This window comes from Eptesicus fuscus, chromosome 17 (genome assembly GCF_027574615.1).
Source record: "Eptesicus fuscus isolate TK198812 chromosome 17, DD_ASM_mEF_20220401, whole genome shotgun sequence".
Lineage (NCBI taxonomy): Eukaryota > Metazoa > Chordata > Mammalia > Chiroptera > Vespertilionidae > Eptesicus > Eptesicus fuscus.
The window spans coordinates 38,909,663-39,145,221 of record NC_072489.1 but is presented as its reverse complement, the minus strand read 5'-3'; the positions used below and the strand labels follow the sequence as shown (position 1 = coordinate 39,145,221).

The window sequence follows — 235,559 nt, the reverse complement described above, 5'->3', positions numbered from 1 at the left end:
GCACAAAACCTAGGGGGGGAAATCATAATTAGTGGCAGAATATTAGAAGCATTTCCATTGAAGTCAGGAACAAGAGAGACAACTCCCTGTGGTGTACGAATACAATGGGCTAGAAAGGGAATGAGAAGCATACATTTGGTGAGAAGGAAAGAGGGCTTCCTGTTTCTCCTGTCCTTACTGCTAACAGCTCCACTTCTGACCTTGATTTTTACCACTCGGTCTGTGGCAAGGAGCAGATGGGAATGGTCTGATCCTATGTGGCAACTACCAATTTTACCATTACCTGGTTGGTCATTTCCCTTTAGCTATCTGCAGCCAAGGCAGGAGGCAGAAGCCTATTTAATAAAAAGGGAATATGCAAATTGACCATCACACCATAACAAGATGGCTATGCCCACAGCAGAGGCAGGGATCCCGTAACACAAGATGGCTGCACCCACAGTGGAGGCCAAGTTCCCGTAATGAGCCTTAATGAATAATCAGCAGGGATCTGAGGATGCGTGGTGCTGGGCCAGGGCAGGGGACCTGAGGCTGCGCCCCCCGCCTGGTGGGGCTTGACAAGGGACCTCAGGCTGTGCCCCCCGCCTGTGGGGCTTGACAGGGGACCTCAAGGTGCGCCCCCTGCCCCGGCCTGGGCCAGGGGACCTGAGGCTGCACCCCCCACCCTGGCGCCAGTCCAGGTGACCTGAGGCCACGCCCCCCACCCAGCAGGGCTTGATGGGGGTGGAGCTGGCCGGGTCTGGATCTAGCCCAATGGGGGTGGGACTGGCCGGGTCTGGGTCTCGCATGATTTTGCGGCACATGTAGGCGGGCAGGGACTTGACTCTGGTTCCTGTGGCACGCCCCTGACTCTGACAGGAGGAAGATTTTCATACACATTTTACTAATTTTCTTTCATCTCTGACACTTCTATTATAGAGAAAGGGCAAATAGCAATATTAAAATATTTCCTCCAATTAATTCCCTTTTAATGTGCACGAATTTTGTGCACCGGGTCACTAGTAGGAAATGAAAAGAACACACCAAACTTAACTGGTTAGAGTTGCATGATATAAAAAAAAGATGCGGGGGGTGGGGGGGAGACAGAAAGCAAGAAAGAATTAAGTGAGCAAGAAGGACAAGTGAAAGAGAAAGGGTAGACATGTGGATGAGTAGCCAGGAGTAGGTTAGAGAGCAGAATCCTGACCTGGAGAGTGATGATGAGAAATGGGAAGAAATAATAGCCAGGAAAACATCTGGATACAGAACCTGGAAGCCTTATCATGCCTGGAGGAGCGTGGAGGTGTCTGTGATGGAACTGGGTTAGCAGGAAGGTTTGAGTGGGAAGAAGTCGCTGTAGGGGCACGGAGATCTCAGGTCAGAGGTAGAGTTTGGGGGAGCTCCCAGTCCTCAAAGATGTGCCAGGAACTCTGCTAAGTGCTTTACACCCATCGCCTTATTTAATTTAACCCTTACACCAACTCTATGGTGTAGGTGCTCTTACTCCCCTTGCCCCCTTCTATAGACAAAGATATTAAGGATTTTGCCTAAGATCAGTCATTTAAGAGTAAGTGGAGCTGGGATTCAACCTGGGTCTGCTGACTCCAGAGCCTTGGCTGGTATCTCTGCAGCTTCACTCCTCCAAATCCTTATCTGGCTTGACCCAGTTTACCTTCCAAGGTTGGGTGTATTCAGGGTGCTGTGGGAGGGATCGCTATGCATTCCTTGTGTGGGTAGGTCAAAAGAATTTTTGGGGGCCTAGTGAAATTATGGAGCCAGTGGCTCTAAAATCCGTGTCCAGTGAGGAACCTTTGGAAGAGCTGGGGCTGGTTAGTCCAGAGGAGAGAAAGGAGGGACATTGAGCATCTGACATGGAAGAGGTGGCCATCTCCTGAGTTGGTCCAGAGGGGAGGGTGGCTGGTGTGACCCAGAAGCTGATTACAGCTCAGCCTTGGGTCAGACTTGCAGGTAAGGCTCTCTGAAAGTGGGATGACCTGTAAAAGCTCCCCATTGCTGAAGGCGTCCAAACCAAGGTTCCGCCGTCCATTTATCTATTCATACTCATTTTTGTGGAGAACCCACAATGTGCCATCTCTACTCCAGGCATTGGGGTACAAAAGGTAACAAGTCAAATGTGCTCACTCCTTTTCTTGAAATTTCATTTTCGTGGGGAAAACAGACAAACAAATAGAGAGACAATGATATAAACTACTTGTAGGTCATGATGTGTGTTATGAGGGAACTGAGGTGGGAAAGAAGGGAGGAAACTGGAGTGGACCTTGCCCTGCTCCATCAAGGGTCCCTGCTGTGGTTTCCGCGTGTCAGTCCCCCAGCTTCTGTGCACTTGCGTTATAAGGACCAACTCGGGCAACTTTGTTCCAAGGACACACAGCCCCTGGGCCACTGGGGCTGGAGCTCTTTGCCCCGTGCACAGAGAGCTCCTCCTACACCCTGAGCCAGGACTTAGCTGGAAGAGTGGGGGTGGGAAAGCCCAGCCCTTCGTCTTTAGGAGGGACAAGTCCGGATGCAGCCTGGGCCTCCAGGCTTCTTCCTTGCTTGGTCACTGCCGATTCCCTGCATAGCTCCCCTCATTCACGATGGGTTTCTCTTGGGTGCACTTTTTATTGTATTTTATTTTTAAATATATTTTTATTGATTTCAAAGAGGAAGGGAGAAGGATAGAGCGATAGAAACATGAATAATGAGAGAATCATTGTTCAGCTGCCTCCTGCACGTCCCCTACTGGGGATCGAGCCCACAAACCAGGCATGTGGCCCTTGGCCAGAATCGAACCTGGGACCCTTCGGTTTGCGGGCCGATGCTCTATCCACTGAGCCAAACCGGCTAGGGCTCTTGGGGGGCACTTTCTAGATAAAACACTTGCTCATGAACCTGCATGTCTTGGTCTGCTTCTGGGGAGCTCAACCTAAGATAGGGAGAGAGTCATGATCTGATTTACATTTTTAAAAGATACCCTGGTTCCTGTGAAGAACAGGCTATAGGAGGGAAGCATGGAATAAAGAGACCAGTTAGGGGCCAGTAGTCTGGGTAAGGGAGAAAGAGGGGACAATGGTCATAGCAGGAAGAGGAGAGATTTAAGATCTCTTTGGAAGATGGAATTGACCAGGTTTGCTTGGACATGACTGAAGGAAAAAAAGGAATCCAGAATGTCTCCTAGATTAGATAAGTACACGTCAGGCTGTTATGGATAGAAGTCCTCTCATTGGGTGGGAGGTGACTTCAAAGGCCATGTGTCCATTTGAAAATCCACCTGCAATGGCTGGATTTAGAGACCAAACAAAAGACAGGCGCGAGAGATGGCTGCACAGGAGAACAAGCATAAAAACAAGGGAATGTACGTAGACGGGCAGGTGGCTTGCAGAAATCATTAAACCAGCCCAGTGTGTTTCTGTTTCCTGCTCCCAGAGCTCCCCTCCCACTTGAATCCAGGCCACACCTGGGGTTGTGAAATGTGCCGGGCCTTTCTCTAGGAGGAAAGTGGTGGCGTGAGAATCATGCTGACCTTCTTAGCTTGACTATCTAATGTTCTTGCTGACTGTTCACCTTTCTTTTTAAAAAAACATATGCTCAGCTGTTGTTGTTAACATTTACTGAGTACTAACTAAGTGCCAGGCATATAGAACAATTGGTGTTTCTTTTCAACCAGACTTAGGTTTGAACAGAGGAAATTCATCCTAAAATGCTACTGGAAGTTTGAAAATGCAGTTGAAGTATAAACACTGCCTTTATAATTACGCAAAGTGTGTGTATATTTTGGGGACAATATATATTTAACCTTCACGACAACTCTTTGAGGTGGTGTTCTTTCTTTCATCCCCCTTTGGAACTGAAGCCATCATAAGTCAGGTAGCCTGAGAGTGGCTGAGCTGGCATTTGAACCAGAAGTCCCACAACAGACCCCAAGTTCTCCACCGGTATGATTCAACTGACTGGAGATAAGACAATGTTCTCAGGACAGCCTGAGCATTTCCTCTGCCTTGACAAAACTCCAGGCACTCATGGCCTTGAGCTCTAGGGCAGTGGGCAGGTTCTCACGGTCTCTCGACAGACACACCCACTGCCCTATGTTCCCACCCAATCCCAGAGTCCCAGGTCTTCAGGGCACCCATCTAGCTCTGCTCTACAAAACAGGGCTCCCCGATCTCTTTCTTGGATTCCTAGTGAACAATCCAAGCTCTTGAAGAAGGCAGACCCCTCTGTGGTTATGGAATTTCCTTAGGACCCCAAGGACACTTGATTGGGGCACATCAGATCCATTGCACTCATGTTCCCCAAAAGGAAAGTAGGTAAACAATGTCGTTGACTGTAGGGAACTCACAGTTAATGTCTAGGATGTTGTCCGGGTGACACGTACCTAGAAGCCTGGATGTTCCCAATTCGCTGGAGACTTCAAGGGCCTTTTTTAATTTAAGAGGAGCTCCCCAAGGCCAGAGAAAATGCCTGCCACAGGTGAAAACAGCCTAAATGCCCAAGAGTATTTAACTATTAGTTACCTCACTAATATAACTTTCCACATCACAAAGCATTCTGAATCCATGGTTAATAATGACTATATCAAAATAGTGAAATTAATTAATAGTGAAAAAATAACTTACTCCGAAGCCTATCTGCAAAGGCTACATACTATGTAATTCCAACTGTATGACATTCCGAAAAAGGCAAAACTCTGGAGCAGTTAAAAGATCAGTGCTTGCCAGGGGTTTGGGTGGAGGGAGGAAGGGAAAAAGGTATGATGAACGAATAGGTGGAGCACAGGTAATTTTTAGGGCAGTAAAACTATGTAATGATAAATGCATGTCATTATACAATGGTCTAAACCTACTGATGTACAGCACAAAGAGTGAACCCTAATGTAAACTATGGACTTTAGTTAATAATGGTGTATCAATATTGGCTCAATTTTAACAAATGTACCACACTATAGCAAGATGTTAATAATAGGCGAAACTGTGTGTGTGTGTGTGTGTGTGTGTGTGTGTGTGTGTGTGTGTGTGTGTAAGGAGAGGGTGGTGAGAAAGTATATGAGAACTCTTTGTACTTTCTACTCAACTTTTTGGTAAACCTAAAACTGCTCTAAAAAATGAAGTTTATTAATTTAAAAAATGATAATCTATATTTCAAACATGCAGAGAACATGAACACATATTGATTCACCACATAAGTTTATCTGAAGAGATTGCCATATTTATTTTAGATCACGTTTTAAAGAACAATATGTAGAAACCAGTATCTCTATACCCTCCCTAAATTTTGACCTCTTTCCTCCCTCCCCAGAGAAAATTCCTTCTATCCATTTTTCTATCTTTTTACACATCTGATGACATTAACAGTATGTAACATTGTTTTTGACCTTTTACTTCTTAAAAATTGAATTATATTTCTGACTCTGCTAATTACCTTTTTATTACTCTTATATTAAGAATTAGTATTTCTTGATGCATTGCAGCTCTTGTTTATTCATTTCAAATGCAGTATAGTATTCCATCTGCATATACCACAATAGGACATTTTAAAGTAATATTTTAGACTATATCTTTATGACATAAGGAAGTATTCCTAATGTTAAATGAGAAAAACAAGATATAAAATGTTCTTTATAGCATGGCATTAAAAATATATACATACAAAATACTGTAATAACAAGTACAAAAAAGCTAAGGACTGTCATTTTGGGGGGAGAAAGTTCATATTTACTTATTTGTCAGTTAAAGTTAACATACAGTATTATGTTAGTTTCAGGTGTACAACATAGTGATTAAATATTTATATGACTTACAAAATGATCACCCTGACAAGCCTAGTATGAGACATAGTTATTACAATATAATTGACTACATTCCCTATGCTGTACTTTATACCCCTGTGACTGTCTTTTTGTTTGTTGTGTTTTTAGAGTGTGAAGTGAGAGCGAGTTTATTAGTGACGCAGTGAGACAGAAAGTGGCTACTCCACAGACAGCAGTGGCTACTCCACGTGACTGTTCTTATAACTGGCAAGATGTACTTCTTAATCCCTTCACCTTTTTTTTATCCATGTCCCCACCCACCTCCTATCTGGCAATCATCAATTTGTTCTCTGTATCTAGGAGTTTGTTTCTGTTTTGTTTATTCATTTTGTTTTTTAGATTCCACATATAGGCGAAATCACATGGTATTTCTCTTTCTCTGTCTGACTTATTTCACTTAGCATAATACCCTCTAACAATGCTATTTTTGGATTGTGGGATTATGAATAATTTTCCATATTTCCTAAACTTTGTACAGTGACTAAGTGTTGATTTTCTAATTTTTTTAAAAAGTAAGACTAAAAGCATGCAGTGAGACTGAAACAGGAGTTTGAACTGTGTATCCCACAAAAGTATTACCTCCCTCCCTGCCTCATTGGCGGAGCCCCTGGCGAAGCTGTGATCAGCCCTGCCTGTGTCACCCAGTCGCCTCTCAGGGGCAGCAGCTGGCCCTGCGGCTCCCTGTCCCCACAGCTGTACCTCCCTGGTCTCTGCGGCACATTTGGTAGTTGGTTTTTGATGCCTGGTATCCGCAACACAATTACGGGACTGGCTATAATTACGCCTGCAGTGGTATTATAGGATTGGATATAAATATACTTGCTACATGTGAGGAGAGTTTATTTCTGTTCACAGTTTACCATCTGGCTGCAGTACACCCGTTCCTCACTGAGAGGGTGAAGAGCACTGTCCCAGCTAGAGGTGAAACGGGAGTCAGATTGGAGGCTTTAAATAAGCAACTTTTTCATAGTCCTCTCAGCACCTGTGATGGGGCCACTGGGCCAGGAATCCCAGGGGAGAGGCAGCAGCTTTGTATTGGGTCTGTATTGTTCGTTCCCTGCCCCGATCTTGAATGAGGCTCAGCCAGGCCTGCTCAGACCTTCCTAAGCCACAGTTCTCCTATGCAGCCCCTCTCCCTGCAGAGGTACCCGTGTCACCACCTTCTGCCTCAACTTCCCTCTCCAGCTCAAGTCCTACATGTCCACCTGCCTGCTAGGTCATTCCATCTGCCTGTGCTACAGCCACATCAACAACATCCAGAATTATTTCTTAGATGCCCAAACAAGGTATTTATTCTGACTTCTCTATTTCTCGTAATGGTACTATCACGATCCTGTCATCTAGGGGATCATATTTTTTGTTGTGTTTTTTTAATATCTCTTCATTGATTTCAGAGAGGAAGGAAGAGGGGGAGAGAGAGAGAAACATAATGATGAGAGAGAATCATTGATGGGCTGCTCCTACATGCCCCTTTACCGGGAACCAAGCCTGAAACCTGGGCATGTGCCCTGACCAGGAATTGAACCGTGACCTCTTGGTTCATAGGTTGATGCTCAACCACTGAGCCACACCAGCTGGGCTACATGGTCTTGCTTTATTAAAAAAATTCTGCATGGTGAGAAATTTGGCAGAATGTAAATAAAATTTAATAGAGATGATGAAAAAATTTTTTGCTTATCAATAATTTCTAATTTTTTCACAATGATTAAATTTTACTATTAGAATACTTAAGAGAAAATAAACTGAATGGCACAAAAATGATAGGATATTAAAAACATCACTCTAGCCCTAACCGGTTTGGCTCAGTGGATAGAGCGTTGGTCTGCGGACTGAAAGGTCCCAGGTTCGATTCGGTCAAGGGCATGTACCTTGGTTGCGGGCACATCCCCAGTGAGAGGTGTGCAGGAGGCAGCTGGTCAATGTTTCTAACTCTCTATCCCTCTCCCTTCCTCTCTGTAAAAAGTCAATAAAATATTAAAAATAAATAAATAAATAAAAACATCACTCTATATTTTGTGTTATACATGTGAGTTAATGACAATACTTTTGTGACTTGCTATCTTGAAAGTTCACCATTACGTTCCTTGCTAATTACATCACCTGTTATAGGGGTGGTTTAGAAACACAGAAGTTTGTGTTTACTTATAACGCAGAAAGGCCTCACTTCTCACAAATGGTGGCTGTCCTGGCCTCTGCGTTACAGCCAACAAATCTTGGCTTTTTTTTTTTTTTAACCAGCCTCTGGACACAGGAAACCCTGGGTGAGGGAGTTCTCCTGGCCTGGCCTACGAAGCTCAGACCAGAATTGCCACAGAAGCATCGAAACAATAGAATGTGATGGCGTGGGCATCCCAGGAGGAAATAACGCTAGATTGAAATGCGTTTTTGCATCATTGATTTTCCCTGCTGATTGAGCCCTGTGTATCTCATTTGGCAGGTCTGCTGCAAAGTGCATGAACTGTTTGTGCCTCAGTAGTTGCCAGTAGATTGATTTTGCTAGGATTGCGAGTTGGCCATCTTGAACTACAGCCTGCAGAAGCCTCCTCTGGCTCAGCCTCCGGGTCACAACAACAGCCACAGCAGCCGCGGCCACCGGAAAAAGGGACTGAGAGCTGTCCTCAGGCCTCAAAGGCAGCAGGGCCTTAAATCCTTTCTGCAGCCAGGCAGGATAAAACATGGCCGTGTGAGAAAGCAGACAAGGGTCTCTTCTGCTCTTTCCTTTCTCTCTCTTGTATCCTCCATGGTATGTTCTTCCTCTTTCCCTCAAATCTCTCACTCTCTCTCTCTTTTTCTCTCTTCCTGTCATCTTAGCCCCCTCTTCAAAAGCAAAAAAACAAGGATAACATTTACAAAAAGAAAACATAAAATAAAGACTAGTTTGTAAAACAGTGAATGGTGAACTACTTGCACTAAAATGATCAGAGAGAAAAGCAGAATGTAAAACTAACCATGCAATATGGCATTGCTTTTTAAAAGTATACAGAGGAAAAAAAAGGTGAAAAGGAAGAAAGCAAGCCAAGTGGGAATAGTGGTAGCTTTGGGCAATAGGAATATAGATGATTTTCTTTTTTTTTTTTTCCTTTTAAACGTTTTTGCATTTCAAAATTATCTAAAATGACTAGTAGCGTACTTATCCTCAGGAAGTTTTTATAAAAATAAATACAGTAATAATACACACATAAACAACTAAAGTGGCCTTTGCTTTTCATTCAGCAAGGTGTGTTGGCCTCTGCCATTTAAAATAACAGAAACCTGACACAGACAGTAGGGTGGTGAAGGCCTGGGGTGAAGGGTGGGGGGCGAGCTGGAGGAGGTCAATGGGGAGGGGGAGGAAGGGGACATATGTAATACTTCCAACAATCAAGATTTAAACAAAAATAAATAAAAAAACAGAAACCTAACTCAAGCTAATCTGGCAGGTCCTCAAAAAGTTAAACTTAGAGTTACACATACCATATGACTTAGCAATTCCACTACTAGGTATATACCCAAGAGAACTGAAAACATATGTCCACATAAAAGCTTGTACATGAATGTTTATAGCAGCATTATTCATAATAACCAAAAGTGGAAACACCCCAAATGAATATGAACCGAAGGGATCAACAGATTGTGGTAATACGTACAGTGGAATGTTATTCAGTCATAAAAAGAATCGAATACTGATACATTCTATAACAAAGATGAACCTTGAAAACAGTATGCTAAGTAAAAGACCTAAAAGGCTGTATATGGTATGACTATATTGATATGAGATGCCCAGAATAGGCAAATTTATAAAGACAGAAAGTATATTAGTGGTTGCCAGGCACTGGCAGGAGAGGGAAATGGGGCTGACGGCCAATAGATGTAGGGTGTTTTGTGTGTTTGTTTTTTTTTACAGTGATGAAAATGTTCTGGAATTCATTTCTAGTGATGGTTGCACAATCTTATGAATATACTAAAAACCACTGGATTGGACACTTTTGAAAGAGTGACTATTCTGGCATGTGAATTATATCTCAGTTTTTTAAAAACAGGGTGTCTGTCACCCTGTCTTGTCATTGCCTCTGTTCATTGGTCTCTCCCCCTAGGTTGTGAGCCTCTTGAGAATACGGTCCCTTCCTTGTTCCCTGGTTCTCCAGCGCTGGGTCGGGGACCTGAACAGAGCAGGCACATGAAGCCGGTTAACTGGGTGACTAGAGAGTCGCCTCCCCAAAGCCCAGGGCCACCTGGCTGGCTCTGCTCCCACCCTCCTGAACCATCCGGCTGTTTGCAGCCCTGGTCCAGGTATGGAACCAAGGAGTGGAGCAGCCTACAGTTTGAATACCAGCTGGTGGAATCACATTGCTTTACACCATTGAGCCTTGTCCAGGGTCACAGTGAGCTGAACAAAGGGGCTGCGACTGACCGTTCAGGGGTCCTTACTCTCCTCCTGTTGGAGGGTTCACCATGCATAACCCTCCTTCTCTGCAGGTGGCAAGCTGGGCTGCAGCAGATTCCAGAAACCCGGTTCTAACATGCGGTCTGGTTCTGCTCCATTTCTAATCACGGTCAGATGAACAAGTCCTTGGCTCCCTTGGCCTAAGGGAGGAGACAGGTAACTGTCTGCTTCGCTTTTGTACAAAGTCCAGTTGCCCTCTCTCCCTCGGCTGGGGGAAATGATTCTTTCTTTCTTTCTTTCTTTTTCTTTGTTTTAGTTTCCATTTTTATTTTTTATTTATTTATTTATTATTGGTTTTGGGTGTGGGACATGATTCTTTCAGTTTATCTCCTTCTCACAGACAGAGCCAGATAAACAGGTAGGTTGTGCAAGCACTGCTTACGTCACCAGTTATAAAAGGGCTCCCACCTCCCCAGAAATAGGACTTTCCCAGACCTCCTGTCACAGGGAGCCACGTGTGCCTGGCTGAGTGGCGTGGTGCAGCCAGTTGGGGAAGCAGGCAGTGAGATCCCTGAGCAGATGGCTCAGTGGCAAGGGACGGGCACGAAACTGCCATTCATAGCAATGGGCCCAAGTAAGCTAAGGTTTAGGACAGTGATGGGCAACCTTTTGAGCTCGGTGTGTCAAACTTCGCCAAAAAACTGAGCATAACTCGGGTAGCGTGTCACTTTGAGGAAAAAACATTATTTCGCAATATTTATAGTTTAAATAACATAAATGTATAATTGTTATATATAATTGTATTTAATAAACCTCAGCGGCCACGAGTCATCAGAAATGGCTATGCGTGTCAGTGCTGACACGCGTGTCATAGGTTCGCCATCACTGGTTTAGGAGATGGCAAGCAAGTTTGGGGGAGGACCGACCTTTGGAGAAGGGGCCGTCACCTCATAGGCATTCCTGCCGCCTCCCTCCTGCCCTCTCCCCACACTGCGCTGGGCATCTCCTCCTGGTAAATGCTGGCAAACTGTGACTAACTGTCCCAGGGCACCATGTGACTCCACTGGCCCTGTGTAATGAGTTTCCTCAGCGAACTCTTCCAACACCTCTGTTCCCTTAGTAACATTGCTGTTGATTTTTTTAACCTTGTTAAGGTTACATTCGTTTAGTGAGGCTAGGTTGCCCCATTTCTGAAGTTTAATTTTTTTCTTCAGGCCACTTAATGATCTCTCTTGCCATCTCCCTCACCCCTCTCCCCCTTTTTCTTCACCACCCTCTTTTTCCTCTCCTCTCCCTGCATTACTTCAGAGTAGTGAGTCTTCTGAAGTAAACTCAGCATATTCCCATTGATGAACCCTCTGCCCGCAGCTGCCTTCAGACGCTCCCCACCTCTTGTGCCCCTCCCAAACCCCTGACCTAAGGCAGGCCATTCTATCAATACAGTGGGAGTGGACAGACTTGTCCTGTACTTCTGATTTCTCGTAGAGGTTTACCCAGGTCAACATTTTAAATGTCTTATTTTGACTACTTCATAGCATGAAACAATCTCAAAGTCAAACCTTACATACCTGGTCAAATACAATGCAATTGTATAGAATGGGGATTCTATTATGTACACACGTTTTTATCCAACTAACAACACAAGACATGTTGGAGCAAGTGCTTTTAGACTAATAAACAGAGGCCCGTGACTAGACTTTTGGAGTTACGGATTTATGTTCATTTTGGCCCTACTTCCCAAGCACAGCGACCCCCACGGCCCCTCTCATTTCTACCTGGCCCCGAACATTCCTCCTGACCAACCTCCACGCATCTCACAAACGTCCCCTAAAGCAGCATCCCCAGCATTGACCTCCAAAGAATATAGAATTCTTGGATCTGGCATTCCACGATGTTCAAATCAGTTTTTTAAAAAAATTTTTTAAATTGATTTTTAGATAGAGAGGAAGGGAGAGGGCACGAGAGGGCAAGAAACGTTGATGTGAGAGAGAAACATCAATCAGCTGCCTCCTGTACCCATCCTGACCGGGAATTGAACCCGCAACCTGGGCATGAGCCCTGACCTGGAATTGAACCAGTGACCTTTTGGTGCAAAGGATGAGCCACACCAGCCAGGGTTCAAATCAGTTCTGTGCCCTCAGTAATCTACACAGCGCAAGGGGTAGATTCGATTTTTCTCCTGCTCCCTCTTCTAATGCCTCACACTCATGGCCCACTTCCTCCTGCCTGTTTATGATCCTGGCTTGTGAGCTCCACTCGCCTGCCTGATATTTTTACTTCTCTCCAACAGCAGAAGGACTGCTGGGAATAATCTGATGCACATGAAGAGAAAATGAGGATTTACTAATAAGATTAAATTAAATTTAAGCAGACTTTTATCAGTGTGTAAAGCACACTGCTAAGCACTGTTTGAGATGAGCCAGGACCTCATGGAATTTACAATCCGGAGAGAGGATGAGGAATAAGACTACCCATACATCCATGAGTTCCTGCCAAATAGGGTGAAGTCCATGAGAAAGGAATAAAGGAAAGCAGGGGTGCTCACATTTCCCTAGGGAACCAGGAATGAGACCATGTGATATAAGTGAATGGTTGGGATGGAGAGCGGAAAGCCCTGAGCTTTACTCCAGGCTCAGTCACTGGTAAACCGACAAGGCCTTAGTGTTTCTCCTTCCCGGGACAGGCCCTCGTAACGTACAGGGCCCAGTGCAAAATGAAAACGCAGGGCCTCTTGTTAAAAAAATGAAGCATTTCAGGATGGTGAGAGCAGAGCATGGGACCCTTCTCAGCACAGGTTGCACATCCAGGGGCCTGGTCTTCTAGGGGCCTCTGCTAAGTCAGGGGTTACCTTTGGGAGGCACGGAGCCAAGTGCCACCAGTGCCCAGCACAGGGCCTGCTACTCAGACGAACCAGTGAATGACTGGAAATCAGAATGAATTGACATGATTACCTCTGATGATTTCTTCGGCTGCTTTCACTGTTAAAATGTTGTTAGACCATGATTCTGAATAATTTCTGGAGGAGACATTTTAGATGAATCTTAAGGGATAGGATTTTTCTTTCTCTCTGTTTTGCCCTCTTCCCTTCCTTCCTGTTCTTCCTGTATTTTTCCGTTTAGCTCACACACTCTAATGGTAATGGTAGGCTTTACAGTGAGAAGCGCAACAGTCACACAGACTGGGAACAGCAGAGGAGTTCACATTGGAAGACTTCGGCCTCACTTAAGATTCCTTGAGGCAGTTTCTCACATACATCAGATGCCCACGAGCAGAGTCTGGTTTTTCATTTTAAAATTATTTTGTTTTATTCTCATTGAACAAGTTGATAGATGTTTTTGAAGAAAAAAAATCAGAAAAATATAGAGGAGCAAAGAAATACTCATAATCCCATTAGAACTATTAGACATAGTTCTAATGGGATTGCAGTATAAAACTAGTTTTCAACCTACTTTTTCATTCAATAACATATTATGAGCATCTTTATGTGTTAATAAGTATCACTGTACTCCTTTGTTATGGCTGTTGGTATTGTGTCATTTGGTTGTATCATAATTTTCTTATACAGTCCACTAAATTGGATATTTGAGTTGTTTTGATTTTTTTTTTTTTTCTATTCTAGATGGTGTTGCTCTGGCCCTGGATGAGTAGCTCAGTTGGTTAGAGCGCTGTCCCAATGGGCCAAGGTTTCAGGTTTGATCCCTGGTCAGGGCACCTACGGGAATCAACAAATGAATGCATAAGTAAGTAGAACAACAAATCAGTGTTTCTTCTCTCTCTCTCTCTTCTCTCTCTCTCTCTCTCTCTCTCTCTCTCAATCAATCAATCAATAAAAAGTTTTAGGTGGTGTTGCCCTGAATTTTCTAGGTAGGCAGCTTACTTAGTCTCTCTACCTGTTATTTTCCTCCTGTGTGGAAAACCTCAAGATAGTTATAGTATTCCTCCTGGGCTTGTTGTGTTGTGTCAGTGAGTTAATGCAGGTAACGCTCTTAGGACGAGTACAGAAGAGTGCATAGCAGACTAGATGTGCTCGATAAAGGCCTTTTTATTACTCTGCAGGCCCAGAAGGAACTGTCTTGCTTATGTCATGGATTAAGTTATTAAGGGAGCCTGGGAAGCCTGATTCCTAGTCTAGCGTTCTTTGCAAAGCAGCAGGATGAGGTGCAAGTGGAGAGCGGCCTGGGCTGGGATTCCCTAGATCTAGTGGTGCCTTGTCTCCTCAGCTGTAGAGTAAGCCCCCAGGTGGCGAGGGGTCTTCTAAAATTCTGTTTTTTACACAGAAGAGGACAGCAGGTGCTCAGCAAAGGCTTGTCACCGTTACTTGACATCTAAGAATGTTAGCAGATGTGTTTCCCATCACCCTGTGCAGTCATCAAGGCCGGTCTTTACTTTGCCACACACAGCCTGTTAACTGGGCGTGTGCCCTGGCTGGAGATTGCCAAGGGCAGCTGACCAAAGTCAGTTCTGTTCAGCCCAAGGATGACTGGGATGTCCAGGGATGTGGGAAGCTAAGCCTGGAGGGAGCAAGTTCCATAGAAGGCCTGCCTCGCCCCCTGGCCCCGCCCGCTGCCTGTGCCCTTGGACAAGCAGAACTGGAGGTCAGGATGGTATGGTACAGTGGTTAGCTCTGAACTCAATCTAGTCAAGTACTCTTTTCTCCTTGCACATTACCCTGTTTGATTTTATTCACTCTACTTTTCACATTGCAGGTGATCTTGTTTATTTATTCACCTTTTTTTCTCCCTCACTAAAAAGGAGGCTTCATGAGGGGAGGGGCCTTGCCTGCTTGGTTTTTCTGCAGTGACCCAAGGGCCCAGCACATGCCTGCCATGCAGCCCCTGAATAAATGTGTTGCATGAATGAACACTCAGAGCCTGAGTTCAAATCCTGATTGCACCGCTTTCTATATGACCTTGAGCAAGCCATTCAAACCACACCTCCGTTTTCCTGCTTGAAAAATAGGGATTAATAACAGTGCCTCAGACTGTCGGGCCTCAGAGGGAGGGTGGGGGAAAGGGGAGAGATCAACCAAAGGACGTGTGTGCAAGCATATGAGCCTAACCAGCGGTTAAGGACAACAGGGGGGTGGCGGCATGTGTGGGGAGGGGTGTGGGCTGGGAATGGGGGGATGAGGACAAATATGTGATACCTTAATCAATAAAGAAATTATAAAAAAATATAACAGTGCCTCTCTTATAAGGCTATGAGGATCAAATGAGAAAATATCCAGGAAGCATTAAGCACACTGGCTGGTACAGAGTATAATAACGAGAGTAGCAAACATTTATGTATTTTGACAGCCAGACACTGACTTAAACGCTTTACCTAGGCTAACTAGACTCATCTTCACTACATCCTATTATTATACCATTTTACAGATGAGCAAACTGGGGCACAGACGTGAAGTAACATGAGAACTCAAGACATGATAGCTGTTATTTTTTTTGTCCAAGGTTCCTTCTCAGCTTCTCGTGGGCGATCCCTCCGAAGGGCCAGAGGGCGCGCCGCGCCAGCCTCCCGCCTAGCCCGCTGCGGCCCCGACTGAAAGGGTAACGGGGCCCGCGCGCGCTTCATCTGCCTGAGAACCGCGGGCCCGCGCGCGGGGCTGACAATGCCGCGGGGCGGGGCGGCGGGGCACTTCCTCGCCTCCGATTGGCGCACACGCCCCTTCCTGTCACCACTGAGCCCGGCCCCGCCCCCTGGCCCCGCCCGCTGCCCGAGCGCCGCCGGAGTGGACGGTTCCAGACGCATGCTAATGAGGGGGCGGCCGCCGCAGCCCATTGGCCCGCCGCGGAGTGTCGGTGAAGTCAGCGCCGAGTCCCAGAAAAACAGAGCGGGGCCAACTGCAGCGTGTAGTGCGAGCGGGGCAGGACGCGCGCTGCCCGCCCGCCCGGCGACCCGCAAGGTAAGCCCGCGCCAGCCGCCCGCCCGCCCGCCCGCGCTCACCCGGTCCGCTGCGCCGGCGCCGGGGGCGTGCGCCAGCCCGGCCCCCGCGGGCGGCGCCTTTGTTCCGCGCTCGGAGGAGGCGCGTTTAAAGGGCCAGCTATTGGAAGGACTTGGGGACCCCCTCCCCCCCGAGCATCCCCCGTAGTCACAGGGAAACCATGGCCCCCCATGGCCGAACCCTCCTTCCTGTCACTCTTTCAAGGAAAGTTCCCCAGGGTGCGGGGGTTCTGGGAGGTTCCAGGGTGCTTTTTTTTTGGTGGGTCGGGGGTACGTGCGATCATGGCCTCGGTAGGAAAGAACGCCCGCCAGCTTCAGGCTGGCTGCAGTATGGGCGGTGGAGGCGACATCAAAGCCCGGTGGGTCCGCGGTGTAAAGTGAAACTACCGAGGAGCGAGAGGCTCCTCTGCCGCAGCCAGGGGAAGGAAGGAGCGAGCGCAGGATGGAGGCATCTCAGGTGTTCCATTCATCAGCATCCTTCTGGAGGAGAGGGCGGCGGGAGGGGCCAAGGACGACCGGTCTGGCCTAGGGCCCGCCCGAGTGAGCGGGTACCTGTGTGTGTCCGCGTCCGGGGACAACGAGCCTCCCATCCGCCCATGCTCCATCCCCCGGCGTGACTGGCAGCTCATCACCGAGATGGGCAGAAAGCGACTCCCTTCTCCGAATTCCCCGGGCATCCCCGGCTCTCCCCGAGCGGCTTTACGACGTGGCTTCCTTGATAAGCGGTGGCTCCGTTCAAGATAGAGGAGGAAAGAGGCTTGAAGTCATTATGTTCCTTTCATGGAGGAATGTGCTGTCGAATTCTGCATCCCCCTGCATCCGCTGTCGTAAGATGGCTTTGAAATTCACCAGGGCATGCTTTCTTCAGGCAGACAGAATTTATTACGCTCTTGCACTGCTACATAAAAGCAGAAGGGATCCCACTGAGAGTGGCTCGCTTTATCCAGACCCTGGGTCTTCCCGGCATGTTCTGGCTGAGCCCTTGGATTTTTGTTTTAAACTGAGCGCTAGGATGCTCCTGTTGTCACAGAGCAGACTTGCTGAAATTGGCCGCATTGATTTCACCATCAATAGGAGGGAGTTCATTTAGAGATATCATGGAACTATTCTGGCCTGCCAGGCATCTGACATCACCCCCTTTTTCCTCTCACAAGTGAAGGCCAGGGATGGCTTGTCTGTATCCACTCCCCTCCTTGTTGGTTTGTTCTAGTTCCTCTAGATTTCAGTTTTGTGTTTTTTGGCTTGGTGGTGATCCAAGAGAAGGGGGGTCAATTAAAAGAGGGGTGGGCAGCCAATGTGGACAGGCACCTCAATGACAGAAAACACACACTGGACATTTTCGGACTCCAGATCTACAGCCCTTAAGAGACATAGATGAGATAGGTGACCGTCTAAGAGGTGAAGGGTGTGTGTGTGGGGTTTGGCTGTGAGGGAGGGGTGGGAGAAGAGGATGCTGCCAGCAATTTTCTGCCCCACCCTCTTGATGCTCCTTAAATAGCTCCTTGCCAGCCAAGCTCTGATGTCCCAGGCTCTTTCCCCCACCCACTGGGAGGAGTTGGTCTGTTAGTTGGGCGCTATTAGAGTTGATGGTTGGTTAGTCAAGGGTTCGTTCTCCAGGATTGCTGGGAGCTCCTTTCTCAGCTGGAGGGCCCCGAGTGGAACTAGCTCTGGTGACTTCCCTACAGGATATTAGCAACTGAAAAGAAATGCTTCCTACCCCATAGGGTGGAGAGAAGGGAGGGTATTGTCATCTTCCCTTGGACACCCACCCCCAGTTGGCCCTCTCCTCCTCTGACCTGCTTTTTACTGTTCTAGTTGGAGAGTTGCTGTGAACTTTTCTGAAGGGCTTGGGGATGTTGGGGGGTGAGGAAGGAGTTATGGGAAAGGACGAGCAGGTAGATGCTCCTTACTGGCCAAACAAAGAACTGTTCAGCTCTCGCCTCACTTCCCCTCTCCAAAATAGAGTTCAGTATCGATAGCAGGGTCTGGGGTTTTCTTTGCAGAGAATGAATGGGCAGGGCTCAGGAAAGCAAGCTTTTATGAGGCCGCGTTAGTAAATCATCTGGTCATCGGATTTAGTTCTAGACCCTTCCCTGGACATGGACATGGATTTGCTGTAGAGGGCACTCACTGGTAACTTAGGATTTATTCTGTCTCCGTGAAAAAGGAAATGGATGGTCTCAAAAGCTTTGGTGGAGAAGTTTTGGACCAGAGGCAGGACATTTGGCTTTGATCCTAGCCACCAACCTGCTCTGGGCTTTGGGCTAATAGTGGCTTTGCTCTCTGGGCCTTGGTAAAGTGGAGGGCTTCGGAGCAGACTGTTTTCCGGGGTTCCTGACAGAATTACTGTTCTTAGATTCAAAAGTACAGTTTGTGGTGGCATTTTTAGATTTTTTTTTTTTCTGTTTGCTAAACTGATGTTAAATCCACAATATTGCTCAATGGCATGAATGAAGCGTTTCAAGACCCAAGCTTCTGTTGGATTCAGACTCAGCTTTTTCTTGATTAGTGTGATTCTTGAGGTTTTATTGTACGTAAATAATTCAGAGCTGGAACTGCCCAGAGGAAGAGGTGCAGACCCTCAGAGTGGGTGGCTGGCTGGGCAGATGAGGGTGGGATGGTAGAATGCCGAGGGAAGGGAGTTGCTATAATTCATTCTCTTTCTCTGTGTGCCTAACTCATAGGTTAACTTATGGTTACACAGGTGACTGTTTAGATATTTAGAACATGAGAGTTGGAAGAGTCCTCTGTGATTGCCAGGTTCAACCTCCCTCACTGAGTAACCTGAAGGGTTGGAAGGTTTGGTGATTTGTCTGATGTCATACAGCTAGCAAGATGCAGAGCTGGGCAGAATCCCTGATGGATATAGACTCTAGGTCTTGCGTTCTAAATGTATCTCTGAAGCCCCCCTCCTCTGACAGAAGTGATTCTAAGATGGGATAAAGTGAGGAGGACATAGGGGCTGAAGACCGGAGAGGTTGGAGAAACTGACTGGGGAGGAGGTTGAGGGCAGGTCAGGTGGGGAAGGGGAAACCAGACATCACGCTTGGAGGAGAAAGGATGGAACTGGAAGTGGGGAGAGGGGCTCTATCAGCTGTGAAACAGCAGATTTCTGCAGCCCTGAGAGCGAAGTTAGTACGAGAGCCTTGGCCTAGACAAGGGGTAGGGTGGGTGGCCTCAGAGTCCAGCCTGGGGCTGGGACTAACTCCGAGTCTCCTTGGGAGCGCTCCTGTTGACCCTGCGATTGCAGTGTGGAGGCTGCTTCATTTCAGGGCCAGCTGAGGCCTTTGGAGCCACTGGGGCTCACTGAACTTGAACATGTGGAAAGTCAGGTGTGCTGGTGATGATGCTGGAGAATGCTGAGGTTGGACCCAGTTCTGCTGAAGTCCCAGTTTTTTTTTTCTTTTTTCTTTTTTTCTTTCTAATGCAGAAAATGAAAAAAGTTTTCCATGGAACTTCTTTTCAACTCAAGCAGCATTTTCTCCTCTGACTTTCATTGCACGTTTTTTGAGGTAGTGTTTCATGTACTCCTTTTCAGAGGAGATACTTTGAAATGACTGACTGAATTGTAGCTCATTTGGGGGGAGCTAAGTCTCAGAATGTTTCAATGATCAATTAAAGAGCTGTGAACAGTTGTTACCCAGATCTGTAACCATCAGAGGCATAATAGGTGATAATACTTGGAAGTCCATAGCCCAAACCAACAGCTGGCCATGTACAGTATAATCCACTTTGGCTAACTCTGGAGGCCCAGAAAGTGTCTCTGTGGATGTTAGTTGTTCCTTCTTATTGTGTATGGTTAGGCATGTGTCTGTCCCTCTGTCTCACTATCTTCCCATCCTTTTCCCACATCTTCCTCTTCTGTATATTTCTCTTTCTCTCCTGTTGTATTTTTCTCTTTGCGACTCCTCCCCATCCTTTCTTTACTGTCAATGATGTAGCTTTGTAGTGTATTTTAATGTATGTATTGTGTCATTAAAATTTCATCTTCTCTTTTTTTAATTTGAAATCAACTGAGTTCACTCATTTTGAATGTGTATATGTGCTTTACACACAAAACAAATAAACCAAACCCAATTGAATTGCTTTTTACTTCTGTGTGGTCTTCCATTGATCCCCCATCCTCTCTTTTTTGTGGTCAGTAGTGGCTCTTTATAGAAAAAAAAAAATTCCCAACTCACTGTCATGTGGCTATTGTTATAACAAAAAACAGCTATAACAATGGAAAAAGTTTCCACCCTAGTATTGTGGACACAAGGGACACCCTCTCCCAAGAGATGTGCCCTATTTCTTGACTTCCTGCCCTAGAAGCCTATCTGCAATGTATTCTCTAACAGACGCCTGCACTGGAAGGGGCTGGGGCGGGGGGTGGTGGTGGTGGAGCTGGGCTCTTGTTGGTGGATCTGGTCATGCGTACAGAGGGGGAGGTGGGCAGGCTTATGGCCAAGAGAGCACTCTTCAGTCCTTGGAAGTGTCTCTGTGGATCCTTTAGTGTTCCCTCTGAAAAATTCAGTGCAATGGTTTTTCTTTGTTTCCCCAGGCTGGGCTAACCCACCCAGCAGGAGCAGCACCCAGGCCCCTTTGGAAAAGAATAAGTCGCTTCCCAACTTTCTGATTCTTGTTGGTTAGGACCCAAGGGGTATCTTGTGGTGACACAGGGAGGGTAGGCAGCCACCGACTGGTTGCTGGTGTGAGGTCCCAGCTGCTTTGATGGATGCATGCTTTAGCCATTTAAACGTTTCTTCTGACTCTGATTAATTACCCAGGAGATTGAGTCTTGGTGCTCATGGTCACCAAGTGAGCCTCCCAAGCAAGAAATCCCCTTGAAGTCTCCAGTTTTGTATGTTAAAAAGTCACATGAGTTTTGTGTTCTATAATATGTGCTGGTTTTAGTATAAAAACATTTTAAATGCTTTGCTGTTGAGTACAATTGATGGCCCAGGAAAATGTGTTTCTCTTGGGCCTTTACCTGTCCATGTCCCCACTAAATATTCATAGCAGACTCTGTACTCCATCCAGAAAAGCCAGCTGTGGGGCAGGTGTCACATCTGGTGGTGTTGAGAACTGCCCCTCCAGCCTTTTCCGTGGGTTCTGGCAGGCCCAGGGAGGCCCCAGTCCTTCAGAACTCTTCCATGTCCCCAGAGACCAGGACTTGTCCCCTCACCAGAAGACCTTTTTCTCTTTTTTTTCTGGCTGACTCCTCCTTCTCTTTTTAGACTCCCCTGACATCTGAAAGAAGATTTTCTTCCCTAGTTTGCTTTTTAGCAACAGCTGGTTCCCTGTCGGTCTTCTCCACCAGATTGTGAGATCTGGCAAGAGAGAATCTGCATTTCATCTTCTTAAATTAAAGATGTATATATGCATTTTCAGTTAAAAGTCAAATAATACCTCAAGGCTTATAAGAAGGCTATGTCCCCCTCATGCTGGTGATCCACTTCCCAGAGTCAGTCACCGAACATGATTTTCTATTACTGAAGTAACAAAGTACCACCAACGTAGTGGCTTAAAACCACAGAAATTTATATTACAGTTTTGTATGTTCAAAGTCTGAAAAAGGGTCTCACTGGGTTAAGATCCAGGTGGTAGCCTGGCTGCATCCCCTCATGGGAAGAATCTAGCTTTTTCCAGCTTCTAGAGGTCACCTGCATTCTTGGCTCATGCCCCCCTTCCTCCATCTTCCCAGCCCCAGTGGCCAGGTGAGTCCTCCCATTGCATCACTCTGTCCTAACAGTCACATCTTCTGAATCCCTTCTTCTTCCTCTCTCTTCCACTTTTAAGGACCCTGTGATTACTTCAGGCTCACCTGGATAGTATAGGGTAGTCTCCCTATTTTAAGGTCAGTTAATTAGCACCTTTAATTCCATTTGCAATTTTAAGTCCCCTTTGCCATGTAACATGTTTATAGGTTCAGGGATTAGGACATAAACATCTTTAAGGGGCAGTTATTCAACCTACCACAGTCATTTCCTACCCTCTTAGTCATTTCTCCTTATATTACTATCATTTGTATTCTATTATAATACTAGAGGCCTGGTGCACGATATTCGTGCACTGTGGGGGAAGGGTCCCCTCAGCCTGGCCTGTGCTCTCTCACAGTCCGGGAGCCCTGCAATCGATCGCCCCGCCCACCCAGTGCAGCACCACCAGCTGGGTAGCCTGGGCCTCTCTCTTTGAGGCGATCGATTGTGGAGATTGCCCAGCAGAGGAAGGCCCTGCCCACCTTGCCAGGGCTCTGTGATTGATCGCCATACAAAGAGAGGTCCTGCCTTCCTGCTGCAGTGCCGCCGGCCGGGTAGCCTGGGCCTCCCTCTTTGGGGCGATCGTGGGGTGATGGCGGGGCCCCCCAACCAATTGCATTGCACCCGCCTTGGCTGGCCTGGCGCCAGTGCGTGTCATAGTGTGGTCTTCCAGACAGTCGTTCTGCTGTTTGGTCGTTCGGTCAATTTGCATATTGCACTCTAAATATTATAGACTAGCGTTCCCGTTGCAGGAAAAATCCTGCAATAGGGTTTCCTGCTGCACTCTACCCCACCCCGCCTGCTCTCCTCCCTTGTCCCCCGGCCCGCCTTCTCCGCCAGCCGGCCCCGCTCTCCTTCCTTCTCCCCCAGCCCCGCCTCCGCTCCTCTCTTGTCCCCTGGCCCACCTTCTCCGCCAGCCCGCTCCGCTCTCCTTCCTTCTCCCCCGGCCCCGCCTCCGCTCCTCCCTTGTCCCCCCCCCCCCCACCGGCTTGCTTGCTTCTCCACAGCTTTGCTCCCTTCAGCATCTCTTGGCTTCTTTCTAAGCTGTCTTGATATGCAAATTAGCCGTCATCTTTGCTGGGGTAATTTGCATACTCGTCCTGATTGGTCGGTGGGCGTGGCTTGGCTGGTGGGTGTAGCGAAGGTGCGGTCAATTTGCATATTTGTCTATTATTAGGTAGGATACTAGAGGCCTGGTGCACGGATTCGTGCACCAGTTGGGTCTCTCAGCCTGGTCTGTGCCCTCTCACAATCTGGGACCCCTCGAGGGATGTTGGACTGCAGGTTTCAGCCCGATCCCCGCAGGCTAGTTCTGAGGGACCCCACTGCTGCACAAATGCATGCACAGGGCCTCTAGTATGCATATAAGATCTTTGGTTAATCCCTTTCTGCCGTCCACTTTGCCCCCTTTCCTCTGAGATTCATCAGTCTGTTCCATGTTTCCATGCCTGTGCATTGAGTGTCTGCCCCCTGGTGGTCAGCGCATGTCATAGATACCGGTCAATCGGTTGAAAGGTTGCTTGGGGCTTTTATATATATAGATTATTTGTAAGTTATCTGTTTATAAAACTGGTTCCTGGTTGTTCATTTTAAATGTTATTTCTTCATGTCCTACTTCGGACTAGAGGAACCCATATTGCCCTCTTTTCCCCTCCCTTCCCCACATACCGGTACTTCCCTTCCTCCCTGTCATCCCAGTAAGGTTACCTCACAGTTTCTATGCTCTTTTGAACTAAAGATTCACATCCTTCAGTTTTTGGAAAATTTCTTTGACAGTTCCTTTTCTCCATTTTCTGTGTTTTGTCTCTGGAACTCACATTAGTTGAATGTTGGACTTACTGGGGGTCAAGTTAGTAATTTTAAAATCTTTGATTTTTTTGTTTTGTTTTCCATTTTATTTTTGTTTTACCTGTTGAGAGATATCTTCCGCTTTATCCTTAATTAACCTTTTGAATTTCTTATTCATGCTTTTATGATTTTGCATGAAATATACTTGCGTATTTTACTTTCTAGAATTCCCTATTTTCTGAATGCTCACTTTTCTTTCTTTTCTAAATACATCCGTTCTTGTTTCATGGGTGCAATAAGTTCACTTACAATGGGTTTTTGTTTGTTTTGGGCTTTTTTCTGTGGTTCCCCACATTGTCTTTGTTCCCCGAGTCCCTTTTTCTGCTTGTTTTGGTTACTTTATTTCCCACTGAAGCCGTCCTTCCGTGTATGCTGATCACTGAGTTGTCCATTTGTATATTAAGAGTGGACCTGAAAATGCTGATAGGGCATCAATGCGACAAGGAAGGGGTTGTTAATTTCATTGTAGGGTGATCCCTTTTTTCTGCTGGGGACACCGAGGTCTCAGTGCCTATAGACCCTTTCTCTGGGTATATTGGGTGTTTTTGGAGAGGAGTTTGCCTGCGGGTGTCATAGCTTGCTTGTCCCGCATTCTGGGAGCCTTGGTGGGGAAGGAGGCTGGGTGTATGGACTTTCACTCAATGCATCTGTTTTCTGAAAGTTGCCCCCCTTTCTGCCTACCCCTCCCCCAGTTGTGTGTCCCTCCCTCAACTGTGTCTGAATTTAGAGTGTCTAGTGTGATTTGCCTAAACAGGGAACCTCCACCTTCTGCTGGCTAAGGAAGGGGAGTCACCAGACTGAGGAGATTGCAGAGGGACTCTGGCGTCTGATTGCTCTTTGCACCAACTTTTAGCAGGCTGTCCTCTTTTTTATCCACTCCTGCTTCTCACAGTCCTTGGTGCCTCCAATTCCTGCGCCGTCTCCTGTTTCTGTGGCATAAGTTGCCACTTGTTTAGTGGTTTCCACCCGTTTGCACTCAGCAGAGCAGACGAAGCAGAAACCTAAATCAGCTACTGCTTGGTGGTCAGCTCTCTGCCTTCCAGAGTTCTGTTGACATTTCTTGCCTGCTGCTGTCTCCTTTTCATTAAACAAAAGAACAGACCTCGCTTTTAGCGGGGTTTGGGAGAGAGCCGAAATAAATATGGCTGTTCAACCCTCTGATTTGACCAGAAGTTTGTTTCATCTCTTCATTCAAGCCTTTAACTGGTGCCTGACATATAGTATATTCCCAAGAAATGTTAGAATAATTGAATGCACGTTTCTAAGATAGTATGCATATGATAGTCATCAGATTTCAAAAGTCCCAAACACACAATCTTACAAAAGTAAATCCATGTTTTATTCTGAGATAGACATAATAACAGGCAGATCTTACCACTCGCTGTGCTATCTGATGAGAAGCAAGAGGAGACAGTGTATAGATCGTTGAGCTGGTGAGTGACAAGGCCCAGGTGCTATCTTCAGTCCCATCACTAACTACTTGGGTCACCTTGAGAAGTCACTTAACCTGTCTGTGTCTTGGTTTCTTCAGCCTTAAAATGAGCTGTTGGTCAAGATTTGATTCAGGGCCCTGGCTGGGTAGCTCAGTTGGTTAGAGTGCCCTCCCATATGCCAGGATTGTGGGTTTGATCCCTGGTCAGGGCAAGAATCAACCAATGAATGCATAAATATATGGAACAACAAATTGATGTTTCTTTCTCTCTCCCCCTTCCTTTCCCTCAAATCAGTCAATCAATCAACATAAAAAGATTTGATTCTGTTTACTGCACTGAGTGCCTACTATGTGCAAGGCATGGTATATACGTCTGTTACAGCATATGTCACTGAATTGATTGTGCTTGGCTTATACCTTTCTCCTGACTGTAGTTCAGTGCCGTCCACAGCGTAAGGACTCTGTAAATTTGACCTCTTACTCTTTCTGGACTGTGGGCTCCTTGTGAGGACCACATTATAGTCATCTTTGTATCTCCTGTGTCTGCCACAGTTCTTGGTGCATAGGAGGTGTATGTTCGGTTTCTCCACTTAGAAAGAGTACATCAAGGAAGTATGAAAACGTGAGTTGCTCTGTCAGAATCCCCAGACCCTACTCGAAGAATGAGGCCTCGCTCTCTGGGAGTTCAGCTGCACACGCCCTGGCTCATCTACAGAGCCCAGGGGTCCAAATGGTTGATCTCAAAGTTGGCAGAGATAGCAGTTCTGGTCTATAGCCTGGACAGTAGAGGATTATTTCCCCCAAACAGATTGTAGTTATGTGTTTAATCGTCCTCACATTGTTATGAGTTAAGATCAGATTCATATTGACTAGGAAAATGAATGACAGCTATAATCCTGCATTTATAGTGTTTAAAAATGTTTAAGCGCTTTTTCATAACTTACTTTGGTTTTCCCAAACTTGTGAGCTAATTGCTCGGACCACTAAGTAGACTACTCCGGGGTCTATCCTGGGCTCTGGGAATACAGCGATGACCAAGGAGAAACGGCACCTGCCTTCCTGGGATGAATAGACTAGAGCTGAGTCTTCCAATATGGTACCACTAGCCACACGTGGCCATTTAAGTTTAAATTAATTAAAATGAAACACAATTTTAAATTCACCTTCTCAGTCACATTAGCCACATTTCAAGGGCCCGACAGCCACATGAGGCTCGTGGCTGCCATATGGCAGCACAGGTCTAGAATGTTCCCATCATCTCAGGAAGTTCTCTGGGGCAGTGCGGGCCTACAGAGCTAAGAAACTGTGTTGCTGGACCGGGCATCTGTGATGAGCTGTGTTTCACAGTTGAGGCAACTGAGGCACAGAAAAGCCACTTGTTTTAGGCCATGTGGCCGGATGGGCCTGACGTGGGAACAGCTCTCTTGTCTTGGAGTTTGGCTCTTCTCTCCCTGAAGGGAGTTAGGGGCGGAGGCTGATAAGAGTGTGGGCTCTGCACTTGGGCTGCCTGGGTTCACACCCTGGCTCTGCCGCTTCCTGGGGCAGTTACTGCTCTGTGCTTCAGGTGCCTCACCCATGAAATGGAGACAATAATGGGGCCTGCCTCATAGGATTGTGCAGAGGATCAGATGATCCAGTTAGGCAAGTCTTTAGAACTGTGCCTGACACATGGAAGTCACTCAGCGGTGCTGGTTGCTATATTGCGAATGAGAAGTTATTGGCAGAGTCTAGGAGGCATTATCCAACAGGAGACTGTGGAAGGGGAGAAGCACACAGGCAGGTGAGGCTGTGTTTGTAGGACGAACTGACCACCTGGAGAGGACATATAGCCGACTGTTTCTAAGCCAGGGCTGCTCCTGTCATGTGAGCTGATGTAAAAATGCCAGCATGTTCACCAGACCCTCTGAATCCCTGTGCTGGTCACTGGTACTCTGCACAAGGATCCTTTTGATGTCACCTTCCTCCTTGTCCGCCTCTGCCCACAGCCCTTTCTCCCGTCCCCAAATGCCCCTTCTCCCCTCTCTGTATCTCCACGTTGGAGGGGTGGGGTCACAGACATTTACCATCACCCCTGGGAGCAAGGGATTTGCCAAAGGCGTGCAGAAGGCGGAAGGGCCAGAAGCCCTGTTGCCACTGTTGCGTCAGCAGTTGGACCCTGGCCTTTTCTTCAAGGTTTCTGTTGTGTGGTGATTTGCATTCCCATCATCCCTCAGTCTTGTAAGCAGGTCCGTTTCATGTATCAAGGTGTCCTAGAGGTGCCCCATTTTGTTGGGTGAAGAGAAGGAGAGCTCTATGTTAGCCCGAGGGATGGGAGGGCCCCCCGTGTGATGGGTGAATCCCTCACATGTGGCTCTTCAATTTAAGAAGTGCTCAATAGCCAGTTTCATTTCATTCATTAAGCAAATATCGGTGAACAGTGTAGACATGGGTACTGCCCTCCTGGAGTTTACACCAAGAGAGCTAGGCTCTTTCTTATCTTCCCCAGCAGGCATTCAACAGTTTGCTTCAGGTTTTGAAGTAGGAAGGTTTCAGTATGACAGAGTGTGTGTGTGAGGGAGGGGCGGTGAGGGCACGCTAGACACATAACCCATGTGGCATCTCGCCTTGCCCGAGTGAGGCACACAGGACAGCTAGTACAGAGAGGGCAGTGACGGGCCAGGAATGACCTGCGAGGGGACTGTTCCTGACAACCTGGGTTCTCGGCGTGGCATAAAAATCCTGCCTGAGGACCAGCACCCGTGGTCAGGATGGAGTGCTTGGACCTTAACCTGTAACTGGCTCTGCCAGCCTCATTCCTATTTGGGCTTTTCCATCGTGGGTGATGTTCGAGCTCATAGCAGCTGTTAGCAGGAACGAGCCCTTAGATCCAGAAGCACCCTCTGCCTGCTTGTCGATGTGAAAACTCATTACTCATTTACTACTTTATAATGCCTTTCGCATCGATTGTTAACATCAGCTTGCAGGCCGGCCGTTAAGCTTGGATTCCTAGTATGAAGGGTCACTGGGACATACCTTGTGAAATCCAAACAGTTCCTCTTACTGCTGGGAATTTGTGTGGGACCTGGTGTCTGTGCACGAGCGGTTTCCTTGACTGGCGTGTGAGTAGATGGTTCGTTGGCAGATTGCTTCTCCACGGAGTGCTTGTCCTTATTCGGGGCAGAGCTAGTGTTGGGTGACTGTTTTCTGTGAGCGCAGCATGATGGTCAGGGGTTGTAGGTGCTTGTAACAAACTGACAGGAAAGTGGGGGCATTTTTGTGGACATTGATGTTAGGGGGTCTTTCCAAGATGATTGTAACGTACATGCACTGCTGACTCTGCTGTGCTTGGGTTTCTCTTTATAGACAATGCACCCAGGAGGCCGGTGGTAGGAGACTGGGCGGGATCTAGAAGCCAGGGATGAGGTAAGAGGCCGGAACTGAGCTGGGAGATCTGAGCCGCTGCCCCAGTGGCCCGGGCAGTGGGCTTGAGATCCGGCCAGGGTTCTGGACGGAGAAGCCAAGGCAAAGTAGGAACTGGGCTGCTGTAAGCAGGACAACATGAGTAAGGCTCTGGAGAAAGCAAAATCCCAGCAGGGTCAGAAAATAGAGTCGCTGGAGAAAGTCGGGGCTCGGGAGTGCCGAGGCCTAAGCAGGGTTTGGCGGTGGTTGCCGAAAATCAGGCTGCCCGGCCCACAAGCCTGGGGCAGGCAGTCTCAGGCCTTTTAGGACTATTTTGCTTGCTTTGTGGGGCCTTTATGCTGGACATGGCACAGGAGTGAGCCAGCACTGGCAGGTGTGAGGGGGCGAGGCCCCCCAGGAACTGGGAAATGTTAGTCATGCCTGAGCACTGACAGAAGATACAGCTCCTCCTCGAGACAGCTGCCGCGGGAGGCGGCCCCGCGCCCGCCAGCCTGCATTAGGATCTACGGTCCTGGTCTTGTCTTTAATTATTCAAGGCATGGGCTATTTAAATGCTCACCTGAAGCATCACGGTAAATAATTTTCCCTTCCTGGGGTGAGAGGAGCTCCGGTAGAGAAGAGTTTTGCGGCTGTGGTTCTAGATTGCCCAGGTTGCTCCCTTAAGGAGCAGGCACCTGGCCACCAGGAAGCCCGGAGGATGCCCTGACGGTGGGTGCGCACCTCCAGACTGTCTTTCAGACTGGCATTCTATTTGTGTAAGTAGGGAAGGAAGAAGCCGTGCTGTTACGTGATGTGAAATATTTAACACGCTCCTTAAACCATTAAACTGCCCAGGAGCCTTTGATTGGTGGTGCCCATGGCAACATGCATGGTGTTCAGAGGTGTCTTCCTGGGGCTTTGGGGCTCCTCAGAGGGAGTGGGGGTCCTGTCTGTGGGAGGACTGGGCAGAGGCAGGGCTGAGTGACCCCTTCAGAGGTCCGCAGCTGGGGGTGGTCCTGTAAGTGGAGAGGAGTAAATGGGAAGAGGAGAAGGCGCCATCCTTTGGGGGCCTGTTCACTCGTTCACTTCGCTGGCCTCTGTGAGTCCTGGCACTTACGCCTCTCCGTCCAGCCTCAGGGCTTACTCCCATTCCTTAGCGGCAGTGCGCTTTCCTCCCTTCACCTGGTTAGTGCTGCTCCTCCTCCAGATTCACCTGGAGCAGCAGAGGGGGGCAGCCTCTCTGACCCTTTGGAGCAGGATAAACCCTCCTGCGTGAGACTCTCATGAGCATTCCTCACAGCACCATCTCAGCTGCTTTGTCCCACTTGGTTAGAAAACCATTGTTTCTGCCCAGCCCTCCAGTCAGTAGGATGGATCCATGATGACAGTGGCCAGGCTGTTTCTCCTCACCTTTCTACCCCCAAGCTGGCAAGTGCCTGGCCCACAGTAGCTGTTGTCTACCTGTGGTGTAAGTTAGTTCATTTGGTAAGTTTTGGGTTCTGTACCAGAATCTGGGAAAACAAAGAGACTAAACCTCCTTTGCTGTCCTCTTGTTGTTTGTAAACCAGAGCAGTGGGGAGCTCTCAAGATACCCATTGAGGGAAGGAAGAAAACTTACCAGTTAAAGTTCCACTTATTCTTTAATTCAGGTATAGAACAACGTAGCTTTCCTACTTATAAAACAGAGTTGTTAATTTATAAGTGAGTATGCTCAATGCTATTTTACTAACAGAAAAGTGTGACCAAAGAGTTGAGTGACCACTGGTCTGAAGGGAGACGTAGGCACATGAAAAGGTTTTTGTGTCAAAATGTTATAAGCACTAAGTAAGGGCAAGTACAGGGTACAGTGGGGGCCACGCATGCAAAGGCAGGGAACTGGAACTGGACCAGAGGAGGAGGGCATTTCTGATAGAGGGCAGAGGGACCACACCTGCAAAGGCAGGGAAGGCTTAGTACATTGGGAGAAGGGCATGTATTTCATTTTATTTTTAAAAATATACATATTTTTATTGATTTCAGAGAGGAAGCGGGGGGGGGGGGGGAGAGGAGAGAGAGGAAAGGAAAGAGAGAGAGAGAGAGAGAGAGAGAGAGAGAGAGAGAGAGAGAAACATCAATGATGAGAGAGAATCATTGATTGGCTACCTCCTGTACACCCCCTCTTGGGGATCAAGCCTGCAACCCAGGCATGTGCCCTGCCCTGGAATTGAACCAGGACATCCTGGTTCATAGACTGACGCTTAACCACTGAGCCACACCAGCCGGGCTATGGCATATATTTTAATAAGGCTGGAGTATAAGGCAGAAGGAAGGCCTGCTAGAAGCCCCTCTGGTACTGGGAGGGATTGAGATTGGGAATACCAGGATGGATGAGCCTGGGCCCTTGTCTGCAGGATGGACATAGGGGAGAGAGACTGGTGCCAATGTGCCTTAGGAGAGAGACAGCACAGTGAGTACCTGGAATTCAGAAAGAGATGATATTTTTGGTTAGGAGGGATCAGGCCTGGTCATGATTTTAAAAATCTACCAGGCCCAAGGTCATTCAGCCCCTCTCTTCGTGTAGAGGGGAAGGGGAGAGGCCTGGGGATTGGCTGTAAGCTCTTTCAGGCCCCTCTCAGGGTTAGGCTTCTCCATAAAGTTCTCCTTCATCTGTTCCCCCCCGGGGAGATTTTTACCGTAATGCCATTTAGTTCCCTCCGTGGACTGTATTTTCTGGGTCACAAAATTGTACATGAACAAGAAAATGGAGTACGGTGTATGTAAATATACATATTTGATGTATTTATTTAACCGGTGTAATCATATATGCGCCTTTCTTTTCTTTTTTGTTTTTAAGTCCCAGGGCTTGAAGTAATTATGTAATTAGAATCCACATAGAGTATGGCTAGATAAGGTGTAATTAAAGAGGAAAGCCTAATTTTGGAAGAATGATAAGAGGTCATTTGACTCAGTCTGGGCCCAAATCCAATCTTGGAAGAACAGTAAGAGGTCATTTGGATGTACAGAGCTTGAGGCCACCCAGGAGCCCAAACTGGCCTGAGAATTGGACAGATTCTGTTTCAGTTCACTGTGAAAGCTTTTCATTGAGCATTTATTGGTATAGGGTGTTGCGGGAGGTCCAGCCATGAGTAAAGAAAAGGTCTGGGTCTCGGAGGACACCGGGGGACATTGGCTGGAGAACAACTAGGAGGTCCCAGGGTGTAGAAGTGAAGACTCCAAGGGGTGAGGGTTGGGGGGTGGGGGAGGTGGGGTGGGGAAGGATTCACAGAGTAGGTAGCCTTTAATAAATGCCTTGAATGGTAAGGAGCATTTCAAGAGCAAGGATAAGAACTTTCTGGCATATTAGAGGCACTCAGAAAATATTTGTGGAAAGAATGCCAGGCTGAGTTTGGAGGTGGAAGGAGCATGGCCAAGTTGTTGGGTGGCCATTGCCGTTTGGTGAGGGTAGAGCTCATACAGCTCTGGTGGTACGGTGGCAGCAGAGGCCAGGAGGGCTTAGGCACCAGGCTTAGGCAGTGGCGACTGAGCGAGAGGAGTCAGGGATTGCTGTGGGCCGTAGAGGTCAGGAGAGGTGTCCTCGTGGAGGGGGCCTTGGACAGAGCCTGGAAGGACCCATTGGATATGGGAGAGGGGAGAAGGTAAGACTTGCCCAAGGAGGGGAGTGATGGGCCAAGGTGTAGAGAGGGAGCTGAGAGATGATCATCCAGGAGAGAGGGGAGGGGGCACAGAGGGGAGCAGGCCGATGCTCTATCCACTGAGCCAAACCAGCTAGGGCTATCTGCAGTGGGTTTATTTTAAATCACTGAAGGGTTACTGGTCTTGGTGATACGAAGAGGAGAAAAATAAGGCAAGGGAAGAGGTAGAGGTGACTGCAAGCTTCCTAGCCTGGGAGAGTGGTGACACCTGAGACAGGAGGGGGCCAGCTGGTGGGAAAGAGGGTGTGGGCAGAGGCTTGGTGTGGCTGGAGCCTGGAGACTACTGCTCTATCCCCAGCTCTGCCCCTGAACTAGCGGGGAGACCTTGGGCCAATGTCTTTATCTCCCAAGCTCCGTTTTTTATCAGGAGGCCCCTCTGCCTTGTGGCTCCAGCTCATCTCACACAGTGGAGTCGTTAGTCTTGGGGCTTCTGGGCTGGAGAATTGTGAGGCCGTTGCATGGAGGTGAGAGAAGAAACCGCCCAGTCCTCTTCCTTGTTTTCCTGGAGTGTGGCCGAGGTCAGTGCTCCATTCAGGGGCGGCACAGGGCTGGGTAGTTAATCTTCCTGAATTCACTGAACGGAGATTGTCAGGGCAGGGAACTGGTCATTAGTGAACCCCTTACCTTCCTGCTCTCCCCTGCCCCACCCCCACTCGTCTTTGGGAAACTTACGGCTTTGGACCTTTAGAAATAGGGTCTTGCAGAGAAGACTTCCTGGCAGAGGAGGGCTTGGGCAGAGCTTGGGAAAGGACTGAAGGAAGGCTTTCCAGAGGAGATTGACAGGGACTTATGTTACAGAATTTAAAATAGTCCAGACAGAAGGCATATGCTTTTTGAATACCTTGTGTGTGTACCAGCTCTCTACCAGCTTTCATGATCTTTGTTTCATAATCTTTCCACATTTCTGCTCTCTACTATCCCATCTTACAGAAAAGGCAACAGGATTAGAGAGATGAACTAATCTGTCCAAGGTCTCAGGACAACAAATACCCATTTCTACATTCTGCAATTACTTTATTCTACTGGCTTTTGGGGGAGCCCAGGGAAAAAATAGAATGATTTGTCTTTATGATCTTCATTCCCAGTTAAGCACTTACTTGAAATGTGGTCCAGCTGCCATCCATATGGCAGTGTTCCAGTCCAGGCAGCACCTCAGAGACGGATGGGGCACTCGGAGCTCAGCGGCCGTCATTTTACAGACTAGGAAACTGAGGCCCAGAAAGGAGGAGGGACATGCCAAGGTGAGGGGCAGAATGGGAATGAGAGCTGGAAGAGTCTGGAGACTTTGAGAATTTTTGGCTCTTTTAAGGCCTCCCTGTGGAAAAGTTTGTGTATAGACGACAATGGAAACCTTTGTCAGGAGAGTTGGTCTGGGCAGGGTTGGATCTGAAAAGTCCTCTGTGTGTGCGCGCTCTCTTTCCTTCACTTTAACCTTAGATGCCTTTGAACCAGCAGGAAGGATTCCTTCAGACCAAAGGTTAAGACCAAAGGCATTTAACAGGTGGAAAGGGCACAGGAAGGAGGGGGAAGATCAGAAGCCACAGAAATAGAAGACTTAAACTCTAGGCTTGGCTAAATGGAATGTTCCAGGCCTGCAAATAATCTCCAACGTTTATTGAATACTCATTGTGCCAGTCAGTCTTTATGTCCTTTTATGTAACTGCCATGACCTCCCCTTGAGGTGTAGGGGCTGTTTTGCTGTTCCCATTTTACAGATGAAGGAGCTGAGGCTCAAAGAGGTTGAGTGACTTACCGAAAGCCACAGAGTTAGTAAGACATAGAGCCAGGACTTCAAGCTAACCTCCTAAGCTTTCTGGAGGACTGGGAGCTCCAGCTGTCTTCGGGAGTAGTTCTTGGCCACAGGCAATCTTACCCCGAGGGCACATTTGACAGTGTGTGGAGACATCTTTGATTGTCACCGTTTAGGGGATGCTACTGGCATCTGGTGGGTAGAGATGCCAGTAGCGTCCCCTAAACCTCTTACAATGCACAGGACAGCCCACAACAAAGAGGTGTCCCACGCCAAATGTCAGTGTGCTGAGGTTAGGAAACCCTGCCCTTCGGGGACCTGGTTATATTTTTACCTCGGAGTGCAGGGCTGGTGCAAGGCCATCTGGAAAGCCCATCTGAGGAACCTGAGTTATTCCTTTAGCTCCAGAGACTTATGCTGTATGTTAATGAATGTTTGCAGTGTGGGCCCCTCGCAGGCTGAGTTCTGAGGGGCCAGGGTGGTGGTAGTGGAGGGTGGAGGCCAGGAAGAAACATCCCAGCAAGGCGTGTCAGGCCAGGGTGGCTCAGGGCTGCAGACGAGCTGGGCAGGTGACAGGTGTGCGGGGTCCTGTCCAGGCTGCTGAGAATTGACTTGATTGTTTCTCTGTGTGTGACTGAAATAAGAACTCAGATCCAGTTAATCGTCTATCTTTTTTCTTCCTTAAATGCCTCTATTAAATGATTGCTATGACTAGGCATCATGGGCAAGGCCTGAGAAAGGGGTACGCATGTTACGAACGTACTTGGATTCAACTATGCTGCTGGCCAAGCGCCCTTGCTGCTAGTTACTGTTTAACTCTAGTCTGCCCCATGCCACTTAGGGCAGAAAGACAAACAAATTTGGGGAAGTCCCAGGACTTGGCCTTCACTTGAGCTTCTGCGAGCAGCTTTATCTGGGCACTGCTGTGGTTGAATAGGTCAGATCGGGTAGCCCGGTGCCCTGAGGGGCGCTGCTGGGGCAGGCATGAGGAAGGAATTGCTTTACCCCCTCTGCTCTTACTGCAGGCTCCTCCCTCTTCAGGTCAGACACGGAAAAGGAGTGTCTGGGCCTTCTCTCGCGTGGAGTACATCACCAGCCTCAATAGCAGGCCTTCCTTTGTCGTCCCTTCTCAATTTCCTACCATGGTGTCCTTCGAAACCCTGCTGGCCTCACTGGTGGAACAATCACCCACTTCCTGTCCATCACCTGGGCCCCACCCCGAGACCTCCTTCTCCAAGCTCTCTAGCCACTCCAACTTCAGGGTCACCCCCCTCCTCCAGACACCTCTGCCCAGTGACTCCTTTGGTCCTTTATCTAGTTGTTGGGCTCTCAGGGTCACCTTCTGACCTCTGCAGTGGCTCAGCCACTAACCAGCTGTGTGCCCTTGGTGAGTGAGTCACTTAACCTGGAGAAGCGACACAGTGTTGAATCAGGTGACTTCAGTGCCCGTCCAGCACCAATGTCGGGTGAGAGTCCCAGTTGTAGAACCTGGCCAGTGGGAAGTCAGGTTTCCCTTTGATCCCATACAGATTCGTGAGAGCTCAGAACTGGTGTAAGGAAACTGTTTTCAGACTAAATAAGTAAACCTTTTCATATTAATTCTTTACTCAATACATGTTTGTTGATTGCCTGCTATATACAAGGGTGTGTGCTGGGTTCAGCAGGGCTGGAAGATGGGTGTCTTGGGCTTTGCCTTCAAGGAGCTCACAGCCTTGTGGGTTGAGGGTGAGGTGTCTGTACAAAACCACCACAGAGTAGACTCTCTAGCTTCTAATCACCCTGTGCCCATCCTTGGTACCAGCTGTCACAATTGTGTACTAGTACACACACACACACACACACACACACACACACACACGGATTAAAGTTCCATTAGAGGTGGACTTTTTTCAGTCTTCTTCATTATGTGTCGAACATAATGAGCAGTCAGTAAAGATTTGTTAAATGAATGCAATAAAGAATGGTACCATTTGACTTGGGATTTGAAGGGAACATAGGAGGAGAAGAGGCACATTACTGACTGGCCAGGGATGGGGAAGGACAGAGGCAGGAGGAGGAAATGGCGTGAGCAAATACACAGAGGGAGTGAAGCCTGCGGCATGCGGGGTAACGGCCAGACCATTGGGGTTGGATCATGTGGTATGGTCAGGATGCAAAAAGTGATGAAGGTAAGCTGGGCCAGATGGTGGAGTGTCTTGAATTCAAGCTTATACTAAAGGGACTGGATTTGTCCTACAGTAGGACGACCTCACATTCCAGTTTCCCAGGGTGATTGTGAATAGTGCCCCCTTTCACTCTCAAGTGCCCCTGTTTGGGTGGACAATTACATGATTCTGTGAGGAGCCCTGAGGGTTCGTAGTGGGACATGGTCAGCTGACCTCTGGGAGGTAGGAGTTGAGACATTCTCCAGTCCCCGTGTTTCAGGCCTGAGCCCGAGGAGCGGCAGTGTGAAGGGAGGACACGGTTACAAAGGAGACTAAAGGCTAAAGTGCCAGCAACATCTTTAAGAGGCTCCAGAGCAGCTCTTCCAAAGAAAGACCCGTCCTAAAGCTCAGACATCCCAGAGACGCGCTTTTCTAACTTGAGTTAGGACTGATGAGGAAAAAATACACGTGTGTCTTTTCCGAGCAATTGAAAGTCAGAGGAGCTTCTCCCAGGCTCTGAAACGTTCTGGTGAAACGCCCTGGCATTCACTCTCCTAAACCCCAGCATTGTTCCTTGGAATTTAAAATAGGTTATGAATGTGCCTGATGTCAGGAAAGATAAATCTGTGAGGAGGACCGTAGTCAATACATTTCCTTTTTAAGTAGAAACAATATAAAGAGCTTGATTCAGCCCGGAATCAATCTCACTTTGTTGCCATGATTGTGTAAAACCTGAACTGCTTTCTGTCTGTCACACTGTTTATATCCCCGGCGTTCCCCATCTCCGCGGCCGCACGGAGTCCAAGCCTTTTTAGGCCATGCACGGCGCTCCTCTCCGGCTGCCTCCCGGTGCGCTGCGAAGGGATGTGCTGTGAGCGGTGACTTCATTGACTATCTAGGGGTGCTCTTCAGGGTGGCTGTTCACTAGTGCCCCAAAGGAACTTTTTTTTTTTTTTGTCCAAGAGAGTTAGAAGGCTAAATTCTTGGACTTTTTTTCTTCCTATTTAAAAGATTGTTACATTTTCAAATAGTTGATACAGATGGTTCAGAAAGCAAAACACTATAAAAGTGTATGCATGGAAAATTTTCACTGTCAGCCCGTGATGTCTACTTCACTCCCTCTCCCAACCTGGACCCCATTAGGTAGACCCAACATACATTCCAGGGTGCCCATGACAGTCCTGGTTTATGTTCTTTGTGCCAGTGGGTGATCAGAAACACCCTCTCTCATTCTCAAAAGTGTCCCTAATTAGGTGATAACTGTTACATTCCCCTACAGATTGATAATCACTTTTATTACTTTTTTAATATACTTTTTTATATACTCTAATCTTTCTATATGCAGACACACACATAAAGTGAGGGGTGACTGACACTGCCTTTGTCATTTCACAATAGGTCCTGGAAAACCGTACCCGTAGAAATGCAATGTCCTCATTCTGCTGAGCTATCTTTGGCTAGCAGTGTTTGTAGAGACTGTCAGGCAGTGTCTTTTCTTTGGTTTATCAATTTAATTGCTATTTAGGAGTGGCCTCTGTTTACATAGGGAGAAACAAAAGGCTGTGGGAAATGAAGCCAGTTTCCTTCACTCAGGAAAGCCAGTTCAGTAGTGAACTCATCCAGGAAGACCTTACTAAGCACCAGCTTTCTGCCTAAGATGGTACCAGGCAGGTTGGATGAAGTGGCCAAGTGCTTCAAGATCCAACTCAGATGCTCAGCCTTCATGAAGGTGTCCCTGATTTCATGGCCAGAATTCTTGGCTTCTCTGTCCATCCACTGCCCATTCATCCAACCACTGTCCATTTCATCAACCAGCATTCCTGGTGCTTCCTTCCATTCACTGAGTACAACCGGCATTCCACAGGAGCTAGGGCCTGTGCTAGAGACGTGGAGATGGACAAGATGAGCTCCTGCTGTAGGAGACAGAGACGTGAGTGAACGGGCAGTGGTTCATCTAGGCAGCTGGTATCCTGCAAAGGCCTCTCTAAATCAGTGCCTGCCCCTCCCTTCAATCTTTTTCTTCCCATGCTAAGTGGTCTCTGTCCCCCCTCCATCCATTACATGGCCATGGTAAGAAACCTCCTAACTCTGGTGTTGAAAAGAAAGAGCTGTGTGAAGGGGAGCCCCAAGTCCCACCCCTCTGTGCTCTTGGTTTCTCCCTTGGAATGAGGGGTGTGGGTATTTGACATTTCAAACGCAGTGATTTCAGGAATCAGCCCGGTGGCTCAGCCAGCTCCTTCTTTTATCTTCTAATAAATACAGCTTCCCCTGCAGTTTCCTGGTGCCGCAGAGGGTGATCGGTCCAGGATAAGAAATAGCCGGGCCAGGAAAATGACCTTTTAATAAAGTTGAAAGGGCCATTGGGAGAGCCGGGACGGCCAGATGGATGGCTGTGATCCACTCTGGCCTGTGCCATGTCACCGAACGAGGCCCAGGTATGACTCTGGCTGTAGCTGCTGAGGAAAGGAGTAGTCGGGTTGTAATGGAAGAGGGTTCTGGCTGAATGTTAGCAGATGTTTTTCTACAACTGTGCAGAGCAGCCTTTTGTGGGAAGAGGTGAGATTTGTTTGACAACCACACTCCCCTCGGTTCTTCCTGCAGTAGCTTTTCACAGGAAATAGGCAGAGGGATGGTGTTTCTCTGGAAAGTCCATTTTGGACCAATGCTTAGGGTGTCGACTGTGTGCCTGGCCCCACTGGGTATCTCTACCTTCCATTAAAGCAGTGGTTCTGAAACTGGGGGGAGCCCCACAGTCAGTTAAAAATGCATATTACTCCCTAGTGGGACCCAATAATCGGTATTTTTAACATGTTCTATAGGTTTTATCCAGATATTTTAAGCTACAAGGAACAAACTCCAGCTCAGATTGGCTGACAGGGAACATCACTGCCTCTCAGACAACTCCAAGGCCCACCATTATGTGGACTGCAGTGTGAATTGTGTCCCCGGGGGTTGTGCAGTGGGGCAGTTCTGAACCCCGAGATAGGACAGGCTTCAGGATTGATGGCTTCAGTGGCTTTGTGATGTCAACAAGGCCCCCGTTCTTCCCACCTCTGCCATCTTGGTGCTAGCCTCGTCCGCAGGCTGGGAATATGACTGGCGTTTCTAAGCATCTCAGGCACACTGCCATCCAGAGGAGGAAGGGGGGCGTAGATTGATTTCTCGCTGAGGCATGATGCCTCCTTGGCTGGAGCTGGGTCACATGCCCACCCTTGAGCCAATCACTGAAGGTGCTTGTACTTTGGGAGCTGTCTGGGGAAGGGGTGGGCACCCTAGCAAAGTGGAGGCTCTGTTAGGAGGGAGGGAGGGGACTGGGAGCTGGGAAGGCATCCACGGGCCCAGTGCACAGGTGGTTTGCAGACCACACGCCAAGGTACATTGCGTCACGTCGTCCCGAGCAGTGGTAAGGTTATCTCTGTTGTGCAGATGAGGAAATGACACTCACTGAGCTTCAGGCACTTGTCTTAGATAACACACCCGGAGGTTGTGCGTGCGGGTTGGGAGTGAGGGAGCGGTGTTTGGGAGGCCCTTTAGCCCTATGAGAGCAATCATCACTTTCTCGCCTTCCTGAGGTCTCCAGGCAGCCCCTTCATTTCTGATTTCTCCCCCACGACTGCGGTTATTCATGCGGCAGGCCTTCCTGAGTGTTTCCTAGGGAAAGACTTCTCCAGGCATAAGACAAAAGATATGTTTTGCCGCCCCCACCTCCACATAGGCTGTGCCCAAAAGCAGTTGAAATAATGATACCAGCTCAAATTTTGGGGGGCTACCCACTTCAGCCCCCTGTGCTAGGTATAGTGCAGACATTATCTCTAATCCTGGCAACAACCTCTGAAGTTAGGTCTTATTATTGGTGTGTTTTTTGTGTGTTTCTTTTTTTTAACAAAGTACTTTAAAAAAGATTTTTATTGATTTCAGAGAGGAAAAAGTGAGAGAGATAGAAACATCAGCGATGAGAGAGAATTATTGATTGGCTGCCTCCTGCACGCCCCCCACTGGGGATCAAGCCTGCAACTGGGGCATGTGCCCTGACTCAGAATCGAACCATGACCTCCTGGTTCACAGATTAGCGCTCAACCACTGAGCCCGCCAGCTGGGTTTATTATTCGTGTTTTATGGATGGGGAAATTGAGGCCCAGGAAGGTGAGCTGGCAGTGGGGGAGCGAGGCTGGCTGACTGCCTGACTCAGATGGTGCCGCTTCCCTACCCCACGCTGGGGCTTATCAGCAGCTGCCAGCCTTCTTACGCCCCCAAGGACGGTTCTCAGGGAAGAGGGTTTTAGTGTCAAAAGAGTTCCAAAGGAGCTGAATGTTTCCTATGGGAATAATTCTCAGGGCACTAGGAAAAAATATCCTGAGCATAATAAACACAAGAAAGAAACAGGAAGTCTGGTTTGTTATATGGCAGTAAAATGTGAATAGGAAGAACTCTCAACAAAGCCTGAAGGTTTGTTGGATTTGCAAGTGGAAGGCCATGGTTGAGAGGGTAGGACAGGCACTCTGGGTTCAGGAGACAATAGGTAAATGGTAGACTGTGCGCCTGCAGTAAGGAGTGTTGGGCAGAGAATCTGAACACCCCGCTATTCCCCAGTTCTGCCTTTTTTTTTTTTAATCTTTATTGTTCAGATTATTACGATTGTTCCTCTTTTTTCCCCCCATAGCTCCCCTCCTCCCGGGTCCCACCCCCCCCCTGCCCTTACCCCCCCGCACTGTCCTCATCCATAGATGTACGATTTTTATCCAGTCTCTTCCCGCACCCCCACACCCCTTTACCCCCCCCCCCCCGAGAATTGTCAGTCCACTCCCTTTCTATGCCCCTGATTCTATTATATTCACCAGTTTATTCTGTTCATCAAATTTTTTATTCACTTGATTTTTAGATTCACTTGTTGATAGATATGTATTTATTGTTCATAATTTTTATCTTTACCTTTTTCTTCTTCTTCCTTTTCTTAAAGAATACCTTTCAGCATTTTATATAATACTGGTTTGGTGGTGATGAACTCCTTTAGCTTTTTCTTATCTGTGAAGCTCTTTATCTGACCTTCAATTCTGAATGATAGCTTTGCTGGGTAGAGTAATCTTGGTTGTAGGTTCTTGCTATTCATCACTTTGCATATTTCTTGCCACTCCCTTCTGGCCTGCATAGTTTCTGTTGAGAAATCAGCTGACACTTGTATGGGTGCTCCCTTGTAGGTAACTAACTGTTTTTCTCTTGCTGCTTTTAATATTCTCTCTTTGTCTTTTGCTCTTGGCATTTTAATTATGATGTGTCTTGGTGTGGTCCTCTTTGGATTCCTTTTGTTTGGGGTTCTCTGTGCTTCCTGGACTTGTAAGTCTGTTTCTTTTACCAGGTAGGGGAAGTTTTCTGTCATTATTTCTTCAAATACGTTTTCAATATCTTGCTCTCTCTTCTTCTGGCACCCCCATAATTCTGATGTTGGTACGCTTGAAGTTGTCCCAGAGGCTCCTTACACTATCTTCATATTTTTGGATTCTTTTTTTTGCTTTTCCGGTTGGGTGTTTTTTGCTTCTTTGTATTTCAAATCTTTGACTTGATTCTTGCGATCCTCTAGTCTGTTGTTGGATCTCTGTATATTATTCTTTATTTCAGTCAGTGTATGCTTAATTTCTAGTTGGTCCTTTTTCATATCCTCGAGGGTCTCACTAAATTTATCGGCCTTTTCTAGAAAATTCTTGAAAAACCTTATAACCGTGGTTTTGAACTCTATATCCAGTAGTTTGCTTTCCTCCATTTCTTTCACTTGTGACCTGTTTCTTTGTCTCTGCATTTTGGCTGCTTCCCTGAGTTGATAGAGTGGCTTTGTGTGCTAGGTGTCCTATAGGCCCCAGTGGCTCAGCCTCCCCAGTTACCTGAGGTGGACACTCTTGGTGCACCCCTTTGTGGACTGTGTGCACAGTCTTGTTATAGTTAAGCCTTGATTGTTGTTGGTATCACTGGAGGAATTGACCTCCAGGCCAATTGGCTGTGAGGATCAGCTGTGTCTGCTATGGTAGAACTTCTGTGCTGGAGACACCCTTATGAGACAAGACTTGCTTCAGTGGGGCTTTGGTGCTTACTGAGTCTGCCCCCTTATGGATCTGAGGAGTTGTAATCTGGATGGTCCCACTCTGACCCCTGGGTAGACAGGCTCTTGGATCTCCAAGGAGGTGCTAATTTAGCCTCTGCCTGAGGCCACCCAGCAGGAGCTTTGGAGAGATCTGCAGATTCCTCTTCTTTGTCTGGGTTTTGGAGGTGACCAGATGAGGCCCAGCTGTGAAGCAATGCACGCTGCTTTGGAGCCTTGGGCCTTCTTTTGGATGTTCTGGGTCTCACTGACTCAGCTGCAGTTTGTTAGGTAAGTTTAAAATTCAAAGGACCAGGCCATTCATATGCAAAAGCCTCTTTATAACAGGCAAGAATGGCCTCGCCTGGGACCTGAATGGTATGAAATGGTCCAGCTGAGAGAGGTTCTTAGGTGTTTACCTATGCCGCCATCTTGGTTTCTCCTCCAGTTCTGCCTTTGAGACACGTAAAATGCAGCTCTGTGGGCAGGGGGAGCAGAGAGGTAAAGGGTGGAGTAAGCCATGTCAGCTCTACAGGGCTTTGCAAAGGTGATGGCGTGTCAGGGGGGAAGCTCCAGAGTTGACACTTTATAGTTTTAAACTCAGTGCAGCTCTACCTGGTTGCGAGCTGTTCATTGCCTAGAGTGCAGGGGCACGTCAGAGCCAGTGGAGGGCAGATGTTTGGCTTCCGCCTCATCTCAAGGAGAAATCAGCTTTGCCTGAAAAGCCCCTTTTTAGCTCTGGACATTTGGAGTTCCTACTTGGCTGGTTGCCTGCCCTGTGACTCAGGGACTATTGTCCACAGATGCTCAGGGGAGATAACCACAATGCAAAGTACAGAACTTGGCTGCTCTGGGGAGGATCTTGGGGGCTCAGGAAGCTCTGGATACCTGGGAGGTAGGAGCTGAAGATGTGTGTTGATGGTGGAACACAGGTGTGTGTGTGTGGCAGGGGGAGGGGGCATCCACAGGTGAGGCCCTTTCTAGTTGTAGACAACACACCCCTGATCACAGTGGCTTTGGAGAGACAGCGACTTGACTTTATGAACAGAGGAAATAATAGGGAATTTTTCCCCCAGTGAAGTACACCTGCAACTTTAGAGTTTTGAGTCTGTAGCAAGATATTTAAAATAAGTTTCTCCTTTCCATCCTTCCTACACCACCTCTCCCCCCTCCACTCCCCCCCCCCCAATTTATAAAAAATTTGTTAAGCAATTTTTGCATGGCAAGCTGAGCTTGGTACTGAGGTTTCAAAGACCAAAATCATTGCCTTCAAGGAGGAGTCTTGTACGTAAACAGAACCATTATAATGCTGTGTGATAAGTGCTAACAGGTATGGACAGGGTTCTCTGGGAGAGATAGGAGGGAACACTTGATTGCGTGTGGTGGGGGAGGGGCAGTTATTTCTCAGAGGAGGTGACACCTGAGCTGGGGCTGGAAGGCTGGGAGAGAAATGTGCCAGGTGCACCAGCTTCTTGGAAGGGATTCTAGACAGAGGGCGGTAATAGCTTTCATCTGACAATACGAAAAGTTCATGGAAGCCTGCTGTGTGCTGGCGGTGATGCAGGGATGGATGGGACTCGGTTCCCGCCTGCAGATGCGCGAAGTCAGCGGTGGATAGGAAATGACCGTGCAGGTGACAGTACGATTGGAGTGTGGACAGAGTCCTGTGGAGACATAGGGGCCCTGCTTAACTTAGTTATTGGCATTCGCTATTCATTCTTCTGCTCAGGAAGGTTCTTTCTTTGCAGGTTTTTGCATTGGTGAGAGGCTCTGTTTAAGAAGCTAGCTTGCTGCCTGCTGCCCTTAGGGTTGGCCGTGCCCTTCAGCAATTTGGATTATACTCTGACATTTGTTTAAACTTTGATTTCTTCCTCCTGGGCTTAGGAAATTGGACTTGGGCAAGGCATTGCACCTCTCTGGGCTTTATTTTTCTCACTTATGAAATAAAAGGGCAGTTGGACCAGGCCATTGTTTCTCAAACAGCAGTGTAGGGACCACCTACTTTAGAATGGCATGGTGCCCTGCGGGGTGGCTCAGTGATTAAGCACCTACCTACAAACCAGGAGGTCATGGTTTGATTTCCAGTCAGGGCACATGCCTGGGTTGCAGGCTCAATCCCCAGGAGGGGGCGTGCAGGAGGCAGCCATCAATGATTCTCTGTCATCATTGATGTTTCTGTCTCTCTCTTCTCCCTTCCTTTCTGAAATCAATAAAAATATATTAAAAATCAAAAGGAATGGCATGGTGTGTGGAAGTCCTTGTGCGGTAGCTCCGCCCCATTCATACTCCAGATGCTTGGGAGTGGGGCCTGGGAGTCTGCATTTAACAGGCACTCCAGGTGATTCCTAGACACCTTGGAGTTTCGGCACACCTGGACTACATTATTTCAACCTAATCCTTTCAGCTCTGAACTCCTCAGCCATAGATATGTGCACAGGAACTGGAAAAACAAAGTGTTAGTTTCCTGATGTTTTGCCCTTGCAATGGTGCCTGCAGCAAGCTGCTCCTGGTTGAGGTGTCCCGACTCTGGGCAGCTGTGCTTGTGAGCTGTTCGCAGGCGGGTTTGAGATTCCTTAAGGAAGAAAAGCCTTGCTGCCAGGCACCTGAATGTGGCTGTCAGAATCTGTTTAGGAGCTGAATCGTTACAACAAACACCCGTCTCAGCTTTGCCGCTCTGGCTCTGCAGTGTTTGACTGGCTTCCCTGTCCCCAGCCCTTCTCACTGGCCTCCTGCATTCTGACGAGGTCATTTGCCTTGTCGAACTGAAGCCAAGGTTTCATCTTCTCTTTCACAAACGGCGTCTCCACTCCGGTTCCCCTCAGATCAGCTTTGTGAGGTTACTAAGCGAGGCTCACACTGGTTTAATAGCTGCTGCATGTGTTCTCATTTGTTGAAGGTCTGAAAACAGCTTTTAATGCTCAAGTTAGTAAATAAGGGCTTTATATAGCTGCCTGGGAGTTGCTCCAGTTTCTTGTCCTTTCCCCTCAGAAATCTCCTGGTAGCCCCTAAGACTCCACAGAGCCGGTGGTGTTGAGAAGCTGTTTCCTAAGAACCTCTCTCAGCTGGACCCCTTCATACCATTCAGGTCCCAGGCGAGGCCATTCTTGCCTGTTATAAAGATGAAACCTCACACCTACTATCTAAGATCTTAAAAATTGAGAACGCTTCTCTGGATTTGGTTCTGTTAGTCTGTGTTGTGGTTTTCTTTATTGAAATCAGTCTGTAAACACAGGATTCTACACTAGTAAATTCTGATGAACCCTTGGCTGTTACTCAGGTGGGAGAAAGAAGGCAGGGCTGGGCGTGATCCTTCCCTCTATTTCCCAATTCTCCATCCATAGTGGGTGCCCAACATGTGGCTGTTGGGAGCATGGATTAAAAAAAAAAAAAAAGATAGGCTGGTAATTAAACTGGTAAAGGCCTGGCATTCAGAAATCTGATCATGTGAATTTGAATTGGCCCTTGGTTCTTCCTTAAGTTTAATTTTCCTGGAAATATCCGTTAGATGCAAGATTAGTTGCAGTGCAAAATGAGAGAGAGGAGAAAGCACAGGTGTTGTATGCATTTCAAGTACTTTGCTACCCCTGTTAGTTGTTCATTATTTGCAAGTCATTTTGTTAGATAATCCCCAGAGCTTGATTAGCAAACCCCTTCATTTTGTGTTCAGGGAAACTAAGGCACGGGAGTGAAGTAAGGAGTCTAAGTTTACATACTGAAGCTATTGGCAGACTAGTTGGCTAATCATCAAGAAGGATTTACGGAGTACTTCCTGTCTGCCGGAATACAAGTGAATTAAAATGTATCTTTGTAAATGCTGTTAGAGGGGATGGAGGTCACCTTGGAGTGCATAGTTGCTTTGTGACATTTCTGTCACTTGGCTGTCACTTGGCTGTTTGGCTTTTGCTGGTGTCTCTCCAAGGACAGGGAGCTCACTGTTTACTGAGGCACTTCATGTTATTTTTTAATGTTTCTAATTATTACAATTCTTTAATATGAGGTACAGTCATCCTATCTTATAATTTTCTTCTTCAGGACCCATGTCTCACTATATTTACACCCTGATTCATTCGTTCATTCAAGCATATGTGTTGAGCACCAAGTATGTTGTAGGTTCAGGAGGAATAAGAGAAAACAAGATAGAAAAGGTTCCTGCCTCCTGGAACTTAGAGCCTGGGGTTGGTGCGCTGGAAGGAACATTGAACTAGATGTCAGAAAACCTGAGTGCAAGCTAAAGAAAATGACTAAAATAGAAAGAAAGGAAAAAGAAATGAAGGTTTTTTTGTTTTTTTTTTACCACTTGCACACTGTATGAACTTAGCTAAGACACTTGATTATCTGTTTTCACTTCATTTTCTAGAGGACATTATCTCATTTGGACCTTTCAAAGTCGTGAAAGTTCCTTGGAGTGATGTACCTTATAAAATGTTAGTTGCTGTATATTTCTAAGAGTAGTACTAGCTCTTGCTTCCAGAGCAGAGTTCTCAAAGTGTGGTCCCAGGTCAGCAGCATCACCTGGGAACTTGCTAGAAATGTGAATTCCCCAGTACCACCCAGAGGTGCTGACTCAGGAACTCATGGGTGGGGCCTGGACCAGCTTTGCCAAGGGCTCCAGGTGACTGATGCCTTCCCTGCTTGGAGAACTATGCTGTGTATACACTACAGCAAGAGTTCTCAGTCATGGCTACACATTGGAGTCACCGGAGAGGGGGGCTTTTACACCTGTGCCTGCTGTGCCCTGACAAGGCCGATGAGAATCTGAGGTGGGGCCTGTGCAGAAGCCTCCCCGGCCATTCTGTGCAGCCAGGGCTGGAGGGACGCCGGGTTGTGATAGTGAGGAGCTCATATGGTAGACTTACCCAGTTTGGGTTGTGTCCTGGCTCTGCCCCTTATCAGCTCAGTGGAATTTGGCAGGAGGACTCTGGCTTCAGTGTCCTTATCTGCATAATGAAGATAAAAATGCCCATCCCTCAGGGTTGTCATAACAATCAAGTGGGATATGTGTGCAAATCTCTGAGGATGTGTTCGGCATGTGGTAAATGAAGTAGGACTGAACTTATGGTGGTAACTGTAGGCATTTGAAGCTGATGGTGCTCATCTCTTCTCTCAGCCCTCTTTTTTCCCCCAACCTTGGCCCCTTTACCTCTTTAAATAATTTTCGGTTCCCTCTTTTGGGAAACTCCATGACTTTCTTTAAAAACCAAGGTCTTGCCCAGCTGGTGTGGCTCAGTGGTTGAGCATCGGCCTATGAACCGGGAGGTCAGGGCACATGCCCGGGTTGCAGGCTTGATCCCTAGTGGGAGGTGTGTGGGAGACAGGGAATCAATGATTCTCTCTCATCATTGATGTTTCTATCTCTCCCTCTCCCTTCTTCTCTGAAATCAATAAAAATATATTAAAACAAACAAACAAAGAAACAAAAAGCCAAGATCTCATTTGACAATATCCATCAAAATTACAAATGCATTTGCTTTCTTTCCTTGTTCTTGGACTTTGTCCTACAGATATACCTTCACAGGTGAGAAATGATGTATGTTTATTCCTTACAACATTGCTTGTAGGAGCAAAAGACGAGTAACCTTAGTGCTCATCATCTAGTATCCCCACGCAATCGACCCCTGTGCGGCCGCGGGAAAGAACGAGGCTGCTCTTCTAGTACTGTTGTGGGCCTCGTCTAGGATCTATTTTTCATATGAAAAAAGTAGAGTGTGGAACTGCATATATGATGTGCTACCATTTGTGCAAAAAAAGGAGAGGACAACATGTGTTTATTTGCCTGTATATACATACAGAGCCCGTGGAAGGGCACAAAAGAAATGGGTCATACTGTTAGCCTTTGAGGAGGAGACTGGGTGGAATAGGAACTTTTCACTATAAACCACTGGGTGCTTTTTAAATAACCCATTTAAGAAATTTACTTAAAAAACTGTGGTGTCCTGAGCTGAATCCTCCACTTGTGGCCCGACCGCTGTGAGGTGCAGTGGGAGTATTACCATTTTTCTGGGATTTGGACACCGTCCTACTTTTGATGCCATTGAAGATTGCATTACTCTTGGCCTGTGGGCTCCGATGAACCTTGTGGTCAATGACAGTACCCAGCTCTGTTTCCCGTGAATGGCGGCCAGGGCAGGTCTGATGGACTCGAGGAAGTTTAGAACTGCCCCCAGCCTGGACTTGCACAACCAGCTTTGTGTTTGGCCAGAATTAGGTTGCCGGGAGCATTTGCATCTTGATTCTGTCACCTATAGTATTAGCTCCTCTTCCCAGTCTGGTGCCGTCTGGGGGTTTGATGAGCCTGACTCCCGTGTCTCTCTTCAGTCAAGTCATTGTTAAGACATTGGACAGGTCGTGGTGAAGAATTGAACCTTTCTCTGCCTTGTCGTCAAGCCATTAAAGACCTCAATATGTGCAGATGTTTAATGTGCGCCTGCTATGTGCCAGGCACGTGCTAGTGCTGAGGGTACACAGAGGAATGAGACAACCTTCCTGCCTGAAAAAGGATAATCATCTGGAATAGAGGTGGGAGAACTTTTTCTCTAACGGGCCATAGGACATAGTTTTAGCTTTGTGGGTTGATCTCTGTTATGACTACCTAACTCTGCCCTGGTAATGCCAACATAGCCATGGACATGTAAATGAATGGCATGGTTCTTCCAGTGAAATGTAACATAAACAGTTGGGGGGCTAGATGCGGCCTGTGGGCCATAGTGTGTTGACCCCAGGTCTAGAAGGAAGACAGACTAGGAGCTCAGGCAGGTTTAATACGTGCCATGAGAGGGATATGTACAAAGTACAGTTGTGGCCCAAAGGAGGCAGAGATGTACATTCTGTGTGGGTAGTCATTCAACGGGCTAGATAGTCGTATGCTAGTACAGTCTGACTCGGTGTCACTAATTTACCTGTCAAGGAATCACTGGAAATTTTTCTAGTGGCTTTGCTGAAATCCAGATGCATTTTCTCTCTCACATGCCACCTGGTCTGCCAACTTGGTAATCATGGCAAGAAACAACTGGTTGCTTTTTGCCGTGACTTGGTCATCGTGTACCCACATTGCCTTTTCCCAGTGTTCCCATTCTTTTCTTAAATGTCCCCCAAACCATTTGTGTTATAATTTTGCCAGGACTCTCTTAGATGGTTGTTACCAGCGCTTTTTTATTTGGAGATGTCAGGGTGGCCCCCTTTCCTGCTTTAAAACTGGGCCATGTCTCATGCTGTCAGACCCCTTCCTCCTCTATGCGATTTTTAAGCTGGTCAATCACGGTGCTAAGAAACTTTCATAGTCAGTTAAATATGCGTGAAAGAATTATATGTTGTCTAAAGAAAATTTGGAACCACATCAAAAGTCGAAGGAATGCTAAAACAAACCAGTCATGGTGCGCCACTCCAACTTGGCCCCTGTTAACATTTTGGTGTCGTTTTTGCCAACTATGTGAAAATAATCTAAGTTTACAGTCAGACTGCTTTGGAAGGACTGAGGTCTATCAGGGGAGCCTGATGTGTAGGCCCATTAGTAAAGAGTCAGAGGAGCATGCTTCAGAGGATAGTGGACTCAGAGAGGACGGAAGAGGTCAGTTTCACCTGGGCAAGGGGATGGCTTGGAAAGGCTGCACAGAACAGGTGACCCTTGATAAAGCAGAAGTAGTTGTTGGAGGAACAGGAAACAGAGTTGTATATAAGCTACAGTCACAATTTTGCTAAATGTATATGAAAAAATCTGCAAGGAAATGTCCCCAAATAAGACCGTGGTAGAAGTATTGGTGAATGTGGTTTTATTTTCTCTGGTTTTTCAAATAGAACTATATTGCTTCTTGTTAGTATTTTTCTTAGCATCACACACATGTGCCCCGGTTGGTCGGCAGTGACTCAGGGTTGCAGAGCTTGGCTGCAGGTTTGCTGCAGAGCCAGGAGCTCGGAGCCAGACCGGCAGTGCCCATGCACCCCTGGCATTGCCATCTGTGGTATCTGAGGACAAAGTAGAGAAGCTAATAACCCTCTGATAGCCCCGATCCCTGGGAGTCATCTGGTGTTATCTGTGAAATCTGAAAGTTCTAGACAAATCTTGGATGTAACTTGAATAAAACAGTACAGATTGCTTCTTTGCAAGCCAGCCTGATTAGGCCAGACCTTGCTTCTCTGGCCTGCAGTCTTTTACACGGCGAGAGCCACGTTCAAAATGTTCAAGTGCAGAACTTGAGATAATGCTTTGGGAGGACAGTGACATTATTGGGTGCATGCAGAAAATATTTACATACAGATTTCTCCCTTTCCCCTTCCCTCACTTAAATCGTGAAAAACAAACACGGATTTACTGCCACCATTCCTCCTGATATTTCTGGTACACAGATTTCCCACCCCAGCATTCATTTTCACCGCCATGTCCATACACAGGATGGAGGGGCACCAGCAATGGGAAGGCTCTTGCCCCATGTGCTGCAGGCAGTGAGTCCTGTCTGACTCTCCACCACCGGGGAGAGAAGAGTTGTTGGGCTGCCCCGAGTTCATATTTTGTCTTTGCCTCTTACTTGCTGTGTAACTGCAGGGAAGGTCTTTGAGCTCAGCTTTCCCCCTCTGTTAAACTGGAATGATAACATTGACCTCACAATTGTAAGGATTGAACCAGGTGATGTACGGAGCCCTGACCTAATGCCTGACCCATGAGCAGGCGCTCAGTACATCATGGCGGCTGTCCCTCATTATTATACTGGACTGACAGTGCCATCGGCTCATGTGTGTCCCACCTATGGATGTGCAGAGAGAACTCTGGCCTTGCATTCATTATTGGTACTTTGCACCCATGATTCTTTTTTAAAAAAAAATTAATTTCCAAGAGGAACAGAGAGATAGAAACATCAATGATGAGAGAGAATCATTGATCACCTACCTGCCTCCTGCAAGCCCCCAATGGGGGATCGAGCCTGCAACCTGGGCATAAGCCCTGACCAGGAATTGAACTGTGACCTCCTGGTCCATAGGTCGACACTCAACTGCTGAGCCATGCCGGTCAGGCGCACCCATGATTCTGAGGATTGATGTGAAGTTGGTGGGGTGGGGTCTTTGGGGAAATTTCAATTCAGAGATTGTTTTTCACAGAAGACTTTCTACAAGATCCCCGGAGGGCAGACTTCATGAAATGTCAGGTTCCGTGTATGGTTTGCATTGTGTTGATGAAGGCTATGTTAGGAAACGTGCATATGTTAAAGTAAGCGCTCAAGAAATGTGTTCACTAGAAAACAAAAGGGGACTACTTAGCAACAGGGAAGAAGAAAAGAGAGAGAAGGAGGCCCCACTGGGGTGGGTTTGAGACTGTGTAAAAGCTTTCTCACCCTTCCTGTCTCTAACCACACTGGGACCTGGCTCTGAGCTTTATGAGGGCCTGGAAAACTTGTCTTCTTGAAGGTAGTAATGTGGCTTCATCCCATTTTCAGGACAGCCCAGTTTTCACTTTCCTATTACTCTAAGGTCCTGCTGAATTCCAGATCACTGGTGATCAGAAACAAGATAAAATGAGGGGGGGAAGTTCTGTCCTCAATCAGAAGGACCTGAAGGGTAGGAAGATTGACTCAGCAGCCACCAGAGAAAAGATGATGAAAGAATTTATCAGTCTACATTTGTCTGCCTCTTAAGATGAAAAAAGTCATCTCTAAATTAGGGCTGACATATTCCTCAGTTACGTGGAGCACGAAGCGCTCTCTGCATGCTGTTCACCTCGGCCTGCTGTTAACTACCAGCTGAATCTGAAGGCATGGCCTTAGCTTCAGTCCCCTTTCTCTGTTCCTAACCTGTCACAGCTGTTTGGGAGCTGGGAAGACAAGGGGTCAGGCGAAAGGGGGACCTGAGCTCTGAGGTCTAGCACATAGTAGGTGCTTAATAAACACTCTTTATCTCATCATCCAGTGCAGGACCCATCTGTAGCAATTACATCAGATTCAGGGCATGGAAAGAACTGGAACCATCTTTTGCATTTGTGTCTTTTTAATATCAGAACAGTAGAGTAGGTGGTATTCAGAGTACTCAAATTAATGACACCACTTTAAATATCTTTTTGTAGAAATGTTCATTTTAAACACATCTTACAGGGTGAAAATCTATTGATCTTCGTGAGCTGCCTGTTACTCTTTTCCCTAATTTGTAGAACCGTAGCTTTACATCTATTAGATTAGATCTGTCCTCAGTCTGACTATACTCTTAAGCCTTCCAGTATTTATTGCAAAATCCTATCCTGATAGGTTTTCATGCCCTTTCATGCAAGCACAATGCATCTGTTATTTTTTTAAAACTTAAGTTTGTATTTGATAAATGTGTATTTCATCACTTAATTTGAAAGGATTTGTTTGCCTAAGTATATTTTAGAAGCTAGAAATGTCTTCATACCTTGTATCTGGTATCTGACGTGGTGGTGGGTCCACTCGACTTTTGCCGGTTTGCTTTTCTTATTTTGCAGATTGGGTGCTGACGTAGTACAGTTGGTTTGCTGGGGTTGTTATGTCTTTGATGTTTGATGTTTAGGGTGGAATCGCAGACCTCCCTCATGAACAGCCTTGGTAAGTAGTAGGTCTGGGGGAGCAAGACCAAGGCTACTGAGGCTGGGTCAGGTAGGGCAACTTGACCTTGGGCTTCCTCTTTAACACCATTCGCTTCTCTGTATTTTTTCTTTTCTTTTTTCTTTTTGCTCTGTTTCCCTTGTTTCTTTCCACTTTCCTACCCCTATTTGTTGCTAGACTTAGTGCATCTGGGCTTGTGGTAAAGAAGGCGGCGTTTCCTTCTCCACTCCTTCTTCTCCTCATAATTTAGGCTTTATTTTACTGAACATTTTGCAAGCTATCTTTGGCCACTTCCCCTATGCCTTGCCATGCATGTAAAGTCAGCATGGGTTTTACAAAGAGGGTGATAGCTCAGGGGTCAGCAGCCTTCCCCAAAGTGGAGGTCAACTCTTTGTGACTCCTATTTTGGTGCTGGGGTGACTGTGTTTACTCTTGGCGGGACTGTCAGGAGGCGGTCACATTCATGGGGGTGGTGGCAGCACAGGCCCAAGTGCTGCTGAGGCCTGGCCAGCCGGGCTCCTGGCTACTGCTGTGCCGCTGCTGACTCCGCGGTTTGGCCAGTGAGTTTTGGCTTCTGAATTGTCCTTGTATTGGCCGTTTAGTCTGTGCTGTTCCACAGCCTTTAATCATAGGAGTGATAGATACAACGTGAACATTTTTGACCTTGTAAGGCTTTGCAGAAGAGGCTGTAAATTCCAGATCGCTCTGTACAGCAGTGCAGAGGCCGACTCTAGGGAGAGACTGTTTCTGGGACAGTGGCCCTGACCTCTGAAGGCCGTTCCTGCAGTTGGTCTTGGGTATATGTTTGTTTTTTTTAATTTCTATTATTTTTATAGTTTTTTTAGTGATTTCAGAAAGGGAGAGAGCTAGAAACATCAGTGATGAGAGAGGACCATTGATTGGCTGCCTCCTGCATGCCCCCTACTGGGGATCACACCTGCAACCCAGGCATGTGCCCTTGACTGGAAGTGAACCCGGGACCCCTCAGTCCACAGGCTGGCGCTCCATCCACTGAGCCAAAACAGCGAGGGCGAGGGCGGTCTTGGGTATATGTTAAACCTCCCAGAGGGAGCTGGTGCTGCATAGGAGACTGCTGGTGGGCATGAGCCCAAGGGAAACTTGGGGGGCAACAGCTGCTTTTTCATAGCATATGATGGAGGTTCAGCTTTAATTGAATGTATGGTAAACAGTCTCATTTCCCTTGTTGCTTATCCTTGGTTCATTCCAAGCCTGTTTCAGAGGGCTTGGTAGAAAAGTCAGTGGCCTCTGTCGTTCTTTTTTTCTATCAGAAAGCTCAGTCTCTGGTAGTCCTCCACTCTGGGTGAGGGAGAGCTGAGCAGACCTATAGTGGAGTCCAGATGAGGACCAGGCTGATGTGATTTTTAATATATATATATATTTGTTGATTTCAGAGAGGAAGGGAGAGAGAGAGAGAGAGAGAGAGAGAGAGATAGAAACATCAGTGATGAGACAGAATCATTGATTGGCTGCTTCCTGCACACCTCCTCCTGGGGAACGAGCCCACAATGCAGGCATGTGCCCTGACCAGGAATCAAACTGTGACCTTCTGGTTCATAGGTCTATGCTCAACCACTGAGCCACACTGGCCAGGCAGATATGATTTAGTGGTAGGTTTGACTGGCAGGCGATTTCATATGCTGAGCAGCACTGGGCCTTGTCAACGGTCATCTGGTCCACCCTTCTACATGACTGGGGGAGAAGTCTCCTGGGCCCAGCGAGGTAAACATGACTTACCCTGGGTCACATAGTAGTAGAAGAACCTGGATAGAATCCTCTCACCACTGCATTGGCCTGTGCATCTTCAGCCTGAAGAAACTTAAACCCTTTGGGGAGAGGTAGTTTAATATGGCCAAGAGTACACACACTGTGCAATCTGACTAAGTTGGATTCCAGTTCTGGCTCTGCTTACAAATATGATCATCAGTATGTTCCTGATTTCCTGAGCCTCTGTCTTCTCATCTGTAGAATGGAAAACATACCCACCTCATTGAGTTTTCAGGATTGTCCCAAACTGTTCCCTGATACATACAGACGCTCCGTAAAATGCAGGTTGAGCAGCATTTCCCATGCCTTGCTTCAGAGTTCAAGCTTGGGTGGCGCTGGAGTTTTCCCTCCTCTTTAACTGATAGTGAGGCAGGGAGAACTGCCTGGCCTCCTGCACCCTCATCACTTCATCCTGCACTTGCCCTGTGAGCAGACTGAGGCCAGGGGGATGGGGGATGGGTGCCCATTGGGAGAGGATGCCTGTAGGTTTAATAATCAGCCTTTATTGGCTGAGTGATAAAGCTGAGGCAGATTGATTTTCCTGGGGCAGAAAGAGTTGTATGCTTGTCTAGGCTATCCTGAGTCATAGACCTCCAACTTATGAGTTATCTACACATACACACAGCCAGCTGCGCACAACCTCTTCTTCCCATTACTCATCCCTGCCCAGCTGCCCTGGTATGACTCATTATCCAAATATTTGCATGCCTACTGTGTTCCAGACACAGGGCAAAGTACCAGGGAAAGATATTGGTGAGCAGAAAGAGACCTGGATCTTGACTCCATGGAGCTAATGGGGTTGTGAACATAGACTTTAAAGATATAAGAGTTAATTATATAATTATTGTAAGGCTATGAATAGGATGTACTTGGGGCCATTGGAACATATCCTAAAGAGGTCTGACCCAGTCTTGGAGGATAAGGAATATTCCCCCCCAAATTGAGCTGAGAGCTGAAGGAAGGCCAGCGGGCAGGGGAACGGGTGACCTGACCTTTTGTGCTGCTTCGTAAGTCTGCCATCCTCCCTCTTTTTCATTAGTCTTTTAGGAGGTAGTTGATCCTTCTACAGTTAATCCTTTTATAATTTCAAATGTTTGCATTTAAATTTTTTAAAATTGATTTCAGAGAGAGGAAGGGAGAGAGAGAGAGGGATAGGAACATCAATGATGAGAGAGAATCATTTGTCAGCTGCCACCTGAATACCCCCTAGTGGGGATTGAGCCTGCAACCTGGGCATGTGCCCTGACTGGGAATGGAACTATGACCCCCGCTGGTCCATGGGTTGATGCTCAACCATTGAGCCACTCTGCCAGGCTGTTTGCTTTTTCTAATTGCATTGTTTTCATGGCAAAAATATAGTAGGATGACTATTTTAGGAGTTAAACAACATAAATTGCAACCATTTGTTGAATGTCTGCTGTGTGGCAGGCACTATACGTACATTGTCATTTAATCCTCTCAACAACCCTGCAAGGTATTATACTTTACAGATGAAAACATTGAGGGTCAGAAAGAAGTGACTTGGGCTTTCTCTCATGTTGGTTAATGATGGGAAAGCTGGGATTTGAACTTTTTGTGTCACAGCCAAACCTAACCGTGCCCTTCTGCCTCTCCCTCTTACAGAGGGACTGGAGGTGGCTTGATCTGGGGATCCAACCGCCAGCTCCATGTTGTGACCATGGGAAAATGCAGCCTGAGTTCCACTGCCCGGACTTACAAATGCACCTTTGGCACGTGGCCTTCTTATCAGTTGAGGATTGTAGTCTGTGTCAGGTCAGCATGAAGTCTAAGCGGATCTGTCTTGCAGTGGTTTTAAAATTGCTTTTTCAGTTCAAATCCAGAATTATTGGAGGATGCTCTTAGAAATAGTCATTTGAGGTGAGTAACAATGGGCCAGATAAAAATGTCAGTTTCTGCTGCCAACAGTATTCCCTTGGGCTACGGGGAAAGAAATTGGTGTGGGCTGACAACTCATTTACTCAAAGTCTCAGTGATTTACCTATGGCTTATCAATGAGTGGGTTCTGGATGGGGGTAATGTGTCAGTCACTTCATCCCTCTAAGCCTCAATCTCCTTACCTACAAAAGGGGATACTAATGCTGCTTTATCTACCTCGCCATTGCTATGAGATTCCAGTGAGTTATTGGACCTTAGGATTAGAAGAGGGTATCCCTAAGATAATACATTCAAAGTCTTTCATAAGCCTATATAAATAGATACCTTTTTTGGTTGATTTATCATTATGGTTCATATTATTAATAGTGTTAACACACTGGTTCTCAAACGTTAGCTGCATCACAATGACCTGGGGAGCTTGTTAAGCCACAGTTTGCTGGGCCCCTCCTGCAGAGTTTGATTCAGTAGCTTTAGAGTGGGGCCAGAGAATTTGCATTTCTAATAACTACATGATACTGATGCTGTTGGGCTGGTGACCACACTTTGAGAACTGGCACACACTGCTTAGATCTGGAGCCGCTTAGCCCTGCCACTGCCTCAGGCCTAGAGAGTGACAGGCGAACCTACTGACCCTTGGGGGAGTGTAGATGCCAGTTCAGGGCCATGTTGTAGCCAGACAGAGCTAATGGGCATTGGCCACTCTGGGTCAGTGGCTGTGATGTCCGGTGTTGGGTGTTGCAGCATCGCCGTTTCCTTAGATCCATTAGGACTTGGGATGGTCTCTGCGGTCTCCAGTTCTCAGGGCTGTGGTGTGTGGGAAGAAGGTACCACTTGCAGGGTGCTTTGGGCCAAACTTGGACAGTCCCATCCACATTGGTGAACTCCTGCATTCTTCAGACTGGCCCAGATCCACCGAAACGCAAGCCCTCTTTCGTTCCTGGGAAGAAATCACCTTCTTTCTTTTGATCTTCCAAGGCTGCAGTGGATGCAAGGTTTCCCTGTGCAGCTGAGTGGCTCATCATCATATTTTCTTTCTCACCCTAAGAGATTTCCCACTGATTGCTCCAGCCATGCCCTCTCTCCACCACATGTGTGGTTCCCACTTAATTTTCTTTCTTAATTGAGACACCCAGCCTTTTCTTTAATTACCTCCATTTTGGAAGAGGACAGGCTAGAACAGGCTAGCAGCAATTTTTATACTTTTGGGGTCATATTGAGTGGCTTGTTAAAAACGCAGATTCCCTGGCCACACCCTCAGGGATTTTGACTTCTCGGGTCTGGAAAGAGTCCAGGGATTTTGATGCAGGGATCTGAGAACCACACTTAGGGAGAAAATTAAAGAGAACTTGATTTGCTTTTCAGTCTGCCAACATGTGGTGGGTACCACTTTTACTCCAGAAGCTCCTCTTGGACATCTGTCCTTAGCGTTTACCACCTTCGAGTCTGTAATCCATGCCAGAGACACAAAGCTGTGGGCTGGAAGAGGAGGGGTTTGTTAATGGTTGCTTTCTTGGTCCAACAGATGGCCTGGCCATTGATTTCTCTGTGAAGAAAGCATTAGGCTTTCCATTATGATCACTAAGGAGGTCTTTTACCTGGAGTGTCTTTATCGTATTCTACTTACACAAACTTCCTCCTGCCCCAAGGTCCACTGCAAAGTCTGGGTGACCTTTGCAGCCCTCACTAGATTCAGTCTCACAACTTCTTGTGACTGATGATGGGTTAAAAAAAATTTATTTCCCTTTTGCTTTATATAGCTGTCTGATTAACTTTCACTGGGCTGATTTTTTTTTTTAAATCGTCACCTGAGGATATGTTTAGAGAGAGGGAGGAGAGAGAGAGAGAGAGAGGAGAGAGAGAGAGAGAGAGAGAGGTAGATATGAGAGAGATACAGTGATTGGTTGCTTCCTGTACATGCCCTGACCGGGGATTAAACCTGCAACCTTTTGGTGTATGGGACGATGCTCCAACCAACTGAGCCACCTGGCCAGGGCTCACTGGGGGCTGGTTTTTATCGCTGAAATTATGTTGCAAGCACCACGGAAGTTATGATGTCTACATGGTGTGCTGCACATACAGGCAGGTAATCACTAGTAGGATAGTTAGATTCACCATGATGCTTTTGGGCTGGCTGCAGCTCGATCCCTGCACAGATCTCAAAGCCATGGCAATAAGGGTCTAAATTGGCTTGTTCTTCACGGTGTCATTTTTAGTACAGACCCTAGAGGATGACCATCATCAAATAGTACTTCTAAGGAGGGAGCCCCAGGCATGTCTGAGCCCTATCTGAAGCCCAAGTTTTAACCAAAAATAGAGCAGCCCCAGGAAGGGAGCTGGTCAAATAGCTATTCCGCAGCATCAGTGCTTGGCAGAGACTGCTGGCTATGACAGAGTTAGCTGGGCATCAGCCATGGCAGTGGATTACTCATAAGCCTCGTTGAGAATGTGTATGAGGTTGTGTGTGAGAGAGAAAAGGCCTTACTTCAAACAGCATTCTTCCTGTGTCTCCCAAAGATATATTTGTCCCTTTAAATGTTTCCTTTTTTCTACATAATAGTCAGTATTTGAGATTGTGGGGGGAAAGAAATCAGGAAACAACTCAAGAATCCAGTTTTTCAAAAGGGCCTGGGCAGACTCTCAGCATTTTGTAAAAGGCCCTTTCTAGACTGGGCCCTTTCTGTGGTGACACGCCAGTTCCCTCCGGTAAGGTGACCGGTTGTTTTGCCCATTCTTTGCTCTCAGTCTAAAGTAGTTCATCCTAGTCCTTTTACGTTTTTGTGACTTACTGCAATTGGATAGCTAAATTTAAAGCAAGAATGTGGAATCAGTCAGTACAGCCACAGACCCAGAGACGGTTAGAGCTGCGAGAGTCCTTCCCAGGTGATACTAGCTGGGCCACAGAGAGCATGCGGCCCAAGTCCTGTGTGTGAATTGCATATTCCTCTCCCTGCCCTGCCATTGCAGAGAGCCTGGTTCCCTTCTGCTCCCCCACTTGGCCAAACTGAGGTGTGGCCAGTGGAAAAAGGGCTTCCAGAACTGAGCTTGATGGAACCATTTAAGTTCAAGGAGGCTGATGAGGAAAGGGGTGTTGTTCAGATTGCATTTTAAAATGGGTTGGGAATAACACTGGCTGTGAAAACATTATCAAAAATCTGCAAAATCAACACTCATTCTTCCTGGTAAACACGAAAGCTCAGCAGCTGCACCTCCCTCACACGTGTTTGGCCAACTGCTGTTCAGGACATTGTGCCTCCCTCGGTGGCGTATGGGAGCCGATTGAAGCCAGCACTGGCATTCCAGGTCTTTGCTGGGTGGAACAGGGCATATCAATGATCTTAAAAGCTGCCCCGGTTCAGGTCTTTGTTGAACTTAAACTGGAGCATATACCCATCCCTCTGGGGTACGCAGACTCTTAGGTCCCTCGTCAGGCTTTCCAGATCAAGACCCAGTGGAGGCAGAAGAGCTGATCTTATTTATCAAAGGTGATTTGTGGGGATTTCTTTTCCGTTGGGATCCTCACCCTCTTAATCATCTCATAACCTCTGTTATACAAGAGAATTTTGTTTATTTCAGAGAATCAGCCCACACACCGGTTTGAAGCAAGTCCAAAAGGAACATTTGCCACTGTATAAAAACTTGACTCATCTTCTGCTCTTTGATGAGAACTGGTCCTTCTGTTTGCCCCTCCACACCACCTCCCCCAGTTGCCGACATCATTTGTAGAAAATGGACTATTTAGGAATGTCATGGTTTATTTCTCAGAACTGGAACTATTGCCTGATTTTCTTGAGGAGATCCTTGGGAAAAGCAGAACTGCCTCATTTGTGCTTCCATTTCTCTTTCTTTTTTTCTTGCTTTCTTAATTTCATGTGCCCTCACAAGAAGATGACTTGGGAACAGTTAAGAAGAATGCAGGAGTAGTTAAGAACCAGTATAAGTTCCTGAAGTACGAGCCTGTCATTGGATCATATTCCTTTTTTGACATGGACTCAGGGATGTATGTGCTGTAGATACAGTGCTATGCGTGCTGACTTCAGGCATCTAACGGGAAGGCTCCCTCTAGGAGCCTATGGCAAAAATGGGCAGAGAGGGCTGGGTGATGAGGCGATAGGTAGATTCACTGCTGGCTGGATTGCTGGATCAGGTGTGCGTGCTCTACGTGGGAGGCCTCTTGTGGCAGACCTAGGATTGTGTCTGGTCAGTATTTTTTATCGGGCACTTAGAGCTGTAGAAGGCAGCCATGTGAAGTGTGCGTGTGAAGTGTGCAGATCTCTGAGGGCTGGGAGATAGCACTTACACTTCAAAGAGTAATCAGGACCCAGAAAGCTGTTCTAAGATGTGCCCAGCATCTGGGTTACAGAAAAGTTTTGTGTGTGTAGGATGGGGGTGACCTGATTTTAAAAGAAGCTCTTGTGGAAAAAGACTCGGGCATTTTAAATGTTGAGAAAAAGAGGCAGGTCCTTCTTAGAGGAATGGAGAGTAGGTGGGTACCTGATCGTTTTAGGTTTGCCTTCTGGACCTCCTCACTTCCCCTCTACCCCAAGGGGTGATGCTGGGCGTCTCAGGAGCAGAGAAGTGGCTTTGACATTGGTCCTTCTCCTTGGCTTCCCCTCTGGGGAACCACCCCCTTACCCATACAGGGCCTCTTCCATGTCTACATTGGAGTTTCCAGGCAGGAGTCAGAGTTCTTCTTATTCAGAGGGTTTCCTAGTTAGGTCCTGGGCCCTGAGGCTGTAGCTGCCTTTGTGTGTGTGTGTGTGTGTGTGTGTGTGTGTGTGTGTGTGTGTGTGTGTTTAAAAATTAATGGGCTTTAGAAAATGCATAAGTAGAATGCTTTGTATTCCTGTTTTAAACTTCAAAATAATTACATTCTGCAAATGCAAAAAGTAATAAATGTATGACTTCGGTTCCATATTGCATCAGGTTGAAGGTGGCAGGGAGAAGGTATAGGTGTGGGAGAGAGGAATAAAACAAGATATTGGGGTGGAGTGGGAAGGAAAGACAGTGACAAGTCGGGGGCGGGGAGAAGCAGCACAGAGAGAATTGCCCAGGAAGAAACTAACAAGGCCCACAGAGTCAGAAAACAACACACTTTGAGGTGAAACCAATTGGCAGCACAGCCTTTATCCCGTTGCTGTAATTTGTGTCTAGGAATTCTGAGCAAATCACAGAATCACTATGCAAAAAGCGTTTATCTTTTCTTTGTAAGTGCACCATGAAGTCAGAATATGACAACCCGATATGCCTCGCCCTATGGAATGAAATCTTGATATGTACTGATAGTATAAGAAGCAAAGGCCCAATTTATTTAATAGCTTCAAAATGAAATATCCCTTCCCCCTCAAAATAAAACAAAAACCTTATGGTCATTATGTAAGTCCAAAGAGTTAAAGAACATTCTCAGTGTTTTTATCGATATGCATATACATATGCACATATATAAAAAGAAACTACCTCTCAGTCATCCAGTGGTTATCTCTGGATGGTGATTTTTATAACTATTATTCCTTCCCGCCTTTTTTTTGAGGCGATGTTATTTTCTAATTTTTAAAGTAAACAGTGAACTGTATTACTTTAATCAGAAAAAGTTACTAAAAAATTACACTCTGGTTGAAAAATATGGAGAAACAACATTTGAATACTATCAGTTATCTAGAACATTATTTATTTTTTATATCTTAAATTGGAAAATATATGCATCCTAGGTATCCTGGCCCATTATCCCTTTTTTTTTTCTTGTTTTTAAATTTTGTAATGTTAATCACAGTTACACATGCATAGTTCTTCAGGACCACAATCTCCTGCCCCCTCTTTTCTATCCCAACTCCCCAGTGACAGTCATTTAAAAATATTAGCTAATTCTCTTGGTATTTACTTCCAAATTTTTCAGTAACTTGTCTGTTTTGCTGCTTTTGGGCATTATCTGTTGACTCCTCACCATGTAAGGTAAGAATTTAGCTCTCCTCTCCTCCTCCTCCCCATGCACCACCTCTCTTTGTCTTTGAAGGAAGAAAAATCCTGTCTTGCTTCTCTAAAAGTCATGACATACATTATCCTAGAGGACAAGGGTTCCTTACATGGGGTAACATGCACATCTTTTGGCCTTTTGTGAAGCCAATAAGATTCTTAAGGTTTGTCCAAAATTCTAAGTTCTAGGTTTGATTTGTGCCACATGTTATTTTTAGCTTTATAGACCAACCAAAACAAGGTTCCATTGGAATCTGGACTAAACCAGGGCTTCTCCTGGATGATGTTTTTTGGCACAATCAATTTACTTTGTTACCCTTTGCTTTTATCATAAAAATAGATTGTAGAGAAAATATGGCATCCTAGTTCATTATGGCCATGGTCTGCTGGACTTGGCTATCTTGGGGGGTCCAAGAAGGCATGGCCTTGAACTCTCAGTTCCAGGGCACTATCAAGGAGACAGCTTCTGTTTATGTTTGACTGGTCATGTCCAGGGTTTGTGGGACAGTGGCAGAGATGCCTGTGTCCTGAGGCCCTAGGGGGGTTTGTATGTAGTTCTAAAAGTGCCATCTTTCTTAGAAAAGCTGCTGCAGTTCAGTCTCAAAGTAGGGCATGTGGTCTCTATCCGAGTCTCGGAGTTCCCCAGAGCCACCTCTGAATTCTTTGTCCAAATCTAGAGGCCATTCCTCTGGGCTTCTCTCTTTCCTCCAGGCTCATGAGTGACTCTCACTCCTGACTTTTGCCTCTATTTATGGCCCTTCTGAGTTCTGAAAAAGTCTTCCCTGGAACTCACACCAGTGATCTTACCCTCTTTCTCATCAATGAAGAATGAGGGAAGGCAGCAGAGCAATGTCCTCGTGACTTCCACTGTAAGAAATGAAGACTCTGACTCTTCAAGTTGTAAGCCACATGGTTTGTACATTCTGCTTGCATATCTCCAGTAGTGGGGGCTCACTCTCTCAAGGAGACACCCTTTCCAATGTTGGGGAGCTACTCTCAGGAAAGTTCTTTCCTACTGAACTGACATCCTTGTCTGGGATGTCTATCCACTAAACCAGTGGTCAGCAAACTCATTAGTCAACAGAGCCAAATATCAACAGTACAACAATTGAAATTTCTTTCGAGAGCCAAATTTTTTAAACTTCTTCTAACGCCACTTCTTCAAAATATACTCACCCAGGCCGTGATATTTTGTGGAAGAGCCACACTCAAGGGGCCAAAGAACCGCATGTGGTTCGCGAGCCGCAGTTTGCCGACCATGGCACTAAACAGATAAGGGCTTTGAAGGTACAATTTGTTGAACCTAGTCGACAAAAATGATTCCTTCCTGTTACTCTGGCATAAATGGTATTGAAAATGGTTTTAATAGGCAACCATAAAAGATGCTGGTAGAAACTCATGTTTTCTAAGCACCAGCTGTGTTGCCAGAGAGGTTCAGTTTTGTTTTTCTTCTTCGTTTTGATTTTGATTTATTTGAGTCTGATAGACGGTATCAGTGACATGAGGAATAGTTACAGTACCTTTTGAAATTCTATCCTGGAACCCCACCAGGAACTGACCCAGATTTGTGCCAAGGAACACATCATAGGTTTGGGGTTTTTTTAAATGTGTTTTTAAAAATGCTCGTTTGAAATGCTAGGCTTTTTGTTACTTAAAGACCATTGTTTTAGTGGGTGGAGTTCTTTTTTTGATCTTCTAAGTTTAAACGTCTTAGATCAGGGTGACCGTAGTGACCATCCTGGATGGTGAGTTGAAGCGGCCTCTTAGAGGCAGGACCTGCACGTGTGTGTGTGTGTGTGTGTGTGTGTGTATGCATGCGTGTGCACACTTCTCTCCCTTTTGTCAGCCAGTTTTAAACTTTTCTGGATTTTTGCTGCTTTTACTAATTCTTCTGATCTGGCATCTTAGGAAAACTGTGTGATGTGATTCTTGCCATAAAAATGAATTGCCTTAAAAAAGAAAGAAACTGGCAGCACTAAATGAACATGTTAACATTGGTGGTTGGATTACTGGGTTTCCTTTGAGATTTTGTTTGTTTTCCCAGCTTTCTGCGATGAACATATATTACTTTTTTGTATTAGAGAAAATTACTTGGAAAAAAGCTTGGTTGCTTTCAAACTCATTCCTGGTCTGCCAAGAAGGTAGCAAGGTGAGTTCAGGAGGAATAACAAACTGGAACCTGGGGATGTTGGGAGCCAGAGCTGCCCTGGGAACGGTTGTCCCAGTCTTTTTTACCATCAAAGGTGCTTCTCTTTTATCTTTATACTTATTTTTCTTCTGAATGTCCTTGCTTTGAAAGATTTCATCTAACCCAACATCGTGCGTATTAAGTAGTAATTCCCCCATTGTTGATCAATCAAAGATAGACTAACTGCCTATTGGAGGATTACCCAGGTTACTTTGTGGAGGTGATGCTATTCCAGCTAAGAGGAAAGACGTGTGATGGCTCCAGTCGGCCTTTCTGTTAGGCACTTGTCTGTGTTGCCTTCATTGCTACCACAGTGGAACTGTCTGAGCTGAGGGCTCAAGGTTGGGTTTCTGCAGTTAGAGCTCTTCTGTGTTTTGAGTCCAGGACTTGGTATTTTCTCTAGGACTGATATTTCCCCCCCACAAATTCCTTGATTTTGTTTTTAATGTAACAACATCTTAAAACCCCAAACCAATAATACAGTAAGGCTTCATGACTGTGCTGACCTTTGCCTCATCCCTCAACATCAACATAGTCCTTGTAATGGTAATAGTAGTTGGCATCAGTTGAATGTGCTTTACAGATTTACCACCAGATACTATGTTAAATGTCTACCCAGATCTCAGTTGATCCTCATAACTCCTCTGTGAAGCAAGTGCTCTTAATGACCCCCCCTTTTACTGATGGAGAAACTGAGGTTGAGATTTTTATCCAAGGTCATAAGGCCAAAGAGCAGCAGTTAAGATTTAAATTGTTTTCCATCTCTTACATCTTTCATACCCTTTCTCTTTCATACCTTTCCTCCTAATCAGCTCTTTCTAGACAGGACCTCAGGTCTTTTTCATAATCCAGCACTTCACCTTTCTGTGTGTCTGGAGTGAATTGACTCTCTTTTCTCAGTTCCTCAGCAAGAGGTCCAGGAAAAGTGGCCAGACACCGGGAATGAAGGCCCCATGCCAAGAGCTCCTCCTCCTCCTGCCCCCTACTAGGCCAGGGTGGACAGGCTTATTCTGAGTGTGTGGGAACCCGAGTTGGCATTCGGTCCTCTCTTTTCTAATTTCCCACTTTTAGATTGGGACTTTACGGAGTCCAAGGAGACATCTCCCAGCCACAGAAACGACTGCTCAGTGCCTCCAGTTCTCTTTCTTGTGCCCTCTCAAAGTAGGAGGCATAGAAAGCCTCAAATCCCTTTCTTCTGGGAAGGTGAGGAAGCTAGCGCAGGTACCTCTCTTCCCACGGAATGACCTTAGTTCCATTCTGAGCATGTAGAACAGGGGTTCTTACTTTTTATTGGGTCATTGACCCCTTTGAGAATCTGATGAACGCTTTGGACTCTTTCCCAGAAAAATCATAGTGGTTAAAACGAACATTTATTTTGTAGGCATTGTGCTAAGCACTTACATGTATTATCTCTTTTAATCCTCACCATAACCCTTTGAGGTGTACAGACTGTTGTTATCCCTCTTCTACAGATGAGGAAACTGAGGCACTGAGATGTTAAATGGCTTGCCTGTGGATACACATTTAGAAAGTGGTTGAGGGTCTTTGCATATGATTTCAGCTGAACCCCATGATCTAAAGTATCTCAGTTCTAGAGTACAAGCCACCCCTTCACTGCTTAAAGAGGGAAATTTGTATGTGTAATAGGGTAGCAGGTGGATACCAACCCCCACAACGGGTGATCATCCTGCTAGTCAAGGTGGTGGAGGAAGGAAAGGCTGCTCTTGGCTCCCCTTTGCAGAGTCCTATTGGATCAGTTCTGCGAATCTGCGTGGGGTTTCTGAGTGTCCAAGCTTTGCATGGATCCCACGCAGTTATCTAATTGGCATTTAACGGTAGGTAGGGAGTCAGACAATCTGGGCTTCTCTTAGTTTTACCCCACTAAGCTGTGTGACTCAGGGAGTCATTCACTCTCTGAGCCTGTCTGCTCATCTGCAAACTGGGTGGATGACTCTGGGTGCCATTAGGATGGGTGGGGTGGGGCGGGGGGGTCCTCACCACTGTGTGAGGAAGGCACTACTCTTAATGTGCTTCGGTGCAGCTCCTAAGCAAAGGGCCTGTTCCGAGTGCATTGTGCATATTGTGCATATTGTTCTGTTATTAAGATCAGTGGGCCCAGAAACTGACCCGTGACCACTCACCACGCTTGTCAACTACAGCTTTGGAAGGTACAGTGAGTATATTCCTAGAGCAACAGTCAGTAATCATAATACATCAGATTTTGGAATAGTTTGTACCCTCTTCCTGACTCTGCCTTTCTGTTCCCCACCTGTTTGTCCATGACCCTCACAGCAGGTGTCCTTATCATAGAGCCATGGGATATGTCAGTACTGGAAAGGAATGGAAATAGGCTCAGAGAGGTGTAGGAACTTGACCAAGATCACACAGCTAATCCATGGCAGAGCCAGAACTTTAGTTGTGCTACGTGGCTGTCCCTTATCGCTCCTCTTAATGCCCTTCACAACCAGATGCAACTCTTCATCAGTTTATACCTTATCCGTTCTGTTTGCTGGGTCATTCTCTCCATACCTTCTCCCTCTTCCTCCTCACTGCCTCCCACACTGCCTCAGTGTGTGGTGAATGAAGGAACAAAGCCATTTGTATAAGCAGAGCCATCTCAGAAGTTCTTTCTGGTGCTAGGCGCACAGTTCACACATTCAGATGGTTGTAACTTGTGCAGGTGTCAGGATGGATCTCTGCTGTAGACAGAGACCCTCCTGGGAAATACCCCTCTCCATACACTGCTGTCTCCCCATTACAGTAGTGATGGGTATACTCAGCCAACATGTTACCGGATGTTTGTGGAAGCCAAGATGGTATGGTTCATTACTGGCTGTGTGGGGTTCTCTCTCCAGCAGAAGATGTAAAGAGCATCTTTTCTGGGGCTTGGTCTGGTGTTCAGAGTGGTGACATTGAGCACTACTGGGCACTAGCTTAGCACTCACTATTCCTTGCCACATGCCACTGTGAATGTCCATGGACCTTCTTTCTGCTGAAGAGTCCCATTGTCTATTACTCACTCAGCTTTCCCAGTTATCTTACCTTCTAAAGAAAATTTTCTCTTTTTTAACTCAGTTCCTGGGCATTTTTTCATATAAAGTCAAGGCAATGAGTAGAGGCTGAGTTGGGGGACCAGGAGTTGAGGGATGGTGTGTGTGTGTGTGTGTGTGTGTGTGTGTGTGTGTGTGTGTGTGTGTAGGATGGGCTCTATTTACACTAAAAAGGCCCAGTACTTGTGAGAGAAGATGGAATGGTGGCTAAAGGAAGGAGATGGAAAAACCTTGATGAGCTAGGGGTTGGGGCAGTGGGGGAGTGGGGTGATTGAGAGTAGAGGAGGGTTTCTAGAACAGCTGCTGTCTATGTATAGGTTATCATTTGTAGATAAGCAAGAAGGACTTTAAAGATAGTTTCCTATGCATTAGGGACTTAATTCCCTCCCATTGGTGTTCAACAAGATCACTCACATTTTGAATTATTTCTTATATGTGGGCTGGATTGTTTGCTTGAGTGGCTACCTGGAGACCCAGTAACGTTCACTTACTGGTATATTCTGTTGGGAGACAGGCTGAGTGTGGGGCAGAAGAACGTGAGAAGCAGACTCTGGAGGTGGGTGATTGGGGGAGATGCACTGCGGTGGGGGGTCCAGGTCTGATGTGCCAGAGTCAGCTTGTAGGTTGTGTTACTACACTCTGGACAAACCCCGGATCATTTTCCTGCATTAAAAATAAAGAACGATGCCAGAGTTCTCAGATTAGTGCTTATTCACTTTGCTACCCTATTTCCAAAAATAATCTGAGGCAGTTCTACCTGGGGGCAGTTCTACCTGTAGTGAGTCATTCACATTGTGTATTTTTTTTCCAAAGAGAGCAGATTTGTCCTAAGAAGAAGGAGAAGGTTGATTTTCTTGACCATATTTTACTGAAATATTATTGGGGAAGGATATTTTATTTTTCCTTCAAGAAATGTTCCTTTGTACCGTTTTGAGATGGAGGTAGCTTAGCACAGAGAGGGATTAGGAGCAGTGACTATTCAGCTTAAATAAGGAAAATGCTTTTTTCTGCCAGTGGGCCTCCTGGGGTTGATCGATATGTGTGTTCTATCTGTCCAGTCAAACCTTTCCCGCTGGCTGAAGGCCCCAGAACAGAGGCGCCGGAACTTGCAGCTCTGTGGCCCCTTTCTGGGCTGCGAGGAGAGCGGAGAAACGCTTCTGCAGAAGAGCCCGAGAGGTTGGCCTGGCCTCCGAGGAGTTCAGGCCAGGGTTGGTGCTTTTGGATACCAGGCAAGGGCAGAAAGAATACCTGCCCTGGTCCCTCTCCTGTGCTGCTGGTGGTGATGCTGAACAGCTGTGTTCTTAGTCCATTTGCCAAGCTATTGGGCATTTTTTAATTGTCCATAGTTTTTGATCCTCTTAAGGACCTGGTGTGAGGGCAGGAAGTGTCAGCTGCCTTCTGGTGTAGCAGGAAAGCAGCCCTCTGCTGGGCAAGGTCCTGATCAGTTTCTGGCCTCTCCAGGGGCCACACCTACCTTGTTTCAGGCTGGCCTGTCTGCGGGCTGGGGCGGTCCAGAGGCGGCCCTGACAGTATGGGTCACAGTTCCCGAGTGTTTCTCAGAGGGACTCCTAGAATGCTCCACGATTCTTGTGAGTAGTGTGCATGCTGGATCCTTTTACCCTGTGGATGGAAAGCCACTGTGCCATCGCCTGTCACTGTGCCTTCTGCAGTCACTATGCGGACTGGGCGTTGTGGTTAGTAAATTGGATGCCAGGAGATCCTGGGTTCAGATTTTGTGGTCTTAAGGATGCCACGGAAGGAAGAAGAGCGGGACATGTGCAGGTGTTGAGTACCAGCTATAGGAAGATGCCATGCCCAGTGCTTCTAGTTACTTTTTTATGTCCGCTCACCCTCCGTTATCATGCTCAGATGCAGGGGAGGAAATGGATGCCAGGTAGGTCGATAACTTGCTCAGGGTCATGCGGGTGGTAGATGGAGACCAGGCTTGACCAAGTTCTCATTTTTTCCTTTATGGTTATAACCCCCATGCTAGAATGTGTCTCCTCCGGCATGGCTGTGCCATAGAAACACGATGTCACCCATGTATGGAATTTAAGATTTTCTAGTAGCCACATTAAAAGGTGAAAGGAAACAATTGGAATGATTTTTAAATATGTATTTCTTTAACCCAGTGTATCCAAACCATCATTTAAATATATAATCAGTATTAAGGATTATCAGTGAGCTATTTCACATTCTTTTATTTCCACAACAGAATTTTCAAAACCAGTGCGTGTTACCGTCACAGTACACGCTGACCACATTTCCAGGCCTCAGTGGCCACGTGTGGCTAGTGGCTATCCTGCAAGATAGTACAGCTCCAGGTCTGACCCAAGAGGTGCGTCCTGCAGGCTGCCAAGGATAGCTAGGGGTCACCATGTTTTAAATGAATGGTTTCCAAATGCCGTGGGATAAATCAGTCTGTGCTGGGCAGTCTGTATGAGTGTCACCTAAGGAGGAGGATATTAAAATTCCTCCATCAGTCTGGAGCCCCAGGTGATTCTTCTGCGTAGCCTGATTGGAAACAACCGCACCAAACACATTCACAGGGCAATTTCCCTGGGTTCTCTGATTCTGCCCGCCCCCTTGTCTGGGCACTTGCATTCCAAGCACGTTCTGTGGGGGTGGAGGTGGGGTGTGATGGGAAAGGTGGGGGAATGCGAGCCCTGGGGGCCTTTTTCCTCTCTTGCATATAGAACTGCAGTTTCTATGCAAACAAGAAATCCTGTGTATTTACCTGGATGTGATCATGCATAAGGGGTGGAACCTGCCCTTTTGGTGGCTTCGAGCAGGATCCTGTGCTCTCAGTGACGGTGAGACCAAAGAACCAACATTTTCCCAGGAGAATGGCATACTATTTTCTTTTCCAGTGGTTTGGTTTTAAAATGTGTTTGGTGACTTAGAGCAAGAATTTGTTCCTAAAGAGTTGTAGTTCTGGGTTCTAAACCGCAAGGGTCAGGCAGGTGGTGCGAGATGGAGGGTGGGAGGTTGCAAATCAAACTGGTAGGAATGCTCTTCACTTGCACAAAGATGTGGCTGTCTCCCCCTTTTTGGGGAAATACAAGACCCTCTTGGTCTTTCATTTTCCTACTGTTGATAGAAAAATATTTCTCTTAGAGAAAAAAGCAGAACAAGCAAATGATAAATGGCAAGTGACACTTGACCTTGGTGTTTAGGGAGGTGAGTCTGAGAGCCTTGCCCGCCTAAGGGGGAATAGCTACTACCCAGCTCCACCAGATGTGGTCCTTAAGGCCCAGTGTTACCAGGTCTTGGTATTTTTAAGGAGAAGCCACAAATCCAGAATATTTAAAAGGTGAAATCTTTGGCTTTTAAAAAAAGAATTAAACATTTTAATTTAGAGCTTTGCAGGCAGAAAGACTAGCAAATGCAAAGGCCCTTGAGGGGAAGGAGCGCAGGGGCTGCTCAGGGAGAGAGGGAGGGAACCACCAGCTCTGGGAGGAAGAAAGTGTGAAGTCACTGTGAATCATTTAAAGTAGGCGTGCTTTTTTTTTTTTTTTTTTTTAAAGGGGAGTTAAAAATCATTTTCCTATTTTTAAACTAATTTTATTCTACTTTATGAACTTTCGTGTCAGTCAGCAAACTTGGAAACATTCATTCTCCCTCCTACTGAATTTGCGGAGTGGGTGGGAGAACTTTAAAAAGCTCCTCCAAACCCACTTTCCGCTGCCAAGGGGTGTGAAGGGAGGACAGCTGGGCAGTGGGACCAGAGGCGAGAGATGCTTGAGCCACCTTGGCATTGAGACCTTGGAAGCTTCCACGTTGTTCAAGTCCTGAGGATGTGGCACTGGGCATGGCGTCAGTGATACTGGTTCTGGGAAATAGGGAAGTGCTCTTCAAGGTAAAAAAAAAAAAAAAAAAAAGAGTTTATTTGGCATATACTAGAAGGTTATCTTTTAAAAAAAAAAAGCAATGTGATTTAAGAAAAAAACATTGCACAAAAGAAATAAAAAGATAGTTATTCTGATTTGTTTCCTTCCTGAGTTGGTTAGCCTCAGGATCAGTTGGGGATTTTCTCCAATACTCCACTAGCTTTCTAAGCAGAGTCCTTCATAAAGTTCACTAAATCAGTGGACTAATTAGTGGCTGCTTAGATTTCAGAGGCTAGTGGCAAGACTAAGGAGTTGGGGAATGGGTTGGCTTGATCATCTTTTGGCTGGGAGACATGAAATTTGAGGTGTATTCTTGAAACAACCTGGAGGTTTTGAAGGAAGTATATTGGGACACAGTGATTAGCCAGTCAAACAAAAGACGCCTTAAAGCATCAAAAACAACAGAAAGGCGAGCATGAGTAGGTGCTCTGTGCCGTGGTGGAGTGGTGCATGGTCTGTGAGAACGTTTAACTGGAGAGGCCCCATTGGTCCAGAGCTGACAGGATGGTCTGGGTTGATGTTTGGTAGGAACAAAGGTGGCTAAGGTAGTGACTTGCTGCCTCTAGTGTTATCCTTTATTCTTGGGATGGGGTAGAGATGAGGATATAGATGAGGTAGATAGGTAATGGTTCAAGGTAGTTGGTAGGGCCTGGAACAATTCTTTTGGATGATTGAGTGAGAGAGAGGTCTTGTTTTAGGCAAGTTTATAATGGTTCTGTAGGGAATAATGGATCTCCTAAAAGTTGAGGACCACCAGAGTGGTCAGTTAGTATCCTGAGCTTTTCCTAGTCCTCCTGCTCAACCATGCTCTTCCACATCTGCATTATGACTCAGTGAAGAACCCTCACGTTGAAGGGGACTCTCGTCTTAGTGAAGGACATGGTGCATTGTTGCTGGGCCTTGCCGTCAGGAAGGCTGACCTTGCTCAGCCATTGGTTTCTCTGGCACTGGGCTGTCTGAAGGTCGCCCGGTAGCATCCGGTGATGTCAGGGAAGAGATCTCTCTAGGCTGGTCCATTCAAGGGACCAGCTTACTCCGATCTGTCATCTTCGTGGTCCACAGCATTTACTTTGCCATTTTTGGCTTGAGATTGCTCAGGTTGTTACTTGACCACAAAGTGGAAATCTGGGAAGAGAAGTGCTCAGCTGGCTTGGCGGGTTTCCAGGCACTGCATTGATCTGCAGTGTCCTGCTCTGTGGGCAGTAAGGACCTGATCCGAGCGCTGTGTGCCTTAGAGCTGTTCCTCGAAGGCCACCTTGATGACTGAGTGCCCCCAGACCCTCTGTTCTGCCAGGGTGAGCCTGCACAGGTGTATGAGGGCTCAGTCTTTGCTGAGACTGGACAACTCCAGTGGTTTATCTGGAGGCATTGGCATTGGGTACAGGAGGCCGCCTTCACTTACCTAGTTTGCATCCTGGCTGCTGGCATTTTATGTATTTTTATTTACTTAAAATAAAAAGGAGTTAAGTGATGGTTGTCATAATGCGATGTAGGGAATGGATAAATGTACTAAGAATGTTTAACTCCCCGAAAGCCTGGACCCTTGAGTACTGCCTCAGGGAAGCTGAATTAATGAGCTTAAGGAGCTCGTTCAGGAGCTCCTGAAGCCTCTGGGTGAAAGATGCCCTTTTCCAAATGGTACCAGAGTCTGGGCACCAGAATCACCTGAATAATTCTTGGGCCTTCAAATCAGAGACTCAGTGAAGAACCCTCACGTTGAAGGGGACTCTCGTCTTAGTGAAGGACATTGTACATTGTTGCTGGGCCTTGCCGTCAGGAAGGCTGACCTTGCTCAGCCATTGGTTTCTCTGGCACTGGGCTGTCAGAAGGTTGCCCGGTAGCATCCCGTGATGTCAGGGAAAAGATCTTTCTAGTTGAGACTCTGATTTAATGGGTCTGGGACCCAGGACATTTTTTTTAGAGAGAAGAGCTTGTCAGTTAGAGATCTAGGGAAGCTCTTCTCACTTTTCAAGTGAATTCTGCCTGCTTGTATCCTTGTCCTGGTCTTGAACACTGAGCTCTGACCATGGCCATGTACTTGGTCTTCACTCCTATTTATACCCCTTTCCAAAAGCTTGTCTTTGGGGGATGCTATCCTCCCTCTCAATACCCCCTCATCCCACCACCCCTCGCTTTGCCTCAGCCTAGATCAGGAATGATGCCTCCTCTCTCTTATCCGTGAAGAGCAGGACAACTCCTCCTGGGGAGTTGATGGGCAGAACAGGACAGTTCCTCCTGGGACACTTTCTCATAAACCTCCTTCTTGAGGCTTCACTACATAGTAGATTCTGGCCCTGGAAACCCAGGCCCTGGGCTGGAGACAGGACCATGTTGTGACTGGCACAGGAGAAAAATCTGTTGACTGTCTTCTCAGAGACCTCGTTTCTTCGGCCCTCCAGGCCCTGGAATAGCACTGGCTGCATTGCCATGGAGCAGGCACACTCTTGATAAGGGCACCTGTCGAGATAAATTTCCAAGAGTGCACGTGCAAGGCTGCACATTGAATCTCAGCAGATGTTGGGGCGCATGGCATAAGGCAGGGCTTTTTAAAGATACATATATTTTTGTGGATTTCAGAGAGCGAGGGAAAGGGAGAGAGAGATAGAAACAGCAGTGATGAGAATCATTGGCTGCTTCTTGCATGGCCCCTACTGGGAATCGAGCCTGAAACCCTGGCATGTGCCCTGACCAGGAATTGAACCGTGACCTCCTAGTTCATAGGTCGATGCTCAACCACTAAGCAACATTGGCCGGGCAAGGCAGGGCTTTTTTTTTTTTTTTTAATATATTTTATTGATTTTTTACAGCGGGGAAGGGAGAGGGATAGAGAGTTAGAAACATCGATGAGAGAAACATCGATCAGCTGCCTCCTGCATGCTCCCCTACTGGGGATGTGATGCAACCAAGCTACATGCCCTTGACCGGAATCGAACCTGGGACCTTTCAGTCCGCAGGCCGACGCTCTATCCACTGAGCCAAACCAGTTAGGGCGGCAGGGCTTTTTAAGACCTCTGAGGGCATTTGAGATTTGGACTAGGCCTCATTGGAGGGGCTGCTGTCAGTCCTTGCTTTTGCCCATGTTGTCCTATGACCTGTAATTCTCACCTTCCCCTCAGTTTGCCGCCTGCCTGATCCACTCCCATCCCTGCTTTAGGGCTTCCTCAGGCCTCTGTCCATGCAGGGAAGCGCCTGTTCACCTCCGCTGCACTAGGAGCCCCCGCTCAGTGTTCCCGTAACACTGTGCCTGCGCAGGTCTTTACATTTACCCATTGTTTTCCGATTCTTTCCGAGTGTCTGGGCCAGTCTTTTATCCAGACAGAGCAACTTAAGGGCAAGGACTGGGTCCTGTTCATCTTTGTATCTCAGTCACCTTGCACGCTGCCTGGCGTGTAACAGGCTCAGTAAATATCTGCTGAGTGAATGAATCAATACATCCGTTGAGGGATGATATAAATAACTCCCACCAAGGTCTTCTAGTTGTGAACATCATTCACTTATTACATTGCTAGTACCTTGCGCATACGCTTATTTATAGCTTTGTAAAGGGGAATTTTCCTAGCATAAAGAATATATTTTAGACAGTTTAGGACATTAACTGAACACTTTTGAAGTAGTAGATGCATTGTATTTGTGATAATTATTTTTGTATTTAAAGCAGCAAAATTATTGAAAATTTCACATTCAGAAACAAACCCTTAGGGAACCTGATAGCATTTACTTTTTTAAAAAAAATTTTTTTACAAATAAAGGTATGGAGAGAATTTTAGTATAAAGTGGGTTGGATACTTCAAATGTATTTCCTTGTATTTAGTATTAGCTTTGAGAGACACGCACAGAGAGATCTCTCTCTCTCTCTCTCCCTCCCTCTATCTATCTATCTATCTATCTATCTATCTATCATCATCTGTCTATATAATATTTATTTTTTTGGCTTCATAATATAAGACTGCTATGCAATGGGGCACAGTGAAAGTTTGTGGATTGGCAGTCAAGAGACCTAGATTCTAGAATTAGCTCTACCCTTAAAGCGGGCTAGTCAGTTTCCTGCTTTACATTATAAAATGGGGTGGTTGTACTTGTTCAGGGATGGCGAATGTCTACAGGAGTGAGCTTACTAACTTAAGTTGCTGCATGTGCTCTACCATTTATTTTCCTCTTGGAACTCACAGCCCCCTTTTCTTCTGTTTTCCCACTTTTGTTAAAATCATAGGTAGAGGGAAATACTTCTGTACCACAAGAAAAACAGTAATGCAAGGGCAGTGATATTACAATTACAGCTCTTCTCTGTAAATTACAATTCCAGCTCTTCTCTGTGTTGAGACACTAGGGAGTGATGGGGACTGTGGCATTGGGATAACCAAGCTTGCCTATGAAAGGCAGCTACTACTTAGCATCAGCTGATCATGTTCAGACACGAATATGGGCCCATTTTGAGATCCTCTGATTTTTCTTTTTTAAAGAGAAGCCAGAGGTCTCGGTTCCAGAAGTCTGGCTTTTATGACGTCTCTGACTTTTTAGCTTGGCTTGCATTTTCTAAACATACCCTGTAATTCACTGTAATGCCACTACAGGCTAGATGTGACCCATTCGGCTTTCACTTTGTGTTCCCATTGTGCATGATCTCTAGTGCTTCTTTCTGCCCGAGATCCAGTGATTCTAAAGGGGACCGTTTCAGCTGGTGAACTGAAGATTCTTGTTCTCCTGGGGAAGTCAGAGTGGGAAGGGAGTGGGCTGGAAGAGGAGGGGGAGCTTTGAGTCTAACAGGGTGCCTTGCAGTTGGTGTTTGGGTGGCCTCCTTGGAGAGAGGCCTCAGGTGCCTGATTCATACCAGATGTTCTGTATGTTTGTCATTGCAGGACGTGGCATTTGTCGGAAGAGTCTGTGAAACCCTCTCTCTACCCAGAGCTCCAGGACCAATGCATCTTTCCATCGCCCTAAACCACTGGTGAATGTATGTGTGATTTTCTTCTGCAGTGAAGGGAAATGTTTTCAGTGGACGATAGGATGTGATTTTCAGGGAGCCACGCTGTCCTTCCTATTATGGAAGGAAAGGAAGGGCTGGACCTCAGCTTATCTGGGTTCTGGTACCTACTGGGTTCTGCCACTTTTACTGTGGGATGTTAGGTGAATTGTTGGACCTCTCTGGGCTCCAGACAGAAATGAATCCTGTTAAAAGAGATTGCCTAAGAGAGAACACTTCAAGGGAATAAAATGCTTGGCAAATATAAGGTAATTCTATTTGGCCGGGCAATTCTAAGCTAACAGATAAAATGTGACTACATGATGAAAACGTGAATTTTAAATACCTACTTTCTGAGACCTCCAGACCTTCAGAGATTTGCATTTTCTTTTCTTTTCTCCTTTCTACCACCGCAGCTGCTGTGTTTTTTTTAAAGACAAATTAATTACATTTCATAGTTACCTTTATTTTTATTTGCAATCAGATAATTCCACAGTTAACAAATGTTCTTCCTTTTTGGAAAGAAACTGATTTACTCATCACAACAGTAAACGTTTTGCCTCTGTGCAGTTGAAAGACGCAAAGATATGTGCTTAGCAATACTTTGTTCCAAAGCTGAGGTGAGACTGCTTTGAGGCCTGCCAGCTAGCTGATGTTGAAGGTCTTGTGTGAGCTGTGGAGGAGCCAGGAGGCAGTCTGACCTGTGCTATGTGATTCCAGACACTCTCTTTGGAGAAAGCTGGCTTGTCTGATGCTGACTGCCTGGCCAGCTCCCTCCATGTGGACCAGCTGCTCTTGTGTCCCTGTGAGACAAACCCCAGTGGTACGGCCTCCTGGGAAGCTTGCAGGGTGGTGGGTGCTGGAGCGGGAAGGAAGGGCAGGCAGTTGGGACAGGCAGACCTGGGGTTAGGGACCCATCTCAGACTTGAAGAGCTGATTGTCCAGATTACTGTGTCTTAAAGGGACATGGTGGACATTCTGGGCCCCATAACTGGAGTCCCATCTGGTAGGCAGGAAGGCTCTGGGATGGGAGTCCCCAGGGGAGCAGATGGCCTCGAGTGGGTGGGACACTTTACCCATTCAGCAAGCATGTATTAATGCCCTCTCTGTGCCAAGGCACCGCTCTGGGCACTGGAGACAGACTGTGTGCATGCTTCCCTGGGGCTTAGATCTGAGAGGGGGTGACAGACAAGAATGTGGGCTCCACTGGGGCAGGAGTCTGCTCATCTCATTCACCGCTGTATTCTCAGCTCTGAGAAGAGCACCTTGCTCCTGACGGGTGCTCACTAAATATTGTTTTATGAATGAAATAAATAACTCAATAGGTAATATCATTTCGGGTAGTAATAAGTGATGTAAAAAAGAAAACAAAGCGAAGGACTGGATGGAGCTCTTTTTGAAAGACTGGTTTGAAAAGGCTTCTGTGGGGTGGGGGCGGGGAGAAAAAGGGGGAGAGATTTTGTGCAGAGATCTGAATGGAGTGACGGGATCTGGGGAGGAGTGTTTAGGCAGAGGGAACAGTAAGCTAAAAGAGAGGCTTTTGATGATGGCGGATCTCGGAGTGATAGAGGACCAGGAAGGCAGCCAGTTTGGCTGGCCTTGAGCTGCGGGATACTTATAGGAAGGGAGAGTGGTATGAAATGAGATCAGTGGCAGGTGGGAGCCAGATCTTGTAGGCTATGATAAGGAGTTTGGGTTTTCTTCTAAACGTGATTGGATACCACTGGAGATGTTTGAGTAATCTAGTGATGTGATCATTTTTGTGCTTCAAAATGGTGTTTCTGGTTCCTGAGTGAAGAATGGACTTTGGGGGCAAGAGTAGAATCAGTGTAGCCTCCAGGAGGCCCTTCTAGTGGTCCAGGCATGGCTTAGATTGGTGTGGTTATAGAGAGATGTGAAGTGGTGAAGGTCAGGATATATTGAAGGGAGAGCCTGCTGGATTGGGTGTGGGTGTGAGCAAGAAGAGTCAAGGATGAGTTGGTGTTTCGGGGAAGATGGCGTTGCTGTTTATTGAAATGGAGAACAAAGAGGGAGGTTTAGGGGGATCCTAAGAATTTTGTTTGGGATATATTACATTTAAGATGTTCACCTGATACCCTTGTAAAGATCTGGAGTTGCCTGGGGCTGGAAATGGTGCCTCTGAGAATCATCCAAATGCAGATGATATTTAAAATGAAGAGACTGGAGGAGATCACCCAGGGAGAGAACAGAGGGATAGGTAGGGTGTGGACAGAAAAGAGGGAAGGCAAAGCATGCACTTTCCACATAAAATCTCTACTAAGAAGTTAATGAAGACACATGCTAATGAATATATGATTTCATGTAATGCAAATATAAATCATTTAAACAGATAACATGATATAAGAGTAGTAACAAAGCCTCTTCTTATATAAAAATATTGGAAATACTGTGACTCCCCTAAAGCAAGAAAATTAATTTTAGCTCAGACATGCAGAGAATAGGTTGGTGGTTGCCAGAGGTGGGGGGTAGGAGGGTAGGGAATGGGCAAAATGGGTGAGTCAAAATGTATAATCTTCCAATCCTATACAATAAAAGGCTAATATGCAAATTGTCCCCTCTACCAGGAATTCAGCCGGGAGTTCAACCAGGGGGCGGGGCTGGCCGGCCAATCACCTGCAACCCCTCCCCCTAACCGCCCCCCCCCAATTGGGGGTGGGGCTGGCTGGCCAACCGCCTGCGGCCCCTCCCCCCGGCTGGCTGGGCCCAATCGGCCCCGATTGGGGTGGGCCAGCTGGACCCCACCCGTGCATGAATTTGTGCACCGTGCCTCTAATTATAAAATAAGTAAGTCCTAAGGAAGTAACGTACAGCATAGCTACTATACTTAATAATATTATATTGCATATTTGAAAGTTCCTAAGAGAATAGTCTTAAAAGTTCACATCATAAGAAAAAAATTCTGGAAAAAGAAAGAAAGAAAGAAAATTCTGTAACTATGTATGGTGATGGATGCTATCTAGACTTATTGTGATCACTTCACAGTATATATTAATATCAAATCATTATGGTGAACACCTAAAACTAATACAATGTTGAATGAAAGTTATACCTCAAAAATATATAAAATGAAAGAATATTCGTTTTAGAATTACATAAATTTAAGTCTGGTCAGCTAAGTGAATTAGAAACTGCATTTGTACAGTTGGCACAAGGCTGTGCCTCTGGCTGGCAAGCAGAAAGATCCAGCATCCTTTGCCAATAGCTTGTAAACTACACTGTTCTCTATGTGCACTGGGGCTTTACAAGCTATTTTGATGACTATTAAGTTTAATTCACTGTTAGTGTTTCAGATTTTTTTCATCCTATAATCATATCATCCGAAAGTTCATTAAATGAAGGTTCACTAAGTGAAAAACATGCCTGAAAAATCAGTCACTTTGCAATAAAAGTTAGATGTGATAATATTTCATGAAGATGGTCAAACAGGCACCATGATTTTGCAGTCCCTCAGTTTAGGAAGTAATTAGGATATCTTTGAAATAAGAAAGAATAAATGCTACAAGATGAAGAGCAGCGAAAATATACTCTGATGCTTGTACTTGATCTATATGTTTCCAGTACCACCCAGACCCCTCTTCTGTCATTGACTGAGGAGAAAACCAGTTCTGAATCCCACACATTCTCAACTATTTGTGGGCTTCTGGCATAAAACACAGCTGTTACATACTTCTTCTGTCCATTTTCCAGACAAACTGACCTGCTGAGCTTCCTGCATAGTCTCATTGGGCTCCTTAGTTTTTCCATTTTGAGGTGAGTTTCTTTAGTCTTGCTACCTACAGCCCCCATGGACGGTGTGGTCCCCTTCCCAGAGTTACCAGCTCAAGGCCTGCCAGCCTCCTCTCTCTTGCCTTGAGCTTGGGCCCCGTCTCTCTCTTGCCCGCCCTGGTGAGCTCCCCCAGTTTAGCTCTCCCTCCAGGCTTTTTGTTTAAAATGTTTGGAAACATTTTCACTTTTTGCCCAGGCCTGGTCTTCTCAGGCCTTTGTCAGGAATGACAAGAATAGGACCTAGTACAGTACTGAGGGCAGAGGGATACTGCAGCATTCTACACTGTGCTGTGGCAAATCACTTGGCAAATGGACAGCCCTAACTTGCTTTTACATGCATTTCAAGACCCTCCTATTACAGTGAAATATTCTCAGTGGGACTTCTTTAGCATCTAATCTCTGGAAAGCAAGCGTTGATTGTATAGTGTTCTATATCTGTAACCAGCCGTTTACGGCAAAAGGAAGGTTTCAGTGAAGTGATATTCATGACGATTGTCATCCACCCTGGTTTTCATTTGTCTTCTGATCCCACAGAATGGAACCTAAACAAGAGTAAAAAAGAAATGAAACTTACAGACAATCATGTTGGGGAGATTTCTCCTCCCTGTTTACTTCTTCAGTAAGTGATTTTAGGAATAAAAGGATGGCACTTTCTTGGGCCCCTAGAGACTTAGAGTGGTGGGCCATTTAAAAAATGGTGGTGTCCTCCTCAAGTTAAAAGCAGAACAGTGCTGCCCCTGCCATTTGGTTAGAGCATCATTCAGTGCACCAAGGTTGTGTGTTGGATCCCTGGGCAGGGCACATATAAGAAGCAACCAATAAATGTAGAAATAAGCGGAACAACAAATCAATGTTTCTTTCTCTCAAATCAGTCAATAATAAAAAAAAATTTTTAAAAAGCAGAACAATGCTTCAGTGCTTGTGTGCATGTAGACTCGCAGGCCTTGGCTGTAGCCCGCGAGCCGAGAGTTTGACATGCCTGATGTAGACCATCTCAGGATGCGGTGCTGGAGATGAGGAGCCTTGTGGGGAGGGCAGTGGTGGAAGAAGAAGACTTACTTTTCACTATTCACTATGTACCCATTTGCACTTCTAATTTTTGTGTGTCATGTTTATGTATTACCTTTAAAAAGCATAACAGGATCCCTTTTAGGCTTAATCCACGCTCTAGAACTATTTAGAGTTCCTTCACTGCTTGGTTTTCTGAGTGCTCTTGCTCAGCGTGTGCTTTGATTGAGGTGAGTGCCTGTTCACTGTCCACTGCCTTTGCTTGTTTGAGGCTTCGTGTTCATAAGCAACTTGAGACGAGCGTCTTAAAAGTTGAATTTCAAATTTTTGCATGTCAGGCCAGTTTCTTTCCTCCTTCCTTGCCTTCTTCCAAAAAGGATTTAAGGCTGTTTCTAGCCAATATTTTTAAAGTATGTTTTTTATTGATTTGGGAGAAGGAGAGAGAGAGAAACGTCAGTGATGAGAATCATTGATTGGCTGCCTCCTGCATGCCCACAACCCAGGCCTGTGCCTTGACCAGTAATTGACCTGGTTCATAGGTCGATGGTCAATCACTGAGCCATGCTGGCCAGGCTAGCCAATATGTTATTCAGCTGTTTTAGACAAATATGGATTTGAAATGAGTTATAACTGCCATGAGCTGAGCCACAAATTCTGGCCATTTCAACTGGACAGCTCTCTGCCGCCCTTCTGAGCAAAGGCTTAGTGCATTGGAGAACAGGACAGGGCATTGGGAATCGATTGCTTTTGATAGTTTCTGACTCCAAAGTTCAGTCAAATTTAATTAAGAATGTCCACTACCATAGGAAAATGCTCAAAATGGAATTTGCATAAATTGTCACCTTTCTGAAAGGGGAATCTGGGATTCCGTGTCGGACCCATGCTGCTGCTCACCCACTGCTGTTCAGGGGGTGAGCTGTTGGGGCAGCTTCTGCAGGGGTCATTGTCTGGAAGGACTTCTCTGGGCTGCCATATTGGGTTGTTATTGTGTCCTACAAAGACATGAGACCCATTTCGTGTAGCAGTGACATTTCTTAGGTGTCGGTGCTTCTCCAAGAGATTCACACATTTGATTTTGTACTTTTTCAACAAACAGGCAAGTTGTATCACAGTTACTGGCCATGTGTAAAGCCATGATGTTTTCTCCTTTTCCATCTAGTGACTGAAATAGAGCGAAATACATTTTTTGTCTTTCCTTTCCCCCCATGGTTTGGGGAGGTAAACATTAGCTTGTATTTGGGGTTGTCACTAAAACAAGGAGACCAACCTTATCTCCAGTGATTACTGAATGTCATGGGACGAAATCGTTGATTGCTCCACTAATTAGAAAAGGCACTGTCTGATACCTACTTCACAGCAGTTCCCTCATCCTGCATTCTCCTTATCAACATGGAGATGACTCACTCTGTTTTCCTCACTCAGAAAGGATCTACTCTGGCCTGCTGATTACGGCAGTGATTAAATAAAAAATGGTTCCTGCAGAGGTATGCTTTAAAAATCGACTGCACTATTTGTGCTTGAGCTTGTGCAGTTGAACTTTCACTGTTATAATCAGACTAGAGGCCCAGTACATAACATTCGTGCACTGGCGGGGGGGGGGGGGGCGGCGCTCAGCCTGGCCTGCGCCCTCTCGCAGTGCGGGACCCCTCAGGGGATGTGTGCCTGCCAGCTTAGGCCCACTCCCCTAAGCCGGCAGGCAGACATCCCCCAAGGGGTCCTTAGTGTTGCTGTGGAGGCTGGAGAGGCTCCCGCCACGGCCGCTGCACTTGCCAGCCATGAGCCCGGCTTCTTGCTGAGCAGTGCTCGCCCTGTGGGAGCGTACTGACCACCAGGGGCCAGCTCCTGTGTTGAGCATCTGTCCCCTGGTGGTCAGTGTGCATCATAGCGACTGTCGTTCTGCTGTTTAGTCAATTTACATATTAGCCTTTTACTATATATATGACTAGGGGCTCAGTGCACAAGTTTGTGCATCTTGAAAGGAACTGTGGGCCACGAGGCTGTGGTGGGCACTGGGGCGGGTCTCAGCCCATCCTCTGTGCCCCTGCTCGGTCCCTCCCGCCGTGGCCCCTGTCTGCTGGCAGCCCCTCTCCTGCTGCCGCTGCTCCCATGTGCTGACAGCGCCGGCCCCACTCGCATCCACTGACGGCGTGGAGCAATTGGGGCCAGTGCCAGCAGCAGGTGTGAGTGGTGCCGGTGCCATCAGCAGGTGTGAGCAGCGGCTGCAAGCGGCAGCTCTGGCACTAGCCGTCGGTGCGAGCGGGGCCGGTGCCGGCAGCAGGTGCGAGTGCCGGGTGGGACCGTGGCACATGGGAGCAACCACCAGAGGCTCACCCTGATGACAGGGACCGGTGCCCCGCCTTGGTCTGGCGCCCCCACTCACCTGCTCCACCATCCCGCCGTGGCCAATGCCTGCCATCTTCCGCGCGTGTCCCCTGGTGGTCAGTGCACATCATAGCTACCGGTTGTTCAGTTGTGCCGCTGTTTGGTCTATTTGCATATTAGGGTTTTATATATATAGATAGGTATTGGTTCATCGGTTCTTAAGCTTTTGGGGAAGAGGGGTCAAGAATTCCTCTTAAGACACATATACAATTTGCATATATGATAATGTTTCACTTTCAGGAGGTGACACTCCCCAGCTAATTATCAAGCCTTCTAACTTAGTCACACAAACCATTAGCGTACCATAGTAACAGTGATTGCATTTGGATAGCTCTGAGGGGCAGATAACTGCTCTAGAATGGCATTTCTTTAAAAAAATATTTTTACTGATTTCAGAGAGTAAGGGAGAGGGAGAGAGAGATAGAAACATCAATGATGAGAGAGAATCATTGATCACTGCTTCCTGCACGCTCTCCTCTGGGGATCAAGCCCACAACCTGGGCATGTGCCCTGACTGGGAATCGAACTGTGACTTCCTAGTTCATCGGTCGACACTCAACCACTGAGCCACACCAGCAGGCTAGAATGGCATTTTTATTTGACGGAGAAAATTTAGGGAAGATAGCTATGTTCAAGGCAGTCTAATGTCAATGAAATTTGCAAATTCCAGAATTATCCCAGCATGGACTCAAAACTTGGAAACCCTCTTGTATGAATTGCTATTGTTTTCATTTTTAAAAAAGGAAGTAGAGATACCTGTGCCCTTTTTACTTTCTAACAGCTAATTTCATTTTTTTTTTCTCAAGTTCACTCATTCCCCTTTCACTCTTCCCTTGGCCCAAAGAAAGGTTATTATAGGAGATATAGGTTTTTTTTAAAAAGGATATAGAGACCAGCCTTCATTTTTCAACAGAATTTGTGTTTCTAGATGTGCATGAGTTCTCTGAGTTAATCACATGTATAGCATTCTGTGCTTTGTGGCCGTTTGCAAACTAGATGTCCACAAAACACCAGTGTTTTAAAAGGTTTTGAAGTGGCCAGCATTGTAAAGGTCAGGAAATTTCACATAGTTTGATTTCTAGCTTCACTTGACAGTTAGTAAGGGCCATATTCTTGCATGGAACAGTGTGGGGTAGAGTGGAACCAGCAGTTGTCTCTGCATGTGGGGGCATGCGAGCCCCCATTTGCTGCAGTCCCCACGCCACCCTTACCTGTTGGACCTTCTCAGACGTTTTGTTTTATAACCCCTAATTTAGAGTTTCAGTTTAAAATTTTATCTTGAAAAGTCAAGGGATCTTTGAGGTTCAGCAAAACATCATTTTGGTACCCTCCTTTTTAAATAATAGGAACTAAGTTTAAAATGATAGGGAGAAAAAAAGATTTGTGCATTTTTAAGCAAGAGGGGAAGGAAAGAAAGCAATAATATAATTTTTGTATTCTTTAAAAATATCAAATCATTATATTAGGTTTGAAACATATCATGTACTCTGTATAATGCGGTTTACTCATAAAATTACCATGTTGGGAACATTTATACAAATCTACTAATTACATTTCCTTTTAAATATTTCCAGCGTTTTTTCCCTTTCAAATAGAACTGAACTACTGAACTTGAAGTAGCTGGCCATTTCTTAGTTTGCTTCCCTTTTTACAGTAAGCAGACAAAAACATGAAATTAGACAACAGAAGTCACCATTTTAGGGAGAGAAAGTCGTTAGTTTTTTGGAACCTGGTGCCTTCCAAAGCACCCAGTAGATCACAGGAAAGGAACTTCACATAAACAAGACAAAACCAGCAGACCAGCCCAGCACTTTACTAGCATGTGAACTGAAGCCCTTTTGATGAGCTATTGTGGTCAGCAGTTTCTGTTTCTTCTGATAATGCCTCTTCCCTCCTAAAATCATTATTGTAAACTTCTGGACACTAAATGCTAGCCAGGATGGAGACAGCACCTTGATCTTTCTTCATTTTTAGCTTCTTGGTTTTAGGGTGAGAGCTCATGACAGACGCTTGGTATGCTGGGCAGGCGATGAGGAGGCTGGAATTTTCACCCTGGCCACCTGCCCGGTGCTGACTTGCCACCTACCCTGGGACAACCTAGGGTGGTTTGTTCGTTATATAAAAGGAGATTATGTTTGGGTTTCCCGCACACTAACAGTCTGGAATTCTCTGTTCTGTCCCGTGCTGCACCCGGTGCTGGGCATGCGCTCTGGGAAATGGAGTGCTGGCTGTGGAACAGTTTCTGTGGGATTAGAAGAGCAGAGTCCCGGTGGAGACGGGTCCTGAGGCCGTGCTTTACTCCTCATGGTTACCTGTGATGAACACGGAAGAAGAACTGCGTATAATGAGTTTCGTGCTCACAGCACTGGGAGAGAACTCCGGTGCTCTGCTTAGTAGATGGCATAGAGGTGGTCGAGGCAGACGGATTTGTATGTTCTTGGCATTCATCCTACAGACTATTTCTGAAGCCCGTGTTCCCAGGTTTATAAGCTGACCCATGTTCACTGGTTGACTACCCTAACACTTGAATTTTATAATTTTATTTTCCTTTATTTAAAAAAAATCTTGTTTTGACTTATTTTATTAAGTTATCTTTTTATTTTCTCATTATAGCTGACATAGAATATTACATTAGTTTCAGGTGTACAGTAAGCATAGTGACCAGACATTTATATAATTTATATGCAGTGATCCCCCCTACTTTTACTTTTTTTTTTTTGGTAGATCTAACACCATTTGCATACTGTCTCTTGACTATTATGAGTCAAAATTGCTTACCAGAAGAAAAAATAAATGGCAGACAAAGTCTTTAGTAAACAGACATGCTATAGAATATGCCCAACACAGGATGGTGCCATGGGGGCTGCTAAGGGTGTTTCACATGGGGGCTGTGTCAGCAACTGGCTGAGTGTGCGAAGTGCTTCTTTTCATTGGCTGAGAGCCTACAACGGCACTTAGAGCATGGAAAAATAAATACACACGGTATAATGTGTATGCAATATATATTAAACTACTGAGTATGTATTTTATATTAAATATGTTGTGTTTGTTTTAGGAATTTTATTTCAGAAATAAATGGCACTAAAATGATTTAGTGCTGCTTGGGTTGGCATTAAATGGGCCGCGTGTGTGGGGGGGCAGAGCAGGGACCAGAACCCCCAGGCTCGTGAAGACCTTGCCATTGTGTTACAGAAAGGATCTTCTGGGCAGAATTGTAGGCTGCATTCTTGGTTTACGTACCTGAAGACACTGTGTGTTTGCATCTCTTTAGATTGCCTCTTCGACATCAGATTTATTTACTCATTTATTCAGCCAACAGTTATTGAATTGCTAATAATACTTGCATGCGGAGCACATCCGTAAACCTTAGCCCACTTAAGTGCTTGTTTCACAGCCTGGTCAGGTGCATGGGCAGCAGCCTGCATTGGTTGATGACTGTGGTTTCTGATTTTCACTTTATTTTATGCTGTGAGCGGAGGTACCCACAGCTTGGCCTGCGTGGGCTATTTAGGAAGGAACTCGGGACAAGTGGGCAGAAGGGTTGCTATGGGAGCTGTGCTTGGACAGCCAAGCCCAGGAACAGAGGTGGGAATCATCCACTGAGCATGAGTGGGGCGGGTGGGATGCGGTTGCAGCTCTGAGGAAGGTGGAAACTATTTGGAACAGCTGCCAGGGGTTGGGCAGTAGGGGCTGAGCAAGCACTGAAAGCAAGGCCAGCTGAGTGCCTGGGAAGAAGCCGTAATGCACAGCAGGTGTGGCCTGCTGCTTGATCAGGGACAAAAGGAGAGGCTGGAGGCAGGGGTTGGGTGGTTGCTTGGTGGTTAACCTGGTGTTGGCATATACCAGCCCTAAGAATGTGGCTGTACAGGGAGATGTTAAGGTGAACAGCAGAGAAAGTGGGGGTCAGTGAGTGCTGGGCAATAATAGCTCTTCTTAGCATGGCTTATAAGACCCTTTATCTCAGAACTGCTCCCACCATGCATGCCCCATTGGGCCATTCCTGTGTCTCTTGTACATATTACTCTTTTTGGCTTGATTACCTTCTACTTCAGGTAATGCCGGCCTGGGCATCATTTCTGGGATGCTGTTCTTGATTGATTGCCCTCTCCCTCATTCTCTGCTGGGTCAGCTGACCTCACCCTGTCCACACGTCTTCCCCTCTGTACTCTGGAAGCTGCCTACAGGCTGCTGCTGTATGTAGATCAGAAGGCTCCTTGAGTGCAAGACTGTTCCAGTTAGTATCTAGCAGAGCACCTGACATGCAGAAAGTGTTCAGCAAATGCTTGCTGAACGGAGGCGTAGCTGCCTTGCTGCAGTATTAGTAGTACAACAGAATGTTAGAACTGGAAGAAAATGACAACAGCAGCTCATCCACTTATTTTATAGTTCACACAGATCTGAATCTCAGAGAGGCTGAGTGCCTGATCTGATGTCACACAGCTTGCTTGAGGCAGAGCCAGGATTCGAGTTCACCTCTTCTGATTCCAAATGCCACGTTCTTTCCACTCTTCCACAACAGTCTCCAAATGTGCCTGTGGGTGACGTCTAAGTGTGCGAAGATGGCCGGCCCCTGCCTCCGCTTAGCTCCTGCTTTAGCCTCTGCCGCTGCTCAAAGCCGTCTGCCCTCTCATTTTCCTGGCGGGGAGGAAAACAGTGTCCTGACAAGCCGAGGAGCTTTTCCTCTCACGGTGCCAGGTTTACAACAGCCCTTACCTCACTGCTTCCCCTTCCCTTTCCGGGTTTGTCCTAGTTTATCTTTGGTTGGGGTAAGCATCAGCAACTGTTTCTAAGTAAACAGAGGAACCTCCGATTCCGGTCTGTGGTTTAAACATTTAGTGAGTTTTGCCTTAGCCTGTCCCCCTTCTGGCTGCTATCACTGCTTCTCCGGTCTCCAAACGGCCCTGGGGGAGCACCTCTTAAAGGCTGGTAGTTTCCTTGTTGGAGCAAGAGCACTGCCAAAGGGAAGCCCAAGGGAGAGAAGGCGGACACTTGTCTGAACCATTTTGTATCAGTAAAAAATAAAGGTCAATCTGTAGGTTTCCGTCCATGGAGAATGGGACGCAAGGAAGCATGTCTAGAAATGCTTGTTTGCATATTTTCTATCTCCAAACCTTGCCTGAGCTTTTGGACAATATTTGATGTTCAGAGTGCTCTGTTTGGGGTTAAAGTCTCAGCGTGACAGGGCGGGGTGTGGCTCGATCCCTTACTGCCTGTTCATGGATGACGCAGTTCTGTGAGGTTGGTTCCAGCTCACTGCAGATCATCTGTGCTCTCTCCCCGTCACCCTTGGTCCAAAGTATCTCACCCTCCGTTCCAGGAGGTTCACTCATTGAGCTCTGGGGGTGGGGGACACGGGCTTAAACCTTTGGGCTCCTCTGTTAACTCACCAAACAGTACATGGCAAAAATGCCCATTTTGGAAAAAGTACTGTGGAGACCGGGATCTTTCAGTTCTTCATTACGTTAGTGAGCTCTGCAGTACTGCTGCCCATTAGCACTTCCATATTCCCTCCCTTTTTAATAAAAAAATTAAGAATTAGAAATTCTAGCTCAGAAATCCTGTGGCTTGGAACAAGCCCAGTGTCTTTGGTCGTAGGGGTTTCTGAAGCCACTTTGGACATTTTGGGCTCTCAGCCACATGGAGCCTGTTTCTGAATCTCCCTGGACTGGTCTTGAGTTCCAGGTATTGAGCTGGAAGGACATCAGCCAAGGGTCTGGACTGCGCCAGGAAGTATTTTGATTTGCTATAGTCTCTGGTTGGCATCGACTCATTTCCTTCAGGGACGTCCCCTTCCTTGGAAAAAAATATCTCCAAAGATGCTCGTCTGACTGATGAGCTAAGAAGGCAGTCCAACCAGGCGTTTCCGTTCAGGGATCTTGGCTTGTTACTCACAGGTCACTGGGTGAGAAGGGTGTCACCACATTTAGGATGCTCCTGACACCCACTCCTCCCTGCCCCATCCCTGCCGGCAGTGGGACTTTGCTGGTTAGTTTTGAGAGTGACAATCTTGAGACAAACAGCTTTGACTACAGCAGGTATGGAGCAGAAGGTGTTTCTAAGATGTCAGCCATCACTGCTGGCTTGTGACCTAAACATGTATTCTAAGAGGTGGCCTCTCTTCAGCCCCAACCCCCAGCTCTCCTCCAGGTGTGTGTAATTTGTCTGCGTGGTGCCACGAACGAGCATTAGAAGAGATTCTACTGGCATCCCAGAGTTGTGTTGGGGTCCCCTCCAGAAGTTCTCTGAGGATCATCGCAAGGACCCTAAAACAACCAAGACTTAACTACTCTTTTCAGTAGCCACCTCTGGCTCTTCGTTCATGTGGAATATGTGGTTTCCCCCAGAAATATGTAGACTTCACATGTACCCAACTTACATTTAGTCCTGTTAGATTTTGATTCATCATATGTCCTATGAAGAACTTTTAAAATCCAGCTTTTGTCATCTAACAAGCAGATGTATCCCTCATCTGTGTCACCTCTCGACACAAGTCATGGACCAGAATGTACCAGGACAAGGCTAAAGCCACGTGCCCGCGGTCTGATGGTTCAGGCATCTATATATAAATCCATCTAATTGCTCATGTTTCTTTCATCATATTCACAAGAATATCATGGGACTCTGTTAAAGGCTGGCTCAAGTGAAGTTACAATCATCTGAACTGTTGGTCTAATCTAAGTTTAAAAAAGGAATTCGTTGCCCTGGCCGATGTGGCTTATTTGGTTGGGCATCATCCAGTGAACCGAAAGGTTGCTGGTTCAGTTCCCAGTCAGGGCACATGCTTGGGTTATAGGTTCAATCCCTGGTGGGGGACATGCATGCAGGAAGCAGCCGATGGATGTTTCCCTCTCACATTGATGTTTCTCTCTCTCCTTTTCCCTTCCCCTCTCTCTCCAAAAATCAATAAAAACAAAAAATAAAAATAAAGCAATTGGCTAATTTAGTACTTATTCATAGTGCACCTGTGTCAGTTCTTGGCGGTCACCACATTTTCTTTTCTTAGGTATTGAATATATATTTAACCTTTTGCACTCGGATGTCGAGTGTGACGGTTATTGAATGTATCAATAATCTGAAATATAAAAAAAATCCAAATACATAAGTTTGTATGAAAAGAAACTCCAGTTTTTTATTCTACTGCCGCGCTTTGTAAAATCTGGGGTATTTAAAAATTTAAATCCCGAGTAGAATAAAGGAATCGAGAAAAAAGCAAGCGAGTGCAAAGGGTTAATACTCCAGGCTAGAATTTTTCTGGACATTGATGCCAGGCTTCTTGGTGTGTACATCTGGAACTTCCCTCCTCATCCTTCCACGCCGTTCCTTTCTGGGGGATTACTGACACTCGCATCTTGGCTGTCTGTGTATGGATTCATTTGAGCCTGAAAACCTGACTTGACTTAGGAGCTGTGGCTCTGCTCCTCGCGCCACACCTGTCTTCTGCTTCGTCATCTCTCCCAGAGTTGCCTTTTCCATCATGAAGAACGTGCTCGCAGATGGAGGCGGTAGAAACAGCACGGCGAGGCGAGGAGCCGTTTCTCTGGTCTCTGCCGCTGTGACATTCCACCGTCTGCCCCAAGCAGGTCTATCACTTCTTTGCTTTCCTTCTTGCTCTGATCGTAGCTTTAAAAACAACAACCAAAACCCACTCACCCCAATGCTTACTCAAATTGCTGATATTTTCACTCATCCCAGGCTTTTTAGCCGTTTGGACTTGCTTCTGACTGATAACTTCCACTGACATCTTTTAGCTTTGACTGTTTCTCCTCCCGTGGCCCGGACATGCCCACAGAGCCTCCCGTGCGAGGAGTGCTTTGCTGCCACTCACAGCACTTTTCCGGGCTCTCCTGGCTCCAGCCCTCACCACCCTTTGGGGACCACACGAGGTTTTCAACAAGCTCGGACAACCCCTACTCTGTTTGCCCATCCGAGAACTTCACTTCTCACCATCGATTTCGCTAATTTTAAGTTGTGACCGGCTCTCCAGGCTGCCTGGCGTAACCATGCAGGACCAAGTTAGTGACTCAGGACAAGATTCAGCCCTGCCAACTAACTGCCCATAACTTATTCCCACCCCGACTCCCCGGGAGACCATCAGAGCTCCCACCCAGGGCAGGGCTGGGCTGGGTCCACCAGTACCTCCGCCAGGGTTGAATTCTCAGCATCTGGGCCTCTCCCTGAGCTGAGGCACAAAACCAAGGTCGCCCAGCCCAGGGTCAGAGAACCAAAAGAAGGAAACAGGGCAGGGACGGGCCAGCGGAGAGAATGGGCTGCCTGAGCTGGAGCTGGACATCTGGGGAACAGAGAAGAGGGGGAGGTTTGAGTCTTGCTTGTGACGGCTGTGAGCACTGCATAAGCCGGGGCCCAGGCAGCGGGGGTCCCACTTTTCTGCAAGAAGAGTTTGGTGTGGGCAGAGTGTCCTCTCGCAGAGTTGCCCATCCTGTTTGGGGATGAGTAAGTCAGAGAGCAGCTCTGTCCTGGCACCTGGAAGTGCCTTGCATTTCCTCATTTCAGTCTTGTCATTCCTCTAAAGAAAAACTTAACTTCATTATTACAGATTTAGGATCCTCAGGACTCGGGCTGGGTTAAAATGTATCTCTTTGTTGTCTGTGGACAAGGATTTACTAAGAAAAATCTCAGTGAGGGATGTTGATTTAGGGAAAGATTTTTAAAGGGCCCACTTTAGGAATGTACATTTGCATATAAACAATAAAAGTGCTAATTAAAATGATTCTCACATAGTCATTTCAGCAGTGTGGGGACTGCTGCTTGGCAACCCTTGTAGAATGGAAGCGAGTACTTGGAAATAATAAAATATTGCGTCTTCCATTTGTCTAACCAACTAATTCATGCTGAGCACCTATTTGCAAGGCACTGTGCTAGAACCAGGGGGTGGGGGTGAAAGGTCAAGTGTATAAAACCCAATACTCCCGGGACATGAGACTGCCGTGAAACAGGGAGAACTGGGATCAGATGGTCATCCTGAGACGTTGAAAGTTCACTAGGAATGAACAAAGTACCTAACATATGCTACCTATTCGGATAGACCACACCTGTTCACATTGTTTTAAAAACCATGTTGGCATTCTGTCTGCTCCGTAGGGCTTTTTCAAACCCTTCAAATCAAGCAGTCTAATTCCCTTTTGAAACTATATCCTGACATTTAAAATATTTCAGTCCTCGTCATCCTTATTGGCATCAGTTATCCCGGGGCACCTGCTGTGTGCAGGGCTCCAGATGCCCTGGGGAGCGTGGGTGGGGCTGCCTCAGCCTTGAAGCGATAGGAGAGTTTCCGCTCCTGAGGGAGCACCACCTCCTCCTTACCTTTTTAAAAAGCAGTGTTTTAGAGCACAGTCGGTGCAGAGTCAATATTTGTGGATCGGAGTTTATTCACTATGTGGTTAAGAGTACAGGGTCTGGAGTCACAAGGACTGGGTTTCAGACCCTGGCTCTGTGCCATATGCTTTCTTTATGATCTTATCTGGGCTTGTGACAGCCTCTGAACCTCATCCTCCTCACTTGTGGCATTGGGTTTAACAGGAGGGTATTCATAATAATAATAATAATGATGCTGATGCTAGGCCGCATGGTATACTATATAGTCGCACGTATTATGGACTATACACGACTATATCTATAGTCGCACGTACTCTGGACTACATAGTCGCACGTTTTTTTAAAAAAAGAAACTTTATTGATTTCAGAGAGGAAGGGAGAGGGAGAAAGAGAAACATCAGTGATGAGAGAGAATCATTGATCGGCTGTCTTCTGCATGCCCCTCCCCCCTTACTGGGGATTGAGCTCACAACCTGGGCATGTGCCCTGACCAGGAATCAAACTGTGACCTCCTGGTTCATAGGTCGATGCTCAACCACTGAGCCATGCCGGCTGTGCAGTGCCAGACCGCCAAAGTTCAATCCCACTTCCTAGTTACGTAACATTGACAGACTTATTGAGCCTCTCTGGGCCTTAGTGTTTTTATCCAGGAAACAGGGATAACAATAGTACTTACACCGGAGAGTTGTTAAAGTGAGAATTGCACAGTACCTCATGCCTGGCGTACAGTGTTAGAATGTTCGCTAAAGTTTAAAAACCATTGTCAGTTATTTCATTTAGATTCTTACAGAATTCCTGTGAGGTTAGACGGGCAAGTATTACTCCCCATGCCCTATTTTTTGTTGTTACTGTGTTTGAGTATAAAAATGAGGTTCTGAGGTGTTAAATGGTTTGCTGAAGGGAAGCTGGCAGGCAAATATTAACACGGGGACCGTTTCCTAAGGTCGCCAGTTTAAACCTCTTCCAGATTCGAACTGCCAGGGTATTTGCTGTAACAGAAGGCACAGGTGCCCCTGTACACATTTATCTTCCAGATTCGAACTGCCAGGGTATTTGCTGTAAGAGAAGGCACAGGTGCCCCTGTACACATTTGCTGTAACAGAAGGCACAGGTGCCCCTGTACACAAGGCCACGTGAGCGTGAGTGACAATCTTAAGGCTTCGATAGAGTAAATCTGGAGGCAAATAAATTTGAGGCAAGTGAATAGTGGGCCTCCTTCTTCTGCCCCCACGATCCCCTGGCCCAGTGGTCGGCAAACTCATTAGTCAACAGAGCCAAATATCAACAGTACAACGATTGAAATTTCTTTTGAGAGCCAAATTTTTTAAATTTAAACTATATAGGTAGGTACATTGTTATTAACTTAATTAGGGTACGTGGTATTTTGTGGAAGAGCCACACTCAAGGGGCCAAAGAGCCGCATGTGGCTCGAGAGCCACGGTTTGCTGACCACTGCCTGGCCTAATGCTAACAATGCTCTCTCAGAGGTGCAGCACTGAGCTTGTGCCCTCCCACTGGCTCTCTTCCAGAGGTGGACAGCTTGCCCTCTGTCAGGTCCTAACTGCTGTCGTTAGTGTCGCCTGCTCTCTGGCTGCACCCCCTTTGGAGATCACAAGATTCTACGGTGTTTATGCACCTAATTTCAGGACACCTTCAAGCAGCTGTTGCACTCAGGCCTAAACAGGCATCCTGCCCCTCCCCTGGCCTTTATATTTGGTGTTGAAATTCTTCATCGCTTGTGAGGAACTTAATTATGAAAGCAGTGTATCGGGGACTGGGGAAATAGCCTAACAACACTTGCGTGTGCCAAACCTCTTGTCACGTAGGCAGATATCTTTAGATTAAAATGTTTCATGTTTACACTATCAACAATAAAAATATATATTTAAAATTAAAAGAAAATGTTTTGTGTTGGCTCACAGACATGGGCACTTCTTGAAAAATGCTGCAACGTAAGGGGTTAAAATGTAAGCATTACCCTATAGGAGCAGTGAAAGGTGCTTTAGTACTTAAGTCCTATTTTTGAGCGCTGGAATTCAATTCCTTCCTGTTGCCAGCTGAACCTGGGGCTGATGTATTACATGAAAATATATTCCTATCTTCAATCCGGGACAACAGGACATTCTGTCCTCCAGATTTCAGTGTTTGAATTGGGTGTTGCAGGAAACTTGGCACCCTGTCTTTCTTTTCAAAATAATAAACAGAGATGATGTCGCCTCAGGTTTCATCTGATAGGGCTTAGATGCTATTGCCTCATAAAGGCTGATTCATAGACAAATGGGGACTAATTATAGTAACTCCAAAATAATGTCCCCGTTTAAATTTGGCAAGGCAAGATGCCTTGCGTGTTTTGCAGGACATGAGAGATCCCGTTTCTTTAGTGGCATGGAGGTGACATACCCATTTTTCTATTTTAGCCCCGCAGTGGTTGTGCTGGGTCATTACCATCGTGGCTTTATTTTTTAAGGATTTCTCTTGCTCTGTCCTGCGTACTCATGCATAGACATTGAAACACCTCTACAGCCATCTACACAGGGATTTATTTCCTGCTGTCTGTCTATTGCATTTTTAAGAAACAAGTGTCTGAGTTTAAGAAAGTGGATAGCATAATGTTTTTCTTTTTTTTTTTTTGGTTCTAAGCCTTTCAGAATCTCTATTATGAAAAATTGCAGGAAAATATTAGCTTTTCTCTATGGAGTGAATAGAGAATTGTCAGAGCGAGACTGTTCTGATCCCTTTGACTCCACTTGCCCTGAATTAGGTTAGAAAGCAAATCATTGATTTTCTTCAGATAGTTTTTTATTTTAAATTTGTTTCAAATAAATAGGTAATATGTGACCAGGTTCAGTATTCAAAAATGAGAGAAATGTTTGTAGTGAAAGTAAATCTTCCATCTCTCCGGTATCCTGGTGCCTGGTTCTATCTTCAAAGCAATTCTGGGCACCAGTTTCTTGTAGCTGTTCTGGAGGCTTTCTCCGGGTTTATAAATATGTGTGTTTCTATGTTTTCCTCACACAAATGACATCATGCTCTTCACAGTGTTTTACACTTGGCATTTCTATTTAACCACAATCTTAGAAGTCATTCCATCTCACATTTCAAGCTACCTCATAATCTCTCATAGTTTTGTTATTTTCATTGAGTAGAGGTGTTGTAACATACAAACAGTTGCCGTAGGTGGTATTTATTTAGGCTGTTCTAATCTTTTTCCCCTAAAATCACGGTATAATGGTAATCTTGTATAGCTGTCAAAGGATAGGCGATCCGTCTCCGTGGGTATGAGAGTGGGTTTTGGAGTCCAAGGGCCTGGGTTTAAAACTCAGTTTCTCCATGTACTGTTGAACTTTCTGGTCTTGCCCATTACTTAATCTTGTGCCTCAGTTTCCTCTTTTCTGAGATAGTATTTATCTCATAAGGTGGTATGCCATGATTAAACACATTAAAGCTTATAGACCAGTGTTGGGCATGTAGATAGATCTGTATGTATTTATTTATTAGTATTATCATATTACTAGAGGCCTGGTGCACAAAATTTGTGCACGGCGGGGGGGGGGTGTCCCTCAGCCCAGCCTGCACCCTCTCCAATCTGGTACCCCTCAAGGGATGTCCGACTACCCGTTTAGGCCCAATCCAAATGGGCAGTCAGACATCCCTCTCAAAATTCAGGACTGCTGGCTCCCAACCACTCGCTACCTGCCTGCCTGATTGCCCCTAACCTCTTCTGCCTGCCAGCCTGATCACCCCCTAACCACTCCCCTGCCAGCCTCATTGACGCCTAACTGCTCCCCTGCTGGTCCAATTGCCCCCAACTGTCCTCCCCTGTAGGTCTGGTCGCCCCTAACTGCCCTCCCCTGCAGGCCTAGTAGCCCCTAACTGCTCTCCCCTGCAGGCCTGGTTCCCCCCAACTGCCCTCCCCTGCAGGCCTGGTCGCCCCTAACTGCCCTCCCCTGCCGGCCCAGTCACCCCTAACTGCCCGCCCCTGCCAGCCTGGTCACCCCTAACTGTCCTCCCCTGCAGACCTGGTAGCCCCTAACTGCTCTCCCCTGCAGGCCTGGTTCCCCCCAACTGCCCTCCCATGTAGGTCTGATCACCCCCAACTGCCCTCCCCTGCAGGCCATCTTGTGGCGGCCATCTTGTGTCCACATGGGGCGGCCATCTTTGACCACATGGGGGCAGCCATCTTGTGTGGAGTGATGGTCAATTTGCATATTACCTCTTTATTATATAGGATGTGATGTGGAAACTCCTGAATCCTAAGATGTTCCTGCCTCTGAATGTTTCTGAACCACTGAGTGGCTTTTAGAAGCCACAACACAGTTTTTGAGCCTGTGGTTATCTCCTAAATTTACTGAAATGCCATGTTCATCCTTCCTTCCCTCACTTCCTTGTAGCTTTTGTGTAACATCCTGGAGGAGAAAAGCTAGATTTCAGGCCACTATACTCATGTGTCCAAACCCCTTCAATGGCCGAAAATGTATTGCCCCCTGGTGATAATTTTTAACAAATAGTCCAGATATCTCCCCCCATACTTAACTAATTTTGAACTTTATGATACTTAAATATTTTACATTTTGGCAAATACATAGCTTGTGTGTGTGTGTGTGTGTGTGTGTGTATGTGTGTGTGTGTGTGTGTCTCAAATTTAGTAATTTGAATGTGTTTTAAATTGCAAATTAAGTCTTTGGAAAAGACTGGAGAGTGTACTTACCCTGATTTCGTTGACTTTGATGGTGGAAGTTTACAGGGTCTCATGTCACTTGTAAGTTGGATAGCATCAAAGATCACCACTTTCAAATTCAGACAAACCAGAGCTAAAATCCCCGTGTTGGTGTTGCTAGCTGTTTGACCTGGGGCAAGTCACTTACGTTTCCAGGGTGTTGGTTCCCCATCTGAAAAGGGAGACATTGACCTAGCCCGTAGGACTTGATGAAGATGACAGGAGAGGGTGTATGAAGGACCCAGCAGTGTGTGCACAGAGCAGGTGCTTTCAAACCATCGGTTCTTCTAATGGTCCCTCTCCTGCGTCCCACTTCCTCCCGCCACACCACGGGCCCCTGGGAGTAACCGCCTCCACCTTAAACTCCTCTGCTCTTCCTCTGCACTCTTCCGGGTTTGCCTTAGGATGTCACCGTGTGCTGTGCTTTTTCTCTGCCTTAACTGGGAGGGCCGTGTATGTCTCAGTTGTCACTTGCATCCTACCTTATGCTAACCCAATGTCAGATGTTCAGTGAATGCCAGCAATGGAGTGAGTGAGAGGCAGGCTTGCCATTTTCCTACCCCAGGGAGGTCATTACCGTTTCTTTGAAAAGCAGTAGCTAGCAACAGTATTGCAAGATCGGGAGCCACAGGGAGTTATGGTAGCCCCTGAAGTGATCACAGAGAATGGTATTTTCATTCTTGGTTATTCCTTTGAGGAAATTCGCTATAGCCAATGCGTGAAAATTATTTTCCCAGATCTTTTTTGAAGGGGAGGGTGGGGTGGAAGAAATGTCTAGAAACTGTTCCATTTCATCAAAGCTCCAGGCACCTGCAGGAGGACTGCTTTGGCTGTCTTTCCCCGCTCCCCCCCTCCCCCCACACACACACTTCGCAAGGAAAGCAGGAGCCATTTGGCTTGTAGACTCAGTGGCCAGCTTTGCTTGGCCCTTGGTTTGTGTCTTGGGGGTGGGCTGCTGGGCACCCAGGCAGAGAGGGCGAGCCGGGAAATACAGCGGGAAGACCTCTGCTAGATCCTCCAAATCATTTATTTGGAGGGGAGCGCCTCTATTTTGCATTAAGTGTTTTGCTGTGAATTTTTGAAATAGCAGTCACACCCATATTCAAATGTAGGAACCCGAGTGTTCTCCAAAGACACGCAGGCCAGGTCCCTTCTAGCTACAAAAGGCTGGGATTCTACAAACAAATATTTGGATAATAGGAACCATCGTTGTCACTTGGAATGCTCTTCCCAATTCTTCTCTTTTTTACTCAGACCTTCCTGTCCTTTAAGATACAGCTCGAGTCCCACTGTCCAGGTTGTGTAGGTCATTGACTCTGGGCCGTTTGACCGGCTGTTAGTTACTGGTAGATACAGCCGCATGTGTTGAACTGTTAGTAACCCTGTTGTCCTGTAGGCGTTCCCCTGTGTTTATGCCTTGGCTTGCCCGCTAGGTCTTGACTCTGTAGGCCGAGGGCTGTCCAGCCCCTGTACCACTGCAGATGGGTGTGCCACACTGGTTCTCCAGTGTGCTTCCTGGCTTAGCCGAACATCTCCTTAGATCTGGCTAGAAATGCACACCTACCTCACTGCATGAGAAAGTCGGGGTGGGACTCAGCAGCTTAGCAAGCACTCCTGGTGAGTCTGCTGCAGATGAAGTTTAGACAACCTCTGGTGTAGTGAGAAGAGGGGTTGGGGGTCTGTGAGGCTTGGTTTGAAGCCAGCTCTGCCATTTACTGGCTTGGAAGAAAGTGAATTTTTCTCTTTCTTCTCTCCCCTTCCAGGGGTATTTTGTAGAACTCTTTTCTGCAGGATGTTAATGGGTGCCTAAAAGTGGGATAGGTAAGGGGTTCTGTGGCCAAAAAGTTAGTGAATGTGGTTTTAGTGAGTTTTGACAGGTTTCTTTATGGCAACACTTCTCCGATACCCCAGGATGTCATTGAGGGTCACTGAGAATCACCATGGAAAGATGTTGCAAACTTGTTAGCTTCTAGAATATCTTTTCTGCTGCATACCTGCTAACTTCTGTGGCAGCAGTGTTTTGTGGAGCGTACTTTGGGAGATGCTGGCCCAGGAGATCTGTAAGGGTACTTTGAACCTTGAGATTTTTTTGGCCTGTAAATCAGTGAGAGATGCAGAAACCTTGTGTACAGGGAAAGTCAGTCCCGATGCCAAATTTATCATCTGCGTAAACCAGACTTACAGAGCAACTTGAACACTGAGACGACATGGAAGTAAAGAATGGTGTTATACTTTCCTTAGGTAGTAAGTTTTTCTTAGGTGGAAAACCGTATATTAGGAGAAAGGTGGGGAAGACAAGTTTAGGGAAATGACATTTACTGAGAGTATTGGAGCCCTGGCAGGGAACATATGGCATATTCAAATCAGGTAATTTAAGAGACTTAAATAAAGGAGCTATTTCTAAAAGGTGTAGGCAGAGTTCAGGAAAAGCAACAATGGTTGATGCAGGACTTTGAATTCCTCTATGTACGCAGGTTTTATATGTATCCCATTCACTCCTCATGGTAACCCCAAAGGTAGAAGAGGAAAGTGAAGCTCATAGAGGCAAAGCAAGTGACCTGTAGAGAGGAGCTAGGAATGAGGCAGACGTCAAAGGGCTTATCAGACTCGCAGCCCCATGCTGTCCCTACACGGTTCATGCGGAGGAACATCCTGTCTTCCTTCTGTCTTTTTCCATGTGATGAGGCTCAAACCACTGCTCTCTACAAGCTCCTGTTCTGAGCTAGAAACATTGCTCTGAGCAATCAGGAGAAAGCCCCTTAGGGAAATATGTAAATTAACAATAAAAGTATGTAGATTTTGCCCAGAGCATTGACCCATGAACCAAGAGGTCACTGGTTCAATTCCCCGTCAGGGCATATGCCAGGGTTGCAGGGTCGATCCCCAGTAGGGGGCAAGCAGGAGGCAGCCGATTGATGTGTCTCTCTCATTGATGTTTCTATGTCTCTATCCCTCTCCCTTCCTCTCTCTAAAAATCAATAAAACATATTTTTTTAAAGTATGTAGATAATATATTATGGGGAAGAGACAGGTGGTAAACATGTAGTTTCCGTGTCTAGATGGGTTGGGGCTGTGGAAATCTGTCATCCATCCTTTTGGGAATTAGTCTTATCCTAAGAAATACTTTTGGCAGATGTGGGAGCCATTTGAAGGGCATGAATGGGCGCTCAGATCATCGGGGCTGGGGGAGGTAGAGGGACGTTTTCAGACATATGGCCCAGCTTGGGAAGGTGTGGCTGTGGGAGTAGAATGAAAGGGTGCTGTATTCATAGGTGCTGTAGCCAAATGGGAATGAGGCTGGTGGTGGGAGGTGGCCGGCAGTGGGGAAAGAAAGAGGCCATGGCGGGATCCGAGGTGCCTCTGACTCTGGTTTTGATATTGGGGCCCACTGGTCAGTGAAGTCTCTTTCCCCTACCATTTTTGTTAGGAAATGGCCAAGGTTGAATTTCCTGAGAACTGATTTTACTTTTCTCAGGAAGTTTCAGAGTATATGAATGCTTCATTTCTCTCATGCCCTAAGAAAATGTACAAGTCTCGTTTCTGAGGAGGTTACTTTTTCCCACGTCATTTTGAATTTGGGTTGGCTTTTAGTATCTCATGGTTAAGTCCTCTTTATTCCAGAAAACAAAAACACTTCTCAAATACTGTGCACAAGCCCTGCCTTTGAAAACATCTGGTAAAAATAACACGTGGCTTGGAAAGCTGTGATTCTCAGCTGCGACCCCTGCCTCTGTATTAGCAGGGCGTCGCTGGAGTAAACCTTTATTTCCTGTTGCTTCCACACAGCACTCCTTTACGGAAATATTTCGAATGTTTCTTTAGGCAGCAGGGAACCTTGAAGGGCAAGCTGAGTGCTGAGGCCCCAGACAGGGACAGAGATGCCTTCTCTGCCCGGTAGGGCCTCGGGCGCGTGGAGAGGTGGCTGGGCCTCAGAGCTCTGAGGCTGCGCCAGGTCCCTGCCCCAAACTGCTAAAAACAGCTCCCCCCAGGCGCGCACAGCCCCAGCCCGCCACACCTCGAGCTCTCCTTACAGCGAGATCTTTTAAAATAGTCTGAAATGTCAGACATGTTTCCTTTTTTTCACAACATGCCTCGGACATCTCATAAATTATTCTGCAGTAAACCTGTCATAGCAGTGCTCGGAAAATGAAGAGTCCTAGTCCAGGGAGTATTTGCTAACTAAGACAACTGTCCGCCCCCAACCCTCCTGCTTTTGGCCCCCACCCCCACCCCGAACTCATTGAAGAAAATCACTGTGAAACGGAGCTAGTTTTCCTGAAGTCGTGTGTGAGGCTGTCTTCAATGGCCAAGGTCTTATGTTCCCTCAGAATGCTGTTAGTTTGAATGTGATTTTTCAGTATTTGACTATTTTCGACTTTACAAAGGCCATTTGATATGGTTCAATCTGATAATATACCAAGTATAGGAGTTTGAGTTCAGTGTTTTCTGACTTCAAAATATATCTGAAAAATTATTTTTTGGTGTCTTAGTTTTCTTAAGAGATCTGTGACAATCCACCTTTTTGCCGTTGCTTCTTTGTCATGGAAATGGGTGACGGTTCTGGTTGTAGGATTTGCGCTGCTGCCTGAGCTGTGTCTGCTGTTACCTGGGCTCCACTGAGGCTGTTACAAATCCATGCCACATCTGCAACTGCAGACATGCCCAGTGGTAGCTCGTGTGGATATGCCTTTGGGGGAAGCCTGCGGCTTCCGTTTAGGGGTTTTTAATCTGTTGTGTCTTATGGTTTTTACTTATAATGCTTACTGACTTGGTTTATTCAGTTACTAGTTTCTGAAAAACTGGCATTTGGGAAGAACTTCAAGTTATTTATTGGTGCAAAGAGGAAATTTGAATTTGGGGCTGACCTAGTAGCCTGGGATATGTGTACAATACAGATGCGTGGCCACTGATGCCCAAAACAATGTTCTCTAGATGTCTGTTGGCCCATCGAAAGATAAACCACATTAAGGATGCTAGTTTATTTCACTTCATGATATTTCTCATTCTTTAAAAATTTGATTTTTTTTAGTTAACCGGTGTCTTAGTCTTTTCAGGTTGCTGCAGCACAGTACCACAGACGGGGTGGCTTATAAACAATGAAAATGTATTTTTCATAGTTCTGGAGGCCAGGAAGCTCAAGGTCAAGGCACCAGCGTGATGGTGTTCCGGTGAGGACCTTCTTCCACGTTGCAGACTTCTTGTCCTCTCACGTGGCAGGAGGAGGGGGTCTCTCTGGGGCCTCTTTTATGAAGGTACTAATCCCGTTCGTGAGGGCTCTGCCCTCATGACCTAATCGCCTCCCAAAGGCCCCCAACTTCCAAGAACATCACCTTGGGTGTTGTGTGTTCTGCGTATGAATTTGGGGAGACACAAACATTCAGACCATAGCAACCAGGATATTTCACTATTTGTATATGGAAAGTTAGAATCTAGAAGAATTTTTCCTACTTCGGTATATTTCTTAGTATCATATACTTTTCACATAAAGTCAAATCAACAAAATATTTATTGCCTACTTACTACATTCAAACCACTGTATGAAAACCCAGTAAGAGTATTGGCAGCAAATAAAGACTTTTGCCCTCCTTGAAAGATGACATTCTCCTTATGATTTGTTCTCTAGAAAAGTAGACATTAGCCATGTCTTGGCCCAAGGCAGCACCCTTGGGGGGAAACAGCACTGGACTGGGAGTTAGAAGTCCGGTTTCATTCCTGTCCAGGTCACAAGCTCACTCTGACTTTGTGGGCAGGCTTCCCACCTGGACCGGTTTCTCAGCTGTACAGATAGGTGTGAAACGAGATTATGTCTAAGGTCTTCATAACAAAATAAACCCGACAATGATTTTTATTGAATACTTTCCACTATGTAAGGTACTGAGATCCAAGTAAGTGTAGGAGAGTCTCTTGCTTCTGGAAGTTTCTAAAGATCCCTCATAGTTAGATAAACCTACCACCAACCAACAAAACCATTTTCTGACCATGCTGCACGAGCAGATCACTGCCAGGAGCAGAGAGAACGCCACAGTGAGCGGAGCGCTCGGCGCCCCCTTTGGAGAACTTGCCCTGGTTTACAGAAGAGGGAACAATATAGGAGCTGTCACATAAGTAGGCCAAAGAGTGGACTGGACAGCGAGTGCCCGAGTCCTGAGCAACAGCTGTCATTTATTAAGCACTGGCACCAGGCCTGTCTTTGTGCCAGGTGCTTACCTATGCTATCCCAACCAAGCCTCGTAGTAGCCACAGGAGAGGAATGCTGCGATTACCCCATTTTACAGATGAGGAAACCGAGGTAACTTGCCCAAGGTCGCACAGCTGGTAAGTGGAGGAAGTGATAACTGATACTGAGCCTGTATTCTCCATCACCATGCCTCTGAGGGAGAGGTGAGGGCGTGGGGGCAGAGAGAGGCAGTAGACCTCTCATTAAAGGGGAGCATGGAATTGTCAAGGGTTCGTGATGGAGGGAGAAGGGGTCATTCATGATCATGAGCCACCTACACTGACCCATTTCTTACGGTGCTGTCATCTTGATTACCTGCCACTGCCTGGCTGGACACTGGGGAAGACTGCCCGTCTGTGAAGACTGTAGCCCAAGGTTGGCCAGAAAACTCCCTCCAGCTCCCCTCCAGCGCTCCGACCCGTGCTAAAGAGAGCCGCGTGTTTACTGGAACTTGGGATATCTTTGCTACTTGAGTTGGCAAGAGTCACGTCAAGGAAGTAGACAGCTGGACTCGATTACTTGGGAGTGGAGGTTGACCCCCACAGCATAACTATGAAAAGGTTTAAAAAAATTTTTTTTTCAAATTTTCCAAACTTAATTTTACTTTAAACTAATATTTCCCTTTTTAATGTCTCCCCTTGAACTAAAACACTCTACATTTGGAATTTGTGCTCTGAAAGGCTCCACGTGAACAGTGTGACGTTAACTAGCTCTCAGTTCCTTTCCTGGACCAGAGCGGCCCCTCGTATCTGCTCACAGGCCTCGGGCCGAGCTCCTGTTCACTGTCACTCTCAGCAGCCAGCGGTGGACATTGTGCAGGCATCACATGGCATTAAAACAAAACAAAAACAGAAAACCATTATCTTGCTTTTAAGCAGGTCTTGGATTGTAAGTCCCACAAGGGCAGTAAGTGTTCATCTCTGGCGCTCCCACTGAGCACAGTGTGTGGCACTAAGCAGACTTCATAAAGGCCGAGCCCATGTGTGGAATGATCTCTTTAGTACATTCTCTTAATAACGGTGAAATGAGTGCAATGGAAAGGTGTTTTAAAAATGAGCAGGAGGGTGATGCACTGGGCGACACATCTTTGTAGTGACGTAGTAGTTAAGAGCCTGGGATTTAAGGTCAGATAGATCTGGTTTATGTCGCAGGTCCACCACGTACTGGTCACGTGACCCTGGAGAAGACATGGGACCATTGCCTCCTCTCTAAATTGGTAGCAACAGTACATACAGCATAAGCTTATTGGGATTAAATGATTTTATATATAACGTGCTAAGCATAGTGCCTGGGGAGCTCTTGATAATAACAGTAGTTGTGTTTTGTTGTTAGGGGGAAAAGAAATCAGGTTTGGCTACCTTTCAAAAGAAATGGGTAGAACTTGAGTATGTGTCCGTCATCCCCCCCTCCCCTCCCCTCCAAATTAAGAAAGTTTACACGGTGAAGAACGGTACAGTCGGAATACTTTGTAGTTACCTGGGTCAGATACAAGCTTGCCAGGGAACGAGTGCTGTTTGTGGAAGTTTGGTCCCACAGATTAAGAGGTGGTTAAGATAGTGACATCATGGGTCTCTTTATTTAATTTTCAGATATTTAGTACTGTGCTTATATTTCTTTTGTACTTTAAAACATGTTTTAAAAAATAAAACCTATTAAGTCTAAAAACTACACTCTTGAAATGACATGTAAGAGGGATTATTTCAAAAAAGAGTTTAATGTTTGAACAGCAACCACTTTTGAGTTTGGGGGATTTTAATTGCCTTTGCAATTTCTTTGGATAAGAAAGTATTTTCTGTTGCTGAATAATTAATAAGACTCTATTTAGTGGAAACACCTTGAGAAGTTAAGAGTGATAAAAAATGAAAACTTTCCCCCTTACTAATATAGTAAGGTAAAGTGCTAATGGACTGTTAGAAATGAAAGCCTGTGTGATTAAAAAATAAATCTTTGTTCTTTAGATGGCATCAGCAAAAGAGTCCAAAGATATTCCTTGTTTAAGGTTGTAGTCACTATGGAGTATGATATGAAATAGCCCTTATTTTAGGGTACGGTTGAATTCTTTGTGTTGGAACCCTGTGCCAGACTGTGTGCAGATGGACAGCAGTCACGTCTGGCAGGCCCTGCAAGGGGGATTACATTTGCACATTGTTTTATTCACTGTGAACATTTTGCAGAGAAAAAAAAAAACAAAACAACAGGAAAAACTGTCTCCCTGCTTAAATGAAATTCTGACACCACCAGTGCAAAATTATAAATTATATTTAAAGCAATGCAACAAATTCACGATCATTTCCAGCTTTGTGTAAAGTGTTGTGCTGCAGCTCTGGCTGGTGTGGCTCAGTTGGTTGGAGCAGGAGGCAGCTGATCAATGTTTCTCTCTCACATCAATGTTTCTCTCTCTCTTTCTGCCTCCCTCCCTCCCTTCCTCAGTTAATATATCTGAGAGCAGAACTTGTCAAAGATTTAGTTATCTGAATTAAAAATATTTTAAACCCAGAGAATTCAAACTTATGATGAAAATTGAAATATAAGTTCAAAACTCAGTTGCAGGGCACATGTGAAAATAAGTGTTAAAATGCTTGTGCTCTTTTCAATATTCTCCAGCTCATCAGAATTGACTAGAAATAGCATAGCAAGAAATACTTTAAGATACTTTCTCAGTATCCACAGCAAGAAAACTTACATTGATTATTAAGTCATTTGTGAATTTATAAAACAGTAACTTGGGAAGAAATTATTAAATTTAGAGGGAAAGGGATGAAAAGATGTTACCCCTTGTCAAGGGTTAAAACCAATATTTAATTCAATAAAGACTCGTTATTTGGAGATAAAAGTAAGGACAATAGCTGGCACTCCACAATAAGATAATGATGGTTTTATTAGGACCTTTTAACCACCTAATAACACAAAGCAGCATTCTTGGCTTTTGAAATTAAGGCCAAAGAGGAGTCAGTTTGCGTCTCACCATACCCTGTATTATAGATATATCTGCAAGGAAACAAATCAGAACACAAGAAAAACAAGCACTTGCATTATCTCAAAATTTCTTTGACTTTAAAAATGATTTCACATAACATTGCATTTAAATATAATGTCATCATGTCATTTGTGTAAATTTCAGGGACAGAAGAAATCTATACTAATAAAAGCCTAGGTGGTCCTCATGCCCTCTCATGACGCCCTCACGCCATCACAAGATGGCTGCCCCCATGTTGTCACAATATGGCCACCACAAGATGGCCGACAGGGAAGGGCAGTTGGGGGCGAGATCAGGCCAGCAGGGGAGGGCAGTTGGGGACAATCAGGCTGGCAGGAGAGGGCAGTTGGGGCGCTCAGGCCTGCAGGGGAGGGCAGTTGGGGGTGACCAGGCTGGCAGGCAGAAGTGGTTAGGGGCAATCAGGCAGGCAGGCAGGCGAGTGGTTAGGAGCCAGCAGTCCCGGATTGTGACATCCCCCAAGGGGTTCCAGATTGGAGAGGGTGCAGGCTGGGAGGGACACTCCCCCATGCACGAATTTCATGCACCGGGCCTCTAGTGAATGAAATAAGATTTAAATAAAACGTTTTAACCTCTATTTAGTGAAGAATTTTATGTTTCTATCAATATAATTTTAATAATTCTTATAAAGAGTTGACCTTTATTTTTTTCCAGTTGAAATATTGTTTGGACTGGGAAACATTGGTCTATTCTTCATCCACATGGTTTTACTGGTCTTTAAGGACTCCTGCCCCTCCTCCACCTTATCTTCCTCCATCTGCTCTCTCTCCTGAGGGCAGAGGGGCCCAGGGGACTGGAATGTGGACCCAGCATAACACATCCTATAGAGAAACCACAGTTTATTTCTAACCAGAAGCAGAGCAACACTCTAAGGAGGTTTCTGTATCTTCCTTACAATTAATTGCCTGAAATATCCCTTCTAGCGCTGTGATCTATGAGCTTGAGTGACCCAGGCACTCCATTTATTTTCTTTGCTAGGAATTTCCAGAGCCATGGCTGGGTCACCCTCCGCCTTTCCTTTCCCGGCAGCTGGTTTCACTCTGAATTTAATGAGGGAGCAGAGTGGAGTGGCCTGGGAAGGGTTTCCCCATCTGGCACCCCATTGGAAGAACTCGGCTGCTTGTCCGTGTTCAGTGAGTAAATGCCAATTGTTGGGTGACTCCAAGAAAGGGCCTTCCCAGCCTGTCCTCATCTGGTCAGAGTCAGGGCGCATTCCTGAGCCCCCCTTCTCTTTGGCGTAAAATCTTACGTGCAAGCACAAAGTACTTATATACAAGTACTTTGGTGTAACCGGCAGTGAAGTAGGGAGGTATTTTAAATCACACATACATGTGCCTTAGAGCCACTGGGATTTTTGTTCTGTTCGCTGGTGGACTTGCCCGGGTAGCAGAACCTGCTGGCAAACTGCATAGTCCTCGTGGGTTCCCTGCTGCCCAAGGCCCCGCTGCACCTGATTCTCTGCGTGCACATTGCCGGTTAGGTTTTAGAGCTATGATATTAGCAGATGCGAATTTGAAACGCTTCATCACCATGCTGAGAGTTCAAGTGTTTTTCATTTCTGTTTTTAGAGAGTTAAACTCATGTTTTAGGTTTTTCTCCCTCATAATCTCATGTATGTACTTAGACATTTTTACAGAAGAAAACCTTATTTATTTTTGCACCTTTATTATTAAACAGATATGAAGAAAGCCTATAATTATATGCTTCTTAAACTGCATGTCCTCCAGAAATGTAATATATTCAGCAAACTCCACGAACACCAAAGCTTCCTTTAAGAAGATTGGGAACCCACCCAAGAGTTCTAAATTTACATATTTATGAAGGATTTTTGTAGCATACTTAAATGACAGGGGAGATTGTTGTATGGGACTTTTATTCTCTTTCCCATCTCTATAGTCTTATGCCCTGTTAGAATTTTTGAAGCCTTGAGTTCCAGATAACGTAAGATGTGCCATAAATTTAAATAGTGAGAAGACCCACTATTCAGTGCCTCACATTTAGTGAACTTTCATTGAATGAATTAATGAGTTCAGAAGCACAAAAGGGCAGTGATGGTGGACTTGCCTTAAATTAATGATTTATTTGTTAAAAAGGAGAAAGCCATTTATTCCCCAACTTTGTACTCGTATATAAGATTTTAGACCTTAGTTTTAGAGACATTTGGACTTACTATCAATGTTATGAGAATTCAGTTTTAATTTTCTGCATTTTTTTTTAAATAGAAGAAAGAGACTGTCACAACAAAATTTTACAAAGCAATTTAGAATAATAATATTGTCCTTGTGACTTACAAACTCACACCGTCACGGGCGCCTGTTCAGGGAGCTTAGCTTCTAGAAAGCACAGCAGGACCAGGTGCAGTCGTTGTACCATCTATTTCTGCCTTGCTTGCCCCCCTTGCCCTGTCGGAAGGGCTTGGCAGGGTGGGGTTCTTTCTGTTTCAGGGAGAATGTATGCCTGGATTTTGCATTTTCTCATCTCAATGTCAGGACTTCAAGGCTGATAACATTTAGAAATTGTGGCCCTTTCCAGCCCTGAAATTCTATGATGCTCTGAGTCCTTTGGTCACATGAAACCTTCATAAAGACGTACTGCATTTCTTTTTCTTTCTTCTCTCTCTCTCTCTCTCTCTCTCTCTCTCTCTCTCTCAATCTCTCCCTCCCTCCCTCCCTCCCTCCTCCCTCCCTCCCTCCCTCCCTCCCCCTCTGCCTCTTTGTCTCTGTCTGTCTCCCTCTGTCTCTCTTTCTCACTTTCCTTCCAACCTGTTTTGCAGACAGCCAAGGGCACCGCTGTCTGTAACCTGCAGAGTTCTGTACACATGCGGTGCTGAGTGGGGTCACTGCAAGTTTTGTGTTTTCTCTGCCCAAGGCAAAAAGCCTTCATTCCTGGCAGAACCCTGCCTCCTCCAACATAATCTCAGTAAACTGTTGCTATAGTAAAACAGTGACTAATTAGAGCCTCTTATTAACCAGGATTTCCACACGCCTCCAACTCACCTCATTTTTGGAATTAGAACCAGACAAATGGGAAGTAAACCAATTATGTCAGTACATGGCTGTTTATTGAGCTCTTACTGTGTGCTGCCTGGGTAAATGCTCGGCCCATTATTCCTCACAGCAGGGAAGTTGGTGCTGTTTTAATCCCTGTTTCCCACATGGGGGTTCACAGCTAGCTGTAGGGTCACTGCCTAAACCACTAGAACTCTTTGCTGATGGAGTTGGGGGTGAGAGATTTAACATTCTCGTAATCGGGACCTCGGTGTCATTATCCTATCCCCCCTCTTCCTACAATAACTTTAATTGAATACATAGTTCTTTTCTTCCAGTGTCTTACGCTGTATTTCTGTGAATTGTGAAGACAGGGTCATTTTATGTGGAGAACTGTTCTCTTTAACAACAGTTTGAAAATGATCTTAAACATCCCTGATTCTGTCATCTTTTCTTCTATTTTAGTGGTTGCTATTGTAGTGTCTCTGGTTAGTAAGCTTCTTTGCGTTCTAAGGGATTTTTGACACCTCCTATTTTCTGATAATTTTATGTTGTCAGCCACCAAGGCGATTGGGCAGAAAAAAGATTCGCTGTGGGCAAAAGTGGCAGAACGAGATTTCAGCAGTAAGCTCAGAAAATCAAATTCTCTCTGAGCAGCAGTTTTTGCTACAAATAAGCAGGACAAGACAAATGTAGAAATTGTCAGCTGTGGTTGCTGTAATCAAGGCCTCGGTGGAGCTTTTCACAGCCAGATGGGCAAAACAAGTTTGCTGGGCGCTTCTTTCCTGGGTAGAGAAGGGTGCATGTGGTTGAAATAAATTTGTTGGCAGGTGGGGGATGGGGGAGGGGGGACTCTGATGAAATCACTAGGCATCAATGCCCTCTCTGTCGGCCTGGCCTCAGCTCACATGCTCTCCCTGCCCTGGTGCCCCCACCTCTGTAGCTCATCCTGCATGCCTCAGTCAGATTTATCTTGAATCAGGAACCTTCTGAACTTACTTTGGGTTTATGGCCTGAGAGAGGCAAGCACTGTGCCTTTGCCTGCATTCAAAGCCATCTTGTGGCCTGTGCATACCATCTAGCCAATGTTAGGTCCATGTACTCTTTAATACAACTTTTTCCACCAATGAACTGGACTTGGGCCTCTTCTTTGCTGTGTACCAAGCACTACCTGGAAATCACCTTGGCAACTGCAGTTGAATAGCTTGTTAATAGCCAAAGACATGGAAGACAGTAAGTTCTAGATGTAAATCAAGTGACGCCTAGCTAGTAAAGTCCATGAGAGTTAACTATTTGGAGCAAGAGTGGATGAATTTCTTTGCTTCTTATGGGAAGTTGAGTTATAGAGGGGATTGTGCTATTGAGGAAAGACAGGCCATGTAACTTCAGGAGAGAGAGGAAGTAGGTATAGTAAGCTTTTGAAAGGAGAGCCAGGGCTATAGTTGGAAAAAATAAATAAATCTGCAGCTACTCAGAGAAGCCAGCTGAGGATGAAAAGGTTTTGAGCCTCAGACGCTATTGCTGCTGCTGATCACGCTGATAGCACCTTCGGTTTATTGAGCACTTTCTAACACTGGGGTTGGCATTTGATGTGCTTGAATGATTTAGGGCTCACCATAACAGTGACATTGGGTGTTGTTATTCCCATTTTATAGATGAGGAAACTGAGGCTTGGCAGGGTTAACTGACCAACCTCAGAGCATGCATCCAGTACATGACAGAGCAGCAGCTGTGAATTCCAAGTGAGATTTATTCTTGAGTTCCTCTACACATTTGTAAAGGTATTTGTGGGTAAAGGGGTGTTGATGGGTGTCTTTGCTTCCTAAAGGCTCTTAGAAAATGCTGTGTGAGAGCTTACTCAGTTTAATTTAACCTCCCCCAATGAACATTCTCTATATAGAAGAAGTAAGTATCTACAGGGACCTTTCACCATCCAGGAAGAGGTGCTTTTGTCAGCATGTCCCCAGGTCTCTGCAGGTAGGTCCTGAAGTGTGGCATTCTCCTGGCGGGCACATGCAGCGGAGGGCAGTCTGCAGAGACTCTTCCATGCTGTCTTCAGTGATTCCTCCAGGTTTTGAGGCCGCTCCTCTTCTCTCCCCAATTAGAATCTAAGATCTTTGAGTGCAGGCACCATGTCTTACCTTGGTTGATAACTCGGATTATTTCATTACCATAGCTGGATAAAAATGTCCCCTAAAATTATTCATGTCTCTTTTTTAGGGCTGTCTATTCTCTGAACAACCTTCAGGCAGGGACTGTTTTGTGCCTCCTTGTGTGAGGGAGGCTCAGTGGAAAGAGCGCAGGGTTGGGAGCCAGTGCCAGGGTCTGTATCTCAGTTTTCCTGCTGGCTCCTGCAAGACTCTTGGTGAGTCTTTTAAGGAATGAAGAGATGGTTAATCTGTGCTCTATAGCATGGGCACAGGGCCTTGCACAGAATGCTGCATCATAGGAATGGTTTGGTTCCTCAAGAACTGGCCCTAAAGAGGTAGCAACTCTGAAGTCTCTCTCTCTCTCTCTCTCTCTCTCTCTCTCTCTCTCTCTCTCTCTCTCCCTCTCTCTCAAATACACATAACATAACATTTAGCATCTTAACTATTTTTTAAGCACAGAGCTCTGTGGTATTAAGTACATTCGCATTGTTGTGCAACCACCACCACCATCCATCTCCTTAACTCTTCTCATCTTGCAAAACAGAAACTCTATATCCATTCAACAATAACTCCCCATTCTCCCCCTGCCCCCCGGCTCCTGGCAACCAGTCTGCTTTCTGGCTCTGAGTTTGACTCTATAGCTACCGCATGTAAGTGGAATCATATACTCTTTAGCTTATTTCCCTGAGCATAATGTCCTCAAGGTTCATCCCTGATGCCATTATTGAGTGTCCTTCATTGCCTGGCTTTGCGTAGGAAGGCGGAGCCAGAGATGGATGTCTTGGTTCTTAGATGCCACTTCAGTGGGTAAACCCTGGGTTTTGTACAGGTAAATGTTGATAATATCAAGCTCACAATAAGATACACAGTGGTTATATTCATCAGTCTGTTAAAGCAGTAAACAAAAATATTAGGACTAGACCAGCACCTTCTTTGCTAGAATACTTTCCTTTTATAACACAACAATTTACAGTGCTTCATATGTTTTTAAATCTAACATTAGAAACACCTTATTAATTTAGGTATTATTCATTCCCTTCATTAAATAAACTCTGAGGCTGAGGAATTACGGGATTTCCCAATGTGCACAGCCCTGGCAAAAATAGAACTTTGTATCCTATATACAAAGAGTTGGGGAAGGGGCTCAGGGCTCTGGCAGAGCTTGGATTCAAACCCAGTTCTTTTCACCCTGTTTTGTTTGTTTGTTTTTTCAAAGCCACTAAGCACATACTCCAACTATTAGCATGATATATTTTTCTCCATCCATTTATTTTTCATCATGTGTGTCATTATAGTTAAAGTGGGTTTCTTACCCATAACATACAGCTGGGTCTTGTTTTTTGATTCATCCTGACAATGTCTTTTAATTGGTGCATTTAGACCTTCGGTGTTCAAAGTGATTTTTGATATAGTTGGATACACATAGAGCAAGTGTGTGTTTATGTATATATAGGCATACATATAAAGTTTTTATTTATTAGTATATAAATGTATAATAGATGCCAACCTATTTCCATCGTCTGGTCTGAGAGACAAGAAGATTTATTTTTAAAATACATTTTTATTGATTGTTTGCTATGAGCTTGGCACTATGTTGAATATTTTAGTGGTTTTAGCTTACTTTGAAGAAAACCTATATTTCAGAAATTTGCACTGTATTCTCAAATCTTGGATGCAGCCTTTTTACCTGATATATTAAAAAATTGCCTAAAATCGGTGCAAGATCCAATGACGAGAGTAGAGAAAGGTGGCTAATGGGATAGAGCTCGCTGAGGGTGGAGCCGGGGTCTTGTGTGCATACAGCCAGGCATTGATGACCTCTGCGGGCTCCGCAGGGGCCTGGCCTCAGGGATTATTGGTTCTGGGCCCGTCTGTGTGGGTTCCACCCCAGTTATTAAATAAATGCCACCAAGAAGAGAGGCCTCCTTAGAAAAGATAATGTTTTCAGTGTTTCATGTTGGCTTTTGGCGAGGTTAGTACACTTTCAGTAAAACTTGAAAACTTAAAGAAAACAAACAATTCCTGAATAAGCCAGTATTATGAACTGAGATATTTAAGTCCTTTTACTGAATGGATCTTCTGTTCCCACATTCCTGAGCATGGTATGGGCCTGCACTGCAGATGTCTGTATGATACATGATGTGGTAAAACATAGCCCTAGGAATTTTGTGGTTAAAAGTTGAACCGTGGTCTGTCTGCGAGAGTGGACACCTCGCCTGCCATATTAAACCTACCCTTCTTTCCCGCTCTCAAGCTCTAACCGACCCCCTTTCAGATTTTTTGTCCAGCCGCACACAGTGACATCTCAGTCTCCTTTACTTATACTGTAGCCTATGGCCCAGTAGTAGCTCTCCTGAGAACTCAGAATGCTGCCACTCATGCTTTCTCCACAGGTAGACATTGTGTGGTGGCCGCTTCAGAAGGCTTGCCTGTAATAGTTTGAGGTTCTGTGTTTACAATTTAAACAGAGCTAAAATGCTCTGCTTTTATCTGGTGAATTTGGGAATCTGCCCTGGTTTGAATTATCTAGATTGTCTAAGTGGGGGGTTCCAAATGTCCTGGATGCTGCAATTAGCTTTGTTTGGGCTCTGTAGACACAGCCATATTTGGGAAACACAAATGGGCCAGTTTTTGTATTCAAGACTTTCTGGGTTAACAATGCATGTTTAAGAAACTTGTGTGCCCAGAGTTGTACATATAAAGAGTTTGGGAAGGAGCTCAGGGCTCTGGAATGCCATGAAGCCGGGTTAGGAGCAGGGAATTGGCAGCGAGCGGGCCTAGGGAGCAATGGGGTCCTGTGTGTTGTCACCTGGCAGCCTCTGCTGACTATTTTAAGACAAAACCTTTTGGTGCAATTGCTTCTTTAGGAAATCTGGCGGAACATTCTAGTCGTTTTATTGCCCCCTGTCCTCATAAGACACTGCCTGGGAGTAGTTTGGCTTCATTAAACAAAAGCAATCACTGGCGATCCATGCTGGAATTCCACATTTGGGGCATTTGCCATTAGTTCTGTGGGAGATTGCACCACGCGGGCCGCCATGTTCTAATGGACAAGACTGTCAGTGGCATTTTTAAGCTTGCCTCCTAGAATTCTCTCTCGAAAGTTCTAAAGATTACACAATTGGGTATCAAATGCTAGGTGTGAAATTACCTTTCAGTAAAAAGGAAATGTATTATAACTACCTTATAAAAGGGCCTGAGCTCAGGGATTATTGATTGTGGGCCTGTCTGTGTCTGTTCCACACAGTTTGGAAAATATGAATGAAATAAAGTTACCAGTAATTCCATGTTACCGTATTATTACTAGAATTTGGGCATATTTCCTTTGAAATATATGCATGTGCATTGTTTCTTACATAATTATAATCACAAATGTCATAGAGACCTACACCCTGCCTTTTTCCCCTAATCTTAAGATAAGAAGTCTTTTCCCATGTTGCATGGTCCATATAGCTATTATTTTCATAACTATTCAACAGTCCACACAGGGAGTTGGGGAGTGGCCATGTAATGGTATGGTTCGCTGTCACTCAATACTAGAGTGTTACTAGGTTTTCGCGATTATTAATAAAGCTGTGGCAAGCTTCTCTGACTGCGTAGCTTTATTATTCGGTTCTTTTTCAGGCTCGATGCCTCTAATGCAGAAAGGGTCAGAGGAGCACAGCTCCTGATGCAGTGTGCTGCAAACAGCCTACCGTGGCTACTGGACCGGAACAGGCCAGTGTCTCTGCATCTGTCCACATTGAGTATTAATGTTTTTAAATTTGTGGACTAATTTAAGAAGTGGAAAAATGGTTAGTCATTATTTGAATATTTTGTTTGTTTGTTTGTTTTAATCAGGTTAAGTGAACATTTTCTCATAGATCTGTTTGTTGCTTGCATTTTTTCTTCTGGGAATGATTTCTTCATGCCTTTTAAATTTTTTTCTTGGTAGCCGAAACCGGTTTGGCTCAGTGGATAGAGCGTCGGCCTGCGGACTCAAGGGTCCCAGGTTCGATTCCGGTCAAGGGCATGTACCTTGGTTGCGGGCACATCCCCAGTAGGGAGGTGTGCAAGAGGCAGCTGATCGATGTTTCTCTCTCATCGATGTTTCTAACTCTCTATCCCTCTCTCTTCCTCTCTGTAAAAAAATCAATAAAATATATTTTAAAAAAAATATTTTTTCTTGGTAATAAGTATGAATACACTGTAGAATAAGGATATTAAACCTCTGTTAATATATAAATAATAAATGATTACAGGCTATCTCCTAAATTGTCTGAAGTGCAGATGATACTGCATTCATAAGACTTGAAGCTATTTTGGGCTGTATTTTGGTTGTTGGCAACTTTCTTTCTTTTAAATATATTTTTATTGATTTTAGAGATGAAGGGAGAGATAGAAACATCAATGATGAGAGAGAATCATTGACCGGTTGCCTTCCACACACTCCTCATGGGGATCGAGCCTGCCACCCAGGCATGTGCCCTGACCAGGAATCGAACCATGACCTCCTGGTTCATAGGTTGACACTGAGCCATACCAGCAGGGCATTGGCAATTTTCTTGGCAGAATCAACTTCGTATGCTGATTTAAAGGCTCCATTTAGGTATAAAAGGTAAACAATACCTGCCGATTTATTGGTAGTTAACTTTCTAGCCCAGCGTTCGCCAACTTTTCAGACCTCGTGGACCACCAGTGGTCCGCGGACCACCGGTTGGCGACCACTGTTTAGCCCCTCTCCACACGGACCTGGGATGAGAGTGGATGGTTTTAGTGGGACTTGGGCATGGGATTTCTGAATCCTGTGATTATAAATAGGTCTTATTAAAATGAGTTTCTTATCACTGTGAATTTTAATGGAGATTTAAAAACAAAACTAAATCAAAATAAAAACCTTCACTATTGTGGATCTGGCTACGGGGATTGGCCTTAAAGTTTGGGGAGGTGAGAGTAAGGGCATTAGTGGAAGTAACAAGATCAAAGACTCAGAAATGGGAAATCTTGTCAGTGTTCAGTAGGAATAACAAATGTGGAACACATGGAGTTTAGAGCGTATTGAGTATATGGGGGAAATGAGACTGGGAAAGTAATTGGAACCTCATCTTACAGGGTTTTGTGGTACATTACAAAGTTTGGACTTGATGTTTTAGACTAGTGTTTCCCAAAGTGTGACATTTGAGGTGATTTTAGAAGGTATGTCATTGAACGTTTAAAAATGTTAGTGTTTATTCATTCCTTGATTCTATGTCCCATGCAGAATTCATTCCTTTTCTTTCTGTGCTCCTGTAACACTTAGGTCAGATTGCTAGCAGAAGCGATACCCATCGTGTTATGTTTCAATGAGATATGTCTGTCTCCCTATAACTCTGATAGCCTCAAAGTCCACAGCTATGTCTGATTCATGTTGGGTCCTCTAGGCCAAACACTATCCTAGATGCATAGTGGCTGCTAAAGAAATGCTGTTTGGCCTGGCTGGTGTGGCTCACGTCCCAGCCGGTGTGGCTCAGCAGTTGAGCGTCAACCCAGAAACCAAGAGGTTGCTGGTTTGATTCCCAGTCAGGCCACATCCCTGGGTTGCGGGCTCGATCCCCAGTAGGGGGCGTGCAGGAGGCAGCTGATCAATGATGTTCTTCTCTCATCAGTGTTTCCATCTCTCTATCCCTCTCCCTTCCTCTTTCTCTAATAAACCAGTAAAAACATATTTAAAAAAGAAAAAAGAAATGCTATTTGAATGGTATCATTGGATCTGTGATTTAGGTACATTATTTTTCACTAGGAGTCTTACCACCTTTTTTCCTTTTGCCCTGTACTACCCAGCCAACCCCTCTGAGCTCATAGGGGTCAAGTAGATGTTTCTTCCCCATTGAAATCTGACCCAGGACCTCTTTCGCTGCTGAAGATAGAATGTGGGAGTACTGGACTCTTAGGGTGATTCTGAGCCTTATTAGGCTATTGTAATGGTCTAGGAATGAGGTGATAGACTAGAATGGTGAACATGCGGATGGAAAAGCAGAGGTGGCTGGGATACATGAGTCATGAAGATGGAAGAGATGACAAGACTAGGCAACTTATCCACCTTGGGTGGAGGGGGTGGCAAAGGAAAGAGGAGAAATTAGTGCACTCAGACACATGCGAGGGACAGGTATCCTTTCCACCAATATTAGTTGGGTGCTGACCCCGTGCTGGATGCGTTACTAGATGTTAGGATAGAGGTAAGCAACACTCTGTCCTGCCTGAAGGTGCTCACTGTGTGGTAGGTTTTGTGTATGAGGCCTGATTGGAGCAGCAGAGACCGGGAGGGAAGGTGGGGAGAGGTGGGTGATGGCCTTGGCTGGTCCTAGTAGTTTATCATCAGAACTTTGCATTGTTTGGTGCGTTATGGGGCAATATCAAAAGGGGAACATGGCACTGTCCAGTCATCAGCTGTGGAGGGCTGATTCTTATCTGGAATTCAGATTCTGTTGCCAGGTGGCCAAAGGTGCCCTGAGGCAGTTAGAAGAGGGATAGGAAAGTAGCTTACTAGGAGGACTATAAAGCAAGACAAAGGGAAGCTTTTTCTGAATCTGTTTTTGCACCTAAATAACAAGGGGAAGTTTATTTTTCTGGTTTACAAACTTTTTTTGTAGCCACAGAACCCATTTATCCAAGGAAAACTCAGGAAGTATAAATGAATGAAATCGGTAAAAGGACAGCTGCCCTGGTTGAAGTGAAAGGTGGGGAGAGGGTGGGCGGGCGCCTGCACTGTGGCCTGAGGAGGCTCATGGAACCTCCTTCTGATCTGAGTGGAAAGCCATGAAAATGGGCTGTGTAGCCTGCATGGATCCTCTGGTTCTACTATCCCAGATGAAATCCTCAGGGAGCAAGCGTGTCCTTGGAAAGGAATGACAACCACCAACCCAGGGCCCTCTGGCTCTTCAACTCCCAGAAGAACCCCAGAGGCCCCTTCCTAGAGGGCGGATACTCATGGCCCACGGTAAACCGGTCCACAGCGACACTTAGAAATCAGGACCCGAGAGCGTTGGTGGGAGGAGGAAGGAGTTAACTGTCCTCAGTTCGGTGGAAAGGTCAGCGAGGCCCTGATCAGTGCGGAATTCGTTGGGCTTGGCCGTGTGTGCACTGGAAACCTTTCTGAAGGCCATTTCAGATAATTGGTTAGAACGGAAACTGTGTTGGAGGGACTCCAGGAGGAAATGGGAGGAGGTGGGGGGTGGCCTTTCTGGTGTGTTTGCCTATTGCTCCCTCTCCAGAAGCATCGATCTTTTCACAGAAAGATTGTGTGTGGCCCTGGCCGGTTTGGCTCAGTGGATAGAGCGTCGGCCTGCGGACTGAAGGGTCCCGGGTTCGATTCCAGTCAAGGGCACATGCCCGGGTTGGACCTGTTTGGCTCAGTGGATAGAGTGTTGGCCTGCGGACTGAAGGGTCCCGGGTTCGATTCTGGTCAAGGGCATGTACCTTGGTTGCAGGCGCATCCCCAGTGGGGGGTGTGCAAGAGGCAACTGATCGAAGTTTCTCTCTCATCGATATTTCTAACTCTCTCTTCCTCTCCCTTCCTCTCTGTAAAAAAATCAATAAAATATATATTAAAAAAAAAAAAAAAGAAAAAGAAAGATTGTGTGTGTTGTGTTCTGAGCCCCCAACTGTGCTATGGGATTCCAGACTGAAGTTAATGTCAGGGTCGAGTTTATCCTAACTTCCTCCCCATGCAAGGAAGTGTTAATAGCACAGTGTTTTATCCTTTCTGGCTTTCTGAGGAGCCTCTGCACCCCCTCCAATAACGCAGAGAGTGCATTTGAAGAGAAATGACATTAATAGAGATTGAGAAGAGGATGAGCTATTGAAAAACTGGAGAAGCATGGCTTTGCTGGTGGTTTAAAGCAGTAAGTTTAAAGCAGTAAGGCTCTGTGAGCTGTCCCTGTGCTTTTCAAGCCTTTGGAAGTAGCTACAAATATATCAAGTCCCAGATTATATTTCAAAGCTAGAGTTTAACCAGAGTTCGGTCAGGGAGCCAGCTTCCTTTTAAGCATCTGCAGTGGAGTTAAGGAGGGTCTGGTTATCTTGGAGATAAGACTCCAAAGTAGGTTCTGAAGGCTAAATAGAGACAAGGGCAAAGTTCATGATTGAGCACCCACTGTATCCTTGCTCCTGAGGATGACATCTGGTCTCCACTCCTGTAACTTACAGTCCTGTGTTAGTGTGTGTGTTTGGGGCGTGGGGGGGCGTGGGGGGAGGCTCGTGGAGGCAAAATACCGCAGTGCATAGGAGAAGCTGGAGCGTGCTTTGTTGAGAGGTCAACCAAAGGCTCATTCTCCTCCACAACCTTTTGCTGGACCTTGAACTCACTCTTACAGGCAAACTCAATTCCTCCCTAGTCACATATCCCTGAACCACCCATATAAGGACTTTCTTTCCTTCCCCAACAAAAACCCATATTTAGTTATTGGATCCTATTTCAGCTGGAAGCAGGAGTATAACTTTTGCTTTTCAGTAATTATTCACTCTGTGTCATCTCAGAATTATAGGGTCGTGGAGTGAGGGAGGGACCATACCGAACTGTTAACTATCCAGATGCATTCTTAACAAGTCTGGCTACTTCACATCTTGTTCTTCTGGTGGAATGCTTATGTGGATGCTGCGATGCTTTGACCAAGTATGGTAGGTCCCATGGCCCAAGGAGTGGAATGGTGGCTGGACCCTTACTGGCCCACCCTAGCTGTGATATTGTGTAGGTTCCTGCAACCCATTGGGGGAATAGCTGTCTGGTTTTGTCACTAGTTGGCACTGTTCATCTTTTTGGCTTTTACCCAAAGGTGCCCCTTGGAGGGGACACATGGGAGAAATTCCAAAGAGGCGCCATCATGTTCAGAACCAAATCAGCTCTCTACAGCTTAGTTTTAAAACAAATATTAAGTGTCACAGGTTTTTTATGTAAAATAAACTCTCACATTCTACATATGATTGTAATAGCTTGTACTATCTATAATAATAAAAGCATAATATGCTAATTAGACCAGATGTCCTTACAGACGAAGCCAGGGCTGCGAGGGCCGATCCCCTTGCATGAATTTCGTGCATCGAGCCTCTAGTGTCTAAATAAACAGCAAGGACTGGATTATGACTTTCAAAAAGCTCTTGGCGTTCTTCTGGTCAGGCTCAATTTGTGCAGCTTCCGGATGCATCTTCGCTGACAAAACCATTTGCCGAGCCACGTGGGATTCAGATCTGGCTGGTCTTACTGCAGAGGGATGAAGGTTCTCCTCTCCCAGCGAAACCTTAGGGATGCCCTCCTCCTCCTCGTCTTTCTTGGTCAGGGTTTTTGGGTTGCAAACGACCAGAAACCACCTCTGGTCAACTCACACTGAAAAGGGATTTATTGGCAAAATCTCAGGTAGTTCTGAGTTTATGGGAGGCGGGGGAATGGCACTCAGAACAGGGCAGGAATTCAAGGAGGCTGAGTTGGCTGGAATCAGAGCCAGAATCAGGCTCTGGAATAGTCTGGATAGGGTGTCACTGCTGTTGCCACCCCTGTTGCCATCCTTGGCACAGCTGCCACTGCCATTCTTGCTGCAGTTTTTATTTTAAACGGCCACTGCGTCTTTTGTGTCACCTGCTGCAGATTCAATCCATCACCAAGTGACAACAGCAGAACGTACCTCCCCCAGAAGTCTTTGTGTGCAGAGCTGGTACTCACCTATGCATCATCATTGACACCTGCTGTCATACTAGTTCTTAAAATATCAAAACAGTGTCCTACCTACCAGCCTGGGCCCATTCTCTTCCAGCTTCTTACAACCAGCCACTGCATGGTTAGCACCTGGCACAGGGAGGGGTGCCCCGAGACGGCCTCAGCTGGCGTCTGCTGTGGTGGTGGACATTGTGGCAAAGTGATGGGTAGTATATTGGATATTAGCCCTGACCGTGTGTATTTAAGATTAGTTTGTAAGTAAGAGGGGCCGACACTTAGAAATCACCAGAATCTATGTTAAGAAATATAAAATGCACAAAGGGCTACCCACTCATCATGTGTGAGACGAGGCATCCTTTGTGTTTGGTTTATAAAACGTTTTCATTCATCTCTCCCCATAGCACAATGCTGTTGTGCTATGTACTTATTTACAAAATTAAGATGAATTAAAGTAAATTATACAGAGGGAATTGGTAATTGAATTATGTCATGTTAATACTATGAAATATTATACAGCCACTAAAATTATGGATTTAATGACTGTAGAAGTCCAGGAAATGTTCATGAAATATTTAATTTAAAAGTTAGAACACAAAACTGCTCAGACATATGGTTACAACTATGTAAGTGCTATTTATACAAATAGATGGAGGTAGAAAGGACTGTAAAGGAATAGAAGTTCTTTCTGTTAAGATAGCTCTGTGGTTGAATAATACCATTTCTTAAATAATGCTTTAAAAAATAAATAAAACCTTAACATAAAAAAGTTGATTACCAAAATAATGTTTTACATGAAAATGTTTGGATGCTATTACCACAGCCCTTTTGGTCCTGGGAAGCAAATCGATGTATCATCAAACCAGGGTTGGAAACCACTGGGGCATTCAGAACACAGGTTGTGTTCTTGACTGAGAGAACACATGTTTCCACCGCTTAGAGAGTGATCTGAGGGGGCTGTTGAAGGTCATGGGTCGTCTCAGGTGTATTGACAGTGACAGAGGCAAAGTTCGTGCTGATTTGGGCTGCACAGGACTTGGAGTGATTTCCTTGTTGCCTTGAGCATTCTGCTCGGTCAATTCCAAGGACAGCAAGGCAGCCACCTAGAAAGGAAACAGGTGCCCATGTTAAAAAGGAAACTAAAGCTTGTCTCCTTGTGCAGAGCCTCAGGCCATACCTTGACCTTCTTGCTACAGAATGTACGCACCTGAGAGTTGATTTCCTCTATATCATTGCTTCTCACACCCTAAAGGGCATAGGGACCAGCTGGGGATCTTTTCAAAATGCAGATTCTAACTCAGTTGGTGTAGAGTCAGAGTTTTCTGCATTTTTAATAAGCTCCCAGCTGATGCCAGTGCGCTGGTGTGCGGACCACACCTGCAATAGCATGGTTCCACTTATCCCAAAGACGTGCTTTTCAGATGGCCCTTCATATGTGTTCAGCGACGCCTGGCTATTGGGAATATGTGTAAGACCTGTGCTTTGAGCACCACAAAACACTGCTGGGAGAAACTAAAGACTGCAGAAAGGGAGAGATTGTCTATTCTCATGAACCGGAAAATCCAACATGGTTAAAATTTCCCCCAGCTTAATCTATAGATTCAACATGATCACAATAAAAATTCCGGCAGGCTTTTTGTTTTTGTTTTTGGTAAAAGTTGAAAGATGATTCTACACTTTATATGAAAATGCAGAGGACCTAGAAAAGCCAAAACGATTTTGAAAAAGAACGAAGTTAGAAGACTCATGCTACCTGATTTCAACACTTACTATAAAGCTATAGTAATCAAGACAGTGAGTTATTGGATAAAGACAGATCAGTGGGACAGAATGAAGTCCAGAAATAGGCCCACATATATGTGGCCAAATGCTGAATTGTGTTATGCTTAGCAAGAGAATCTACACAGAAGATTACATGCACTATGATACCATTTATATGAAGTTCTAGGAAAGAAGAAACTAATGACATTACTGGTGATGAGACCATACCAACTGAGAGGGTTATTCATTTAAGTGTCAGTGGTGAGTGTAGTGCCTAAGAGCCTGGGCTTTCAAGTCAGGCTGTCTGGGTTCCAGTAGCAACTCTCTGTTCACCTCTCTGCGCCTCGGTTTCCTCACCTGTATGAAATAACACAGTGTTAGTGCTTGCCTTGTAGGGTCATTGTGAGGATCAAGTGAATTAATATAATTAAAGCATCTTGAACATTTCCCTGTGCTTTGTAAGCTATATTTATTGCTGCTGCTCTTGTTATTATTAACCTCCAATAATATTGTGATTTCACCTTTCTCCTAAAACTTGTTCTTTCCTCCACCCTCTCCATGACCCATGTGCACTCATGTAACTCTAGGGTTTTATTTGAATACTAGAGGCCCAGTGCACAACATTCGTGCACGGGGGGTGGGGTGGTGGGGGAGAGGGAGGGGGTCCCTCAGCCTGGCCTGCGCCCTCTCGCCAGCCATGAGCCCAGCTTCTGGTTGAGTGGTCCTCCCTCTGTGGGAGTGCCCTGACCACCACGGGGCAGCTCCTGCGTTGAGCGTCTGCCCCCTGGTGGTCAGTGCACATCATAGTGACCGGTCGTTCTGCCGTTCGGTCGATTTGCATATCAGGGTTTTATTATATAGGATTAGAGCTGAGTGGATAGTATTGAAATCAAATACGGGCAACAAAACTGTGGCCAAGGTGGTTGAGTGGCATGCCCACGGTCATGTTAGTACGTAGCAGACCAGAAGCTTGGCCAAGTTGACTCCTGGTTCAGCTCTGTTTTATCAAGGATGTATGTGTTGTTTTTTCCTTTTCAATGTGAGCCACCAGGACTTATCTCGAACCTGCCATTCATCGGTTTCATTGTGTGGTTTTGTTTTTCTGCAGAGCAGTGCCGAGCCCCAGTTGCAGAAGACTTGTCACCACCATGAGCTCTGGTAAGTCATTTAAAACCCCTTTTCTTCTGGACAAATCTACAAAACTGGGCAGTTTCCCCAGATTTCCCGCTTACTCTGAAGCTTCCAACTACATTTCATTTTTTATTTTGAGACCTGGGTAAGTGCCAGAGCTTTGTCATAAATCGTCGTCATCACTATCATCACAGGCATTGTTGAGGATTTATTCTCTACCACGTGACAGGAACTATGCTATACACTTTACATTCATGTGTCCTCATCTTCGTAATAGCTTCCTTTCTCTCTATTTTTAACAACTTTATGGAGGTATAATTGGCATACAGTAAACTGTGGATCTTTTAAGTATACAATTTGATAAATTTTGACATGTATACACCTCAGTGGCATTTCTTAATCTCATTGAGTGCAGCACCAAAGGACTATAATTGCCCCTGGGTGCAAGCTAATCTAACACTTCCTTCATCCAGGCTGACGGAGCAGTTTGCTCCCCTTTTGCTATGCCTGTGGTAGTAAAAATCAAGACCTACACAAATGACCAGTTTTGATTATATTGAATTTAGAGCTGAGGTGGAAAGCAGGGGCTAGGGAAGATGGGAAATGGAACAAGCCCCTGCTCATTGTGCAGCCAGGAGTTTGAGGCAGAGAAGTTTCCATCTGGAGATTAAGGCCTGTCTGCCTCAGCCTCTGAGCCCGCCTCGGCCACTGAACCCGCCTCGGCCACTGAGCCCACCTCAGTCAATGAGCCCGCCTCGGCCACTGAGCCCACCTCAGTCAATGAGCCCGCCTCGGCCACTGAACCCACCTCGGCCACTGAGCCCGCCTCAGCCACAGGGCCCGCCTCGGCCACTGGGCCCGCCTCGGCCACTGAGCCCACCTCAGTCAATGAGCCCGCCTCGGCCACTGAACCCACCTCGGCCACTGAGCCCGCCTCGGCCACTGAGCCCGCCTCGGCCACTGAACCCGCCTCGGCCACTGGGCCCGCCTCGGCCACTGAGCCCGCCTCGGCCACAGGGTCCGCCTGGAGCCTCCCGTGACCTGTAGGCAGTGGGGGTGAGGGGGATGACCAAGGGACTAGCTTATTCAGGGTGTTCCAATCCTGCGTTATTTCCAGCATGTTCCAGAAATCTGAGGATGAGAAGTCTTTCCACGTATTTACATACAGTGCCCTTTTAGCCAGGCCCTAAACGGGAGGATGTGTGTGCTTAGGACTGAGGAGGGCTCTGGGTGGGATAGCTCAGGGCCACACCTCGGGCACCACTCTGTGACCTTGGGCCTGTGGTGGACCCTCTGCATTCTCTTCCGTAAAACACATCCTAAAAGCACCAACTCACGGGGATTGTGTGAGGATTAAGTGGGGCGTTGCTCCCTAAGTACCAGGCGCAAGGCTCGGCTGGTCTTCTGTCCATGGGTTCCCAGCTCCGATGTCCTCCTTGCGAGGGGGGGACTTGCCCCTGATGCCTTCGGTGCTCTTGTGCATAAGAGGCTGCACACCTTTTCCCTCCAAGGGGCTCAGGTACTGCCAGCAGCTCCTGCTTTGTAACGCTTTTTTGTTTTTGTTGTCATTTTTTTAAACGTTGGCTCTGCAGCCTAAAGTTGTTTTGTTCTTCTAATGTCAAAATTAGCCCAAACTGGCATTGCTACCTACTCCTGGCAAAATAAGGGCAGAGGAAGTAGGAAGGGAGGGCCGGGCCGGAGGGCGAGGGTGTGGAAGTGCCTGAGGGAGGTCTCCCTGCTTCTCCCTCTCCCTCTCGGGTGTGGTGCTAGAAGGAGGCTTTTCACAGCCAGAGTCCAAAAAGTCTGGACCCTCTGACCTGATAACCCCACTCTTGGGAATTTCTGTCTTAATTCCAAGAAAACAAAAACACCACCCACATGAAGGTGGGGACTCTAGGTTCATGCTGTATTTACATGGTGGAGTATTATGCCGCTATTAAAAATGATCATTAGGAAGAAAGCTGTTCTGTGGGAAATATTTCTTTTAACCTCTGCTGGACAGAGCAGCATGAAAACAGCTTTTGCCTTCTCTCCTGGACCAGACAACACACAATTCTCAGAATTCTCCCATGACGCCCAAGGGGGCCCATCTCCAGGCCTGAGAGAGCCCACATGTCCCCAGCACCTCCCACCGGGTGGGACTCAACAAATGTTGGGGAGTCCTTATCACTAGCCTCATGCTTCTTTCTTTCTTCCAGAATGTGACGTTGGCGCTTCTAAAGCCGTGGTGAACGGTTTGGCACCAGGCAGCAATGGGCAGGACAAAGGTAAGGCTTTTAAAGGGAAGCCCGGCTTGGTACTGGGAAGCATTTCTAGAAGGGGCAGGATACCGGGGCGGGACCACCTGCCCACTGGGAATAGCCATGGTCCAATCGGGCCCTTTACTGGAGACCTGTTTCCCACACTGAGTTTCTGAGACCGTGAGCATGATCTTGCATCTCAGGAGTCTGAGGCTGCTGCTTCCCACTGTGACGTGACTGATTAAAAACTGTCCCTTGCTCACAGGGTGTTTCAAATAGCAGATCAAATACACAGACCGAGGTGTACCTCCTGCCTCCTGCATATGGCATTTATCAGCCTGAAGTTTTCCTCACCGGCATTTCACCTTCATAGCCCCGACCCTGAGGCAAGAGCCTTAGTTGCTGAAATAAATGATTTCCGTGGCATTCATTTCATGCACATCCTCTCATATTTTCAGTTTTTAAAAATTTTAGGATGAAAGATTTAAGTGTGAAATGAGTGATGGAGAAGATGACCTTTGAGGTCCCATTTGCCCTGTCATCTCTCATCCCGAATGTCTCGGTGTGGCTGCCCAAGTAGCCGGCAGCAGGGCTTCCCGTGCACTTCTGCAGCGAGGTGTGGGTTGGGGTGATAAGATACAGACATCTCAGGAGGTCCTTTGTCCTTATGGGTGTGTCTAGAAAACACAGGCATTGCATGATCTGCAGTATTTATTCCTGCTTCAAATTCTGGGTGCCAGCGATTCTCTCCATGTCACCCCACTAAATTTTAGGCTGTCAGAGAGGGAGGGCAGAAGTCCTATCATTGGGCCTTTAAGTAACTTCAGAGAGTTTGACGTGTTTGGCTTTTGTAATTTTAGGCTGGCTAAGCCAAGTGTTCCTTTTGCGACAAGGCCAAATGCAGAGTCAGAAGGAAGAGCTGGAGAGGGAAGGCATAGAGAGCGGAGGGGTGGGGCGTGGGGCGGTGGTTTGGGGCGGTTCCTCTGGCAAGAGGTGTCCTGCTGCCGGCCTGTTCTTGCCTCCCTGCTGGCCGTCCTCCTACACTCAGGGTGTGGGGCCGTGTTCTCGGGGTCCTGGACAATCAGGCGGAGTTGCACCGGGGGAAGTTGAAGGGCGGTGCCTGTGGAGTGGCTCCAGGGGAGGCTTTAGTGGCTCCAGGAGAGGATGGACTCTGATGCTTTTAAAACCTGTGGTGCCAGCAACACCGTCAGTCCCTGTGAATTCACTTAAGGAAGAGGCTCAGGGGCGTGGGGGGAGGGCGGCAGATGGCGGTGGTTTCTGCTCTCTCTTCAGTAAAAATCACCTTTGGTTGGGAGGAGGAGGCAGATGCAACCCACAGGTCATCCTGGTGGCCCAAGGAGGTCCCCGAACCCAGTGCCTGGACAGTGAGCTCTCGCCTCAGCCTCTTCCCTTGAGAGCCGGGTGACTCTGAGCAGCTCTCTGAGCCTCTGGCTTCTTCCTCTGAAAATGATAACATAACAGAAGTCTCCCACCAGCCAGTCTCCCCGCTGGTCTTAAAGAGCAGTGAATAAACAGGATTGCTGCGAGAGCATGTTTGTGCCTTCACACGTGCAGCCCTTGCCGCGCCCCATGAGTTATCCCGGCTCTTCAAGCTCAGCCGGGGTCAGATCCCGGGCTGCGCACTTGGGTGCTGCCCTTGTCTTGAACATGCACTTGGACACTTGGCAACCTCTTGCCCGAGAAAGGGTGGGTTGAAGCAAGACCATCTGCTGCCCGACAGATGGGGGTTCTGATTTGCGTGGGGACAGAGGGCTATACTTGTCAGAGCAGGCACAGGACCCCAGAAGGTACGATTCTGTGGAAGCAGTTGAGATGGCTGAAAGAACCAGGCAACTCACAGACCGGTCCCTTTCCTTCCTCCACTCACCTGGGGCCGGAGCCATAGCTCTCCTTCTCGAAGCCCCTCCCCCCAACCCAGCACAGACACCCCAGCATCCTTTCAGGGGCCCCTTGGACCCTGATTCTCTCCCCTTCCTCTGTTTGCCAGGCCATCTGCATCTCTAACTCTTGGCAAGTTCCTGGTGTGGCAGGAGGTACAGAGACACTGACCAACTGCACGCGGGCACCGGTAGGAGGGAGGGTTCTGCCGTCTTGGCACAGAACTCCAAAGAGAGAAAGCAGGTTATTTCAAATCACTGCATCTACTGCTCTTTCTAGTGTTCTTTCCATGTGGGCGACTTCCTCCTATTGTCCCTGCCGAGTTCCTCAACTGCCTGAGTGTTTCCCAAATGTCCTTCCTGGAGGCACCACTTACCCTTTTGTGTTTGCAGCAACCACCGACCCCTCACGCGCACGCTCTATTTCTGCTGTTAAAATAATTCCTGTGAAGACAGTGAAAAGCTCTCCAGGCCTAGTACTCCCTCCAGGTACCTCTCCTTGGGTTGGTTTCTTCTTTTAATTGTGAGCAGATCATGCATGGTGTTTCTTCTTTCCTTCTAACAAAGATTGGAGGCTTAATCCTTGCATGCTTAGGAACCACTCCTCCTCACTTCCTCGGTTGGTTTCCTTTCTGTGTGTGTGTGTGTGTGTGTGTGTGTGTGTGTGTGTGTGTGTGTGTGTTTCTGTGAGCCAGCCAGCCTGGAGACAAACTGACAGCTACCTTGTGCCCCTTGCCCTCTTTAGGAGAAGGGTCACCCAGAGGCTAAGCATTTACTCTGTGCAGGTCTGAGGTACAGGGACTTCTTAGGCTCTCCCTAGAGGGGTCCAGCTCCCAGTACTTTACTTAGAACTCCAGTCTCCCCGAGAATTCACGTGGCCGCACAGGGACCCTCTGAATTGGGCTGACCTTGGAAAAGAGGCTTCGCTTCTCTCTGCCTGGCACAGGCCTGGGGATGAGGTGGACGTCTGAGCCCACATCCTGTCCACTGCCCACCTTAAACTTGACCTCATAATCCCAGGCTTGACGATTTTAGGTCAGCGATCCCAGCTGTGCTGTGGAATTCAGTTCAGCTCGGCCGCACAGAAAAAAGCGTGAGCACGTGCGCCTGCGAGGGCTGTGCTCTGCGTGCGGCGCCTCCCGGGCCGACTCTCCGGAGGGTGAGCAGCCAGCTCTTTTGAAGCCTGTTTTGAAACGCTTCTCAGTGCGATTCTGAAAGATGACCCGGGCCTGTTATTAGGCCATTGTCAACTGCGGAGAGGTCGGGACCCAGTGACGGCTCCGCTGGGTGCCGCGCACACTGTTCAGGGAAGGAGTTAGCGTTCCCGGTCCTTTCCTTTGGTGTGCATTTTCTTCATTAAGTTGGAATGCGAGGCTCTCTCCCCTGGTCGTTCTGCCCAGGCAGCAGATCCTGTCTCATCTTTTCAGGGTCCTGACTTGCTGGTGCAGGTTTTCTTTTCCTTTTCCCACTAGAGAGTGATTCTCTGCAGAAAACCACTGAATTCCTGATGAGCCTAGAGCTTTTCTAAGACGGATGGTCTGGAAACTTGAGAAATCTTTCATAAACTCTGCGCCTTACTAATTGGTCAGACGTCTGCTCACCAACCTAAACTTCATTTAATAAAAGAAAGAAACCCGCTTTCATTTTGAAATGTCTTCAGCTGATATTGTAACTCATACATTTACTCCATTTCCCCCTAACCTCATGATGGGTGGTAAACCTCTGAAAACGGGGTTCATTCCTCTCCACGACCCACAAATTAATTTTCATTGACCATAAGACTGCGTGGCTGTGACCAGGTTCATCTCATCCCCCAGCCGTAACAAGTTGATTGCTGACTGTTGCTTAATCCTTTAGGAGCTTTGCATTCAGTCCTCTCTTTTGGATCTTTCCTTTTCAGACATGGATCCTACAAAAGTCTGCACTGGGAAGGGAGCCGTGACTCTCCGGGCCTCATCCTCCTACAGGGACACCCCAAGCAGTAGCCCTGTGAGCCCTCAGGAAACCCCGCAATACGAAAGCAAACCAGGTGAGCCACCCCTGCGACTAGGGGCAGGTATTCAAGTCACGTGGGAAGGGCCACGGATTCATCAGCTGCTTCCTGATTCTCCCAGGGGCCCCTGGGTCAGTCAGCTTTTTGTCCCACCTGGGACACATGGGGATCAATGCCCTGAACTGACAGGGTCCCCTTGCTTCTGGCAGAGGCACAGCAGCAGCCACCACTTTATTTTTGCTTTGGACTGGACAGGTGGGCAGACACCCTGTCTCAGGACTGGGGGCTCTGCTGACTGCACTGGTGAGGACAGAGAGGCTTGGGGACATGGGGAGGCAGCGGAGAGATGGGCTAACGGTTAGGTGTCTCTGAGGGCTGGGCTGTGCCTGGCTAGGCAGGGCTGGGGCTGAGAGGAAACCAGAGGGCACTGAGAAGTGCAGGCAGCTGACTGACCTGGCTCCCAGGAGAGCAAAGGTGGGGCAGGGCTCAGGCTTGGCGGGCGGTGACCTGGCAGCTCAGGGAGCAGGACCAAAAGAGCAGGTCTCAGTGCAGACTGGGAGCTACCGAGACAAAGAAGCCCGTCCGAAGCCCCGCTCCCCACGCGCCCCGCCACTCGGGAAGCCTGGGTGTCTAGGTTTAGACCTGGGGCTTCGGGAGCTGGTAGATGTGTGTTCAGGTCCTTCACCACCTATTGGCTGTGCGAGCTCGGGGGATATGGTTAGTCTCTCAATGCTGGCAATCTCACCCGCACTGCCTGCTGCATCCTTGTGAGGATGAAGGGCGGGAGGTGATTTGCACCACACCTGGTGGCATGGAATGGGCCCCTCATCCACTGCCTTGGTAGTGCTTTCATACCTTGGATAAGTCACACCTTTGAACACATGTGAAACCTGAGGGGCTTGGGCAAGATGGCTTCCAAGCCATTCTAGTTCCAAATGCTCTGGAACCTTGGGAAGACCTGATTATTTTGGCCTCTTTGGAGAGAGCTTTCCATAGCCCAAGGGTCCCGGGAGCTGGGAAACGCTGATGTTGAGGTTCCACAGGCACTGTCAGGATCGGGCAGGATGGCCCTCTCCACCTGGGGGGCGAGGGGGGGGGCGTGGGCGGTCCTCACACTTGTGTTGCATCAGAATCACCTGGATAAAAACACAGGTTCCTGCGCCCACGTCAGAGCTTTAGAATTCCTGATTCCCACCCGAAGGGCTGGGGTGCAGTCTCAGGTTCTGCATTTCTGACAGGTTCCCAGGTCATGCTGATGCTGCTGGTCCGAGGATCACATTTGAGAGCTACTGCTATAAGGGATGGGAGTTTCTTGAAGGAAGGAAATAAAGGGAGAAAAGGAATTGGGGTGACGACTACTCCCTTGGGACCAGAGAGGAAAGGAAGGGGGGGTGAAAACTCTTTGGCATAGTGGGGAGCAGTGTGTGGTGATAGAAGGGAATTAGACAAGATGGGGATGGTCAGTGCCCAGCATCCTGGGAACTGGCTTTCTTTCTGTCCCAGCCACCTGTAGCAGGTGCCCAGGCAGATGTCCGAGGGCGAGTCCAGGCTGGAGTGTGAGCTGCTTTTCCCTTGACTAAGGGAAGCCGTGAGTGGCCTCCAGCACTAAAACTCAAAAGTAGCTTCTTGGCCCTAGATTCCTGAACTTATGCCCGACTCTTGCCCCACTGCTGTTTGCCATTCTCATCTTCAGGAAAGGTGGGGCCAGGAAGTGAAGGCAAAATAATTTCTTCCTAAAACAAGTCTAATCCAACCTTTTCAGGCCTAATTGGGAATATCCAGCTCCCAAGCTGGAGGACGTTTGGGGAAGAGAGAATCCCAAGTGCTGGTTAAAGAGAAAAACCCTCCTCCCGCCCAATGGCTCAATAAAACGACCTGTCACCACCTGGCCCTTTCTCTGGTGGTGAATGAGAGGTGAAGGGAAGGAGGAGCCTTGAGCTCCCCCTGGTGGTTATAGCATGGCACTATCAATGCAAATGCTACTCTTTTTTAATTTATCCATTTTAGAGAAAGAAGGGTAGGGGAGTGGGGAGAGAGAGATCGATGTGTTGTTCCACTTATTTATGCATTAATTAGTTGATTCTTATATGTACCTTGACAGGGAATCAAACCCTCAACCTTGGTGTATCAGGATGACACTTGAACAAACTGAGCTACCCACCCAGGGTCACGCTGTCAGTAGGCTTTCACTACAGGACTCTGCAGTTATTTGAGTCACTTTAGGAAACTCTCTCTAATCCCCAAATAATTCAATGTCTTATACATTTATAACAGCTAATTTGGGTGATAAAAGATCATGTTTTAAAATGCAAAAACTCTGAAGAATTAGGGGATAGCTATCAGTCATCCACACTTTACAGTACATTAATCTTAGTAGATTATTTTCATCCTCGTAAATTGAGGTCACTGAATCCAAATTATTCATTCAGCCATTCACTTAGCATCATCTCTGTGTCAGACACTAAGCGAGTCACTGGGAATTGTGATGAAAAGCGGGGAGAAAGGAAGGAAAAGGGAGAATAATTCTGGGTGCATTAGGTGAGGACAGAAGGCAGTTTGTTGTAATAGGAGAGCCAGGCGTGGGCCCCTAATCCACTTCCTGCTTTCTGACCGTGGTTAAGTCACACATTTTAAGCACATCTGAAGTATGAGGGACTGGGTAACATGGTTTCCAAGCCATTCTAGTTCCAAAATGCTGTGTGGCCTAACAGGTTTGGAAACTGACCTGACAAACTGATTTCCATTCACTGGACAAATTCAATATTGTGTGCTAGAGCAATTTGGGTAGAAAGGAATAAGTTTGCTTTAAGTAGAGGGGGAAAGCCCCATACTGATTAAGAGTACACAACAGGCTGGAACGAGTTAACACTGGGGGTGAGGTTAAAAAGATGTGACTCTAGAGATAAGACCTTCCGGCCTGGTGATCTTGTCCCTGTACTCTGCTGCTCATTGGCCAATATCCTGGCTCCCTCGTCTTCCTCTCATTCCTGACTACTCCCTCCCTCTGGGCCTCTGGACAACTTGCTAGCCCATACCAGAATGCATCCTGTCCTAGGCCTAGGGGGCCCTGGGCCTGGACTTGCCTCGTGAAAATAGTCTTTAACAATATTTGCAGGTAGCCATGCCCAGTCTAGACTGGAAGCCCTACCAAGTGCGAGGTAATGAGTGGCTCTTGCCAAGGATTGGGCATGCGTTCTACCCCCAATGTCTTCACAGAGAACTAATGCCAGATAGTGTCCAGCTCCCTCCCTGATCACTAGGCCAGTAACTGTCCTCCAGCTGTTCTGTCTACCCCCCTCCCCACCTTGCTACCTGCCTTTGCCACCTTCTTCCATTCCTACAGGTCTCCAAGTTGCTGATCATTGGCCTAGACTGGAAGCTCCAGTCCCCAATACTGCCCAGCACTTGCATCTGATTTATTTCCTTACATGGGCCTTTGACACCCACATTTCAGAGATACCCCCTGTTTCCAGTCCTTGTTCCAACTCTCATCCTGGGCTTGTCATCCTAGGCTTGTCCTTGAATCATAGAGCTCTCCGAGGCTCAGCTCTGCCACTTACCGTCTTTGTGATAGGGGCAAATCACTCAGCCTTAGAGAGCTTCAATTTCTCATTTACAAAATAGGAATGATCGTAATAGAGTTGTTGGGATTCAATGAGCTCTTTCATATAAACACTTAACACAGAGCCAGGCATGTAACCATTCTAATTACTGCAGACAGGAGGCCCCTCAAAGACATTCGGTAATTTCAGTTAGAGGCCATGAGGGCCTGGGCCTGGCGTGGTGGCAGCAGGAATGAAGAGCAGGAGCCAAGGGTGAGTGGATTCGGAAGAGGGAACGGGCAGGGCTCGGTGCAGTGTGGATAAGGAGCATGGAGGGGTAGAGCTCGGTGCGGACAGGAGAATAACTGGCACTCATGGAGATGGTGGATTTATGCAGGAATGTGAAGGGCTGTTGAATTCCTTCGTTAGATGTCTTGAATTTTTTTTGGCAAGGAAAGAACTTCTAGGGGGAATTTGGAGTCGAAGTATGGATTTGGGAGCCACCTGATCAAATGAACATGGGGAGGCGGAGATGCTGGGGATCAGGGGCAGATGGAGCCTTTGGAGTTGCCCAGTTCAAACCCACAGTCCAGACTCCTGCTCTCAAGTGGTAGCTTGACTCTGGGTCCCTGACCGTGGCTTCCCAACCAGCCTCCTAATCTCAGAACGTGGACCTTGGGTTTTGGATCAGAACCACTAAAGTTACTGCGAGAGGCATTACCTTATCCCTGCTTCCTGATGCCAGTGCCTGGCCAGTCTCAGTGTTGGCCCCTGGTTCAGAGTGACCCCACCACGTCCCAGGTCAGGGCGTTTTCACTCAGGAGACAGGGAGCCTGAACTGGTGATGGGTGTGATACGCTTCCTGTCCGGTGTAGCCTGAAGACCATCACTCCCTGCATTTCAACTCACAAGCCAAAATCCAGGTCAAATCTTACATGTTGCTCATTCTGTGCCAGTTGGCTCCACTCCTGCCTGGTTCTTGAGAAACAAGTCAGCTTTGGGCATGAAGATTCTTGGACCTGCGATCAGCTCATTTCCTCTAGTTTGAACCTCGCATTTGCTCTCCAGAAATGGCAGGAGCAGAAAGGTGTCACGAGAAAATTAACATTGAAGCAGTTTAAGGCATTTCCTGCCCTTGTTACCGCAGAGTCCTTTTTATGAGCACATGTGTGAGAATCAGGGCCGGGAGATGGCGGGAAAGTCCCCAAAAGAGAACACCCTCACTCTGACACCAACTCCAAGTTCAGGGGATTCCCAACACCATCCTCAGAGGTGATCATTTGCTAGAAGGACTCGGAGAGCTCATTGAAAGCTCTTATGCTCATGGTTGTGGTTTATTTCAGATTAAAATCAGCCAGGAGAAGCACAGTTTCCAGTGTCCTCTCCTGTGGAGTCAGGACGTGCAGTTCCTGGCCGAGGTGTACACTATGCTCAGATACTCCAACCAGGAAGTGCCCCTGAGCCATGTGTCCAGAGTTGTTGGTTTTTTAAAAATACATTTTTATTAATTTCAGAGAGGAAGGGAGAGAGAGAGAGGGAAACATCAAAGATGAGAGAGAATCATTGGTCCGCTGCCTCCTGCATGCCCCCTACTGAGGATCAAACCTGCAACCCAGGGAATGGAACCGTGACCTCCTGGTTCACAGGCTGACGCTCAACCACAGAGCCACACTGGCTGGGCATGTCCAGAGTTTTTGTTGAGACTTCCTTACATAGGCTTTCCCACTGCCCATGTGCTGATACCCTGAGTCACATTATTGGTGTGGCTCAGGGACACTCCTATCAGGATGACCTTCCAGGGGTTTAGAGAATATCTCCCAGAAGCCAGAGGGCAAAGCCAGACGTCCTTTTGAGTAAGGTTAAGTTCTTTACCACGTAGCATGAGTAAAAAATAAACATGACGAGCTTAAAACACTCCTAGAGCCACTTTTAACACATCTCATCTATTAGACACTCTACCAGAAGGCGTCAGTTCTCTCAGAGAAAGTTGTCCTAAGATTCCAAGAAGAACTGATCAGTAAAACAATGTAGAACAGATCAAAATGAAATTAGCACAGAGAGAGATACAAGAAAATGTCAGGGAGCTATTGTCTCAGGCCAGAAAAGATTGTCTGTGAAGGACAGATGGAGGAAGAGATAAGGCAAAATAAATATTACTTCCTTCTCGTGGGAAGGCTCGGGTCTCTTCCGAGCTGCAGAGCCTACCTGGGATCCAGCTTTCCGACATTTATTGAAAGAAGCTTTCTGATAGTCTCCTCACACCGGAGGTAATAGTTGATGGTTATGTGCATAAGATTTCACGTGCTGTACTCGGGCACATCATGATCCTGCTGCCGCCAGCCTTCAAGGTTCAGAAGACGGGGTAACAGATGAAGGGAGATGAAACATCAGAAACACAGCTGTCCTTTTTAAAGGAAGCGCGGGGAGGGATGCTCAGAGGGGTCCTGGGTCCCGCAGGGCAAGGGCAACCGTTTTAATGACTAGGAATTAGAAGAAAAAGTGGGTTGAGCCCCAAGAATAGGATGTTCTTGACACTATTTATTAAATGGCAGATGTTAGCAACTCTTAATTTACTTCTATATCTGGGCAGTTTTTTTCCCCTTTTGCTTTGGATTCCTAGTTTACTGAGCTCATACTTTATGCCAGACATTTCCCTTTGATCCTCATGACTCAAAAGAGGCAGATAACATCTCTTTCACAAATGAGGCTAAGTCATTTGCTGCAGGATGTGCAGTTAGCGAGATAGTGAGGACTCCAACCTGGCAGTCTGGGGCCGACGTGGGAGTCCCTTTATGATGCCCAGACCTTCGCCGGCACAGACTCTTCTCAGTTTTCCACGGCATAATCTGTTTGCCAGTGTCACCTGAGTAGAACCAACCCAACTGAGAACCAAAGAAGGTGCAAAATAAGGTGCTCAAAATCCATGTAGAAGGCTCACATCCTGTATGGAAAAGCCCCCTCACTCAGAGCCTATGGGTACTTTAGTGTATTTGTAAATCTAATAAATTTGATAGAATGATTGACAAAGGTAGACTAGAAATAATGTAGGCAGGAGGGTGGGACAGTAAAAGCGACAGGTGCCGGGGAGTAGGGAGAGTCATTGTCGCAGTGTGTCACTTGGTGTTTCAGGATCCGTGAAGTGTGAGGGCCAGGGTTCTGGATGGATGCAACAGAGAGGGTTGAAAATGCTCACGTTGAGGCTACTTCACATACCTGACCTCTGGATCTCCAGCAACCCTGCGAGGGGTACATGGAGTAAGGATTGTGTTTTATAGATGACAAGAGTGAAGTTTCGAGTGATTGACAGCTTGCCCTTGGTCACACAAGCTAATACATTGCAATAATGTGAGTAAAATTCAAGTCCTGTAAATTTCCCAACTTCTGTGGTTGGGAAGAGAAGACAAATACCTGTGATTTGTTCGGGGGGCCGAGGGGCAGAAATGCAACAGGCAACCTACTAAAGGAATAATCAACTGAAATCTGTAAAAACTCTGACCAGATTTGGGGCGGGGGGGGGGAGGCGGTGGTGGAATAAGCAAACAAAAATATAGTTAGTTTTCCAGAACAAGGATGTTTTTAAGTATTCCTTGTATCAGTGGTTCTCAAAGTGTGGGTTATGGACCATCAGCCTTGGCCTCCCTTGGGAACATGTTAAAAACGCAAATTTTTGGACCTAACCTCCCATCATGAGTCAGAGGCTCTGCGGGGCAGAGCACAGCAGCCTGCCCTCTGTGATTCTGATGCAGCTCTGACACCTGTGGCTCCCCCACCTCCCTGAAATGTAGGCTCCGCTTTGTGGCCCATGTGGGGTTGCTGACTCTCCTAGGGATGGTGGGCGGGGCACCGTACTTCATTCTGGAGAGGGCTGACTGCTTTGTCGCCTCCTGGCTGTGTGACTTTGGGCAAGTCAGTCGGCCTTTCTGTTTCCTCGTCCATGAAGTAAAGACTCGTGTGCACTAAAATACTAAACGGGAGCAAAAGTGACTGACAGTGTCTGGCAGAAAGGTGTTCAATAAATGTGTGTAAATCTCAACAACATCTGGAAAGCCCATCTCTAGTCCTTGAGGGACGCACTGAAACGGAGCCTTGGGCTGGGAGAACTGCTGTGCTGTTCCCTCTCATCTCTGTACAGAGTCAGACAAGAGCAGGCGCCCAGGAAGAAGAAGGAAGCTGAGGGATTGGCTAGACCAGGGGTTGGCAAATATACCCCGGGGCCAGATGTGGCCGTGCCTATTTTTGTACAGCCTGTGAACTACGAATGATTTTTCTATTTTTAAACGGTTGAAAGAAAATCAAGACAGTATTATATGCCGCTTGGAAATGACATGAAATTCAAATTTGTGTCCGTAAATAAAGGTGTATTAGAATGTGGCCACACTGGTTCATATGCATATCATCCATGTCTGCTCTTGTTTTGCAACAGAAGAGTTTAGTCGCCACTGAGACCATATGGCCCGCTGAGCCTAAAACATTTACTGTGTGGCCTGTTATAGAAAAAGCTTGCCGACCACTGGGCTAGATGGAGGATAGAGAAGAGAGGCGAGAGATGATGCAGAAGATGATAAGAGTAGACATTTACTGAGCTTTGCCAGGCGTGGGCTAAGCATTTCTCGTGCATTATATCATTTAATTCTTAAAACAGCACTTATGAAGCAGGCATGTCATTATCTCCATTCTTCAGATGGAGAAACTGAGGCTTATCACCAGGGACACAGAGCCCAAAGGTAATAGAGTCAAGATTTGAATTGAGGTCCAGCTGCCTTTCCAGCCGAGCTCATGACCATTGTGCCCTGTTGCCCCATGGCATTAAGTGGGTCAAGTTAGGAGAGGTTTAGGGTCTCAGATATACCGGGCAGTGACTGGGAGGGCAGGGGAGTAGCCGGCTGGAGGGAGACAAGGGTGCCTTGTAGTGCAGTGAAAACTCAGAAAGGGTGATTAGATTTTAAATGTTTATGTGGCTCGTTGAACAGAAAGAAGAAAAGCAGTGGGGAGAAAAGAAGCCCTTACCACAGCAGATACCTCTGGGCTGAAATCATGTTGTCCCCGAGCCCAGCACCAGCAGCCACGGGGAAAGTGCTCATCTCCTCTCCCTCTCCGGGGTCTGCTCATTAGCCCCCTGCTAATGAGGGGGGGCACTCTGTGCCCACATCAGGCGTGAAGGAGGGGATGAGCTTTAGTGAGGAGGGACTGGACAGTGGAGTTCTGTTGCCTTTCAGTCTGTAAAATAAGAATGTCAAGGAACAATTGTTTCTTCATTGCTGTGAATGTGAGCCTTGTGTTTGCAAAGGTCAGCGCCTGTGAGCACATCGTGGCTTAGAGTGGGTTCCTATGGTAATTAGGCCGCGGGGACTGAGGGCATTCTGTGTCCGGCAGCAGGGCGCTGGACTTGGGCCTTTCTGTCGGGCGCATTGCTGGTTTCCTGCGAATGTAACCATTTCTGTCCCCCGCCCCCCTTTTTCTTGTTTTCATCCTTTCTGCACCCCACACAGTGCTGGAGTCAGAGGATTCCCCAGCAGGTATGTGTCCCTTGATTCTTCTGTCCCTGCCTTCCACCCGGGGCCCTTCCATTAGAGGGAACCGGAGCATTCCCTGCGAGTGAGGGTGTTGTTTTCTCTTCCATCGCAGATGAGTGGCGGCTTTCTTCCAACGCTGATGCCAATGGAAACGCCCAGCCCTCTTCACTCGCTGCCAAGGGCTACAGAAGCGTGCACCCCAACCTTCCTTCCGACAAGCCCCAGGTAGGCATGTGCCCAGGGCGGGGTGGGCACCAGTGAGGGGCACCTGTTCCTAAGTCGTTTAGCTTCCGTTTGTACTGCCGGCTTGCTCCGCTGGGGAATGGGCTGGCTCAGAGTTGTGCTGCTGGCCACTCTGGAGAAACGCAGGCCCCAGCCTGAGGGAGAGCTGGGGCTGAGGGGAGCAGAGGTGTGGGCCCAGGTTGGTCTGTCCCAGGGGATTGGAAATAGAGGCCCGATGTGTTATAGTAGTAGCGTGTGTTTAGGAATGTTCTGGAACAGGGAAGCCATTTGGCCTTGGATAGTGGGGAAAAGTTCTGAGCCTGTTTGTTAAAAACTCTTTAGAGTGTAATATTCAAGACAAGAGTGCACTCTTGTGTTTATTCCGTTAACCTGCTGCAGGTGGGGCTGTAAGAGTTCCAGCAACTCTTCCCTTTTCAGCCTCAGATGGGGAGCTGTGGCCAGACCTCACGCCCTGGCCCAGGAGCAGCAGCTAGAAGTCAAAATGGGAGCACCTGTAGTTTAAACCTCTCTCCCTGCCCTAGGAGAAACCCCCCAGGTGTACAACTGGGAGTAGAGATCATTTTGCTTCAGTCTCTCGCCCTAGATTGTTTTCCTGATGGCCCCTCCCCTCCCTGTGGCTACTTTGCTGTTTTGAAGAAAGGAATGGCCCTGTTTTAATCCAGGCAATCTGTGAGGGGCGTTTTTACATAGAGGAGCCGCATCCATGGAACGGAGCAGTTCCATCTTTTAAAGGAAGCTGTGCTGCCCAAAAGTATTGCAGAAGTGTGCTCCTCGGGGGTCCTTTCCCTGGGCCTGCCTCTGACAGGGTGCCTCTCCCAGGACCCGCCGGGAGCCCGGGAATTCTGCATTTCCTTCCTGGCTCCCACACGCCTTCTCCAGAGATCCTCTGGTTCCTGTTCCCGAGGACTGGCCCCTGAAGAGAAACCGAGTCGGAGATAACGTCCTCCTGCCTCTCTGCAGACCCCGCCTCCCCAGCTTTAGAGCTGGTCACTTAATGGTCTGCCTGTGTGCCCAGCAGCACCACCAAGCCTTCCCCCCACCGCGGCTGCCTCTCTGGGTCATGGCCGGTGCATCCAGGGCCACTGGTTAGAACCAGGAGCTGCTAATGCGCCTCCTGAAGTCTTCATCAGACACGGGGACCTGGGTTGCCCAGTAGGTGGCGTGCCCTAGTTTTCCTTTTCTATGACCTTCCAGGCGGGTAAGCGTGCTGCCTGCTGCCTGCGGCCGACAGGCGTCCTTCTCCAGAATGGATACAGGCGGCTCGGCCCGGTTAGGAAACAGCGCTGACCCATGCCGGGCAAACGTACAAGCACGCCCTCTTCCCCTCGGTGACTTAGCTCAAGGATAGCTCACCGATTCCTTTTGGCTTCTTAAGCAGCTCTTCAAAAGAGATAATTTTAAAAGCATGTGAACTAAACAAAAGTCACTTAAAACACATTCATTTACCGCAGCTTTATTGGGCACTTGTGTTCAGATCACTGTGTTAAATGTCGCCCTCGAGGAGTTTGTAAGCTTTATAAGTGTGAACATCCTGTAATATCGCCTGTGAAGAGCGTATTTTCTTATCTGTCACTATCCAAAACGTTGCTTTTTTTAAAGGGAGCCTAGTAAATTGCTGCTATCGCAGGTGAATCCCGTATGTTCAGGGTAAAGTTGCCCATCCAAATATCAAGAACCTTCAGGTCATGCCTTACCTCTTGAATTTGTTGGCTGAGTACAACTTGTCTGTAGAGCCATTGCCAAAGCTGCAAGTATTCACTGGCTCAGAGCAGCCAGGTGGCTGGGGGGACTGCCCGGGCCTGGTTTCAGCTGAAGGAGGCTCTCATATCCCTACAGACCTAGCATCTCCTCAGAATGACTGAATCGGGGTCCAGAAGCTTCAGGGGCAGCCTGTCCCTGATGTTCCCACAGGCTTCCTTTCCTCCTGCCAGCCTGGACCTGCTGCCCTGCTGTCCTTGCCCCCAGTGACAGGGAGCCAGGGCTGCCCTCTCTCGGACAGCATCATCGTGTTGGTGTCCCCAGTGGAGGGGGGGATTGGTATAAAGTAGGAGCCCCTCAGATTCTTCCAAGCAGCCCCATCTTTTCACTGCCTCGCCTTCTGCTAAGAGAAATGAGATCTCATTAGTAGCCTGCTGGGGAGGATGCGGACTGCCAATGTGGTTCCTACCACGTTGACAACGAAGCAGCGCCTTCCATGTAAGGGGACTGTGGCTGCCCCCTCCTTCTTTGGGGCTAAAAGCAGCCCCAGGACAGGAAGGCCTCTGGCTCTGAGTGCGTTGTCAGCACTCTGGGGAGGCGTCCTCTCCACCGGGTCAAGGCCCTGGGAAGGCTCGTGCCTGATGTAATGCAGCTGTGGCACCGTATATGGCCAGAGCCAAATCAAGTTAAAACCTCATTGCAATTGATTTCTATCTTTGGACAAGAAGGAATCACACGTGGGACACTCCCGCTCAGAGTAAAAGTAAATCTGAGCCTAATTCAAAATTGTCTTTTACTTACTTCCCTGACCACCATTATCACCGTACCCCACGGTCCCTGGGGTGCGTGGTAGTTCAAGCACTTGGTTTCTAGAGAGCACCGTTTAGTCTATAAACGCGCCCCAGCCTCCAGCCTGTGCTCACGGGGGCCAGGTGAGCACGTCTCGAAGGCTTTGCTTCTGGTTACTACTGAACTGGGGCTGCTCCTTTTGTCTTTTTGGCCAGTATTTATGTGTCATGTGGACGCATTCCACCGGCATGGTCATAAGCATCAAGTCACCCCAAGGGACCCAAGGAGGCTTTTCTCCATCCAGGTTATTTGAAAACAGAGTTTGTTAAGGGATAGGTCAGCTGCTTCTGGCTTGATATTCTAATCCAGGCTCATCAAACGTTTTTATTTCTCACCGATTACCCTGGCTAATATTCCTTTACCCCTTGCCACCTGCACTCCACAAAGAAGTAAAAACAAAATAGGAAGCAACCTCAAAATAGACCCATACCCTTGTATCTTCCCAGTTTTTGGTCACCACCCATTTACCAGATATTGACCGCACTCTAATGATCTCACCGGTGCCATTTGGAGACCGGGGCCAGTGAAGGGCATCTAGGTGTCTGGGCTTGGACTGCTGGAACAAACACCATAGTTGGGTGGCTTAAGCAACACACATTTATTTCCCACAGTTCTGGAGGCTGGGAGGTCCAAGGTACTGGCCTGTTTGGTTCCTGGTTTGGGCTCTCTTCCTGGCTCCTAGATGGCTGCTTCTCACTGTGCCCTCACATGCTGGGGGAGGGGGGGAATGACAGCGGGAGAGGGAGAGAGAGAGAGAGAGAGAGAGAGGGAGAGAGAGAGAGAGAAAGGGGGAGAGAGAGAGAGAGAGAGAGAGAGATAAGAAGGGAGGCAGGCCTCTGGTCACTTCCTTTTCTTATAAGGACACTTATCCACATCTTGGGGGCCCACCCTCATGACCTTACCTAATCCTAAGTGCCTCCTAAAGGTCCACCTTTAAAAGTTATTACTTAAGGTTAGGGGCTCAGCACATGAATTTGGGGGGGGGGGGGGGGGGAGACACAGACATTCAGCCATAACACTAGGAAAATAAACTGCACATCTTATGGTCTAATTCCCAGGTGAGCCACAGGTTGACAGATGGCTCTCACTGACATGAGGATCAGTCTGGAGATTTCCCCCATTTCCTGCCCTTCTGCTCCGCTGAGCCCCAAGGAGGAGTCATGTGGAGGGAGAGGGAGGGAGATGTGACCGTATGTAGCTTTCTAGCTCTGAAGCCAGGAGCCCTGGGGCTGATCACATCCCTCCAGAATGCACTGCCTCCTAGTGGGCTGGGTGGGAATGGCTGGAGTTTGATAAACCCGGTACAGCCCAATCTGGTAGGCGAATCAAGTGCTTTATTGTCGGATCCCTTTGTTCCATGTACGTCAGAAATTGGAGATTCCATGCTTTTCACCCCACCCTGGCTTCCTTCTAATAATTAGTTCCATTGACTTGTTTCCTCCGAGGAGAGAGCACATGTGGATGCTAAGCCCTTAGCATTCTCTTCTTGGTGAGCTGTGATTGTTCTGCTTATGGAAGTGAGTGCTAGAGCTCAGGATTCCATTAGACCTCTGTCTCCTGTGAGTACAAATAAGGATGGCTCTTCCGAGTCTCCATTTCCTAAGGGAAAAGCATGAAAGACCCTTGAGAGTTTCAGTGAACTTAAACTTTTAAAGCCAAACTCATAAAGAGGAGAATCTTTGAGGAGAGGAGGTGTAGTAATTGGGGGCCTGGGGCTTCTTTCCCTGGCTTAGCCCCTCCCTGGGCACCCTTCTTCAGTCAGGAGGTCTAAGTGCAGGTCAGCCAAGGATCGGCGTCAACATTGACTCAGCGCGGGGCCTCTCCTGGCTGAGCTCCCTCCTGCGGGTGAGGGATCGGGCCTGCCCCTCCAGGTGAGTGCGTCGGTCCTCGGCTTGACCCAGAGAGAGACGTAGACTCCATGAGAGTCTACGCTGAGATTTGCTTAAAAACTTGTCTAGAATTGTTTTTTTCTTCAGATCATGTTATGCTGCTGTTTCTAATGGTCGTCCTTCTTTCCATTTCCCCTCCTCTCTCTTTTTTCTCTGTCTTAATATTGTGTCTTGAAAATCATACTAAAGGTTCTCTCTCCCCCACGCCCTCCTCTCCCTACAGTGGGCCACTTTGCATGGCAGCCCCCTGCCCTCCACAGTCCCTCCAAGGACTCGCTCTACCGGAGCTCACCAAAGCCTTACGCCCCACCCGGCACCCCCAGCCAGCAGAACCCCTCACCACCCCAGCCTGTCTCTGCCCCCCTGGCAGCCAGATCAGCTCCCAAAGGTGTGGTGTGTCCGGGGCCCTCGCTTCCAGGTTCCACGTCCCCCAGTGCTTCATCCCAACCCCAGCGCCACTGTGCAGCCACCAGGACCGTTTATAGTGGGAATGTGAGCTCTAACCCACGTCATAAGGCAGTTGGGAATAAAAAGGTCAGCAGCTTATATGTACCTTGTTTAGCCAATAACGTTTGCCCGGTGGCGTCGGAAAGCTGCTCTCGTGTTGCACGTGACCCAGCCCCAGGCACTCGAGCACCGGCTCCCAGCATTGTCTCCTGCACAGCGGGCACGGGAAAGCCACGCTCTGCTCCTCCTCACTCTCCCAAGCTGTTCTCTGACCCCCGTAAAGATGCTGGTAACCGTGGCGAGAGTCCTTCCCTGGGGACTCGGCCTTCGTTCCCAGACGCAGTGGGACCACCTGTGCTAGGCCCCCAGGTTACCTCTGATCCCGAAAACCGGAGGAGAAAAGAACCTTACCTTTTGCAGCCGTGTTATCCAGCCAAGGCAAGGAACTAGGAATGTTTGTGTGTCTGCTCCGTCTCTTCTGGAACTCATGTGAGAGCTTGTTTGTGTTCCGGGCTGCCCTCCCCTCCCTGTCCTCGTTAATACCGCTGCAGCTTGAACCCCGAATTCTCTAAACATCTCAGCACAGTCCTTCCTGTCTCCCTGTCTGTCCTTCCTGTGAATATGTAAGTATGCCAGAGTGTGGAATACGTAGCCTGATAATACGGCAAGACACGGCGTTTATGTTTTATAACAAGTGCCAAAGAAACTGTATTGACTCCCAAGCTTTCAGGCTCCGCAAGCGGCTCTGGGGGTTAAACACAGCCTGCCTGCCTGTTCTCTCTCTTTCTCTCTCCTAAAGTGTTAAAAGGATTCAAAAATAGATGGATGGAAAGTCAAGTTGGATGGGGTTCCCTCTGTGTCATAGAGTGTCAGGAGGCCAGCTGGCTAGCACCGACTGTCTCATGCACCCTGAGCAAAGGGCACCGATTAAATAGTTCTCAGAGTACATCATTGCATGTCCACTCTCAACTGTTTAAATTTGGAATTCCTTCTCCCCTGCTGCCGTACCCCTTTGCGTAACGACCCCCTTATTTCCTACAGGATGCTTCTTCCTCCAGCCCAGCCCAGCCTGAGGTCATAGTTGTCCCTCTCTACCTGGTTAATACTGACAGAGGGCAAGAAGGCGCTGCCAGACCTCCAGCACCTCTGGGGCCACTGGGCCCCCCAGTCCCGGCGGCCGCCCCTGCCGGCTCACCTCTGACCTTCCCGACTCTAGATGATTTCATTCCCCCTCATCTGCAGAGGCGGCCCCACCACAGCCCGCCAGCCAGCGCTCCGGGCCCCCACCCCCCCGTTAGCCAGACACCACCATCCTTCTCACCACCGCCTCCGCTGGTCCCCCCAGTCCCGGAGGGCCTGCACAGCGTCTCGGAGCCTGACCTCACGGGAGCTGTTTCAAGTACCGTAAGCTTGCTGGGACCCTCCCTCGCGGCTTTCCTGAACGTCTGCTCCGGCAGTAAAAGCCCTTCTCACTGGAGTACTAAGTTCCGAGGGAGTGCTGGCTGCCCTGTGCTTGTGTGATGGCTGGAGCCGGGTCTGCTCTCCCGAGTGCATGCCCCCCGTGTGTCCCGGGCTCTCGTGGCTGTTCACCGTCTCCATCCCTCTTCCTCGCTGTCCTGTTCGGAATGCACATCTTTGTCCTCCGCCGAGAAAACAGCCTCTGTGGCCTTGCCTCTGGCTAGGTGTGCTCGCCACGGGCAGGCAGGTGTACTGTTGAGAGCTGAGGAAAGCTGGCGAATCAGGTGGAAAAACCAACAGCCATTTCTCCACCAGGGAGCAGGGGAGGACGAGATTCGCTCTGTGTGGATTTAGCAAGTAAACAAACTCGTGTCCACAGCCATGGCAGAGACTAGGTTACAAAAGAGAGTTGAGTATGATTGAGGAAATGGGTATAAAAGTCTTGTACGAATGTTGGACTGTTTCCTCAACAGGCAGATAATTGTTGGGGACCCTGAGTAGTGGCTCCCAGGGCCTTTGTGGCAAAACAGCGCCTCATTGGTCATGAAGTTAAAGGGCCCATCCTGTGAGGGACAGGCCCCCAACCCAGGGGGGGAAGCCCAAGAGAAAGACTGCATCGAAATCTTTCTCTTCTCAGGAGCTCTGGGGATTGAGACACTGAAAGAACCTCAGTGTGAGCTGTAAAATGGGGGTGCATGTGTCTACACACAGGGTGGTGGGGTGCAGTGGGCCTGAGAATATAAAAATTTCAATTATGGTGCTTGGCACAGAGAGAGCACCCAATGAATGTTAGCTCCGCTGCCGAGGACGTGCCCTCAAAATTAAGTAACTGGCTAATTAGCAGTCATTGAGTCCCCACCATGTTCTGGGCATTCTTCTCGATTCTCTACGAACAGGGCACAGCCCCTGCTCTCAGAGGGTTCATCTGAGCTGTGTTCTCAAGCTCAGAGTACGTGGCTCATTGAGCGGCAGGAAAATGCATTTAAATCGTCCTCTCCAGGTCATACTCCTGGAGATTCTAATCAAATGGGTCTGGGGAGGGATATAGGACTCAAAGTACGTGGTAATGTGCATCCTGGGGGGTTCTGATGCTGAGGGTACACGGGCCACATTTTGAGACGTAGGGCCATGCAATTGGCTGATGGAACTAATGTTCACTGGCATCCCTTGTACGCCTCCAAAACAGGCTCAGGTGGTTCATTAAACATGCAAGTCATGCAGTTTAATCAAGCAGGAGGGAAACTTGTGGGGGAGGGAGGCTTTTAAGAGAAATTATAGTGAGATATCAGATACAATGCTGGGCCCTTCTCAAAACTCTAGATACAGCACAATGGGTTAGGTCAGGACCCTGTAAATGTGGCCCAGGGGCTTGGATGTCCTAGTTTTGACCTCTACAACTCAGCCCAGATGGAGAAAAATGCTAAATTGCTCCCTGATGCACTCACCTTACCCTCGCTCCACTTACAGATGAAGTTAGCAGCCCTTGTTTTGGAGAATACAGGTGCTCTTCCCCTTGGCACAGAATGTTTCTCTAGAGCAGCGTCTTCAGTGTGCTCTTGTGCATGGTGAGCAGGTCGGTTGTGTAGATCTAGGTGTTCACGTTGGGTTTGTTCAGATAGACCAGGGCAGGTTAGCTGGGACAGTGTCCTCAGTTTCTCAAACCCCTCTGACGTATAGACTTCCCAGGAGACTTCAGTTGGCCTGATAACTTCTAGTTTGGCCCAGGTAATGTGAAGTAGGAGGGGAAAAGGGAAACTGTTGGGTTCCTCCCCCGAATGAGGATCGTCAAGAAGAGCAGATCCCCGTGGATGGTGGCCAAGCCACCATTGATATCTGCTCCATCTGCAGCCGTTTGATAGTAAGAGGGAAGTAGGAAATTCACGTTAATTGGTCCAGGTTCTTCTAGTCAATAACCATTTTCGTCAAGTTCCAAAAATAAGACTTGTGCCACAGAGGGAAATTTATAAAATGCGTAATGCTCACGTGATCCTTCCAGGCCTCATGGGCAGTATGCACACTTTAAAAAGCTGTGTGCTTTTTACTTTGGAAGTAAATAGGATGGTGTAATTGTTTTCCCACTTTACAGATGAACAATTAAGACGAGGCACTTTTGTACAAGACCACATTGTGCCTCAAGTCTTGGGGGGGAGTTTTATTCACTACCCTGAGCTGCCTCTCATAAGTAGCAGCTGTGAGATTGGGGCCCTTTCAGAAGAGGTGGACTGACCAAGCCAGTGGGTCCCAGGAAGCCGCCCCTACTGTGTGTCGGGAGCTGTCCGCGGTCCTGACACGCACACCCTCTCTTTTGGTGGGCATGTGTTCTCCTGAACTTCTTGTTCTTTTGAACACAAGTTGTTCAGCAGCACCTTTGCTGTTAGGTGGCTCCTGTCATTCATGTGGCATTTTACTACTGCGCACCTGCTGTCTGCAGGGCATTGTGCTAGGATAGGGGATGGAAGGAGGGGGATGGGGCTGTGTCCCTAGTCCTGCAGGTACTTACAGAGCCATGATCTCTGATGGAGCACACGAATTGCTTTTATGCCATACTTTTTTCTGGACAGTAACAAAGTCTTGTTCTTCAAACCCTTTAAGAATGATATTCTGGCTTTAGGGCCTGTAAATTCTAAAATAGAAACATTGCTAAATGTATAGGTGTGATAGAGGAAACTGTTTACATATCCTCGCTACATTTCTAAGTCTTAGTTCCTATCTTTAAAAAGACTGCCCTTATTCCCATCGTGTAAATTGTAATGTTAGTAGTAATAATTTTATTGGTATTTCTGGCTGAGACCCTCAGGTTTTTAAAAGTCAGGATTTTCACAAGTCTTGACTTCAGAGATCTTTTGTCAGTCGATATTGGAGTGAAAAAGCATCGCTGTAGGACAGGGTAATATCCGAATCTCAGCAGCAAGTGCTAGCAAGGCTGTTCAGTGATGTGGCTGACAAGAATAGCTTTCCAAGAGTACCAGTACTTAACCCTTTCTATTCTTACACCTATGGCTTATCTCACATCCTCTCATGTTTCTGTCAACAGTGTACTAAACTTTCCTGATTTTTCCCTATTAAACCAGCTCTCGTGCTCAGACCGCATTTGGAATTGCATGCGTTTTGCATGTTTTTTTCTACTTTGATTTGAACTTGCTTTTTCAGTAACTGGATTGATCCACATTTCTTACCAGGTGAAAATAATGAATAATGTTGCTGAGACCTTCAGTAACATTATCTTCCCTCTCCCCTTACTAATACCAGCGAAGAGAATAAGCATTCCAGGTTAAGCTTCTAACTGGAATCAATGACGTCTCATTGATTACATTTCTTTTTCTAATTAAGGTCCTTGTACAGCCTTAACTTTCTTTTTAAAAAGCATTAGCTCTAGGTTTTGTGTACTGACAGTTACAATGTTTGTCCTTTTTCAGGATTCAAGTCCTCTGCTAAATGAAGTTTCTTCATCTCGTGTTAGAACTGATTCCCAAACCTTTGCACCAGTCAGCAAGCCATCCTCTGCCTACCCCTCCACGACCATTGTCAATCCGACTATTGTGCTCTTGCAACACAACCGAGGTAAGGGAGCTTCGCCGCGCACCTCTCCCTCCGCTCACTGTTCCGTGACCCTGGGACAATAAGTCTGCCTTCCCACGGAAATTTTCACAAATCTCATTCTTCTCCGAGGCCATCTGCCCCGTTTCCTCCCACGACCCACCGAGTAGATCGTAGCGGACAGACCTCTGATTTGGGGTAACATCAGGTATCAGAATAAGTAAGCTTCTGCAGTGTGTGTTCCACACCTTGGGTGTTCACAGTGTCTTCAGAGGGTAGCACCAAAAAGAAAGAAGAGACAGAAAGGGGAAGGCTGGGCCCCTTAATCCCTCATCATGAGAATTCTCACCAGAGCTTTGCTTGGAAACTAGGTGCAGTGACACCTCTTTTCAGAAGTGCCCGGAATCGTTTAGCTCTTTGACATCATGAGTTCCCTAGAAAGAGACGTCTTGAGCACCAAAACTGTAAAAAGAAAACCTAGTGATGGAATATTTTCTAAAATGTCAAACATGGCCCAGTGGATAGAGCGTCGGCCTGTGGACTCAAGGGATCCCAGGTTCAATTCCGGTCAAGGGCATGTACCTTGGTTGCGGGCACATCCCCAGTGGGGGTTGTGCAGGAGGCAGCTGATCGATGTTTCTCTCTCATCAATGTTTCTAACTCTCTCTCTCTCCCCCTTCCTCTCTGTAAAAAATCAATAAAATATATATTTTTTTAAAAATTGAATAAAATGTCAATCATGTTTTTCTGCCTCTAGCACAGAGGCTACTGGACCTCTCGGTGTCTCGCCAGCCTCCATTCTTGCCAGCAGTTGGCACACTGGGCCACCTTTCAGCTCACCCTCTGGGGACTGCGTGGCTGCGTGCCCCTTTCCCGGCGTGGCCCCAGGCAGCTCTGCCGGGGTTTTGTGTGTGCTTCCTGCGGTTCCTCGGGCTGGTTCTTCCCCTTCTTTGCAGGGCACCTTGGGGAAGCAGAAGTGCTTTGAGGTGATAATTGCATATGTTGGCCCTCTGCTTTAAGATTCCAGAAGATGTTTCTAAATCCAGATGTTTCGGGTTTGGAATTCAATAGAGGGATACGCTGCCTGTTCCCCCAAAGGTCTTTGCACTGTGAAATGTAAACTTTTCGAGTTTTCAGGGTGTTTCTGAGTGAGGTTTTATTATGTTATTCAGAGCTCAAAGCTCAGTACCAAATCTTCCTTCCCTGACTCCCTGCTTGCCTGCTTCACAGTTTCCGTCCCCTCCGCCTCTCTCTGCCTTAACTTGGATGAGAATGAGAGGCTGAAATCTATTTTTAATTGTCCTCCATATTAAATGGAGTTTTCTGTTTCCTGCTTCTAACTTAAAAAACAGATGAATGAAACATTTTCTCTCACTGAAAGTCTTCCCACTCCAATCTTAGTTATTTTAGTAATTTTATTTTTTTCACTCTGTGGCTCCCGTATTAATTTCCACCCATGAAATCTGTGTTCTTCAAAAAATAAGAAGCGCTCCCACCCCCCACACTAAATTACGTAAGAGCCCATTCTCCTCTCGGCAACGGCTTTCCCTGCCCAGAAAGTGTCCGTAATGCAGGACAAAGTGAAATTTTGGTTCTCTATGAACTTCTTTATGACTCATCTTTTTAAAAAACCCAGTCAAACAGAAGCAAGTGAGTTCCCAGAAGGAAAAGCAGTTTCTCTAAAAATGGGACTTAGTCCCAAGGCAACTTGGGTTTTGAGAAATGCCAAGTGTAATGTCAGCTCCTTCTGCCAAGTCCTCTGACACCGAGTGAGACATCTTAGGGCACAGGCATGCCCACGCTTCCTTTTTGTTTCTCTCCTGAACAGACGGGATCTTCTTATTTGCCCAGACGCCTTTGGTTCTAAATTTCTCTTTTGTCCAAGCCCTGCCCCTGGGTTTAAAAATCAGAATTGTGCAGCCCGCAGCACACATCCTTCAGAAAAGGATACATGTATATTTGTTTTGTTTTGTAATGAAAAGTAGCTTCCTATAAAGAGCAAACCTTACGTCCCCAAGGAGGTGCGGCAGGAAGAGTGCAGGAGAATGGAAGCGCCTCGCTGGCCCCGCCTCGGGGGACTGATCGTCAGTGGGGTTTAGGTCAAGCATTTTTGGCTTTGCTTTGGAATTGACCCAGCCTGGCAGCTCTGCTTTGCATCATAGATAATACCCGTAAAAAGTTTCTTAACTATTGCAGAGTCTCCTGAGGGGATGATAACTTTACTCCACTTCTGGAATTCTAGTTTAGTCATCCTAAGAAAGGGTCCCTTTTTCCTGCCTAGACTGGCCAGGCGGTGGTGTGACAATAGCCCCACAGCCCCATCTCTCGCAGCCAGCTCCCTGCACTGCAAGCAGATGGAGGGCTCCTCGGTCTGGCCTGGCTCGGAAGGTCATGCACCACACAGCCCTTGCTCCTCTCCTGAGCTTTCGCTTCACATGTGTCTGAGGGCAGATTGCTTATGATCAGGCTGGTAGGAGCACTGGAATCAGAAAACTCTCAGGACTGAGAGAGATGCATGGGTTACCTAGCTCCAAGCTTCTCAGGGTTTTGTTTTGTTTTAAGTTTTTTTAAATGTTTACTTGATGAGAGAGAGAGAGAGAGAGAGAGAGAGAGAGAGAGAGAGAGATTTGTTGTTCCATTTATTTATGCATTCATTGGTAGATCCTCGTACGTTTTGCCCTGACCAGGGATCAAACCCACAGCCTCGGTGTATCAGAACAATGCTCTAACCAACTGAGCTCCCGGCCAGGGCAAAGCCCCGCAGTCTTGATTGTGCCTGGACTCTGGGGGGAGGGGTCTTGATTTGCAGATGCAGATGTAGACTCAGGAGCTCTGAAGCAGGGCTGAGGTTCTGCACTTTTCAGCAGCTCGCAGGGCGTGTGGTGCTGCTGGTCCATGGACCACGCTGGAGACCAAGAGCTCTTTGGTCCCCAGATTTCTGTCACATGAAACAGTCTGGGGACCACCCTAGGGTTGCTAATTTCTAACTTTGCTAAATGACACCCCTGAAAAACAATTGCTATTATCCTCATCGCATGTCATTCCAAGAAAGAAGGGCCTTTCACACTTGAGAAGTGGCAACAGCATAGTGTTTTAAATGGGATAAATGGGCTTTTGCCTGCTGGGGGAGAGCCTACCCCAGGCTTGGAGACCAGAGTTCTGGATCCATGGATCCAGCGAGCGCTTTGATTTAACAGATGAGGAAGCTGAGGAAATGGAGGTGACGATTGGTCAGTGTGGTCTGGCACGTGGCTGGCAGCGCGGTGCCTCGAGCTCTGCTGGGCTCTGTTGTCCAGCGTGTGAGTGAGCCCCGTCCACGGGCCCGAGGTGGGCAGGGCTGTTTCCACCAGCTGCGGCCCCCCTGCTGCTCTCTTTACTTCTTGCCCACACTGATTCTGGAGGCGGGGTGGGGACGCGGCCAAGGGGATAATGACAGCACCCATGGCTGGCAGGCGTTCTGTGTTTATCTATGTTGCTGCTTTATATTTAGCAGCTGTGGAAGGTAGAGGTCATTTTTGTCCATATGCCATAGCACGTCCACACAGGACTCTCCACAGGAGAGGTTGGCTCCTTCCTCATGAGTGCCCAGGAGGGTGAGAACCCATAGACCTCAGTGGTAAGGAAAGGGACCTGGTGATTAGAATGGGAAACATCCCGGCACTAGAGATAAGGAGAGTCCAGGTTTTAGACCAGTTCTAGTTTTCAGTATCATCTTGGGTAGTTTTTGCCCCTCATTGAGGGTGTCTCAACCACCCTGACCTCCCTGCTAGGGTTGTTGTGAAGATTAAAAGCATTGACCTGTGGGAAAGCTCTTAAAGCAATGCCTGGCATCTGCAAGCGCTCAGGAGGTGGTAGCTGCCATGGTTATCATTACAATTACTTCGCCTCAAAAGGTACCAAGACTGGGTTGTGCAAAGTCCTGCTCCCTTGAGACCAGTGGAGGTGGGAGGGTCTCCTTCAGTGACCAGATTGTCCTGAGATACGATGTAAACACCCAGCAAAACAGTGACAGTCCCTGAGTCCTGGTGCAGACCCAGGGGCAGGGGGATGAGAAATACCACACTTGGATGACAGGGCCGTGTCAACACGCTGCTTTCACTGGATGCAGTGTTTCAGCATCGAAACCCGTAGGACGGGGAGGACACAGACACTGGGGTCCTAACGAGTTGTGCCCGGATGTCTCGGTTCTACCACATCTTTGTAAATCTCACACTGTGTATTTTTTTCTTTTATCACAGAGCAGCAGAAACGACTCAGTAGCCTGTCAGGTAGGTGAGAAATATTTATTTACACGTTAGCACCTGTCCGTGTCAAAGCTGGCTTCCAGTCACCACCTGATGAGCACAGTCTTATGAGCTCTTCTGGTGTGGGGGGACTCTGTTTGATGCTGGGTGGCCAGGATGATGAAACCAAGTGTGGTTCCCACCTTCCTGCAGCTTGAAGGCTGGCAGGGGCGACCAGATAAGTGACCCAAACTAATAGACGTGTCCTGATGGGTAAGAACAGGATATTCCGAACAAACATGTCAACGGAAATTGTAGGGAAACCATTTCTGTGGCTTCTGTAGCCCCTGCTTTGAATCCTGGTTCTACCACTTACTAAACAATGAATCAGTTTCTTACCTGTCAGATGTTCTGCTTATAAACAGCTCGGCTGATCCTTGGCATTCACTAACGGCCTGATGGGTGAGAGTCACTGTTTTCAGTAGGTGCCTCCCTTGATTTACTTATCATTTGACTGAGTGTCGACTTTGTGTCGAGCACTGAGCAGGCTCTGAAGCCACGACAGAGCTGTGCTGCCCTCACAGCTTGGTGATGGCTGTAACCTTGTGTAGGTCATGGTCCATTTGGGGATCTGTGAAGGCGGTAGATTCATTCTCTAGTGCAGTGGTTCTCAACCTTTCTAATGCTGCGACCCTTTAATACAGTTCCTCATGTTGTGGTGACCCCCAACCATAAAATTATTTTCGTTGTTACTTCATAACTGTAATTTTGCTACTGTTATGAATCGTAATGTAAATATCTGTGTTTTCCGATGGTCTTAGGCGACCCTGCTAGCAGTTCTCAACCTGTGGGTCGTGACTGTAGAGCTGCTGTAGAGCCTAAGCCCATCGGAAAACACAGATATTTACATTACGATTCATAACAGTAGCAAAATTAGAGTTATGAAGTAGCAACGAAAATAATTTTATGGTTGGGGGTCACCACAACATGAGGAACTGTATTAAAGGGTCGCGGCATTAGAAAGTTTGAGAACCACTGCCCTAGAGGAAGCCACGCGTGTGAAACACATGCCTGTGGTCGTTTGCAGATGGTCCTGAACTCCGGGGTTAAGAGCCCCTGATTTGGTAGATAGCAAAAGCCACCGCTTTCTGAGCCGCTGCGCCATGATTCCTGTGTTGCTTCATCCCACTGCTGTCCTTGGGCTTCGTGGAAAGCCGGGTGGGCAGGACACGGGGTTCTCACACCCTCTCAGCGTTATCGGGACTTGGCTGTGGAACCAGGGCAGGCTGTGGTTGAGCACAAGGTGCCCTTCGCTGCCCCCTCCTCAAGGTGCCACTCTCCGGCCCACTTCACTCTGTGGCCCCAGCCCAGGTTGCTGAGAGCAGGGTGGCTGTGGCTCGGCGGGGGGGGGGGAGGTAGCGCCTGTGGGCTCCTTCCTGCCTCTGGGAGAATGAAAGGAGCAGTGGAATCGATTTTTAAAAGGCACCCAGACACAAGTTAGACCCAGAGTTTGGTCCTGGCTCTTCCCTCCTATGGCTGTTTGTCCCTGGGTTAGTGACTTCACCTCTCTGAGCCAGTTTCCTCAGGTGGGAAGTGGGGGTGACAGTCCTCGCCTCTGCAGGATTGTGTGGGCGACAGGAGGCTTTGGGGTATTCTCTGCACTCTGGAAAGTGCTACATAAATGTCAGGGCTTGTCTACCATGCCAGCAGGCCCGAGCCACTTCCCGGCTTTGAAAGAAGCCTCGTGCTCTGTCCTCTGAGTTTGGGGACAGATCCACTCGTGGTGTTTATAGAGGGGCACGTCCCTAGCTCACTAAACGTTCGTTTTGGTTTAAAAAGAAGCACCATTGTGTTCAGAGCTCCCAGCGGAGAGGGCAGCAGGCCTGGTACCCCAACCTGGGCCTGGAGCAAGCGAGGCTCTGCCATCTCCCCTGCGGGGATGGGACTTGCCAGCCACCCTCGGGGCTTCTTGCTCAGCGAGGTTCACCTGTGGGAAAGAGCCCCTGGGGCTCCTGGTCCCCTGGGTGGACAGACAGGAAGAAGGGGCGAGGGCAGAGGGCGCTTTTCCAAGAGAAGTGCCAGCGGGCTGTAACCTCAGTCACAGCTTTCCCGCCCCCACCATCCCAGGGTTGTGGGCGCCGTCGTTTACTTAGTGGCCCCTTCCAGGATCTTGCTTTTGAAAGCACAGTATGAAATCGGAAGGAACAGCTGCAGCTGCCTGGTGAGACGGAGCAGAAGCCCTCACTGCAGCCCCCACGGCACCTAGGTGACACAGTGAAGTGTCACTTTGGGTTTTCACTGTATAAAGAAACAGTTTTTTCAGAGGCTGCAGTTCAGCCCTCCGTATATTGAAATCCACTCAGTCATGAATCACGTGATCACAAGCTTCTAAAGCACGATAATTCGGGGCTAATTTTTGTAGATCAAAACGACTCTGGCAGCTTTGGAACAAATCCATGGACTGTCAGCCTGGGTTTTACAGTTCAGTGCTTGTTGTTAGAGCCACCTGCCATAAAAAAAAATTTTTTTTTAATTCCCTGGACCCCAAAACCGTGAGAATGGCATAGATGCGATCTTCCTCTTCTAAAGAAATGACATTGAAGAGTAAGGAGTATGAGCACCTTCAAACACCAGTGAGACAGAGCTTAAAATCTTTATTTTTATAAAAAGTTACCGTATTTTCCAGCGTATAAGACGACTGGGCGTATAGAAGATTTTTCTGGGTTAAAAAGTCGTTTTATACGCCGGAAAATACGGTAATTGACATTAACAGGGAGAGAGGAAGGGAGAGGGAGAGAGAAACATAGATGTGAATGAAATGATTGGCTGCCTCCTGCAAATCCCCTACCTGGGATCAAGCCCCAAACCTGGGCATGTGCCCTGACTAGGAATCAAACCAGCGACCTCCTGGTTTATGGGACGAGCCCAACCAACTGAGCCAGGGCCAGAGCTCGATATCTTGATCACACTTAGGAAGGCCTTTCCGGGGGGAGGAGAATGCTCAGCTGAGCCGTTTTAAGGGTAGACTCTGGCAACTTGAAATCCCCTGACATGTCCCATGCTTCCTGCCAAATCCCTGGCCTCCTGTTGGAATTTCCTGGGAGTGATAGGACCCATTCTATGAAACAGTCTGTTCTTAACATCCTTTAAAGCCCGTGGTGATGACACCGGGATCAGGTTTTCTGAAGGGCTCCCTGAACCGAGTCTCCCACCGAAAGTTTAGAAATCGTCCTACGGCCCTGGCTGGTTTGGCTCAGTGGATAGAGCGTCAGCCTGTGGACTCAAGGGTCCCGGGTTCGATTCCTGCACATGCCTGGGTTGTGGGCTCGATCCCCAGTTGGGGGCGTGCAGGAGGCAGCCAATCAGTGATTCTCTGTCATCACTGATGTTTCTATCTCTCTCTCCCTCTCCCTTCCTCTCTGAAATCAATAAAAATATATTTAAAAAATAAATCGTCCTATGGCCACAGAATAAACCCTCATTTCAGAAGTTAGTGTGACATCCAGGCGGAGTCACTCCATGGAGCAGACTGTGAAAGGCACAAACCCTGAGGGTACCCACCAATGTGTCGCCTCCCCTCCACACACGACATCTCCATCTTTGGCACAACGTTGCCTGCACCCTCAGGTTCCTCCAGCTCGCACTCGAACCTTTTCCTTCTCAAAGATGAGAACCTAAAAAAAAAAAAAAAAAAAAAAAAAAAAGATGAGAACCTCCTCCTCAATCAGTGAACAGATGCCGATTGAGCATTTATTAATTTCCAGGGCACATCTCTGTCCCCGCAGCCTCACAGCAGGCTTCACCATAGGCCTGTGGACTCCCCTGGCTTGGACCTTTCTGCCCCCTAATCTTGTGACCTCTCTGGTTGGCATAGTTCTTCCGTGCCCACCTCCCTACTTACTACCCCACTTCCTGCTTATATATTCATTTCTTTTCCTGCAATCTGGCATCTACCCCCACTGCTCTCCCAAAATTACTCCCTCAGAGCAATTCTGTGACTTCTTTTGCCTAATCTAATGCCTCCTCCTCTGCTTCAATTTCCGTTTTGAGGTGTTTTTTTTAATTTATTTTTTGACATATTTAACCACCCATTTCTTGGCATTGTCTTCTGGTTTCACTGGCACCTCACTGTGCCTGTGGTTCATCTCCTACCCCTCTGGCGACTCCCGCATCTTCTGGGGAGCCTAAGACTGCGACATTCCTTGGTGCATGAGTTCAGCCCTTGAGTCTCTCATTTACCTCCTCCACTGAGCTCTTCCAGCTCCTTGACCTCAGCCATCACTTTCATGCCGATGGCTCCAAAATTGCACTCCTGCTGGGGCCTCTCACCTGGGCTCTGCTCCCACATTTCTTCTAGGGGTTCTAAGGCATTTCTTCATGAACATCTCACTGTCACTCTAAGTTACCATGTCTAAATGGAAGAGGCCATCTCTCCCTGCCTTCCCCAGCCCTGTTCCCTTTCCTTTGCGTGGGAAGACATAGCACCTGGCAGGGACTTAGTAAATGCCTTCCCATAACTAAGTGACATGGCTTGGAATAACAGGTTAAACAGTAATTTTATAATCTGTAGACCGCACATGGAACATTTATTAGCTCTTTGTAACTTCCAATCCTGAATCAAATTTAAAATAGTCTAATGTGGCCCTAGCTGGTTTGGCTCAGTGGATAGAGCGTCGGCCTGCGGACTGAAAGGTCCCAGGTTCGATTCCGGTCAAGGGCATGTACCTTGGTTGCGGGCACATCCCCAGTGGGGGGTGTGCAGGAGGCAGCTGATCAATGTTTCTCTCTCATCAGTGTTTCTAACTCTCTCTCCCTCTCTGTAAAAAATCAATAAAATATATTTTAAGAAATAAAATAAAATAGTCTAATGTGCACTAAGCAATGTAGAGCTTTCTGAGCATTTTGGCATGAGTTATCTTGATAGGTCCTCTTCGTAGCGTCCCTGTGAGCTTGCCAGTGGAAGGATTATCCCCATTTTTGGATGAGAAAACAGGGGCACAGAAAAGTTCAGTGACTTCCCCAAGATGAAACAAGGACTTTCAAGGAATGTTTGGCCACCTCTTGATGGCTTTACCTGCTCCCTGACAGTCAGAGCCACTCGATGTCTGCAGCCCCGGTGTATACCTCTGCAGACTTTTTAAAGGGCCAGATGGTAAATATTTTACGCTTCGCAGGCCATATGGTTTCTGTCACAGTTACTCAACTTTGCCATTTTAGCTTGAAAGCAGCCATAAATAATTCGTAAATGAATGGGTGTGGCTGTATTCCAATAGAAGTTTATTTACAAAAACAGGTGGCCGGGCCTGGTTTGCTGACCCTTGCTCTACATGAAACTCCTTCCAATTGAGAATTACCAAGCACACTTCCCTCAGCTGGATTGTTGGAGAGGGTGGTTTTTTTTTTGTTTTTTTTTTTGGAGGGGTGGGGCGGCTAGGGAGGTTTGCTTTGGAGCCACCAGAAGAACTTCAGCTAACGGCTGTTTTTCACTTCTAGATCCTGTGTCAGAAAGAAGAGTGGGAGAACGGGACTCGGCACCAACCCAGGAAAAAACCACCTCTCCTGGCAGGTCCACTGACAAAAAGGCCAAGGATGACAGCAGGCGGGTGGCTAAGAGCACTCAGGACCTGAGCGATGTGTCCATGGATGAAGTGGGCATCCCACTCCGGGTACGAGTCCCACCTAAGTCTTCCCGAGGCCTCCTCTCACCCAGGGACAAGTGTGCACCCCTGCATGCATGTGGGCCCCTCCTGGGGTTGCAAAGGCCTCGTGAGGAGGGTCCTCACCACTGTCCACTGTCTGAGCCTGCTGAGGGTACAGAGCCTCGGAGCGCTGTGCTCCAGCCTCCAAGCCCACCTTGGTCCTAGGCCCCGGGTGCAGCAGCTTTCCCCAAAGAGGTGCCGTAAGTCTCGTGAGAAAAGGGATTTCACGGTTGAATGAATGTGACGAAAAGCTTCATGGAACAAGGGCAGCGAGATTTCTCTGCAGCAGAACTGAGAGGCTTTGGGATGTGCGTGTTGAAGAGGAAAATGTTGCCGGCGGTTTCCTAGTCTGCCCCACCCATGGGCACGTTATTCACTGTTCCATGGAGCAGCCTCGGAAATTGGTAGTCCAGGGTTAGAGCGCGCTGGCGAGAGTGAGGCTCAGGGTCCCTGTTCATGGGTTCTGGGAGCAGTTCCCCTGATGGGACCAAGCCCATCACCCAGCATGAGAGGGAAACTAAGGCAACCACAGAATGGCTCAGCCTGCCGAGGCCTCCAGAACAGAGTGGTCTCGGGTTTGCCTGCCCAGCTTGCCCCCCAGTACAGGCATGCCAGCCTCGTGCAGGCCCTCAGGGTTTCCAGGGCAGCCCAGCTTTTGAAACTGGATTAGGGTGAATTCCATTCCTCTCCATGTGCCCAAGAGAACACGGGCTGCCATGTGCTTCTCAGTGACTCCCCTTGAGCAAATGCACAGGTTTATGTGCCCGAGGGAGAAGGCTGATAGGACCAACGGTAGGCCCAGCCTCCAAAGAACTGTTGTCCAGTCCTATAGAATAACTAGAGGCCTGATGCACAAAACTCGTGCACTGCGCGGCGGTGGGTTGGGGGTTGGGGGGCCAGCCTGGCCTGTGCCCTCTCACAGTGCGGGAGCCCCTAGATCGATCGCCCCAAAGAGGTAGGCTGGAGCCAGGGGACCCTCAGGGCTTGCCACGCGGAGCCGCCAGGCCCCACCTCCTCCGCACTGCGTGGAGCCGCGGGACCCCCAGGCCTCGTCGCATGGAGCCGCTGGGACCCGCTTCTGCGCTGTGCACGCAGTATCAAGTCCCCACCCACCCGCGCACGCCCGCTGCACACGCAGCCTCCTGTGGTGGATTGTGACGGCGTGGCATCACGGCGTGAGGGCATGATGACCATTTGCATATTAGCTCTTTATTATATAGGATAGTTGTATAATAATAATGAGAATTATTACTAGTAGTGATCACAGCTACCACTTGCCAAGTGCATTATCTCATTTAAGCATCATTCACTTCACAAGGTGGATAATAATATTGTTCCCATTTTATAGATGAAGTGGCCCTTCCACTCCTCTTCTCACCAGCTCTGTCAGTTTGGACAGCTTTGACTCATTTTTCCTCATCTGTAAAGTGGGAGTGAAACTATCTGGTCTAACCACCTATCTGTCCCTGTTCTTGTTTTATTTTTATCTTTAAATAAAAATAAAAATGAGCCCAGCTGTGTGAATAGGATGACCGCTCCGGCATTGGCTGCTATAATGGGTTACATTTTAACGTGTGCATTCTAAATCTGGACCCATGCAAGGTGACTTAGACACACTTCTACAGAATAACCTGGGATTGTCAGGGCAAGGCCTGATAAGAGAAAGTTCTTTGTCTCTTGTATGTTTCTAGGAGGAGTTTAGTCATCTACATAGATGATGAGATTCTCTGTAAAAATGAAGTTTGAAAAAGTTCTATAAAAATGGACACCTTTTCAAGTGTATCTTCGTTAACTGTTCTCAAAATCTGTGTCCTGTGGGCCAAATGTTACTCTGCAGATTCAGGTCTGAAGCTCTTGGTTTGTCTGTTCTTTCTGAAAAGTTTTGCATTTTTTTAAAAAGATGTTAAATGTGAGATCACAGGATGTATAGAATTACGTGAGTTTGGACTTGAGGTGTTGCCAATTTTGATTTTGTAATTGTAGAAGTTCTGAAATGTACCAGGATTTCCTTTTCATTTTACTCTTTGCCTTTGTCTTTCTCCAGAACACCGAGAGATCCAAAGACTGGTACAAGACCATGTTTAAGCAGATCCACAAGCTAAACAGAGGTACTGGTTTGCTCTTGTAGAAGCCCTGCTGTGCTCCCATGCTGACTGTGGTGAGGGCATAAACCCACTTTGCTAGGTTGCCAGGACTGGCCCTGCGGCTTGGCCTCATTAAGCGCCAGCCTGCCTGAGCCCAGCAGCCACCTCCAGAGCCAAGCGGGGAGGGAGCACTTGGGTGCCTGCCTCACGTGGGGGATTGAGGTCAGCTCAGAAGTCCTCCTGCCCAGATGTTGTGGGATGCTACAGTCCCCAGTCCCCGCTTTCTGCGCTCTGGCATCTGCCTGCCTGGGATGCGAGCAGCTCCAACTTCCACCTGCTTCCAGCTTTAGGGGCACCTCCCCATGTCAGCCCATGACTGCCTTGTAGGAGAACCGGTTGAGAAAGCACTGAACTGGGAGTTAAAAACTGTTCTGACCTGGAGTCAGTTCCCCTGGAGTCAGGACTCATCTGATCTTGGACCAGTCATCTACCTCTCTGTCCCGCTTCCCTTCCTCCAAGGGATGTTGGAAATTTGCCTTGTGAATAGCATGCCTGGTCCCCTGTAAGGTGGTGTTAATATGAAAAATAATCTTCCCCATCTGCAGCCAGCCGTTGGCAGGTAGCCCTGCGTCAGTCAAGAGCTGACAGTCCAAAGCCCATTCACGCTGGAAGAGAAGCGCTTCCAAGTCGGGCCCGCTGGGTGGTAGCAGGTTCTCCGCATGGTGGGAGAGCCCCAGGCCAGTGCTCGGGCAGGTCATAACCCTCCAGCTCCCATCCGCCTCTGCCGCAGTCAGCTGATAGGCAGGGATGCAGCTGCCCCATGGGATGGTACCACGCCTCCCTCAGGCAGAGCATCCTGTCCTTCCATGTGGCCAAATCCAGTCTGGCTGCCTGGCACAGATGACACACGAAGGCAAAGAAAAAGCATCCGGTCGGTGTTGGCCTAAGCCACAAATAACCAGTCTCCCTGATTAGCTGTGGACGCCAATGAAGGTCACTGTTAATTACTCCTGCAGTGTTCAGAGGCGCCCCTCTTCAAACTCTCTAAATATTGAGATGCTCGTGTTTAGTGTTTCGGAGCCAAGAGTAAGTCCACTGGAGTTGGGTGGATGAGCTCTGTCCGGATGGCGAAGCTAAAGGCCAGGTCTCTCTGATGGGATAGTGCCAGTTCCTCTGGTTACTTCCTGAAGCTGATGTCCATTTCCTCCAGCAAGCTGTGTCTCACCTTTAGCCTTTAGCCCCAGCTCTGTCAGCCCCGATGTGGAGACACAGGCACACATGTGAAAAACATGTGATTCTGCCTCACAAGCAGTATGGGCCTCTCATATGTTACTGCTCAACTACAGGTCCCGAACAAAACTGTCCGCCGTAAAGGTAGGCAGAGGTATGGAAAAATGAAAACCTCAGTTGTTTGCCTCGACTCTAATGTCCACAGCACAAGGTTTGATTTATTTTACAAAACATTTTATGATAGTGTTTTTATTACATACTATTTATTAGCATACCTAATATTCTTTGCCTATAAAAGGTAAAAACTTGATGCTTTGTGTTAAATGCCTCTTGCTTCCCCGAGCCTATATATATGTAATTCTTTGTCAAAGAAGAGAAATGATATTGTCTCTTTAGGTGTGTCTCAGTACTTCAGGCAAAAGGACTGGATTTTTAAACGCAGTGTGAATTTCTTTCATATCGCAAGTGAAGCTTATGTTCTGGAATTCAAGGGGCCTAAATTGTGTGTGGATTCCTATTCATTCATTCTCTCCATTTGTATCTTCCTCTATTCTCTCTCCCACACCTGCTCCTCTGCCTAGACACTCCTGAAGAAAACCCTTATTTCCCTACGTACAAATTCCCTGAACTTCCTGAAATCCAGCAAAATTCTGAAGGTACCATAAACTTAGACAGTGTATCTGTTGTCCTAGCCTTAAATTAATTCTTAATAGTTCCATTATAGGAATGAGACTTGGCTTTTAGATATTATTTTTATAGTCGTTTTTGGTTGGCGAAAATTTTATTTCACTCATTTGCATGATGTGCTATATTAAAATGACTAAGACCTCTAACACATTAACCTGTTTTAGGTGTGATGCCCACGGGCTTTAATAACACTAAACAGGTAATCAGTCCTTTGCAAGAGTCAGTTGGGGGTTTGTCAGTTCCTCCACTTCGTGGTGGATCGTTTCAAAATCCACTGCTTTTCTCTGCTACAGAGGACAGTCCTTACACTCCTACCTACCAGTTTCCTGCATCTACTCCTAGTCCTAAACCCGAAGGTAATCAAAGGAAAATCATGTGCCTCTCTCTATGCCGGTGCTGTGACTTTCTCTCACCGTGGGTTTTTTTCTGGTGCCGAAGGGCTGTCTCCCAATCATTTGCTTCCCTCTGACCTTGCGTTGTGTGGTCTTGTCTTGCTCCTTGCTGACTGTGTGATGGGAGTCTGTCCAGATGGCGTTTTAATCCTATTTCCTTGGAATCTACATGATGAATGGGGTAGCCAGTGTAGCTTAGTTAAGAGCTGTGAGCATGCGGAGCTCTGGGAAAAGCTCCCATTCCCAGCCACCCAGGGCTTTATGCTTGGGGTGGTCACATAATATTGTGGTTGGCTGGGCATTGACTCAGGGAGGCTGAGTCTATGGCTGGTGGGCAGGAGGTAGCTGTGTCATCTATCAACAGAAAAGTCACCCAGTTCCTGTATGTGCAACTAACTCCGTCACTGGGACCCTCTTGTCATGGACCCTCGGGGTGTAGCTCCTTGGTAGGGAATTCCCGAAGATGTATCCAGGTGTGAGATTCAGTCATGGTGGGAAATGATATTTTTTTTTAAATAAAGGCTTTGGCCTAGCTATGAAATATTTCATGAAAGAGCTGGCTTAGAAATTTGCACATGCTGGGGAGGATAGTCACACTTACACCTAGAGATATTCTTTTCTAGGGCAAAAAATCTAGGTGTCAAAGAAGGTTCTACTAGGCAATTTCAGGGCAACATCCTGGGAATTACTCTAGTCCCAGGGGTTGTCTGATCTTTGGGGAGTGACCCAGAAAGAGGAGCGCATGGGACTTTCCCTCAGTGCTCTTCCAGGACGAGATGTCGGCTGCTCTGACCTTCATCCATTCAGGCAGGGTTGAGCCTTTGCATGTGCCATTCCCTGTGCTGGGGACTGAGGTTAGTGTAATGAATAAGATAAGTCCTCTGTTCTCAAAAGTCCACATCTGGCAGGGAATCAGGCAAGGCCACTCCATCGTACTCTGAGCAACGTGGTGGCATCTGCAAAAGCGTGAGTCCAAAAGGCCACAGCAGGTCCTCGGTGCATACCTGGCGAGTGTTGATGAGTGAAGGCTTTGGACCATGGAGTCAGAGTTGTCTTCTAGGATGAGCCACCACCTCGGTTCCTCTCTGCTCTGATTAGGTCAGCAAACCTTTCCACAGCCCTCTCACCATTGGTAAAGTCGTCCATTCAGTCATTCACCAAACTTTTGATCAGTTAACATAAATGAGATGACACACTGGGATGTGTTAAATACAGCTTTAGTTAAAAGACAATATTCCTGACCTAGCCAGTTTGGCTCAGTGGATAGAGCATCGACCTTTGGACTGAAGGGTCCTGGGTTCGATTTGGGTCAAGGGCACATACCTCAGTTGCAGGTTCCTCCCCAGCCTGGGCCCTGGTCAGGGTGCGTGCAGAAGGCAACCAATCAATGTGTTTCTCTCACATTGATATTTCTCTCTGTCTTTCCCTCTCTCTTCCTCTCTCTAAAAATCAATGGAAAAATATCCTCAGGTGAGGATTCAAATAATAATAATAATAAATAAAAGACCAGCCCTAACTGGTTTGGCTCAGTGGATAGAGCGTCGGCCTGTGGACTCAAGGGTCCCAGGTTAGATTCCGGTCAAGGGCATGTACCTTGGTTGCGGGCACATCCCCAGTAGGGGGTGTGCAGGAGGCAGCTGATCGATGTCTCTCTCATCGATGTTTCTGGCTCTCTATCCCTCTCCCTTCCTCTCTGTAAAAAAATCAAAGGACCATATTCCCTTTTGGGTCTCCCTGTTGTTCTGTGATAGTCTTTGGTTTCCAACCATTTCATGCCTCGGGCCTATTATGAATGAAAAGAAAAGTCTACCACACTAAAGCAGATGTAAAAATTAAAAGCTGATGATTGAATTTTAATCTCTGACCACCTCACTGCCAACAAGAGGCTACTTGGTGTGAGATAACCTAGTCTTTTCATCTTGGGGTACCGAGTCTAGCCAAAAGCACTGCTTACGAAACAGTTGACTGAGGACCAGGGTTTTTTTCCGGGTAATTTTGACTAAATGTCCTTTTTTTTTTTTTTTTTTTGGCTTTATTTGGACCTGGGAGCCCAACCCACTCAATAAGGTAGGGTTCACATCTATAGTAAGTGCACGCCATGCCTGAAGGCATGTTGTTCCTTAGATGTGGGCAGAGGAGGGGCACCTGGAGAACCCTGTGAAAGGAGCAGTGACTCCCATTGAAAATTGCTGGAGGCCTGGCACAGGCAGTGCCAGCAGCTGCCACAGTCAGCCTGGCTGTTGGTCTGAAGACAGGGTTTCATGGCTTCACACCCAGAGCTGCCACATCACCCGCTCCCACACCTGGCAACCCTGGCCAACGGTGACGTCTGCCTTCCGGTACACATCGATGGGGGAACTAGGGTTATTCTGCCTAAAGGCTTAAACAATAAGGGATGACATGACAACTCCTCATCTATAATTTAGGAAGCAGACTATATATTTTTTTTTTTCATTTTTGTTAATCCTCACCTAAGAATATTTTTCCCATTGGTTGTTTTTGTTTTGTTTTTGTTTTTCAGAGAGCGGGGAGAGGAGGAGTAGAGACAGAGAGAAACATCAGTTGGTTGCCTCCTGCATGTGCACTGACCAGGGCCAGGGATTGAGCCGGGACCTTTCATTCCTTGAGCCAATGCTCTGACCACAGAGCCAAACTGGCTAAGGCCAGACCTTATTATTTTTTATTTTCAAAGATCAAAAAGGAAAAAATTCATAATACCCAGTATGATTAAACTTGAACACACATTTCTAAGAAAGTCTTCTTCCCTGGAGGTCTTTTAAAAATAGGGTAGATTTCATCTCTTGCCCACGCTCCTGTCTAGATGACAGAGTCCAAGGTAGAGCACAGATGCATTCAATTAGATGAGGGCTTTTTACAGTGAGTGAAACATTTGACTCGATCTCTTTTGAGAACCGTTTTGTGTGTGTTTTTTTTTATTTTAATTTTTGTAACTAGTAAGAGATTCTATGGCTTGTGGCTTGTGCCGTGAGCCCAGCAGGTCCTCCTCAGCCTGTCCTTGGTGCAGCTCCAGCCCTGTGCCTGCACACCCTTCTCAGCATGGGGAAGATTTAAGCAGTTCAGAGAAAGGTGTTAAAGACAGATTAGCACCTCACGGAGGCTCTACCCCTAGTTTTTAATGAGCAATAAAAAATAGACAGCTTGACTGAGAGATGTGAGCCCTCGTTCCAGAGTTCATCCCCTGGGGAGGAGGAGTCAGTTGTTGCTGCTGGTTTTTTGTTTTGTTTAATTCAGAATTTGAAATTTGCAATAAACCTATCAAAACCTAGCCTACAGCTGCTGCCGCTGTCTAGATTCTGGTTGTTTATACAGTATAAAAAAAGACATTTCCAAGTGTCTCAAAGCTGGTTCTCCTGAATAGTAAAAGACCACATGAAAGTTTGTTTATGCTGGCTTAGCAACCTTCTTTTTCCCCTCGCTACGGTGCAAAAGTAAACTTCTGGCCAGACTTTCAGAAGATAAGTAGGATTAGCATGTCTTAATCAATGAGGTTTAAAATATCCTTTTAAAGAAACCTGTAAATTCCAACAAGGAGCAGCCCCTTCTAATTAATTGCTTTATAATCTTGGAGAGTGCTCTAAGGGACAGGAGCAATGTGATGTTTGCTACTCTTTGTTTCATGAGGCAGTTGGGAAGAATTGGGGCTAGGAAATTTGGGGAGAGTAGAATGAATTCAGGAGACTTACTTCCTGTCATTTTACTATATGCCCTAGTCCTTAGGAAGCTAATAGAAAATAATAATTTACCAGAAGTTCTTTGGGAATAACTTTCAAAGACGTCTCAGCAAATGAGTTTTACTTTCTTTAAGAAAACAAACAAACTTTCATTTCACCCCCTCCTCCTCATCATTCCTTCCTCTCTGACCCAGAACGACTTGCCTGGGAATTACATTCCATTCTCTCTCAAAAGCAAATGTCCTTTCCTTGCCTCTGAGATACCACCAAGTCAAAAGATTGTGGGGGTGGGGAGGGGAGATGTTGATGGAGCCCAGCATCGCCCCACCCTCCGCTGCACCCAGCCGTGGAGGGGCTGCCAGAACGAGTCTTCAGACATCCTGCCCAGGGTTTCCTGCTAAAGTGGGAGCGAGAGGAACAAGCTGTGGAGAAACACCTTCTGAAACGCCTCTCCCCGCCTCCTCCCTTCTGCTTTAGGAAATAGCAGTGTGGTGGCCAGCACCCCAGCAGCTCACAATCAGAATCCTATTAATAATAATAGTAGCATAGCCACTGCGATGACTGTGCCTCAGCTGCCCTTTGTGGAGCCCCTACCAAATACCAGGCTCCGTGTTGAGTGCAACATAGTCATTATGTCCTTTCATCTTCCCAGCAACCTCGGGAGGTTCGTCCTCATTCTATCGATAAAGGGTGTGAGGCTCAGAAAGGTTAAGTAATTTGTGCAAAATCACACAGTAAGTGGCAGCGCCAGGATTCAAACCCAGGTCCCTGGGGCCCACCAGACGGGCTTTTATGCACTCTCTTCTGCAGCTCTGCTGCTTCCCGGTCCTCTCCAGCTGTTCTTGTTGGCCCCCTTGCCCAAGGGCTTTCTGATGCCTGATTCCAGGCGTCGGGCCTGCCCTGCTTCTGAGTCAGTCATGTGTCCCTGGCTGAGCCGGTGTCTCCGGGGACGGTGTCTGGGAATATGAAGTCATGGAAGCTCCCTGACACTCGGCCAGGACTGAGAACCACTGGGATGGAGGAATGCCACCCTATCCACCCTCCAGAAGAGGAAGACACTCGCTAGCACAATTTGAGGGATTTGGATATAGAATTAAGAGTGGGGAATACAGATTCAAAAATTCCGTGGGTGAAAATAGAAGATATTTTCTATTGATGCCCCAAATAAGCAGAAAAACCTCGTGGTCCATGGCCTGAGAGGACCCCCTTGTCCATGTCAAGATGAAGAGCTACCACATCAGCCAAGGGTGATGTCCCCCTTGCTATCTGGTGCCTCTGCCGCCACTGTCAGGCGAATGGTGGCCACTGCCACCTCCTGGCGAAGTGACTTAAGACACCATCCCCAGGACATCCCCTGGTCGCGGTGACACATCGTGTCCTATGGGTCTGTCGCATTGAGCTTTTCCCTCAATTCTTGATGAGGATGCACTAAGGCAAGGGTTTAGGCGGCTGGTTTTCCCAGTCACGTCTATATTTGAGTTAAAATAATCCCCTACTGGCCTTACAGGATTTCTAAGAATAGCCTTATTTTGCTTGAGTTCAAGCAAATCCTTCTATTGTGAAGATGCCTGGCCGGGATCTGTGCCTCCTGCCCCAAACTCCAGCTAGTACTGCCCGGAGGAGGGGCTGGGCCGCTCCCAGCGGTCACCTTTGCTCTCCTAACTAGAGCTGCCCAGAGGTCTCCGCCTAGCAAGCACGAGAGTGTTTGATGGCCGCAAGCTGGTTGAGACAGTGGCAGACTCCCTTCCCACCTTCAAAGGCCAGGAATGCCCCAGGAGATGAGGTTGGTGAGTCTTTCTCCAGCTTGCACTCCTTTCCTGTCCCACCTCCTTCTCTCCCCCTCCTTCAGATTCTATTTTTCCCCGAATTTGTCTTCTATAGCTACTCTACACTCTATATTGATCTTTGTTCATCCCTTACAATTTGATTGCCTTTAACCGGGACCTAGACAGCTTGAGGAATCTTCCCCCAAGCTCCCTGGGCTACTGACCAACTTGCCCTATTTCCTCTCTTGTAAATTCTTCCTCTTCCCTCCATCCAGACTTGGTCTCTACCTCTGCATAGGGCTCTCTTCTTCTTTGAATCTTTTTGTTGGTGGTGTGTGTTTTTTTTCTTCCTAAGTGTGTGGGTTAAAGTAGGAGAAAGAATTAATTTGAGCAGTGGAAAAAGACTGTGTTAAAACAAGCTGTTGATACTGAGAAATAATTTGAACTTTCAAGGTCTAAGAAATGCATAAAATTGAAACTTAATTGATATAGGCAAGTGATTATGCAAATACTGCTTTTTGCCCATCCCATTTTGGTCAATTACATAGTTTTTATAGAACAATTATTCTCAACCAGCACTTTTTCCAGTGTCTAAGATTGTCATTAATTCTCCAAGAAAGTCTTTTTTTAGAAGTTCATTTTTAAAGTCACTGTGGTTGAAAAGGCAATTATGCGCCTCCTGGCAGTTTTGAGGGAGTAGCTGTTCCCAGATGCGCCTCCAGGACAGACTGCCAAAGCCCAGAGCGGAGTCGCTGGTGTGTGAACATCAGAGCCCAGCAGGGCCCTTGGACCCTGGAGTGAGCTGTTCACCCCGTGAATCCCCTCAGTGTTAAGCTTCCTGGAAGTGGCTGGCACAGGAAGTTCTGAGCGTTGCTGCCAAGGTTTGATGTTTGCCTCTTTGAGGGGCACAGTCAGCATGTGGCTCCACCACGAGCAAGAATCACAGGATCCCGGCTCAGCTCAGCCCACTATGGCATCGTTTTAAAAACCCTGGAGAGCCCAAGCCCGTGTTGCTCAGTGGTTCAAGTGTCGGCCTGCACACCCAAGGGTCCTGGGTTCAATTCCCAGTCAAGGGCACGTACTGAGGTAACCAGTTGATGTGTCTCTCTCACATTCCCCCTACCCCCCCCCCCCCCCCGCTTTTTCCTTTCTACTCTCTGAAAAGCAATGGGGAAAAAATAGCCTCAGATGAGGGTTAACAAAAAAAGAGAGAGAGAGAGAAAGACCCTAAAGAAAGAGTAAAGGCAGGATTTCAGACACTGACAATGTCCATGTTCTTGGACAATTTGAGAAATAATTTATTTAATGTATCTGGACTGTGGTTTAACTCTCTCTTTCTCTCCATATCTCTCTCTCTCTGTGTCTCTCTCTGTCTGCCTCTCTCTCTTTCTACCTCTTTGTCTCTCTCTGTCTCCTTTTGGCTAACCCTAGTGTATAGACATACAGACAGGTAACCTTACACCCAGTTTTTCCATTCACTGCCATTCTGAACTTCATACCCCTCTACCCCAGTGTGGACTTAGCCTGCCAGGCGTGGAGGGCAAGAAGCAGCAAGTGGGAGATGTAGCAACAGTGACTCGGTGTTACCCATGTCCCTGGAGACCAGCAGGAGGAGAACTGCAGAGTGGTGGGGTAGCGCAGCAAACTTGCCTAAGTGTCACCAGGGAGGGGACGATGCAGAAAAACAGAGCAAAGGCCTCAGGGCTGGGAGGCAGGCCAGCACTGCAGGCAGGACTTGAGTTGCAGAACAGCACTCTCCCTTGTCTCTTGCATGCTGTAAATTATAAAGGAATAGCCAGTTTCCCCCAGGCCTGGGCAGCCAGGGTGGGTGAGCCTAGAACAAGGCACCACCCCTATCTCAGGGCTAGAGGCGGCCCAGGGAAGTGGAATCAGGAAGACGCTCTCTGTCTCTTACTGAGCGGCTACGGGCACATTTCCTGACCTCCCTGGGCCTTAATGTCCTTGTCTGTAAGTGAGATGTTTATGTATTTCCTATTGCAGAGATTAAGTGAGATGATATTAGTAAATTATTGGCTATGATTAGGCACTTAATAATGGGAACTGCTATTATTTTTACTCATAAGTACAGGTAAAATTTTCTTCCATTAGTTTTGCAAGACACACGTAAAATTTTAAAGAATAAATTATATGTTCCCTGGATATTCAGAGGAATCAGTACAACTTCAATTTGCCCTCCTAAAGGTTTGATGAACTGAAATCCACATGCCAGACTCGGATCCCACGGCCACCGGGTAGGGAATGAAAAGCTGCTTCACTCTGCGCAGCCCCTGCCCTGCGTTCGCCTCGGATGGGCGAGGTTTCTTTTCCCACCTGCACCAAATAAGAAATAGCATCAAGAACATCATTCATTCATCTTCTCTGTGGCCTTCACCCCCATCTTTCTGACTTCTGCATTTCAAAATACATAAATTGTTTAATACTCCAAGCTATTCCTTTCATCTTATAAGAACTATTTCTCCTTTCCTGTTAACAAATCTTCTAGCCCTGGCTGGATAGCTCTATTGCATTGTCCTATACACCAAAAGGTTGCAGGTTCGAGTCCTGGTCAGGACACATACCTAGGTTGTGGGTTCAATCCCCGGTCAAGGTGCATATGGGAGGAAACCCCCCCCCTCTCTCTGCCCCTCTCCCTCCCCCCCTCTCTTTTACTCTCCCTTCCTCTCTCTCTTTCCCTTTTCCTCCCTTTCTCCCTCCCTCTAAACATATCCTCAGGTGAGGACTAAAATTAGAAAAAGAATCTTCTAGAAATCCACATTAGAAAGCTCTAGAGAGAAAATATTTTTAAAGATCTCAGGGTTTTTAATTTTTTTCTTTGAATCTTTAAGTGCCTTTTTCTTCCCCATTTGCTTCTTACCTCAAGAGCAGGTCATAGGAATTAACCCTCATGCTACCGTTTACAGAAAGGCTGTAATTCTCCATGGCTCAGAGAGATGCAGAGTTCTGAGCCAAAAAGCTAGACTGGATTTTAAGCTCTATGTACGGTGGTTCCCAACTGAGCTAATTTTTCATTTGACAGGCATGATTTTTCCAGTCAAATGCCTGCAATCAACGTTGATTTTTAGTTTTCTTTGACATCATAGCATTTTATCAGTACAGTAATCAGAAGTTCTGTTTAAAACAAAATTCTTCAGAGCAGTACTTCAGAATATATATTTTCGGATGCCATTTTATCTCTCTGGCCTGCTCTCAAAAGTTAAAGACACTCACTCGCTCAGGTTATAGCAGGGAAAGGCTTGGCTGTGTTGATAGAAGAACATTAAGCCCTGTTCAACTTTGATGCTGACTAATCCTAGCCTTAACACAGAGAGAGGGATGGGGAAGGAGGTGGGGGAAATAACTTGGTACCTGATGACTTTTCTTTATTTGCGAGGCGGGGGCGGCGGGGGGAGACCTGGGACAGATAAAAATGGGGAGAGGGGAGGGGAGTTAGAAGGGGGGAAGAGAGGCTGCCTTTGCAGAATACTTGACTCACCATAACAGCTGTTTTAGCTTTATTTACATTGCACAAAATATTATGACCTGTACTACTCAGAGACTAAAAATGATTTTTATAGCGACAAAGACTTGATTAACACGTAGTCATTAACATGTCCTGGCTTCTTTGACGTGTCTTTTCAGGTTAGTTCATGTGTTTTGTTAAACTTGCTTCAGATTTGAAGGGAAGGTACTGGGTCTTCAGTCCACATTCATGAATCCTGAGTTGGGGTTAGCGAGATCTTAGAAAATGGGAAAGGCCGACTGTTTCAGCACTTTGGAGGGGTCGTCGTGGGGATAGCGACCAAATACCTGACATTCTCAGGACACTCCCCGTTGTGAAATCTGTCCCTGTAAGTGCACCTGTAGCCTCAGTATTAGTTCAGTGCAGCCACTGGCACGAGGGTTCAGATCTTATCTCATTCCCAGGTCTGAGAGCCCAGTGCCCAGCTTCTTTAGGGGCGTGTCGTGCCCTCGGAGGGCATCTCGCACTGCAGAAACCCCCGGGAGTCTGACTTATTCCAGGGCCACAGTGTAGACATGCCCCGAGCAGCGCCTTTGCAGAGCAAACCGCACAACCGCACAACTGCACCTGCCATGGGTGTTACATCCCAACCAGGTCGGGGTGGAATCAAAACACGATTATGAGGGTTTTCTCCAACTGTTCTTTTAGCTGCAGAGCCTGTTTGTTAAATGATATTGTATGGGGAACCTTAGCATGTAAAACAGGTCACAGCTGAGGTGGGGAGCTAGAAAACACGCCTCTTCCCCGACAACACCACCCAGTAGCAGGCCTGGGGGACTCCGAGGACCTTGCAGGCTAGACCAGAGACTCGGGGTGAGCATCCAGGGAGGTATCTCAGCCAGGCTGGGCCCCCTGTTCCGGCTCTGCTTGTGGAAACTCTCCCTGAGGCCCTTCGGCTTCTTGTCCCCATGCTTTTCTTGGTGTCGGGCAGTGGTCATCTCCCAGGCCACGTGACTGTACCTTCCGGCCTGCAGGTTCTGTTTGGGTGGGTGGGCTCTGCAAACCTGGCTCCTCTCGCTTAGCTCCTTCCCGCCCCCCCCCCCCATGGACCCCTGGTGTGACTGGATGGCGGTGCAGGTTGGCGGGAATGGGCGGGAGTGGGCACAGGTCGCTCGTTCTCCTGCCTCAGCCAGATTTCTCCTGATTGCATTTTGTTTTGTTCACTAGATGATGATTCAGATCTGTACTCTCCTCGATACTCCTACTCTGAAGACAGTAAGTGACTTAGAATTTCCTGATCATGGGAGGAAGAGGGAGCATTGGATAAGGGAAAACATCTTCCTGTTTCCTGCTTTCACCAGTTTTAAGTCTTTTGTACCCACTTTTCTTCTCCAGCAAAATCTCCCCTTTCTGTGCCTCGATCGAAAAGTGAGATGAGCTACATTGACGGTGAGAAGGTAGTTAAGCGGTCAGCCACACTTCCCCTCCCGGCCCGCTCTTCCTCACTGAAATCAAGCCCGGAGAGGTAAGTGCTCCTTCTCCCCGATCCGCTGTGACCTCAGGCTGCCACGCGCAGTGTGGCAGCCACGTCCCGCCTCTCGCTCTGGGCAGCAGCCGTGGGGCCAGGAGCTGGGCAGCCCTGACCTGGAGTCCCTGCTCCATCCTGTGTTAGTAGCGACGTTTTCTTTCGGAGTTCCCGTGTTCTTATCTATAGAATGGGGACACATTTTACATTTGTTAGGGGTGTTGCAAGGACAAGACAAGATAGTGCATATAACATTTCTCAGTGCCTGGCCACGTGTGGGCTTACTTCACGTTGGCTATAACTCATCACTTTTTACCTTCTCCCAGAAACCTTGGTTGTAAGCTTTGTCATGTGTTTTTATACTCTGTGTTTACTGACGGATCCTGTAGCAGAGAATATAATTTTAGCATGAGTTACACTTTTTAATACCAGTTTATTTGCACAGCACGTATTTTTGAGACATGGGCGTGGATTGGCTGTAACGATGACGTTAGTCATGTCTTGACACCCGCACAGAGTGACCCAGTATTCTTTCACTGGGTCCCGATGCCCATGGAGCAACCCCCTTATGCCATCTGGACTGGTGTCCCACGCATCTCCCACTGCTTCTCAACACAAAAGAGGCTTTTGCCAAAATGAATTACTTTTCCTGAAAGACACACTTAGTTTCACGCCTTCATACCTTTTCCATCTTCGTACACCGATGAATAGCTGTTCTGAAAGTCCCACACACGCGTAAGTGGCATCTGCCTCAGGAGTTCGATAATGAATTTGAAAGGAAGGTTGGGTCTGCCTATAAATTCTTTGCAACTGCATTCATCAAACCGGGTGCATTCTGTGTGCAGATGGGGCCACATGCTGTGGGGGAATCTAAGCATATATAAATCACCATCCCTGCCTTGCAGCAAAAACTAAATATAATCCCAGTGCAAAGGCAGTCATGTGCATGCATAAGAACTCTGCAAACAATTTTCAGGGATTCCTATCTCCTCTGAAACCCACCACTGGATCCGGTTGAATTTGTGTGCCAAAGGCTGCAATTTGGGTGATTACTGGGGTGAAGTGTGGAATAGGGAACAACACAGTTATAAAAGCAAATAACATTTACTGAGTGGTTACTGTGGACCTGGTGATTTACATGCACTTAATCCTTGCAACAACCCCATTTTTCAGATGAGGAAACTAAGGTAGCAAGAGGTAAAGTGTGTAGCCTGGATCCCCAGCTAGCAAGTACTATCGCAGGGATCGGAACCACAGCTGACTGGCTCCAGGACCTGTGTTCTCTCTCCCTGCACGAGCATGAGTGGGAAGTGCAGGCATGTTTGGGGGATGATAAGCTCAGGAGAGCAGAGCAAGCTTTGCTGCTGCTGCTTCCCTCCCTGCCTCCCTCTCTTCTCTGCTTCCTGGTACCCGGTTCCTGGTACCTTAGGCCTTTTGTGGAGCAAAACCAGAGCTTTAACTGGTTGTTTTGAGAAGGGAACCAGCACAACTAAACGCTTTGCACCGAGTCCGATTTTATGCTTTGGATTTAAAAATTCCTTGATTAGACTACAGTCAGCCAAAGTCAGAACGTGTTGGATGCCAATTTTCATGAAGACAGCTCTAATAGGATTTTCTTCCTACAGAAACGACTGGGAGCCCCCAGATAAGAAAGTGGATACAAGGAAATACCGTGCAGAGCCCAAAAGCATATACGAGTATCAGCCGGGCAAGTCCTCCGTTCTGAACAACGAAAAGATGGTAACGTGAATATTACAGTCCCTTTGTCTCACCCCGTCGTGTTCTTTAATCCGGATGCATTGTGCACTTGCATCACATTCTTTCTCCCTGGAGATAGACGTGCTTTGTTTAGGAGACAATGAGAAAATGAAGTATTTTTACCCTTTTTATTTTTGCAGGTGTTTATAAAATGAGTCCTGAGTCTGCTTTGAATGAAGCTCATCTTGTGGCTTTCTGGCGCTTTTCTGCATGGTTTTAACGAATTTAGAATTTTCTACTGACATAAAGATTGATTTTGCTGCTGTCTTTTCTTAAACATCTAACCATTAATTTGGCAGGCTTATTACTAACTGGACTAAATTCGTGGTGGTTTTTTTTTTTAAGTGCCTCTTATTTGAACACATATAAATTTTGTAGAAGGTACTACTAGTACATCACTAAAAGCTAAGTAATTAATAGGATGTTGTGATTTGAGGGGGGGGGGAAGCCCCAGGCTGTTAAAACAGGCGTTTTAGGTCTTCCTTTTCTGACACGTGCAGTATCGAGGACGAATGTCATAGTCCGTCTGATTTGTGGTTCACGTCTCTTCTAAGTGGAGAAGTGGCCTGTGGGGCAGAGCAGACCACCCTGGAAAAGCGGCCTCTTCTGTGAAACGGGGAAGGATTTGTGCAAACCCATTAGTTTCCTGTCTGCCAGTCACACTTCCTTTTATCCATCCTTCCTTTGAAAAAGCTGGTTCAGAATTCTGATCACGGTTAAAGGGATTCTCCAAAGCTCCGTGACATCGCAGCCTCCGCCGGGCCCGCAGGATGGAGCTGTCATGCTGGGAACTGGATTCTATTAAAATGCTGTTACCACACTGAGCACGCAGCAAGTAACCCCGGAGGTGTGGGGGCGCATTCTTCTCCCTCTGCCTCTCCCGTGCCACGTGTTTTTCAGGAGTGATTGACTTCGCTTTGACTAAGATGAAAGTTTGACATCTTTGAAAGCACAAAGGGATAGGTAATTTTAATTAGGATAAAGCAGCCTGCAGAAATGCTCCAGATTGTCATTCCTCAGCATTTTCTGTGCACTGCAGTTATTTTAAGCAAAAAGTTCAGAGAGGAGCGGAGAATGTTGCCTCTGGCTCCACCCTTCACTGGAGGCTCTCTCCGTGTTAGAAGATGATAACCTCAGAAGGTAACCTTCCGCACAGGTGTTCCAGGAGAGAAAGTCATGCTCTGGGTGTATTCCTGACCCTGGAATAACAAGTCAGGACACGCCGTCACATATCAACGCACGTGAACGACCCAGAGACTGTGTAGGCCTGTGGGCGCTTGGTTTTGGCAGTGTTGTTATTTACAGATGGTCACTTCTCTCGAGGCCTTGCCCCTAAAATTTCTTCTTTGTTTTCCCCTCCTCTCCTTAGTTCCTAATAATGTGACCACTCATTCAGAACTAGGTGTTCCTTGCTACCACAATGGTTACAGCTATCTTCCACGTGTTTACCAACCCGGGAAGTAACACATAGTAGCCCATAGGAGCTGTCTTTGAGGACCTGCCCTGATCACACGTGTGGATCACAGAGCACCATCTGTGTTCCTACCCAGAAGCCCCTGTGCTGTGCCAAGACCCAGGCCCATCCTGTCGTGGGATGTAAGCGCCAGAGGGCCCATCACATCGCATCCGCGAGCTTCCACTCTGTTAGACTCTTCCTCCAGAGACTTTTCCTTTCAGAGAGAAATTTCAGTTAAACCTCATCTTTGAGCCACTCTTCACGGTAGTTAAGTCAGTCCTTTATCTTTTATTTCTTTCTCAGCTATCTTTGAACAGGAAAGTTAAAACGTTGGTTTTAGTGTATGAGTCTTGCCTTTTGACATCCTGTATCAGGTTTGCCAGAATTTGAAGACAAACCCCCACCCCTAGCTACCACACACACACACACACACACACACACACACACACACACGTTAACTGTGGATGAGTGCACTAACTAGCGACAGGTGTAGAATCTACATTTGCTTTCAGGAATACACAATTCCTTTTTTGGGGAGGAGGGGAACCATGCTTTTGCTTCCAATTTGAGGTACTCATGTCTGCTTAAGCCTGGCCATTTAAGCTGTGACCTCATTGGCACACCTCTCTGCTATTTGCAGGAAGTGTTGAATGGCATTCTGTAAAGGCTGCCTTAGAGCTCATCTTTGTCCCTGGAGCGAACGCCAACCACCCAGAGAAGTAAAACACTGTACCACCTTCAGAAACCCCACCAGGAGACGCACAGATTTGATGAGCTACCCAGCTACTTGGCAAGATCACATGAAGTTCTTCATAGCTGCTCGGCCCGTCTTACCGTAGTGTGAATCCACGTTCTTCTCTTCTGGCCGTGGAATTGGAGATCATCGGTCAGGCCCTGCTTGGTCAGGAGTAGCCTTTTCAGGCTTTGTCCTTGTACTTTCCTCCCAAGCCCCTCACAGGACTTGGACTCAATTCAACAAGTCCAGAGAGAATGGCTTTTCCATGCCACGCCCTGGGTTAGATGTTGGGGGAACAGTGGGAAGGAGAGACACCAGCGTAGGAATTACACAACTTATATTTGCAAGTGTAAAATGAGGGGATTTTCCCAATTTGGTTTCTTCCCAGTGCAGGGTCACTTTGAGTTCCTCCCTGGCTTTTCAGGTCTGTCACTCAGCCCCGTTTTAGCTTCGTATCATCTGCAAACCGAGCGGGCCTGCCCCTTCTCGCGGGGAGTGTGAGGGGTGCAATGTGGCTAAAGAGCACCAGGACTTGGAAGACCGAGTTCTGAGTTCAAGTTTCGGAGCAGGTCCTTTGACCTTTCTGAACCTCGGTGTTTTCATCTGCAACCAGAAGTATTATCTGGCCCGACCTGAGGTCATGAGTGAGAGGATCCAGGGCAAGAATGTGGGCAGAAGAACCCCGGACATTATGAAGTGCTGTGCCAATCAACGTACCGCATTCAGATGACTATTTAATTAAAAGTTGAAGCTGGTCTCTGGCTCCTGTTCAAGCAACAAAACTGTCCTTGAGGAGAATCAGGCATTTTCCTGGCAAGGCACCGGCCCTGTCCAAGGGTTTTGCCAGCTGGGAAAAGAGGAGCCCCGGCCGCAGAGCACGGAGCCTGGCATTGTGGAGCCTGCCCTGCCTGCCGTCCCGAGATCCTGCTGTGCGTCCGGAAGGACCCGTGCTGTTTGTCCGTCCCACCACCGACCGACAGCGGAGTTAGACATGGCCCAGTCAGACGCAGACGGCACCGCTGTGTGGTGTTACCACTCACTTCCTGGGCCAAGCTGCTCGACGTACCTCCTGGCTCAGACTTGGCACCGTGTGAACCTCAGCCGTGGGACACTTTGCAAACAACCTTCTCGATAAAATGGGTTAATTCTTTCAGGACCAAGTACCAAAGCATTCAGGCAGTTTCCTGGAAGAGTTGGTACATTTTATTTAAAAAAAAAAAAAAAAAAAAGCCTAACCTATTCCCAGAGAGCAGCTTATAAATAGTCTCTAAAAATAATAAACACGAAACAGTTTTCATGAAACCCCATCATATAAGGACCTAGGATGTCCCAATGTTTTTCCTGAATAGTATCGGTACCGGGCCTCATCTCCCTGATGAACACAGAACCCATTATTGTACATGGTTACAGAGCCCACTGAGGAGCGCCGTGTCCCCTTCAAGATCTAAGCCGAAGTCCCTCAGACGGTGGGGGGAAGTTTTAAGCTGGACACTTCCCTCTGGTTTCAGCTAGCGCGACAGTTCTGGTGGAAATAAACATTTTTATTATACTTGCAAAAAAATAAAATAAAACAAACGTAGAAATAATAGTAAAGGTTCTTCTAAGGATCTGAGAAGAGGGGATTGGTGAAGGTCGCTGAGACGTTTGCAGCATCCGTGCGAGCTGCAAAGGCCTGAACGTTAAGAGAAGGAGTCCGGAGGAGCTGCTTGGGAGCAGGCGCACTGAGGAGTCCGCGGCCCGCGGCCCCCTCCTCCTGTGCGGGGCCCGAGGGAGTGACGTTGCTCACTTACCATTTTCCACCTCCGCGAGAAATGTACATTTTCTATTTCATATCATTACCGGAAACCGCCCCCCTCTCTTATGACTACCAAGGTTTTTTGAAACATAGACATGTATGAATTTAATTAAGCCATGAGCCTCTAACACTTTGTCTGCTGTGAACATATCTCCAGTTTATTAGGGGAAACGTGATTTGCTTTCCAGGCATTCATTTTTAACTAATTATTTCCAGAAACACGTTATTCCACAGCAAGGTACCAGGACTTTATAAATACTTGATTAAAGATGGAATCCCATGGGTCCATTATCACTCTATGTGAACTTCCTCTTAGAATTCTGAAAAGTGGGAAATCTAACTTATTTTTGTAACATAAGCCAGAAGTTTTTCCCTCCCCTGTTCTGCTATCTGTCTTGTTCAGCTTTTCCCTCGCTTTAATTTTCCCGGCTCTTTAACATTTACTTGTTAGAACATAAAGTATATTCTATCTGTATCCATCCCCTCGAGGGCTTGTTTAAGATGTTTCTTCACTCGTGTCCTCTGTTGTTACTTATATCATCTTTCACTTTACTGTGTAAGGGACATGGTTTCTCACCTATTCATGTGCCATTAAAGATGCAGTATTAACAAATTGGCTTGTATAAAAGTGTCAAAATTTGCGTTTATTTTGAAAACCTTAAGGCAGCCTTGCAAATAAGTACTAAAACTGTACTAGCCCGTAACTCACCTGGCGTCAATGGCTAAATGTTGGGTGTGCTCACCAGGTTATCTGCTCATAACTAATAGTTCTTTGTGAAGAGGAAATGAGGTCTTCCTTTTCTCCCACGATACGGAAATACTGCTATCCCCGCATTCGTATTTGTGTGGGGGGCAGCAGTGTGGTGCAGAGTTCCCCATCCACGCTCCATCCTCCAGCCTTGGGGCTGAGCGTGATGCGACCACTGCTCCCTCGCTCAGGGGCCCTGTTTCTATAAACACATCCTTCCCCGCCTGTTTTAGCTTCGTGATGTTGCCCGTGTCCGTGGAAACGGGTGATTGCTGCTATTGAATGCAGTTCTGTATATATCTGGAAACCACTGCATCTCTACTGGCCTGTTCCTATGTAATCTTTGCATAATGTTATCCTTCTCTCTCTTCCATTTCCCTGTCACCAACCCCTATAGAGTCGGGATATAAGCCCAGAAGAGATAGATTTAAAGAATGAACCTTGGTATAAATTCTTTTCGGAATTGGAGTTTGGGAAACCGGTAAGTTTAATAGCTTCAGTGGTTATAGACATTTTTAAAAATCATGCTGTTGCTGCATTGTCGCTGCTAAGGAATCAGATCTATTTGTAAGGACTTCGGGGAGTGGGGCGCCCCGTGTCGGTTGTCCAGGTAGGATTGCCTAGTCTCACTCCCATCTGTAAGCTTTCCGTTGCTTTACTTCACCAAGAAAGGACAGTGAGCTCTGGATTTATTGCCAGAAAATCCCGAGAGACGCACCTAGATCCTTGCTGGTCTTAGTCCCTCCCACCACTCGCAACGAATGCCACGTGCCTGTGGATGACATTAAATTGGCCATCCGTTCAGTTCCTTGGCCAGAGTCCTCATGGCATACTGAAGATAAGCGGGAAGGGGCACCACACAGCGATAGAGCTTTTAAAAGCACCTGTGCAGGGGAGTGCCGAAGCCGGCCCGAAAGGCTCTCTCTATGCAGATGTGACCCACGATTACAGCCCCATGTCCGGTGACTTTTAGGGAATGAGCTCTATGAGTTAGGATAACATTTCCCAAAATTTGAAATGAGAGTTAGGAATTCCAGCACGTTTAGTGTTGAGCCTAATAACATTCTGCAGCTTCCCCCTAATGTGTCTGAGTTGGCTTTGGTACCAAAGGATTTTGGGGCACTTAAAGGAACGTTTCTTAGCCCTGTACTCCGAGGAGTATCCACCAGAAGGGAGAAGGGAGCTCATTTTCCCACTGGAGATGACTGGAAACTGACTTTAAAACTCCAGTTACTTTAAATGTTCACCACTGCACTGCAAAAAGAATTTGCAAGTAGGGGGTTAAGTGTATAAACGTAAAACATTCCATTAGATGTTTGTGTGAGACTTTAAGCATTGCCTTCAGTATTTGAATCACCGTGGTTTGGAATGATGGTTTTATCTGCAGACAGGAATTAACTTTATAGTTCAGTAAAATGTTAAATTCCCTGATGTATATTTATATCAAGATGAAGACAAAGTAAGCTGGTGCTCCGGGATTTCTCTGTTGATGTAGCGATGCTGAGCTTTGTTTCAAAGTTCCTGCGTCTTCTGAGAGGAGCACCTGACTTGCAAACATCCTGCTTGAGGGAACAGACATTCCTCCCGCCTGGTCCCTCCTTGGACACTGGCTCCCAATAGCAGCTAAGCTGTCCTGGGTGAACAGCGCCACCTAGTGACCAGTGGAGAGGGAAGCGTCTAACCCAAAGTGTGTCCATCTCCCCTCCCCAAAGCTGTGGTGCACACCTCACTTCTCCTTTCTCTCCCTTTTTTTCTCTGCTGTCCACCATTCAGACATCAATGGAGTCTACCCAGACAGTCTTTTCCACATTCAAATATTTAACAGTATTCTAACCCTTTTTCTTGTCTTACAACCTGCTCAGTTATCTCACAGAAAAACCCTTTGGTATATGTAGTTCCTCCCCTCTCCCCAATGATTGGTATATATAATACCATATTTCCATCAGGGAAAACAAAAGCTATTTGCTTTAAATTATGCATAAGCAAAAGTCCATGCCATTGACTTTTGAAGTCCGTTCAGGTCCACAAATTTCTAGCCGTCTCATTGGCCAAATAACTAAGTTAGTTTTCTCTTTAACGCTGGCTTTTAGGAAACGTTATGAAATGTCTCTAATTAATCATTTGTTTTACCAAATCTGTCACTGCAAATAATTCTGGTTTTGTCAGCAAGAGACAGTACTTCGGCCCCAGCACGCACTAAGCGGCTCTCTGAGGAGCTCAGGGAATTGACCCTGCTCCTACGGGAAGCTGGTCTGCGTGCCCCCAGCCACGCCAAGCAGGTCCTGGGAGCACAGCCCATTCGTACACTGGGACCTCCCGTCATTCGTACCCCTCCCCTGTTGTCCTAACTGCCTCTTACTTATTTAAAGAGATGCTTTTCCAAAATGTCATTTCTCTCAAGCCACGAGTGTTCCTTACATAGACCTTAGAGTCCTTAAAGGGCACTGCTCCTTTTTTGTGTGGGTCTTTTAAAGTAATGAAAGGTAAAACTTTTAAAGATTTACCAAAATAACGTAATCGCTGTCTATCCTGAGGGAACAGTGTTGAGACCACGGTTCCCATGGTCTGAGGCATTCGAAGGGTGGGCTCCTATGTAGTTGAACCAAGTTGAATGACTGGATGACACACTCAGCGTTTCGGAAGAAGGGGAGGTGGGGAGAAATTTTTTCCTTCTTTTCACGTCTCTCCTGCACCAGTCGCTCTGGGCCATACAAGGGTAAGAGACATAAATGAAAGTGGCATAAACCAGGAAAGTTGTTTTCGAAGGTTTTGCCATCATTCAGAAGCAGAATGAAATTAAAACGCCTACCAAAGCGTGTGGGTCATCATTTCTGCTTTTTATTCCACACCCACTCGACCCCACCCCCCACCCCCGAGGGAGGAAAGCCTGCCAGGACTTGGATGCTAGGCCTTCATTTACCCTGGGCTCCTTTCTCCTTCAGCCCCTTCCCTGAAATCCACCAAAACACGCTGACACTTCAGCAAGATGCTGACTTTAACACCGTTCAGCTCTCACAGGTGCTGTGGAATAATATCAAGTCAACCCAGACTCCAGGGGCCATTTGGGGAAGGTTATTTACAACCAATTTAATTTGTAAGCACTGTCTTATTTTTTACAGTCAGTACACGTAGGGAGACTGTATGTGACTTTGAAAGGTCTCCTTCCCATCTGAACCATCTATGAAGTGTGTAAAGTGCTTAAAGAAAAATGATGATTGTTAATAGCACCTACTTTATAAAGTGCAGAATATACATCTACAGAGATCGCATTGCTGTCCTGTTGCTGTGGGTGGTGAATGCATCTTGAAATCAGATTACTTTTCATTTGCAAATTTATTACTAAGAGCCTGGGTGTCAGCTTTTTTTCTCCCTCCTTCCCCCTCTAACTTCTACAGAAATTAATGTGATTTCTATAAGTAAGCTCAAGGCAAAATGTCACAATGTAAACCAATTTGAAAAAGCTTCCCTAATTGGTTATAATGAATATAATTACAATATTCCAGGAGCTAGTAAGTGACAGCAGAGGGGAGGGGGAGCTGTTTAAGAAATTTCAAGCCTAAGTGGGCAGAACAGAGGATTCACCTGGGGGCAGTTAGAGTGGCTTGTAACTTCCAGGTGTCCTACGTTCGAACCCCTCCCTCACTAAACTTACAACGGTTCTCCGGGCAGATTTCTGTTTTTGGCATGTACCCTATTTCTATCTTAAAGAGTTAAAGGAAAAAAACAAAAATAGCCTTACAGCCTGCTGTTTAAATGCAAAGTAGAAACTCTGTTCTCTAAGGGAGATGGAAGGTCTGGCTCTACCACTAGCAGTGTTAACGTCTAAGCAAGCAGGGAACGATTTTTAAAATTGCCTAGTCACACCGTGGGAAACGTAACCCCCATTTGGTGCACTGGCCACAAACCACAGAAAACACATTTAGTGCAGTTTGCCCTCCACTGGCCAAATCTCCGAATTGCCACATTGGTGAACAATGAGCTTCGCAGGGCAGAAGCCTGCCGCAGAGATGTGGGCCCTCAGTGTCCATCTTAGTTTGAAAAGAACAATGGGGAATTTTAAAGTTTCGATTTTTGTTCAAATTGGTGTTAATGCTTTTTTTTTTTTCTTTGTGTCTTTTAAGTTTGCAATATTTGGACTCCAACAGTGATCTGCTCTTGAGACAGAACCGTAGCAAGGAAGCTCCCCGTTAGCGCCCACGCCCGGGCTAGCTCCCTGTCGCTGAGTCCCGGTGTGCCCCTCTTTGTGTGAGCTGGTCTCCGTGTCTGTCTTTATGCTCATTTCTCCATTTCCTCCTCTGCTTCCCATCAGCCTCCCAAAAAGATATGGGATTATACTCCTGGAGACTGCTCTATCCTTCCTAGAGAGGATAGAAAGGTAATGCCTGCCTCTCCGGGGGCTGTGTGTGTGCTCCTAGCTGGTTAGTGTGAGTGTGCTGTGGGGTTTTGCTCTTATTTTCTTCAATCACTTTTTTTTTTAACTTGATAACTTTTTTTTTTTTTTTTTGCTTGGTGATAAATCTATTTAACAAAGTCTCTAAGATATATACTGATGTTTAGAGGTGTGGATGTGTTTTTAAGCAATGACGTACTCTCCTGACATGTAGTATTTGTCACAGTCGCCAGACTCTGAAAAGACAGAAACTAGGTATTTCCTCCCCGGCAGGTGCTGTGGTATTTGTAGTTCTCTGCCGCCAGGAAAACAGAGTTCTGAAGCTCTGCCTACTGCGGGGCTTATATTTTCCAGGCCTAACGCCGCCTTCTCTGTTCTCGTGGCTTTTAGTAATTTCCAGGGAGCTCGTTGTTTAATCATGCCATCTCTGCCTTGTTAAAATACAACCCTAAACAGGTTCGTTTTTCAAACTTAACCTTCCATTCTCTCTGCCTGTCCTCTAAACTAAAACCCTCTTTCTTTCCCATCTTTTCTTTCTTGTACCAGACTAACCTAGACACAGAGCTCAACCTCTGCCCAGCAGAGTTAGAGGCAGATGTAGGAAAGACGGAGACGCTTAGTAAAGCACGCCGTGCAGACCTGGCGCAGGTACTTCTGAGTTTTCCTCCTGCCGCCCATGCCTGGCGCGCGGGCCAGGCGCGGCCCTTCGGTTTGGGCTGTCGCTCAGGAGGGTTGGGCTGTCGCTCAGGAGGGGAGTGTCTCGATGATTACTGTGGAGCTGCATGGCTTTCTGGCTGCTGTTTTCCAGTCCCTTCCCCCAACTTGGTTTTTGCTTTGGTTTCTTTGGAGCTTGGCATCTTCCTTAAAGGGGGCTTTCCAGATATCCGTGGGGTGGCTGGTGATTGCCACCGCTCCCCCTCTCCTCTGCTGTCAGGGGGGACCCTCTTCCTTTCCTGCCTTCGCCTTGGGATGCCTTCTCGGGGTTTTCAGGGAGCCATGTTTTGGCGGCTGTCGTTTTTGCAGCCTTGGGAGGCACCGGTCTCCGAGATGGTTCCCCAAAGTGTGGCAGTGATTGGGGCGCCACTTACACGCAGGCACTGTCAGAGCTTGTGGTTTGAAAGGTCAGAAAGTTCTCAATGAAGAAATGCGCTCCAGGGGCCAGACGGCCAGCCACAGGCAGGCGTTTGAAACTCCACCTGCACCGGCATTTCTAAGTGGAGCGGTGCCAAAGCGTGGCTTACTAAGGCGGGTCAGAGAGAGTGTCCAAGGGAAACGGCTCCCCGCGGAAGGAAAACACCCAGTGTTTGGAGAGCCGCTCCTAGGGCCCCTTGAAGAAACAAGAGGGACCCTTAGAGGGAAGCGGATCTTTACAGGAAACAGGGAAGGAATGTGGGCTCTGCTCGAGGCTGGGAGGGCCGCAGACCACGGCAGGGAACGTGGGATGTGAATGGGTCGTGTTCTGCTTCAGCAGAGCTGGGAGAGCAAGGAGGGTCAGACCACCAGCATGAGTGACGAGGGCACCAAAAGCCATGTGAGTGCCAGGGACGTAGCCCAGGGGAGGAAAGGAAGCGGGGTCACCGCTGCGGCCACGGTGGGGGGCAGGATGGGAACAGACAGCGCGGGCGCTTTGTCCAGACAGCGGGAGCCGTGGGGACATCGGTATGTCACGGAAGAACGATGGGAGGAAGTCATGCAGAGGGTAGGTGAAGGACGCAGTGTGAAGGCATTTGTTTTGAATGTTGGTTGGGTATCACATAGGGAATATGCAGTTTGGAGTGTGAGACCAGGTTCTGTGAGACGGGCAGAGGCTGACAGAGGCAGTGCAGTCCCCTGAGGAGAGGTGGTGGTGGACATCCTGGGGCAGATGAAGACAGCCCACCTGGGGGCAGGTGGAAGCCGGAAGGGAGAGTCCCATTGAAAGGATGAAAGACCCATAAGTACCTGTTGGGATGCTGGTGGCAGCAGCAGAGCAGGGGAGGGTCAGACAGAGAGCATTCCCGGGGTGTAGGAGGAAAGACGAGAGGTGGAGCGAGAGGAGCGGCCTGAGCACGACCCAGTGCCCCAGAGAGGCCCCCACGCTAGACTCGGAGGAAAGGCCAATGGGGTCGATAATCCAGGGGTTTCTAAAAGCTTTGGAGGCTGCTGAGCGGTGAACGGGAGAGGAACTGGAATCCCCAGGGGTACACACCGATTAAAAATGTGATCATGGAGGAAGGCGAGGGGGGTGTTCCCAGAGGGCTCAGCAGGGTCGCGCAAACCTTTTCCACGTTGGAGACCAGGGCATCTCCACAGAGGTGGGAAGACCCAGAACGGGGCAGAGGCCAAAGGGCAGGTTCACGGAGGAAGGGTGGGCAGGGGAGACCAGTGCAGGCAGAGGGCTGGACGGGTGAATGTGCGGGTAAGAGGGGTGCCTTCTCTGAGGAGTATGGGGAGAGAGGGTGGGGGCCTCCTGGGGTGGAGGTGCCCTCAGAAGTGACAGGCCAGCAGGCAGAGGGCAGGGGGCTGAGCCCCTGAGGAACGTTAGCTCCTTCCTTCGCAGTCTCTTCCTTTTTTCCTGGTGTTCCCTTTCCTCGAATAGCTCCCCTCCAGGTAGTTTGTTTCCCTTGTAATGGTCAGTATTAGAGATAGGAACATCTTTAAAAGTTAACTTTTTCATTGACTTATTCAACCACCGCATTATTTTTAAGAGCCTTTGCCTGTTTCTCTCCAAGATAACAGAAACTCTAAATAAACTACACAGTGTGTTGCTTTTTCTCTGCATGTAGCTCTCGATTGTTTTCCTCCTTTTGCACAGTGGTCTGTAACCTTATAAAGTGTTCCCCACTGAGGCTGAGGTGGTCATTAATAGCTTTTGTAAATCTGCATTTCTCCCCCTTTTTGCACTTGGAAGTCTGCGGGGGCAGACAAACATCTAAACCCAGTGTGGTCTTTTAAAATGCATTTTTGTGCATTCTGTACCTAAAGTTTTGGGTGACCCTCTCTCTGGATGTGGCATCTGGGGCGCATGAAGGAGTCTGCAGTGGGTTGGCAGGGGCTCTGAGGGTTGGGGTACGCTGAGGGAGGGTGTGCTATGCCATTAATGCATGTTGACCACATGGTGGGCCTGTCCCCCAGTGGGCCCAGGAGGCCATCTCCTGACCCACCCGGGGAGCCGCGATGCAGCCACTGGGAGGTCAAGGCCAGAGACAAAGAGGACCCCTCCCTCCGGGCCCTGAGACCTTTCCAGCCAGGTCCCCTCCGCCCAGAGGCCCTGGCTAAATTAGGAAGCGAAAGGGACGCCCCTTGGCTTGGCACATCTGAGTCAAAATAAATCATATACACTTTTCTTTCTTTCTCTTTTTGACATTTACAGAGCTCAGCAGTCAGCCCCACTCCGGACATGTCTTCAGAGCCTCCTGGATAGTAAGTCGCCACTTTGTGTCTACGGCTCACTGTATGGAATGTCTAAACGGGAGAAGCTTATGATTCGGACCTACGTGTGTGTGCAGGCAGCAGTCTAGTGGCTTTGAATGATGTACAGTTGGGTGATAAATAGCAATTCAGTTCTGGTCTTCAATTTTTTTCCTTCCGTTTTCTCCTCCTCTTCCAAATGAATTTTGTGATGATTCATATTAACCTTGATAAGCTTTTTCCTGTGTTGTCACCTTTACCTTTAGAACGTGAGCAGATTAGTATGCGTTCAGGATCAAAGTTAACCTCATTTGCTGATTCTTGTGGGGGGAGGTGTGACTTTGTGCGGGGCTGAGGGTGGCGTTCGGGTCCTTGGCCTGGACCTGTCACCGGGAAAGATGGGGCCGAAACGGGGCTCACTTGTCTGTTTCTCAGAGATGTGGCTTCATTGGGGTTCTCCCTGGGTGATGGGTGCACACCTCACTCACTTCTTCATGGCAGCCTTTCCCAAACCTCCTGCCTCCTCTCCTCCAAATCAGCCCCAGCCCATCCCCCAAGCCTCCTGCACCCTCTCCCAGACTGTGTCTCAGAGCTTGGCCATGCAGCTGTTTTCCCAGCTGCAAATGGGTCAGCGCTGCCTGCCCCTGCACACACGGTAAAGTACCAGCATTTGAGCCTGTATGAGAAGGCCTAGCTGAGCCTGTCTGTGCCCAGTCTCAGGTTAGGACCCGTTAGGACCCTGACTTCCGCTGCTGTGCCTGAATTGTGTTACTGTGTTTGTATAACTCTCATAAATGATAAACTCCTCGAGAGCGAGGACTGCACCTCCGTCGTGCCGGGTGCACCCATAGGTCTGGGAGTTTGTTCTGGTGGGAGCAGCTCCTCACCTCATCACCGCTGTGTCTGTATCTTCTTCTTCAAAGTACGACAAGAAGGGGCGGCAGCGCTTTTACCTGTTCCATTTGGGGTGGGCAGATCCACAGTAGCCAAGCTCACCTGTGCAGACCGAAGCCTGACTTGCTCTGGATGCTGAGTGTATGGATCTGTGTGACAAACCGTATGGTCACTTGGGCATTTTGCAAGAGTAGTTTCATTTGAAAGTCGATTAACTGTGATTGGAGTATTTCATTGGAAAATACCCTTCATCCTCTCAGGGTAGTGACCAGATCTCTAGCCAGATCTATTAATATTTCTTCTATAAATGTGTATATTAATGGTGATGATTAACAGACCCCAGAGTCTGAGAAGAAATTGGGACGATGTATTAGGACAGCAGTTAGGGGGAAAGTCTCCTATCTTAAAGGACAGCTCCATCTTTGAGAAGGTCGGTATCGTCTCTTGGGCTCCCTGTTGGGTTGGTCATCCGGCCGCCGGTGTGACAGAGAAGAATCAGAGTTCTCCTATATCATCAGGCTGCCCCTCCACCCATCCTGGGCTCTGAGGCTCACTCTGTTTTAAGGAGATGGTTGAACTATGCCTTCAGCTCCAAGGATGACCGGTCCCAGGTCCTCCAGGTCCCAGAAATGAACCCACAGATGACCTCAGGCCATCTGCAGATGAAGGGCTCTTCAAGGCCCCAGCTCCCAGCAGGCTCTCCCTGGTCCCTCAGCTCACCTGTTGGTCAGCGATAAAGCTTGTCACTTTGCATGGCCAAGCTCTGAGACAAAGTCTGGGAGAGGATGCAGGAGGTTTGGGGGATGGGTTGGGGCTGATTTGGAGGAGAGGAGGCAGGAGGTTTGGCCGGTCCTGACTGCCCAAAGCCTGGTTGGACCAGATCTCTCCCTGCCCTGCTGGTCCCAGGACTGCATAATGTAAGCCTGCTGCCCGGTCTTCCCCTCTACCTCCTCGCCCCATCCCGCTCCCTGAAATGCACAGACAATAAGGCTGTTTCAGGTGGCCAACTGAGTGAATTCCTTAGCTTCCCTGGACCAAGGCACTATGCTAGGTAATAAATAGGAGCATAACTGTCCCTTAGTAGTGTGGGGGTAAAACAAAAAAAGGAATGTTAGTAAATAATAAGGTAAAGTGGGCCCTAGCTACTTTGGCTCAGTGGATAGAGCGTCGGCCTGAGGACTGAAGGGCCCTGGGTTCAATTCCGGTCAAGGGCACATGCCCGGGTTGCGGGCTCTGTCCCCAGTAGGGGGCGTGAAGGAGGCAGCCAATCAATGATTCTCTCTCATTATTGATGTTTCTATCTCCCTCTCCCTTCCTCTCTGAAATCAATAAAAGTATATTAGGAAGGAAGGAAGGAAGGAAGGAAGGAAGGAAGGAAGGAGGGAAGGAAGGAAGGAAGGAAGGGAGGGAGGGAGGGAGGAAGGGAGGGAGGGAGGGAGGGAGGGAGGGAGGAAGGAAGGAAGGAAGGAAGGGGGAAGATTAAGGACTAAGAGTATTCAGAAAAAGAAAGCAGTGCCCAGTCTGTCAGTTAGGCACACAGGTCTTAAACAAAGTGGTGAAATGAACGACTTATTCAGCATTTACTGTGTGCCAGGCACTATGCTTAGCAGCTTCTGTAATTCACCTCAGTTGGTCCTCAGCATTCCAGGACCAGGCATTCTTTTTAACCCGCAGTTTGCCAGTGAGGAAGCAGGCAGTGTGACACCCATGTCACTGCAGCCTCCTCCGACCAGACTAGCAGTCAAGTTCTAGGCCGGGACACTGGTGTCGGCAGTGCGCTCTCCCTGCACCATACTGACAATAAACTAATAGCCTCCCATAATTTACTGTCTTTCAAATGACTGAGAAAACCATTTAAGCAACTATTTGTAATATCGTGTTAGCAGGATTGAGGGGCCTAATGCCGAAAAGAGCAAATGGCTGTCAGACTCTGGGGATTCGTGTGCATAAAGCTATTTGATGTGTTAATTTACCCAGCGCTCTTATTTCTGTCATCGGAACAGGTCTCCAAGACCTGTTTTTTCCAGCCTTACCCTAGCTCACGTGCAATACGTGGCAGGGATAGATGAGGTTTTTTTCCTTCTGCTATTCGACCATTTGGGAATTTACCAGAAATTCGGGCTTGGTTTTCTCCCGGTTTGCTCAAATGAATAAGGTTTCCCTATATTTGGAATTGGTGAGGAGCCAGCTTAAGTGCAGTGCCTGACGCATAGGAAAGTGCACACTAAATGTTTGCTGAGTAAATGAAGCATCTGGACGTCTTAATTAACTAGAATCCAACTCAGCACCAAGGCCGGCAACTTGTGGATTGAATCTGGTTCCCTTCACCCGAGGGGCAGGAATGACCTGCTGAAAGAAACATTGGCAAAGACTTGACTTAACCCAAGGACTGAAGAAAGAGGAATCACAGTGGCCCAGGTGCAAAACTGGGGTCAGTGGAGAAGTGATGGTGTTGCTTTGAGTCCACTTTCATATCCTGGAGAGGCTTTAGTTTAGAAATTTATTAATTAAGTTGATTACATATCACAATATTAAAAGGACCTGGGAACAGAGAGGAAGAAATTCACCCCTTGTTCCAATATCCTAATACAATCTACCAGTCCTTCCTCTCAGAAAATATATTTTTATAGTTGTGATCACAATGTATGCCAAATTTTGTATTTTATTTCTGTGGAATTACCAGATCTATAAATCAACAGTGTAGCCTGCTCTTCTTCCTCATTGCTTAGCATTTCAGCATTGGTTAGCTCGAATACAGTCTTTGCCTAACCAAAGAGCTTTACTCTATTTGGCCAGCAGGTGGCACTCAAGCTGCTGCTTTCCTAAGTGGTGATGGTGCACTAGAAAAAAACACCCTTTCCCCTTAATCTAACTTAAGATCAAAACACAAATCATTGCCTGGAGAACTTGATGAGATATTAGAAACTTCCCAGGACTTAAAAATGTCTCATAAATCTCTGTGTGTGTAGGCATTTAATTTTATGGAATCATTTATTCCACTAATATTCATTGAACAAAGGTGCTAGACACCAGCCGTGCAAAGGTTAATCAGTTAAACTGCCTCCCTCGAGGGAAAAACCAAGTGTAATGGGAGGCAGACTTGTAAACAGCCATCAGAATCCAGTGCGGACCAGCAGTGATGGGACCAGGAGGGAGGGAACACCTCTGTTTCGTGGAGGAAGAAAGGTTCGCTTTACAGAGGAGCAGCAAATAAAAAGTGATTAATAATAACATTATATTACAAATAGAAAAGGTAAATTGTTTTTACCTTCATGCTACGAAAGGCTAGAAGATGAACTGCCCTCCCCGAATTGTCTAGACGCCCTCTCCCATAGCCAGTTGAAAACTGTTACTTTTTGTTTCTTCCTGAAAACACTAAATGGTTTTGAACAGTGGATTCCATGAGGCTGGAATTTTTTTGTCTGTTTTGTTCCTTATTGAGTCTCCACCTAAGAGAGTGATGGAGATGTAGTAGGTGCCCAGTAAATACTTGTTGAATGAATAAAATGAGCCATGGAATGACATGGTGAGATCTTTTCTAGAAATATCACTGGCAGTAGTTTGCAAAAATGATTGGAGGGAAATGGGGTGGAGCCTGGGGGGGGGCGGGGGTGGTGTGCTTACTGCACAGGTGTCAGCGAGTGGTGGGAGGTGGGGACCAGGGAGGTCGAGACGGAAGGGATTAATGTGAGCTGTGTCAGGACGGAGTAAGCAAAATGTGCTGAAGTTGGCAGGGCCAGGAGGGGGATAAGGAGTTGATTTTCTGGGCTCTTTGGCTTGGGTGATGGGAGGTGGAGGAACGGAGCTGGGTTTGGTTTGGGATGTGTTGGGTTTAAGATGCCTGAGGAACATCTAAGTGGAGCTGTCTAGAAGGCAGTTGAGTGTATGTATCTCAAAAGGAATGTCTATGTAGATAAGGGATTTGAAGGTGAACTTTTTGGACAGTCTCACCGCACCTAATCGTTTGGTGGATGAAGGAAATTGAGGCTGAGAGAATCAGGTTGTCTCCAGGTTTTTAAAGTGAGCGGGTTTGCCTCCACTGCTCACATTGCCTGCTGGAGTCAGGCTGGAGTCCCGACCCGGCCGGTGAGCACATTGGAAACATTCGGCCCGAAAATGATTGCTCTGTTCTCTCCCTTTGTTCTTCGAGTGAGTTTCTGTTGAATCCCCTTGAAACTCAGCAGCCAGCACTGCCTCTTAGCCAGAGGGTCAGAGGGTCCGTTCTCGGCACTGCCTCCTGCTGGCCTGCTCTTCCTCAGCCCAAAACCGCTCCGCCCGGGCTACAGAGCCGAGCTTCTGGGCCTGGCTCGTTTTGGTGACTCGGTCTTTCTCGGCCAGACTGAGGGTACTTTTCTCACCCTCTCTGATCTGTTCCGACACAGCAGACCCAGCAACTCTGTGACCTGTGACAGATGCCTTCCCCACTCCGGTCCTCAGTTTCCCCTTTGGTACAATGGACAAATGGTGTCTGTCTTTCCAATGAGGAGGTCTGGGTTAGAAACACTGTACCGGAGCTTTTAGACGTTGTTTTTAAACAAGTTGCAAAAGTGTCACACATCTGGAAAAAGTATGTCGGCTTCGGTATCAGAAAGAAAACAATTGGCCATAGCAAGTCCATCCTGAGAGGTTTCCTGAGGGCTGAGGGCTTGTCATTCTGGTGGGAAGCAGGAAAAAATGGTGATAATGGTGGAATAAAGCCAGAAAATGGGGTGGCGTTGTGGGGGGGGGGGGGTGAGTTCTGACAGCGGGTGAGGTAGGGAGGTGTGAGGTCAGCAGCCGGTGTCATGGCCGAGAAGTTAGGAGGAACGAGGGGAGGTGGGTCGGATGTTCTGGCTGAGGCTGCGGCAGTTTAAGGACAGCAGGGTAGAAGCCACTGTCGGGGTCGCTCTGTGCTGAGGTCTGGTCACCCCAAACCAGAGCTTTCGAGGTGCTCCTCTCACAAAAGCGACCTCGGTCCCACAGCTGTTGGTTGGCAAGCCTGAAGGACGCCTGTCCATGGGTCTTTCTGCGGATGGAATGGACGGAGGAGACACGGCTGAAGCTGAAGGACAAAATCGGGAACTGCAGCCAGAACGAGAGGGTGGATGGCGAAAGGGAAGTTTCGAAAAGGCAGATTTCTTTGCAATTAGGAAGTTCAAAGGGAACGCCAGGTTAGATGACTTGCACTGGTCTCAATCGGCATGGACAGCTTGCCAGTCTCCTGAAGGGTCCTCCCCTCGCTAACTAGAGTGGGTGGCTTTGGTCAGTCAGAACGGGGGACACCTGTGAATGCCCTGCAGGCAGAAGCCGGAGGGCCCAGAGCTGCGTGGGCGGCAGCCCTGTCCCTGGCCTGGCCCCGTCGCCTGGGAAAGCCAAGCCTTTTTGTCTCCAGGTGGGAGGGGCCTCCAGGCAGAGCCCCGGCACCAGGCAGGACAGCCCGCCTGAGCCCAGGCCACGGCCGCCTCGTTCCTGCAGCCCTGCTCTCCCCACTGCTCCGATGGCCTGAGGTCATTGACGTCAGGAGCTCAGAGCCCCAAGTAAATGCGACGTAGTTCTTGCACTTGTGGAAGAATTCCTAAGTCCGGCATTTCACCAATCAAACCGTATTCTTTGTTGTTGTTGTTGTTAATCCGCACCCGAGGGTATTTTCCATGGATTTTTAGAGAGAGTGGAAGGGAGGGGAGAGACAGAAAGAGACTAAACATCGACCAGTTGCCTCCCGCATGCGCCCTAACCAGGGCCAAGGATGGACCCTACAACCAAGGTGCGTGCCCTTGATCAGAATTGAACCCGGGACCCTTCCATCGCTATGGCTCAAAACATACTCTTAATCAGATCGCATGTGCCAAATTTGCTTTCAGAAAATGTGACCTTTTATTCATTCAGCAAATATATGCTGAGTGTCCTCATGGGCCCTATAGTCCAGTGGGCTCTTGGAGACCAGGGCACGGCCTGGGGAGAGCACCCCGGCTGCTCTGTGGACTCACTCCACCCGCCTGCTTGTATTTCTCAGCTGTGAGGGTTGATTCTCTTTTCCCTTAGATTCCATTTCCGTGGTGTGTGAGCCTGGGCTAGAGGGGGCGGGGGGGGGGGGGGGCACTGCCTCCGCAGTCGTGGGGAGATGTTCTAGAACGGCGGCTGAGAGCTCCATTGGTGCTGCGCGTCCTGGCTCAGGGTCCAGCCCTCCCGTTCCACTAAACCTCGCCTGCTCCCTCCACAGGCCCAGTCGCTCCATGTGGGGCTCCCCCTCTGGAAAAGGGAGGACCGGGTTGTTTGTGGGGATCAGAGGAATTCTGCCGTGATCGCTGGGGAAAGGGAAGGCAGGGGACAGATGTGGATAAAGCAGATGCAGCCCAGTGGACCTTGGGCGGGGGGGGAGGGGCCACATCGGTGTTCACTATTACAACTCCTTAAGCATTTCTATTCTATGCACATGATAATATTCATGATAAAATATTGGGAGGAAGAACCCACCAAGCTGTTGACATCTTTAGAGCTGAGAATTCCAGCAAACGGAACTCAGTAGGACCGAGCAGCAGCCTGGCCGAGGCCTGGGCACGTCTGCGGGGAAGGAGTCCTTCCCCGTCTGTGAGTGTGCGTGCACCTGGCCGTGTGTCCGCGGGCGAGGGCACAGGACACTGGGACTCCGGGAAGGGGCGGTTCGGTGTGCGAGTGTTCTTCATTCTTCCTGGCCCCACCTCATTCCAAAGAGGATTTGTGGTAACTTGCAAAACACCCAGGACTTCAACAAGATAAAGTAAGTGAAGGCTGTGTCAGGGAGTGAAGGATGCATCGATAGGTGCGTCTCATAACATGTCGTCATGTTCTGAGTGTGAATCTTGAAAGCAGGGGGTGCAGAGGTGGCTGGCACCGTGAGAGCATAGAGAGCCCAGGTTCCCTTTCACTTGGCTCCACCCCAGCTGGGCCTCCTCTTTTCATGGTTGATTTTAATGCTTCATCAGCCAAAGAGAAATAACCCCGAAAACTAATCCAAGTGGTGGACTTAAAGTTGTCAACACTGGTCGGAGGCTCCACTTACGTTATTTTTATACATATATATATTTTATTGATTTCAGAGAGGAAGAGAAAGGAAGAGAGAGAGAGAGAGAGAGAGAGAGAGAGAGAGATCAGTGATGAGAGAGAATCATTGAATGGCTGCCTCCTACACACCCCGTACTGGGGATCCAGCCCACAACCCATGTATGTGCCCTGACTGGGAATGGAACCATGACGTTCTGGTCCATAGATCGACAGTCAAACACTGAGCCACAACAGCCAGCCCCCACCTATATTCTTTTTAAAAATATTATTTTATTGATTTTTTACAGAGAGGAAGGGAGAGGGATAGAGAGTTAGAAACATCGATGAGAGAGAAACATCGATCAGCTGCCTCCTGCACACTCCCTACGGGGGATGTGCCCGCAACCAAGGTACATGCCCTTGACCAGAATCGAACCTGGGACCCTTGAGTCTGTAGGCCGACACTATCCACTGAGCCAAACCAGTTAGGGCCCCACCTATATTCTTGACTGCCCCATCCTGTGTGCAGCACCTGGGCCCCAGCATCTCTTGCCCCACCCTCCCCACTTCCTAATCTGATCTCCTGCCCCCTGCCCCAGCAGTGTTTCTCAGTTATTCTGTGAAAGCACAAATGCAGTCATTCAATTAGGGCAGTTCACTATCTGGACAAGGGGCACCCAGGGGCCTGCCTTGCCTGTGGAACTCGACCTCTACGTAAGGAATGCTCCTTAGAAAGGGCGGTGCTTGATTAGGAAGCCGGAAAGTGTGTTTCTTATCCTCAGCTGGAAATGTACTTTCTAGAAAAATGTTGAAAATACTAACTCCTATTCTTCTTTTTTTTTCCCCCTCTTCTCTCTTCCTTTTAAAATTACGTTGTTCTTAGTATATATTCTTCCAACTTCCACGCAGTGAAGAGGGAATCCGATGGGGCTCCCGGCGACCTCGGGAGCCTGGAGAATGAGAGGCAGATCTATAAAAGCGTCCTGGAAGGTGGAGACATCCCTCTCCAGGGCCTCAGTGGGCTCAAGCGCCCGTCCAGCTCGGCCTCCACGAAAGGTAACCCCGCGAAGCCTGCAGGCCTCGCGCCTGTCTGCCGTCGTCGGGTGTCTCTCCCGTCCACAGTTACCGGGGTGTTGGCAGGGTGAACCTCCCGCTGCTGGAATCACTTTTGTCTTGTGCAGGTCCACTTCCAGGCCTTTGAGCCTTCCGAGTCCCCTCCCCTCGTCTCTCACCGGCCATTTTTCTTTCTGGTATTAATAGTTCTCCTCCTTTAATCCCCAGCCTGCTCTCCCTGAAGCATCTCTCTCTTTTTGTTCTGATTCCCTTTCCTTAGAAATTAGCTGAGCTTTAGCCTTTCCTGACTCTAGCAAGGTGGCCATTTTTTCGTTGCATTTTGCACCTGCTTTGCAGCACAGATTATTTTGCTTCTGGACATCGACTGGAAATTTAAAATAAAAACACCTTATGACAAATGAGCATGTTACCTCTCCCTTTTTTTTTTTTTTAAGCAGCTTTCAGCTTTAACCTAATGGGTCTGTTTATTTTATTCTGCATGCTTTCCAGTGGATCGTAAAGGTGGGAATGCTCACATGATTTCTTCATCTTCAGTTCATAGCCGAACGGTTAACACTAGCAATGCCTTAGGCCCTGTGTGTAAGCACAAGAAACCCCTGTCTGCTGCAAAAGCCTGCATTTCCGAAATCCTCCCCTCCAAGTTCAAGCCCAGGCTCTCCGCTCCCAGCGCTCTTTTGCAGGAACAGAAGAGTGTCCTGTTGCCGTCGGAAAAGGCTCAGAGCTGTGAGAACCTTTGTGTTTCGGTTTCTTTGAACGGTTCCAAGAGAGGGCTCCCCCTCCAGGTGGGTGGGAGCATCGAGAACCTGCTCATGCGCTCCCGGCGGGATTACGACAGCAAGTCCAGCAGCACCCTGAGCTTGCAGGAGTACGGCTCCAGCGCCAGGAGGCCCTGCCCGCTCTCCAGGAAGGCGGGGATGCAGTTCACCATGCTCTACCGGGACATGCACCAGATCAACCGAGCCGGCCTCTTCCTGGGCTCTGCCTCCTCCTCCAGCGTGCGGGACCTCGCCTCCCACTTCGAAAGGAGCAGCCTGGCCCTGGGCAGGGGCGAGCTGGGCCCCAGCCAGGAGGGCTCGGAGCACATCCCCAAGCACACCGTCTCCTCCCGCATCACGGCCTTTGAGCAGCTGATCCAGCGGTCACGGTCCATGCCGTCCCTGGACCTGTCCGGCAGGCTGAGCAAGTCCCCCACGCCCGTGCTGTCCCGGAGCGGCCTGACCGCAGCCCGCTCCGCCGAGTCCCTCCTGGAGTCCACCAAGCTCCGGCCCAGGGAGGTGGACGGGATGAACCCCGGGGGGGTCTATGCCTCGCCGACGTGCAGCAGCGGGGTGGACTCCCCCTTGGGGTTCAGGGGCCTGGCGCCCTCTGAGCCCCTCTCCACCTGCTCCGACGAGCTCGACCACTGCTCCAACGTCTCCAGTGACAGCAGGGAGGGCAGCGGCGGCAGCGTTCACGGAGACTTCCCCAAACACCGCCTCAACAAGTGCAAGGGCACCTGCCCGGCCTCCTACACCCGCTTCACCACCATCCGCAAGCACGAGCAGCAGGCCTCCCGGCAGCCCGACTGGCGCCCGGACTGCAGAGGGGACCGCAGCGCGCTCCTCAGGAACATCTACCTGATGAGCCCCCTCCCCTTCCGGCTGAAAAAGCCCCTCCAGCAGCACCCCAGGCAGCCAGCCCCTGGGGACTTCTCGGGCCCCCCGGCGGGCCGGAAGCCAGACCCCCCCGGTCAGCCCCAGCAGGACGAGCCCCGCGCCGGGGGGAAGCCCTCGGTGCCCAAGCGCCTGTCTTCCCGACACGCCGTGGCCAGGCTGGGCCGGACCGCAGAGCCCCCTCAGGAGAGACCCGCGGTCCCCGAGGACTGCCCGGGGGCCTTTGATAACGGGAACCCGGTGCCGTACTCAGACCACGGCCTGGACAGAAACAACAACCCCCCCAGTGAACTGGGACCATCCCGCGGAGGTGGCCTTTGTGTATTTGCCCAGTCTCAGCCCCCCGTCTCCACTCTGCTTGCTCTGTCCCCTCCTCCTGTGTGCCCTTGGTGCTCATTTTCTGGTCCGTCCTTTGTTTTCTGTTTGTTTTGCTTGGCAATTACTCATGGCTCGTAGTGGCTGCACTTCTTCAAAAACAAAGCCCCCATGTCATCTAGACTAACCACCAAACTGTTTCGAAAGAAAAATTGGCCGCTTAGCTCATCTGAGAAATTGGTTCGTTTGAACCCTCGTGCCCCTTGCAGTTTGCGCCAGCCCCGACTCACCGTGGTTTTTTGAGAGGCAGCCTCTCCCGGTGGCCCTGTGTGTGTGTGTGTGTGTGTGTACAGTGTCCCTGTGAGATCCTGCACGCCTCTTCGCAGGGACACTTGTCCGAGAAGGTCCTCTCTTTTTGCTCACCTTTTGCCTTCTAAGGAGTTTTGTATTACACGAGTGAATCCAAAACGTGGGGGGAATTCGAGGGTTCTTTCGTTCGGAATTTGATTATTGATCACTGGTCTCTACAACTGTAAAAAAAACCTTGCTATTTAGAATGGATGAAAGGTGAAATCTTTTCCCAGTTTGGTTTCCCACTAAATCTTTGCCTGTTTTAATTCCACTTTGTTCTTTTGAAGATTCAGAATCACCGAGACATTTTATACCAGCTGACTACTTGGAATCCACAGAAGAATTCATCCGAAGGCGTCACGATGATAAAGAAGTAAGTGCCATCTCTAAAATCTCTTGGCTTTGGGGCAGATGAAAATATGAAGGAAGTGAACATCCCAGATATTTGCCAGAGAGATGACGTGGCCTCGCAATTGGAAGCAAAGATTCGCTTTGTCAGAAGTGGCTTTTTATATGACATTGGCTCAATCAGGCCTCTTTTCATCCAGTTCCCTTAAAGTAGATTTTCCCAAGGCACTGGGTTCTGAATGCCACGTTGCCTCCCCCCTCTCCCCTCCCCCCCCGGGAGTTCCAAGAAGAGGTTGCCCACCCTGTATTGCTCTTTGCTCTTTCACCCTCCTCCATACCCCGGCCTTATTATTCTCTAGGGAAATCCTCTCACATGTTCCTCCAGTACTGCCATCCCTCTGTTGGCACCAAGCACAGTTCATGTTGGGAAGGGAGCAGTAGGAGAAAGCGGAAACTGGAGAGGAATAATGACCATGATCCATACTGTGGTCACTAAAAGGCAACCATTTGAAGTTGCCTTTGAACTCAGAAGAAGAGATGCCCCAGTAAACGTTGGGAAACCCCCACCGAGAGCTTCAGGCTGAGCCCTTTCCTTGCAGCTGTGGAGGCATGACTGACAGGGCAGGGAAAGTTGTGGCACAGGGTCGGTACGAGGCGTGCTTTCTAGGCTTTGCGTCCCCAGGAGAACGGGTCCTGTCGCTGAAACAGGCTGCAGTGCCTGTTGCTGTCTTGAGGGAAGAGGTGGAGGAACGGCTGGAGCCTGGCGGCAGGAGGTGGAGGGTGTTCATGTCTGCGCAGCTCTTCTTTTCTCTGCAAAGTCTGAAGTCCCTGGTTGTTCTGTTTCATGGTGGTTTCAGGGTTTGGGTGGATTTTCCTTAAGGATTTCGGGTGAGGCCAACTTTGAGGAGAGCCGGATGGTGCATCAAAAGACAGAAAAGACATGGTCTCCCCCCTCCTGGCATAACACAGGCAGTATTCAGTAAGACACTGGCACGTGTCCATGGGGAGAAAGAAGAGGAAGGATCTGATGCATAGAGTAGTTTGTAATAACAAGGTGAAAAGCTCAGGCACCGTGAGTGTTCATGAGGCCACAGAGTGGATTCGGTTCTCGTCACCATCCCTGAGCCTCAAGAGCCGCCCTGCAGGCCGGAAGCTGTGGTGGAGGAGGGCATTCCCACTCGCTGTGCAGACCGAACCCCCAGCACGGAAGGTTTTGTGATAGAACGCTGCCTGCCACCCTGGAGGCATGTTTTACGCAGTTGGTTTAGCCATTTGGTATATTAAGAGGTACATTCAGAAGGTGAGCAGCTCGGTTCCTGGATCACACTGCTCAAAGGCCCTTAGAAACTTTGTCCTTCCCCAGGTACTGGCTTGTGTGGTTAAACTAGGGGGAAGGTGGGTTTATTGAGGTCAGATTCAAGTGCTCCATTCCCTGGCCACCTTCACTGGGTTCATGTGACCTGGGCCAGAGCACCAGAGGTCTGGCCTCAGCGTCAGTCCATTCCCACTTCCCAGCTAACGGAGCGCCAGTGTTGGCGTGTTTCTAGCAAATGCTTTCTTGTTCACATTGACATTGATGATGGTGGCATTTCAGGAAATGGTCACGTCAGCCCTGGCAGGGACATTCGTGGTCATCTAGTCGCCCCCTTGTTCATCCAGGAAGGGACTGCGAGAGGGTGGTGGTTGCCAGGGCCACATACACGCTGCCTTATACCCAAGGCAGAGCTGGAGACTAGGGCTCCATGTGCTTGCAAAGCGCCTCCTTGTCTTGTCTTATTTAATCTCTACAACAAGAGATTAAATAAGACAAGCACTGGAAATCCCACGGCCTTTGGTGAGTCGTTACTTCATTATTTGTGACCCTGGGAAAATAGGAAAATTTGGCCCACCATCATTTGGGGCTAGGTGTTACATGAGGTATTTCATTTCCTTCTGAAAAAAGACAAGTGTTTTATTAAGAATGTAGGAATCATCCGTTATAATTAATGCTTTTCCTACAAAAATTGTAATCCCAAGAATGTATGTTTGGTTTGAAATAGGAAAGCACATTAAAGTTCTATTCCATAGGGTCATTTCAATAGGCAATGAGGAAATACAACATTGTTTAATTATTTTAAAAGATCATTAAAAATAGAAATAGATGACTCTTTCCTTACTTTAGGGGAGAATATTTCTTCTAAACCCAAGTACCATCATTCTTAGTTTATCTTCTGTATTTATAATCTACAAATTAAACTCAGTTTCATTTCACCTAATGAAGGAATAGTTATGTTTAAAAGTATAGCAAGTAACTGATGCTCTGTCAGTCAAACATAGCCTTGGCTGAGGCCTCCTAAAAACTGTGCCCAGAGAAAAGATCGCTGGCCTCGAAGAGGAGCTGTTTGCTGAAATGGGCAGCTCCACTCCGTCAAGCATCTTCGAGTAACAGGCATAGGAAGCACAACAATGACCTCGTTGGCCTTGACCCCACAGAGTAAAAGCCCATAGCAGGTGTAGTAGGTCAGATGTGGGTAGAGGAGTCAGCCAGCCCTGGTCCCACCATGGGAACAACTGTGGGAACTCATCGCTGCCCCACGAGGTAAGGGCAGCACTCCCAGCCTCCTGCCGCCGGCCCAGCATGCGTCTGAATGCATGGATGTACCTGGGTCACCTGGCCTTGCTGCCCGCGTGAGGAGGTAGGAGGCTTTGGGCTGCACCAGGAGCAGGTTGCAGACAGTGTAACTGTGTGGACTTTTCCTTCACCGTGTCCCAGTGTCCCCCGATTTCTCCTGTGCAGGGTTGTCTCCTTCCCACAGTGGCGCCGGGGGGTGGTCATAGCAGAACATAGTAGTTTTGGCCATAAAGCCCTTCCAGCATCTAACCCTTAAACTTCCCTCCTATTGACCCAGCACCTTTTCCTCAGTTGTTTCTGTTGGCAGTTTTCCAATGCCCTGGACCAGATGATTCACTGCCCATTTTATGCAATTTCATGGCAGAAACTTTTAGCGGACCAGCGACGACTTAAGCGCGAGCAAGAAGAGGCCGATATTGCAGCTCGACGCCACACGGGCGTCATTCCAACGCACCATCAGTTTATCACTAATGAGCGCTTTGGGGACCTCCTCAATATAGACGATACGGCAAAAAGGAAATCTGGGTCAGAGGTCTGTTTTGGTCGCCTCGATCTGCTGCTTGACCCAAAGCCATATTTGCCTCCCCTCAGCATTGCCCGCTGTAGGCCGAATTAGTTCTGTCATCCTGGCTTCCCTAGGCTCGCTTTGGCTCGCTGTGGCTGGTCCGTGGACATGAATCCCATCATGTCCTGTGCTCTGTATGTTCAAGCATGCCTGGCTGCGGGACCGGGGTCTGCTGGCACACACCCTCTGCATGCCTAGAGCGTCGGCTGCCTCCATGCGTCCAGTCCTCCACATCCTGCCTTTCATCGTGATACCGTGTTGCCTGTGCATTCTGCTTAGAAACCTTCGACCTTAGTCCCTGTGCATTAGCTTTGATGTGGACAAGGACAAGGTTCTTCTAAGAGACGGTGGAGTGAAACTTAGGTCACAGAAGTTAGCTAGCAATGCATCCTTTACACCGACCTTGAAACCTAGTCCCTTAACATTGAACTATCAGAGAACCAGGCTGCCTCTCGGTGGTACTTGGGTAAAGTGCCCAGCAGCCTCACTGGCGCATTTGGAAACTGAGGAGTTTTGCAGCTGGATGAGCTCAATGGAGGGTGAGAGGCATTTCATTTGTTCCCTTAATTTTGACATTTCTCAGCTGAGGTTATGAAACTTAATATTATAAAACAGACAAGCACAAACCTTTGAAGTGATGTTGTTCAGGCCCGGCCTCCTCCCCTGAGGTCGGCATGTTGAAATCCTGGTGCTGCCAAGGCTGCCTCTTGCGCCAGAGTTTGTTTTGCCACGTGACCCTCCAGTGGCCCTGCTGAAGTTGGCTCCTTTTGGGGACCTGCGTGTCTGGGGCTTGGGGTATGGAAATGAGTTACACCCAAAGTATATACAATTTTATCATCTTTCAATATCATAGTAGGTTAATACTCATTTATTTTTCTATCTTTTGAGTGACACTGGCTAGTGGTCAAATTGTCTGGGAAGAAGAGGTAGAGAAAAGGAGGAGCCAGATTAGAAGACTGTTAGCTAGAGAGGGGACGGAGACTCTAACATGATGGGGAAAAGGTCATAGGAAGAGGCAGGAGTTCGCAAGGTTGATCAGTTTGGAGAGAAGGACGCCCCTCGGCCTCTTGTGCCAGCTCCTCAAAGCCACCCTGTTCTGAGGCTGCAGTGGTGGCTAATCCTCCTCCGTGGGCGGGCTCGCTCGAGAGTGGTGAGGAAGATGGGAACACGCCAACGCACCGAGGCCTGCACACTCACACGGATAGACAGCACACGGGCGTGAGAACGCACTGGGGTAGAATAACCATGACAGGCAGGCACACTGCCCAGCCCGCCTGCCTCCCTCCACAGCAGTGGTTCTCACACCTGACTTCTCGAATCCTCCAGGGGCTTGTTAACATACAGGAGGCTGGGCTCCGTCCACAAAGTGTCTGATTCTGGCGAGGGGCCTGAGAGTGTGCATTTCTAACCAGTTCCCAGTGACGTCGTTGATACCGGTTTAGGGACCACACTTTGAAAATCACTGCCCTCGATGTTGGCCGACAGACATGAGAAAACAGACACCAACAAGTCCCAGGGCACCGGGTCGTGTAGACACACTTCAGACCCATCACGTAGACTTTGGGTGACCACTGGTTCTGCGCAAGATCCTGTGGGGAGGCGGGACCAAGACTCAGGTTGTGCCCGTGGGAAGCTGGCATTCCAGCTGAAGAGGCCCCTCCAAACAGGTGTCTGTGGTAGGAGGGGTGTCTCTGCTGTGGTAAGTAGCACAGCGCTGTGAGAGCCAGAGCATTCGGCCCCAGGGAGATTAGCAAGACAGAGGGAGATGCTGTACAAGCAATGGTGACTCAGGTAATGCGTCCCAGCAGATCAATGGAATCAGTGTTGCTCAACGTTGAGTAATATATGGGTTTCCTTTAATGAAAAAAGAAATTTCACCAACCCCCAGTTTTGACCTAAAGCCAATTCACAAATTAAACAGTAAACTACACACCTGAACAACTTTATTCATTTAACTGATAGGTCATATCACTTTGCCTGAACCCAGTTGCCACCCCAAGTGTGCAGATGGCGCTGTTTGGTGCAAATATTTACATCACACAGTTCTGGCGCTAGCTGTCAGGGGTGGCCACCACTTTCATTGCAGTCACTCCGCAATGTTTGTCCTTGCAGTTTTGGTCATTTTCTCTTGTCATTTATCATCAACCCACATCCGTTCTTTTCTTATTTGCCCACAGCTGTTCAGTTATGCCCCTTGGTCACAGACACAGTGCAGGCATTGAAACTGTGTAGCATTGGTTGTAAGGTCATCCTTCAATTGACCTCTAATATGCATGTGTGTAGATAGAAGGATGGAAGCATCAGCATGAAGATGAAAAATAAAAAATTCCTGTGGAGAATTCATGCCCTTAAGAAGATCCCTCCAAGACCCCAGCTTGAGGAGCCTGGTCACATGGGGCGTCTCACTGAGGGGTCAGGATCTAAAGCTTGAAGAGGTTTCTCAGTACCACCTTTCTCACCTAGAGTCGCCCATTTCCCCTGTACTTTGGCCATGGCCTCTAATATTGAAGAGGAAGTGTGCAATTTAATTTTCATCACATTGTTCCCCTAGACCAGGTGGTCATGGGGTCAGAATTATATTGGCAGCTATATTGCTCACATGATTTCTCTTCCCTACTTTTTTTTTTTTTAATTAGTTAAAATAACTACTTTTAATGGTGGGTAAGACAGATGTGCAAATACATATGGGGGTAAGTAAAGGGGAACTTTTTGCCGGAATTGGAAATGAAAAAATTCCAGACCAAGAAGGTGGTTTAGCCAAGGTGTAGCAAACAGACTTGCCTGGCGGGAAGAGTGTAATAAGAGATAAAGGCCATTAGGTGTGAGGGGGGAGACATTACCCACAGGCCTTAGCAACACTTAGGAACTGAGATTTGATCTGAGGGCAGTTGAGAGCCTCAGCCAACTTCAAAGCAAGGAAGTGATGTGATGGAAGCATTTGAGGAATGTTCTTTGTGCTCCTGAGTGACAGCAGATTAGAGCGGAGAGAAGTGAAGTCAAAGGAAGCTTTGTGCCTGTGAACCAGAGTCAGACCTGAGCGGGGCTGTGGAGGGAGAGGGAAGCTGGCTGACTTCATGGCAGACGGATGAAGGCGGGGAGACGGATGGAGGGGAGACGGGCTGAGGGTGCGCCCAGGCCTGGAGTCTGGAAGGAGAGGGCCACCCGACAGGCAGGGGAGCCTTGGAGAAAGAATGAGCGCAGGGCCCACTGCATCTGGCTGTGGGCGATCACAGGCCATGAGAAATGGACGGAGTTGAAGATGACGTGAGAGGTGAACTGGGGTTTCATCCACTTGCAGGTCGTAATCGAAGTCAGGCAAACAGAGGATGTAAGCGTAGGACAGTCACAATTCCCACACAGTAAGACTTTCTGGCTAACTCCCTTTTCGTTTTTTATTAGTTTGTTTTGTTTTGTTTTGCTTTTCATAGCCATGGTCAGCTGTGGGGAACTAGCACGTCAGCTTTGGGACTTTTGTCACCACCTCCTCCCCAAATCTGGCCTCCTTAGGGAGAGTCTCATGCATGACGTAGCTGACCAAACATCCACCTAGTGTTCGGCTGAGGTCAGACGAGAGGAATCCTGCCCAGATGTGTACCCCAGAATGAACTGGTTAGATTGCGTCTTTCTGCTTTGCTTTCCGGAAACGCGTGAAAATGTGTCCTGTCCATTGTTCGTGAATTGTGATTTTTAACTTGACATTGTTTCTTGTGTTTAGATGAGACCTGCCAGAGCCAAATTTGACTTTAAAGCTCAGACACTGAAGTAAGTGCCACCGGTCCTATTTGTCTGTCAGTTTAACTGCCTCTCTAAACGCAGACGTCCACTTAGAGAGAAGAGCTGGGGAAGTAACCATGATGAAAACCAGTCGTTCATGGCGTTTGCCGTGTGCCGAGCACTGTTCCGAGTACTTTGCGCTATATTATGCTGTGGCACAGAGTTTCTGTGGGCAGCAGTGGCCAGCAGCCATCCCGTTGTCCGGCTGGTGGGAGGCCCCACGTCTGATGATGAGGGAGACCTCCCATCCTCAGACACGGGAACTGCTGTGTGGAGGCTGCCGGGCCGCGATCTCCAGCACAAACCAGGCCACGACTTCCAGGACCTGGGCCCCAGTCTGGTGCTGGGGTGTGTTTGTCATGACGCCTCCAGCCCTTTGGCTCAGCAGCTAACAAGAGGCGGTGGCATTATGTCCCAGAAAGAATATGGGCTTTGGAGTCCTGACTGCCACTCTTGTCTCTGTGGCCATGGCCTCTCCCACCTCAAATTTTCTCATCTGTAAAATGGGCATAAAGCTGCCTCTCTTGATGTAACCAGAGAGGGTAACAAAGATTTATAAAACAGACTTCAGTTTAATCAAGTAGACACCTTCATCCCCCTTCTTTTTAATTAAGAAAGGTCCATGTAGTATTCAGTGAATGGTATCGTATTGACAATATTACATTTACCTAGATTTCCTTTTTTAAAGTCTTAAAACAATTGTTTTTTTAAGAGCAACCCTGTCAGATAGAACAGATGAGAAATCGGAGGTAGACAGGACTGTCACCACTTCCCACAGTGCGGGCCCGGAGAGGGCGCCTCCCTCCCGACGGCCTTCGTCCTGCCCGCTGCCGCAAAGCCAGTTAGAGCAGCGTCCCTGCAGGAGGCTCGGCTTAACTGTCTGCGGTCCCTGGGTTCTCTCTCCCCCGTAGTATGTTACTCAGAAGAGTTCTTAACAGCGGGGCCCTTGCGGCTCCCACCTGCCTGTGCAGCTGCAAGTCACGTAGGTGGCCTCGTTGGGCCTGCAGACCCCCAGCACCCGTGGCTATGCCAAGGGTCCTGCTCCCCCGGGTGTCCATGGTTGGGTGTAAAGGGAGGGTGATTTCAGAACATCCCAAGGAGGACTATGGCCAAAACCTGGCCAAACACATTCCTTCTCCCAGAGACAGATGCCCGGATCCCTTCACGGGCCTCTTTCGGGTTAGAGTCCCGTCTACCAATGAGAGACCACAAAGGCTGCCTTGTTCCTTCGTTCGGCACAGCCCTGGCTTTGTGTAAGGTTTTCCAGATGTGGCCCCATTGTTCAGCCAGCATCTCTCACGTCCATGGGACTTCCTGGCACAGGGCAAAGCAGGCACACCCCTCCAGACTGCAGGCAGAGACTTTTCTTCCCCGGCGGTTGGTGTGGCACAAATGGAAAAGATCTACGTGTGTGTGTTTTCAATTCAAGAAAATTTCAAGTTACAATTTTTGTTCTCATTTTATGTTATCGTATTGTCTCTATTTTTTTTAAAGGGAGTCCTGATTAGAGGTTAACATCATCATTATTGAGGCAAACTAAGGGATGGATATGGAGAGGTTGGAAAAGGGGCATGAAGAACATTTGAAAATCTACTTTTCTTTCCAAGATCCCTTTATGCTGAAAGGAAGTGAATTAACTTTTTTTTTTTAAATATATTTTATTGATTTTTTACAGAGAGGAAGGGAGAGGGATAGAGAGCTAGAAACATCAATGAGAGAGAAACATCGACCAGCTGCCTCCTGCACACCCCCTACCGGGGATGTGCCCGCAACCAATGTACATGCCCTTGACCGGAATCGAACCTGGGACCCTTCAGTCCGCAGGCCAAGGCTCTACCCACTGAGCCAAACCGGTTTCGGCGGAAGTGAATTAACATTTACTGAGTGTTAACTACATGTCAGGCACTGTGCTGGGTGTTTTATTTGTAGTTTGTTGCTGAATTCAACAACTCTGAGTTAGCTCCTATTTTAATAAAGTATCTCAGAGATAGTATTTCGCCCAAGGTTCCAGAGCTAGTAGATGGTATAACTGGCTTTTGAACCCAGATCTGCCTAATTTTAGAGCCTTTCTAATGCACGTTGATGGATGGATGGTGAGATGGATGGAACAATCGGGGATATTGATATCGGAGAAATAACTTGATGATAATTTAAAGCAATGAAGGCATGCCTCAGCAGGGCAGAGAAGAGGGTAGGGAAGGCAGTGAAAGTGTTGAGAAGGAAACGTTTGTCATCATTGACTGAACATCAGTTACGACTAGTGAGTGTGTTGCTAGGTGTTATGTAAACCGTGAGCATAGCGCAGCATTGGCAAAAAGTACTTCGAGAAACCACCACAAGCTAATAGGCTCCTGAGCACTTTCAAGAACTGGTCAGTTTGAAAGTTAGCATCCAGCCTCCGAAAGCCCAGAAAAATGCCAAAGATGATGTAATTTCCCGCCTCGTAGGGTTCTCACTTCCAAACATGGAGCCCCACTTGTGTCATGTGGTCCTTTTGGCCTCACTTAGCGTCTTTTGCTAAAAAACTACACGCCTTAACCTTACAGGCATTGAAACGTCTGCTAAAATGCATAACCCTCTGTTGACAGGGAGCTGCCTCTGCAAAAGGGAGACATTGTTTACATTTATAAGCAGATCGACCAGAACTGGTACGAAGGCGAGCACCACGGCCGGGTGGGCATCTTCCCGCGCACCTACATCGAGGTACCGCAGCCCCTTTTGCTAGGGAAAAGCCGGTCGTGCCCAAAGGGCCATTTATTTATCAAGAACTTGTGTTTTGTTTCCTCCTTTCCTCTCACATCCCCACTTTCTTCCCTTTTACCTCTTTTCCTTTCTCAGCTTCTTCCTCCTGCGGAGAAGGCTCAGCCCAAAAAGTTGGCACCAGTGCAGATTTTGGAATACGGAGAAGCTATTGCAAAGTTCAACTTCAATGGGGATACGCAAGTAGAAATGTCCTTCAGGAAGGTAAGCCCGCTCACCCGTGCTTCGGGCTCTGTTGGGTGGCCCTGTTCTCATGGCAGGTGGCATTGCAGGGCAGCGACCCCTTAAAGATGTACCAGTCAAAGGTGCATGAAGGGCACAACTGGGTAATTTTGAGATAATTTTAAAAATAAACCCTAGGCTGGTGTTCGGTTTTAACTACATCGAGTTCACTGGCTACAGACAGTGTTTCTGGAATCTTACCCACCTTTTATAAACTGTATTCAGTTGGTATTTGTCGAGCACCTAATGATGTGATAGGCGCTGTGTAGGTGACTAGGTTTTACATCACAGGTTCTGGCCTAGTCGAGAAAAGCAAGTCTTGACACCAGGAGAACTTTGAAAAACTGTGAAGCCAAAAGTCACAGGTTCTCAGCTGTGCAGCTTTTGGGGAGTTAAATCATTTTTCCGAGCCATCATTTCTTGATAGGTAAAATGAAGATAAGTGGCTCTCCTAGAGCTGTTGCAAGAGGATTACATGAAACAACGTTTAGCACCTAGTTGGTACTCAGTAAGCAGGAGATGATGCCAGTATTATTATCATCCATTATTGCCTTTGAGGAGCTTAGCATGCTTATTTTATATTATTATTGATTTTTAGAGGAAGGGAGAGGGAGAGAGAGAGAGAGAGAGAAAGAAACACCGATGTGAGAGCAAAATATTGACTGGCTGCCTCCTGCGTGCTCCCTACCGTGGATTGAGCCCTAACCAGGAATCAAACCAACAACCTTTCGGTTCACAGACGATGCCCAACCAGCTGAGCCACAGTAGCCAGGGTTTAGCTTGCGTATTTTGAACATAATTAAGCTGGCAGAGACATGTTCTTCCCAGGAATTCCAACACTTTACCTGTCAAAGTTCTCTGGCTTACTAAAGTTATTACTTTCATTGAGGACTGAGGAAAGTGAGCACATGCCTTAGATAAAGATGAGCCCCTCATAGAAAAAAAGAAACACTGGAAGCAACCCAGGTGCCGAGCGTCAGGTGAATGGCAACTGAATCGGTGCGTGCATGTGCAATGGGATATCCCACAGCGGTCCAGTACGCTGCCAACACTGTTAGAAATGTAGCATTATTTTTCTTGAAAAAGAACCAGGCTCACTACATGTTGTTAAGTATAAAAAAAGCAAGTTGGAAAAGGGAAATACAGTGCATACTCAGCTTTTATAAGAAAAAAAATATGTGCAAGTCCAATTCACAGATACAGAATTCAATCTGGGAAGTACATATATATCAAATTATTAACAGTAGTTACCTCAAGTGATAATATTATAGGTAACAATTACTTCTGCTTTACATTTGCTTGTGTTTTAATTTTTCTATAATGATACAGGAAAAAATAGAGTTATAAAAAGGAAGAAAAAGGAGAACCCCTCCCAAAAAACCTTTGCCTTAGAGAAGAAGTTTGCATATCTGTCCGTTTTGCAATCAGTGAGTGAAAACACTCCATTTGCCTGCTAGCTTGGGGGAGTGAGTCTGACCTTCTTTACGGAAATATTTACAGGCCAAGCTCAACCTCCAGCATCCAGGTAGCTCCACTGCTGGGAGCATCTCCATCCCAGTGATAGTAATTCTCTGCAGGTCTAGCAAGGAAGGTTTATGTGAGCAAAGAGTGTGCTAAATTAGCAGGACAGCGAGGGGTGCAGGCAGGGCCTCAGGGTGCTGGGGCATGGTGAGACACTGACCGTGCCTTGCTGTGTCTTACAGGGTGAGAGGATCACGCTGCTCCGACAGGTGGACGAGAACTGGTACGAAGGGAGGATCCCGGGGACGACCCGGCAAGGCATCTTCCCCATCACCTACGTGGACGTGATCAAAAGGCCACTGGTGAAAAACCCGGTGGATTACATCGACCTGCCTTACTCCTCCCCAAGTCGTAGTGCCACCGTGAGCCCACAGGTACCTACGCGTCTCGTCACGGGTTTTCACAGTCGGCGTGACAGCCCCTCGGTGCTGAGGGCACAGCCCCCTGAGGGTGGCTCCTCAGCCTATGATTGAGAACCGTGCCCAGCAGGGGGGCGTATACACACCGGGGCCTGTCTTCATGCATACAAATAGCACTTGTCACACGCTTGGTTGGAGGAATATTATCACACACCTGGTTGGAGAAAAGGGAGAGCTTAAGGAGATTGCTCTGGGATAAGGTGATGAGAGGGAGAGAAATCGGAGCCTTTATAGCTGGTCCAGGACTCGGTGCCGGGCGTACCCAGTGAAGCGGGCGGGGTGCCTCCACTGTTCTTACGTGCCCAGTCGGTCCTCGGTCACCACATTGGTCAAGGTTGGCTGCAGAAGATACAGACCCAGAGTATCCTTTGCAAGCAGAGACCAGGTTAAAAAGTAACGTATAACACGTCTGTGTGCACTGGGCTGAAGGAAAGAGGTTTATCAAAAAACGTTTGCTTTCCTGAACATTCATTATGAGCAAACTGGTTTTAAAACATGAATTATTTCAAATCCCCACTTCCCCAAAGCCGAGAAAAGTGAGGACCTGGAGCTCGGGAGAGGCATGTGGGCGACTTCCTGCCAGAGCCCCGCCTGCTGCCACTGTGGGTTGTCGGGAGGAAGGAGAGCAGGCCCGGGGCCGGGTGACAGTGGATGGTCCTCTCTCTTCTCCCTGTCACTTTCTCCTCTCTGACCGCCCAGGGCTCACCCAGGAGATGGGTGCTGGAAGGTCCTCTGCCCGGCAAGGCCCACCTCCTGTGATCTTGTGGGCACAGGGTGTGAGATTGTGCAGCACATTCTACTTTATATGACAGGGACTTCAACTGGATGTTTTGCCTGACGATAGCCAAGCGAGACTATAAACAGGCCACCCTGCTCATTCTCCTCTCTGGAAGGCTCTTTGCTGAGCCCCCTGGAGAGAATAAAGCCCAAGGCAAGGCCGGGGCAGTGGCAAGTCACCGTTTTTCCTCGGTTCTGGGTCAGGGCCTCGGTTCTGGGTCAGGGCCTCGGTTCTGGGTCAGGGCCTCGGTTCTGGGTCAGGGCCTCGCTTGCCCAGGTGGTTGGTGGGGCAGATGGGCTGCTTCCAGTGTGTTCCTTTGGAAGTGACTCTGCAGACCAGGTGGCATGCGTGTAAGTGCCCAACGAGACCCCTTTCCTTTATCTCTTCCCCCACTCCACTCACTTCTTCACCCTCCCCACCTGCACATGATCACGCATACACACACGCACATGTGTGCGCGCATACGCACACGCACATCCCAGCTTCTCTCCGAACCTAAGCAGACAGCTTCCTCTGGACACCAGTGTCCCGCTCTCTCCATCTCAGCCTCTCCGTGTGTCCCTGTGGTTATTCCCTCCTTTCTTCTTTAAGCTGACTCTACCTTGTGCTTCTTCCTTTTGTTTTCCTCTCTCTCCTTTTCTTTTTAAGTTTCCCAGTCACAGCAAGCTCATCCTGCGAGCCCCCTCATCTCTGCCTCACCCCCACCGAGCCCTGTCCCCTGAGATGCAGGCTGTCACCTCGGAGTGGATCTCGCTGACCGTGGGGGTCCCAGGCCGGCGTCCTCTGGCCCTGACCCCACCTCTGCCTCCTCTGCCGGAGGCGTCTGTCTATTACACCGACCACCTTGCCTTTCTGACAAGGCCTAGTCCCTCCCTGTCCCTCAGCCTCCCCCATTCGAGTTGGTCGGGTCGTTCCACCCCCCACTCAATTGTCTCCCCACTGGCCCTCCCTGCCCCCCAGCGAGCCTACTCCCCCGTGCCCGGTGCCCAGGCCTCCCTTCACGTCAACGGAGACAGTGGCAGCCACAGGCCCCCTCCAGGCTTCCCGCAGGGCAGCTTCTCCCAGCCTCTGCTTGGGAGCCCTGATAGAGTCATCTCGGAGCTTAGCAACGCCTTTAGCAGCCAGGGCCCGTGGCGAGAAGAAAGCAGACAGTACGAAAGGAAAGCAGAGAGGGAGGCAGGTGAGAGACGCCTGGGCGGACCCACGATCTCTAAGAAGAGCTGCTTGAAACCTTCAGACGTGGTCAGGTGCCTGAGCACCGAACAGAGACTCTCAGACCTCTGCACCCCCGAGGAGAGCCAGCCCAGCCAGGCCCTGGGCAGCCCTTTCCCGGGAAGGGAGGCTGAGCAGACAGAGCCGCGTAGAGGTGGCGAGCAGGCTGAGTGGAAGGCTGCTCGGAGTGGTGTGCGCCAGGTAGGCCTGCAGCATGACGTGTGTGCCCTGGCGTCTCCGTCGGCAGGTGGGCCAGACGTCTCACCCACGGTCCGCCTGCCGAGGCCACGTGATGCCAGGGAGACCCACTTGCTTGTCTTGGGAGCAGAAACACCCAGGAGGGAACAGGGGGGTCCTTGATGAAGGTGTCAGGGCTGGGAAGTCAATGGCAGAAGACAGGCTCTATTCTGGCCATTTGAGGGGATTCCAAAGTCCCCCCCTTGGGGCAGCTCCTGCCTGCCGCACAAGCCCCTGGGAAGGAAGAAAGGCCTCCCCCTCCCCCATCCCTGCTGCGGAGATCACCTCGGTTTGCTCGGACTAACAGCTAGAACACAGGCTTCGGTGTGCTCAGTGTGGTTTGCTTTTGTGCGAGAACTGCTCCGTGGCGCTGCCGTGCCGCTCCGTGGTCTGCGTCCTGTCTGTCTGTGGGTGCACAGGCCTTTGTTCACTGTGAACAATGCGCTTTGCTTCGGGAGGAGCGTCCGGGCCCAGCACCGGGGCCTCACGGATTTGGGTCCCTGGATGGGCATGCCAGCTCTTCACATGCCTGTCCCCTCCTCTGTCTGTGTCAGCTGCAAAGATCTCCGAGTGTGGACCAGGGCGGCTGCGGGGTGTTTGAGCGCTGAGAATTTGGTGTCTGCGGGGGAGATGAACTTGGCAATTCGATCACGATTCTAATGTGGCCCTGCTGTTCAGTACCCCAGCTGTCAAAGAAGCAGGTGTGAATGCCTGCTTACCTCCTAATGTCTAGTGACTTGGGACTTACTTCCCTTTCGGAGCCTCAGTTTCCCCATTTTTAAAGTGGACCTGATAACACCTACCTCAGAGAGCGATCGGGAGGGTTCCAGGAAGTCACGGGTGAGAAGTGCTAGCACGGGGGCTGGGGCGGAGCATGGTCGACATTTTATAAATGGAAGCCACCCATCCCGGGTGACCTAGAGCTGCTTCTGGAGCTGAGAACATTCTAGAATGTCTTTAGCCCCCCAATGGAATTCTTGACGATGTCGCTCCAAACCATTTGTCGTCTGCTGTGTATGATGCCCACAGGAGACTGCTTGATCTCAGACCTGGTGTCCCCATTTCCCTTTGAAGTTTCAGTTTTCACTCAACAAATATTTACTCAAGACCTGTAGACACCCGCCTTGGAGCAGGGGGCAGGGGCCATCCATCCCTGCCCTCGAGAGCCTGGGTCAGCAGCGCCAGGACTGCAGTAACGGAGGGGCGCTTGGAGCCCACAGAGACCCAGGCACGAGTGAGGCCAGACCTCCCGCTCCAGCCAGCAGTGGGGAGGGGCCGTGTGCTGCGGGAGGGAAGTGAGGGACAGTGTCCACTCCGGCCAGCCTCATGCTGGCAGCCACTGCCCCTCCCAGCGCGGGCTTCTCCTGTGCAGGGCGGTTCCTCCCCACTGGGGTGGCCTTGAGGGTAAATTAGGAGGTGTGGTGCCTGGCACAGGGGAAGGCTCCACAGGGTGGATGTGGCTCCGGCTCGGGGTGTGCGCCGAGGGGAACAGCAGGCGCTCCTGGAATGTGTGTTCACTGGGGAAGAAAAGGGTGCGGCCAGTGAGGGAAAGAATAGCTCATTGGGGAGACGTGGTGAGGGGCTGGTGGAACAGAATTAAATGTCTGACACAGGAACAGTTCTGTAAACATTCCCGGTCAGTCGTGGTGCCCGGAGACCTCGTTATTGTCAGCAGTGAGTCCCGGCGACCTGCCTCCAGGCCCAGCAGCACAGGAAGAGCGTGGTGCCGAGCCCTGGGCCGGGCTAGGGGTATACCCTCTCCCTTCCTGACGGAGGGGACGGGAGGAGCTGGCCACGCGGAGGCCAGGCTTGATGAGCTCGATGTTCCGTCCTTGGTGGCCTCCAGGCCGCCAGTGGACCACTTCCCGTCCCCTCCCTCTCTCCTCTCTTCCATGTGGCGCCCAGGCTCTGGGCCTTGCTCCCTACGAGAGCTAGAGGGCTGTGGGGAAGGGGCTCCTGCCCACACACCTCCCTCCCAGCCCCTTCACTGCCCTCCTGTGCCTGGGAACAGGACCCCGACACTCGGGAAATGGGGTCCTTCAAAAGAAGCCTCCTGCCTCGCGAGGCCCTCTGGGTGACAGCTCAAGATGGAGAGGACTTGAGTGACACTGTTCTTTGGTGGCCCGTCAGGATGGTGCGAGCTCAGGCTGAGTCACTTGAGATAAATGTGCTCCAGACCAGTCTGTGTCACCAGGAGCACTGCCGGCCACTCTGCTTGCTGTGGGAGCTGAACCAAAAGTTCAAGTGTATCTGACCAGTGAGTAGAGGGAATTTTGCCCGAGAGCCTTAAAATTGCAGATATTCTGAAATGTTGTGATCATTTCTCTTCCATCCAAGCATCAAGGATGGCCAGGCCCCGAGCTAAGTCTGTGAGAGACAGAGGGGAGATCATCAGGGTTCTTCCTGTTGCTCTTGGGAAAGTGTCTCTCAGGCTCAGCGGACCATGTGCCGGGCTGTTTACACAGCAAGCCAGCCTCACCTCCCCAGCCCCCCATGCTGTGTGCCTGGGCGACGGCCACCTGCCTGCACTTCTCCACTCAGACGTCCCTCCAGAACCGTTTCCTGACGTCCTCCCGCCCCTGCGAGGCGGATTAAAGGCTCTGACCTTGTGCTTCCACAGCCCTTGCACCTCACCTGCGGGCACGTCTTCAGCTCTACGGCATTTGCCCCTTTGCTTGTCTGGGTCACAGAGAGAGTGAGAGACCTCCAGTGGGAGACCGGGACGCGTGATAAATGGAAGGCGCCCAGTGAATACTTGTTGGATGAAAGAAAAGATAAAAGACGACTGACCCCAACTAAAGGAGTATGTGCTCTCCACCGGGGACGTGACATGTCCACAGCAATTATAATGCAGAGAGGAGGACAGACAGCAGCTCACTCGGAAGGTTCCAGATGCGGAGGGATGACGAGCACCAGCAGGGGAAGGGCCATCTGGAAAGGCTGCATGAGAGAAGTGGGGTCTGACCTGGGAGCTCTATGGGGGGCAAACAGCAGGAGGGTGGCATTCACGGCAAGCACATAGGCCTGCCACAGCCCAGGGGTGGGGATGGGAAGGCGGGTACAGGGAGTGGCAAGTTCCCGGTTGGAGTGACCTGCAGGCGGGGAGGGGAGGTGGTGTGGAGAAGAGGCTGGAGCAGAGCGTGGAGGGGCTCGTTGGTGCCACGGCGGGCATTCGTCAGCACAGTGTGGCTAGTCAGCTTCCTCACGATCATGTGACCTTTGTGACTGGGTTGTCAAACTTCCATTTTTGGTGCTAAGTCCCTGCTTTGCTGCTTTCCTTCCCCTTAGTCACCTGTCCAGTCCTTCCTGCCACCCCCAACTCTGAGATGTGCGAACACTTCCCTGTGACTTCCCACTCCTTTGTAGCCTCCCAAACTGATGTCACACAGGTCCGTCCCTCGTGTGTGTAGGTGTGTATTCTCTGAACAGCAGAAGGAGGTGAGCCAAGTGGGAGAGGGGCCTCGGGGAGATCAGGGTCCTGGGGGAGGCGCGCTGTGCAGACAGGATGCTGGGCTGCAGCTCCAGCTCCCATCAGCCTGTGTGTCTTTGGATGAGTCACTTCCCTCCTCTGGCTCCCCAGTCCGTTAACAAAACATTCAGACAAGAACTAGGGTTCTTTCTGTCTTTGCTAGTCTTGACTAGCTAAAAGTCCTATGTGAATTTCAGTTGAAAGGAAAAGCAAGACAAATGCCAAGTATGGCATTTATTATGGACATTCGGACCTTCTCAATTAAAAGTGAAAGTTTTCCCTTTTATTATTTGAGGGACAGCTTAATTAGACAAAAACATACACAGAAAACGCCCAAGAGTTAAGAATCATCAACCAAGTTCTTGGATTTGAGGGGCATGATTTTGGCCAAGCAAGTTTAGAACAACCAGGCCAGAGGGTACAGGGGAAGGGCCTCTCGGAAACCTTCATGAGCATCAGCAGACATTCACTGAGCGTCCCCAACACAGGGCACTGTCAGCTGACTGACGCCCAGCCTTGGTTTCTGAGCTTCTACAATTGGTGAGAACCTCGTGGAATTTCTGAATTAAAAAGCATCTTTGAAGATCACCTATTTCAGTGACTCCTAACTTCTTCTGGGTCATGGGACCTGTGGGAATCTGAGGTCAGCCAGGGATCCAGGCCAGCATCCACAGTCCGTGTGAAGTTTCAAGAGAACCACACTTGAGGCCACCTGGGAGCTCAAGGACCCCAGATTAAGAGCCCCAATCGATCTGACTTCCATGAGGAGATGAGAAAGCTGAGGTCTGAGGAAAGTGACACACTTTTGTGATGTCAGTTTGGTTCCTAAAGGGAAGGAAGCCAGTCAAACAATAAAATCTGAAGGCGTGACATTTAAAAATAAAAATATTCAGGAAAGCTACGTGTCCTCAAAGCATCTGTCAGAGAAATGCAAGAACTGATTGCTCTGCGGCCTAGAGGAAGGAAAGCTACTCAGCTGACGACAGAATGATGTGCTTTGGTGGCTTGGGAACATCCCTTACCACGTGGGAACTAGGTTAGTCCCAGAACAAAGACACAGGCCTGCTTTGGGCACAGACATCAGAACTGGAAGGAAAAGCTTGTGATGCACCTTGTGAGAACCAAAAGGAAATTTAAAATGTTAAGATATCCAACTAAGAATGGGAATCATTTCCCTTCGACTCCCTCAGGAGGGAGATCTCTCAGTACCGAGGCCATTTAACAATTTACAGGATGCGGAGAGACATTGGCTGGAGTTCTTACTAAAACAACCAGCATCTCAGCATCTAAGATAGGGAACTAAGACCCAGCATTGAGGTGTCTCCCCCTGAAAGGTGTTAGGAGAAGTGGTAGACAGCAGACCCCTAACTCCAGAGATCAGGGTGTAGTGGAACTCGCAGGACTTGGAGTCCCAGAGACCGGGCTTCAAATCCTGGCTCTTCAGATTCCCAGCTCAGACATGTTGGGTCTTAGTTTTGTAATATGAGGTCCATGGCGACCACGCTGTTGAATTATTATGAGGATTAAATGAGATGCCATGAGACTAAAGCACCTAGCCCCGAGCATGTAATTAAACCCAATAAGTACCCGCTGTGTGATACTGGTGTAACAGGGAGAAGAAGTGTTCAGGTCATTTACTGTGTCCTCCTTACCCCGTTCCACCAGAGAGAGGAAGGTGGGGGAGGAAGAGAAGAACGTAGGTGATAGGAGAAGCCTTTACTTTGCGTTGCATAGATCCAGAAATTAGAAATTCATTTGACTCTGCCAATCCCTGCTTCTCCTTATTCTCTTCCCACCTGGAGTACAAAGCATTCATCTTGGAAAGCGTGAAGTGTTTGGTTTCTTCATAGTTGAGTGCCATTTGCCATTACTTCCTTGTTTTAGGAAGGAAACAGTCCACATTCCAGACTCGGAGAGGTGGCTGAGCATGGGAGTGTTGTAATCAGGTTTACATTACAACAGACCTAATGTGTAATTTGGGGGGGGAATCTGATGGAGATTAAGTCTAGATGGTAAGCAGTGGAACTAATCGGTTGTCACTGGTATTATATTTAAACTGGGATTGTTTGCTCAATAAAATCAGAGAATCCGTGGAGTCAGAGACGGGAGGGCCACAGAGCAGAGGCGCTGCAGGATGGCTCTAGGTTTCCTAGAGCCAAAACCCAGGAGCTGAGTCACTCTTGGCTTCCTACTCCTCTGGCAGAGTTTGCCCGGAGTGTGCCAGGACCTGCAAACCTTCTGTCTCCATCGGGGCACCCCTCACCTCCCACACGGCCAGATCCCCCTCTACATCGGGGGGCTACTGTCAAAGCCCTCCGTCTAGTCTTCAGTGGGCGATGAGTGGGGTGCTGTCCCCTTCAGCCAGTTCAACCCTGCCCAGTGCCAGTTCTCAATCATAGGGTGCTTACACTCCAGTCATGGAATATTACAGCCAAAGGACATTGATGTAAATCTTGTCCAGCCCTCTGATTTCACTAAGAACTGGAACTCCAAAGAAATTAAGCATTTTGTTCAAATGACAAATTGGTATCAGAGCCTGGCCTGGAAGCCAGATTTCTCATCCCTAGTCCACTGTCCCCCGGGGAGGCCAGGGTAGGTCACCAAAATGTGGGTGGGGTCTGAAGAGATGGGAAGGTATGGGGCCTGAGATGAGGAGAAGAATACCATCTCCAAGGGCTCAGGCAGGTTAGGAGAGCAGGTACCGTATTTTCCGGCGTATAAGACGACTGAGCGTATAGAAGCTTTTCCTGGGTTAAAAAGTCGTCTTATACGCCAGAAAATACGGTATTTCTAGGGGGGTCCTGCACTTTGAAGTTGAGTTCCTCTGTCCTGTCCACACCTCCAGGACTTCCTGCTGTTCTTTAGCCTGCAGACCATTATTTTGGGCTTCGGGCTTTGGCACACACCGAACACTGGAAGAAGGTGCTTAGTAGCTCCACAGTAGCACCAGGTGTTTTGTGGATCCAGAGGGATTAACAGTCCCAGGGGAGCTAGGGTCGGATTTCTGAAGGACTTCCGTGAACTGGAGCTAGAAGGGCAGCAGGGCCACAGAGCAAGGACGCTGCAGGGCTGCTCACCCGGGAAGAACGAAGCCAGCGCTCCAGCCAAGAGAGGTTTGCGAATAGGAAAGCAAAGCTGTTTCTGAATCCGAGAGTACCTGTCTATTGTTCATGGGGGAGGGAGGGGAACGCAGTGTGTGTGTATGTGTATGTGCACACCTGCACCCGTGTGTGTGCATGTGTTGGGCCAATTGCTGTTTTCTAAATATGTGAAAAACTTCACTGCATATCCAAGAGTCCAAAACGCACTTAGCATGAGATAATACCCTCTTTATTCTTAACCCTGGATGAGGTCCTGGTGAGAACATGTATCTACTTTTAGGCCTGAATAAGGGCAGACTAGGAGGACCAGGGATCAGGGCGGCACTGTCCAGTGTGAACATAATGTAACCTTAAATTTTCTACTAGTAGAATGGAGCAGGTGAAATTAATTTTAACATTTTATTTAACCCAATATATCAAAGTAGATTCATTTTAACATATAAACCATGTAAGGATTACTGAGATATTTTACATTCTTTACTTTGTACTTTATTTTTGAAGTCCATTGTATATTTTATCCTGGCCAAGTCACATGTGCTTACTGGTGACCATAGTGGATAGCTTAGGTTTGGAGGAAGAGTCTAAGGAAAGCATTTCCAAGAGGGAGAAATTGAGCCCGGCCGGTGGGCTCAGTGGTTGAGTGTCGACCCAGGCACCAGGCAGCCACTTGTTCAATTCCTGGTCAGGGCACATGCCTGGGTTGCGGGCTCGATCCCCAATGTGGCGCGTACAGGAGGCAGGTGATCAATGATTCTCTCTCATCGATGCTTCTCTCTCTCTCCCTTCCTCTCTCTCCAAAAATCAATAGAAATATATTTTTTATAAAAGGGGGAAGAAATTGAATCTTATTTAATAGGGTAAGTGTTTATCTTGCCTTCTCCCTCACTAATAAGATAAATGTTTATCTTGCCTTCTTCCTGCATTTTTCCACACACGATAAATAAGGAAACCAAATCGTCCCTACCTCTGGGAGATGCGTTAAGTGTGTCCAGATGTTAAGTGTGTTTGGATGTGAAGGTTATGATGAGGATTGCCTTCTGGTTTGGATAGGACCTGAGACCAAGGAAGGCGGGGCATCCCTATCCCTTTCAGTACTGGGGACCCTTGAGTCAGTGATAGGATGATGCCTGTTGGTGCACATCGCACCTTTCACGTGATGAAAGGGTAATGAAGAGAAGGTACACGCTGGTCTTCTGAAGAGGCTGAGCTGGGTGTGCGCTGGTGGTACCAGCTGCCCGTCATGACTCGAGGGGCTGGCGTACGGCCATCAGACGCGGAGGCTCAGCTCTCAGGGGCTTTGCCACCTTGTCAAGTTCTCAGACTTCCCTGAACCTTAACATTTCATTTTCTGCCCTCCCCATGTCACCAGGTTAGTACGTGAGTCAGATGAGGACTTGGACTTATATGTGCTTTGAAAGCTGCTTTTTAAAAATGCTTTATAAAAGAAAGGGTTTAGCAGAATATCAGTCTTTCTGATTCACCAAATCTCTTATGTGCCAACTATTTGTGGATGATCGATTCCGGTCACCGCTTTGGGATGAAGTCGATTGAAAGATGCTAGGGACTTCCGTAAACCGTGCAGACTCCTCTGAGAGATGGTCCGCATTCTCTCTGGTCTGCATTTGACCTGAGGTCGTCAGGCCCCCAGCTGGAGTTGGGAAATATTTTTATTTGTATGAGAACTTTCTTTTTATGAGGTGCGACCCATGTCGGTCTGGCGCAGAGAATCTCAGTGTCAGATAGTTGAGCGCCTCCGCAGCCAGTGGACCAGCAGTCTCAGCGCGCGCGCACACACACACACACACACACACACACACACACCATGTGCCCCTTGGGAGCCTGCCTTTCAACAGGATTCCAGGAGAGACCAGTGAGAAGCACTACCCTACAGTGTCCCAGCTAGTGATGTCAGCACAGCCTCAGCTCGGACAGCTGCTGGGACAGGCCGAGCACTCTCATGAGGCAGCCCCTGCTATTGCTGGACAGACGGCTCTTACTCTTAGAAAGTGTCCCCTTCACTCCCCTCGCCTGGAGGTACGCCCCGCTCGGGGTGCCCAGAGTGAGTTTCATTCTGCTGCTGCGTGAAAGCCCGCAGAGTCGGCTGCTGCTGCCCTTCGTTACACAGAAGCCTGGACCCCGAGGCTGGTGGTGGTGAGGGGCTATGCAGGGTCAGCGCCTGTCACCTGCCAGAGCCTGCAGGTCCTGAGACATTGTAGAAGGAGCTGGAAATGGCCGCTTCCAGTCCTGCGTCTGCCTTCACTCCTGCCGAGTCCAGGGGGCTGGTTAGGTGATTGCAGTTTGGAGGGGTTTGGAGAACCTGAAGGGGTTTCCCAAAAGGACAGGAGGGTAGAAGTGGTGCCTGGAATGGATGTGGGGCCTGCAGGGCCTGCCTGTAAGGGCAAGGTCATGTTAGTGGCTCCAAGCAGGGGGGCGTGGGGGTGGCCTGGGAAGAGCAACCCAGCAGCTTTCCCTGCCCCTCGCTGAGCATCAGCTCTCCGGGTTCTGAAAGAAAACGGGATTGATAACCCCTGCCCTGCCTGTCTCCAGGGTTTCTGCAGGACTCCGTGAAGATAAGGTCAGTGAGCACACTTGGGAATGTGGGACATGGTCCAGGGATGAAAAGGAAGGTCCACGGGGAGAGTCGATGACCCCAGGAACCAAGTGTACCACTAGCTCGCTGTGTGACCCCAGGGGAGGCCCTCACCCTCTCTGGGCCTCTCTGAAACAAGTGAGCTTTGCACAGGTCTCCCTGGAGGTGCTGAGGCTCAGTGCTATGATGGTGGGTCGCCGGGGGGATGTCTCCAAGGATGGCTCTTCAAATATTTATTTGGGGAGACTCCCTAGAGCTTGAGATTGACTCCTTTGTGAGGGAAATGATTTCAGACACCCCTCCGGTGCAGGCCTGGCCTCCGCTGTGGGAGACCCACTTTAAAGATGGGTGCTCGGCCAAAACCGATTTGGCTCAGTGGATAGAATGTCAGCCTGCGGACTGAAGGGTCCCAGGTTCGATTCCAGTCAGGGGCATGTACCTTGGTTGCGGGCACATCCCCAGTAGGGGGTGTGCAGGAGGCAGCTGATCGATGTTTCTCTCTCGTCGATGTTTCTAACTCTCTATCCCTCTCCCTTCCTCTCTGTAAAAAATCAATAAAATATATTTTAAAAAATAAAAATAAAAAATAAATAAAGGTGGGTGCTCGGCCGTGATCGCCCCTGGGGTACCTGAGCTGATGAGTGATGGTTTCAGCTCCGCTCTGTGAGACGTCTGAACTCCTCTCACACTAGCTGCAGTGTGTCGTGTGCAGCTCTTTCCAGAACAGTCTTGTTCGATACTAAACATTACCCAGGAGCTTTTCGGAAGCGTTACTCAGGTTTGTGAGTACTGAAATGTGGCGTGCCTGGTAGTTTTGTGAGCCTGCTTTGCCAGCAGTCGACGGGGTAACTGAAACTGGCTTTGGTCCAGCAGCCCGTCCATAGATGCTGGGCAGCCGAGAGCAAGGGGACCAAGCGTGTGGTAACGGAGGGACGCAGCTGTTCTTTAGACAGCCCTTCCGTGTCTGTCTGCCGCTTCGGGGGCCCTGTGTTGTCCTTCTCACCTCCCTGCAGCCATCTCTCAGCCTCCCATCTCATTGCCTGGATGCTTGCTTCTAACTCTGTACATTGCATTTTCTCCTGTGCACCCACCGTGTTGTCATGGAGACTCGGTGGCCCTAGGCTACGAGTGTCCGGTGTCATCGAGTGTGATGGTGTGGTACGTGTATTTGCTCACGCTTTTATTTTGAATTCTTTCCAATGTGACATCTGCTAAAATGTCTCCCTTATAATTTGCTTGGTGATCACAGCCTTCTCATCATTCATTGAGCGCAGGACCTGATCTCACAGAATCTGAAAAGAGCTATGTGGTAAGACGCCTGTTGACTAAGACTGTAGCTTTTCTAAAGAGAGTCCTTACTGGCTTCCAGAGTACAGCCGGAAGTACTGCCTGGTTAATGCTCAGCCACTAGTTACAGGATTATGTGGCTACTGTCGTAGAGAGATGTTAGGCCGCCCCCTTCCCTCTCAACAAAGCAGAGGAATTTAGAGATGCCATTTCTCCTCTGCCTCCATATGGGATTAAATCAATGTCTTAGTGCATGATCGGGGATACATACTTGCATTTCTATCCTGAAGTTATTCTGTTTGTAACAGTTACTCACTAATTGCAGGCTTTTGTGCTGCTACCTTTTTTTTTAATATTCATACTAAATTCCGAATTCTGTATCTTACCTGTTTTCCATGCTTACGCCTGGATCCCTCCTGCACTCCACTACTGGAATATCTATTTTTTTAACCTGGATCTTCAACTCTGTTGTTTCCCTGGACTTATGTGCTTCGTCTGGAATGTTCCATCTCTTCCTCTCTTTCTTTTTTTTGTCCCCATGTTGACTGTTTTATGGGGGTTTCTGGATATCGGGGCCACCTCACAGGAAGCAGTGTGCAATGAGATCATAAACATTGCCGAAAAGTCTGTTCATTACTGCAGCACTGTCTCTCATCCCCTTGACTTTCATCACAAGGTACCCCCTTCTGACAATAAATCATCTTTAATCATTTCTCAGCAACCTCAAGCCCAGCAGCGAAGAGTCACCCCAGACAGGAGTCAAGCCTCACAAGATTTGTAAGTACACGTGGCAAACTGTAATTCTCTCATTTTAGCAGACTGTTGGGCTGAGAAAGTGGGTCATGGACTGGCTGTGAGGCAGCCAGGTGGGGGAATGAGTGACTCACTCCCAGCTTCTCTGAGAATTCCGTGTTTCCCATCAGCCAGTGTGAGAACAGGTGGCAGGTAAATAAAGGTCATGACCTACTGGGTGAGAGACAGGTAAAGAATGAACTGCCCTCCAAGGACAAATGAGGGCTGTGCTGACTGGCTTCCCTCCTAGTGCTGTGGGAATAGAGGAAGGAAATTAATTCTGACTAGAGCTGAGTGAATAGGGTTGATCCATTCATTAAAAACAATATATTGGCTCTGTCTCCTCTTTTAAGCACAGAGGAGTAAACTCCATTCCCAGAGGGAGGGGATTTGGAATAAGCACTGAAAGACAAACTAGAGCAGGGTCTTCCCGGCTAAGGAAACCACATGGGCCAAGGAGGGTTTGGACAACCTCAGAGGTGCCCACGTGGCCGCAGGGTACAGTTCACGGAGGAAACAAAGCTCAAGAAGTAGGTTGGGACCAGGCTGTAGAATCCATGATGCGACTGAAAAAAGTTTGGATTTTGTTCTGCAGTCTCTCAGGAGCCACCAGAGGGTTTGAAGTGAGGAGCATATTGATTCTGTTTTGTTTTCGGGAGATATCTCTGGTAGCGGCGTAGAAGTGGATTTCAGAGGCGGGGGACAAAGATGGTGGTCAGGAGATGTTAATCCAGGCAAGAAGTGATGGGGGCCTGAGGCAGGACAGAGTGGGTGCTCTGTGACCAGGGGCTCATGCAAGGTGACCCAAGGAGATTCCGGGCAGAGCGAGAAGGGAAACGAGGGTAGGTCCTTGGAGAACAACTTTTAAGGCAACAGAGGAGCCACAGGAGACTCGGGAGAGGGTCTAGGAGCGATCCATGTGCAGATTGGAGCAAGCGTGTTCGGTCAGCAGTGCCTCCTGCTCCAGAGCGGCCAAGGCGGGAGGAAATGAGACAGTCCTCCAGGTGTTCTGTTCGGCAACTGGAGAAAATCCCAGGTGACGGCGGAGACAGCAGTTAGAGAGGGGGAGGCAGACGCCTCCTTAGAAAGGGTTGGTAGTCAGGGCCATGGTGGGTGAAGGGGCTCTAGACAGAGGGAATAGCAGGCAGAGAGGAGGTATTTTTAGGGTGCAGAGTCTTAAGTACATTATACCAGAGGAGAGGGGGTTGACAGAGTCAAAAGCTGTGAGAGAGAGCACGGAAGCTAAGGAAACAGCCTAGGGAAGGGAGTTCAACATGACCAGAAGGGACCCTTCCTCCCAGGTGGGAACAGAGCAGGAGGGAGGGGGTCCGGAGACTTCAACCTGAACGGGGCAGCGTGACGAGCCCTGTGCACAGAGAGGCAGAGGCGGTGGGGGACTCCCACCCCAACACCAGCGCTGCCTGGGCGACCCAAGCAGCGAGGCTACAGGACTCTCCCCAGCCGCGCTCCGTAGTCTGGCAGTGGAGCAGGAAGCAGCATCAGGAGTTACTTCCCAGAGCTGAGCAAGGAGGTGAAGGGGAGCAGGCGTTCCTAGGAGGCCAGGTTGGGTGGGAGACAGCAGGCACATACAGAAACAGCGAAGTGTGTTCCTTTGCCAACTGAAATCTGGGGCCTCTCTTGATTCCTCGTTAGAGACCCTCCGGCAGGCAGATCCCCTGCCACAAGACGGACCCATCCAGATAAATATACACAATGGAACTGCCCCGTGGGTTCCAGCAGAGGAGAAGGAGCCTCTTGTTCAGGGCGCTGGCTTCGCTTTCCTGGGTCTAGTCTGTCTTGCCCACACACTGGCGATCACAGCATCTACTGGAAATGGTAGATGTTTGGCTCATGGCAGAGTTCTTCCTGCTACTGTTGTGTTTCAAAATAGTGAGCGAACAGAACTGTGAACTGGTGTGCAGTGGATGCGTCTTAATTATTTGTCAAAGGAATAAGTGAAAACGGAGCTTTTCCTTGTTGCCAAAGCAGATGCCAGACTTCATGCCAGCTTTCTCCAAGGTTGCTGTTAGAACAAGCAGGGCAGCACACCCCAAATCGCCTTAGGCCAACCGCCACCTAAACAAAAACCTTAACCCCCAGGTCACTGGGCTAGGGAAAAAGGCTTTCAAGAGTTTCAGAAAAGTGATATACATATTTTAGAACAATGAATGAAATGTTTGTTGGTGGGTTAAGAAACTCTAGTGTTGCTAAATGGTGAGGCAACTGGAATGTATTTTATATAAAGATGATAATTTTGTAACATATGACAATTGTCTTGGGCCATCCAATGTAAATTACCAGAATATAATGTCTATCTCTGAACTTCAGTAACCTCTGACTATTCTCAATAACCTATATGAATTATCCCATGTTAAGAAAAAGTCTTGGTTAAATTTAAAAGGGGAGGAGGACATCTAGACAAAATCCTCCATTATGGTAACCAAATGAAACTAAGGAAAAGGATTGGTCATGACTTGCTCAGAAGTTCTCCATCCCTGCCAGTTTTAATTTATTATCAGACTAGAGGCCCGGTGCTCAGATTCATACACTGGTGGGGTCCCTTGGCCTGGCCTGTGCCCTCTCACAATCCAGGACCCCTCAGGGGATGTCGGACTGCTGGTTTCTGCCCGATCCCTGCAGGCCAGGCTTGAGGGACCCTACCGGTGCATGTATCCATGCACCAGGCTTCTAGTATGCATATAAGATCTTTGGTTAATCTCTCCCCATCCTCCTCCCTCCCCCTTCCCTCTGAAATTCATCAGTCTGTTCCATGTTTCCATGCCTGTGCATTGAGCATCTGCCCCCTGGTGGTCAGTGCATGTCATAGCTACCGGTTGAACAAACAGACAGTCGCTTAGGCTTTTATATATATAGATAGATGTCGAATGGATCTCCCCCAATGCTAAGTCATTAGAGAAATCGTCAATAAAATACTTTTTCTCTCCACTGATGAGCAGGAAACACTACCTAAATGTTGATTTAACTGAAATGGCTTTTAAAAGGTCCTTATTTAATCCTATCAGTCACTTAATATTCTTTTTTCTCATTGATAGATTTAGCTACCAAGCATTATATAGCTATATACCACAGAACGATGATGAGTTGGAACTCCGAGATGGAGATATTGTTGATGTCATGGAAAAGTGTGACGATGGATGGTTTGTTGGTAAGTGATCTGGTCCCGCTTCTCTTACTAGCCATGTTCTGAGGGAACAACTAGGAGTGATGAACCGTGCAAAAGCCATATTCCCCACAGGGAAGAAGAGCCTTCTCGGTCCCTGGACCACCGTGAGGGCTGGGCACAGTTCATGTTTGCTCTTGAGACTGTGTGGCTGGCAGTAATTAGTGTTGGACCTAAAGCTCAAACATGCCAGCATCAAATGCATGGGAGGGCACTTGTCAAATTCATTAAGTTCTATTTGTATTTCTCTTGTACATGTATCTGTTCTACATTTGGAAATTTCATTTTTTAAAACTCTTATGAAACAACACAAGAAAACCTAGCCGAGCCTAGGTCTCTACCATGAAACTCAAGCCTATGTGTAAACATTTTAAGATCTTATCTACTCCAGCCTTATAATAATTTTAATCAAAGCAATCTGCTTAATTAAAACAAAGGATCCACCTTTATAAAATAGGGGAATAAGTGAAATTCTGTTACAAAGCAGATACTTGCTTGATATACTTTCGTATTGATAGTCTTTCAACAAACAACCCAAAAGCCAAGAATAATCCTCATTTCACCGATTCAAACACTGAGGCCCAAAGAGATTAAGTGCCTAGCCCGAGGCCACCCAGGCAGCGAATCGTTGGGCCGGTGTCTGAACCCCGGCCCACCTGTCCCCAAGCCTCTGTGCTTCTTGTCAGGTATGAGTATGATACTGGGAGTCACCGACTCACTTTCCCTCGGTTTTCCCCTTGTACAATGGCTTTGCCTTTATCTTCTCTCCAAAGACTCTTTCCTCATCTCTCTGCACACACTTACTAAAGCACAGTGATGCCAGGGCTGGGGTAGTGAGAACAGCAAGGTCTCCGCATACTAGCAAACAGGAAGCCAGAAAGACTTGCCGTGGCCTCACCAGCCTCTTGGAAGCCGCCCATCCTCCCAGGGCCCCCAGAAGCCTGCGGGCGCGCTACCTCGAGTGCTGTGTTCAGAGGGAAATCAGATCTGAGAAGTCAGCAGTACACGAGGGCCGCGATTTCCAGCCCGTGTGCCACAGGAACTTTTAAAACATGCAATTCCTGACTACTTAGTCAGGGGCACTGACCTCTTTCCCCTTAGGTTGTCAAATTTAAAAAATGACAACAGCAACACAACAACAGCCGCCTGGTGTAAATGATTCAAAATTATACCTTTTTTTTTTTTTTTTTAGCAAATTAGCAAAAAATATATATTTTAGGTGTGCCACAGAATTTTCGTAATTAGTTTATGTGTGCCATGAGATGAAAAAGGTTGAAAATCGCTGTTCTAAGAAGTTCAGTAGAAACATAATACAAGCCATGTACAAAATAAGTAAAATGAAGCCAGTGAAATGGATTTTAATATATTTTCTTAAACCCAGTGCATTCAAAATGTTATCATTTGAACATGTAACCGGTATAAAAAACTGTGAGCTACTTTACATTCTTCATTCTGTACTGAGCCTTCGAAGTCCGGCCATGTGTCCGGGGCAGCCCGCTCAGTGCGGAGCGGCCGTGCCTCAGTGCTCAGCCGACGCCCGTGGCTGCCGCGCTAGAGCCCAGCTCCCGTGCATACGCGCTGCTAACCTCTGCTCTCCCAGAAGCCCTTATGGTTTTCACCAGAACCTGGGGTGGGGTGAGGGGCACCAGTTCTCTAACGGAGCATCCCGGCAGCTTGGGAAAGGAAATATTTCAGATTCCTCAATTCCTCAAACACTTCCAAAAGTAACCCAATATTCAGACTTCCAATAAAGTAAGCCAGCCAAGCTCCTTCTCCTGGTCCATAGGCAAGGCGCTCACCAGCTCTGGGCCTTCCCACCTTCTTGACCCTCCTCCCCCCACACCCCCAGGGGGTCTTTATCTGAGAAGTTTCTCTTCAGGCAACAGCTCCAAACCACTGGTAGTAGCTGCTTGAAAGGTTGTATTCGACAGGATTCTGAGCCGCATCCAGGCCAACTGGGAAAAGGAAACAGTGCTCAGATTGTGTTGTCTGCTAATGAGAGGGTAATGGTGGCACAGTGTCACACACGCACACACACACGCACATGCACACACACACACACACGCACACACACGCACACGCACATGCACAGCGCCGCTCTAGAGAGAATCCCGAGGGCAGGAACTGGATGGGGATCTGGAGCAGCCCAGGAAGGGCTTTGCTCCCACACCGTGTTCTGCTCCTGGCTCAACAGGAACCCTCATACTGTTGGTCGCAAAGGCTGGGAGTCAGTGTGGGGCTTGGGCAGGCTTAGGAGAGGAATGGGGGGGGTCCTATCCATTGGGCTTTCAGAAACCCTGCGGTTTAGAAATTGTAAATCCCCAGGGTCTTGTGTTGGAGAGAGGTGTCCATTCTTCCAAAACGGAGAAGCATTGGGAAGAGCAGTGGCTGGAGGTCGGAGGCCTGGGTTCAAGTCTGCCCTGATGCTTGCTAAGCTGTGGGGCCTCGGCAATGTCACCTAAGCTCTCTGAAAAGAAAGCTCATCTGAACAGAAAGCAGGAGTGTTAAAACGCCTGCCCTGCTCGCCACCCAGCCTGCGCTGAGCCTGAGTGGGACAAGATAAGGGAAAGCGCTGTGGAAGCCGCACACCACACACCGCACTGCCGGCTGCGGGTGGCTGTCCCGGCCCTCTGCACTCACGCGGCGCGTCTGCTCATTGTCCCGTGTTTTTTACAGGTACTTCAAGAAGGACGAGGCAGTTTGGTACTTTTCCAGGCAACTATGTAAAGCCTTTGTATCTGTAAGAAGATTGAAAACCGCAGAGGTGATTTTCATTGGAGGATGAAGCCTCACCCATAAACTGGTCTCTTGATTTAAAAGTTGAGTCAGTAGGAAAAGTAATACAGTGGATAAAGAACGAAGCAAAAGAGCAGGACAGAGAAGTGTGCTATGTTTGAAACCCGGGCCTGTCTCAGCTTACCGTGTATCAGACAGGCCCGGACCATGCGCTGAGCAGAAAGGAATGAGGCAGATCTGTATTTATTTAGCTGCTCTGGGAGCCTCTCCAGCCCTCCCCTGCGCTCCCCGCCTGAGGTAACCTGACCTGTGGCCACAGAAACGCCTCCTGCTGCTGCCGCCCTCACCTGCCTGAAGCAGCCCTCGGAGCCCCTGGCAGACCCCCAGCCATTCTCCAAAGGCTCCACACAGACCCCGCCCCACCCCAGCCGCCCCGGCCCGCTGATCCCCCAGCACCATCAGCGCCGCTGGCGATCAGTCTGGGCTGCGAGGTCATCCCTAGACGGTGGTGGAGGCCCCGCGCTGGACCTGCCGAGGTTAGTGGGGAAATGGAGGCGAACCTTCGGCGCCCCGAGCATGCACACCCAGCCTGCAGCATTGCCACTGACCCCCTCGTGTCAGACGGAAAGGCACGGGAGGTTTGCCCGTGGGAGCAGGTGCCAGGCAGACAGTTAAATGTGTGTGTCCGAGTGACTTAGGCCAGGAAGCCCTGTGGCTCCTGAGGTCACATGCCCTGTGCTCCTTTCCCGGATCACTGGCTTCCACAGATGTTCCCTTTCAGGGCACAGTTTCATTGATCAGACGCCGTTGCTAATCTTTCTCTTCTGGATTGTTCTTGGCCAGGACAGTTTGGGGTTGATAGGCCTGTTCTCAGGGAGAACCAAGGATGGCGATGCTCAGTGATTCATTTAACACACTCTGATAGACACTGGATGCCGGGCACCAGCAAGCAGAGACTTAGCACATCCCCATAGGAGTTCAAGGGCCACTCAGAAGGGAGTCCCCCAGGGCTGTGAGTCCTGGTGCACCCTGGCCAGGCTTCGCTTCAGAGCAGAGGTGCGGGTGCAGGGCCCTCGGTGTGGGGAAGTGGTTCTGCTGCTCCCAGGAGGACGGAGCTAAGGGGGGAGGCCCCTGCGACACCTGGGTGTTCGGTCACAACTCTGTCCAATTCCAGGATGTTTGTCGGCTCTCTCTGTTAGACCCCTTGGAGAATGAAAGATAGAAATGGCCCATTCCCTGCCTGCTGGGGACTCAGGTGATTGGAGATACATACACACACACACACACACACACACACACACACACACACACACACACAAATACGCACTCAAGAGAGACTGTGAAATGTGCTAAGAAGGGTGTGAGAGAGGAAGAGATGAATTTCCCTGGAGGGATCCTAGAAAGTATTGTATTTCTGTCCCCATGAGCTCACTGTTGAACAACTAGGATGCTGGAAGAAAGGGCACTTTATGACTGAAAATACTTGGAGCTGTTTCCAAGTCTTCAAACTCTCACCCTCTCCACAAATCCACATCCGGCCACAAGTAGGAGTAGCAATTCCGAGTGCCAGAGTGTACAGGAGCCCTGGCCCTCTGCCTGTAGCTCAGAAGTGCCCAGCACCATTGTCCCAACATCTGAGTCTTTATAAGTAAGCAAAGTTTGTCTTCAGTGTCTCTGCCTCCACTTCTGTCTCCACTACTGCTCTTAGGATCCCACCGGCTGCCCACCCCCCATCAGACAGCTACAGCGCCCTCACTTCTCTCCCTGTCCTCTTTTCGAATCTTGCTGGCTGACTTCTTCACACTAAAGTGTAAATGACTGCTACAGGAATGTGTTACCTCTTCCCAGAGACATTTGTTTTTAACTAGAGCAGAGCCTTAATCCCCAGGGAAAAGACTGTAGAACTAATGGTGGGGGTGGGGTGGGGTGGGTGGGGGTGCAGGTGGGTGGAGGAGCCTCCTGGGTAGAAATTCCTTAAGTAAGACTCCTTGCTTTGGAAGGCCCACCCCACCGCCCAGGGCACTGTGATTTGACTCTGAGGGAATAGAGGACAAGTGTGTGTGCACGTGCATTTGGCCAGCAGCATTTCACCCGTTTGGAACTGTAATTCTTGTATTGGCTAATGTGTTTCCCGGTCTTTCTTAGATGCAAACCATTAATATCATGATCTTACCTAATAGTTTTTTGAGGGGTGCTTCTTGATTACGTAGGTAATTGTGAACACCTCTTTAAATACAGCTAGAAAATAAAACCAATTTGTAAAGCCACACTTGCATATGACGCCAGCCTCGCGCATTTGTGTATCAACAGAAACCCAGATATGCCTCACCAGTTTGCCCGTCTCTAATAAAATCATGTGTTCAAATTTGCATCAAACTTCAGCTTCCTATGTATGACCAGACAAGGAACAGGGGTTCCCAATGCTCTTTTGTCTTCAGACATTTAGTATTATAAAATGCCTATTTTTATGCTGAGATGTTTATACAGGTTTATTAATAGCAAGTGCAGCTCACAGGCGGCATGCCTTGCAGACAGTTTTGATATATTAGCCACGCTTCTGGGGAAAGGCAAGCCCCGAACCACTTCTCTTGTGCAGTCTCTCTGGGAAAAGCCAGAGGAGAAAACCATATGCTTAAGTGGGGCTGTAAATATGTACATTTAACTTTGTATAGCCCATGTACCTACTTTGTATAGAAAAATAATTTTAAAAATCTCAACTGAAGGGAGGTAAAATAAGGAAGTCATGAAGTTTTTTGCATTTTTATTTAAGTGAAGGAATTCCAGATAACTCACCGGCAGATTTTTAGCACAAATATAGCCATTGTAAAGTTAAAATTTTTAATAAATAATCATTATTTCTGGGAGAGAACGTAGTAACTATAATCTCAGTTACAGTTTTTTTGGTTTTGAGTTTGTTGGGTTTTTTTTGTTTTCTGTTTGGTTTCTTTCTTTCTTTCTTTGGCAGTTCTAGTTATCTGAAGTAGCATTAAGTCCTATTGCTGGAATAGGTTACTACAAAAAAGAATAAAAGGTTATATTCTGAAAGAATAGTAACTGCCATTATGCATACGCAGTTAATTTAAAGTGCTGCCATTTACATTACACACCGAGAGCACATGCTGTGCAGACACAGTTCTGTGCGTTTATTTTTCCTTATTGCAGTGGGTTGATTTGATAAATAAAGGTGTTGAATTACCACATTTGCTGTACATATTATTTAATAAACTGTATTCAGAACCACGTGGTATCCAGTTGTTCTTACCTTTCATTACTTCCTCCTTTTGCCAACCTTCCCAAAGGAGACTTATATTCACTGCTTCCATTTTTCTTATTCTTCTTTTTCATTCTTGTTATTTCTATTTTTTTATTTGTAGAGACGGGGGGAGAGGGAGAGAGAAACATTGAGATGAGAGCCAAACATCAGTTGGCTGCCTCCTACACACTCCCCACCCAGGGATTGAACCCATAACCCGGACATGTGCCCTGACTGGGAACCGAACTGGTGACCTTTTGGTGCCAGGATGGCACACCGGCTGGGGCTCCTTTTTCATTCTTAATCACTTGCCATCTGGCTCCCACCCCACTCCGTGAAGATACCTCTTCTTCCCTTACTCTCTTCTCAGTAAGTTTCATGACCTTCTTTGAATTATCATTGACCATTTCACCCTTCTTTCTGTATGTTTTTATTTGTTCTGATTACAAAAATAATGCATATGTCTTTTAAAGGAAAAGGAAAACATTATGAAATATGTAAAATGGGTCTTGATTTGCTCCACAAGATAGAGGCACAAGAA

General features: G+C 47.8%; 1 protein-coding gene across 1 annotated transcript; it reads left to right on the top strand.

Annotated features, from left to right (window-relative positions):
* The first annotated feature begins 15,974 nt into the window (after nucleotides 1-15,974).
* Nucleotides 15,975-233,037, top strand: SORBS1 (sorbin and SH3 domain containing 1). Its single transcript, XM_054728616.1, has 28 exons — nucleotides 15,975-16,050; nucleotides 124,517-124,566; nucleotides 126,738-126,806; nucleotides 130,578-130,733; nucleotides 139,838-139,950; nucleotides 149,726-149,870; nucleotides 154,085-154,114; nucleotides 159,563-159,735; nucleotides 161,813-161,876; nucleotides 174,307-174,354; nucleotides 174,475-174,604; nucleotides 176,230-176,344; nucleotides 181,495-181,578; nucleotides 185,407-185,472; nucleotides 186,034-186,135; nucleotides 188,840-188,889; nucleotides 197,654-197,826; nucleotides 198,334-199,806; nucleotides 200,450-200,535; nucleotides 203,486-203,653; nucleotides 207,402-207,448; nucleotides 210,049-210,163; nucleotides 210,299-210,424; nucleotides 212,146-212,337; nucleotides 213,809-214,573; nucleotides 225,643-225,833; nucleotides 228,902-229,014; nucleotides 231,706-233,037. The coding sequence occupies exons 2-28, from the start codon at nucleotides 124,557-124,559 to the stop codon at nucleotides 231,771-231,773; spliced, it is 4,872 nt and encodes a 1,623-aa protein (XP_054584591.1). The 5' UTR covers nucleotides 15,975-16,050; nucleotides 124,517-124,556; the 3' UTR covers nucleotides 231,774-233,037.
* The last annotated feature ends 2,522 nt before the right edge of the window (nucleotides 233,038-235,559 follow it).

Excerpts from the sequence above, each read along its gene's own strand:
- SORBS1 (XM_054728616.1), top strand. Across the intron at positions 186,136-188,839 it reads GCCGTGCAGACCTGGCGCAG|AGCTCAGCAGTCAGCCCCAC; the intron begins GTACTTCTGAGT and ends TGACATTTACAG. Across the intron at positions 225,834-228,901 it reads AGTCAAGCCTCACAAGATTT|ATTTAGCTACCAAGCATTAT; the intron begins GTAAGTACACGT and ends TCTCATTGATAG.